Source organism: Mobula hypostoma, chromosome 3 (assembly GCF_963921235.1).
Source record: "Mobula hypostoma chromosome 3, sMobHyp1.1, whole genome shotgun sequence".
NCBI lineage: Eukaryota > Metazoa > Chordata > Chondrichthyes > Myliobatiformes > Myliobatidae > Mobula > Mobula hypostoma.
In genome coordinates, this window is record NC_086099.1 from 219,116,198 (window position 1) to 219,359,990 (window position 243,793).

At 43.8% G+C, this 243,793-nt stretch overlaps 4 protein-coding genes and 1 long non-coding RNA gene across 13 annotated transcripts; 4 read left to right on the forward strand and 1 right to left on the reverse strand.

Moving 5' to 3' along the window:
- The first annotated feature begins 37,825 nt into the window (after positions 1–37,825).
- Positions 37,826–50,192, forward strand: LOC134344545 (HIG1 domain family member 1A, mitochondrial-like). Its single transcript, XM_063044527.1, has 5 exons — positions 37,826–37,865; positions 38,525–38,671; positions 45,067–45,174; positions 46,697–46,831; positions 48,492–50,192. The coding sequence occupies exons 1-5, from the start codon at positions 37,841–37,843 to the stop codon at positions 48,563–48,565; spliced, it is 489 nt and encodes a 162-aa protein (XP_062900597.1). The 5' UTR covers positions 37,826–37,840; the 3' UTR covers positions 48,566–50,192.
- A 5,377-nt stretch (positions 50,193–55,569) lies between these two features.
- ccdc13 (coiled-coil domain containing 13) lies at positions 55,570–135,869 on the forward strand. Of its 4 annotated transcripts, XM_063044528.1 has the most exons (15): positions 55,570–56,068; positions 64,300–64,448; positions 67,610–67,752; positions 69,912–70,010; positions 71,384–71,500; positions 72,015–72,119; positions 74,048–74,218; positions 77,399–77,575; positions 79,665–79,862; positions 85,275–85,429; positions 95,120–95,203; positions 99,447–99,566; positions 120,004–120,158; positions 122,941–123,043; positions 135,140–135,869. In XM_063044528.1, exons 1-15 carry the CDS (start codon positions 55,863–55,865, stop codon positions 135,294–135,296), a joined length of 2,139 nt encoding a protein of 712 aa, XP_062900598.1. In that variant the 5' UTR covers positions 55,570–55,862; the 3' UTR covers positions 135,297–135,869. The 4 variants fall into 4 exon arrangements, 3 of the variants coding, with proteins under 3 accessions (XP_062900598.1, XP_062900600.1, XP_062900601.1); XR_010017458.1 differs by lacking the exon at positions 120,004–120,158 and having other exon boundaries at positions 135,140–135,276; XM_063044530.1 differs by lacking the exon at positions 95,120–95,203.
- Positions 72,791–220,506, reverse strand: LOC134344548 (uncharacterized). Of its 3 annotated transcripts, none has more exons than XR_010017459.1 (4): positions 219,932–220,506; positions 208,264–208,440; positions 199,694–199,785; positions 72,791–74,186 (listed from the first exon to the last, which is right to left on the reverse strand). It is a non-coding gene; the product is annotated as an uncharacterized LOC134344548 (long non-coding RNA). The 3 variants fall into 3 exon arrangements; XR_010017461.1 differs by lacking the exon at positions 72,791–74,186 and adding an exon at positions 188,730–188,847; XR_010017460.1 differs by lacking the exon at positions 199,694–199,785.
- Positions 156,502–215,905, forward strand: hhatlb (hedgehog acyltransferase like, b). 4 transcript variants are annotated; one of them, XM_063044532.1, is made up of 13 exons: positions 156,688–157,036; positions 166,625–166,666; positions 169,898–170,068; positions 174,834–174,901; positions 184,594–184,707; positions 186,671–186,865; positions 188,619–188,828; positions 198,260–198,431; positions 200,740–200,884; positions 202,231–202,266; positions 204,969–205,170; positions 208,289–208,433; positions 213,958–215,905. In XM_063044532.1, exons 3-13 carry the CDS (start codon positions 169,963–169,965, stop codon positions 214,068–214,070), a joined length of 1,506 nt encoding a protein of 501 aa, XP_062900602.1. In that variant the 5' UTR covers positions 156,688–157,036; positions 166,625–166,666; positions 169,898–169,962; the 3' UTR covers positions 214,071–215,905. The 4 variants fall into 4 exon arrangements, with proteins under 4 accessions (XP_062900604.1, XP_062900602.1, XP_062900603.1 ...); XM_063044534.1 differs by lacking the exons at positions 156,688–157,036; positions 166,625–166,666 and adding an exon at positions 156,502–156,631; XM_063044533.1 differs by lacking the exon at positions 166,625–166,666.
- A 4,162-nt stretch (positions 220,507–224,668) lies between the features above and the next one.
- klhl40b (kelch-like family member 40b) lies at positions 224,669–241,425 on the forward strand. The gene is made up of 6 exons (XM_063044536.1): positions 224,669–225,885; positions 230,582–230,742; positions 231,896–232,003; positions 234,714–234,899; positions 236,507–236,653; positions 240,458–241,425. Exons 1-6 carry the CDS (start codon positions 224,728–224,730, stop codon positions 240,567–240,569), a joined length of 1,872 nt encoding a protein of 623 aa, XP_062900606.1. The 5' UTR covers positions 224,669–224,727; the 3' UTR covers positions 240,570–241,425.
- The last annotated feature ends 2,368 nt before the right edge of the window (positions 241,426–243,793 follow it).

Consider the following 243,793-nt stretch of genomic DNA (forward strand, 5'->3'; position numbering starts at 1 on the left):
TTTCGTTGATAAGCCCACGATGTCTCCAGAGGGCTCAGCGGTGCTACCTGACGTCCCAGATACGCCCCCCTCAGTTCCATACCCTCCTGTCTTCATCTTGCAGCCCAGTTGTTGTCTTTCCTTTTAATCCAAATCCAATTGCTGCTTTCTTCTGCTGCGTTTGACAAGGACTTGATTGCTTGTTGGAGGGAGTGACCCCTCATCCCCATTTTCTTCAATAGACTGGTCGTAGATGTAGCAACAAATCCCCTGCATCCCACTTCTACAGGGAAAATCTTGGTCTTCCAGCCATTCTGGGCAGCCTCTGTTGCCAGTTCAGAGTACTTGGTCTTTTTCCTCTCATAAGCTTCTTCGACACCATCTTCCCATGGTACTGTCAATTCCACAATATATGCCAGCTTGGCTGTTGTGGACCACAGGACCATGTCTGGCTGGAGTGCTGTAGCCGCAATGTCTGGGGGCAACACAAACTTTTTTCCCAAGTCCATGTCCATTTTCCAATCCTGAGCAACCTGCAGAATGCTTACATCTTTTGATGTTGTATGGTGCTCTGGAGGTTGGCCTGCTGGTACAAATCATGTAATGTGGACATTTCCTGCCGATGTTTGTGGGAGAACATTTGTGGTGATTCGCCTCTGTTCCAAGATTGATGCCAGTTCTTTGAGAACTTGGTCATGCCGCCAAGTGTACTGCCCCTGGGTGAGGCTTGTGGTTCATTCTGTTAAAATATGCCTTAGTGACCCAGGTGCTTGACGGAGAGAGCAAGCGGGGTCTTCTCCCCATCACTGGTTCAGGTTCTGGGCTGTGGGTAGGAGGTCATAAGTGGGTCTGTTGACAAAACTTAGCTGAGATCCCTCCATCTCCCAGATGTCACGCCAGCTAAGTTTCCTCTTTTCCAGGCTCTCCCAATTAGTCCAGTGGCCCTGCTTGGCTATTGAGACGGCCCTGGCGTGTCGCTCTGCCTCCTCCTGTCTTCTCAACTCCTCCACCACGAGTCGTCTCTTCTGCACTGATGTTGCCTTGTGCCACTGAGGAGCCTTTGGGACAAGCTCGAGCCCGGCTCTCCCATGTTGGATTTCAACCACATCCCTGAAGCGAAGAGCAGACTTAGCACTCTGAACAGCTTCAGATGGGGTCTACTTCCTCCCCGTTGCCACCCGGGGGGGGGGGCCACCGTTCGAATAACAGTATTTTCAGATTCAGTGAGGGTCATGACCAACCTTGCTTTGGTGCATTTGAATTCTTCCACATATGGAAAAAGTGCAGTCGACAGTTTGGGCCAAAACCTTTCAGCAGGACTGTACCTTGACTCTACTTTGGCCCCATCTCTGCCTTCACTTGCTTCACTTCCACCTCCACCACAGCTTGTCTCCGTTTGACTCAACCACCCTTTCCTTGCCTCTCCATTGTTAGCGTTGTTAGCATTGATCATTATTAATGAAGTGTTATTCATAAGTTTCCTTTGTATTGTTCTTTGCTGCCAGTAAGTAGTCACTGGACATCACCAGCGCCATCTTAAACCATCAAACCCACAGCACACAGCAAAATGAACAAATCACGCAAACAGCAAGAAAAAAATGAGAGAAAAACACAATTTGAAACACCAGATCACAAAGTCCAGCCATATTCAGTTCATCTCAGTTCAGTTCCATCCAGCGCCACGTCTCTCACAGTCTGCAGGCAGTTGCACTGGTCCACTCTGATCAAGACTGGACAAAAAGAAACAGAGGAAAATGAAAGCAGAAACACATCATACGTGAATTCAGAGTCCAATCCACAAATCGCATTGATTAAACCTTGCCCAAGACCAATGTTCCCTCTAAGCTGTGAGCGCTTGCGTGCACGCACATATTTTGCTGATGGTGCATAAACTGCGTACTAAAGATTGTCACCCTCTACCCTGTTGGCATGTTAAATATATTTCACAATTGTACACAATCACATTGCCAGTGTTGATAACATGGAATTACTGATGATTTGTCTGCAGAATTTAGAACTGGCTTACTTATTTATACTGTTTTTATTGAAGAAATTATTCAGTGCGCATATATTGTTGTCACTGGACAAAAATTTGCAACATACAATATTTTAGTGCACAATGGTCATTACAAATTAGGGGGAAATTAGAGAGCTGGAATGTTATGATGAAGTTGTATAAGGCATTGGTGAGGCCGAATCTTGAGTATTGTGTTGTTTTGGTCACCAAATTACAGGAAGGATATTAATAAGGTTGAAAGAGTGCAGACAAGGTTTACAAGGATGTTGCCGGGACTTGAGAAACTCAGTTACAGAGAAAGGTTGAATAGGTTAGGACTTTACTCCCTGGAGCGTAGAAGAATGAGGGGAGATTTGATAGAGGTATATAAAATTATGATGGGTATAGATAGAGTGAATGCAAGCAGGCTTTTTCCATTGAGGCAAGGGGAGAAAAAAAACCAGAGGACATGGGTTAAGGGTGAAGGAGGAAAAGTTTAAAGGGAACATTGGGGGGGCTTTCTTCACACAGAGAGTGGTGGGAGTATGGAATGAGCTGCCAGATGAGGTGGTAAATGCGGGTTCTTTTTTAACATTTTTTAAGAATAAATTGGACAGATACATGGATGGGAGGTGTATGGAGGGATATGGTCCGTGTGCAGGTCAGTGGGACTAGGCAGAAAATGGTTCAGCACAGCCAAGAAGGGCCAAAAGGCCTGTAGTTTTTCTATGGTTTCTATGGAACGTTGTCCAAGACCCATGGACTCCAGCACCATCCTCCAGCAGCTTCCAGTAAGAGGGAAAGAGATTCCATTTGTATGTAGGGACCTTCCTCTGGAAATAGTGAGCAAGAGGAAGAGAGAGACTGTTAGCACGCAGGTAGATGATACTGAACACCTGCCTGCCATCCCCTCTCATCCTCATTGATTTCAGTCTTCCTCGATGCTTTAATCAGCGAGAAATGGAGTTGATCATCAGCTTGCACCCTGTTTCCAGGGTGCACGCTTTGTTCAAGACCTCACTGAATTCCCTCAGACATAGCAAAGCATCAGATCACCCAACGGTAGCAGAACCACGCTTGAAAGAAAAAGATGAAGTAAACAAAGTGAAAGAACTAGTTTTGTGAACAGTCTGAAGGATGTCATCCTTGGTTGCATTGTTTGCTGGTGCCATCTTGTATGATAAGATGGAATCTTGATCTCACAGTCCACCTTGTTATAGCCTTGCACCTCATTGCCTACCTGCTCTGCATTTTCCCTGTAAACATAACACAATATTCTGCATTGTGCTATTGCTTTTCTCAATGTACAACTTGTAAAATAATCAGCATGGATGATATACCAAACAATTTTTCACTATATCTTGGTACATTCAAAGTTCAAACTTCAAAGTTGACAATAATAAACCAATCATTCTTTTCCATTAGCTAATAAGGATAACACTGCATATACATTTTAGTGATGGGTATATAAACCCTTGATTTTCACAATTCCAAGATTTTCAGCGTCTTTTAGGACACTTGGGGTCTGTCACTTTCTGTCCAAGATTATTGACTGACACTCAGCTTTGGTGAGACTTACCTGCCACTGATTCACCAACTCAATTAATCTACCTTCTCATAATTTCATGTGTGTGTTTACAATGATTCGTGCGTTGTATCATCGACACAATTGGTTACGTAGCTGCCTATTTTATTCCTTAATCTAAACGCAGAGAGTAGATGAGGTTCTGGTAAATGTCTGTGGGACAACAAACTCACTTCTACTATTTTGAGTGCCTACTAACTATTCCCATTCCTCCTCCTTCATGATCAAGGATATAAGGCTTCCACTCTATTTCTGTGGCTTTTGAGCACATGGTGGATCAGAGAATATCACCGATGGGCTGAGAAGCAGGTGGAATAGGGTGAATGAGTGATTTAGGAGGTGGTGCACAGCTCCTTTAAGTATTCTTGGCTTCTCTATGCTCCAGGCACATGGAAATGTGTGTGGTCAGTGCACATGTTATTTTTTTTTTGCAAGCAGCCTTTAATAACCCCCTTAAATTTCTCTATTTTTCCACTGGTAATCTTTTCCCGTGACAGAGCTCAGCAATTTTGGAAGCTGATGCTGGCATGCGAGTGACAAGTTGAATTAGGGCCTCGGCGTAGGGCTGTGGTCTGGAAGAGATGCATGAAAGTCAAGTCTGCAAGTCCAGGAGATTCAGGGACTGGAGATTAGAGTCCTGATAACTCTGAGAGTCTGGGGCCAAGGACTGGCTGCCCAAAGGTTCCTGTCCTGGAGTTGGAAGCCTATTTGAGTGTGTGAGGTGGTGTGTGGCTGGGAGGGTGGAAAAGGGGCTTGTTTTCTCCTGGTGTTGTTGCTGCTTGTGTGATTCTGCTGAACATTGTGGACATGGTATGTTGGCACCGGAATGTGTGGTGACACCAGGGGCTGTCCCAGCACTCGCTTGGCTGTGTTATTATTAATGCAAGCAGTGTACATTTTGTACACTGTATATTTTGATGTTCATGTGAGAAATAAATCTAAATCTGAATCCACTTTTCCTGTGGATTTGTAAGATGTTGTAGTAACAGCATTGGTAGTGTCCTTCCACTACCTTGGGGTCGCTTTTGCAGGCGGTCCATTTCAGAAGGAAGAAGTCGGTTAAAGAAGGTGGTGGGGGCGGTGGAGAACATGTAACCAATCTGGCAGGTGTTGGGTGAGATCAGGTGAGGGGGAAGGTGGTGGGTGGGGGAGAGAGAGATGAAATAAGAAGCTGGGATAGGTGGAAGAAGTAAAGGGCTGATGACGGAGTCTGATAGGAGAGAAGAGTGGACTATGGGAGAAGGGAACCAGAGGGAGGTGATAGGCAGGTGAGGCAAATAGAAGGGGGAGGAGGGGAACCAGAATGGGGAATGGAAAAAGAGAGAAGGGGGAGGGGGAAAAATTCCCGGAAGTTAGAGAAATCGATGTTCGTGTCATCGGGTTAGAAACTACCCAGAATGTGAAGTGTTGCTCCTCCAACCTGAGTGTGGCCTCATCATGGCAGGAGAGGAGGCCATGGACCAACATCTTAGAATGGAATTAGGAAGCTGAATTGAGACGGGTGCCACTGGGAAATCCTGCCTTTTGTGGCAAGATGGAGCAAAGATGCTTCACAAAGTGGTCGCCCAATCTCCATCAAGTCTCACTGATGTAGAGGAGGTCGCACCAGGAGCCCAAAAGATGATCCTGACAGACTCGCAGCTGCTTCAGTTTTCTCCATAGTCTGAAGTTAAGGGAATTGGTAGGTTAATTGGCCACTGTAAATTGTCCCTAGTGGTAGTAATGCTATCTGGTGTGGAGCAAGAGGAGGGAAATATTGAGTGTATAAAATGGGGTTAGTGGAGGATTACTGTAGTTAATTGCTTGGTTGTTGGCAGGGACTTGATGGGCTGAAGGGTGTTTCTGTGCAGTATAATTCTGTGATTTCATAAAATATTGTTTTGGCCAGTATTCTGTGATATGATGGCTATGAGGAGGATGCAGAAGAGATTTATTGAAATTGTCCCTGGGATGAAGAACCTGTGTTCACCTTGGAAACTGGCAGAGCTATTTATAGTTACTAAGGATATAGATTCAGTTGATAGAGATATATTACTCCTATTACTTAGAACAATATAGTACAGGGACAGGCCATTCAGCCCACAGTGTTATGCTGAATCAGCTAAAAAGCAAATCAAAAGCACCCAAACACTAATCTCTCCTACTGACATCAAGTCCATATCCCTCCATTTTCCTTACATCCATGTGCCTATCCAACCGGCCCTTAAAAGACTCTCATGTACTTGACTCTACCACCATACCAGGCAGTACTATTTAGGCATTCACAACTCTCTGAGTAAAAAACTTTACCCCTTATATCTCCCTTGAACCTACCTGCTCTCACCTTCAATGCGTGCCCCTTGGTATTACATATTTCAACTCAAGGAAACAGATATTCCCTGTCTCCATTCTATGCCTCTCATAATCTTATAAACCTCTGTCTGATTTCCCTTACCCTCCAGCACTCCAGAGAAAACAACCCAAGTTTATCCATCCTCTCAGGATAGCATATGATCTCTAAACCAGGCAGCATCCTGGTAACCCTCTTCTGCACCCTCTCCAAAGCCTCAACATTCTTACAACAGTGGGACAACGAGATTTTTATGCAATATTCCAAATGTGGCCTAACCAGAGTTTTATAAAGTTGCAACATACCCTCTTGACTTTTGAATTCAATGCCTCGGTTAATAAAAGCAAGCATTCCATAACAAGCAACACACATCAAAGTTGCTGGTGAACGCAGCAGGCCAGGCAGCATCTCTAGGAACAGGTACAGTCAACGTTTCAGGCCGAGACCCTTCGTCAGGACTAACTGAAGGAAGAGCTAGTAAGAGATTTGAAAGTGGGAGGGGGAGATCCGAAATGATAGGAGAAGACAGGAGGGGGAGGGATGGAGCCAAGAGCTGGACAGGTGATTGGCAAAAGGGATATGAGAGGGTCATGGGATGGACGGGAGGCCTAGGGAGAAAGAAAAGGGGGAGGGTGGAAGCCCAGAGGATGGGCAAGGGGTATAGTGAGAGGGACAGAGGGAGAAAAAGGAGAGAGAGGAAAAGAGTGTGTGTATATAAATAAATAACGGATGGGGTACGAGGGGGAGGTGGGGCATTAGCAGAAGTTTGAGAAGTCAGTGTTCATGCCATCAGGTTGGAGGTTACCCAGACGGAATATAAGGTGTTGTTCCTCCAACCTGAGTGTGGCTTCATCTTGACAGTAGAAGAGGCCATGGATAGACATATCAGAATGGGAATGGGACATGGAATTAAAATGTGTGGCCACTGGGAGATCCTGCTTTCTCTGGCGGACAGAGCGTAGGTGTTCAGCAAAACGATCTCCCAGACTGCGTTGGATTTCGCCAATATATAGAAGGCCACATTGGGAGCACCGGACGCAGTATATCACCCCAGTCGACTCACAGGTGAAGTGTCGCCTCACCTGGAAGGACTGTCTGGGGCCCTGAATGGTGGTAAGGGAGGAAGTGTAAGGGCATGTGTAGCACTTGTTCCGCTTACAAGTACAAGTGCCAGGAGGGAGATTGGTGGGGAGGGATGGGGGGGAACGAATGGACAAGGGAGTCACGTAGGGAGCGATCCCTGCGGAAAGCAGAGGGAGGTGGGGAGGGAAAGATGTGCTTAGTGGTGGGAGCCTTGAACTTCAGGCCGGGTCTTTATGTGCTGCTATTGTGACTCCCGTCTCCCCTTCCCCCACCACCACTCTGCAACCCCGTCTCCCTCACATTCCATCAGCTACTCCTGGGCCCTCGGAGGCTCCTTCTTCCCCTCACCCCAAACCTCCCCTCTCCACTGACACCACCAGCCTCCCTCCCCCTCCCCCCGCTGACCCCAGCTCTCATCCGTGCCAGGTCCTTACCATCCCCTCTGACCTTCAACTGTCTGAGGCAGAATGATCTGTCCTCAGTAAGGACCTCACCTTTGTCCCCCTTCGCCCACACCTCAGCGAGTTCAGCATTCGCCATGACACAGAACTCTTCTTCCGCTGTCTCCGTCTCCGAGCCTACTTCTTCCCACCCCCCACCGATGACCCCGTCTCCCATCTTCAACCCGCCTCCTCTTCATGGACACCCCGCTCTGGTCTTCTGCCTGCTCGGGATCTCTTTATTGCTAACTGTCGACGGGATATCAACCGTCTCAACTTCACCGCACCTTGTTCCCATTCCAACCTCACTCCTTCCGAACGCTCTGCTCTCCACTCCCTCCGCACTAATCCTAACCTTACTATTAAACCCGCCGATAAAGGGGGTGCTGGATAAATCCTCTTATTTACCCCTCGATCATGACCCCACTAAGGAGCACCAGGCCATTGTCTTCCACACCATCACCGACTTTATCCGCTCAGGGGATCTCCCATCCACTGCTACCAACCTTATAGTTCCCATATCCCGCACTTCCCGTTTCTACCTCCTACCCAAGATCCACAAACCTGCCTGTCCTGGTAGACTCATTGTCTCAGCTTGCTCCTGCACTCATTTCTGCATACCTCGACACTGTTTTATCCCCCCTTGTTCAATCCCTTCCTACCTATGTTCGTGAAACTTCTCACGCTCTGAAACTTTTCGATGATTTTAAGTTCCCTGGCCCCCACCACTTTATTTTCACCATGGATGTCCAGTCCCTATATACTTCCATCCCCCATCAGGAAGGTCTCAAAGCTCTCTGCTTCTTTTTGGATTCCAGACCTAATCAGTTCCCCTTTACCACCACTCTGCTCCGTCTAGCGGAATTAGTCCTTACTCTTAATAATTTTTCCTTTGGCTCCTCCCACTTCCTCCAAACTAAAGGTGTAGCTACGGATTTGTGGAACAATCTATGTTCCGTACCTATTCTGGTATCTGTCTCCCACTTTTCCTTCGCTACATCGACGACTGCATTGGTGCTGCTTCCTGCACGCATGTTGAGCTCATTGACTTCATTAACTTTGCCTCCAACTTTCACCCTGCCCTCAAGTTTACTTGGTCCATTTCGGACACCTCCCTCCCCTTTCTAGACCTTTCTGTCTCTATCTCTGGAGACAGCTTATCTACTGATGTCTACTATAAGCCTACTGACTCTCACAGCTATTTGGACTATACCTCTTCTCACCCTGTCTCTTGCAAAAATGCCATCCCCTTCTCGCAATTCCTCCGTCTCCGCCGCATCTGCTCTCAGGATGAGGCTTTTCATTCCAGGACGAAGGAGATGTCCTTTTTTAAAGAAAGGAGCTTCCCTTCCTCCACCATCAACTCTGCTCTCAAATGCATCTCCCCCATTTCACGCACATCTGCTCTCACTCCATCCTCCTGCCACCCCACTAGGAATAGGGTTCCCCTTGTCCTCACCTACCACCCCACCAGCCTCCAAGTCCAACATATAATTCTCCGTAACTTCCGCCACCTCCAACAGGATCCCACCACTAAGCACAACTTTCCATCCCCCCGCCCCGCTTTCCGCAGGGATCGCTCCCTACGCGACTCCCTTGTCCATTTATCCCCCCCATCCCTCCCCACCGATCCCCCTCCTGGCACTTATCCTTGTAAGCGGAACAAGTGCTACACATGCCCTTACACTTCCTCCCTTACCACCATTCAGGGCCCCAAACAGTCCTTCCAGGTGAGGCGACACTTCACCTGTGAGTCGGCTGGGGTGATATACTGCGTCCGGTGCTCCCGATGCGGCCTTCTATATATTGGTGAGACCCGACACAGACTGGGAGATCGTTTCGCTGAACACCTACGCTCTGTCTGCCAGAGAAAGCAGGATCTCCCAGTGGCCACACATTTTAATTCCACGTCCCACTCCCATTCTGATATGTCTATCCACGGCCTCCTCTACTGTAAAGATGAAGCCACACTCAGGTTGGAGGAACAACACCTTATATTCCGTCTGGGTAACCTCCAACCTGATGGCATGAACACTGACTTCTCTAGCTTCCGCTAATGCCCCACCTCCCCCTCGTACTCCATCCATTATTTATTATTTATATACACACATTCTTTTTCTCTCTCTCCTTTTTCTCCCTCTGTCCCTCTCACTATATCCCTTGCCCATCCTCTGGGTTTCCCCCCTCCCCCTTTTCTTTCTCCCTGGGCCTCCCGTCCCATGATCCTCTCATATCCCCTTTGCCAATCACCTGTCCAGCTCTTGGCTCCATCCCTCCCCCTCCTGTCTTCTCCGATCATTTTGGATCTCCCCCTTCCCCTCCCACTTTCAAATCTCTTACTAGCTCTTCCTTCAGTTAGTCCTGACAAAGGGTCTCGGCCTGAAAAGTCGACTGTACCTCTTCCTGTAGATGCTGCCTGGCCTGCTGCATTCACCAGCAACTTTTAGGTGTGTTGCTTGTGTGACAAAAGACCAAGTTATCAGAAGATTGATGCTGATAAGGGAGACAATGGGGAAACATTCAAAATGCTAATATGAGAGACGAGAGAGATTAACGAAAAGAGACACAGTTCCGAGTATTGACAGACCGGTTGCTTTGAACCTGAACTGTTTGAAGTTTGATGGGCAGGCGATACCCCAGCAGGGGGATAAAAGGAACAGGTTTGCTAAGGCAAGCGACACACCACGACACCACGAGATAACGAGACCCTGGAAGTGCGGTGTGCCCCCCCCCACAAGTTGGTGGGAGTTTGGAGATCTGATCACAGGACCGACCATAGATGCACAGGGTGAAAGGGTACGATCGGCGGGAACCTGGCGTGTGTGTCCGCCCTTGCCTGGGTGCCGGTTCACCGCAGAAGAACGATCGTATCCGGAGCGGAGGGGTCACAGTCGGTGACCTCAGAAGACATTACAAAGGGCTCGCCCGAAATCTAATTGCGAGGAATATCAAAGGTCTGTTTGAATCCGATTTGAATATCATCATTCGCTCTCTCTCTCTCCCCAACGGCACAACAGCGATTACTGCGAACTGAACTAAACTGAACTGAACTCTGTGTCACTTGAGACTGATCATTTTACCCCTAGACTGCGATAGAGCTTGATTGATCCTATTATCCTAGTTCTGTGTACATGTGTGTTTTATCATTGCTAACCTGTTGCATTTATATCCTTACTATTAGAGTACTGTGTTACTTATTTCTTTAATAAAACTTTCTTAGTTCCAGTAATCCAGACTCCAACTAAGTGGTCTATTTCTGCTGGTTTGGCAACCCAGTTACGGGGTACGTAACACTTGAAATTCCAGCATCTGCAGATTTCCTCGTGTTTGCGTTTTTAAGCATTCCATAAGCCTCCTTAAGCACATTATCGACTTGTGCAGCCACTTTCAGAGAGCTATGAACTTGTATCCCATGATCTCTTTGCTCAGCAACACCGTCAATGGGGAAACACAGTGTACTGTCTCCTTACATTTGCCCTACCAAGGTGCAACACTTCACATCTATCTGGGTTAGACTCCATCTGCAATTTCTCTGCCCGTATCCACAACTGATCTATACTGTACTGTATTCTTTGCCGATCCTCTACATTATCCACAACCCAACTAATCCTGGTATCATCTGCAAATTTACTCACTCACCCATCTACATTTTCATCCAGGTCATTTATATACATCACAAACAGCAGAGGTCCCAGCACAGATCCCTGTTGAACACCACTAATTACAGACTTCTACCTCGAATAAGTCTCTTCAACCACTACCCTCTTTCTTCTATTCGCAAGCTAGTTCTCAATCCAAATAGTCAAGTTGCCACAGATCCCATGCATCTTAATCTTCTGGATTAGCCTCTCAAGAAGGACTTTGTCAAATGCCTTACTAAAACCCATGTAGACAATATCCTCATCAAGCTCTCTTGTCTCCTTGCCAAAAAACTCAATCAAGTTGGTAAGACACAACCTACCCCGCACAAGGCCATGCTGGCTCTCCCTAATTAGTCCTTGGGTTTTCAAATGCTCATATATCTCATCCCTAAAAATTTTCTCCAGCAATCTCCCTGCAACTTTTGTAAGACTCACCAGTCTATAGTTTCCTGGACCTTCTCTTGTTCCGTTCTTAAATAGAGGTACAACATTAGCCACTTGCCAGTTCTTTGGGACCTTGCCTGTGGCTAGAGAGGTCACCAAGATACTGGTCAAGGTCCCATCAATCTCGACTCTTGCCTCCTTCAATAACCTGGGATTAATCCCATCGGGCCCTGGGGACTTATCCACCTTAATACTCCTTAGGAGACCCAACACTTCCTCCTCCTTGACCTTTCAATGTCTAACATATTTATGCACAGCACTGATTTCCTGGTCCTCCATATCATTTTCATTGCTAAGTATTTCACTCACATTCTCTGCATCCAAGCAAATGTTCCCCCCTTTATCCTTGAATGGTCCCACCCTCTCCTTCATTATCCTCTTGCTCTTGAGGTATGTTCAAAGGTGTAAAGGTTCGAAGGTTCATTTATTATCAAAGCATGTATCCATATACATCTCTGAAAGTTGTCTTCTCCAGATAGCCACAAAACAAAGAAAGAACGTGAAAGTCATTCAGAGGAACATCAAACACAACCCCCAGCACAAAAAAGAATGGTATCCCGCTCAAGAACCAGCAAAACCCCTTTCCCCGCACAAAAACAGAACAAGAACATCAACCCCCAAAAAAACCCATCCCCCACACAAAAAAACTAACAGAAAATCAACCCCCAAACACCCTCCCCTCACATAATAAAATGGAAAAAGAACAGGCGATAAAAAAACACAGGATATAAAAACCATAATTCAGAAAAAGTCCACAGTCCATAAACGCAATAGTCCAATCCATAAATGCAGAATCACGATACCGTCCTACGATACCACCGACGTTTACCGGAAGAGAGGGCCACCACGTGAGGCAGAGGCCTACTTACCTGCCACAGCGAGCCACATAGTGATAGGCCGCTCACAGATTCTTTCTCTGGCAGCGATCAAAAGGAAGGCAGGCAGCGTGAACTCCTGCTTGCCCTCCGCATTTGTCTCGATGCCTCAACGCTTTAATCAGCGAATAATGGACACTTTAATCATCGAAATGGAGTCTATCATTGGCTCATGCCCCATCTCGAAGTTGCTTTGCCTCACGGCCATCCAAGTACACACTTGCTTTCTGGAATCTTCTCAGAGACAGCAAAGTGCTGGGTCATTCAAACGATTTCCAAACTGTAAATCGCAGGGTCCAGCAGTCCCTGAAACACATATGTATAGAATGCCTTGTGATTCTTCTTAATACTATTTACCAAGCACTTTTCATGGTCCCTCCTGGCTTTCTTTAGTTCTTTTCTGACTTCTTTATACTCTTCATGTACTTTGTTTGATCCTAACCTCCCAAGCTTTACATACTTTGCCTTTTTCTTCTTGACTAAATGCATCACCTCCCTGGACATTCAAGGTTCTCTTATCTTCCCATCTCTGTCCTTCTTTCTAGCAGGCACATACCTGTCCTATACTCCGTGCAATTGATCAATTAGTAAGAGGGTCAACAGCCAGTGGATGTAAAATGAAAGTGCTCGGCAAAAGAGCCTGGAATACAGTGCTGGGAAAATAGCTGAGGCATTTGAGAGGAAACTGGATGTTACAAAAATTATTTTAAGATGTGTCCTTTATTCTTTCCTGATTTAGCGATAGACATTTACGTATATATTCACAAACAAACAAGACTCTGTGCACGTTTTAAGCCACAAGAAATAACTTTATTAGAATTATATATAAAATATGCAATGCAAAAAGGAAAACAAATGGTTAATGAAGTAGCAGCACAGAAAACAAACTAATGTTTATCATCCACTAAACGAGATGACCTGCAGAATGCTGACAAATTTTCATGCATCTCTCTCTCTTTCCCCTCCCTTACTCTCTCTCAGTATACTCTTGCCATATCAGCATACTTTTATTCTCCCAACATGCATGTCCCTATGTTCTCCAACCTCATCACTAACACTAGTCCGAAGAGAGAATTTTCCACCTGTCTCTTTCTCTCACTCTCTTTTTCTCACTGTGGTAAACCATATGTATATATGTATGTTGTAACTGGGTTACCTGTCTGGACCCGCCCCTCTGCTGACTGCTCCTGTGGCTCCTCCCACAGTCCCCTGAATAAAGGCGATTGCGCCATTGCTCCTCCCTCAGTCCAGGGCAGATACTCAGCATGGTCGAGGTCACATTCTACTGCTAATAAAAGCCTTTCAGTATTTACTCTACTTCCAGTCTTTTGGAGTAATTGATAGTGCATCACTCACAAAGGAATTGCCCCTTTTCATAACCTTCAAAACCACTTATACTAGTACTTTCCCATGAAATTCTCATGCACTTTGTACCGGTACCTGCCCCATCATCACCTTATCCAGACAAACATGTTTCTCACCGTTATCCACTGTAATGACTGTAGACTTGTCATTGACCCCCTAACTCTCTCACAGCGTTGCTGGGGACTGGTTCTCTTGGACTTTCCAAAACAATCCATCTCCAAGCTAACCCCATTTTGTCTTACAGACTTCCATTTTATTTTAGCATATATCAAGGAGGAACTCACCCAACTATTTTCTTACACTAGATAAATTCTTGAAAGGAAAATATTTGCAGGGCTGTGGAGAGGTTGGGACAGGGAGTGGTGGGGTGAGGCGGGTGGGAACGCAGATAGATAGGGAGTGTTGTGAGACCAGCTGGATTTGCCTGGCACAAGGCCAGCACTGACGCATTGGACCTAATTGTTTCCTTCTTTGCTGTAACCTTTCTATAGTTCAGAAAATAAAGAACCATTTATGATTTTCTAATCTGGGACAATTCCTGAAATAAAAGAGCTTTAAATCCACCTTCAGTTTCCTAATGAACTTCCTATAACCCTATTTAGGAAATTGTTTCTCTTAGATGCTTTTGTGTATGTGTGTTTTTCTCTTGCCCATGTGAGTTTGTACTCGATTCATTGCCAATAGCAAATTGTGTGACCCATTATGACATGTCTTGAGCACCACTGACAAGGGTGTGAATGCTTCTCAGTTTAGTTGAAAGCTTTCTTATTGTGGTTATGCAAATAGAGTGAAGCATGTTTGGAAACTATAATTAGAGGCAATGCAACAATTTGAGTGAGTTCTTGCTCAAAAATTCAGTTTCTGCAAACAGGCAACAACTGCAAATCTATCAATCTTATTGGCACTAACTACCTTTTCTTTTTAAATCTTTTTATTAATTTTCAAAATTATAAACTCAATAACACAGTTGGTACAAAGAGATTGGAATAATCTTAATCAGCATATACAAAACAGATTTTAAGTAACGTAGATATAAAAGATTTCCAAACTCATAATGAAATTAATCATTAAAAAAAAGAAATAAAAAGAAAAAATATATATAAACAAAAAAAATCCCCAAAAGAAAAAGAGAACCCCCCCCCCAAAAAAAGAACAAAACAGGGCTAGGCCAATATCTTGTATCAGACACATTCAGTAATGTCATCAACTCCACTCCCCTGATCATATAATTTGAGTTTTAAAAAAGAGATTCAGAAAGGTCAGATTACATCGTGTGAAAATGTTGCATAAAAGGTTTCCAAGTTTCTTCAAATTTAACCGAAGGGTCAAAAATATCACTTCTAATTTTTTCTAAATTTAAACTTAATATAGTTTGAGAAAACCATTGGAATGCAGTTGGAGGATTAATTTCCTTCCAGTTCATCAAAATAGATCTTCTCGCCATTAAAGTAACAAATGCAATCATCCAACAGGTTGAAGAAGACAAAGATCTATGTTCTATCATTGGCAATCCAAAAATTGCCGTAATAGGATGGGATTTTAAATCAAAGCATAGAACTGTTGAAATAATATCAAAAATATCTTTCCAATATTTTTCCAAAAGAGGACAAGACCAAAACATATAAGTTAAAGAAGCCACTTCAGAGTGACATCTATCACAAGTAGGGTTTATATGGGAATAAAAACAAGCTAGTTTATCTTTGGACATATGGACTATGTGTACTACTTTAAATTGTATTAATGTATGTTTAGCACATATAGAAGAAGTACTAACTAATTGAAAATTTTTTCCCATTTCTCTGTAGGTAGACAAAGTTGAAGTTCCCTTTCCCATTCATTTTTAATTTTATCAGATATACCTAGTTGTAATTTCATAATTATATCACAAATAATTGCTATTAATCCTTTCTGCAAAGGATTTAAACCTAAAATTTTATCAATAATGCCAGTAGGATTTGAAGTCAGAAAGGTAGGCAACGCAGTATTTAAAAAATTTCTTATTTGTATGTATCTAAAAAAATGGGATCTAGGCAAATCAAATTTCTCAGATAACTGCTCAAAAGATTTCAGATTCTAATGGCAGATTTTTGTTGATTACTGGCTTGCTATAAGTTGCTATGCTTAATGTTTATGCCCCAAATGCTGACTGTCCTGATTTTTTTAAGAATCTCTTCACATCTCTTCCTAACTTAAATGACTATATGCTGATTATGGGTGGAGATTTCAATTGTTGTTTAAATCCTTTGATGGATAGATCCAAGTTTAATCAAGTACTTCCGAACAAATCGGCTACCCTTATTAACTCTTTTATGACCGACTCTGGAATCTCAGAAATTTGGAGATTCTTATATCCGAATGAGAAAGAGTTCTCATTTTTTTCACATGTATATCAGCACTATTCAAGAACTGACTTTTTTTTATCGACTCTCGATTAATTCCTCTTGTTACTGGTTGCGAATATGATTCTTTTGCTGTTTCTGACCATGCACCGTTGAAATTATTCATTAACTTAAGGGATACATTTACTAATTCTAGACAATGGCGATTTAATACCACTTTGCTTCAAGATTCAGATTTTGTTAGGTTTATTGAGGAACAGATTAAGTTTTTCTTTACAATGAATTCTACAGAGGATATTTCCAGTGGGACACTCTGGGATACTTTTAAAGCATATATTCGTGGACAAATTATTTCATATACTGCTGGACTAAAAAAGTGAACTAATAAGGAAATACTTAAACTGGTTGACAAGATTAAAGAAGTTGATAAGAAATATTCTATAGCTCCTAATCAGGAACTTCATAAACAGAGGGTTGAACTTCAAATGGAACATAATCTCTTATTATCATCTTCGATTGAAAGTCAATTAATCAAAACTAAGAGTCAATTTTATATACATGGTGATAAAACTGGGAAACTTTTAGCTAATCAATTGAAATCGGCCTCGGTTAAACAACAGATTCTTAAGATTCGTAAACAAGATGGCACTTTGACAATTGACCATGATGAGATTAATAAATCCTTTCACGAATTTTATACCTCCTTATATCAATCAGAATTTCCTGATGACTCTACTATAAAACATGAATTTTTTAAGAAATTGAATATTCCAAAATTATCATCTAATGAATGTTCAAAACTAGATGTACCTATTATAGTAGAGGAAATAAAGAATGCTATTTTTTCAATGAACTCAGGTAAAGCACCTGGTCCAGATGGATATACAGTAGAATTTTTTAAATTTTTCTCTACTTCACTGATTCCTTGGCTATGTAGAATTTTTAGGGATGCAGTATCTATAGGTAAATTACCACAATCACATTCTTGAAAATTCTTGAAAAAGATAAGGATCCTACTGAATGTGTATCTTATAGGCCCATATCTTTGCTGAATGTGGATTCTAAGATTTTTTCTAAAATATTGGCAATAAGATTGGAGAATGTATTACCTCAAATTATTTCTGCTGATCAGACTGGATTTATTAAAAATCGTTACTCTTCTTTTAATATTAGGAGATTAATGAATATTGTTTATACGCCTTCACCCAAAATTCCAGAATGAGTTATTTCATTGGATGCTGAGAAAGCTTTTGACAGAGTTGAATGGACATATTTATTTAATACCCTTGTGAAATTTAATTTTAGTTTGATACTTATATCTTGGATTAAACTGATCTATCTCACCCCTTTGGCTTCGGTATTTACTAACAATCAAAGATTCCCTCTTTTTCATCTATTCCGTGGTACTAGGCAGGGCTGTCCTCTTAGTCCACTACTATTTGATATTGCTTTGGAACCGCTAGCTATTGCCATTCGTTACTCCCCTAATATATTGGGCATTACTCGTGGAAATGAGACTCATAAATTATCACTATATGCAGATGATCTACTATTATATATTTCTAACCCAAGGAAATCTATTCCGGTAGTATTAACTTTGCTTGCTCAGTTTAGTAGTTTTTCTGGTTATAAATTGAACCTAGGTAAGAGTGAACTCTTTCCATAAAATATGTAGGTTCCCATTTATAGAAATTCTCCATTTAGAGTGACTACTGACTATTTTACTTATTTAGGAGTTAAAATTACTAACAGACATAAGGATCTATTCAATTTTAACTTTTTACCATTAATTAATCAGGTTAGACAACTGATTACTAAGTGGTCCCCATTGTCTCTATCATTGATTGGCCGAATCAATGCTATTAAAATGATTATTTTACCTAAATTTTTATATTTATTTCAAACGATGCTGATTTTTATTCCTAAATCTTTTTTGATACTATTGATTCTAAAATTTCCTCTTATATATGGCAAAATAAAAATCCCAGATTAAGTAAAAAATACTTACAGAAATCTAAGAAAGGGGGTGGTTTGGCATTGCCTAACCTAAGATTTTATTATTGGGCAATTAATATTCAATATTTAATATTTTGGATACAAGATTGGAATATAACTCCAAGCCCATATTGGGTAAACCTTGAAGGCCACTCTGGTTTTCTTTAGCTTCCATTTTAGAAACTTCGCTGCCTTTTGTACTACCCTATATGGGAACTTCCACCCGTTGCAGTGAGAGGTTGAAAATGTCCTTGAACACTGCCACCAATTGGTTGGCACAGGTTTTCAGAGCCTTATCAGGTACTCCATTGGGACCTTCCGCCTTGCAAGGGTTCAGTCTCTTTAAAGACAGCCTAACATCGGCCTCTGAGACAGAGATCACAGGGACATGAGGTGCAGCAGGGATCTCCACAGCTGTAGTTGTGTTCTCCCTTTCAAAGTGGGCATAGAAGACATTGAGTTCATCTGGTAGTGAAGCATCTCTCCCATTCAGGCTATAGGGTTTCGCTTGGTAGGAAGTAATGTCTTGTAGTCTCTCCCAGAGTTGTCGTGCATCTGATGTTGCCTCCAACCTCGTTCAAAATTGTCTCTTCACCCTTGAAATAGTCCTCCTCAAATCATACCTGGTTTTCTGGTACAGGCCTGGGTCACCAGACTTGAATGCCACAGATCCAGCCTTCAGCTGACGACATACCTCCTGGTTCATCCATGGCTTTTGGTTTGGGAATGTACTGTAAGTCTTTGTTGGCACACACTCATCCACACAGGTTTTAATGTTCTGAAGGCGGAGGGGAAGAAGTTGTCCTAAAATGCTGAGTGTGTGTCTTCAGGCTCTTGTTCCTCCTTGTTGGTGGTAGCAATGAGAAGAGGGCATGTCCTGGGTGATGGGGGGGGGTTCTTCAATGATGGATCTTGCCTTGTTGAGGCATTTTGATGGATAATGCTTTTGCCTATTAGCCAGTAGATTTTTTTTTGCACAATTTTTAATCCATTCAATATATGTATACTGTAATTTATTGATTTATGTTTTTAATTGAGACTTTAATTGAGGCAGACATTTTGTTTAGGCGAGTGTGTCATGGTCTGGTCTGTGAAATCCACATTCCGGTTCACGGTCCGTTCCATGGATTCAGGACTCCAGGTCTTCCAGCTGTCCCTTGTTTGACTAAATCAAAGGCACCTGATTCCCATCTTTGGGCTTGCAATATAAATAGCCTTGGGATTGAATGTGTACTGTTGGTTTGTCTTGTTAGTTCTCCTTGGAGCAACTAGTTGATGGAAGACTAGTGAAACCATTTGTAATCTCTAGGCCTGTTTGGAGGACCACTGCTTCATGGAGCCTTGTTGCCACTTGTTGGAGTAGTCTTTGTGGTATGCATTTGGCTGATTCCTGGGCCAGCTGAGTGGCAGCCAGCCACTTCAAGCTAGGTAGGGATCCAGCTGTTTCTGTAGCTAGCTGAGGTTGCTGGCTGAACTGAGACTTGGAGCTACCCTAGAGCAGAGATGGAACTGTCTGTTGTTCTTTGGTGTTTGTCTCCTCTTGTCCTTGCCTCTGTGGGGTAAGTCAGGCTGTCTTGCTGTTGCCCTGTGGGGGGGGGGGGCATGTCTTGTCTTTGCCTCTGTTGGATAAATCTGGCTGTCCTGCCATTACCCAACAGATGGACCTGTCCCACCTTGGTGTGGAGAAGTTGAGTCCTGACTTGTCTTAGGATAAGTCCCAGCTCTATGTTCTGTCCTGTCTCATGTTAGTGTTGTGTTAAGGATGAGTCCTGGCTTGTTGAAGGATAAGTCCTGGCTCTATGTTGATGTTTAGTTCCCAGTCTGTCTCTGAGCTCTCAGAACCCAAGCCTTGACAATCCTGCAGCCAGGCTCCGGGGGCCCAAGACCCCAGCCTCAAGCCATGTCATGTCCTTGCCTGGTTCTGGGGTCTGAGCCAGAGGCAAGACCCAGGTTCTGGGTCCTTGTCCAGTCTCAGGCTCGCAGACCAAGCCTTGTCTCCTAGTTCATGGTTCCTAGTCCTGGTCCTGCTTTCCCTAGCCCAAGTCTGCGTTCTTGTTCCTGCTCCTGGTCTGAATCCTGTCATGTGCCTACTCTAGTCAAGTCCTGTTCCTTGTACTGCAGTGTCTGTGTCTCGCATTTGGGTCTGTGCCCAGCACCCCATTGTGACAGTGCTTAGGAAATACTGTATTGTTGAAGGTATAGGGATAATGACTGTTAAACTGATGTCCATTAATATTGTAGTGGTATTTTTTATTTTCACGGTAGTAAAATACAGGAAAAGCTTGTCTTGTATATTACAGATCAAATCATTACACAGTGCATTGAGCTAGAACAAGGTAAAACAATAATGCTGAATAAAGTGTAAAAGCCACTGAAAAATGGGCAGTACAGTTCAATGAAGTGTAAGATCATAACAAGGTAGTGTTACATGCTCAATGAGATCTTTTTTGTGAGAATGATGTAATGGTCTTTTGGAGGTCACCTGATGTGGTTTTTCCTGCTGATGTGAGGTCACGTGATGACATGTGCACCATGGGTATATAAGGGAAGATCCCAGGTGACGCAGTTACTTTTTAGTTTGTAGATTTCCAGGTAGAACATGCTGTATCTCCGTTTCTGTTGCGTGTTTGTTTTTGTGACACTGTTTCATTTTTAAAACAGTATTGCGTTCTATTGGAAAATACAATATTATTGGACCGGAAATTTTTGCTTAGATGTGCTGATTTACTCAATTCCAACAGTAGTAGGGAGATTGAAGACTTTATTGAAGTACAGGATTGTCAGCATTGTTTGGCAGTTTAATAAAGGATCGACCTTATTGAGTCTTCGTTGGAGGAGTAGCAACCTGCATTGAGATAACTCTTGCCAAAAAGAGCAAAGGGTTCATGCAAAGGTTTGCTCTCTCTCAAAGAATTTAAGGTCAGTTGTTTTAAACTGTTTATTATAGGCATCGTGAATCCTGTGGAGAGAACCAGCAGGAAAGTCGTGTCTGAAGAAATCCTTCTCCAGAGAAGTCTCTCCCAACTGAACGTATAAATCTGTTGGACTTCTGAATTTACCATTTTAAGAATTATATCTGACTTTATTGCTTTAAGAACTGTTTTAGCATTTAATGCTTTAAGAAACCAGTGCTGAGTTGTTGAACAACTGCATATCGGTTAACTTCTGGTTAAAGTTTTCCTTTGGTTTTTTCCTTATCATTCATCCATGTTTAATAAATGTTTAATTGGTTTTTATATGGATTCGAAGAAGGAGTCTGAGAGTCTGAGTGGGAGTGCCAAGAAAGACATTTTTGAAATTTTCGTTATTTTTTTTCCCCAACGGCGTTCTGAGAGGCGGGACTGCGCAGGCGTGTGACGTCGGGCTGTGCAGCGCGGCAGATTTAAAAGGAACAAAGCTTCATAGAGCGGGCAGCGTAGTTTGCGGGTGGCGGAGTGAGCCGGGAGCAGAGTGAAGACCTAAGGGCTTCGGCTCAATGGGCTTAGGCGGAAGCAGGCGAGGAAGGTTTGACATTCATTTTCTGTTATTTGAGGAGAGGGGCATTATGAGTGTGAGGGCAGTTTGCTGTTCTCGGTGTCGGATGTGGGAGGCCCTGGAGTCTCCAAGCCTCCCGGACGTCTACATCTGCGCCAAGTGCATCAAGATGCAGCTCCTAAGGGACCGCGTTACGGAACTGGAGCTGCAGCTCGATGACCTTCGTCTGGTCAGGGAGAGCGAGGAGGTGATAGAGAGGAGTGGAAGGCAGGTGGTCACGCCGGGGCCACGGGAGGCAGACAAGTGGGTCACGGTTAGGAAGGGGAAGGGGAAAAGTCAGGTGATGGGGAGTACCCCGGTGGCTGTGCCCCTTAACAACAGGTACTCCTGTTTGAGTACTGTTGGGGGGGACAGCTCACCCGGGGGAAGCGACAGCGGCCATGCCTCCGGCACAGAGTCTGGCCCTGTAGCTCAGAAGGGTAGGGCAAGGAAGAGGAGGGCAATTGTGATAGGGGATTCGATAGTAAGGGGGTCAGATAGGCGATTCTGTGGACGCAGTCCAGAGACCCGGATGGTAGTTTGCCTCCCTGGTGCCAGGGTCCGGGATATTTCTGATCGTGTCCAAGATATCCTGAAGTGGGAGGGTGAGGAGTCAGAGGTCGTGGTACATATAGGTACCAATGACATAGGGAGGAAAAGGGATGAGGTCCTGAAAGGAGAATATAGGGAGCTAGGAAGGGAGTTGAGAAAAAGGACCTCAAAGGTAGTAATCTCGGGATTACTGCCTGTGCCACGCGACAGTGAGAGTAGAAATGCGATGAGGTGGAGGATAAATGCGTGGCTGAGGGATTGGAGCAGGGGGCAGGGATTCAAGTTTTTGGATCATTGGGACCTCTTTTGGCGCAGGCGTGACCTGTACAAAAAGGACGGGTTACACTTGAATCCTAGGGGGACCAATATCCTGGCAGAGAGATTAGCGGGGGCTACTGAGGTGACTTTAAACTAGAATGGTTGGGGGGTGGGAATCAAATTAAAGAGGCTAGGTGTGAGGAGGTTAGTTCACAACAGAGGGATAGGAACCAGTGCAGAGCGACAGAGGGGTGTAAAGTGAGGGTAGAAGCAAAAAATACAAAGGAGAAAAGTAAAAGTGGCAGGCCGACATTCCAGGGCAAGCATTAAAAAGGGCCACTTTTCAACATAATTGTATAAGGGCTAAGAGAGTTGTAAAAGAGCACCTGAAGGCTTTATGTGTCGGTGTAAAGTGAGGGTAGAAGCAAAAAATACAAAGGAGAAAAGTAAAAGTGGCAGGCCGACATTCCAGGGCAAGCATTAAAAAGGGCCACTTTTCAACATAATTGTATAAGGGCTAAGAGAGTTGTAAAAGAGCACCTGAAGGCTTTATGTGTCAATGCAAGGAGCATTCGTAATAAGGTGGATGAATTGAAAGTGCAGATTGTTATTAATGATTATGGTATAGTTGGGATCACAGAGACATGGCTCCAGGGTGACCAGGGATGGGAGCTCAATGTTCAGGGATATTCAATATTCAGGAGGGATAGACATGAAGGAAGGGGAGGTGGGGTGGCGTTGCTGGTTAAAGAAGAGATTAACGCAATAGAAAGGAAGGACATAAGCCGGGAAGATGTGGAATCGATATGGGTAGAGCTGCGTAACACTAAGGGGTAGAAGACGCTGGTGGGAGTTGTGTACAGGCCACCTAACAGTAGTAGTGAGGTCGGAGATGGTATTAAACAGGAAATTAGAAATGTGTGCAATAAAGGAACAGCAGTTATAATGGGTGACTTCAATCTACATGTAGACTGGGTGAACCAAATTGGTAAAGGTGCTGAGGAAGAGGATTTCTTGGAATGTATGCGGGATGGTTTTTTGAACCAACATGTCGAGGAACCAACTAGAGAGCAGGGTATTCTGGACTGGGTTTTGAGCAATGAGGAAGGGTTAATTAGCAATCTTGTCGTGAGAGGCCCCTTGGGTAAGAGTGACCATAATATGGTGAAATTCTTCATTAAGATGGAGAGTGACATAGTTAATTCAGAAACAAAGGTTCTGAACTTAAAGAGGGGTAACTTTGAAGGTATGAGACGTGAATTAGCTAAGATAGACTGGCAAATGACTCTTTAAAGGATTGACGGTGGATATGCAATGGCAAGCATTTAAAGGTTGCATGGATGAACTACAACAATTGTTCATCCCAGTTTGGAAAAAGAATAAATCAAGGAAGGTAGTGCACCCGTGGCTGACAAGAGAAATTAGGGATGGTATCAATTCCAAAGAAGAAGCATACAAATTAGCCAGAGAAAGTGGCTCACCTGAGGAAGGGGAGAAATTCAGAGTTCAGCAGAGGAGGACAAAGGGCTTAATTAGGAAGGGGAAAAAAGATTGAGAGAAAACTGGCAGGGAACATAAAAACGGACTGTAAAAGCTTTTATAGATATGTAAAAAGGAAAAGACTGGTAAAGACAAATGTAGGTCCCCTGCAGACAGAAATGGGTGAATTGATTATGGGGAGCAAGGACATGGCAGACCAATTGAATAATTACTTTGGTTCTGTCTTCACTAAGGAGGACATAAATTATCTTCCAGAAATAGTAGGGACAGAGGGTCCAGTGAGATGGAGGAACTGAGCGAAATACATGTTAGTAGGGAAGTGGTGTTAGGTAAATTGAAGGGATTGAAGGCAGATAAATCCCCAGGGCCAGATGGTCTGCATCCTAGAGTGCTTAAGGAAGTAGCCCAAGAAATAGTGGATGCATTCATGATAATTTTTCAAAACTTGTTAGATTCTGGGCTAGTTCCTGAGGATTGGAGGGTGGCTAATGTAACCCCACTTTTTAAAAAAGGAGGGAGAGAAACCGGGGAATTATAGACCGGTTAGCCTAACATCGGTGTTGGGGAAACTGCTGGAGTCAGTTATCAAGGATGTGATAACAGCACATTTGGAAAGCGGTGAAATGATCGGACAAAGTCAGCATGAAAGGAAAATCATGTCTGATGAATCTCATAGAATTTTTTGAGGATGTAACTAGTAGAGTGGATAGGGGAGAACCAGTGGATGTGGTATATTTGGATTTTCAAAAGGCTTTTGACAAGGTCCCACACAGGAGATTAGTGTGCAAACTTAAAGCACACGGTATTGGGGGTAGGGTATTGGTGTGGGTGGAGAATTGGTTAGCAGACAGGAAGCAAAGAGTGGGAATAAACGGGACCTTTTCAGAATGGCAGGCGGTGACGAGTGGGGTACCGCAAGGCTCAGTGCTGGGACCCCAGTTGTTTACAATATATATTAATGATTTGGATGAGGGAATTAAATGCAGCATCTCCAAGTTTGCGGATGACACGAAGCTGGGTGGCAGTGTTAGCTGTGAGGAGGATGCTAAGAGGATGCAGAGTGACTTGGATAGGTTGGGTGAGTGGGCAAATTCATGGCAGATGCAATTTAATGTGGATAAATGTGAAGTTATCCACTTTAGTGGCAAAAATAGGAAAACAGATTATTATCTGAATGATGGCCGATTAGGAAAAGGGGAGGTGCAACGAGACCTGGGTGTCATTATACACCAGTCATTGAAAGTGGGCATGCAGGTACAGCAGGCGGTGAAAAAGGCAAATGGTATGCTGGCATTTATAGCGAGAGGATTCGAGTACAGGAGCAGGGAGGTACTACAGTTGTACAAGGCCTTGGTGAGACCACACCTGGAGTATTGTGTGCAGTTTTGGTCCCCTAATCTGAGGAAAGACATCTTGCCATAGAGGGAGTACAAAGAAGGTTCACCAGATTGATTCCTGGGATGGCAGGACTTTCATATGAAGAAAGACTAGATGAACTGGGCTTGTACTCGTTGGAATTTAGAAGATTGAGGGGGGATCTGATTGAAACGTATAAGATCCTAAAGGGATTGGACAGGCTAGATGCAGGAAGATTGTTCCCGATGTTGGGGAAGTCCAGAACGAGGGGCCACCGTTTGAGGATAGAGGGGAAGCCTTTTCGGACTGAGATTAGGAAAAACTTCTTAACACAGAGTGGTGAATCTGTGGAATTCTCTGCCACAGGAAACTGTTGAGGCCAGTTCATTGGCTATATTTAAGAGGGAGTTTGATATGGCCCTTGTGGCTATGGGGGTCAGGGGGTATGGAGGGAAGGCTGGGGCGGGGTTCTGAGTTGGATGATCAGCCATGATCATAGTAAATGGCGGTGCAGGCTCGAAGGGCCGAATGGCCTACTCCTGCACCTATTTTCTATGTTTCTATATAACCTGTCTCCATTGATATTCATTGTTGCCATTTATGTAACAGTATATTGTGAGGCCAAGGGTCCATCTTTGATGACAAAAGGAGAAAACGTAAACTCCAAGCAGGCAGCTCCACTGTCAGGCTTGAAGCTGATGCTGTGTGCCGTGAGGCAGCAATTCTGCAGCTGCACCATTGTGTTACCCAACACGGGAAGATGCCCTATTGCATCTGTCAATTTAAAAAAAAATATATGACTGTAGTATTCCCTCCTTCCAGTACCAAGTCTATTGCCTTGTGGGCGAGGGCTCTTCAATTACTCGTCCAAGGGTTTCTGCCTCTGCCATCCTTTTATTCTAGAACCCTGCTGTGCTGTGCTCTGAGTGATTCTTTATCCTGCATTAATTCAGATTCATTTTATTTATCATATGTACATTGAAACATACAGTGAAGTGCATTGTTTACATTAACAAAGCATCTGTTGGTGGCAGCCACAAGTGTCACCACTCATTCCAGTGCCAACATTGCAAGCCCGCAGTACTTGGTAAAGCAAGACAGAACACAACAAAACAGAAGACGACAAGCAACAGAAGAACAATATCAAAAAAGCCCCATTCCTCCCTTCTATCTACGCACATACACTGTGCTCCAACCCCAGGATAGGCTGTGTCTGGCCTCCAGCCTCCAGTGGACTCGAGGATTCACAGGCTTTGACTTTGCTAGTGGACTCACAGACTTTGGGCCTCAACTTCCAGACTTCTGATTGAACTTTGGGCTTCAATATTCAGTTGGAAAATTGGTAAATTATTGGAGCACGTACTGAGGTATAGTGAAAAACTTTGTTTTGTGTTATGTCTACAGATCATTTCATTACATCTCTTAATTCTACTTATTGCATCCAAGTTTTAGACCATAAGATATATGAACAAATTAGGCCATTTGGCCCATCAAGTCTGTTCCACCATTTCATCATGGTTGATCCATTTTCCCACTTAGCCTTAGTCTCTTGCCTTCTCCCCATAATCCCTTCATGCCCTGACCACTCAAGAACCTATTGACCTCTGCCTTAAATATACCCAATGACTTGGCCTCCTAGGCCACAGATTCACCAATCTCTGGCTAAAGAAATTCCTCATGTCCATTCTAACAGGATGCCCCTCTATTCTGAGGCTGTGTCCCCTGGTCTTAGACTCTCCCACCATCCTCTCCACGTCCATGTTTTGACTTTTTGCTAAGGGATGTGGTGGTGGGTATGGTCATGTGAGCAGGCTGTGCAAACATAGTGTACCCCATGTTGTGGTAGTCCAGGTAGGGAAATTTTCTCTTCTGGAGTTCACAAATTGCTACCAAAAAATTTTGAGATACAGAATGAAAGTTTGCTCTTACAAAATTTATACAAGGAAAAAAAAAACAGAAAAAGCAAAAAAATTAATAAATAGTCCATTTTTTTCAAGGGGCTGCATGGTTGAAAATTGCAATACAGACATTTTTTTCTAGTAATGCAATCTGTTTCCAATGTGGGAGGGGGGGTGTACTGCACTCTGATCTCAATGAAACATTATGTAGATTTGCTAGGGTGATGAGATGTCTAAGCATCCTTTCTTGGGATCACAGTCTCAACATAAATGTCTTCACCTGGCAGATTATGAATCTTTGGAAATCTCTCCCCAAGATGGTGGTAAATGATGTTTTCATGTTCGCAAAGCCTGGCAATAGCTTAAAACTTTTCATCACCAATCGAGGTAACATCCTCAGGTCATAGTTGTTGGTGTTTCTCTCTGGGACTGCTTGTGTTTTTGCTTACCTTGGTCCTGATTGGCTATCCCTTCAGTATATCTTTGAATTCCATTGGCTCACATATCTTTGACTCTTAGGGGTTTGTTGATGGCACCTATTTTGATATATTTGTTTAGGAAGCTATCTTAAGAGAACCATGCTTCTAAAAATTCTTGTGCCTGGTTCGTGTTAGCCTGTGCCAGAACCTCCGCACTGTCCCAGTTAAAATAGTGAATGTTCAGTTGCTGAGACAGAGTTCTTGGGACAGGGAGGAATAGATTTTCAGATTTTGAAAGAATTTGAGGAAATGAAGTACTGAGGTAAAAGATCATCATTGACCTTGCTGAGCAAACCATAAGACATCAAATGATCCACACCCACTTCTATTTTTCATGCACTGATTCACCAAGAACCATATAGCAATAAAATAAAATCTCCTTATTCTATTCTAAATTTCCTACCTCACTTCAAAGGTTAATTACCATAGGCAAATTACAAAAGAATCACATGGGAGTTGACAGGAATCTAAGTGAAACCAGGAAGAGAAGCAAGCAATCTCCTGGAGGAATCGGTGTCTGCTGGGGATAGAGGAATTGTCAACGTTTTGGTACGAAACCTTGTGTCAAGACTCTTTCAGGATTTTGATCCAAAATATCAACAACTCCTTTCCCCTCCTCCCCACCCCCAGTGGATGATGCTCAGCCTGCTAAGTTCCTCCAGCAGGATGCTTCTTATTTCAGATTCCTCTCTCTTGTCTCCAGTTAAGGAGGAGGTATGGGCCTTGGGTGATTACTGTGCTAGGAATAGACATAGAAACATAGAAAATAGGTGCAGGAGTAGGCTATTCGGCCCTTCGAGCCTGCACCGCCATTCAGTATGATCACGGCTGATCATCCAACTCAGGACCCTGTACCTGCCTTCTCTCCATACCCCCGATCCCTTTAGCCACAAGAGCCATATCTAACTCCCTCTTAAATATAGCAAATGAACTGGCCTCCACCATTTCCTGTGGCAGAGAATTCCACAGATTCACCACTCCTTGTGTGAAGAAGATTTTCCTCATCTCGGTCCTAAAGGCTTCCCCTTTATCCTTAAACTGTGACCCCTCGTTCTGGACTTCCCCAACATCGGGAACAATCTTCCTGCATCTAGCCTGTCAAATCCCTTTAGAATTTTGTTTCAATAAGGTCCCCCCTCAATCTTCTAAATTCCAACGAGTATAAGCCTAGTCGATCCAGTCTTTCATCATATGAAAGTCCTGCCATCCCAGGAATCAATCTGGTGAACCTTCTTCGTACTCCCTCTATGGCAAGGATGTCTTTCCTCAGATTAGGGGACCAAAACTGCACACAATACTCCAGGTGTGGTCTCACCAAGGCCTTGTACAACTGCAGTAGTACCTCCCTGCTCCTGTACTTGAATCCTCTTGCTATGAATCCCAGCATACCATTCACCTTTTTCACTATCTGCTGTACCTGCATGCCCACTTTCAATGACTGGTGTATAATGACACCCAGGTCTCGTTGCACCTCCCCTTTTCCTAACTGGCCACCATTCAGATAATAATCTGTTTTCCTGTTCTTGCCACCAAAGTGGATAACCTCACATTTATCCACATTAATTTGCATCTGCCATGAATTTGCCCACTCACCTAACCTATCCAAGTCACCCTGCATCCTCTTAGCATCCTCCTCACAGCTAACATTGCCACCCAGCTTCGTGTCATCCGCAAACTTGGAGATGCTGCCTTTAATTCCCTTGTCTAAATCATTAATATATATTGTAAACAACTGGGGTCCCAGCACTGAGCCTTTTGGTACCCTACTAGTCACTGCCTGCCATTCTGAAAAGGTCCCGTTTATTCCCACTCTTTGCTTCCTGTCTACCAACAAATTCTCTATCTACATCAATACCTTACCCCCAATACCGTGTGCTTTAAGTTTGCACACTAATCTCCTGTGTGGGACCTTGTCAAAAGCCTTTTGAAAATCCAAATATACCACATCCACTGGTTCTCCCCTATCCACTCTACTAGTTACATCCTCAAAAAATTCTGAAATTCGTCAGATATGATTTTCCTTTCACAAATACATGCTGACTTTGTCTGATGATTTCACTGCTTTCCAAGTGTGCTGTTATCACATATTTGATAACTGACTCCAGCAGTTTCCCCACCACTGATGTTAAGCTAATCGGTCTATAATTCCCCAGTTTCTCTCTCCCTCCTTTTTTTTTTTTAAAAAGTGAGGTTACATTAGCCACCCTCCAATCCTCAGGAACTAGTCTGGAATCTAAAGAGTTTTGAGAAATTATCACTAATGCATCCACTATTTCTTGGGCTACTTCCTTAAGCACTCTGATGCACTCTGACATAGATGCATTGGACCAGATGGTCAAAGTTCAAAGTAAATTTATTGTCAAAGCACATATATGTCATCATATATGGTCTGGTGATGTGAGTCCTAAGGCTCCTGTACCTCCCCCCTGAAGGCAGCAGTGACAAGAGAGCATGTCCTGAGTGTGGGGTTCCCTGATGATAGTTGCTGCTTTCCTGCGGCATTGTTTCATGTAGATATGCTCAATGGTGGGGAGGGCTTTACCTGTGATAGACTCGACTGTATCCACTAATTTTGTAGGTTTTCTTTTCAGGAAGATACCAGGCTGTGGTGCAGGCAGTGAATATACTCTCCACTACACATAGAAGTTGGTCAAAGTTTTAGATATTGAACATAGAAATCTACAGCACATTACTGGCCCTTCGGCTCACAATGGTGTGCTGACCATGTAGCCTACTCTAGAAGCTGCCTAGAACTTCCCTACTGCACAGCCCTCTATTTTTCTAAGCTCCATGTACCTATCTAAGAGACCTTATTGTATCAGCCTCTACTACTGTCACTGGCAGTACATTCCACGCACCCACCATTCTCTGTGTGGGGAAAAACCAGCCTCTGACATCCCCCTGGTACCTGCTTCCAAGCACCTTAAAACTATGTTTCTTCACGTTAGCCATTTCAGCCCTGGGAAAAACCCTCTGACTATCCACACGATCAATGCCTCTCATCATCTTATACACCTCAATTAGGTCACCTCTCATCCTCCATCACTCCAAGGAGAAAAGGCCAAGTTCACTTTCTCATAAGACATGCTCTCTAATCCAGGCAACATCCTTGTAAATCTCCTAAGCATCCACATCCTTCCTGTAGTGAGGTGACCAGAAATGAACACAGTACTTCAAGTGGGGTCTAACTAAGATCTTGTATAGCTTTAACATTATCTCATTGAACTCAGTCCTATGGTTGATGAAGGCCAACACACCATACGCCTTCTTAATAACACTGTCAACCTGCGCAGCAGCTTTGAATGGCCTATGGACATGGACCCTAAGATCTCGCTAATCCTCTACATTGCCAAGTGTCTTACCATTAATATTGTGCTGAGTCTCTACAAACTCCTAAAGAAGTAGGGATGATGCTGTGCTATCTTTGTAATTGAACTTGCATGTTGGGCCCAGGACAGGTCATCCAAAATAACACCAAGGAATTTAAAGTGGCTGACTCTCTCCACCTCTGATCCCCTGACCAGGACTGGCTCATGGATGTCTGGTTTTCTTCTCCTGAAGTCAATAACCAACTCCTTGGCCTTGCTGACATTGAGTAAGAGATTGTTATGGCACCATTAAGTCAGATTTTCAGTCTGCCTCCTGAATCATCACGACCTTTGAATTAGCACACAACAATGGAGTTGTCAGCAAACTTGAAAATGGCGTTGGAGTGTACTTAGCCACACAGCTATCCAAAGTTCATTTATGATCACAGTTCATTGATTCGAAGGAGGAGTCTGAGTGGGAGTGCCTAGAAAGATATTTTTGAAATTTTCGTTTTTTTTTTCTCCAATGGCGTTCTGAGAGGCGGGACTGCGCAGGCGTGTGACGTCGGGCTGTGCAGCGTGGCAGATTTAAAAGGAACAGAGCCTCATAGAGTGGGCAGCGTAGTTTGCGGGCGGCGGAGTGAGCCGGGAGCAGAGTGAAGGCTTAAGGGCTTCGGCTCAACGGGCTTAGGCGGAAGCAGGCGAGGAAGGTTTGACATTCATTTTCTGTTGCTATTTGAGGAGAGGGGCATTATGACTGTGAGGGCAGTTTGCTGTTCTCGGTGTCGGATGTGGGAGGCCCTGGAGTCTCCAAGCCTCCGGGACGTCTACATCTGCGCCAAGTGCATCGAGATGCAGCTCCTAAGGGACCGCGTTACAGAACTGGAGCTGCAGCTCGATGACCTTCATCTGGTCAGGGAGAGTGAGGAGTTGATGGAGAGGAGTTGCAGGCAGGTGGTCACGCCGGGGCCACGGGAGGCAGACAAGTGGGTCACGGTTAGGAGGGGGAAGGGGAGGAGTCAGGTAATAGGGAGTACCCCGGTGGCTGTACCCCTTAACAATAGGTACTCCTGTTTGAGTACTGTTGGGGGGGACAGCTTACCCAGGGGAAGCGACAGTGGCCGTGCCTCTGGCACAGAGTCTGGCCCTGTAGCTCAGAAGGGTAGGGCAAGGAAGAGGAAGGCAGTTGTGATAGGGGACTCGATAGTAAGGGGGTCAGATAGGTGATTCTGTGGACGCAGTTCAGAGACCCGGATGGTAGTCTGCCTCCCTGGTGCCAGGGTCTGGGATATTTCTGATCGTGTCCAAGATATCCTGAAGTGGAAGGGTGAGGAGCCAGAGGTCGTGGTACATATAGGTACCAATGACATAGGGAGGAAAAGGGATGGGGTCCTGAAAGGAGAATATAGGGAGCTAGGAAGGGAGTTGAGAAAAAGGACCGCAAAGGTAGTAATCTCGGGATTACTGCCTGTGCCACGCGACAGTGAGAATAGGAATGCGATGAGGTGGAGGATAAATGCGTGGCTGAGGGATTGGGGCAGGGATTCAAGTTTTTGGATCATTGGGACCTCTTTTGACGCAGGCGTGACCTGTGCAAAAAGGACGGGTTACACTTGAATCCTAGGGGGACCAATATCCTGGCAGGGAGATTAGCGAGGGCTACTGAGGTGACTTTAAACTAGAATGGTTGGGGGGTGGGAATCAAATTAAAGAGGCTAGGCGTGAGGAGGTTAGTTCACAACAGGGGGATGGGAACCAGTGCAGAGAGACAGAGGGGTGTAAAGTGAGGGTAGAAGCAAAAAGTACTAAGGAGAAGAGTAAAAGTGGCAGGCCGACAAATCCAGGGCAAGCATTAAAAAGGGCCACTTTTCAACATAATTGTATAAGGGCTAAGAGAGTTGTAAAAGAGCGCCTGAAGGCTTTGTGTGTCAATGCAAGGAGCATTTGTAATAAGGTGGATGAATTGAAAGTGCATGATTGTTATTAATGATTATGATATAGTTGGGATCACAGAGACATGGCTCCAGGGTGACCAAGGATGGGAGCTCAACATTCAGGGATATTCAATATTCAGGAGGGATAGACATGAAGGAAGGGGAGGTGGGGTGGCGTTGCTGGTTTAAGAAGAGATTAACGCAATAGAAAGGAAGGACATAAGCCGGGAAGATGTGGAATCGATATGGGTAGAGCTGCGTAACACTGAGGGGCAGAAGATGCTGGTGGGAGTTGTGTACAGGCCACCTAACAGTAGTAGTGAGGTCGGAGATGGTATTAAACAGGAAATTAGAAATGTGTGCAATAAAGGAACAGCAGTTATAATGGGTGACTTCAATCTACATGTAGACTGGGTGAACCAAATTGGTAAAGGTGCTGAGGAAGAGGATTTCTTGGAATGTATGCGAGATGGTTTTTTGAACCAACATGTCGAGGAACCAACTGGAGAGCAGGGTATTCTGGACTGGGTTTTGAGCAATGAGGAAGGGTTAATTAGCAATCTTGTCGTGAGAGGCCCCTTGGGTAAGAGTGACCATAATATGGTGGAATTCGTCATTAAGATGGAGAGTGACATAGTTAATTCAGAAACAAAGGTTCTGAACTTAAAGAAGGGTGACTTTGAAGGTATGAGACGTGAATTAGCTAAGATAGACTGGCAAATGACACTTAAAGGATTGACGGTGGATATGCAATGGCAAGCATTTAAAGGTTGCATGGATGAACTACAACAATTGTTCATTCCAGTTTGGCAAAAGAATAAATCAAGGAAGGTAGTGCACCCGTGGCTGATAAGAGAAGTTAGGGATAGTATCAATTCCAAAGAAGAAGCATACAAATTAGCCAGAGAAAGTGGCTCACCTGAGGACAGGGAGAATTCAGAGTTCAGCAGAGGAGGACAAAGGGCTTAATTAGGAAGGGGAAAAAAGATTGAGAGAAAACTGGCAGGGAACATAAAAACGGACTGTAAAAGCTTTTATAGATATGTAAAAAGGAAAAGACTGGTAAAGACAAATGTAGGTCCCCTGCAGACAGAAACAGGCAATTGATTATGGGGAGCAAGGACATGGCAGACCAATTGAATAATTACTTTGGTTCTGTCTTCACTAAGGAGGACATAAATAATCTTCCAGAAATAGTAAGGGACAGAGGGTCCAGTGAGATGGAGGAACTGAGCGAAATACATGTTAGTAGGGAAGTGGTGTTAGGTAAATTGAAGGGATTGAAGGCAGATAAATCCCCAGGGCCAGATGGTCTGCATCCTAGAGTGCTTAAGGAAGTAGCCCAAGAAATAGTGGATGCATTAGTGATAATTTTTCAAAACTCGTTAGATTCTGGGCTAGTTCCTGAGGATTGGAGGGTGGCTAATGTAACCCCACTTTTTAAAAAAGGAGGGAGAGAGAAACCGGGGAATTATAGACCGGTTAGCCTAACGTCAGTGGTGGGGAAACTGCTGGAGTCAGTTATCAAGGATGTGATAACAGCACATTTGGAAAGCGGTGAAATGATCGGACAAAGTCAGCATGGATTTGTGAAAGGAAAATCATGTCTGACGAATCTCATTGAATTTTTTGAGGAAGTAACTAGTAGAGTGGATAGGGGAGAACCAGTGGACGTGGTATATTTGGATTTTCAAAAGGCTTTTGACAAGGTCCCACACAGAAGATTAGTGTGCAAACTTAAAGCACACGGTATTGGGGGTAAGGTATTGGTGTGGGTGGAGAATTGGTTAGCAGACAGGAAGCAAAGAGTGGGAATAAACGGGACCTTTTCAGAATGGCAGGCGGTGACGAGTGGGGTACCGCAAGGCTCAGTGCTGGGACCCCAGTTGTTTACAATATATATTAATGACTTGGATGAGGGAATTAAATGCAGCATCTCCAAGTTTGCGGATGACACGAAGCTGGGTGGCAGTGTTGGCTGTGAGGAGGATGCTAAGAGGATGCAGAGTGACTTGGATAGGTTGGGTGAGTGGGCAAATTCATGGCAGATGCAATTTAATGTGGATAAATGTGAAGTTATCCACTTTGGTGGCAAAAAGGAAAACAGATTATTATCTGAATGGTGGCCGATTAGGAAAAGGGGAGGTGCAACGAGACCTGGGTGTCATTATACACCAGTCATTGAAAGTGGGCATGCAGATACAGCAGGTGGTGAAAAAGGCGAATGGTATGCTGGCATTTATAGCGAGAGGATTCGAGTACAGGAGCAGGGAGGTACTACTGCAGTTGTACAAGGCCTTGGTGAGACCACACCTGGAGTATTGTGTGCAGTTTTGGTCCCCTAATCTGAGGAAAGACATCCTTGCCATAGAGGAAGTACAAAGAAGGTTCACCAGATTGATTCCTGGGATGGCAGGACTTTCATATGAAGAAAGACTGGATGAACTGGGCTTGTACTTGTTGGAATTTAGAAGATTGAGGGGGGATCTGATTGAAACGTATAAAATCCTAAAGGGATTGGACAGGTTAGATGCAGGAAGATTGTTCCTGATGTTGGGGAAGTCCAGAACAAGGGGTCACAGTTTGAGGATAGAGGGGAAGCCTTTTAGGACCGAGATTAGGAAAAACTTCTTCACACAGAGAGTGGTGAATCTGTGGAATTCTCTGCCACAGGAAACAGTTGAGGCCAGTTCATTGGCTATATTTAAGAGGGAGTTAGATATGGCCCTTGTGGCTACAGGGGTCAGGGGGTATGGAGGGAAGGCTGGGGCGGGGTTCTGAGTTGGATGATCAGCCATGATCATAATAAATGGCGGTGCAGGCTCGAAGGGCCGAATGGCCTACTCCTGCACCTATGTTTCTATGTTTCTATGATATAACCTTGAGATTCATCTGCCTACAGGCAGCTACAAAACAAGAAACCCGAAAGAACCCATTAAAAAAAAGACTGACAAACACCAAATGTGCAGAGAGGGAAAGAAATAAAAGCAAGCAACAGCACTGAGAATAAAAGTGACTATAGACACGAAGCCTGGAGCGGGCCCACAGCCCCAGTTCATCACGCTGTGGGGCAAATTGTCGCGGGACTCACAGCCTCAGCCTCAGGGCTGTGGTCATGCGTGTAAAGTGAGCGGAGCAGAAGGATAAGCACACAGCCTTGTGGTATACCTGTCAGACATCCTACCCTGCAAAAACTCATTTCAGGGAGGTAGTACCATCAATTTGCAGGAGACTCCCTGAACTTGCGGGAGAGGTGGGAGATCTACAATAGAGTAGCTCCTTAGCAGCTAGCCAGCTAGTTTAAATAATGTTCGCTATGGTAATGAACGAATGACATCTGTTAAACTCACCTCAACATATCTTTTACAGTCTTAACCCACAATGGGCAATCGAGAAGTCACAGTTGCAAACAGTGCAGCGAGCAACACTGTCATTATTTTTGACCCCTATTATGCAGGGGTACACTTTAGTGTCGTCTGGGGTGATGTACGTTTTATATTTTTTTTGGAACACTCTGCCATGGCACGCGTCTCTCTCTCTCGGTCGCTCTCTCACGCTCTCACTTGCTCTTGTGTGCTCTTTCATTTGCTTTCTCTCATGTGCTCTCTCTTTCGTGGTCGCTCTTGTGCTCTCTCTTGCTCTCGCTCACTCTGGGGAAAAAAATTGATTTCTGTGATATTGTATATAAATTGTGGGCATCAGGGAGCCACTATTCATATGCGGGAGACTCCCGGAACTTCCGGGAGAGGTGGGATGTCTGACCTGTGCTGATGGAGGTAGTTGAAGTGATGCTGTTGCCAGTCAAATTGACTGGGGTCTGCAAGTGAGGAAATCAAGGATCCAAGTGCACAAGGAGCTTTTGAGCCCAAGGTCTAGGAGCATAATGATTAGATCTGAGGGGATGATGGGATCTTTTGATTTAAGATAGCACTGGTGAAGCTCAGAGACTACTTGCTGGCGGCAAATTTAAAAAAAAAGCTGGTAACTACTTTATTTATCACACTCCTTATGGTAAATGATCACTGCAGTTAATAGCCTGCAACTTCCCTTTTGAAGGTGAGCCACCTGTACAATTTGGCATTATTGCGGTGTGAACTGATGTCCTGAAGGTGCCGGGCAGTCGCAGCGTGTGTGGACAGGCTGAATCGAGGCAATTTGGCCTGGGCACTGGAGGGGGGAATGAAGCAGTGTTTGGCCATTGCTGGAGCGGATGCCGGGGGGATTTGATGTGGCAGAATCGAGGGGAAGCCCGGGGGGGGGGGGTGGTCCCTGAGAGCAAGGAAGGACATGGGGTTTGATTGATTTAAGCACTGGGCCGAATTGGAAGGGTCAGGTAACGGGCCAAATCGAGGCAATGGGGGCCCAGACCAGAGAATGTATTGAAGCAGTAGGGCCAGGGTCCGAGAGCTGGGAGCGACCCGAGGTTTGGATGATTTAAGCACCAGGTCAGTTTGAAAAGGTCAGGTCCAGAGGAGGGAGACAGGCTTCACGATGGTTTACTTGTCTCTGCGATGAAGTGAGGCTGTGGCCCCTGAATCGGCTGGCTGTGGGCTCACTTCCGTTATCTTCAGTTCTGAATGCTATTTGTTGATTCTATTGTTTGCACGATCTGCTTTTATTCTCTGGGTGTTTGACAGTCTTCTATTTTTAATGGGTTCTATTGGGTTTCTGTGTTTTGTGGCTGCCTGTAATAAGATGAATCTCAAGGTTGTATATAGTATACTTTGATAAATATACTTTGAACTTTGAATGCTGAGCTGCAGTCAATAAAGAACATCCTGACGTACACATCTACGTATGACAGATTCTCCTGTCCCCTAATAAGTTAAGGCTGCATCACTTTATTTCTGATTGTCCAGACACCAGAAATAATGGAACACAGTTGAACTCTCCATGAATGTTCTGTTTTTATGCTTTATTACAGCCTTGTGATTTCATTGCCGACATTACGATTTAAACCACACACACTAAATGCTTGGACTTCGTTTGTGTAGTGGTAAGGACAACGTCACAGAACTATAGATGCACAACTGTCTTTCTCCAGTCCTGATGAAGGGTCTCGGATCGAAACTTCGACCTTTTAACTCTTTTCCATAGATGCTGCCTGGCCTGCTGAGTTCCTCCTGCATTTTCTTTGTGTTGCTGGATTTTCAGCATCTGCAGATTTTCTCTTGTTTGTGATTAGAATTTAAGTTCAGTACTGGATTGCGAGGCAAGGTGTGGCTGCCAGGAATAAGAGAGATGTGTTTAACTCATTTTCCAGGGGGAAAAACCTACAGCCATCCTATTGAGAAATAAGAGTATTTCCCCCAGAGGTTGCACAACTCGTGACTCAGTGCCCCCGCCCCCGAAGAGGGAAACGCCCCTTTTCATCATCTGTACTCAATCCACCTGTTGAATGGGTTGCTCGCACGTCAATCACACTGATTTTCCATGACGTGCGCTGCCCGTGGCCGGTACTTCGCATTCACGAAAAATTGGGCGTGATTACGTTACCATAGAAACTCACAGCCCCCCTCTCTCTGCTTCTAAAATTAACGGAGTTCCCATGGACATGAACGCATCAAATCAGTAAAGTTACTGAAAATAATTACAGACTCGATGCATATACTAGATACTATAATACTTATTACGTTTTCTGTGTAAATTCTGCAGAAGTTAACTCAAGTTGGACGTACGTGGGCGGTTCTTCGTCATTTCCGTTTATCGCCTTTTGCGTCAGTTCCTGTGTGGACCGGTTGAGAAGTAGCGGAGCGGCGGCTTCGGAGCAGAGACGTATCGGGACTTCGGACGGACGATCAGGTGAGGCGCATCACCTTCCCTCCGGTATTCGGTCGCGGGCCGCCCGCCCGCCCTTGATCAGTGAGTGGGGCCGCGGTACACAGGCGGCAGGTCGGCTCTCCCCATCGGGTTGAGCACCGGCCGGCTGCCGGCGAGTGAGAGACAGCATCGCAGCAGGAGATGTTGTCTTCGTATTCTTCACTCCACTACTGCGCAAGGAAGGGCTGCGTTGCCACGGCGTCTTTCTGGCCTTCAGCTTCAGTACCGTGTAAAAAATTCCAAAAACCTGAAAACAGGCTCCAGGGCTGTTTCTGTCCCGCCGTTATAAGACAGCGGTCCTTCAGTCGATCAGATGGACTCTTGACCGCGCAATTTATCCTGTTATTGGCCTTGCACATTATAGTTTGCCTTTATTACACTAAACTGAGGAATTCGAATGTTTTTATCACTGTTTTATAGGATGTGAAATTGTTTAGTGGCATGCGATAGAAGGGCGTGAAGTTACTGTAAATTGCAAAATAGTGGGGAAAAAATGAGGTAATGTTCATATGCAGTTCAGAAATTACATATGGAGCAAGTTGTTTCAAAGTTATTTAGACTCCATCTTCAAGCTCCTGTAGCTCCTCTCTGGTGAGTGATGAGAACAGTCCATCCTGGATGCTGAGGGTCCTTAGTGATGGGTGTGGCGCTGCCTCTGTGGGATCGGTGTATCTGCGCCCTCTGATGAGGGTAGCAATGCCTTATTCGGTATTTTCCCATGTGCTACCTCATTGAACTGATGTGATGAAGTGATCTGTGTGGACGGCATGCGGTTTCCTCTATACCTTGGTACATGTAACAGTAAACCAGTGAGATTTTCTAGGTCATGGTCCAAGGTGTGGGATGTGAGTTGGGGGAAGATGAAAAGGCCATGTTGAGTTGTTCGCAGTGTAACTTGTGTGTGGTACACTTTTTCCAGTCAGTAAAAAGACAGTCACTTTTTATTGTTGCTGTAGTGTTTTGTGATAGGTGGTTAACAAATGAGTTTTATTGAAGCCTGGGATTAATGGAATCAGAATAAAACTTTCAGTTCTGATGTAATTTTTCATTTCCTGGCACTAAAACAACAGTGGGAGTTCAGGGAGGAGAGGTGAAACTTGCTTAGAGGCACCTCATAAATTTATGGTTTCACATGTTTATTTTCCTTGAATATATGCTGGTAATCCTTAAAAACATTATGGAAATTTATTAACTTGAACATGGATTTTCCCATTTCTCTTTCATCAGTCAGGGTATTGGTTTTGAAGTTGGGTTATGTTGCAGTAGTATAAGTTATTATTGAGGCTGCACTTGGAGAACTGTGCACAGTTTTGGTCGCCCTATAGACATGGTTACATTAGGAAGAGTGTGCTGAAAAGATTTGCAAGCATGTTGCCAGGTCTAGAGGCCCTGAGTCAGAGTGAGGTTGGCCAGGTTAGGTCTTTATTTCTCAAAATGTAGGAAAATACAGGGTTGGGGGGGGGTGGCAGGAGAGACCTTTATAATTTTAAATCTTTCTGTGAGAGCTGGAGAATAAGTCCTTGTAGCCAGGGTAGTTGAGTTGAACACTAGAGGGTATAGGTTTAGGGTGAGAAGGGGAAAGATTTAAAAGTCAAGTCACTTTTTATTGTCATTTTGACCATAACTGCTGGTACAGTACACAGTAAAAATGAGACAATGTTTTTCAGGACCATGGTGCTACATGAAACAATACAAAAACTACACTGAACTACGTAAAACAACACAAAATCTACACTAGACTACAGACCCACCCAGGACTGCATAAAGTGCACAAAACAGTGCAGACATTACAATAAATAATGAACAAGACAATAGGCACAGTAGAGAGCAGTAGGTTGCTGTCAGTCCAGGCTCTGGGTATTGAGGAGTCTGATGGCTTGGGGGAAGAAACTGTTACATATTCTGGTCGTGAGAGCCCGAATACTTCGGTGCCTTTTGCCGGATGGCTGAAGGGAGAAGAGTTTGTATGAGGGGTGCATGGGGTCCTTCATAATGCTGTTTGCTTTATGGATGCAGCATGTGGTGTAAATGTCTGTAATGGCGGGAAGAGAGACCCCAGTGATTTTCTCAGCTGACCTCACTATCTGCTGCAGGGCCTTGCAATCTGAGATGGTGCAATGAGGCAGTGATGCGGCTGCTCAGGATGCTCTCAATACAACCTCTGTAGAACGTGGTGAGGATGGGGGGTGGGAGATGGATTTTTCTCAGCCTTCGCAGAAGGTAGAGATGCTGCTGGGCTTTCTTTGCTATGGAGATGGTGTTGAGGGACCAGGTGAGATTCTCCGCCAGGTGAACACCAAGAAATTTGGTGCTCTTAACGATCTCTACGGAGGAGTCGTTGCTGTTCAGTGGAGAGTGGTCGCTCCGTGTCCTCCTGAAGTCAACAACCATCTCTTTTGTTTTGTTCACATTCAGAGACAGGTTGTTGGCTCTGCACCAGTCTGTTAGCCGCTGCACCTCCTCTCTGTATGCTGACTCATCGTTCTTGCTGATGAGACCCACCACGGTTGTGTCATTGGCGAACTTGATGATGTGGTTTGTGCTGTGTGTTACAGCACAGTTGTGGGTCAGCAGAGTGAACAGCAATGGACTGAGCACACAGCCCTGGGGGGCCCCTGTGCTCATTGTGATGGTGTTGGAGATGCTGCTTCCAATCTGGACTGACTGAGGTCTCCCAGTCAGGAAGTCTAGGATCCAGTTGCAGAGGGAAGTGCTCTGACCCAATTTGCTCAGCTTTCCAGTCAGTTTCTGTGGAATGATTGTGTTGAATGCTGAACTGAAATCTATGAACAGCATTCGGACGTACGTGTCTTTTTTGTTCAGGTGGGTTAGGGCCAGGTGGAGGGTGATGGCAATGGTGTCGTCTGTTGAATGGTTGGGACGGTACGCGAACTGCAGGGAGTCCAGTGAGGGGGGCAGCAGGGTCTCAATGTACCTCATGACGAGCCTCTCGAAACACTTCATGATGATGGATGTGAGTGCAATGGGATGATAGTCGTTGAGGCAGGACACTGAAGACTTCTGCACAAGGATGATGGTTGCGGCCTTGAAGCACGTAGGAACAATGGCACTGCTCGGGGAAATGTTGAAGATGTCAGTGAGAATCTCTGCTAGCTGGTCTGCACATCCTGTAAGCACTCTGCCAGGAATATTTTCTGGTCCAGCAGCCTTCCGTGGGTTGACCCTGCACAGGGTTCTCCTCACATCGGCCTCAGTAGGACACAGCACCTGGTCATTGGAGGAGGGGTGGTGGTAAGGAACCAGAGGGGCAACTTTTTTCATGCAGGGTATGAGTAACATGGAATAAGCTGCCAGAGGAACTGGTTGAGGCTGGTAGAATCATGTCAGTTCAGAATCATTTGGATAATTACACGGAGGGTTGGGGTTTGGAGGGGTATGTATCAAATGCAGGAAATTGGGACTAGCTGGGTAGATACCATAGTTGACATGACTGGTTGGGCTAAATGGTCTGTATTGCTGTGACTCTTACACAGATGCTACAGTATATTCAAATATTTTCTTTATCTGTGAGAATAGCTTTTAAAAGATTTATTTTAACTCCCACCAGAAAACAGATGTTTGGCTGCAATTCTTAATCCATCAATTTTCTGTTCTTGCTTGCCAACTAATAAGCTAATGGTCTGGTTTCTATTTTACAATTTACTTTGTAATGAATCATCAAGCAAATCTGCAATGTCATTGTGAATAAGTAATTTGGGATTAGCTCATTGCTTTGTATAAGTGAGGCTTTCCCGTAAATCAAACCCAGCAGATTGCCTCAGCCACACAAAGAAACACAGCCAGGCATATGGTTTATGGGAAATGAGGAAGTGTGTGCAATTTTCGTAAGTTTGGATTGCCTGTCTATGCAAATCATTTTGGGTCATGAAATTAAAACTGGGTTTATTTCCTTCAGGAAGATTTGGTAAATAAAATGTATAGCAACTTACGCACATAAAATGATGGAGGAACTCAGCTGGTCAGGCAGAATCTATGGAAAAGAGCAAATGTTTCAGGCAGAGATCCTTCAAGACTGAGAAGGAAAAGGGAAGATACCAGAATAAAAAATGGGGGGAGGGGGAAGGAGGCTAGCTGGAAGGTGATGCGTAAAGCCAAGTGGGTGGGAAAGGTCAGTGCTGGTGAAGAAAGAATCTGATAGAGGAGAGTGGACAATAGGAGAAAGGGAAGTGGGGGTGGAACCCCGGGGGAAGTAATAGGCAGGTGTGAAAAAGTGAAGGGTAAGGTCGGAGTGGGGAATAGAGTGAGTGGGGAGGGGGTGGATTCATTCACCAGAAGGTGAAATAAATATTCATGCTCTCAGGTTGGAGGTTACCCAGTTAGAATATGAGGGTGGCCTCATCTTGGCATCGACATGTCAGAACAAGAATGGGGATCAGAATTAAAATGCTTGGCCACAGGGAAGTCCCACTTGTAACAGATGGTGCAGAGGTGGTTGGCCCTCTACCCTGAGGCTGGGTGCCAACCTGATGGCGTGAATATCAATATCTCCTTCCTTCTCATCTCTGTTCTAAATGGACGTCCCTTTATTTTCAGAGGCTGTGTCCTCTGGTCCTATACTCATCCCCTTTCAGAAACATCCTCTCCACATCCACTCTGTCTAGGCCTTTCAATATTCAATAGGTTTAATTGAGGTCCACCCGCCCTCATTCTTCTAAACTCCAGCATGTTCAGGCCCAGAACATCAAACACTCTCCGTATGTTAACCCTCAGAATCATTCTTGTGAACCTCCCCTGGATTCTCTCCAATGCCAGCACATCTTTTCTGAATAAGGGTCCAAAGTTGTTCAGCATACTCCAAGTGCGGTCTGATCAATGCCTTATAAAGCCTCAGCATTACATCCTTGCTTTCATTTTTTAGTCTTCTGGAAATGAATGGTAATGTTGCATTTGACTTCCTCTCCACCGACTGAAGCTGCAAATTAACCTTTAGGAAATCCTGATCAAGGTGTCCCAAGTCCCTTTGCAACTTTTGATTTTTGAATTTTCTCCTCATTTTTATTCCTTCTACTAAGTGCATCACTATCACTTCTTTGACCATTCTCCCAATCTGTCTGAGTCCTTCCACAGACCCCCTTCTTCCTCAATACCACCAACCCCTCCCCCCCCAACCTATCTTTGTATTGTCTACAAACTTGGCCACAGCCACGAATTCCATCATCCAAATTATTGACGTGTAATGTGAAAAGAAGTGGTCCCAACCGACACTGGCAGCCTACCAGATAAGGGCTCCTTTATTCCCACTCTGCCTCCTGCCAATCGACCAATCTTCTGTCCATGCTAGTATCTTTATTGTAATACCATGGGCTCTTGTGCAGCCTCAGGGTGCCACCTTGTCAAAGGTCTTTCAAAAATCCAGTTAAGCAATATCCTCTGACTTTGTCCAGCCTGTTATTTCCTCAAAGAATTCCACAGGTTTACAACTGAGATTCATCAGGACGTGGCCTGGATTGGAGAGTATTAGTACTGGACAATTTGGTGTGCATTCCCTGTGTGTTAAGAGGATAGAAGTAAATAAAACAACAGCTTAGAACTGGAGTTTTTTTCTTCCCAGGGTGAAAATATCAAACACTTAGAGGACTTGGCTTTAAGTGAGGGGTGGGGCAGTTTTTGTTTTGCAGAACCAGCGGCTGGTTTCTGGAACACTCCCCCAGGGAGATGATGGAAACATAAACAGTAGCATATTTAAACAGGCGCATGGAGGAATATAGTCAATGTGCAGACTAAATTGAAATCATGGCATGGACATGGGTCATTCCTGTGTACTCTCTATGTTATAATATTTCAATGTGAACTTATTATGCACCTTGGAGTTGATACCTAGCTTTGATCATGGAGCTGTAGTGTTTGTCAAGTTTAGGTGCGTTCGTCAGTAGTTCAAGCCCTTCCCACCCCAGTGATGGTAATTTAGATAGCAAGGAAAGGACTTTAAATCCTAAAGGATTGTTGTTGTTGGGTTTGTGTTGTAAATATGACTTGGAACTATGTAGCCCATGTCCCAATTTTGTTCAAAGTATATTTATTATCTAGTTCTCACTACATGCAGAGATAGACCTCTTCATTTGATGATCAGGAGCTGAGTGGAATTGAACACTGGAGTCATCGGCAATCATTCCCACTTCTGATTTAAATGAAAGAGAAGACATTGAAACAGCTGAAGGTGGTGGTGCTCAGGATGCTGTATGGAAGAACTCTTACCATGTACTTGGGCTGGTATGATTGAAGATGTAATAACTTCCACTTTATTCATAGAAAGATGATTCCTCTGTTAACTTAAGGACAGCTGTCACACATTCACGTTGTAACAATTCCCACTACTTAACTGGCATTACAGCTTTCATGTTTTTCTATTTTTGCAGCCATCATGTCTTCAAGTGATGCGAGTTTGTTGCCTACACTTGGCCAAGAAGATGACCACGCCTCTAAACTTATTCGAAAATCCAAGGAATCCCCTTTTGTTCCTATCGGTAAATTGGCTTCTAAATCTCCTTGTCAAGTTAACAGTATTGTTATATAATCACTTTTATCCAATTCATCAGATAAAATTCAAATTATTTATAGTTGGGGTAAGAGCCCATGTTAATTAGTTGTGTATTGAACCCATTTGACATTAGAGCTGTGGTCAGCATCGTTCTCTCTCATTCTAGGCCTGAGTTTGCAATGTGGCTCATTGACTACATTTTGCTGACTTTGTAGTTCAGTGAGTCTTTGTACTGTTTACTCAATAATTGTGAGCATAATCTATGATTCAAGTTTTAATTGTCTTTCAACTAATGAGCACAGCCAAATGAAATTCTGTTCCCTCGGGGCCATGGTACAAAACATAGTACCGACAGTCAAACATAGGAGAAGGCAAATATAGCACATATAAGATAGGAAGCACATATAAAAGAGCAGTAAAACAGAGGCACACAAAAATTATAGTCTTAAGTCCCTGAGTCCACGAACGTTGTAGTAGTCTGCAGTTGAACACAATACCGATTGAACACTGGGGGAGTGGGGCAGGTGGCAGCACTGACTCCAGCATGGAACCACACCACCTCCGGCACTCCAGTGGAGCCCGTGACTCCGGTGCCTTCCCCTGGGTGCTGCAACACCACACCTTGAGACAAATTCCTCACTGCGGAGGAGCTCCACCCCTGCCATTTGCCAGTAAACCAATGAATTGGTCCTGCAGCATTCCACGCCACCAATGTCCAACAGGGCCTTGCGATCACAAGAAAAGCGACTAAGATGATCACTCAGTGTTAGACTGCACGTCACCTTCACATACCGACGTGTCTCTGTTGCAGGCAACACTGTGGTCAGCATCAAGTCCAGATACTTCAATTTCTCTGCCAGCGAGCAACTTGCTGACAGATTAGACCTGCAGTACTTTAAGTTATTAATGTCCAGCAGGTATTGCAATCATTAAAAGTGTTTTTTAAAAAAAATACAAGAACACCTTTGGTTGACCTTGTAGAAGCCACTGCTTCTGAGCATGCTGCCATCTTGCCCATTGAAATCTCATTCACTGAAATGCTGCATTTGGAAACCCAGGAACACAATGGTTGTACATCGTATCATTTCTCCCTGGGTGTACCTTGTGTCAGCATCTCAACTTCCAGACCATTCAGTCAAAGTTGAAGCACGAGTTACGGGAATGCCTCTGTTGACTTTATCCTATATTTCAGAGTTCATTAAATATTATGAATAGAAGAAACAGTATCACAAAGGGAAATATTGTAGGGTCTGAACATGCTGGGAGTAACAAGTGAGTGAGGAAAATCTTGTGTTTGTGTAGAATGAATTTCCTTTTAAGAAGGTGGTATTTTAATACCTCATTGTGACACATAATTAACAGTAGAATTTAATTTGACTCCTTACTGCATGAACAGTATTTAGAAGTATTATAGAATTGATTTACAGAATTTCCTGTTTAAAGACAGGCTACGGACGGTATTCTGAATAATTCCCAGCCTTCAGAAAAATATTTCTCTTGTGTTTTAGGTATTGCTGGTTTTGCATCAGTGGTGGCCTATGGACTCTTCAAACTGAAGGCTCGGGGGAACAAAAAAATGTCAGTGCATCTAATCCACATGCGTGTGGCAGCCCAAGGATGTGTGGTGGGAGCAATGACTTTGGGTAATGGTCTTGATCTAAACAAAAGCTTTGGGCAGATAATGGTCAGGCATGAATCAGAAAAATCTTTGCAGGTTGCATCTGTTTGAGGCTAGTGCTAAATAAGCAGAATGTTTTAATTGCACCTCCTAAAACCATTCCACATCAAATTTGACAGTTAACAATCATGCTGGACCACTGGTTTCTGTTTTCAAGTTTGTGTTGTTCTCTAATGAAGCAGCAATTTTCCAGTGTTTTTGGCAATCTATTAGAGCAACATGTTAATAACAATTCTACAAAGCCATACTTTTAATCTTTGGATACTGATGGGATACTTTGGGGAGGTATAAATGCAACACATTTTTTCCCTACACTGCTATAAGTAGGTGCAGGTCTTTGATTGGATCTTGAGTTTTGCAGTTGATGTGGAGTTATTTGAAGTAGGAAAAGGAAAGCTTGGCTTTAAGACCTGGGATTGCATATTCTCAAGTTACGGTCAGCCGAGACCACCTTTTTTGCTTGTTTGCACAGCACCACATTCCTTCCAGTGTATTGTGTTGTCATAATTATACGGAATAGCAACAGGCCGTTCAGCCCAATACTTTCTGTACTTTCCTGTGTTATTCCCGCAAACAGCAGAAAACAAGCTGCTAGACCAGGGGTGGCCAAGCTTTTACATTCCAAGCGTCAATTTTTTCACGCACGAGTTCAGATGCGCCATACAACTCTTGTACCCCCACAATTCTTGTAAAAATGTTAATACAGAACTCGTGTGAAAAAGTCTCATCTGAACTTGTGTGTGAAAAAATTGACGCATGGAATGTAAAAGATTGGCCACTCCTGTTCTAGACTGTTTCTTATTATTCTAAATTTCAGTATCTGTAGTCTCTTATGTCTCCAGTTCATCCATATCCTGCCAAATCTTTCTTATCTGTGGACCTATGTAAATATTGTAAATTGTACTGGCCTTACTCTATTCCTCTTCCATAGACCCACTGTACTGTGTGGAAATACTTGCCTTAGGTGTCCCTTAAATCTTTCCCCTTCTCATTTGAAACTCATGCCCTCTTGTTTTAGACTCTGCTACCATGGGAAAAGAACTGTGACCATACACCTTATCGCTCTCTGTAATAATCTATGAACTTCTAATGTCACCCCTTGGCCTCTTTCACTCAAGGAAACCAGTGCCAGTCCATACTGTCTCTCCTTCTAAGTTGAGCCATGCATTCCTGGTAACCTCCTCTTGAATCTTTTCTGCTCTTTAATCATATCTGTCTTATAATATGGTGACCAGAACTGCACACAATGCACTGTCAGCAACATCTACTCAATGCACTGTCTGACAAAGGCAAGTGTGCCATTTGTTGCCTTCACCTTGTCTGCCTGCATTGCCACTTTCAGCAAGTTATGAACTTGTGCCCCTCGGCCTCTTTGTTCTACAGCACTCTTCAGGGCCCCCTCAAACACTCTGTCCTGTAATAATTTCCCAAAAGGCTTCACATCAGATTTGTCTGAGTTAAATTTGATCTGCCATTCTTTAGACAATCATCACTCTCCACCACCACACCACCAGTTTCAATGTCATCCACACGTTTGTAATGCGTGTATGCCTTGGTTGTGACTGGTTAAGGAGATCTTGCTGAGATTGAAAAGTAATATTTTCCAAAATGTTTCTCTTTTGCAGGAGTTCTTTACTCAATGTTCAAAGAACATTTTTCGAAACCCAGCGAAGAGAAGAATACTTTCCTTCACAAATGAATCAAGATTTCTACAGTACCTCTTTTAAAAAAAATAATAATGATTAAGGCTTTTAAGTATACCTCAAACTGAGGAGGTTAGAATTTTTCTTGTTTTAACTATCTGAAGAATACTTAATTTGTTCTGAAAGTATACTGATCTTACTACCTACAAATGATAGGTAATTTTCCTTGTGATTATTGCCATATGTAGTAAAAGTCATAATTTCACCAAACATTATAAAATGAGATTTACAATCAAACTAAAGCTTTTTAATGTGTCCCTTGCAACAGTTAGACTTGAGATGCTTTTGTTAATGGAACTGATTAATTTCTTGGCAGGATATGATTGGACCTTAAAGTTTAGGGCTACAGGCTGGCTTCCATCTTGGCTTGAGATTGCTATCTAGGCAACTATCCCTATCTTCAACTGATTATAATGATCTGCACTTCAGATCACGTTACTTGTTTCCTATTTGGATTCTCTTGAAGATATTTGCTTGTTGTGGAATGAGGTTGTTGAGTATTAAGGAGGTAGGAGAATATAACCAGAGCCACCTTTAAACTTAAGTATTATAATCTTAATGTTGCAAGGGAAGTAAGTGAAAATTATATGAGAATAACTTGCCGCAGAGCACTGGTATTGTGACCTGAGATTGTAACAACAGTTAGATTCGATTTTATTATAACTTGAAGATGCCCATTTCTAATTCTGGTCTTTTAACTTCAGAACATCCTGCTTATTCATGCTGCTAGTTGGGCTTCTGCTGTCCTCATACATAACCGTCATCTTGCATTGCAGTATACTAGTTAGTGGGCTGGTGATCTTGTACAGTTTAAGAACGTGCTGCCTTATCCACATATCTTACATTGAAATAACAGATTTCAAATATCTCAACATCTGCAAAATTGCTGAAAATTGTGAATACTGAAGTTTGTGTCAGTATTTATATAAGGCAAGTTGGGTTAATGATGAGGGAAATTACTTGAAAATTTTTACATTAACTTCAATGTGTCATAATCTAATCTAATGTGTTTCTGTATTTGATTGTTATGCTTAAATTCTTGTTGGTTGTTATCTCCATGCTTTGTTTTATTTACACAATTCTTTTTGGAAAATTCTAATCTCCAGGGTATTGTAAATTCTGTGGTTCTGCTGATTTTCCATGAGGGCCAATGACAGTTTGAATTGTACAAGTCTTGAATGGGAAACAGTACAAGAACTGGCCTTTCACTTCTACATTGGAAGCAGTGCTTTGATCTGATAAGCATTGTAACATTGCACCATCAACTGTGGGGTAAATCTATTGTGCCTAGATTAAACCTGTGTACTAAGTACTTGAATCATAAAGTTACAAGAGATACAACTACAGATCGGCTTTAGTGTAAAGAGTTTTAAAGCAGTGGTTACCTCAGAATTAGAAAGCTTCAGTCTAAAATGTCAGCATACAGTTGTGGTGGTACTTCATTCACATTATAAGTTTGAGTGTGACTTGGTTATCTCAATGTAAATTAAAGATTTGTAGATTTATTGCAGCAGAAATCTTGTTATTAAAATACCTCAATGCTTTCTTATTTATTCATTATAAAACCACTCTTGTGAAAATAGTTGTAACAAATACATTGGAATAAAAGTGCCTCTTACTGTCTTTGCATTATTTTTATATATTAAATAAAGAGAATATATTGAAGATGGAGCTTGTGGTTTTATGCAATCACAAGGAAAGCTGGGTTTCTGTCGTGAGATTGTGTACTTGTATAGCAAGGGTATAAATGTGGAACAGTCTGGCTTGGTGATGCAGAATCTTGAAGCCACCTGTGAAGTGAACGTCTTAACTAAAAATGATCTCAGTAGGCAGTTGGAGGATTTGTAGGTATTTCTCCAGTACTACCGCACTCCCTCCCTCATGAGACCGGATTACAGGTGGTGCTATGCTGTTATCCAGATGTTAAAGGCAGCTGGCAAAATGACTAACCAACTGGAGAAACTCAGCAGATCAGGCAGCATTTGTGGAGGCAAAGGGATAATAGGGTCCTAAACAAAAATAGCAACTATTCCTTTGCCTTCACAGATGCTACTTGACTGCTGACTTCCCACAGCAGCATTTTTTTTTGTTTGCCCCTTGGTTTTAAATTTTAACCCTGAAGTCCAATGCCTGTCTTGTATATGTCAATTGTGCCCCATCCTAAGGTTCTGGATCCATCCTCTGCCATTTGCCCAAGCACATTTTTATCTGTTATGTCATGCTGTTCCTTTACACAATAATATGTTTAGTGAATATTCTTTTGTTCTTTTATTTTCCTAACTGTCCGTAAGGAATTTGTACTTTCTCCCTGTGCCCTTGTGGGTTTCCTCTGGATGATCTGCTTTCCCCACACATTTCAAAGATGTATGGGTTAGTAGGTTTATTGGTCACATGGAGTGTAATTGGGCCAGTAGGGCCTGTTACCTTGTTAATTAAAACTAAGGTTAAACCAACTGTGAGTTTAGTATTATAGAACAGCCAGGCAAACAGGTTCAAAAGTTCAAAGTAACTATGTCATTATATACCACCTTGAGATTCATTTTCTTGCAGGCATTCACAGTAGAACAAAGAAATACAATTGAATCAATAAGAAACTGCACACAGAACCTGAAACAACCAACATGCAAAAAAAGATGATCTGTACAAATACAAAGAAAACAGAACATTAAGGCTAAAGGGGGAAAAAAAACTAAATACTAAGAAATTAGCCAGCATTCCTTGTTAAACTACTAGTAATTTCTCATCTATCCTCCTGCACTATGACTTTGGGCTGGTTAAGCAATAACTATTGTGGAAAAATATTAAAGATTAGCATTTTCTAATGGATGCTACAATGTCTTATAGCAAATTTGTCTGGGGGAGAGTAACATTTTGGAATCACTGAGGAAGGTGGTAAAATAGACCATAAGACATGGGCAGAATTAGGCCATTCAGCCCATCAAGCCTGTTCCACCATTCTATCATGGCTGATCCCAGATCCTACTCAACCCCATACACCTGCTTTCTCACCATATCCTTTGATGCCTTGACCGATCAGGAAACTGTCTGCTTCTGCCTTAAATATAGGCATGGACTTGACCTCTGCCACAGTCTATGGCAGAGCATTCCATAGATTTACTACTCTCTGGCTAAAAAAAATTACTCCTTATCTCCGTTCTAAAAGGTGGCCTCTCAATTTTGAGGCTGTGCCCTCTAGTTCTAGATACCCCCACTAGAGGAAACATCCTCTCTACATCCACCTTATCTAGTCCTTTCAGCATTCGGTTGGTTTCAATGAGATTCCAGCTCCGCATCATTCTTCTAAATTCCAGTGAGTACAGGCCTAAAGCTGCCAAATGCTCCTCGTACGTTAACCCCTTCATTTTGGGAGTCATCCTCGTGAACCTCCTCTGGACTCCGATGACAATAAAAATGGCCAGTAACAGAACATATAGCACTGGAACAGGCCCTTTGCCTTAGGATATCTAGGCCAACAGTCAGCATCAGATATATTTCCATTGACATAGACTGTACCTCTTCCTAGAGATGCTGCCTGACCTGCTGCGTTCACTAGCAACTTTGATGTGTGTTGCTTGAATTTCCAGCATCTGCGGAATTCCTGTTGTTTTAGATGTGAAATCTGTTGGTTTGTAGTAGAAGTACCTCGCAGAAGTTTTTCCCATTCAGGTTGGAAAAGTAAGTACCGCAAAAAAAAGGGAATATCAAGGTTGCATTCATAGACTGTTCAGAAATCTGATGGTGGAGGGGAAGGAAGTATTTCTAAATTGAGTGTGGATCTTCAAACTCCTGTGCCTCCTCCCCAATGGTAGTAGCAAAAAAATGAACTTTAAACTCTGCATCTGCCTGCACAAGAGCATTATCTGTCAATTCCTACCTATTCATGTGTCTGTCTAACTGCCTTGCTATAGTATCTGCTTCCACCCCTTCCCAAGGCAGCGTGTGACTGCCAGCTACCCTTCCGTGTATTTATAAGAAAAAGCTGCAAAGTAGGTTTTCCTTTAAATTTTCCCTCCTCTAGTATTTGACATTTTTACTCTTGGCTGGGGGGGGGGGGGGGATACTTTTTACTATCTACCCTGTTCATACCTCGTATAAATTTGTATGCTTCTACCGGGTCACTCTTTAGCTCAGATGCTGCGGAGTAAATGATCCGAGTTTAGAGTCACGGTGCCCTGCAGCATAGTAACAGACTCTTTGGCCTATCTAATCCATGCTAAAATGTTATTGTGCCTAGTTCCATCTAAAACATAGCCCTCCATACCCCTCCCATCTATGTATTTATCCAAATTTCTCATCAACGTTGAAATTGAACCTATATCCACTACTTCTGCTGGCATCCTATTCCACAGCCCCCTGCCCTCAGTCAAGTTCCCTTAAACATTTCACCTTCATCTTTGACCTATGATCTCCAGTTCTCATCTCACCTCACCTTAGTGGGAAAAGCTTGCTTGCATTTATCCCTCATAACTTTGTACATCATTATCAAATCTTCCTTCATTCTCCTATGCTCCAGGGACTAAAGTCCTAACCTATTTAACCTTTTCCTACAACTCTGCTGTCTAACCTATCCTTGTTGCTAATACTCTTTAACATAAGCAACATCCCCGATAACCTCTTCTAAACCTTGAAGTCATAGAGTTAATAAAGTCCAGAGACAGACCCTTGGGCCCAACTGGTCCACACCAACTACAGCGTCACCCCTGCTCGTCCCAGTTGCTCACATTTGGCCTGTAACCCTCCAGGTACCTATCAAAATGCCTCTCATGTTGCTACCTTGTCCACTTCCTCTTGCAACTCATTCCAGCTACTCACTACTTTGGAATTGCTTCCAAAGTCTTTAAAATCTCTCCCTACTTATCTTGTATCTGTGCCCTCTACTTTTACACTCCCAAACCTTTAGAAAAGACGAAGACTGTCCACATTATTCAATATTCCTCATGATCTTTTAAACTTCTACAAAGTCACCCCTCATTCTCCTACACTCCGAGGAGTAAAAATCCAATGTAGACAACTTGTTCCTTTAATTCAGGCCCCCCATTACATAAATAATGAATAATAAAGGTCCCAAACTGACTCCTAGGGTACCCCAAGCAACACCCATCAAAGTTGCTGGTGAACGCAGCAGGCCAGGCAGCATCTCTAGGAAGAGGTACAGTCGACGTTTTGGGCTGAGACCCTTCGTCAGGACTAACTGAAGGAAGAGCTAGTTAAGAGATTTGAAAGTGGGAGGGGGAGGGGGAGATCAGAAATGATAGGAGAAGATGGGGGGGGGGGGAATTGAGCCAAGAGCTGGACAGGTAATTGGCAAAAGGGATATGAGAGGATCATGGGACAGGAGGCCCAGGGAGAAGGAAAAGGGGGGGGGGAACCCAAAGGATGGGCAAGGGGTATAGTCAGAGGGACAGAGGGAGAAAAAGGAGAGAGAGGGAAAGAATGTGTGTATATAAATAAATAACGGATGGGGTATGAGGGGGAGTTGGTGCATTAGCAGAAGTTAGAAAAGTCAGTGTTCATGCCATCAGATTGGAGGCTACCCAGATGGAATATAAGGTGTTGTTCCTCCAACCTGAGTGTGGCTTCATCTTTACAGTAGAGGAGGCCGTAGATAGACATATCAGAATGGGAATGGGATGTGGAATTAAAATGTGTGGCCACTGGGAGATCCTGCTTTCTCTGGCGGACAGAGCGTAGGTGTTCAGCAAAACGATCTCCTAGTCTGCGTCGGGTCTCGCCAATATATAGGCCACATCGGGAGCACCGGACGCAGTATATCACCCCAGCCGACTCACAGGTGAAGTGTTGCCTCACCTGGAAGGACTGTCTGGGGCCCTGAATGGTGGTAAGGCCCACTAGTCACAGGCCTCCAGTCTGAGAATTGAAGTTCAACCGTTACTCTTATCATTGAATCGTTGAACCAATTCTGAATGACTCTTTGTATCATTGAACCAATTCTGAATCTATCTTGCTAACTCCCCCTGAATCCCATGTGGCCTAACCTTCCAGATCAGCCCTGCCAAGTGGGACCTTGACAATGGCCTTACTAAAGTCCATATAGACAACATGCACCACCCTACCTTCATCTATCCCTCAGTTACCTCTTCAAAAAACTCCAAAAGGCAGGATCTTCCATGACTAAAGCTATGCTGACGATTCTTGATCAAACCTTGACTATCCAAGTGATGATAGGATCTTATCCCTCAGAATTCCCTCCGTTAACTTCCCTACCGTGGAAATCAGGCCTGTCCTTGCCACTCTCAGTCTCCTTCATGTAGTGCAGTGACCAGGAATGCACACAACATCCCAAATGTGGACTAATGATAGATTTCTACAGCTGCAGCATTGCTAACTTTTAGATTCAACAGTGTATGATGATGACAAAACATGCAGTATGCCTTCTTTACTTACCATCCTTTCCACTTGTGTTGCCGCTTTCAGCGAGCAATGAACGTCCAGCCCTCTACATCAGTGAGAGAGGATTTGTACTGGAAGATAAATGGGGAAGGTGGTCTTTGATGTGACTGAGCCAGAAAGTCTGGGAGAAGCTGGTGAGGATTTATACAGAGTCTGGCAGCAGAGGAAGAAATCATCAGGCTCCTGAACCAGCCTGAATAACTTCACTGAACTGATTCCACAACCCATTGACTCATTTTGAAGGTCTCAACAACTCATATTCTCAATATAAACTATTTATTTATTTTGAATTCTTTTGCATTTCGGTTGTTTGTCAGTCTTTCTGTGTAGTTTTTCACTGATGTTTTTGTATTCCTTTGTTTTACTGTGAATGCGTGCAAAAAATGAATCTTAGGGTAGTATATGGTAACATACGTTCTTTGATAATTACTTTGAATTTTGAAGTAAAGAGGAGAATGTATAGGTATGTGTTTGCGTCTAGACGCCTAACCATGTTCGAGCAATAAGTTTGCTTGTTATATGCTTTTTCCAGTAGATGGCACTTTGCAGCTTCTGCAAATTTATACCAAGCTGAATTGCCAAAGAAATGCGCCGATAAAAAGAGTTGAAATTTCTCTGTCCGGAGCTGAAAACATTTTTTTTTTTGTTTTAATTTTCAATTTTTTGCTGCGGGCATCCCGTGTTTGTTGTGAGCGGGTATCCCGGAGAGTCGAGGAGAATGTTAAAGCAAGAGCCGGTCAGCACCCCGCCCGAGTGTCCGGCGCCGCGTCTCCCCGGCTACCGTTGCTACGAGACGGCCAGGCCCGCGGATACCGGCCTCAAACCGGGCCCGGAGGCCGAGCCGACGGGATTACCGGCCGGGGTGCCGGGGGCGGGCTGAGGATGGAGGGCGACACGGACGAGCAGGTGACCCGGGGCCTGAGGCAGCAGTTCCAGACCCTGCAGGAGCAGCAGCAGAAGAGGCTGGAGAAGATACTGCTGGCCGGCAAGAAGCAGCAGGTCGCCAGGCAGGCCGCGCCGGACCAGCAGGATGATCTGAACCTGCAACTGGTGGCTGCCCAGCCGGCTAGCACTGACATCAGCAGCGGGTAACCTTTTCCCACTTCCTGCTCCCCAGCCCCATCCTCTAGTAGACAGATTAGGGGAGTGGGCAAGCAAGTGGCAAATGAAATACAGTGCTGGATCATGCACTTTGGTGGAAGAAATAAATGTGCAATTATCTTTTAAATGGGGAGAAAATCCAAAAATTTGAGATGCAAAGGGACTTGGGAGTCCTTGTGCAGAACAACTTAAAGGTTAACTTACAGGTAGAGTCGGAGGCGAGGAAGACAAATGCAATGTTAGCATTCATTTCAAGAGGTCTTGAATACAAGATCTGAGATGTGATGCTGAGGCTTTATAAAGCTCTGGTGAGGCCTCACCTTGAGTATCGTGACAGCTTTGGGCTCCTCATCTAAGATGTGCTGACATTGGAGAGGGTTCAGAGGAGGTTCACAAGGATGATTCTGGGAATGAAAGGGTTATCCTATTAGGAGTATTTGATAGCTCTGGGTCTGTACTCGCTGTAATTTAGAAGGTTGAGGGGGGATGTCACTGAAACCTTTTGAATGTTGGAAGGCATAGATGTGGAAAGGATGTTTCCCATGCTTGGGGAGTCTAGGACAAGAGGGCACAGCCTCAGGATAGAGGGGCAACCATTTAAAACAGAGGTGCAGAGAACTTTTTTTTGCCAGAGGGTGGTGAACTTGTGGAATTTATTACCACAGGCAGCTGTGGAGACCAGGTCATTAGGTGTATTTGAGGCAGAGTTTGATAGGTTCTTGATTGGCCACAGCATCAAAGATTACGGGGAGAAGGCTGAGAAGGGGGATAAAAGGATCAGCCATGATTGATGGGCCAAATGGCCTAATTCTGCGCCTGTGTCTTATTGTCTTTATGGACTTCTGAGAAAATAGAGGCACTGTTGTGTTTTCTTCGCAATTATGTTCCTATGATGGGTCCAGGACAGATCCCCACTGAGATAGGGACACCCAGAAATTTAAAATCACAGGCCCTCTCCACCTCTGATCGTCTGATGATTACTGGCTCATGGACCTCTGGTTTCCCACTCCTGAAGTCTACTTTAATCAGTTCCTTGGTCTTACTGACAAAGGTTGTTGTTATTACACCATTCAGCCAAATTTTCAGTCTCCCTCCTGTATGCTGAGTTATCACCACCTCTGATACAACCCACAACAGTGGTGTTGTCAGCAAACCTTGTATAGTGTTGGAGCTGTGCTTAGCTACACAGTTGTCGGTGTAAAGTGAGTAGAGCAGGGGGCTAAGTACACATCCCTGCCATGCTCCTATGCCATAAGATATAGGAGCAGAATTTGGCCATTTTGTCCATCGAGTCTGCTCTGCCATTTCATCATGGCTGATCCATTTTCCCTCTCAGCCCCAATCTCCTGTGGGGGGGGGCGGGGGCTACTCTACAGGACCAAAAGAAGCTGCAGAAGGTTGTAAATCTAGTCAGCTCCATCTTGGGTACTAGCCTACAAAGTACCTAGGACATCTGCAGGGAGTGATGTCTCAGAAAGGCAGTGTCCATTATTAAAGACCTCCAGCACCCAAGGCATGCCCTTTTCTCATTGTCACCATCAGGTAGGAGATACAGAAGCCTGAAGGCACACACTCAGTGATTCAGGAAAAGCTTCTTCCCCTCTGTCATCCGATTCCTAAATGGACATCATACCCTTGAATACCACCTCACTTTTTTAAATATATTATTTCTGTCTTTTGCACAATTTTTAATCTATTCGATAGACATATACTATAATTGATTTACTTATTTATCATTATTATTTTTCTATATTATGTATTGCATTGAGCTGCTGCTGAGTTAACAAATTTCACAACACATGCTGGTAATAATAAACCTGATTCTGATTCTTGCCTTCTCCCAGTGTCCTTTCATGCCCTGACTAATCAAGAACCTGTCAACCTCTGCCTTAAATATACCCAATGACTTGGCTTCCACAGCTGCCTGTGTCAGTGAATTCCACAGATTCACACTTTCTGGCTAAAGAAATTCCTCCTCATCTCAGTTCAAAGAGGATGCCACTCTATTGAGAGGCTATGTCTTCTGGTCTTAGACTCCCCTACTGTAGGAAACATCCTCCCCACATCCACTCTATCAAGGCCTTTCAACATTTAATAAATTTCAATGCGGTCACCCCTCATTTTTCTGAATTCCAGTGAGTACAGGCCCAGAACCATCAAACACTCTTCATATACAAGCCTTTCAATCCCAGAATCATTTTCGTGAACCTCCTTTGAACTCTCTCTAATGTCAGCACATCCTTTCTTAGATAAGGGTGCAAATCTGCTCATAATACTCCCAAGTGAGGCCTCACCAGTGCTTTATAAAGTTTCAACATTATGTCCTTGTTTTTATTTTCTAGTCCTGTTGAAATAAATGCTAACATTGCATTTGCCTTCCTCACCACTGACTCAACCTGCAATAAACCTTTAGGAAATCCTGCACAAGGACTCCCAAGTCCCTTTGCACCTCAGAATTTTGAATTCCCTCTCCATTTAGAAAATAGTCTACCCTTTTATATCATCTACTAAAGTGCATGACCATACACTTCCCGACACTGTATTCCATCTGCCACTCAGAATCTGCCCATTCTCCTAATCTAAGTGCTTCTGTAGCCTCGCTACTTCCTCTTTGTCTCGTCTGTAAACTTTGCCACAAAGCCATCAATTCTGTCACCCAAGTCATTGATATATAACGTAAAAAGAAGTGACCCCTGTGGAACACAACTAATTACTGGCAGCCAACCAGAAAAGGCTCCCTTTATTCCCACTCTTTGCCTCCTGCCAATCAGCCACTGTTTTATCCATGCTAGTATACTTCCTTTAATACCATGGGCTCTTAACTTGAAAAGCAGCCTCATTTGTGACACCTTGACAAAGGCCTTCTGAAAATCCAAATACACAACATCCACCGAATCTCCTTTGTCTATCCTGCTTCTTACTGCTGCAAAGAACTTTAATAGATTTGTCAGGCTCGATTTTCCCTTGAGGAAACCATGTTGACTACGGTGTATTTTATCATTTGCCTCCAAGCACATCCTTAACAATTGACTCCAACATCTTCTCAACCACTGAGGTCAGGCTAGCTGGCTTATAATTTCCTTTCTTCTGCCTCTCTCCCTTCTTGAAGAGTGGAGTGACATTTGTAATTTTCCATTCCTCTGGAATCATACCAAATTTGATTGATTCTTGAAAGATCATTATTAATGCCACCACAATCTCTTCAGCCACCTCTTTCAAAACCTTAGGCTGTATACCATCTGGTCCAGGTGACTTACCTACTTTCAGACCTTTCAGTTTCCCAAGAACCTTCTCTCTAGTAATGGCAACTTTGCACAGTTCTGTCCCCTGATACTCTCAAACTTCTGGCATACAGCTAATGTCTTCCACAGTGAAGACTGATGCAAAATATTTATTCAATTCATCTGCCATTTCCTTGTCCCCCATTACTATCTCTCCAGCACTGTTTTCCAGCAGTCCAATATCTACTCTCGCCTCTCTTTGACACTTCATGTATCTGAAAAAACTTTTGGTATTCTCTTCAGTATCATTAGCTAGATTGCTTTTGTATTCCATCTTTTCTTTCTTAATTACTTTTTTAGTTGCCTTCTGTTAGCTTTTAAAAGCTTCCCAATCCTCTTAACTTCCCACTAATGTTTGCTCTATTATATGGCCTCTCTTTGGCTTTTATGTTTACTTTGACTTCTCTTGTTAGCCACGGATATGTCAGTTTTCCTTTGGACTACTTCTTCCCCTTAGGGGTGCGTATATCCTGTGCCTTCTGAATTGCTTGCAGAAATTCCTGCCAGTGTTCTTTCCCCATCTATTTTGGCCAACTCCTTTCTCAAGCCTCTGTAGTCCCCTTTACTCCACTGGAATGCTGATACATCTGACTTTAGCTTCTCCTCAAATTTCAGGGTGAATTTGTTCATGTTATGATCACTTTCCCCTAAGGCTTCCTTTACCTTAGCTCCTCTAATCAATTCCGGTTTGTTGCACAACACCCAATCCTGAATAGCTGATGCCCTAGTGGGCTTAACCATGAGCTGCTCTGAAAATCCATCTCATAGGCATTCTAGAAATTTTCGCTCTTGGGTCCAACACCAACTTGATTTTCCCTATCTACCTGCATATTGAAATCCCCCATAACTATTGTGACTTTGCCCTTTTGGCATGCATTTTCTATCTCCCATTGTAATTTGTAGGCCACATCCTTACCACCACTTGGGGATCTGCATATAGCTCCCATTAGGGTCTTTTTGCCCTTGCAGTTCCTTAGCTCTACCCAACACCTTCCAACCCTATGTCACTTCTTTCTAATAATTTGATTCCATTTTTTACCAATAGAGACACACCACCTCCTCTGCCTACCTGCCTGTCCTTTTGGTACAATGTGCATCCTTGGACATTAAGCTCCCAGGTAATCTTCTTTCAGCCACAATTCAGTGATGCCCACAACGTCAAATATATGCCAATCTGTAAATGTGCTGCAAGTTCGTCTCCCTTACTCCCTATACTGCACACATTCAAATATAACACCTTCAGTCCTGTATTCACCGTTTTCGATTTTGTCCACATTTTACTTTGCAACTCATCCTGTTGCCTGCAATTTTGCCCTGTCATCAGCCTCTCCTTGTTAGAAGGCTCACTACACACTGCCTCTATTTGTAACCAACTACCTTATCCTCAGCATTATCATTACAGTTACCATCCCCCTGTAAAATTAGCTTAAGCCCTCCCGAGCAGCTGTAGCAACCTGCCTGTAATGATATTGGACCCCCTCGGGTTCAGGTGTAGCCTGTCTGTTTGGTGCAGGTTGTACTTTCCCCAAACAGATTTAATGACCCTTACATCTGAAACCCCTTCCCCCTGCACCAGTTCCTCTGCCACGCATCCACCTTCCAAATCATCCTGTTCTTACCCTCACTGGCACAGGGAGCAAACCAGAGATTACTACCCAGGAGCTCTTGATTTTCAGCTTTCTACCTAGCTCCCTAAAATCTCCCGTCAGGATCTTCTCACCTTTTCCACCTATGTCGTTGGTGCCAACACGTACCAAGGCCTCTGGTTGCTCACCCTCCCCCTTTAGAATGCCGTGGACCTGATCTGAGACATCGCTGTCCCTGGCCCCTGGGAGGCAACATAGCATCGGGGTGTCTCTACTGCACCCGCAGAGTCTCACCTCTGTTCCTCTGACTATGGAATCTCCCATCACCACTGCAGTCCTCTTCAACTCTCTTTCTTTTCTGAGCCACAGCAGCAGACTCCATGCCAGAGACCCAGTCACTGCAGCTCCCCCGATAGGTCGACCCCCTCAACAGTATCTAAAGTGGTAGTACACTTATTATTGAGGGCAATAGCCACAGGTGTACACTGCACTGGCTATGCTTTCCCTTCCTTCTCCTGACAGTCACCCAGTTACCTGTGTCCAGCAACCTAAGGGTGACTACCTTCTTGTAGCTCCTACCTTTCACTTCCTCAGTCTCCCATATGCCGAAGATCATCGAGCTGCAGCTCCAGTTTCATAGTACTTTCTGTGAGGAGCTGCAGCTCGGTGCACTTGGTGCCGATGTGTTTTATCCGGGAAACTGGAGGTCTCCCAGAATTCCCACAATTCCCTCTCTTTCCTCCGATCCCCCTCCCCTTGTCTCTATCTTCTCGATATCTGCTTTCTTCACCCTTTGATCTCTGTTCTCCATTTCTTCCATTCCTTCCCTCCACCTGCAAGTTCCCTCTCTCTTTTGCCCCAGATCAAGAATACAAGGAGGCAAAGAAGGCTACCAAATCACACCATTCAACATTTTATATTCTTTTACCCACCTTCATAAAAAGTGGTCTTTTTCACAGGGTAGGGGGTATTTTGAGCCAAGACCCTTCATCAGGAATATAATGTGTTGCTCCTCCACCCTGAGGGTGGCCTCATCTTGGCGCAAGAGGAGGCCGTGGATTGACGTGTCAAAGTGGGAATGGGAATAGGAATTAACATGATTGGCCAGCAGTAAGTCCCACTTGTGGCAGATGGTGTGGAGGTGCTCGACGAAGCGGCCCCCCAGTTCACGGTTGGTCTCACCAGTGTAGAAGGAGGCCACATCGGCAGCACCGGACACAATAAGCGACACCAGCAGATCCGCAGGTGAAGTGTTACCGCACCGGAAAGGACTGTTTGGGGCCCTGATTGGAGGTGAGGGAGGAGATGTATGGACAGGTGTCACACTTAGGCCGCTTACAGGGATGTGTCTGGAGGGAGATTAGTGAGGAGGGATGAATGAACAAGGAAATCACAGAGGGAGCGATTCCTGTGGTGAGGGGGGAGGCAAAGATATGTTTACTTCTTTGCCCGTTCTCCTAATCTGTCCAAGTCCTTCTGCAGACTCTCTGCTTCCTCAACATTCCATCCCCTCCATCTATCTGTGTCATTCGCATCTGGCCACAGTGGCGTTAATTCCATCCTCCAGCTCATTAACATATAAAGTGAAAAGTAGCAGACCCAACACAGTCCCCTGTGGAACAACACCAGTCACCTGCAGTCAACCAGAAGAGACCCCCTTTATTCCTGTTCTTTGCCTTCTGCCAGTCAGCCAGTCTTCTGTCCATGAAACATAGAAACATAGAAACATAGAAAATAGGTGCAGGAGTAGGCCATTCAGCCCTTCGAGCCTGCACCGCCATTTATTATGATCATGGCTGATCATCCAACTCAGAACCCCGCCCCAGCCTTCCCTCCATACCCCCTGACCCCTGTAGCCACAAGGGCCATATCTAACTCCCTCTTAAACATAGCTAATGAACTGGCCTCAACAGTTTGCTGTGGCAGAGAATTCCACAGATTCACCACTCTCTGTGTGAAGAAGTTTTTCCTAATCTCGGTCCTAAAAGGCTTCCCCTCTATCCTCAAACTGTGACCCCTCGTTCTGGACTTCCCCAACATCGGGAACAATCTTCCTGCATCTAGCCTGTCCAATCCCTTGAGGATCTTATACGTTTCAATCAGATCCCCCCTCAATCTTCTAAATTCCAACGAGTACAAGCCCAGTTCATCCAGTCTTTCTTCATATGAAAGTCCTGCCATCCCAGGAATCAATCTGGTGAACCTTCTTTGTACTCCCTCTATGGCAAAGATGTCTTTCCTCAGATTAGGGGACCAAAACTGCACACAATACTCCAGGTGTGGTCTCACCAAGGCCTTGTACAAATGCAGTAGTACCTCCCTGCTCCTGTACTCGAATCCTCGAATGGGAGGATGTGAGAAGTTGCTGGACATGATCATTACAGATAAGGGATTTGTAAGTTAAAACTACAGTTTTCATTTTGTCCTTTTAGTAGATGTGGGGAAGAATCATGGGGTGAATTCCCAAATAAGCTAAAGCTCCACAGAGAAGTACAGACTGGGTGTTAACAATGCACAATGCTGTCAGTACCCAGTAGCTGAGTCGCCATCAACTACATAGCTCTGGACGTCTGTACAGAAAGGTGCCAGAAGAAAGCCAGCAATATAATGAAGTAATATAATTTTCTCTGTTAAGTAGAAATAATGTATGTACAGTGTAGTTTCACTGAACAGAATCGCCAAAAACGATTTGTAGAAAAAAAATTGGCACGTACACGTAGGTGCCTGCGCAAGGCTTCGTGGTCATGGTAGTCTTTCTCAAGGTAAACACAACATATTTGACTGCTACTTTTGTCCGTTGGCAACCCTACCCGCACCCCCCCCCCCGGGTCGGCCTGTCCGCGGTGCAGAAAAGGTTGGGGAGCCCTGTGTTAATGTGCCAATCTTATCGGGAAGGAGAGTAAACAACATCCACACCATGATTGCCCGTTACTTTCCTGAAAACAATTCCCCAAGCCGTAAGACTGATCAACACCTCCACCACCACTACTTTATCATTTCCTGTCAGAGTCACCTTACACACCTGTACCTAGCCCTACTTACATACAGATCAGTCTATACATATGAGCTAATCTTGTATTTATATTTCTGTGTTCTTTATGCTTCATGCGTTTTCTATGCTGCATTGGATCAGAGTAACAATAATTTGTTCTTCTTTACAGTTGTGTACTGACAAATGACAGTAAACAGTCTTGAATAATTTTGAATCCTGAATCTGTGGAAATGAACAAGGTTTTTGTTTGATTGTGGCTGTCAGTGTGGTTTTGAGTTGACAGAGGGTCGTTTCCTGTACGATTGTTGTTTCTGTGTTTTGTGATGAGCAATGGTGTGAATTGTTGAATTTTTTTTTAGCTTGTTGGAAAATGAGAATGAACAGTTGCAGGAACAGATCCTGGAACTGAGGAATGAGAACGGCCGGCTCTACAAGCTCCTCAGTGAGAGGGATCTCGAAATCAAATACCTGAAGAGAAAAAGGGAGGAAGATCGGCTTGCCCTGGCAGGTAACTAGGATGCCAGTCAAGTAGATTGTCTCATGCATAAGTACATGTACACATAGGTGCAGTGGAATTCTTATTTGCAGCTGTAGTGACAGGGGATTCATTGGTTAGGGGAACAGAAAGGTTTTGTGAACGAAAACGAGATTCCCAGATAGTTTGTATCATCTTGGGTGCCAGGGTCAGGGACATCTCAGATCATGTCTGCAGCATTCTTAAGCAGGAGGGTGATCAACTAGAGGTCGTGGTTGCTTAAGGATACACATTATATCAAAAGGATAGGAAGGATGGCCTCGCTGTGTTGGTAAAAAATGAATAGAAAGAGGTGACATAGGGTCAGGAGGTGTTGAATCATTGTGGATAGAGCTAAGGAACTGCAAAGCTAAAAAGACCTTGATGCAAGTTATATACAAACCCCAAAACAGTAGTAAGCATGTGGTCTAAGGTGAGAACAGGAGATAGAAATGCATGCCAAAAGGGCAATGTTACAATAGTCAGGGCAATTTCAATATGCGGGTGGATTGGGAAAATGAGACAGGTGCGGGATTCCAAGAGGGTGAATTTCTAGAATGCCTACAAGATGGCTTTTTCGAGCAGCTCGTGGTTGAGCCCACTAGGGGATCAGCTATTTTGGACTGGGTGTTGCACAATGAATCTGAATTGATTAGAGTGCTTAAGGTAACAGAACCCTGAGGGGAAAGTGAACCATAATATGATCAATTTCGCCCTGAAATTCGAGAGGTGAAGCTAAAATCAGATGTATCATTGTTGCAGTGGAGTAAAGGAAATTACAGAGGCATGAGAGAGGAGTTGGCCAGAATTCATTGGAAAAGAACATTGGCAGAGCAGCAATGGCTGGAATTTCTGTGAGCAATTCGGAAGGCACACGGATATATACATCCCAAATTCTGAATGCAAAATGACACAACCGTGGGTAACAAGGAAAGTCAAAGTCAACATAAAAGCCTAGGAGACAGCATATAATAGAGCAAAAATTAGTGGGAAGTTAGAGAATTTGGAAGCTTTTAAAAACCTACAGAAAACAACTAAAAAAAGTAATTAATAAGGTAAAGATGGAATATGAAAGTAAGGTAGCCAGTAATGTGAAAGAGGATAGTAAAAGTTTGAATAAGTATTTTGCATCAGACTTCACTGTGGAAGACACTAGCAGTCTGGTTGAAGTTCCAAGTGTCAAGGAGCATGAAGTGCGTGAAGTTACCATGAGGTGTTGTTGTAGTGTGGCTGAAATCACCAGAGAGACAGAGTCACTGGTAGATACAAAGCAGCTTCTTTATTCGACACAACAAGGTACAGCAGGCATCATACGGACGGAGACGCTTTCGGTAGAAAGGTCTGCTAGCCCAATGTGGGCTCGATATTTATATGCTAAACACAAAGGCAATCGCTACTTAAAATTTATAGACGATGCATAGACAATGCTTCCTTTTGAAGCTACATACAAAACATCACACCATCCTTACCTTCCGATGCCAATATGTCTGGGTTGGAATCCACAGCCTTTAGGAATGCAAGTTAAATCCACAATACATTTATTTGGCATTTTACGTGCTAACATAGAGGACAATTAATATTGTTAAGTATAGATAATCCTGTCTTCGAAACTATCTGTAAACTTCACACTTCCATCTGCAGCATCTAGCTAGTGTCCTGATATCCACAGCTTTGAGGAAATGCATTGTTGTGAACTCAATCCACAGTACTTTGTCAAACAGAAGACTGGTGGCCAGAGTCATTTAAGTGTAAATGAATCATCTACCCAAAAACTCAGTAAAAAACTCACTCTAACAGTGTTAAGTAGTTAAACCATTTTTTCCAGTATGAATAAAATTGTTCCAACTTCTGATTAACAGATGCTGTTATCTTCTCCATTTTGTAAATGTCCATTGTAATTTCCATCCACACATTTAAAGTTGGGCTCTCTTGTGATAACCATTTCCTGGTAAGGGTCTTTTTATGAGCCACCAGCAGTACATTCATTAAATATTTATCTCTTTTCAACCATTCTTGAGGTATATACCCAAAATATATGGTCTTACTCTCTAAGGGTATTTCACGTTTAAAGATATCTTGTAGGGCATTATTATCCCGCTCCAATAGTCTTTGATAATGGGGCATTCCCAGAAAATAGATAATGGTTTGCATTTTGATTTCCACAATTTCTCCAGCAAACAGGGGGGTTACTATCATAATGGGATTTCTGAGAGGGTGTAATAAAATATCTTATCAAGTTTTTCCACCCGAACTCCCTCCATTTCTGTGAACTGGTACACTTCCATTGATACCTCCTAGTTGGCTATTTGATTACTAGTTTAATCGGTTTGGCACAACATTGTGGGGCAAAGAGACCTCCTGTTGTATACTGTTCTATATCTTCCACATCAGAGCTAAAATTTTTGATTCCTTCATTCAACTTGCCACTCACCTATGTGCCCTTTTGAGATCAATGGTATTATTCTGACAATTAAAGGCACCGAGCATTGTACATGTGGACAAGTGACATGTTTGTATTTGAGAAGCATGTTTGAATATTTAGCCTAGCTAAATATTTAGGGGTGACACGGTAACATAGTGCATAGCATAACACTATTACAGCGCCAGCAACTGTGTTCAGTTTTGCCATTGTCTCCAAGGAGGTTGTGTGTCTCTTTTTGTGACTACATGGGTTTCCTCTGGGTGCTCCAGTTTCCTCCGGGTGCTCCGGTTTCCTCCCACATTCCAAAAACTTGTGGGTTATTAGGTTAATTGGTCACATGAGTGTAATTATGTGGCATGGGCAATTGGGCTGGAAGGGCCTGTTACCGTGATGTGTCATTAAATAATAAAATAAACAAACATTAAAATATTTTTATCCCATAAAGGCAGATGTGTTGAACTATAATGTCTGTGGGATAAGCTATGTATAAACTAGCTGCTGTAGTATGGTTATACTTTAAAAACTTCTTTGGCTGTAAAGCATTGTGGGACACTGTGAGGACATCAAGGCATAAGGTTTCTTTTTTTTTGCTGTGAGATTGTTTCTATATTGCATATATAAAGGAAGGTATTCTGCCAGTTGAGGCTGCCCTGCTGTATACAGAGATAATGGCTCATCTGTATTTTAACTCCATCCATTTGCACTATTGTTATAACTCTGTGTTACATTGCAGGGACTGCTGGCATGTCAAGTGACGTAGCTGCAACTAAAATTGTTGAGCTGTCAAAGAGGAATCGTGAGCTGACTGTTGAGAATGAGAGCCATAAATCAAAGATCAAGCAACTGAGCAACAAACTACAAGAGGTGGAAAAGGAGGTGCTGTCGCTGTCCAGATTTGGATATCTGGGGTATCATCTGGGAGTTTTCAAATGTTAAAATAACTGTGTTCCATCTTTCACCCTCTGTTAGCAACCTACAGGAATGTTATTTTTTCAGCAAAAGCACCTCTGAGAGTTTTGTGTTTAGTTGTTATCAATAGGTTTTATCTTTGTAACCATGATTCATAAAAAGTTGAGTTCATTGTATGCAGAAGTTCATGTCTGCAAGGTACAATGTGAAACTTACTTGCAGCAGCGTCATAGGCATATAGCACCAGAAATACACAACATTTACAAGAAAACCGTAATGTAAACATAAATTATAAAAATATTATACAAGAAACAGTGCAATTAGAACAAAAAGCAACAAAATCCATTGTAATGCAAAGTGGTTAAAGCGTTGTTCCATTGAGATAGTTATTAGGTTTGTGCAGGTTGGCTCAAGAACAAATAGTTGAAGGGAGGTAGCCATCTTGAACCTGGTGGTGTGGGACTTCAGGCTTCTGTACCTCCTTTCTAACAGTAGTTGTGAGGATATGGCATTGCCCAGATAGTGGGGTCTTTGTTGATAGATGGTGCCTTCTCATCTAGATGCTTCCAATGGTGGGGATGGATGTGGCAGCAATGTATTGGACTGAGTCCACCACTAGCTACAGCCTTTTGTGTTTCTGAGCATTTGGATTACCATACCTGATCATGATACCAACTGCCAGGATACTTCCACAGTACATCTGTAGATGTATGTTCGAGTATTCGATGACATGCTGAACCTGCTTAACCTTCTGAGAAAGAAAAGATACTAGCATGCCCTCTTTGTGGGTGCATCTATGTGCTGGACTCTGGAGAGGACATTCGTTATGCATGCCTAGGGAAGTTTTGATGTTAGGCCAAGACTGCACTACTACAGGGCAGTTTAGGTGGTTAACTTTGGCTCTAAGGGAATCCAGAAGTTAGCGGGACAGCCGTGTCCAAGTGAGGAGAAAGCCATTGTATGATCTCCAGATAATCCTAAAGGGCATAATTCCAGTTTAACAATCAGCATTAGGATGAAGTAACCACATCATCAAATTAGCAAATTGTTGGGCTTGAGCTGGTAAAGTGAACTTTACAGTGCAAGATAAGTGAATTATGTTCCTGTTGAGCAAATAAAAATTCTCCAAGTACCATGTAGATTACTAGTACCTTAAATTGGAGACTTAAACATGGTTTGATAGGTTACCCTTACTAATCAAGAACCTATCAATGTAATACACATAAAATGCTGGAGGAACTCAGAAGGGCAGGCAGCATCTGTGGAAAAGAGTAAGCAGTTGATGTTTCAGGCCGAAACCCTTCATCAGGACTGGAAAAAGAGATGAGAATTCAGGCTAAGAAGGGGGAGGGAATAAAATACAAGGTGATAGGTGAAACCGGGAGAGGGGGAGGGGTGAAGTAAAGAGCTGGGAAATCAATTGGTGAAAGAGATAAAAGGCTGTAGAAGGGGGAAGCTGATAGGAGAGGACAGAAGGCTCTGTAAAAAAGGGAAGGGGGAGCACCAGAGGGAGCTGATGGGCTGTTAAGGAGATAAGGGGAGAGAGGGAAACAGGAATGGGGGGGTGTGCAATTACCAGAAGTTCGAGAAATCGATGCTCATGCTCTCAGGTTGGAGGCTACCCAGACAAATATCAGGTGTTGCTCCTCCAACCTGAGTATGGCCTCATCGCGGCAGTAGAGGAGCCTTGGACTGACGTATCGGAATGTGAATGCAAAGTAGAATTGAAATGGGATATCTTGCTTTTTCTGACAGATGGTGCTCGGCAAAGCGGTCTCCTAATCTGCGTTCTCTTGTTTGTGAAGAACCTATCAACCTCCGCTTTAAATATACCCAATGATTTGGCCGCCATGGCCATCTATGGCAATGAATTCCACAGATTCACCACCCTCTGGCTAAAATAAATTCCTTCTCATATCTGTTCTGAAGAGACATCCTTGCATTCAGAGGCTGTGCCCTCTGGTCCTAGACTCTCACTATACTCGAGGCAAACTGCTGCTGTGGTTGCCAGCAGGTGAATGATTACATGACACGAACAAAGGACAGATCATTGTGGCCTACTGTTCACCTTAGGTTGATAACTTCATCCTTCCGATACCTTTATAATGTAACGCTTGTTTTTATAGCTTCAGGATGCTCGGAGAGGTAGCCCGATGCTCAGCAACAATGAAGGGACTGGACACAACAACAAAAAGTCATCTCCCAGGATACAGAATGAATCACTGGTCAGTGGAAAGAGACTATTTATTCCTCTTCCTTCTCTACCATTTGTAACATGGCCTGCATGCTTTCTCAAGTTCAAGTTCAGGTTATAGTTATTATAGGATACATACCTTTGCACTCACTTTCAGGGACTGTACATCTCATGTTCTCAGTATCATCTATTTATTTATTTGTTTGTTTATTATTGAATGTATTTGCAGCATTTGTCTTTACCACATTGGTTGTTGGTCAGTCTTTGTTTTTTGTTGATTCCAATGTATTTCTTTGTTCTACTATGAGTGACTGCAAGAAAATGAATCTCAAGGTACTATATTGTGATATATATGTACTTTAATAATAAATTTGCATAGAACTTTGGACATACAAAAGGTATGAAATTCATGAAAATTAGCTTATTGTAGCAGCACACAGTACGTTTCTGTTTCTTTCATATGACTATCTCTTCTTCTAGCACACTGTTTTTCTCTCTTATTATGCCTCTTTTATTTCTGGAGGGCTTTTGCTAAGTTATTTGTTAGTATCCTATTATAAAGGTGTTTCCCTCACTTTTTCCTATATGGTATCTTTTTTATTTTATTGACATACAGTGCAGAATAGTCCCTTCTGTTGTGGATAGCCTGGAGGGTTGTCAGAGGTTACAGCGGGATATCAGTAGGATGCGGAACTGGGCTGAGAAGTGGCAGATGGAGTTCAACCCCGATAAGTGTGAAGTGATTCATTTTGGTAGGTCAAATTTGAAGACAGAATATAATATCAATGGTAAGACTCTTGGCAGTGTGGAGGATCAGTAAGATCTTGAAGTCTGTGTCCATAGGACACTGAGAGCTGTTGTGCCAGTGAACAGTATTGTTAAGAAGGCGTATGGTATGATGGCCTTCATCAACCATGGGATTGAGTTCAAAAGCCTTGAGGTAATGTTAAAGCTATATAAGACCTTAGTTAGACCCCACTTGGAAAATTGTGTTCAGTTCTGGTCACTTCACTACAGGATGATGTGGTTACTATAGAGTGCAAAGGAGATTTACAAGGATGTTGCCTGGATTGGAGAGCATGTCTTATGAGAATAGGTTGAATGAGTGGACTTTTCTCCTTGGAGCAACGGAGGATGAGAGGTGATGTGATAGAGGTGTATAAAATGATGAGAGGCATTGATCGTGTGGATAGTCAGAGGCTTTTACCCAGGGCTGAAATGGCTGACATGAGGGGACATAGTTTTAATGTGCTTGGAAGTAGGTACCTCTTAATTGCTAGTTCAGAGCACCATACCTTGTTCCTCAAAAGTAAAGGTGACATAGTCTTTTAAAATAAGATATCTTATGGTCTTATTTTTAATAAAGTTTCTTAATGTTTGCATTTTGGTCATTATTATCAACAGTCCGACAGCCTTGATATGAAAACTCTTCAGGAGAAACTTTCAGCAGCCAACCTGAAACTAGTTGAACTGCGGAACCAAGTACTGAGTGTTAAACAAGAGTTAAAAGTAGCACACAAGGTACTCGCTATCTAGTCTAAAACTAGTAAAAATTTAATTTAAATCTATTACAATGACATCTGGATGCACTTTTCTACCCTCTTCCCACAAGTGGACCAACAAAACTGAATTTAAAGGGGTTTGGTGGGAAGGAAAGTTTAATCTAATGTTCTGCCTCATGGTAGACTTGGACTATTGCATTCACACCTAATTCACTGTCCACAGGTAAGAGTAAAATTGGGTGGAGTGTAACACATACCCCTTCATCTGCCTGTCTGGTTGTTGGGGATGGAATTGTTGTTTAAGCTTAAGTTATCTCTATTATCTTGGAATACGTCAATACAGTGCTTTGCCACAGTTGAAAGCCTTGCAAAGTTGCTTTCAAGAATGCAACTATCATAAAGTTTTCAGAAAACGTGGCAACGTAAGGAAATATGTTGCTGTTTTGTATTCCATTAAATTTCTTTGATGTAAGACATTTAAAGTAATTTGATGATCACTTTAAGAACTGGTGATATTTTGACATTTATTCCAGGTTTTGGCTAACGAAGTGGGGGATGAAGTGAACATACAACACTTGCTGAATAACAAGGGCTCTTGGCGTGGCCGAGCCCAGCAGATCCTCACCTTGCAGAGAAAGGTAGGGAGTCCAGGATTCAGTGCAGATTATTCTCTTGCTAATGTCATTCTGTTTTGCATTTAATGGCTTATTTTATGACTCATTACATAGAACATGGAACAGCACAGCACATGAACTGGACCTTTGACCCACGGTGTTTGTGCCAATCCAGACTAATCCTGACTGTCTTCACATGGTCTGGACCACTCTATTCCCTGTCTTTACATGTGTCTGTCTAAATGCTTTTTAAATGTTGCTATTGTGTCTGCTTCCACCACTTCCCTAGGCAGTGCATTCCAGCCTCCTACTACTCTGTGTACAAAACAAAAGCATGCCTTCTAGACCTTTAAACCTTACTCTCACTCTTTAAAGTTGTGCCCTGTAATAGATGACATTTGCACCCATTTTATGTACCTGTTTCAGGTTGCTCCTGAGCTTCTGAGGCTCCAGAATTTTATCAGCCCTTCCTTAAAGTAATGCTGTTAATTCCTGGTACCATCCTGAGAAATCTCTATCACACCCTTTCCAAAGTTTCCACATCCTTCCTGTAATGTAGCAACCAGAACTGCAAACAATACTCCAATCAAAGTTTTGTACTACTATAAGATATCGCCTCCATCAATGAAGGTAAGTATACCGTACTAATTCTTTAGTTTTAATTTCCAAATTAGAGGCAATTATAGCAAGCTGAGATATTGCAACACTCTACTTTTTGGATGAGGTCCCATCAGTGTCTCACTGACAGCCAGAAGAATGAGCAATAAATATCATCCTTTGCCAGATTATACTAATTTGCTGATTGAAAGAAAGACCTAATTTTTCATATTATTCAACCCTATAGACTTTTCTGGTTTTGTCCATTTTAAGTTTATCATCTTACAGTGCTCATGTCCTTCACTTGTTTCTCTGTGCTAATGCATTTAATCTTTATTGCCTCCACATTCCCAATGTTCTGTGCTTAATGTGTTGTGTTAGAATGACTTTGGAGGAGCTGTATAGAAAGCTTGTATTTATCAGGTGTTCATGGAGTTTCTTTATATCTCTGTCCAGTCTTGTTAACCATACCATGAATGCTGAATTTACGTTGTTCCATCCTTAGTTGCCATTTGTCTCTCACCACATTTGCATTTTGTTGGGCTGGGCTGTTAGGTTGATTGTTACAGCTTCCCTAGTTGCTGGGACTAGAATTTATTTCTTTTGATCTTTAGTCCAAACTTCTTAATTGCTAGTTCAGTAATGTGAGCACCATACTTTGTTCCTTAAAAGTAAAGGTGACATAGACTTTTAAAATAAGATTAGCTTTATTTTTGACCTGTACATCGAAACATGCAGTGAGATGCATCGTTTATATAAATCAAATCAGTAAAGATTATGATGGGCAGCCCACGATTATCGTCATGATTCTGGGGCCAACGTAGCATACCCACAACTCACTAGCCCTAACCCTTCCACCTTTGGAATGCAGAAGGACTTACAAGCTCCTTACAGGCTACAGTGGAAATTGAACCCCAACCCTACAGCAATGTTCCCTCTGAGGTGTGAGCGTGTGTGTACACACACATCTTTTGCTGCTGGTGCACAAAGGAATTTAAACTGCGCACTAAAGGTTGTCACCCTCTACCCCATTGGTATGTTAAGTATATTTTACAATTGTACACGATCGCGTTTCCTTTTCTGGTTTCGGATGCGGACGGTGTTGACAATGTGGAGTTTGCGATGATTTGTCTGCAGATTTTAGAACTGGCTTATTTATACTGTTTTTATTGAAGAAATTATTCAGTGCGCACATGTTGTCACCAGGCAAAAAATTGCACAGCACAAGATTTTTGCGCACACTGGTCATTACAAATTAGAAGGAATATTGCCTTACACCCAGTGGTATAAAGCGTTGCACTACTATGCCACCTTAAACTCATCATAGCTGTTTAATAGTTACTCTTTTTAAATAGATCAGAGATTTGGAGAGTCAAATAGGGTCAAATACCCATAAGGAGCAATTGGCTGAACACAGTGTTGAAGAAGAAATGCTTGGTGTTTCGGGGTTCCGGCGTCCTTCAAACCAGGAAAAAAACGTTGCGTACATTCGAGCTTTGGAGAAAGAAAGAAAAAAGGCTTCAGAAGTAAGTACTTCTCAATATCAACATCATTAACAGGAAATTTCTCACATGGCTAAGTCATTAGTATCAGAGAAAGACTGAAGAGAACATAGAATAAAGAACAGTTTAACACTTCTGTGTTGAATATCTCTGCCAACCATGATGCCAAATTAAACTAAACCCATCTTCCTGTACATAATCCATATGCCACCATTCCCTTCATGTACAGTACTGGGAAAAAGCCTTAGACACACACATGTACAGACATACTCAGCCCCGAGACACCAGGTGAGGTCATTTGATTCCAAACAATTGGTTTATTGATCATTACAGAATGTCTCTTTGGTGCTTCTCATACCCTCCCCTCTCCCTTCCCCTTTTCTCAACCACAATTCCCCTCTGCGTGCCTCCTTCTCACTCTCAGTCCACAGTAAAAACCCATATCAGAATCAGGTTTATGAAAGGTTCTGAGGAACATCTGGCAGATCTTGGGCTGTATTCCCTGGAGGTCAGGAGAATGAGGGGGGATCTCATAGAAACATTCTGAATGTTAAAAGACCTGAACAGATTAGATGTGGCAAAGTTATTTCCCATGATAGGGGAGTCTAGGACAAGTGGGCACAACTTCAAGATTAAAGGACATCCATTTAGAACAGAGATGTGGAGAAATTACTTTTGTCAGAGGGTAGTAAATCTGTGGAATTTGTTGCCACGAACGGCTGTGGAGGCCAAGTCATTGGGTGCATTTAGGGCAGAGATAGATAGGTTCTTGATTAGCCAGGGCATCAAAAGGTATGGGGAGAAGGCAGGGGTGTTGGGATGACTGGAAGAATTGGATCAGCCCATGATTAAATGGCGGAGCAGACTCGATGGGCTGAATGGCTTCTGCTTCTATATCTTCTGGTCTTTATGGTATTGTTATCATCACACATATGCCATAAAATTTGTTTTCTTTTTGATGACAGCAGTAAAGTGCAAAATTCCTATGGTATTGTGCATGTGCTTGTCTAAATGCCTCTATTGTATCTGCTTCCACCCCTTCGCCTGGCAGCACATTCCAGGCAACTGCCATGCCTAGTAATTGTATAAACTTCTGTTAGGTCTCTCCTCAGCCTCCAACGCTTCAGAGAAAACAACCTCACCTTATAGCTAATAACTTCCACTCCAGGCAGCATCCTAATGAACTTCTTTCCTTTGCCCTCTCCAAAGCCTCCACATTCTTCCTACAAAGGGGTGAGCTGAATGGCATACAATACTCCAAATGCAGCTTAGTATGGCTGCAACATGACTTCCTGACTAATATAGGTAAATATGCCATTAAGCCTTCTTTACCATCCATTCTGTTCGTTCTGCCTCTTCCATGGAGCATTGGATTTGGACCCCACCATCCTATTGTATGTCAATGCTTCTAATATTCCTGCCGTTTACTATTTTCTTTCCCCTTGCATTTGACTTCCCAAACTCTTAACACCTCACGTTCATGCAGTTTAAATTCCATCTGTCATTTCTCCCCCCCTCCTCCATATCTGCAACTGATCTATATCCTTGGACAACCTCCTTAGAGTCATAAAACACTACAGCCCAGAAACAGGCCTCTTGGCCTATCTAGTCCATGCTGAACTATTAATCTCAGTCCCATCGACCTGCATGCACATTGTAGACCTCCATACCCCTCCCATCCATGTACTTACCCAAATTTCTCTTAAATGTTGAAATTGAACCTGCATCTACCACTTGTGCCGGCAGCTCATTCAGCACTGGGTCACTGCCCTTTGAGTGCAAAGTCCCCCCTCACATTCCCCTTAAACGTTTTACCTTTCACTGTCAACCACAAGTCCAGAAATTTTTGTGTCATCTGCAAACTTACATATCAACCCATCTACATTTTCATCCAAGTCACTTGCTTTCCCACTTAATAACATTTGTTAGCTTTGTCAGTTATCCAAACTGAAGAAACTGCCTCTCTGATAAAGTAGTAAGCAAACTAAAGATAAGTGGTGAACTTACAAAGATTTTTTTTGAATTAGAGAGTGAAAACATGAGATCAGCGTTATCAACAGTAACACAGAACATATAGAACATAGAATAGTACAGCACAGTACAGGCCCTTCGGCCCACAACATTGTGCCGACAAACCCCGCCTCCCATATAAGCCCCCACCTTAAATTCCTCCATATACCTATCTAGTAGTCTCTTAAACTTCACTAGTGTATCTGCCTCCACCACTGACTCAGGCAGTGCATTCCACGCACCAACCACTCTCTGAGTAAAAAAAACCTTCCTCTAATATCCCCCTTGAACTTCCCACCCCTTACCTTAAAGCCATGTCCTCTTGTATTGAGCAGTGTTGCCCTGGGGAAGAGGCGCTGGCTATTCTCTCTATCTATTCCTCTTATTATCTTGTACACCTCTATCATGTCTCCTCTCATCCTCCTTTCTAAAGAGTAAAGCCCTAGCTCCCTTAATCTCTGATCATAATGCATACTCTCTAAACCAGGCAGCATTCTGGTAAATCTCCTCTGTACCCTTTCCAATGCTTCCACATCCTTCTTATAGTAAGCACAAGAATAAAGGGGAGAAATTAGATAGAGAGACAAAGAATAAAAGCGGTTCAAGAAAAGGGAAGATAAAGCTTCTTCATGGCTGTTAGTGAACATTGAAAATAGTTCTTTAAATCATGCATAATTGTGACTGTGTATTGCTATCATGAGGTGTAAATTCTGGAACTCCTGATCCATTAACACCCCATCAGATTTTCTTCACTTTCAAGGACAGGGATGGGAATTGAAAGCTGGCCTTGCTTTTGACATCCACGGTAAATGAACAAAACAAAGGGGGGGAGGTGTCATGAAAGAGAGAGTAAGTAGCATATCAAGACACTGACACAACCTTGTAGGAAAACCATAATTTCTGAAAGGTAGCATCAAACCCATGTCAAACAGCACTAACAGAGCTACTATTAGTTGTGAGCCTCCCATGATTCAGGACATTTACAAAGACAGGTGTGAAAAAAGGGCCCGAAGTATCATTGGGGACCCTAGTCACCCCAAACACAATCTATTCCAACTGCTACCATCCAGAAAACAGTATTGCAGTAAAAAACCTGTCCATAAGTCAGGTTTGTTATCTCAGGAGAACCTGTACATGAATTTATATTATTTTATAAATTATTTTATATATGTGCTTGCTTGTGTATTTGCTCAGAAAATGACTAGTGACTATGAGAAGCTGAAGAAAGATCATGAGGACCTCAAGAGTAAATTTGATGGATCGAAAGCAAGAAACAAGGTTCTATCCACTGAGCTGAAAACTTTAAAGAGTCAAGTGGTAACACTTCTCAAAAAGGGGAAGCACGATGATGAATTTGTTGACATATTGCTGGTGAGAAATCATATGGACTTAAAATGAAAACGAAGATGGGGGAAATGTGTTTCAAGAAGGTTTCATGTACGCTGGTCTGGTTTGGTGCAAAATAAAAATAATTAAGATACTCAGACAAACAACATCTGTGGCAAGAGAGAAACTGATGGATGTTTGACTAGACTGAATGAAATTGGTATTTGTTTATTGTCACAGGCACCGAGCTACTGTTTAAAACATTCGATTTGTGTGCCATCCGGACAGATCATGCCTTACACAATTGCACTGAGATAGTAAAAAGAAAACAGAATAGAGTGCAACACACACAAAATGCTGGAGGAACTCAGCAGATCAGGCAGCATCTATGGAAATGAATAAACAGTCAATGTTTTTGGCAGAGACCCTTCTTCAGGACTAGAAAAGAAGGGGGGAAAATGCCAGAATAAAAAGGTGGGGGAAAGTTGCAGTTACAGAGAAAGTGCAGTGCAGGCAGATAAATAGAGTGTGAGGGCCAAGGTAAGGTTGATTGGAGATCAAGGGTTCACTCTTAATGTATGAGAGGTGCATTCAGGAGTCTTCTAACAGTGGGATAGACTGCACATAAATGGCTCTTCCATGGAGAAAGTTAGGAGCACTAAGTTCCTGGGAGTGTACATAACCTGGTGCCTGAACACCAACTCCTTAGTCAAAAAAGCACAAGAATGTCTTCACTTCCTGAATAGAATGAGGCAAGCGAGGCGCTCGCCACCCCCCCCCACCCATTCTAACCATTTTTTACAGGACCACCATTGAGAGTGTCCAGACCAGTTGCATCTCATCTGGTACAGGAATTGCAAGGCATCTGACCACAAGACCCTAGAAAGAATTGCACGGGCTGCTGAGAGGATTATTGGTGTGTCTCTTCCACTCATCCAAGATATTTATCAGGAGCGCTGCATATGTAGAGCCGATAGCAATGATCCCTCCCATAATATCTTTAACCCCCTTCCATCAGACAGGAGGTATTGTAGCATTAAGACAAGGGATGTTAGGATGGGAAACAGCTTCTTCTCCCAAGCTGTGGGACCTTTGAACTCCCTGCTACCATCCAGGTCTCATCATATATGAAGTGCCAATAGCAATATACTGTTTACTTTTTAATTTGTGTTATAAATACAGCTTATTCTAAATATCAGTCTTTTGGAATATGTTTTATTATTTGTTAATTTACTTGTGGTAATGTTACTTTGTATGATGCGTGTGAGTTATATGTACTATGTTGTGCACCTTGGTACAGGGGAACATCGTCCTAATGTAATGCTCTGGTACCTCCTGCCTGATGGAAGGGGTTCAAAGAGATTGTGGGATGGATCATTGCTAATGGCTCTACAAACTTGAACTTGAAGCTGTCCTTGAGTCAGGTGTTTAATGCTGTCAAGCTTTTGTATCTTCTGCCTGATGGGACAGTGCAGAAAGGAGAATGTCCGGAGTGAGAGGGATGCATGGTTATGTTGGCTACTTTGTCGAAGGAGTGGAAAGTGTCTTGTTATCCTATGCGCCCCGGTTACCATCACATCAAGTGAGCAGCTGGCCATTCAGTTCAGTTTATTCTCCATACAAAACAAAGCTATGCATTATTGAGGAATGAATCTAAGCCAGGCCCATGGCTTGTGAAAATTCTACCACACAACTACTGCTGTTCATCTGCAGCTTAACCTAGCCCATCAAAACAGATGAACATAATTCATTTCTTTGTTATACTGGGACATACAATAGGTGTGCAGATTGCCTACTATATAAATTAAACAATGGTGGCCTTTGCAATGATGTTGAAGTTATGAGGATGAAAGTCAAGTCTGCAGTAAATTTCTGTTAATTTCCCAACCCTATCACCATTATACACTTCTTTTTAGGTTGGAACTCTGCTACTTTAGAGCAGGTGACAATCTCTCACCCACAGACGTAGATCTAAATGGTGGGTACTAGGATAAGGTTTGATATTCTCTCCTCCATGTGTATTGTACTCAATGGCAAGAGTGGGGTTAAAACTAGCTCCTCAGTCATCCAATGCGAAGAATTACGTTTTTACTAGTAGGCATTCAGACTTGCTCTTATATCACATCTCTTACAGAAACAGCAGAAGCAAATGCAGGAAATTCTTGCTCATGTGAGTGAACAACAGTCAAACAGCAAGCATAACGTGAGCCAGCCACTGAACAGTGAAGTCCAGAAGCAAGACTCGCTGATTAGAGAGCTAAAACAGGTGGTTAGTGAGAGGGAAGCCAAGGTGAAGGAACTTGAGGAAGAGATCAGACAGCTAATCCTAAAGGTATCCAAAATATTCTTGCTCATCCCAGGACTTGATATATCTCTATGCTTCAAAATCTTGTATGCAACCCTTCAGTGATCTGAAATAAGACTGTTGTCTTCCAGCATAGTAGAATATAATCTTCCATTATAGTCTTCCATAGATTATGTTTAATGTCTGATTAGAACAGGTAGTCATGAGTATGTGAAGAGATTTTGGTAAAAGTAACATTTAACGTCCAGATTCCTAAAGATGAAGATTTAAAAGATTAGCACATGTACATCGAAACATACAGTGAAATGCATCATTTGTGTCAAATCCAGTCAGTGAGGATCGTGCTGGCAGCCCACGAGTGTTGCCACGCTTCCGGTGCCAACATAGCATGCCCAAAACTCAATAACCCTAACCCTAATCATATGTCTTCGGAATATGGGAGGAAAGCAGAACTCACGAAAGAAGTCCACACAGTCATGGGGAGAACATACAAGCCCCTTACAGGCATCGGAAGGAATTGAACCTCAGTCGTTGATCACTGGTGCTCTAGAGTGATTGTACTAACTGCTACACTGCCACTTGATAATAGAACATGTATTATGTTCCATTATCAAACCTACATTAACTCTTTACTGGGTTGCTTCAAGCAAGTAGCAAAGGCAAGGGTTAGATGATGACCAATGGAGGGCAGGGAGCAAGAAAAAGTCTTGGTGAACTTCAGGTTCTATGCAACTTCTCCAACTTCTCATTCCTCCCAGTTTATGGAACAAGCCTTGCAGCAGCCCAGTGAGCTGTAGGGAGCTGAGACCATTTTATCACTTCAGTTCGGTTGGGACATCTCATTCTGAAAATGGTTCCCTATTTATGACCTGAGGCTTGTCAAAGCCCAGCATGCATATCAAATGAGCCTCCATCCCATAAAAATATGTTGGGTTAGGTTGAGCTCCAGAAAAAAAATCCATAGCAGAAACACACCCAAGTTATCTGTGTCAGAAGTGTCGCTCCATACAAGTCTCTCCCTACCTTTTCTCATTTAAACCTATCACCATATCTTTGTAGTTGTGCTTTCCACTATGTATATCTTACCTGTGAGACCTACTCTCGATCAGAGAAATATTGTGTGAGGAAACCATGGACAGAGACAAATATTGGTGGATGGGATTCCAAAGATATATAGAAACATAGAAAATAGGTGCAGGAGTAGGCCATTCGGCCCTTCGAGCCTGCACCGCCATTTATTATGATCATGGCTGATCATCCAACTCAGAACCCAGCCTTCCCTCCATACCCCCTGACCCCTGTAGCCACAAGGGCCATATCTAACTTCCTTTTAAACATAGCTAATGAACTGGCCTCAACAGTTTGCTGTGGCAGAGAATTCCACAGATTCACCACTCTCTGTGTGAAGAAGTTTTCGCTAACCTCGGTCCTAAAAGGCTTCCCCTCTATCCTCAAACTGTGACCCCTCGTTCTAGACCTCCCCAACATCGGGAACAATCTTCCCGCATCTAGCCTGTCCAATCCCTTTAGGATCTTATACGTTTCAATCAGATCCCCCCTCAATCTTCTAAATTCCAACGAGTACAAGCCCAGTTCATCCAGTCTTTCTTCATATGAAAGACCTGCCATCCCAGGAATCAATCTGGTGAACCTTCTTTGTACTCCCTCTATGGCAAAGATGTCTTTCCTCAGATTAGGGGACCAAAACTGCACACAATACTCCAGGTGTGGTCTCACCAAGGCCTTGTACAACTGCAGTAGTACCTCCCTGCTCCTGTACTCGAATCCTCTCGCTATAAATGCCAGCATACCGTTCGCCTTTTTCACCGCCTGCTGTACCTGCATGCCCACTTTCAATGACTGGTGTATAATGACACCCAGGTCTCGTTGCACCTCCCCTTTTCCTAATCGGCCACCATTCAGATAATAATCTGTTTTCCTATTTTTGCCACCAAAGTGGATAACTTCACATTTATCCACATTAAATTGCATCTGCCATGAGTTTGCCCACTCACCCAACCTATCCAAGTCACCCTGCATCCTCTTAGCATCCTCCTCACTGCTAACACTGCCACCCAGCTTCGTGTCATCCGCAAACTTGGAGATGCTGCATTTAATTCCCTCATCCAAGTCATTAATATATATTGTAAACAACTGGGGTCCCAGCACTGAGCCTTGCGGTACCCCACTAGTCACCGCCTGCCATTCTGAAAAGGTCCCGTTTATTCCCACTCTTTGCTTCCTGTCTGCTAACCAATTCTCCACCCACACCAATACCTTACCCCCAATACCGTGTGCTTTAAGTTTGCACACTAATCTCCTGTGTGGGACCTTGTCAAAAGCCTTTTGAAAATCCAAATATACCACATCCACTGGTTCTCCCCTATCCACTCTACTAGTTACATCCTCAAAAAATTCTATGAGATTCGTCAGACATGATTTTCCTTTCACAAATCCATGCTGACTTTGTCCGATCATTTCACCGCTTTCCAAATGTGCTGTTATCACATCCTTGATAACTGACTCCAGCAGTTTCCCCACCACCGACGTTAGGCTAACCGGCCTATAATTCCCCGGTTTCTCTCTCCCTCCTTTTTTAAAAAATGGGGTTACATTAGCCACCCTCCAATCCTCAGGAACTAGTCCAGAATCTAACGAGTTTTGAAAAATTATCACTAATGCATCCACTATTTCTTGGGCCACTTCCTTAAGCACTCTGGGATGCAGACCATCTGGCCCTGGGGATTTATCTGCCTTCAATCCCTTCAATTTACCTAACACCACTTCCCTACTAACATGTATTTCGCTCAGTTCCTCCATCTCACTGGACCCTCTGTCCCTTACTATTTCTGGAAGATTATTTATGTCCTCCTTAGTGAAGACAGAACCAAAGTAATTATTCAATTGGTCTGCCATGTCCTTGCTCCCCATAATCAATTCACCTGTTTCTGTTTGCAGGGGACCTACATTTGTCTTTATCAGTCTTTTCCTTTTTACATATCTATAAAAGCTTTTACAGTCCGTTTTTATGTTCTCTGCCAGTTTTCTCTCATAATCTTTTTTCCCCTTCCTAATTAAGCCCTTTGTCCTCCTCTGCTGAACTCTGAATTTCTCCCAGTCCTCAGGTGAGCCACTTTCTCTGGCTAATTTGTATGCTACTTCTTTGGAATTGATACTATCCCTAATTTCTCTTGTCAGCCACGGGTGCACTACCTTCCTTGATTTATTCTTTTGCCAAACTGGGATGAACAATTGTTGTAGTTCATCCATGCAACCTTTAAATGCCTGCCATTGCATATCCACCATCAATCCTTGAAGTGTCATTTGCCAGTCTATCTTAGCTAATTCACGTCTCATACCTTCAAAGTTACCCCTCTTTAAGTTCACTCTTATTGTTGGTTACAGGTTGAATAGGATGTGCCTGTTGTTTGCATGTCAAAAAGTGGAGCAGGAATAGGCTAACTGGCTTTTGAAGACTACTCCAATCATTCTATAAGATCACGGCTGGTCCAATCTTGGCTTTAGCACCACTTTCCTGCTCTCTTCCCATACTTGACATTCCCTTCTGGTTCAGATATCTCTCAGTTTGCCTTGAGCATATTCCTCTTCCACAGCTGTGAGTCAATTCCAAAGCAACACAACCCTTTCAGGGAAAAAAAAATTCTCATCATCTCCATCTTAAATGGATAAAGTTATATTTTGATACTGTGCAATCTAGTTCTGGATACCCCATTCGGGAAAATATCCACCTCAGCATCTTCTCTGTCGGAAGCGTTATGTGTTTCATAAGATCGCCTTTTATTCTTCTAAGCTCCAATGACTAATGGCCCAGCCTACTCAACTTCCTCTTCAATGTTTACCCCTTCATTCCTGAATTCAGCCTAGTGTATTTTCTCCAACACAAGTGTATCCTTTCAGGTAGGGGTATTGTGGTGCTGCAGCCTCACAGCTCCTGACCCTGTGGAGTTTGCACAAGCTCTCCATGACCGAATGAGTATCCCTTGGATGTCCTGCTTTCCTCCCACATCCCAAAGTCATGTTGATTAGTTACTGTAGGTCAGTGACAAGAGAATCAGAGTGGGGGGATGTGGGGGTTTGGTGTGCATGGGCAAGGAGAAGAGAATGATTTGCGAGGATACAGGGAAATAGGAGGAGAGACAGGATGGGATTGCTCTGTTTGGAGCCAGTGGACCCAGTGGGCCAAATCAAACTGTAGGTTCAGTAAAGATGCTGGACTTCCCTACTTGTATAATTCATATCCCAAACAGTCAAAGTCATCTTTCCAATTGTTTATTGAATGCTTTCTGGAAATCTAGATACACTACACCTTTACATGCGCTTTATTCACCTTGTTTTGCACATTCCCAATCAACTCCAGTGAGTTTGTCAAACACAACTTCACTTTCATACAAAATACTTGATATTCGAAATATGTTGGTATTAACTCCTCAGTACTAGATTCCATCATTTTCCCTATGAAAATTATTAAGATAACTATTTTATAATTTGGTGCTTCCTCTCTCCTTCCATTTTTGAATTGTGTTATTACATTTGTGATTTTCCAGTTCTCTATGCCCTCTTCAGAATCTAAGTGATTTTAAAGCCATGGGATGCAGTCCATCAACTCCAAGGCACTTGTTAGCTTTTCACCAGCATAGAGTTATAGAGTCAGATAAACAAACCATTTGGCCCATGCCCTTGTCTCCTATCTACATTAACCATATTTACCTGTCTTAGGTTCATAGCCTCTTTGCCCTGGTGATGTCTCATACATTATCTCTAATAATAGTCTCTTCTGGTTATCAATTACACAACTACATTTTCTCAAATATTTAAGCAATCGAGTATGGCTCACTATCCAGTCAAGAGTAGCTCAAAAGGTTTGACCATTCTGGTAGTTTCAACCTGGTCTGGACTGGTAGATGAACTAATCAGTTTGATTAATTCATCTACCAGTCCATAGCATGTTCATCACAGGCAAATAGCTTGTTCAGAGTGAGAGGTGACGATAGCGGTGTACAAGATGATAAGAGGCATGGATCGAGTGGACAGACAGAGACTTTTTTCCCAGGGCAGAAATTGCTAACGTAAGGGGGCATTATTTTAAGGTGATTGGAGGAAAGTATAGGGGAGATGTCAGAGATGAGTTCTTTACACAGAGAAAGATGGATGTGTGGAATGGTGTGGCAGGAGTGGTGGTAGGGGTATTCAAGAAACTCTTAGGTGTGTGGATGAAAGAAAAATGGAGGGTTATGTAGTTAGATTAATCTTGGAGGAGGTTGAAAAGTCAGCCCAACTTTGTGGGCTGAAGGGCCTGTACTCTGATATAATTCTCTATGTTCTATGTTCAAGCTGACCCACATTTTGAGACAATGGTTTATGTGTCTTGTTTGATGTCACATGGTGCTCATAATCAGATTAGATTAATTTATTACACAGCAACAGCCAGAGACGGAAGTGTCAGCTGATCAGACAGCAGTAACTCCCACACAGTGCCGTCCTTCCTCAGCACCGCTGGACCCGAACAGTGCACACGCAATTCAGGATCCTCTGACGGCCAATGCTGAACTCACAGGAAGGCCATTTTCTGCTTGGTAAGACAAGAAATTTGCATTGAGGAAACAGCCCCCTCCCCACCGAGTTCAGACTGTACAAAATTTAGTACATTACGCAAAATATAGGAACCTCCGCCTCTTTCCATATTGTGAACTTTTAGAATGTTTTGACCCAGGTTAGATCCTCCAAAATAATGACCCAATGAACCTGAAGCTGCTCACAATTTCCACCGCTGACCCCTCAATGAGGACTGGTGTGTGTTGTCCTGCTTTTCCCTTCCTGAAGCCCATAATCAATTCCTTGGTCTGCAGATGTTGAGTTCTTCTTGCAGCCCCACCATATAATATGCCAGTGATTGCTTTTCAAGAGAGTGCTGACTGCTCATGCCTCCCCACTAAATACATGGAGCAGTGGTCATTTAGAACATTTACCACCTTGTACTTGTTCTTGGATTTGCACATATTTTGTATCTTTTAAGCTTTTTATTTTTTTCTCTGATTCACTTCTTGCTGCTGTGTTGGTAACACTTTTTTTACTCTTGTAACTTTCGATCTGATCACTTTTTTGAATGATGTTTCTACAATTGTTTTTGTAGGCACTCTGTGAGCCCCATTTTTTCCTTCCTCCTTGTGAGATTTGTAAATTTATCCTCCACCGATTGAAATTTAGGTTCTGTATTGGTGTAGGAGTAAAGCAGGGGTTTATAATAAAGTGAGGCAATTTCTTTGAAAAATAAAGATATAGACTGTTTTCTAAATAGAGCCACAGAACAGAAGTAAGCCCTTCAGCCGTTCTAGTCTGTGCTAAACTATCAATCTTCCTAGTCCCTTCCACCTGCACACAGACCACCCTACATATTCCTCCCATCCATGTACCTATCCAAATTTCTCTTAAATGTTGAAATCAAAATTATATCCAGCACTTGCACTGACAGCTCGTTCCACACTCCCACCACCCTCTAAGTGAAGAAGTTTCCCTTCATATTCCCCTTAAACATTTCACCTTTCATCCTTAACCCATGACCTCTAGTTCTAGTCTCACCCAACCTAAATGGAAAAAGCCTGCTTGCATTTGCCCTATCTACACCTCTCAATTTTGTTTACCTCTACCAAATCTCTTCTCAGTCTTCTACGTTCTAGGGAATAAAGTCGGAATCTATTTAACTTTTCCCTAAACTCAGGTTCTCAAGACCCGGCAACATCCTTATCGATTTTTCAATCTTATTTACATCTTTCCTGTAAGTAGGTGATCAAAGCTGAACACAATACTCCAAATTAGGCCTCACTAACGTCTTGTACAATTTCAACATAACATCCTGTAATCAATACATTGATTTATGAAGACCAATGTGCCAAAAGCTTTCATAACAACCTTATCTACCTGTGACACCACTTTCAAGGAATTATGGACCTGTATTCCCAGATCTCTCTGTTCTGCTACACTTCTCAGTGCCCTATCACTCACCATGTAAGACCTACCCTGAGTGGTTTTACCAAAGTGCAGCACCACATACTTGTCTGCATTAAATTCCACTTGCCATTTTTCTGCTCGTTTTTCCAGCTAGTTCAGATCCCACTGCAAGCTCTAACTGTCTTCTTTGCTATCCACTACACCCCCAATTCTGGTGTCATCTGCAAATTTACTAATTCAATTTACCACATTATCATCCAGATCGTTGATATCGATGACAAACAACCACGGACCCAGCACTAATCCCTGCAGCACACCACTGATCACAGTGCTCCAGTCAGAGAGGCAACCACCTACAACCACTCTCTGGCTTTTTCTGCGAAGCCAATGACTAATCCAGTCTACTTCCTCATCTTGAATGCCAAGCGACAGAACCTTTTCGACCAACCCCCCCCCCCCGCCGCCCCCCCATGCAGGACCTTGTCAAATGCCTTGCTAAAGTCCATGCAGGCAACATTCACTGACTTTCCTTTATCAGTTTTCCTGGTAACTTCCATAAAAAACTCTATAAGATTGGTTAGACACTACTTACCATATACAAAGCCATGATGTCTATCCCTAATCAGTCCCTGTCTATACAAATACTTACATATCTGGTCCCTTAGAATACCTTCCAATAACGTTCTCACTACTAATGTCAAGCTCACTGGTGTATAATTTCCTGGTGAATAAATTATTATTAGAGCTTTTCTTAAAGAATGGAACATCAGTTATCCTCCAATCCTCTCCCATCACTAAGGATGTTTTAGATATCTCTACTAGAGCCCCTGTAATTTCCACACTTGCTTCCTACAGGATACAAATGGACACATTGTCAGCCCTGGGGACTTACGCACCCTTATTTGCATCAAGACAGCAAACACATCCTCCTCTGTAATCTGTATGGGGTCCATGACCTTGCTGCTGCATTTCCTCACATCTATAGACTCTGTGTCCATCTGCCGAGTAAATACAGATGCAAAAAATCCATTTAAGATCTCCCCCATCTCTTTCGACTCCATGGATAGATTACCACTGTGATCTACCAGAGGACCAATTTTGTCCTTTGATCTTAATATATCTGTAGAAGCGTTTACGATTCTCTGTCACCCTGTCTGCTAGAGCAACCTCATGTCTTCTTTTAGCTCTCTTGATTTCTTTCTTAAGTATTCTTTTGCATTTCTTATACCCATCAAGTACCTCATTTGTTCCTACCTGCCTAAGCCTGCCTTGCACCTTCTTCTTTTTCTTAACCAGGGCCTCAATATCTCTCAAAAAGCAAGGTTCGGCAAGTCTGTTATCCTTATCTTTTATTCAGACAGGAACATACAAACTCTGTACTCTCAAAATTTCACTTTTGAAGGCCTCCTACTTACCAAGTACACCTTTGCCAGAGAACAACCCATCCCAGTCTCACTTGCCATATCCTTTCTGATACCGTCAAAATTGGCCTTCCTCCAATTTAAAATCTTAACTCAAGGACCAGATTTATCATTTTCCATAATTACCTTGAAACTAATGTCATTATGATCTCTAGATGCAAAGTGTTCCCCTACACAAACTTCAGACACCTGTCGTTTCTCATTCCTTAATAGGAGATGCAGTATCACACTCTCTTTAGCTGGGACTTCTACATACTGATTAAGGAAACTTTCCTGAACACATTTGACAAACTCTTTCACATCCAGCCCTTTTACAGAATGGGAGTCGCAGTCAATATGTGGAAAATTGAAATCACCTACTATCACAACCTTATGTTTCTTGCAACGGTCTGTGATGTCCGCACAAATTTGCTCCTCTAAGTCCCACAGACCACTGGGTGGTCTGCAATATACTCCCATTCACGTGGTCTTACCTTTTTCATCATATAATGGCAGTATGCATGGACGTAGCAGCAACTCCAGCTCCAACCAGTGGTGAAATTTCTTGTCCTGTTCATCTTTTTGATGACCAAAAAGACACTGATGAATTTTTTTTTTGCTACTGTATACCCTGCTACCACCAAGGTCTCATCATGAGGTCAGCATACTGTTTATTGTATTCTGTACTGTTTGCTGTTTGCATGCATTTTGAGTTAAGTTTTGTTAACCAATTTATGGTAATATTTGGGTTTATGTGTCTTATGCGTTGTATGTTGTGTGGGTGCACCGCGGTCCAGAGGAATGTTATTTCATTGGGTCGGATGACAATAAACTTGAACTAACTTTGTTTAAATGAGAGGTAATTCAGATGCCAGAGGTGCAAAGGGATTTGGGAGTCTTAGATTAGGATTAAGTTAAAGGTTAACAGCAGGTTGAGTTGGTAGTAAGGGCGGCAAATGTAATGTTAGCATTCATTTCAAGAGGTTTAGAATATAAAAGCATGGATGTTTTGCTGAGGCATACATTGGACAGAAAATATTCAGAATATTACAATTAATTTTGGGGCCCATATCTGAGGATGAGTCTGCTGGCCCAGGAGATGATCACAAGGATGATCCCCAGTACTGAAAGGTTTAACATATGAGGAGCATTTTTAGTATCTCTGGGCTTGTACTCAACGGAGTTCAGAAGATCTCATTGAAACCTGTGGGATACTGAAAGGCCTGGATAAAGAGGATGTGGAGAGGATGATCCCATCGGTAGGAGCGTCTAGGATACAAAGATACAGCCTCAGAATAAAAGAAAATGAAGCTGAGATGGGGAGGAAGTTCTTCAGCCAGGGAAAGTGAATTTAGAATTCATTGCCTCTTAGGACTGGGGAGGCCAAATCATTGGTGTATTTAAAGTAGAAAGTGATAGCTTAAAGATAAAGATTTATTTGTCACCTACAGTACTGTGCGAAAGTCTTAGGCACATACTTAAATATAGCTAGGGTACCTAAGACATTTTTTACAGTACGGTATTTGTCAACGTGAAGCAGAAAGGATGTTCGTAAATCCGACAGGACCAAAGGATGCTGGGAATGGCAAGGGTGGAGTGGCACAGGAGGGGTCTGAGACAGATGGCAGAGGAGTGCCAGGGGCGTGGGGGGTGCACGGGTACAGACACACCCAACCCTGAGACACCGGCCAAGGCCATTTGATTCCAAACAATTGGTTTATGGATCATTACAAAATGTCTCTCTGGTGCTTCCCACTTCCTCCCCTCTCCCTTCCCCAATCATGATTTCCCCTCTTCCTGCCCCTTTCCCACTCCCAGTCCATATCAGAATCAGGTTTATCACCACTCACATACTGTATGTCGTGAAATTTGTACTTTTCTGCAGCGGCAGTACAGTGCAGTATATATAATTACTGCAGTACAGTGCAGTATATATAATTACTACAGTACTGTGCAAAAGTCTTAAGTAGCCTAGCTGTATATGTGCCTAAGACTTTTGCACAGTCTGTAGGTTCTTAATCAGTAAGATTGGTTATGGTGAGAGGGCAAGACAATGGGGAGGATTTAAAATTTCAGTTAATAAGGAGAGGACTTGGTGGGTTGAATGGCTTCACTCCACTCCTATATCTTGTGGTCTAACAGTAAATCAGTGTGACTGTTTCTGTCACTTTCCTTTCCGTTCCTATGTTACATTGCCTGACTGATGCTGGGAGCTTGGTGTAGTCTACAATTGAATGCAACCCAATACACCAGATTCCTGGTACACCCCAGTTTTAAACATACACTGTTACGTACCCCGTAACTGGGTTGCCAAACCAGCAGAAATGGATCACTCAGTTGGAGTCTGGAGTACTAGAACTAAGAAAGTTTTATTAAAGAAACAAGCAACACAGTAATCGAAAGGATAATAAATGCAACAGTTCAGCGATGATAAACACACATGTGCACAGAATTAAGATAACAGCATCAATCAAGCTCTATCGTTGTCTAGGGGTAAATGACCAAATTTCAAAGTGACTCAAAGTTCAGTCCAGTTCAGTTCGCAGTAATCGTTGCCATGGCGATGGACAACGTGGGGGAAGAGAGAGATAGAACAGGAACAACTGATCATTCAGAACGGCTTCACTCACTGTCCGGCGAGATGGCTCACAAGCAGCTCTTGGGCGGGTCCTTGGTGATGTCACCTGAGGTCACCGACTGTGACCCCTCCTCCAGATGCGGTCGATCCTCTGCAGTGAACCCGGCACCCAGGCAAGGGCGGACACACACCGGGTTCCCGCTGATCGTACCTTTCCACCCTGGTCGTTGTCTGATACTTCTCACCCACTCGTGAGAGGCGCACCGCTTCCAGGGTCTCGTTACCTCGGGTGGCGTGTCCTCCTTAGCGAACCTGTCCCTTTTTATCCCCCTGCTGGGGCATCGCCTGTCCACCACTTCAAACAGTTCAGGGTCAAAGGGGGAGCCGCTCCAGACAGCTCTCTCTCCCACGTCCCTTCATTACACATCTCCAGACGCTGCTCCATTGTTCCTTATCTCTCCTTCCCCTGAGGGCAGGTGGCAGACCACTTGCTGATGTCACTGATGCTAACCCAGGCCAGCAAACATCTTAATTTTATGTGTATTCTCGTCACAACACTCAGTGGCCTTTTTATTAGGTAAATCTGTACACCTGCTCGTTAATGCAAATATCTAGTCAGCCAATCATGAAGCAGTAATCAGTGTATAAAGATGGTGCGACATGGTGTGAAAACAAAAATAAAATCCAGTGAGTGGCAGTTCTGTGGGTGAAAATGCCTGGTTAATGAGAGAGGTCAGAGGAGAATGGCCAAACTGGTTCAAGCTGACAGGAAGGCGACGGTAACTCAAATAAACATGCATTACAACAGCGGTGTGCAGGAGAGCATCTCTGAACACACAACACGTCGAACCTTGAAGTTGATGGGCTACAACAGCAGAAGACCATGAACGTACACTCAGTGTCCACGTTATTAGGTTCAGGAGGTACATAATAAAGTGGCCATTGAGTGTATGCTCAAGGAGTTGACCTGTGTTTACTTTGTGGGTAACATCATCACTGTCATCAAATGGTAGAGAATAACTAGAGTGCTTCCAGGTGAGATCCTAGGTCAATCAACTTAAATAACAGACCGCTATCATCTGTCTGCAGTATTGTGTGCAGTTTTGGTCCCCTAATCTGAGGAAAGACATCCTTGCCATAGAGGGAGTACAAAGAAGGTTCACCAGATTGATTCCTGGGATGGCAGGACTTTCATATGAAGAAAGACTGGATGAACTAGGCTTGTACTCGTTGGAATTTAGAAGATTGAGGGGAGATCTGATTGAAACGTATAAAATCCTAAAGGGATTGGACAGGCTAGATGCAGGAAGATTGTTCCTGATGTTGGGGAAGTCCAGAACGAGGGGTCACAGTTTGAGGATAAGGGGGAAGCCTTTTAGGACTGAGATTAGGAAAAACTTCTTCACACAGAGAATGGTGAATCTGTGGAATTCTCTGCCACAGGAAACAGTTGAGGCCAGTTCATTGGCTATATTTAAGAGGGAGTTAGATATGGCCCTTGTGGCTACGGGGATCAGGGGGTATGGAGGGAAGGCTGGTGCAGGGTTCTGAGTTGGATGATCAGCCATGATCATAATAAATGGCGGTGCAGGCTCGAAGGGCCGAATGGCCTACTCCTGCACCTATTTTCTATGTTTCTATGTCTGAGTGGCTTCCAGCTGAGTCTGTGCTGAAGAGCTTGTCAGTCAAAATGTGGTGGCATTTGCACTCTGATTCAGAAGCTGAGGCTGAAATAGTAGCCCTGGCTGATTTTCAAATTCAACAACCACTCTTTTCTAGGTGGCCAGCTCATATGTCTCACAGCAGAAAAGAACATTAGTTGAAGAGGAGGAAGAACGCTGTTGTTATTACCATCAGGGAGGAGGTACAGGAGCCTGAAGACCCACACTCAATAATTCAGAAGCAACTTCTTCCTCTCATCATTTATAATATTCTTATGTATTTGCGATGTACTGAAAAACATTTTTCATACCATGTATTCATAATAAATGCGAAAAAAAAGAGTAAAGAGGCCAGTCCTAACCTACTAAGGGCACACGTTGGCTATTATAGAAGCAGTATAATTGACACCTATAGTGAAATTTGTGTTCCCACTTCTTTTATCTGCATTAAGTGAGGCATTGTGGCAAAATTAACACATCTGAATCAGAGTAAAGTTGAACGGAAGGCTAAATATTAATAAAACTGAAAACACAGTAATTAACGAAACTTTCTTGTAGAACCATATAGTGGCCACCTTATTAGGTATCCCCTGTATGTTCCTGGTCTCCTGCTGCTGAAGCCCATCTACTTCAAGTTCGAGGTGCTCATCTGTTGTAACACATGGTTATTTGAGTTACTGTCATTTTTGTGCAGGCTTGAACCAGTCTGGCCATTCTCCTCTGGCCTCTCTCATTAAGACCATAAGACATAGGAGCAGAAGTAGGTCATTCTGCCCGTCGAGTCTGCTTCACCATTCAATCATGGGCTGATCCAATTCTCCCAGTCATCCTCATACCTCTGGCTTCTCCCCATACCCTTTGATGCCCTGGCTAATCAAGAACCTGTCTATCTCTGCCTTTAATGCACCCAATGACTTGGCCTCCACAGTCACTCGTGGCAACAAATTCCACAGTTTTACCACCCTCTGACTAAAGTAATTTCTCTGCATCTCTGGTCTAAATGGATGTCCTTCAATCCTTAAGTCATGCCCTCTTGTCCTAGGCTCCCCTATCATGGGAAATAACTTTGTCATATCTAATTTGTTCAGGCCTTTTAATATTCAGAATGTTTCTATGAGATCCCCCCCTCATTCTCCTGAACTCCAGGGAATACAGTCCAAGAGCTGCCAGATGTTCCTCATATGGTAACCCTTTCATTGCTGGAATCATTCCCGTGGATCTACTCTGAACCCTCTCCAATGTCAGTATAACTGCACACAATATTCCAAGTGTGGTCTCGAGTGCCTTATAGAGCCTCAACACTAACAAGGTGTTTATGGCCACAGAAGTACCGTTCACTGGATTCTTTTTTGTTTGTTTATCGCACCATTCTCTGTAAACTCCGGACTGTTGTGCATGAAAATCCCAGGAGATAAGCTTTTTCTGAGATACTCAAACCACCCCATCTGGCACCGACAAACATCCACAGTCAAAGTCACTCAAATCACATTTCTTCTCCATTCTGATGTTTGAACAACAACTGAACCTCTTGACCATGTCTGTGTGCTTTTATGCTTTAAGTTCCTATAACATAATTGGCTGATTAGATATTTGAACTAACGAGCAGATGTACTTGTGTACCAAATAAAGTGGCCCCTGAGTGTTTATGGCCATGATGTCTCTACTTCCTTTTAGTTCCTTTCAGCTTACCTCACTGAAATCTATCAGTATACTCCTCTATCCTAGTCTTTCTCATGTTCTTGTTCAACCTCCGCTTAAGTGCATCTAAACGCTTTGCTGTAACTATTCCCTACAGCAGTGAGTTCCAGTTTCTCCACTCTTTGATCAGGATCACTACTGCATGTTACTAAGCCTCTGAGCTACTCTTGTAACCACAGAATTTATGTGGCAGGTTATCTGAATTTCTAATCAATGGTTATCCTCTGAAATATTGATGGTGGGGAAACTCAGAAATGGTAATGCAAATGAATATCAAAGACAAGTTGTTATATTCTGCCTTGTGGAAGATCTCACATCCAGGAACTTTTGTGCTCTTGATTTATCTCTTCCACAGAATAATAACTAGCTTTTTTTCCAGAATCAGAATCAGGTTTATTATCACCGGCGTGTGTCGTGAAATTTGTTAACTTAGCAGCAGCAGTTCAATGCAATACATAATATAGAAGAAAGATTAAAAATAAGAGAGAATAGAGCAGTGGGCTAAGCACACACCCCCAAGGTACACCAGTGTTGATGGTCAGCGAGGAGGAGATGCTATCACCAATCTGCACAGATTGTGGTCTTCCAGTTAGGAAGTCAAGGATCCAATTGCAGAGGGAGGTACAGAGGGCCAGGTTCTGTAACTTCTCAATCAGGATTGTGTGAATGATGGTATTAAATGCTGAGCTATAGTCCTGACATAGGTGTTTGATTTTCTATGCTTCATCAGATCTCCCAAGTGAATTTCCTGGTGATTCTCTCATACTGATGGCATGGAGATTCTTCTTCACCTCAGTATTTTCAAGACCTCTTTTATTTAGCTTAAACCTTCCCAATAGCAAGGAGTCCAGTTGGCCATTCACTTTTCTATTATCATCCTTGTAAACTTCCCCATGCTTCCACATCCTTCTGACAAACATCATATTTTTGGACTTACTGTTTACCCGGAACTTAACTTATTATTTTCCTGATCTGAAACAGCTCGGTATCCAAAATGGGTCATACCTTGATTGAATCAGCTGGCACACAGCTTTGCTCCGGAAGTGCTACAGGATGGACAGCCAGGTTTGTTCACGTTTGTTTAAAACTGTTGTTTTTTGAATATATAGGTCTGAAATTTCAAGCTTGTTACTGTACAAGTGTTAGCTCCAGCAAAAAGTGAAATGGCAGAATACTTAGATTTTTTTTAGATCAGCAGTCACTTCAATATAAAAAAAAAGAGCATAAGCAGGAAGGGTATTGAAGACAACGCTGCGCAGAGACGCAGCAACTTCTCCAGCTCTCAATAATGGTGCTGGTTTTAAATTCCTAGTGTTTCAAAGTTTCTACAATCATTTGCAAGTTGGATTGTGTTCATCTGCAATCTACAAGCCATGACACTCAGGGACATGGGCTATCAAGGCATGCTACATATGCCTTGTGCTGTGTGACTGTTGATACTGTGTATTGCACCTTGGTCCCGAAGGAACAGTTTGGTTTGTATTCATGTGTATTGTTGAATAACAATTATACTTGGACTTGTTCTGCTTTACACTTGTGTACAGATGAATGACAATAAACAAGCTTGAATCTTGATACAGTGGATTCCAGTTAATTGGACACATTGGGACCAGTACATTTTGACCAATTAACTGGCTGTCCCAATTAGCCGAAGTTTCATGGAAATAGTTAAAAAGGTATAAAATTATGCATTTAAATGAAATACAGAACAAATTAGAACACTACTAATATTACTAGTGGTTGACCATCATTATCGACGATAACAGGAAATCTGTGCGGGACAAGACATTGCACTGGGGGCTGTTCCACTCTTGACTGCGGAAGACCGGGTCTAGTGGTACGAATAGATGTCACAGCTGGGGTCTTCCTTGGTTCCTTTATTGAAGTGGATGACCCATGACTACTTTGGTGCCTCGTCATGCCCTTCGCTCTCCACGGAGCATTGCAGAACTGCCTTCCTTGCCTTTGGATCTCATTGTAAATCTCAAATACCCAGTCTGCCGAAACAGACTTTGCATGCTAGAACAGGCATGTCCCTATCTCTCCAGGGTATGAGACCCGCTGGTTACCCTCACCTGATTTAGCCCGCCTGTCGAACCGGTGTACTGGGGTGTGGCCACTGTTGCATGCAAACAGCTACTTGGAGCCAAAGGTGAGGGCTGAGTGTCTGTTGGGGACCAGAGGTAACATTGAAGATGATCATTGATACCTTCAAATTCTTTGTAGTTCCTAACTTGTTGGGAGTAGTGAAAGACCCACAGGAAAATGAATCTCAGGGCAGTATATGGTGACATGTATGTACCTTGATAATAAATTTAATTTGCACTTTGAACTTTGGTGTGAGTCCAGGGACTCCTGTACCTCCGTCGTGATGGCAGCAGTGAGAAGAGAGTGTGGCTTGAATGGTGGGGGTCCCTGATGATGGATGTTCGTTTTCTGCGACAACGCTCTGTGCAGATGTGCTCAGTGATGGGGAGGAAAAGGAATTACCCATGACGTAGTTACTTCAGAAACAAAGGTTCTGAACTTAAAGAGGGGTAACTTTGAAGGTATGAGACGTGAATTAGCTAAGATAGACTGGCAAATGACACTTCAAGGATTGATGGTGGATATGCAATGGCAGGCATTTAAAGGTTGCATGGATGAACTACAACAATTGTTCATCCCAGTTTGGCAAAAGAATAAATCAAGGAAGGTAGTGCACCCGTGGCTGACAAGAGAAATTAGGGATAGTATCAATTCCAAAGAAGTAGCATACAAATTAGCCAGAGAAAGTGGCTCACCTGAGGACTGGGAGAAATTCAGAGTTCAGCAGAGGAGGACAAAGGGCTTAATTAGGAAGGGGAAAAAAGATTATGAGAGAAAACTGGCAGAGAACATAAAAACGGACTGTAAAAGCTTTTATAGATATGTAAAAAGGAAAAGACTGATAAAGACAAATGTAGGTCCCCTGCAAACAGAAACAGGTGAATTGATTATGGGGAGCAAGGACATGGCAGACCAATTGAATAATTACTTTGGTTCTGTCTTCACTAAGGAGGACATAAATAATCTTCCAGAAATAGTAAGGGACAGAGGGTCCAGTGAGATGGAGGAACTGAGTGAAATACATGTTAGTAGGGAAGTGGTGTTAGGTAAATTGAAGGGATTGAAGGCAGATAAATCCCCAGGGCCAGATGGTCTGCATCCCAGAGTGCTTAAGGAAGTGGCCCAAGAAATAGTGGATGCATTAGCGATAATTTTTCAAAACTCGCTAGATTCTGGACTAGTTCCTGAGGATTGGAGGGTGGCTAATGTAACCCCACTTTTTAAAAAAGGAGGGAGAGAGAAACCGGGGAATTATAGGCCGGTTAGCCTAACGTCGGTGGTGGGGAAACTGCTGGAGTCAGTTATCAAGGATGTGATAACAGCACATTTGGAAAGCGGTGAAATGATCGGACAAAGTCAGCATGGATTTGTGAAAGGAAAATCATGTCTGACGAATCTCATAGAATTTTTTGAGGATGTAACTAGTAGAGTGGATAGGGGAGAACCAGTGGATGTGGTATATTTGGATTTTCAAAAGGCTTTTGACAAGGTCCCACACAGGAGATTAGTGTGCAAACTTAAAGCACACGGTATTGGGGGTAAGGTATTGGTGTGGGTGGAGAATTGGTTAGCAGACAGGAAGCAAAGAGTGGGAATAAACGGGACCTTTTCAGAATGGCAGGCGGTGACTAGTGGGGTACCGCAAGGCTCAGTGCTGGGACCCCAGTTGTTTACAATATATATTAATGACTTGGATGAGGGAATTAAATGCAGCATCTCCAAGTTTGCGGATGACACGAAGCTGGGTGGCAGTGTTAGCAGTGAGGAGGATGCTAAGAGGATGCAGGGTGACTTGGATAGGTTGGGTGAGTGGGCAAACTCATGGCAGATGCAATTTAATGTGGATAAATGTGAAGTTATCCACTTTGGTGGCAAAAATAGGAAAACAGATTATTATCTGAATGGTGGCCAATTAGGAAAAGGGGAGGTGCAACGAGACCTGGGTGTCATTATACACCAGTCATTGAAAGTGGGCATGCAGGTACAGCAGGCGGTGAAAAAGGCGAACGGTATGCTGGCATTTATAGCGAGAGGATTCGAGTACAGGAGCAGGGAGGTACTACTGCAGTTGTACAAGGCCTTGGTGAGACCACACCTGGAGTATTGTGTGCAGTTTTGGTCCCCTAATCTGAGGAAAGACATCTTTGCCATAGAGGGAGTACAAAGAAGGTTCACCAGATTGATTCCTGGGATGGCAGGTCTTTCATATGAAGAAAGACTGGATGAACTGGGCTTGTACTCGTTGGAATTTAGAAGATTGAGGGGGGATCTGATTGAAACGTATAAGATCCTAAAGGGATTGGACAGGCTAGATGCGGGAAGATTGTTCCCGATGTTGGGGAGGTCTAGAACGAGGGGTCACAGTTTGAGAATAGAGGGGAAGCCTTTTAGGACCGAGGTTAGGAAAAACTTCTTCACACAGAGAGTGGTGAATCTGTGGAATTCTCTGCCACAGCAAACTGTTGAGGCCAGTTCATTAGCTATGTTTAAAAGGAAGTTAGATATGGCCCTTGTGGCTACAGGGGTCAGGGGGTATGGAGGGAAGGCTGGGTTCTGAGTTGGATGATCAGCCATGATCATAATAAATGGCGGTGCAGGCTCGAAGGGCCGAATGGCCTACTCCTGCACCTATTTTCTATGTTTCTATGTTTCTATCTGTGGGGAAAAAAGGAATTGTCAACATTTTCAGTCTGAAACCCGGCATGAATTTCTTCTGCCACATAAAATCTTGACCTGCTGAGTTCCTCCAGCACTTGCTTTGGATTTCTAGCATCTGCAGAATTTTTTGTGCTTGTGAGTTTCTACTGTTCTTTGACCACATTCTTACCAAGACTATATCACAACCACATAGTCCTCCTCAGGACTTCTCTTCACTGTTTTTGTGTCCCATGAAAACCAAAACATCGACAATTCTTTTCCCACCACAGCTGCTGCTTGCCCGGCTGCGTTCCTCCAGCAGATTGTTTGTTGCTATATACTGTCCTCACAGTGACTTCTGTACTGTATTAATAACAGAATTAAATTGCAGATATAGAAGACTGGAGATTCCAATAAGTCTTCTATGTTCCCAGTTTAATTCTGTTATTAGGTCAGTTCAATTCTCCAGTTTGTTTTACTGTACTATTAGGTGGAAAGGAACAAAAAGAAGATGTATAAATTTAAATAACAATTTAAGAGGAATGAAATGCTAGATTTTTAATATCTTACTTTTCTTCCACAGTGTGAATGGGATCGATGTGAAAGCTCTACAGTTACAGTGCACAGAGTTCAAGGCTCTTTACCAAGCTGCAGAGGTAGAAAGGGACAAACTAGCAGAACTAGTTACCATCCTGCAGAAGAGGTAAGAATAAGACCATGAAAGTGCCAAGCAATGACCATCTCCTTGACATTCAATAGTTTTACCAGTCCCTCATATCAACATCCTGGAGATGGAGATCACCATTGACCAGAAGGTTATAAGATCATATAACCATATAACAATTACAGCACGGAAACAGGCCATCTCGGCCTTTTTACTCCGTGCCGAACGCTTACTCCCACCTAGTCCCACCGACCTGCACTCAGCCCATAACCCTCCATTCCTTTTCTGTCTATATACCTATCCAATTTTACTTTAAATGGCGATATTGAACCAGCCTCCACCACTTCTACTGGAAGCTCGTTCCACACAGCCACCACTCTCTGAGTAAAGAAGTTCCCCCTTGTGCTACCTCTAAACTTTTGCCCCCTAACTCTCAGCGCATGTCCTCTTGTGTGAATATCCCCTACTCTCAATGGAAAAAGCCTATCCACGTCAACTCTATCTATCCCCCTCATAATTTTAAATACCTCTATCAAAGTCCCCCCTCAACCTTCTACGCTCCAAATAATAAAGACCTAACTTGTTCAACCTTTCTCTGTAACTTAGGTGCTGAAATAAGAGCAAATTAGGCCATTCAGCCCATCGAGTCTTAGAAACATAGAAACATAGAAAATAGGTGCAGGAGTAGGCCATTCGGCCCTTCGAGCCTGCACCGCCATTTATTATGATCATGGCTGATCATCCAACTCAGAACCCAGCCTTCCCTCCATACCCCCTGACCCCTGTAGCCACAAGGGCCATATCTAACTTCCTTTTAAACATAGCTAATGAACTGGCCTCAACAGTTTGCTGTGGCAGAGAATTCCACAGATTCACCACTCTCTGTGTGAAGAAGTTTTTCCTAACCTCGGTCCTAAAAGGCTTCCCCTCTATCCTCAAACTGTGACCCCTCGTTCTAGACCTCCCCAACATCGGGAACAATCTTCCTGCATCTAGCCTGTCCAATCCCTTTAGGATCTTATACGTTTCAATCAGATCCCCCCTCAATCTTCTAAATTCCAACGAGTACAAGCCCAGTTCATCCAGTCTTTCTTCATATGAAAGACCTGCCATCCCAGGAATCAATCTGGTGAACCTTCTTTGTACTCCCTCTATGGCAAAGATGTCTTTCCTCAGATTAGGGGACCAAAACTGCACACAATACTCCAGGTGTGGTCTCACCAAGGCCTTGTACAACTGCAGTAGTACCTCCCTGCTCCTGTACTCGAATCCTCTCGCTATAAATGCCAGCATACCGTTCGCCTTTTTCACCGCCTGCTGTACCTGCATGCCCACTTTCAATGACTGGTGTATAATGACACCCAGGTCTCGTTGCACCTCCCCTTTTCCTAATCGGCCACCATTCAGATAATAATCTGTTTTCCTATTTTTGCCACCAAAGTGGATAACTTCACATTTATCCACATTAAATTGCATCTGCCATGAGTTTGCCCACTCACCCAACCTATCCAAGTCACCCTGCATCCTCTTAGCATCCTCCTCACTGCTAACACTGCCACCCAGTCTTCTCCACCAATCCAGCATGTCTGATTTATTATCCCTCTCAACCCCACTCTCTTACTGTAATCTTTGATGTCCTTACTAATCAAGAATCTATCATCCTTTGCTTTAAATATACCCTATTACTCGTACTCCACAGCCATCTGTGGTAGTGAATTCCACAGATTCACCACCCTCTGGCTAAAGAAATTCCTCTTCATCTTTGTTCTAAAGGAACACCCTTGTATTCTTAGGCTGGACCCCCTGGTCCTGGACTCCACCACGAGAGGAATAATGAAACAACAATCGTACTCGCCAGTCCTCTGGGACTTCGCCCTTGACTAGAGAGGACACAATAATATTGGTCAAGGCCCCAGCAATCTCTTGCCTCTCTCAATAACCTGGGCATATCCCATCAGGCCCTGGGGACTTATCCACCTTAATGGTCTTTACCTTGAAATGCCCTAGCATATTAGTTAACAGAAAATTAACTGAATCAGTACATTAGTACTGCAGGTGCAAGAGCAGGTCAGAGGTTGGTTAACCTGTGCTATTGACTTACCTCCTGGCTCTCCTAAGACTTTCTATCATCTACAAGTCAGAACTGCAGTGAAATATTCCAGAAAAGAACTCAGGAAGTGAATTAGGAAAGCCAGGAGAGACCATGAAAAGTCCTCGGCAAGTAGGATTAAAGAGAACCCCAAGGCATCAAGAGCAAGAGGATAACCAGGGAGAGGATAGAACAACTCAAGGATAAAAGGGGGAACATTTGCTTGGATGTGGACGATGTGGGTGAGATCATTAATGAGTACTTTACATCAGTATTTACCAAGGAGAGGATGTGGAGGATACAGAGATCAGTGTCGAGTGTATTGATATACAGGTTTCCCCCGCTATCCTAAGGTAGAGCATTCCTACGAAACGGTTCGTAAGCTGGAATGTCGTAAAGTGAATAAGCAATTACCAGTTATTAATATGGGAAAAATTTTTGAGCGTTCCGGGACCCAAAAAATAATCTACAAAATCATGCCAAATAACACATAAAACCTAAAATAACAGTAACATATAGTAAAAGCAGGAATGATATGATAAATACACAGCCTATATAAAGTCGAAATACTTTTCTACAGCACTGTCTAGCGCAGCGAAAATCTCACGGCAGAAATATGGTGTAAGCGCTCTCGGCAGAAACACTCTCTCCAGTAACCTTTAAGCTATGAAGCTGCCAAATCATACCAAATAACACATAAAAATACACAGCCTATATAAAGTAGAAATAGTGTATGTACAGTGTAGTTTCACTTATCGGAATCTTCAGTTCTGCTGGGAATTTTTCGGCAGCTTCAGTATCAGCCGAAGCACTCTCTCCGGTAAACATTAAACTATGAAGCTGCCCTCGCCTCAGAAACTGATCAAACCACCCATGACTACCTTTAAATTCCACTTTCGCAACACTTTTATCACCATCGTCCAGTGCTTTCCGTTTCAGCTTATTAAAAAGACTGACTGATTTCTCCTTAAGTATAAGAAAAATTAACGGAACACCATGCTTTGTACACCCATCAATCCACTCAAGCAATAGACTTTCCATTTTATCCATTATTGGATGCCGACTAAGAGAGACCACTTTGCTACGAGCAGAACCAACAGTAACATCGGCAACTTTCAAAATTCTTTCTCTCTGCATACAAATAGTGCGAATGGTGGACGCAGGCAAGTTCAATGCGTGGACAATGTCCTTACTTCGTTCACCACGATCGAAACTCTTAATTATGTCTACTTTTACGCGAAGTGTAACACCCTTACGAGCACTTTTAGGCTTTTCCGATACCTTACAACTCATCTTGCTAACAGATGCACAAAATAAATCGGGATAAAGCACGGGCTAAAGCAACACACATCAAAGTTGCTGGTGAACGCAGCAGGCCAGGCAGCATCTCTAGGAAGAGGTACAGTCGACGTTTCAGGCCGAGACCCTTCGTCAGGACTAACTGAAGAAAGAGGATGCTGCCTGGCCTGCTGCATTCACCAGCAACTTTAATGTGTGTTGCTTGAATTTCCAGCATCTGCAGAATTCCTGTTGTTTGCGGGATAAAGCACGTATTTAAGCAATGGCGGCTAGAATGCAGTTCCGGGGGAGCAGTTTGGCTGTTCGGGCGCTCGCTGTCTTTTTTTTGTAACAGTGAAAACACCTTCTGTTAGCGAAAACAGGTAACTAACGTAGGTCTTTCATAACAGCGAGGTGTCGTAAAGCAGGGGCCACCTGTACTAGGGCATTTCAAGGTAAAAGAGGAGATAGTGTTGGGTCTGTTAAAGAGCATTAAGGTGGATAAGTCTCCGGGGCCTGATGGGATATGCCCAGGTTATTGAGAAAGGCAAGAGAAGAGATTGCTGGGGCCTTGGCCAATATTTTTGTGTCACCTCTAGCCAAGGGTGAAGTCCTTTTGAACTGACGAGTTGCTATTAAAACACAGAAACATAGAAAACCTACAGCACAATACAGGCCCTTCGGCCCACAAAGTTGTGCCGAACATGTCCCTACCTTAGAAATTACTAGGCTTACCCATAGCCCTCTATTTTTCTAAGCTCCGTGTACCTATCCAAAAGTCTCTTAAAAGACCCTATCGTATCCGCCTCCACCACCGTTGCACGGCAGCCCATTCCACGCACTCACCACTCCCTGCGTAAAAAAAACTTGCCCCTGACATCTCCTCTGTACCTACTCCCCAGCACCTTAAACCTGTGTCCTCTTGTGGCAGCCATTTCAGCCCTGGGAAACTCTCCACTGAGAGAGCTAAATGCACAAAGTTCCTGTCAGTTCACATCATGGATTACCTCACCTAGTCCCTTAATATCACCTCCCTGAATAAGAAGGCACAGCAACACCTCCATTTCCTAAGGAAATTGAGGCAAGCAAGCCCCCACACCCCATCTTTACTGAATTTTATAAGAGCACCATTGAGACTGTCTGATAAGCGGCATCTCCATCTGGTATGGGAGCAGCCGAGCATCAGACTGGAAGACCCCACAAATAACTGTGAAACCACCTGAGAGGATCATAGGGTCTCCCTACCATCCACCGGGAACACTTATCAGGAGCGCTGTGTACATAGGGCATTCAGTATTATCAAGGATCTCACCCATCCATACAGCATTCCGGAGACCCTGATGCATAAAAATACTTAATGAATACTTTGCTTCAGTATTCACTATGGAAAAGGATCTTGGCGGTTGTAGGGATATCTTACAGCACCCTGAAAAGCTTGAGCTTAAGGAAGAGGATGTGCTGGAGCTTTTGGAAAGCAGCAAGTTGGATAAGTCACCGGGACCGTACGAGATGTACCCCAGGCTACTGTGGGAGGCGAGGGAGGGGATTGCTGAGCTCCTGTGATGATCTTTGAATCATCAATGGGAACGGGAGAGGTTCTGGAGGATTGGTGGGTTGCGGATGCTGTTCCCTTATTCAAGAATGGGAGTAGAGATAGCCCAGGAAATTATAGACCAGTGAGTCTTACTTCAGGGGTTGGTAAGTTGATGGAGAAGATCCTGAGAGGCAGGATTTATGAACATTTGCAAATATAATTAGGAATAGTCAGCATGGCTTTGTCAAAGGCAGGTCGTGCCTTACGAGCCTGATTGAATTTTTTAAGGATGTGACTAAACACATTGATGGAGGTAGAGTAGTAGATGTAGTGTATATGGATTTCAGCAAGACATTTGACAAGGCACCCCATGCAAGGCTTATTGAGAAAGTAAGGAGGCATAGGATCCAGAACTGACTTGCCCACAGAAGGCAAAGAGTGGTTGTAGACGGGTCATATTCTGCATGGAGGTCGGTGACCAGTGATATGCCTCAGGGATCTGTTCTGGGACTGCTATTTTTTGTGATTTTTATAAAGACCAGGATGAATAAGTGGAGGGATGGGTTAGTAAATTTGCTGATGACTCAAGGGTTGGAGGTGTTGTGGATAGTGTGGAGGGCTGTCAGAGGTTACAGCGGGACATTGATAGGATGCAAAACTGGGCTGAGAAGTGGCAGATGGAGTTCAACCCAGATAAGTGTGAGGTGGTTCATTTTGGTAGGTCAAATATGATGGCTGAATATAGTATTAGTATATTCAGTGTGGAGGATCAGAGGGATCTTGGGGTCCAAGTCTATAGGACACTCAAAGTTGCTGCGCAGGTTGACTCTGTGGTTAAGAAGGCATATGGTGCATTGGCCTTTATCAAACGTGCGACTGAGTTTATGAGCCAAGAGGTAATGTTGCAGCTATATAGGACCCTGGTCAGACCTCACTTGGAGAACTGTCCACTACAGGAAGGATGTGGAAACTATAGAAAGGGTGCAGAGGAAATTTACAGGGATGTTGCATGGATTGGGGAGCATGCCTTATGAGAATAGGTTGAGTGAACTCAGCCTTCTCTTCTTGAAGCGACAGAGGATGAGAGGTGACCTGATAGAGGTGTACAGGATAATGAGAGGCATTGATCATGTGGATAATCATTGTCTTTTCCCAGGGCTGAAATGGCTAGCATGAGAGGGCACAGTTTTAAGGTGCTTGGAAGTAGGTACAGAGGAGATGTCAGGGGTAAGTTTTTTTTACGCAGAGAGTGGTGAGTGTATGGAATGGGCTGCTGGCGGCGGTGGTAGAGGTAGAAACAATAGGGTCTTTTAAGAGACTCCTGGATAGGTTAATGGAGCTTAGAAGAATAGAGGGTATGGGTAACCCTAGGTAATTTCTAAAGTAAGGACATGTTCAGCACAGCTTTGTGGGCTGAAGCGACTGTATTGTGCTGTAGGTTTTCTATGTTTCTAAAACAAGAATAGTCAGGGTGGGAGACAGTTTCTTCCCTCAGGCCTGAGGCTTCTGAACTCCCTGGGGGCGCATTTGCAGTGTCAGTGTAATTCAAGCACTGTACTCTGTTTACTTGAGGGTTGTGCTTTATGTTTTATGAGGATAGGTTGAGCGAGCTAGTGCTTTTCTGTTTGGAGTGGAGGAGAATAAGCAGTGACTTGATAGAGGTGTCCAAGGACATAGATACAGTGGACAGTCAGGGACACTTGCTCACGACAGGATGGCTAATACCAGTGGGGATAATTTTAAGATGTTTGGAGAGAAGTAGAGGGGGGGATGTCAGGGGTAAGTTTTTTTACACTGGGAGTGGTGGGTGCATGGAGCATGCTGCCAGAGTTGGTGGTAAAGGCATATACACTAGAGTTAGTTAAGAGACTCTTAGAAAGGCATACGGATGAAGGAAAAATGGAGGGTTATGTAGGAGCAAAGGGCTCGATTGATGTTAGGGTCGGTTAAAGGGTCAGGCCAACATCATGGGCCAAAAGGCCTGTATTGTGCTGTACTGTTCTGTGATATATGGTAGCATTGCATTCACCCATGAAAATGGAAAATGGAGAACATAGATCAATACAGTACAAGAACAGGCCCTTCAGCCCACAATGTTGTCCCAAACCAATTAATAATTAAATGGCCAACTAAGCTGATTACTCTGCCTACACAGTATCCATATCCTTCCATTTTTTTCACATTCACATGCCTATCTAAACATCTCTTAAAAGTTCCTAGTGTATCTACCTCTACCCTAAGCAGTGCATTCCAGGCATTCACCACTCTGTGTAAAAATACTTGCCCCTTACATCTCCTTTAAAATTACCTCCATCACCTTAAATGCATGCCCTCTGGTTTTAGACATTTCAACCCTGGGAAAAGATACTGTCTGTCTACTCTATCTATGCCTCTCATTATCTTATAAACCTCCATCAGGTTCACCCTCAGCCTCCACCTATCCAAAGAACATAACCCAAGTTTGTCCAGCCTCTTGTTGTAGCACATGACCTCATGACCTCTAATCCAGGTAGCATCATGGGAAACCTCTTCTGCACCCTCTTCAAAGTCTTGACATCCTTCCTATAATGAGGCGACCAGAACTGTATTCTGTACGCCAGAGGCAGCCTAATTAGAGTTTATAAATCTGCAACATAACTTCCTGACTTTTGACTAATAAAGGCAAGCATGGCATATGCCTTCTTAACCACCCTATCAAACTGTGTAGCTATGTTCAGGGAGCTAAGAACTTGGACTCCAAGATCCCTCTACTTATCAACACTGTTAAGGGTCTTTCCCTTAACAGTGTACTGTCAATTTATGTTTGACGTACCACAGTGCAACACTTCACATTTATCCAGGTTAAACTCAGTTTGTCATTTCTCCGCCCATATCTGCGACTGATCTAAACCATACTGTGTTCTTTGCCAGTCTTCTATTCTATCCACAACACCACTAATCTTTGTACCATTTGTATATTTACCAACCCACACATCTACATTTTCATCCAGGTCATTTATATACATCACTAACAGCAGTGGTCCCAGTACAGATCCCTGCAGAACACTACAAATCAAAGACCTCCAGATAAGTCCCTTCAAATCACTACCCTGTCTTCTATGGGCCAGCCAGTTCTGAATCCAAACAGTCAATTTACCATGGAATTAATTTTCTGGATGAGCCTCCCATATAGTAAGGCATCTTGTCAAATGCCTTCCTAAAAATCCCTGTGGACAATATCCACAGCTCTATTTTCATCAATCACCCTTGTCACCTCGTCCAGAAGCTCAGTCAAGTTAGTAAGACAGATCTTGCCCTGTACAAAGCCATGCTGGCTGTCCTCCCTAATTAGGCTATGGTTTTCCAAATGCTGATAAATCTTATCCCTGTGAATTCTCTCCAGTAACTTACCTACCACTGATGCGAGACTCACCCCACTACAGTTTCCTGGATTATCCCTTGTTCCCTGCTTGATAGTTACATGGAGCTTAGAAAAATAGAGGGCTAGGGGTAACCATAGCTAATTTCTAAGGTAAGGATATGTTCAACACAGCTTTGTGGGCTGAAGGGCCTGCATTGTGCTGTAGATTTTCTATGTTTCTATGTCTATGTTCTAATAGAACAACATTAGTTAACAATACAGGTCCACAATCCCTTATCCGAAATCCTTGGGGCCAGTTGCATTTCGGAATTCAGAATTTTTCGGATTTCAGACCCCACCCACCCCCCCCCCACCACCGATACCAAAAAATACAAGTGCTCAAGTCCCTTATTTAACCTGTCTCAGTGCAGTGGACTTTAGGACCCGGCGGTGCACCAAATCTACGCACATCCTCCCGTATACTTTAAATCATCTCTAGATTACTTATAATACCAAATACAATGTAAATGCTATGTAAATAGTTGTTAAACTGTATTGTTTAGGGAATAATGACAAGAAAAAAAATTTACTTCCAACAAAAACATTCAATAAAACATAAAAATATACAGCTTCAAATGTACCGAAGCAAACACATGGTAAATGACTTATTGGAATGATTGTAGAATGTCACTGTCACTATAAAACTTCAGTAACTTGTCTTTCTGTTTATTTAAATCATATACAGTGGTAGTTCCGACACTATTTTCTTCAGTCAGACGCTGCACAGACACACCACGATCAAGCTTCTGCAGTAACTCCACTTTCTGTGTTATTGATAATGACAGATGCTTCCTTCTCTTTTTCTCATTGTTACCCAAAGGGGTATCTGCAGCTCTTATTGACATTTTCACAGTGAAATTAAACACAAAGTCAACAGTGAACACCGAATATCAGCGAACAGCAAATGCACGTGTAACCAGTACGAGCGCTGAGCCACAACTGATGTCTGGCAGCCTCTGCTAGTGCTGCCACGTCACACCTGAGTGACGTCAGCTGTTGGCAAAAAAAAACTTCGGTTTTCAGAGCTTTTTGGATTTCAGAATTTCGGATAAAGGAATGTGCACCTGTATTGGCTCAGGGACAGGAATGGTTACTTCCAAGTGCCAGGTTTTAGATGTTTCAGAAAGGACAGGGACGGAGGCAAAAGAGGTGGGGGTGTGGCACTGTTGATCAGAGATAGTGTCACGGCTGCAGAAAAGGAGGAAGTCATGGAGGGATTGTCTATGGAGTCTCTGTGGGTGGAGGTTAGGAACAGGAAGGGGTCAATAACTACTGGGTGTTTTTTATAGGCCGCCCAATAGTAACAGGGATGTCGAGGAGAAGATAGGGAAACAGATCCTGGAAAGGTGTAATAATAACAGAGTTGTCATGATGGGAGATTTTAATTTCCCAAATATCAATTGGCATCTCCCTAGAGCAAGGGGTTTAAATGGGGTGGAGTTTATTCGGTGTGTTCAGGAAGGTTTCTTGACACAATATGTAGATGAGCCTACAAGAGGAGAGACTATACTTGATTTGGTATTGGGAAATGAACCTGGTCAGGTCTCTCAGTGGGAGAGCATTTTGGAGATAGTGATCATAATTATATCTCCTTTACAAACAGCATTGGAGAGAGATAGGAACAGACAAGTTACAAAAGCATTTAATTGGAGTAAGGGGAATTTTGAGGCTATCAGGCAGAAAATTGGAAGCTTAAATTGGGAACAGACGTTCTCAGGGAAAAGTACAGAAGAAATGTGGCAAATGTTAAGGGGATATTTGTATGGAGTTCTGCATAGGTATGTTACAATGAGACAGGGAAGTTATGGTAGGGTACAGGAACCATGGTGTACAAAGGCTGTAATAAACCTAGTCAAGAAGAAAAGCTTACGAAAGGTTCAGAGAGCTAGGTAATGTTAGAGATCCAGAAGATTATAAGGCTAATAGGAAGGAGTTTAAAAAGGAAATTAGGAGAGCCAGAAGGGGCCATGAGAAGGCTTAGGCGGGCAGGATTAAGGAAAACCCCAAGGCATTCTACAAGTATGTGAAGAACAGAGGATAAGACGTGAAAGAATAGGACCTATCAAATGTGACAGTGGGAATGTGTGTATGGAACCAGAGGAAATAGCAGGGGTACTTAATGAATACTTTACTTCAGTATTCTCTATGGAAAAGGATCTTGGTGACTGTAGTGCTGATTTGCAGCAGACTGAAAAGCTTGAGCATGTAGATATTAAGAAAGAGGATGTGCTGGAGCTTTTGGAAAGCATCAGGTTGGATAAGTCACTGGGACCGGATGAGATGTACCCCAGGCTACTGTAGGAGGTGAGGGAGGAGATTGCTGAGCCTCTGGTGATGATCTTTGAATCATCAATGGGGACGGGAGAGGTTCTGGAGGATTGGTGGGTTGCAGATGTTGTTCCTTTATTCAAGAAAGGGAGTAGAGATAATAGACAATAAGTGCAGGAGTGGGCCATTCGGCCCTTCGAGCCAGCACGGCCATTCACTGTGATCATGGCTGATCATCCACAATCAGTATCCAGTTCCTGCCTTATCCCCATAACCTTTGATTCCGCTATCTTTAAGAGCTCTATCCATCTCTTTCTTGAAAGCATCCAGAGACTTGGCCTCCACAGCCTTCTGGGGCACAGCATTCCATATATCCACCACTCTCTGGGTGAAAAAGTTTTTCCTCAACTCCGTTCTAAGTTGCCTACCCCTTATTCTTAAACTGTGGCCTCTGGTTCTGCACTCACCCATTAGCGGGAACATGCTTCCTGCCTCCAGCGTGTCCAATCCCTTAATAACCTTATATGTTTCAATAAGATCCCCTCTCAGCCTTCTAAATTCCAGAGTATACAAGCCCAGTCATTCCAATCTTTCGACATATGACAGTCCCACCATCCCAGGAATTAACCTTGTGAACCGACGCTGCACTCCCTCAATAGCAAGAATGTCCTTCCTCAAATTTGGAGATCAAAACTGCACACAGTACTCCAGGTGTGGTCTCACCAGGGCCCTGTACAGCTGCAGAAGGACCTCTTTGCTCTTATACTCAACTCCCCTTGTTATGAAGGCCAGCATGCCATTAGCTTTCTTCACTGCCTGCTGTACCTCCATGCTTGCTTTTAGTGACTGATGTACAAGAACACCTAGATCTCATTGTACTTCCCTTTTTCCTAATTTGACTCCATTTAGATAATAATCTGCCTTCCTGTTCAGGCCAGGAAATTATAGACCAGTGAGTCTTTCTTCAGTGGTTGGTAAGTTGATGGAGAAGATCCTGAGAGGCAGGATTTATGAACATTTGGAGAGGTATAATATGATTAGGAATAGTCAGCATGACTTTGTCAAAGGCAGGTTGTGCCTTACAAGCCCAAATGAATTTTTTGAGGATGTGACTAAACACATTGATGAAGGAAGAGCAGTAGATGTAGATTATATGGATTTCAGCAAGGCATTTGATAAGGTACCCCATGCAGGGCTTATTGAGAAAGTAAGGAGGCATGGGATCCACGGGGACATTGCTTTGTGGATCCAGAAGGGGGATAGTTCATCTACACCTTCCTGAAGTCCACAATGATTTCCTTGCCCTTCTCCATGTTCAGACTTGGGTTGCTCTTCTCACAGTAGTCCACTTCCTCGCTGTACTCAGTCTCATCATTGTTGTTGATTAGGCCAACGTCTGGTGTATCATCCACAAACTTGATAGCACAGTTGAAGCCGAAACCTACGACACAGTCATGTGAACAGCAGTAGCCGGAGCACGCGGCCATGAGGAGCGCCATTGCTCAGTGTAATGGGACTGAAGGCATTGCTGCCCACACAGACTGACAGTGGCCTTTCCATTAAGTGCAGGGTCCAGTTGCAGAGGGAGGGTTGAGTCCCAGCAAGGACAGTTTCCCCACCTTTTTCTGGGCTATGGTGCTAAATGCCGAACTAAAGTCTATAACTGCAGCCTGGCATATGAAACCCCATTTTCCAGGTGGGACAAGAACCCAGAAACCCTTCACGTGATTAAAAACAGAAACTGCTGAAAATACTCTGCAGGTCAGGCAGGATCTATAGAGGATGAAACTTTGTGCAAACTTTCTCTTTCCCTTTCACTTAAGTTGAATTTGTTAATATATTACTATAAATAGTAAGGCATTGACTACTGACCCCAGGGAATTGAAGAAAGGTCATCAACATAATCATTATCCCTCTCCACAGTGATATGACCTACTAAGTTTTCTCAGCATTTTCATTTTTTATTATAATTCCTTGGTTTATCCCATTTTTTTTTTTAAATAGGTGCATTAAGGGTCCTCTGATCTCCTAGTACAACATAAAACACAGAACAGTATAGCATAGGAACAGGTCCTTTGCTCCTTGATGCCAGAGCCAAACACAATGCTGAGTTAAACTAAATCTATTTTTGTCTCCACGTAATCTAAATCACTCCATTCCCTGCATGTTCATGTGTCTATATCTAACAGCCTCTGAAATGTCATTTCTGCTTTGATCAATACCCCTGGCAGCCTGTTCCAGGCACCCACCACTCATTGTGTGGAGAAAACAAAGACTGTCCCACACATTCCTTTAAACTTTCTCCCTTGATATCTCTATCCTAGGAAATAGATTCTGTCTACACTAGCTATGTCAGATTCTCACTGTCTACCCTATCTGTGCTGTAATCACAACAGCTTAAAAACTTGCTCCCTCACTTCCTTTAAATATCAGGCATTTATTTCGACTGGAGCTGGCAGTTTACCTAATTTCAAACATGCTAAACAGATAATACTTCCTCTGTTACAGTCATTTTCTCATCCAACATCTCACACTCCAGACCTCTTTCTACTAATAAGGTCCCTCATGGTAGGTTGACTCACAAGATGAAGATCCATGGAATTCAGGCTAAAGTGCAAGTTTGGATTTGGAACGGGCTTGCTCATAGAAGACGGAGAGAAGGGGTGGAAGGCTGTTATTGTGGCTGGAGGTCCGTGACCAATGCTGTTCCCCAGGGATCAGTCCTAGGACTTCTGCTGTTCGTGATATATATCAATGATTTGGATGAAAATGTAGGTAGGTGCAATGTAATACAACAAAATGCTGGAGGAACTCAGCAGGTCAGGCGGCATCTATAGGAAGGAATAAAGAGGCAATGTTTCAGGTTGGGACCCTTCATCAGGACTGGAAAGGAAGTGGGAAGAAGCCAGAATAAGAAGGTGGGGAAGGGGAAGGAGTACACGCTGACAGGTGATAGGTGAAGCCAGGTAAGTGGGTGGGGAAGGGAGAATGAAATGAGAATCTGGGAGGTGAGAGGTGGAAAGGGTAAAGGGCTGAAGAAGAAGGAAGCTGAGAGTGGACCATGGGAGAAAGAGGAGGAGGAGAGGCACCAGTAGCAGATGTTAGTTACACAGATGATGAGAAGAGGTATGAGGGGACCCAGAATAGGGAGCGGAAAAAGAGAGGAGGAAGAGAAACATAGAAACATAGAAAATAGGTGCAGGAGTAGGCCATTCGGCCCTTCGAGCCTGCACCGCCATTTATTATGATCATGGCTGATCATCCAACTCAGAACCCAGCCTTCCCTCCATACCCCCTGACCCCTGTAGCCACAAGGGCCATATCTAACTTCCTTTTAAACATAGCTAATGAACTGGCCTCAACAGTTTGCTGTGGCAGAGAATTCCACAGATTCACCACTCTCTGTGTGAAGAAGTTTTTCCTAATCTCGGTCCTAAAAGGCTTCCCCTCTATCCTCAAACTGTGACCCCTCGTTCTGGACCTCCCCAACATCGGGAACAATCTTCCCGCATCTAGCCTGTCCAATCCCTTTAGGATCTTATACGTTTCAATCAGATCCCCCCTCAATCTTCTAAATTCCAACGAGTACAAGCCCAGTTCATCCAGTCTTTCTTCATATGAAAGACCTGCCATCCCAGGAATCAATCTGGGGGTAGAAATTAACGGAAGTTGGAGAAATTGATGTTCATACCATCAGATTGGATCTACCCAAACAGAATGTGAGATATTGCTCCTCCAACCTAAGAGCGACTTCACCGTTGCAGTAGAGGAGGCCATTGACCAACATGTCGGAATGGGAATGGTGAGTGGAATTAAAATGATTGGCCACAGGGAAAACCCTCCCTTTTGCAGATGGAGCGATGGTGTACCAGCTAGTTTGTGGATGACATCAAGATTGGTGGAGTTGTGGACTGTGTAAAGGAATGTCAAAGGATAGAGTGGAATGTAGATCAGTTACAGACATGGTTGGAGAAGTAGCAGATGGTGTTTAATCCAAGCAAGTCTGAAGTGTTGCAATTTGGGAGGACAAACAAAAGGAGAAAGTACACAGTTAATGGTAGGCCCTAAAAAAGCAGGTCATAAGTCTATAGTTCACCAAAAGCGGCTATTTAAGTGGATGAGGTGGTAAGGAAGGTGCATGGAAATACTTCCCTTCATTGGCAGGAGTGTTGAGTGTAAGTAAGGAAGCCATGTTGCAGCTTCAGTAAATAAAAGTTCAGTCGGACACCATTTGGAATACTGTTGCAGTTCAAGTTACCACGTTATAGGAATGATGTACAGACTGCGGAGAGGGTGCAGAAGAGGTTCACCATGATGCTACTTGGATTAGAGCGCATGCACCATGAGGGGAGGTTGAACAAACTTGGATTGTTTTCTCTGGAACATGAGAGGCTGAAAAAGAGTTAATAAGATTGTGAGAGACATGGATAGTAGGCAGCCAGTATCTTTTGACTAGTATAGAAATATCAAAACACAAGACATGCTTTTAAGTTTAGAGGGTAGGGGTATGTTTAAGGCAGTGTAAGGGGAAAGTAATTTTTTTAACCGCAGAGAGTGGTAGTAGAAGAGTGGATAATCAGGGTAAAAGTAGAAGCAAACAGTTTGATGGTGTTTAGGAGGCTTTTAAACAGACAAATGAATATAAAGAGAATGGAGGGATATGGATGATACACAGGAGGAGGACATTTAGTGTAAATTGGCATCAACACTGGCACAGCACAGTGGGCTGAATATACTGTTCTATGTAATGGTGCTCTCCCATAACCAAGATTTTGGCCAAATTTGGTTAACTGCTATAATAGAATTGGGTTTGGTTTATGTTGGATAACAATGTTGTGAAGTGTCTTGTGTGGTTTTTCCACATTACAGGTATTGTGTTCATTTTGTAGTTTAATGTTTAATTAGACAATCCCGTCTGGCTTTAAAGAGATTATGCCAACATCACTCCACTTGGCCTTAGACCACCTAGACAACAGCAATGCCCACCTATGTCTGTTTATTGATTATGGCTTACTGTTCAACACTATCATCCCCTCATTACTAATCAACAAGCTTCAAAACCTGGGCCTCTGTGCTTCCCTCTGCAACTGGATCCTGGACTTTGTGAAAAGGGTGAGCAGTTTCAAGTTTCTAGTTGTCAACAGCTTAGAAGATCCATCCTGGGCCCAACATATTGATGCAATTACGAAGAAGGCATGCCAGCAGTAATATTCATTAGGAGTTTGAGCAGACTTAGCATGTCACCAAAGACTCTAGCAAATTTCCAGACTGGTTGCATCAACATCTGGTATGAAGACTCCAACACACAGGATCAGAAAAAAATGCAGAGGGTTGTAGAATTAGCCAGCTCCATCATGGGCACATGCCTTCCTACCACTGAGGACATCTTCAAAATGCAGTACCTCAGAAAGGTGGGATCCATCATGAAGGATCCTCACCCTATCCAGGACATGCCCTCATCTCATTACTACCATCAGGGAGGATCCTGAAGATGCACACTTAACATTTTAGGAACAACTTCTTTCTCTCTCTCTCTCTATATCTACATCTATATATCTATATATAGTCATTCTTATTGTAACTTACTGTATTTTTAACATATTGCACTGTACTGACCATAAGACATAGGAGCAGTGTCAGGAAATTCAGCCCATAGAGTCTGAGCTGCCATTTCATCGTGGCTGATCCATTTCCCTCTCAACCCCATTCTCCTGCCATTCTCTGTAACCTTTCACACCCTGACTAATCAAGACCCTATCAACCTCTGCCTTAAATACATCCAATGACCTGGTCTCCACAGCCATCTGTGGCAATGTAGTCCAGAGATTCACCATGCTCTGGCTAAAGAAATTCCTTTTCATCTCCATTCTAAATGGATATCCTGTATTCTAAGGCTGTGCCCTCGGGTCCTAGACTCCTCCACCATCAGAAACATCCTCTCCACTTCCACTCTATGTAGGCTTTTCAATATTCAATAAGTTTCAATGAGATCACCCCTCATTCTTCTAAATTCCAGTGAGTACAAGCCCAGAGCCATCAATCGCTGCTCGTATGATAACCCTTTCATTCCCGGAATCATTCTCGTGAGCCTCTTCTGAACCCCCTCCAACGTCTGCACATCCTTTCATAAATAAGCTCAAAACTGCTCACAATACTCCAAGTGAGGCCTCACCCGTGCTTTATAAAGCCCTAGCCTTACATCCTTGCTTTTATATTTTCGTTCTCTCGAAATGAATGCAAACATTGCATTTGCCTTCCCCACCATGGACTCAACCTGCAAATTAATCTTCAGGGATCCCTGCACGCGAACACCCAAGTCCCTTTGAACCTCAGATTTTTTTTGAACTTTCTTCCTGTTTAGGAAAAAGTCTACACTTTTATTTCTTCTATCAAAGTGCACGACCATACACTTCCTGACACTGTATTCCATCTGCCACTTCTTTGCCCATTCTCCCAATCTGTCTAAGTCCTACTGCATCCTCTCTGCTTCCTCAACACTACCTGCCCTTCCACCCATCTTTGTATTGTCTGCAAACTTGGCCATTAAGCAATCAATTCCATCATTCAAATCCATGACATAAAACGTAAAAAGAAACAGTCCCAACACCAACCCCTGTGGAACACCACTAGTCACCGGCAGCCAATCAGAAAAGGCTCCCTTTATTCTCACTCTTTGCCCCCTGCCAATCATCTAATGCTCTATCCATGCCAGTATCTTTCCTGTGATACCATGGGCTCTTATCTTGTTAAGCAACTGTATGTGTGACACCTTGTCAAAGGCCGTCTGAAAATCCAAATACACAACACCCACTGATTCTCCTTTGTCTATCCTGTTCGTTATTTTTTAAATAATTCCAACAGATTTGCCAGGCAAGATTTTCCCTTAAGGCAACCATGCTGACTTTGGCCTATTTTATCAGGTGCCTCCAAGTATCCTGAGATCACATCCTTAACAATCGACTCCAGTGTCTTCCCAACCACTGAAGTCAGGCTAACTAGCCTATAATTTCCTTTCTTCTGCCTCTCTCCCTTCTTGAAGAGTGGAGTGATTTTTGCAATTTTCCAGTCTTCTGGACCCATTCCAGAATCTAGTGATTCCTGAAAGATCAGTACTAATGCCTCCACAATCTCTCTTCAGCTACCTCTTTCAGAACCCTGGGATGTGGTCCATCTGGTCCAGGTGACTTATCTACATTCAGACCTTCCAGTTTACCAAGCACCTTCTCCCTAGTAGTAGCAACTGCATTCATTTTTGCCCCCTGACAGTCTCAAACTGCCAGTGTCTTTTACGGTAAACACTAAATGCACATCACTTAATCAGTTTCTCTGCCGTTTCCTTGTCTCCTGTCTCTTCCTCTCCAGCATTATTTTCCAGTGCTCCAAAATCTACTCTCACCTCTCTTTTACTCTTGCATATAAAACATAACTCTTTTACTCTTTACATATAGAACACAAGAAATAGGAGCAGGAGTAGGCCATCTGGCCCATCGAGCCTGCACCGCCATTCAATAAGATCATGGCTGATCTGTCTGTAAACTGAGCTCCATCTACCTGCCTTTTCCCCATAACCCTTAATTCCCCTACAATGTAAAAACCTATCTAACTGTATCTTAAATATATTTAATGAAGAGACCTCAATTACTTGCCTGGGCAGAGAATTCCACAGATTCACCACTCTCTGGGAAAAACAGTTTCTCCTCATCTCCATCCTAAATCTTCTCCCCTGAATCTTGAGGCAATGTCCCCTAGTTCTAGTCTCACCTACCAATGGAAACAACTTTCTTACTTCTATCTTATCTATCCCTTTCAAAATTTTGTATGTTTCTATAAGATCCCCTCTCATTCTTCTGAATTCCAGAGAGTATAGTCTTGACTAGATTTATTACTGCCTTTGTACACCATGGTTCCTGTACCCTACCATAACTTCCCTGTCTCATTGGAACGTACCTATGCAGAACTCCACACAAATATCCCCAGAACGTTTGCCACATTTCTTCTGTACTTTTCCCTGGAACATCTGTTCCCAATTTAAGCTTCCAGTTACCTGCCTGATAGCCTCATAATTCCCCTTACTCCAATTAAACGCTCTTCTAACTTGTCTGTTCCTATCTCTCTCCAATGCTATTGTAAAGGAGATAGAATTATGATCACTCTCTCCAAAATGCTCTCCCACTAAGAGATCTGACACCTGACCAAGTTCATTTCCCAATACTAAATCAAGTACAGTTTCTCCTCTTGTAGGCTTATCTACATATTGTGTCAAGAAACCTTCCTGAACACACCTAACAAACTCCACCCCATCTAAACCCCTTGCTCTCGGGAGATGCCAATCGATATTTGGGAAATTAAAATCTCCCATCACGACAACTCTGTTATTATTACACCTTTCCAGGATCTGTTTCCCTATCTGCTTTTTGATATCCCTGTTACTATTGGGCAGCCTATGAAAAACACCCAGTAAAGTTATTGACCCCTTCCTGTTCCTAATCTCCACCCACAGAGACTCCGTAGACATTCCCTCCATGACGTCCACCTTTTCTGCAGCCGTAACACTATTTCTGATCAACAGTGCCACACCCCCACCTCTTTTGCCTCCCTCCCTGTCCTTTCTGAAACATCTAAAACCCAGCACTTGAAGTAAACATTCCTGTCCCTGAGCCATTCAAGTCTCTGTAATGGCCACCACATCATAGCTCCAAGTACTGATCCACGCTCTAAGCTCATCCACTTTGATCACAATACTCCTTGCGTTAAAATAGACACATCTCAAACCGTCCGTCTGAGCGCATCTCTTCTCTGTCACCTGCCTATCCTCCCTCACACACTGTCTCCAAGCTTTCTCTATTTGTGAGCCAACCGCCTCTTCCCCAGTCTCTTCAGTTCGGTTCCCACCCCCCCCAACAGTTCTAGTTTAAACTCTCCCCAATAGCCTTAGCAAACCTCCCCGCCAGGATATTGGTCCCCCTGGGATTCAAGTGCAACCCATCCTTTTTGTACATCCTTTTTGCCCCAAACGAGGTCCCAATGATCCAGAAATCTGAACCCTTGCCCCCTGCTCCAAACCCTCAGCCACACATTTATCCTCCACCTCATTTTATTCCTATATTATCCTCCTCCTCATTCTATTCCTTCATTACACAAGATCCAATCCAGAATATTTGATCTCTTAGTGGGCTCAACCACAAGCTGCTCTAAAAACCATCTAGTAGGTATTTTACAAATTCTCTCTTGGGATCCAGCACCAACTTGGTTTTCCCAATCGGCCTGCATATTAAAATCCCCTTATCATAACATTGCCCTTTTGACATGCCTTTTTTTTTTAAATCTCCAGTTGTAATTTGTGGCCCACATCCTGGCTACTGTTTGGAGGCCTGTATATAACTCACATCAAAGTCTTTTTACTCTTGCAATTTCTTAACTTTACCCACAAGGATTCTACATCTTCCAATCCCATGTCACCTCTTTTTAAGGATTTGATTTCATTTTTACCAACAGAGCCACCCCACCCCTCTTTCCACCTTCCTGTCCTTTCAAAACAATGTGTATCCTTGGATATTAAGCTCCTAACTATAATGTTCTTTCAGCCACGACTCAGTGAAGCCCACAACATCATACATCCAATCTCTTAACTGTGCTATAGGATTATCTACCTTATTCTGTATACTGCATGAATTCAGACATAACACCTTCAGTCCTGTATTCGTCACCCTTTCGATTTTATCCCCCTTTTATACTGCATCTCATCCCACTGACTGCCCTCCTCACTTTTCATTGCTGCCAAGACCTCTGGCTGCTCACCATTTCTCCTTAGAATGCATCCCCTGCTGCTGTCACAAAACAATGGATTTCATGATATATGTCAGTGATAGTGAACCTGATGCTGCTTGTGATTCTGACTGTGTGTCAGGTTAAAAGAGAGCAACGACAAGGTACTGGAGACTGAGCAGAAGCTTCAAGAACAGCGACGGTGGTCTGTAACCTTAGAGCAACAACTTGGAAAAGCCAAACTGGATGTGGGAAGGAAGCATGATGTCAACAAGTTTGCTAATAAGAACAAGACAAGTTAAGTGCATTGGTTGATATTAAGTAGCTTGGGAAGGGGCATAAGTTTGTCAATCACAGCCTTCCATTCCACTTGTAATAGGAACCATTGTTTCCTTTTGTGTTGCGCTTGAGTTTCCTACTGATGGTGAAATTTGCATACCATGAAGTTAAACAGAAAAGCTGAGTGACATACACGAAATGCTGGAGGAACAGGCAGGGGCTATAGAGGGAAATAAACAGTCAACACTTTGGGCTGAGACCCTTCTCAAGACTGGAAAGGAAGGGAAAGAAGCTAGAATAAGAAGATGAGGGGGGATAGGCTGATGAAGGAATCTGCTAGGAGAGGACAGTGAACGATGGGAGAAAGGGTAGGAGGAGGGGAAACAGAGGGAGGTGATGGGCAGATGAGAAGAGAAGAAGTGAGAGAGGAATTAGTATGCTGTGGTAGGAATTCTGGGTGAGCACATGGTTAAGGGTTGGAGAGCAGCAGAGATCACAGAGAGGGTCTCACTGAGCTCCTGTCGAAGAATTCGAATCATTTGTACTGATACTTAAAAATTTTATTTAGAAATACAGCACAGTGTCAAACCCTTCTTGCCCAGTGAGCCCATGCTGCACAATTACACTCCATGAGAGCAATTAACATACTAACCAGTATACCTTTGGAATGTGGGAGGAACCCAGAGCACCTGGAGGAAACCCACATGGTCATGGGGAGAAGGTACAAACTCCTTACAGACAGTGACGGGAATTGAGCCGGTGTCGCTGGCACTGTAATAGTGGTACTCTAACTGCTACGGGTACCTTGCTGATGAAGGTTCCAAGTCCAAAACATTGACTGTTTATTCCTCTCCATAGATGCTGCCTGACCTGCTGAGTTCTTCCAGCATTTTGTGTGTGTGTGTTGCTTGATTTCCAGCATCTACAAAGTCTCTCATATCTGTCCAATAAAATCATTCAAATATCTTAGAAAGTATTTCTCTAAATGATGGACATAGCTCCAAAACTGGAGCTTAGACCATTCTGTTGTGATATCAGGCAGGAGCTCTTCACACCTAGAGGCATGAGTTTTGAAAACTCTGCCTCCAAAAAGTTGCTATCTAGAGTTAATTTTAAAATGTCAGAAATAAAATTGTTTTTCTGTTAGATAGGAAACTTAGGGGACTGGAAACAAGACAAGGAATTTATATTGATAAAATCAATCACAATCTAATTAAATGACCAGTCAAGCTGGACTAAAATCTGATGTTAAGAATCTCTGGAAATGCATCAAAAATGATCTTAAAACAAGTTCATGCCTTTAAACACATTGGGTTGGACATGGAGTGCAAAGCAACTTAACTGCTTGTTGCAGTAATGCCCTTTGTGTGCATGTTATATCTGACCTTTGCAGAGATATTAGAACAGGGGTTCCCAACCTCCCTTATCGCTAGAAGCCCTACCATTAACAGAGAGATCTGCGGACCCCAGATTAGGAACACCTATGTTAGATATTGGAAAGACGTAGTATTGACATCACTAGTTTTAAAAAAAATCTTGTAATCAAGGTCTATGACGGCAAGATCCTCCTACTCTATCTTGGCTGACTTCTGTGTCAATTAGAGACCGACTCTACCTAGCTGGTTGTTGTGGAGCCTGTATAGTGAGCACCTTGCATTAAGTATTTTGCTTAAATGCTTACTCTGCTGTCCCTTGCTGCCACTATCTTTGGTGCTGGCAGCTGCATCCTTCTTTCCACAGGTCCAAGCTTCTATTTAATAGTAATCTTTGAATGGTTTCCCTTCCTATTACTTTTTGCCAGTAGAGGGCTTGGAGAGTTCAGTGCATTCAACATGATAACACAGCTGCAGCTCAGCACCACTTTCTTAAAGAGCAACTGGAGATGGACCGCTAATGCTGGTCTTTCCAGCAAATCCTACAGTCTGAAAAAGAAAATGTGGGCCTTAAAGTAATAGTTGATAATGATATGGCATGCAGAACATTGAAAGAGTGCAGAGAAAATTTACAAGGATGTTGCCAGGGATAGGATGAACAGGTTAGGACTAAAGCTTAGAAGAATGGGAGAGATTTGACAGTGGTATACAAAACAATGAGTGGTATAAATAGGGTAAATGCAAGCAGACTTTTTCCACTGAGGTTGGGTGAGACCAGAATGAAAGGTCATGGGTTTAAGGGTGAAAGGTGAACCTAAGGGGGAACGTCTTTATTCAGTGGAGAATATGGAACAAGCTGCCAGCGGAAGTGGTGGATGCAGGTTCGATTTCAACATTTAAGAGAAATTTGAAATTTGAATAGATACGTGGATGGCAGGGTTATGGAGGGCTATGGTCTGGGTGCAGGTTGATGGGACTAGGCAGATTAATAGTTCAGCATGGACTAGATGGGCCGAAGGGCCTGTTTCTGTGCTATAGTCTATAACTATATCATAAAGGTTAAGTGAAATTCCAGCTGTGAGTGTGTAATTGCAATCTTGCCTTTACCGTACATGTAGATTTTAATTTAAAACTGAAAATGTTAAATCTAAATGTAAGATGTTGAATTTGCTGGCGGACAGGTAGCACCCGTGGAAAGAGAAACAGTTAACACTTCAGGTGAAAGACCTTTCATCACAGAGTTAATGTCTAGCTTTGAACATTGAAAAGAAATGTAATAATTGTACTGATTTTGTTTTAAATATGAACAGCGCTAACAGGCGATCAGTGAACTGCTGGCTGTTTTGCATTCACACTTACATCCAGTTTCATTTCTAATGTTTCTACAACTCTAAGATAAAACTCATATAGCTTTCTTTCACTGAAAGGTTTGTCCAACACTGCCAGCCGTCTGTGTGGCAGTGGTGACCTGTCTCCAGGGAAACCTTCAGCCTTAAGTTTGGAGGCACAACTTGAAGAACTGAATACACGGTAAGAAGTTGTCTAAGTTCTTCCCGAGTCAAAATGCATTAATGATGACAGTTACCAGCACGTCAAGCTTCTTGCTCTCTGTAATGTGTTAGTAATGTTGTGGTTAGTGTGGAGGTCTGTCAGAGGTTACAGCGGGACATTGATAGGATGCAAAACTGGGCTGAGAAGTGGCAGATGGAGTTCAACCCAGATAAGTGTGAGGTGATTCATCCTGGTAGGTCAAATATGATGGCAGAATATAGCATTAATTGCAAGACTCTTGGCAGTGTGGAGGATCAGAGGGATCTTGGAGTCTGAGTCCATAAGACACTCAAAGCTGCTGCGCAGGTTGATTCTGTGGTTAAAAAGGCATACGGTGCATTGGCCTTCATCAACCATGGGACTGAGTTTAAGAGCCGAGAGGTAATGTTGCAGCTATACAGGACCCTGGTCAGACCCCACTTGGAGTACTGTGCTCAATTCTGGTCGCCTCACTATAGGAAGGATGTGGAAACCATAGAAAAGGTGTAGAGGAGATTTACAAGGTTGTTGCCTGGAATGGGGAGCATGCCTTATGAGAATAGGTTGAGTGAACTGAGGCTTTTCTCCTTGGAGCAACGGAGTTTGAGAGGCGACCTGATAGAGGTATACAAGATAATGAGAGGCATTGATCGTGTGGCTAGTCAGAGGCTCTTTCCCTGGGCTGAAATGGCTAGCACGAGAGGGCATAGTTTCAAGGTGCTTGGAAGTACGTACAGAGGAGATGTCAGGGGTAAGTTTTTTTACACAGAGAGTGGTGAGTGTGTGGAATGGGCTGCCGGCGGCAGTGGTGGAGGCGGAAATGATAGGGTCTTTGAAGAGATTCCTCGATGGCTACATGGAGCTTAGAAATATAGAGGGCTATGGGTAACCCTAGTAATTTCTAAGGTAGGGACATGTTCGGCACAGCTTTGTGGGCTGATAGGCCTGTATTGTGCTGCTGGTTTTCTATGTTTCTATGTAGTGGATAGGTCCTATCTGATGGACTGGAAGTGTTGGATAAGGAAAACTGAGCCAACACGATATAAAAATTAGAAAATAGAAAGTGCTGGAAAAAAAATAAACATAGAACATAGAATAGTACAGCACAGTACAGGCTCTTTGGCCCACAATGTTGTGCCGACCCTCGAACCCTGCCTCCCATATAAGCCCCCACCTTAGATTCCTCCATATACCTGTCTAGTAGTCTCTTAAACTTCACTAGTGTATCTGCCTCCACCACTGACTCAGGCAGTGCATTCCATGCACCAACCACTCTCTGAGTAAAAAACCTTCCTCTAATATCCCTCTTGAACTTCCCACCCCTTACCTTAAAGCCATGTCCTCTTGTATTGAGCAGTGGTGTCCTGGGGAAGAGGCGCTGGCTATTCTCTCTATCTATTCCTCTTATTATCTTGTACACCTCTATCATGTCTCCTCTCATCCTCCTTCTCTCCAAAGAGTAAAGCCCTAGCTCCCTTAATCTCTGATCATAATGCATAAGTAGAAATATTTATGTATTATCCCATAAAACAACCAACAAATAGCTTCAGGGCCTCTTCATTTGTTTTTCTACAGTATGGCACTTGGCACTCAGGAAGCTGAATAGTCTAAAGGTAGATAAATCTCCTGGACCAGATGGAATGCACCCTTGTATTCTGAAGGAAGTGGCTGTGGAGATTGTGGAGGCATTAGCGATGATCTTTCAAAAGTCGATAGATTCTGGCATCGTTGCGGAGGACTGGAAGATTGCAAATGTCACTCCGCTATTTAAGAAGGGGGCAAGGAAGCAAAAAGGAAATTATAGACCTGTTAGCTTGACGTCGGTGGTTGGGAAGTTGTTGGAGTCGATTGTCAAGGATGAGGTTACAGAGTACGTGGAGGCATATGACAAGATAGGCAGAACTCAGCATGGATTCCTTAAAGGAAAATCCTGCCTGACAAACCTATTACAATTTTTTGAGGAAATTGCCAGTAGGCTAGACAAGGGAGATGCAGTGGATGTTGTATATTTGGATTTTCAGAAGGCCTTTGACAAGGTGCAACACATGAGGCTACTTAACAAGATAAGAGCCCATGGAATTACAGGAAAGTTACATACGTAGATAGGGCGCTGGCTGATTGGCAGGAAACAGAGTGGGAATAAAGGGATCCTATTCTGGTTGGCTGCCGGTTACCAGTGGTGTTCCACAGGGGTCCGTGTTGGGGCCGCTTCTTTTTACATTGTACATCAACGATTTGGATTATGGAATAGATGGCTTTGTGGCTAAGTTTGCTGACAATAGAAAGATAGGTGGAGGGGCCGGCAGTGCTGAGGAAACGGAGAGTCTGCAGAGAGACTTGGATAGGTTGGAAGAATGGGCAAAGAAGTGGCAAATGAAATACAATGTTGGAAAGTGTATGGTTATGCACTTTGGCAGAAGAAATAAACGGGCAGACTATTATTTAAATGGGGAAAGAATTCAAAGTTCTGAGATGTAACGGGACTTGGGAGTCCTCGTACAGGATACCCTTAAAGTTAACCTCCAGGTTGAGTCGGTAGTGAAGAAGGCGAATGCAATGTTGGCATTCATTTCTAGAGGAATAGAGTATAGGAGCAGGGATGTGATGTTGAGGCTCTATAAGGCGCTGGTGAGACCTCACTTGAAGTACTGTGTGCAGTTTTGGTCTCCTTATTTAAGAAAGGATGTGCTGACGTTGGAGAGGGTACAGAGAAGATTCACTAGAATGATTCTGAGAATGAGAGGGTTAACATATGGGGAACGTCTGTCCGCTCTTGGACTGTATTCCTTGGAGTTTAGAAGAATGAGAGGAGACCTCATAGAAACATTTTGAATGTTGAAAGGCATGGATAGAGTGGATGTGGCAAAGTTGTTTCCCATGATGGGGGAGTCTAGTATGAGAGGGCATGACTTAAGGATTGAAGGGCTCCCATTCAGAACAGAAATGTGAAGAAATTTTTTTTAGTCAGAGAGTGGTGAATCTATGGAATTTGTTGCCACGGGCAGCAGTGGAGGCCAAGTCATTGGGTGTATTTAAGGCAGAGATTGATAGGTATCTGAGTAGCCAGGGCATCAAAGATTATGGTGAGAAGGCAGGGGAGTGGGACTAAATGGGAGAATGGATCAGCTCATGATAAAATGGCGGAGCAGACTCGATGGGCCGAATGGCTGACTTCTGCTCCTTTGTCTTATGGTCTTCTGGTAAAGGGCAAGTGTTCAGTAAAAACAATGTAGGTGTCATTTGAAGATTGGGATTGAAGTTTTCAATCACAATTCTTGATAGATTGACTGACCCATTCATTACTTGATTTGTTTGTTTGTTGGTGATGGTACTTTGTTTTGGGTTGAACATTTTATCCATTCAAATGTTTGCTCCATTTGAACTGATGTGACTCAAGTCAGAGTGGTGGTTTGTCTACCTGTTATCTTAATGTAACCAAGTGGTAATCACAGTGGGATCCAGGTTGCTTCAGAGCCATAGGTAATACCAATGGAATTATGATTTGTAGCCACTAGTGAGATTTGGTTGCATGAGGGGCAGGACTGGCAGCTCAGCATTCTGGGGTTCTGTTGTTTTAGACATGATAGAGCAGAGGGATCAAAGAGGGAGGAGTGGCATAACCAGTCAGGACAGACTGGAGAACTTGATTTGTAGGGCTTTAAAGGTGGAAATAAGGAATAAGAAATGTATGACCTTGTTAAAGGGCTATATTATAGACCACCCTGCAGTCCGTGGGATTTTATCATCATCACCCTGCATCCCAGAGTGCTTAAGGAAGTGGCCCAAGAAATAGTGGATGCATTAGTGATAATTTTTCAAAACTCGTTAGATTCTGGACTAGTTCCTGAGGATTGGAGGGTGGCTAATGTAACCCCACTTTTTAAAAAAGGAGGGAGAGAGAAACCGGGGAATTATAGGCCGGTTAGCCTAACGTCGGTGGTGGGGAAACTGCTGGAGTCAGTTATCAAGGATGTGATAACAGCACATTTGGAAAGCGGTGAAATGATCGGACAAAGTCAGCATGGATTTGTGAAAGGAAAATCATGTCTGACGAATCTCATAGAATTTTTTGAGGATGTAACTAGTAGAGTGGATAGGGGAGAACCAGTGGATGTGGTATATTTGGATTTTCAAAAGGCTTTTGACAAGGTCCCACACAGGAGATTAGTGTGCAAACTTAAAGCACACGGTATTGGGGGTAAGGTATTGGTGTGGGTGGAGAATTGGTTAGCAGACAGGAAGCAAAGAGTGGGAATAAACGGGACCTTTTCAGAATGGCAGGCGGTGACTAGTGGGGTACCGCAAGGCTCAGTGCTGGGACCCCAGTTGTTTACAATATATATTAATGACTTGGATGAGGGAATTAAATGCAGCATCTCCAAGTTTGCGGATGACACGAAGCTGGGTGGCAGTGTTAGCAGTGAGGAGGATGCTAAGAGGATGCAGGGTGACTTGGATAGGTTGGGTGAGTGGGCAAACTCATGGCAGATGCAATTTAATGTGGATAAATGTGAAGTTATCCACTTTGGTGGCAAAAATAGGAAAACAGATTATTATCTGAATGGTGGCCGATTAGGAAAAGGGGAGGTGCAACGAGACCTGGGAGTCATTATACACCAGTCATTGAAAGTGGGCATGCAGGTACAGCAGGCGGTGAAAAAGGCGAACGGTATGCTGGCATTTATAGCGAGAGGATTCGAGTACAGGAGCAGGGAGGTACTACTGCAGTTGTACAAGGCCTTGGTGAGACCACACCTGGAGTATTGTGTGCAGTTTTGGTCCCCTAATCTGAGGAAAGACATCCTTGCCATAGAGGGAGTACAAAGAAGGTTCACCAGATTGATTCCTGGGATGGCAGGTCTTTCATATGAAGAAAGACTGGATGAACTGGGCTTGTACTCGTTGGAATTTAGAAGATTGAGGGGGGATCTGATTGAAACGTATAAGATCCTAAAGGGATTGGACAGGCTAGATGCGGGAAGATTGTTCCCGATGTTGGGGAGGTCTAGAACGAGGGGTCACAGTTTGAGGATAGAGGGGAAGCCTTTTAGGACCGAGGTTAGGAAAAACTTCTTCACACAGAGAGTGGTGAATCTGTGGAATTCTCTGCCACAGCAAACTGTTGAGGCCAGTTCATTAGCTATGTTTAAAAGGAAGTTAGATATGGCCCTTGTGGCTACAGGGGTCAGGGGGTATGGAGGGAAGGCTGGGTTCTGAGTTGGATGATCAGCCATGATCATAATAAATGGCGGTGCAGGCTCGAAGGGCCGAATGGCCTACTCCTGCACCTATTTTCTATGTTTCTATGTTTCTATAATCAGGTGCTATGCCCAGATTGAGCTTTGTCTGCCATGACCCCCACACTCCTGTTTCGGGGTCAAGTGAATTAATTCATTGGTATTCATTTCTAGTTCTCCAGCTGCTGTCTCCATCATTTCTCTTTGTCTTCCCCTTGCTTTCTCCCTTCAATCTTTCCCATAATTACCGTGCATTCTAACTCTTCTTTCCTAATCACATGTCCAATGAAGTTACATTGCCTTTTCATGATCTCACACATTTTTTTCTCTTTTAGTGTTTGCTCTGTTCGTGACATGCTCATTAGATACGTTTCGTCCATGATATTCTTTGCATCCTCCTCGAAAACCACATCTCTGCTACTTTAATTCATTTCCTCATGTTACTAGATATTGTCCAATATTCTGATCCATATAACATAACCGGATAAATGTAACATTTCACTACTCTGAGGCAGGTTGTCATGCCTAGTTTAGTGTTGGTCAGTATACTCTTCATTCTCGTAAAGGTGTCTTTTGCCATCCCTGTTCTTCTTTTGATGTCCATGTCGCACCTGCCATCTGATGTCACCCAGCTTCCTAAGTAGCAAAAGTTCTGTAGTTGTTTTATGTCTTCCCCATTTATTCTCAGCCTGCAGATAGGATTCTCCTTCTTTTTGGATATCACCGTACATTCTATCTTTTTGCAATTGATAGGTAGACTCATTTTTGCACTTTCTTCAACAACTATATCAATTAAGTTTTGTAGTTTTTCCTCCGTACTTGCAATTAACAGTGTCATCCGCATATCTGAAACTATTGATGTTTTCACCACTAACTTTGATTCCCAAGATGTCTCTTATTTTTTTGTAATATTGTTTCACTGTACACATTAAACAAAATCAGGGCAGAAATCACACCCTTGTCTAACGCCTCTCTTGATTTTCATAAACTGACTCACTTCTCCATCTATTGTTACAGCCGCAGTTTGTTCCCAGTACAGATTTCTGATTAGGCGGAGATCTTTTGAGTCTAGATCTAGAGTTTCCTGTAATTCAAATAACTTGTGTTTCACTTTATCAAATGCTTTTGTGTAGTCGATAAAACAAACAAACAAATCTTTTTGCACTTGAATAGCTTGTTCTGATAGTATCCTTAACATCAATATCGTGGGATTTAGAGAAACAAATGTGTAGATTTATCACAGACTGTTACAAGGAATCAGAATCAGGTTTATTATCACTGGCATATGTCATGAAATTTATAGGAGTAAAGGAAATTACAGTGGCATGAGAGAGGAACTGGCCAAAGTTGACTGGAAAGGGACTCTAGCAGGAAGAATGGCAGAGCGGCAGTGGCTGGAGTTTATGCGAGAAGTGAGGAAGGTGCAAGACAGATATATTCCAAAAAAGAAGAAATTTTCGAATGGAAAAAGGACGCAGCCATGGCTGACAAGAGAAGTCAAAGCCAAAGTTAAAGCAAAAGAGAAGGATACAAGGAAGCAAACATTAGTGGGAAGACAGAGGACTGGGAAGTTTTTAAAAAGCTTACAAAAGGAAACTAAGAAGGTCATTAAGAGGGAAGAGATGAACTATGAAAGGAAGCTAGCAAATAATATCAAAGAGGATACTAAAAGCTTTTTCAAGTATATAAAGAGTAAAAGACAGGTGAGAGTAGATATAGGACCGAGAGAAAATGTTGCTGGAGAAATTGTAATGGGAGATAAGGAGATGGTGGAGGAACTGAACGAGTATTTTGCATCAGTCTTCACTGAGGAAGGCATCAGCAGTATACCGGACAATCAAGAGTGGCAGGGAAGAGAAGTGTGCGCAGTCACAATTACGAAAGAGAAAGTACTCAGGAAGCTGAAAAGTCTAAGGGTAGATAAATCTCCTGGACCAGATGGAATGCACCCTCGTGTTCTGAAGGAAGTAGCTGTGGAGATTGTGGAGGCATTAGCAATGATCTTTCAAAAGTCAATAGATTCTGGCATGGTTCCGGAGGACTGGAAGATTGCAAATGTCACTCCGCTATTTAAAAAGAGGGCAAGGAAGCAAAAAGGAAATTATAGACCTGTTAGCTTGACATCGGTGGTTGGGAAGTTGTTGGAGTCGATTGTCAAGGGTGAGGTTACGGAGTACCCGGAGGCATATGACAAGATAGGCAGAACTCAGCATGGAAAATCCTGCCTGACAAAACTATTGCAATTTTTTGAGGAAATTACAAGCAGGCTAGACAAGGGAGATGCAGTGGATGTTGTGTATTTGGATTTTCAGAAGGCCTTTGACAAGGTGCCACACATGAGGCTGCTAAACAAGATAAGAGCCCATGGAATTACGGGCAAGTTACATGTGTGGATAGAGTATTAGCTGATTGGCAGGAAACAGAGAGTGGGAATAAAGGGATCCCACTCTAGTTGGCTGCCGGTTACCAGTGGTGTTCCATAGGGGTCCGTGTTGGGGCCGCTTCTTACGTTGTACATCAACAATTTGGATTATGGAATAGATGGCTTTGTGGCTAAGTTTGCTGATGATACAAAGATAGGTGGAGGGGCCGATAGTACTGAGGAAACAGAGAGTCTGCAGAGAGACTTGGATAGATTGGGAGAATGGGCAAAGAAGTGGCAAATGCAATACAATGTTGGAAAGTGTATGGTTATGCACTTCGGTAGAAGAAATAAACTATTATTTAATTGGGGAGAAAATTAAAAGCTTTGAGATGCAATGGGACTTGGGAGTCCTCGTACAGGATACCCTTAAGGTTAACCTCCAGGTTGAGTCGGTGGTGAAGAAGGCGAATGCAATGTTGGCATTCCTTTCTCGAGGAATAGAGTATAGGAGCAGGGATGTGATGTTGAGGCTCTATAAAGCACTGGTAAGACCTCACTTGGAGTACTGTCTGCAGTTTTGGGCTCCTTATTTAAGAAAGGATGTGCTGACGTTGAAGAGGGTTCAGAGAAGATTCACTAGAATGATTCCGGGAATGAGAGGGTTAACATATGAGGAATGTTTGACCACTCTTGGACTGTACTCCTTGAAGTTTAGAAGAATGGGAGGGACCTCATAGAAACATTTCGAATGTTGAAAGGTATGGACAGAGTGGATGTGGCAAAGTTGTTTCTCATGTTGGGAGAGTCTAGTACGGGAGGGCATGACTTAAGGATTGAAGGGTGCCCATTCAGAACAGAGATGCAAAGAAATTTTTTTAGCCAGAGGGTGGTGAATCTGTGGAATTTGTTGCCACGGGTGGCAGTGGAAGTCAAGTCATTGGGTGTATTTAAGGCAGAGATTGATAGGTATCTGAGCAGCCAAGGCATCAAAGGTTACAGTGAGAAGGTGGGGGAGTGGGACTAAATGGGAGAATGGATCAGCTCATGATAAAATGGTGGAGCAGACTCAATGGGCCAAATAGCCAACTTCTGCTCCTTTGCCTTATGGTCTTCTGGAAATTCGTTAACTTAGCAGCAGCAGTTTAATGTAATACATATAGAAGAAAAAATAAAGTAACTCAATTACAGTATACATATTTTGAATAGATTAAAAATCGTGCAAAAAACAGAAATAATATATATTAAAAAAGTGAGGTAGTGCCCAAGGGTTTAATGTCCATTTAGGAATCGGATGGCAGAGGGGAAGAAGCTGTTCCTGAATCGCTGAGTGTGTGCCTTCAGGCTTCTGTACCTCCTACCTGATGGTAACAGTGAGAAAAGGGCATGTCCTGGGTGCTGGAGGTCTTTAATAATGGACACTGTCTTTCTGAGACACCGCTCCTTGAAGACATCCTGGGTACTTTGTAGGCTAGTACCCAAGATGGGGCCGACTAAATTTACAACCCTCTGCAGCTTCTTTCAGTCCTGTGCAGTACCCCCCCCCCCCATACCAGACAGTGATGCAGCCTGTCAGAATGCTCTCCACGGTACAACTATAGAAGTTTTTGAGTGTTTTTGTTGACATACCAAATCTCTTCAAACTCCTAATGAAGTATAGCCACTGTCTTGCCTTCTTTATGACTGCACCAATATGTTGGGACTTTGTTAGGTCCTCAGAGATCTTGACACCCGTGAACTTGAAGCTGCTCACTCTCTCCCCTTCTGATCCCTCTATGAGGATTGGTATGTGTTCCTCCTACTTACCCTTCCTGAAGTCCACAATTAGCTCTTTTGTCTTACTGACGTTGAGTGCCAGGTTGTTGCTGTGACACCACTCCACTAGTTGGCATATCTCACTCCTGTACGCCCTGTCATCACCACCTGTGATTCTACCAACAATGGTTGTATCATCAGCAAACTTACAGATAGTATTTGAGCTATGCCTAGCCACGCAGTCATGGGTATAGAGAGAGTAGAGCAGTGGGCTAAGCACACACCCCTGAGGTGCACCATTGTTGATTGTCAACGAGGAAGAGATGCTATCACCAATCCGTACAGATTGTAGTCTTCCGGTTAGGAAATCGAGGATCTAATTGCAGAGGGAGGTACAGGTGTATAGATGAGGCGTATAGATATGATAAATGCAAGCAGGCTTTCTCCTCGGAGGTTGGGTGAGACCACAACTGGAGGTCATGGGTGAAGGGTAAAAGGTGAAATGTTTAAGGCTGGGGTTCCCAACCTGGGGCCCACGGACCCCTTGCTTAATGGTATTGGTTAATGGCCTAAAGAAGTTTGGGAACTCCCAGTTTGAGGGGAAACGTCACTCGGAGGGTGATGAGATTGTGAAACAAGCTGCCAGCGTAAGTGGCAGATGCAACTTTGATTTCAACGTTTAAGACCATAAGACACAGGAGCAGAATTAGTTCCATTCAGCCCAACGAGTCTGCTCCACCATTCCATCATGGCTGATCCCAGATCCCGCTCAACCCCATACACCTGCCTTCTTGCCATATCCTCTGATGCCAGAAGTTTGGATTAGTACATGGATGGGAGAGGTATGGAGGGCTATGATCCAGATGCAGGTCAATGGTCTGGATGCAGGTCGATAGGACTAGGCAGTTTAAATGGTTTGTCGTAGACTAGATGGGTGAAGGGGCCTGTTTCTGTGCTGTACTTTTCTATGGCTCTATGACTAATAAATGGAATATCAGAATGACACAGGGTGATGGATTTGTGAATTGTACCTTTGCCAGCTCTTTGATAAAGTCATCCAATTAGTTACACTTTCAGCTTTCCCTCGAGGTGTCACAATCAAAGACACAGTAGTACAGCTGGTAGAGCTGCCCCCAGACAGTTCCATTGACCTGGGTTTGATCCTGCTGTCTGTACAGACTGTGCACATTCTCCCTCTGGCTCTGTGGCTTTCTCCTGGGTGCTCTGCTTCCCTCCCATTAGGTCATTAGGTTAACTAGATAAATCACCCCCAGTGTGCAGTTGAATAGTAGAATCTTGGGCGAGGGTTGATCAGGACATAGTGACTGGAGGGGGTCCGGAGGAAGTTCTCAAGAATGATCCTGAGAGTGAAAAGGTTAACATATGAAGAGTGTCTAATGGCTCTGGGCCTGTACTTAACTTACTAGAGATTAGAAGAATGAAGGGAGTATCTCACTGAAACCTAGCAATTATTGAAAGGCCCAGATAGAGTAGATGTGGAAAGGATATTTTCCACAGTGGGGGAATCCAGGATGAGAGAGCACAGATCAGATTAAACATAGAAACATAAAAAACATAGAAAACCTATAGGATAATACAGACCCTTCAGCTCACAATGCTGTGCCGAACACGTCCTTACTTTAGAAATTACCTAGGGTTACCCATAGCCCTCTATTTTTCTAAGCTCCGTATACCTATCCAGGAGTCTCTTAAAAGATCCTATTGTATCTCCCTCCACCAACGTCGCTGGCAGCCCATTCCACCCACTCACTACACGGAGTAAAAAAAAAACTTACCCCTGACAGCTCTGTACCTACTTCCAAGCACCTTAAAACTGCGCTCTCTCGTGTTAGCCATTTCAGTCCTGGGAAAAAGCCTCCGACTATCCACAGGATCAATGCCTCTCATCATCTTATATACCTCTATCAGGTCACCTCTCATCCTCTGTCACTCCAAGGAAAAAAAGCGGAGTTCACTTAACCGATTCTCATAAGGCATGTTCCCCAATCCAGGCAACATCCTTGTAAATCTCCTCTGCACCCTTTCTATGGTTTCCACATCCTTCCTATAGTGAGGCGACCAGAACTGAGCACAGTCCTCCAAGTGGGGTCTGACCAGGGTCCGATATAGCTGCAACATTACCTCTCAGCTCTTAAACTCAATCCCATGATTGATGAAGACCAGTGCACCGTATGCCTTCTTAACCACAGAGTCAACCTGCGCAGCAGCTTTGAGTGTCCTATGGACTCGGACCCCAAGGTCCCTCTGATCCTCCACACTGCCAAGGGTCTTACCATTAATACTATTTTCTGCCATCATATTAGAAGGAGATTCTTTTAGAACAGAGATAGGAGGAATTTTGTTGGCTAGAGAGTAGTGAATCTGTGGAATTCATTGCCTCAGATAGCTGTGGAGGCCAAGTCATTGAGTATATTTAAAGCAGCGGTTGATAGGTTCTTGATTAGTAAGGGCATCTAAGGTTATGGTGAGAAGGCAGGAAAATGAGTTGAGAGAGATAATAAATCAACCATAATGAAATAGCGGAGCAGACTCGATGGGCCGAATGGCCTAATTATGCTCCTATGTTTTATGGTGAGATTTAAATGGGTGTATGGTGGTGGGTGCAGAATTTGTGGGTTGATGGGCCTGTTTCTGTGATTCATGAGAGACCTCTGTTATACTGTAATACCCCCCTCGAGCTTTGAAACTAAATGTTAAGCTGTGGCACCTTCTTGATTTCAGACTCGCCATACAGATAGACGAGAATGAGGCCTTAAAGACAGGCTTGCACAGCACTTTAAAGGCCAAAGAAGAGGATCTGAAATTGTATCATGACATGTTGAGCCAAGTGAAGCAAGTCTTCCTACAAGCTCTTCGACAGCATAAAGAAAAGAATTAACTCCACTACTTCAAATGAACCATGATGTTGGTTTGGAGGTGACTAAAACATCTTGCATCTAAGAACTAGCAGTGAAAAGAGGAAAGACCAAAGCCAATTCAGTAACATGTCACTGAAAAGCAACGAGTACAGATGCTGGAAATCTGATATCAACCTGACTACTGAGTATCTCTGACATTTTCTTTTTTTTACTTTTGTAGCAGATTAGTTTGGACTGTTGCTGACTAGACTGGGCTAATTGGGTATTATATACAGATATTTAGCTTGCTTTTTTCTTTTATATTTCAAATTAATTAGCAGTTGAAATCATGCAAAAGAGGTCTGCCATTAAAAACGTCTGTGCATTTCTCCTGTTACAGTATCTGACTCTCTCCAGGATGCCTTATAACGTTTTTGTTTTGTTACATAGGCAAAAAGCATTTTTTCCCCAAACGTTAACTGATCAAACCAGTGGCACGGAGAATGCAGCAAAAAGAAACCACACACCTGCATGAGGAAAGGCTGATACAACAGATTCTAAGAACAACATACATCAAAGTTGCTGGTGAACGCAGCAGGCCAAGCAGCATCTATAGGAAGAGGTGCAGTCGATGTTTCAGGCCGAGACCCTTCCTATAGATGCTGCTTGGCCTGCTGCGTTCACCAGCAACTTTGATGTATGTTGCTTGAATTTCCAGCATCTGCAGAATTCCTGTTGTTTGCGTTTAGATTCTAAGAACTGTAGCTTTTGAATTGATGCCACAATTATTGTCAAAATGAACTCAATATCCCATTTATCATTGTGTGCAACCATGTGTCAATGTTACACTACTGGTCTACTTTGAAGAAAGTAGACAAATACAGAAGTTAGAGATTTTCTCATATTTCTTTAAGGAGGTGAGTATGCTGGCTCTCAGACTAAAAGTCCAAAGCATGATAGAGTTCTTCGCAACAGTTCACACTGAAAGCTTGTCAAACAGCTTCAGATGAGCATTGATAACAGTCTCTGTGTATAGTTCCTATCAGCTCAAAGGGGGAAAAACTAGTCTGAGAAGACATGGACACTTGTCCTTGCACCTGGACTGAGATATCTCGACCAGCAAACTCTGATTGGTATACAGTGCACTTTGTGTTGCTCCAAAGACGTACGTATACACGGCAAGAGAGTCATGCTCCCAGCATTCGCCTCCCTCCATCTCAGTGAAGACTCATACACTCAGAAGGAATGCAGGTAACTTCTTGCAAAGCAGGTTTGCTAAGCATCATTTAGATATAAATATACCTTCATACCATGAAACAGGAAGTTATCATACAACTTTTTTGAGATATAAAATGCTATTTGATGAATAATAAATTAAGGGGGAGATGTTACAAGACTTGAGTATCTTAAGGTGAAGAAAATTGAGATGTTTTAGTTATTAAAGCAAACACACAAAATCCTGGTGGAATGCAGCAGGCCAGGCAGCATCTATAGGAAGAAGTACAGTCGACATTTCGGGCCGAGACCCTTCGTCAGGACTAACTGAAAGAAGAGATAGTAAGACATTTGAGAGGGGGAGGGAGAGATCCGAAATGATAGAAGAAGACAGGAGGGGGAGGGATGGAGCCAAGAGCTAGAATGTTGATTGGCAAGAGGGACACCAGACTGGAGAAGGGAGAGGATCATGGGACGGGAGGCCTAGGGGGAAAGAAAGAGGGAAGGAAGCACCAGAGGAAGATGGAGAGCAGGCAAGGAGTTATTGTGAGAGGGACAGAGAGAAGAAAAAAAGGGAATAAATAAATAAAGGGATGGGGTAAGAAGGGGAGGAGGGGCATTAATGGAAGTTAGAAAAATCAATGTTCATGCCATCAGGTTGGAGGCTACCCAGACGGAATGTAAGGTGGTGTTCCTCCAACCTGAGTGTGGCTTCATCTTTACAGTAGAGGAGGCCGTGGATAGACATATCAGAATGTGAATGGGACATGGAATTAAAATGTGTGGCCACTGGGAGATCCTGCTTTCTCTGGCGGACAGAGCGCAGGTGTCCAGCGAAACGGTCTCCCAGTCTGCATCGGGTATCGCCAATATATAGAAGGCCGCACCGGGAGCACCGAACACAGTATTAGTTTCTTTCGTTTCAGAAGTTCAGTAATTTACAATGTCATTACATTATTTAAAAATGACAAAGAAATAGGAGATTATTACTGATCCATGACAATCAGAATCAGGTTTATTATCACCGGCACGTGACGTAAAATTTGTTAACTTAGCAGCAGCAGCTCAATGCAATACATAATCTAGCAGAGAGAGAAAAAAAATTAAAACGTAATAAACAAATTAATTATGTATATTGAATAGATTTTTTAAAATGTGCAAAAACAAAAATACTGTATATTTAAAAGTGAGGTAGGGTCCAAAGCTTCAATGTCCATTTAGGAATCGGATGGCAGAGGGGGAAGAAGCTGTTCCTGAATCGCTGAGTGTATGCCTTCAGGCTTCTGTACCTCCTACCTGATGGTAACAGTGAGAAAAGGGCATGCCCTGGGTGCTGGAGGTCCTTAATAATGAACGCTGCCTTACTGAGACACTGCTCCCTGAAGATGTCCTGGGTACTTCGTAGGCTAGTACCCAAGATGGAGCCGACTAGATTTACAACTCTCGGTCTCTACATACACATGGTTTTACCTCATTTCTTAATACTTTTGGTAATCAAAAATCTTTTCACTATCAGATTTGAGATTGATAATTACATCTAATATTCGTTATGGGAGTTTGTTAAAAATATCTATCTTTGTTTTTGTAAAAATGTTTCTTGTCTTCTTCTCTTAAAGTCCTGGCTTTTATTTTTAGGCAATGCCTCCTAGACCTAGATTCACCAATATTCTCTAACTACTCATGTAAACTTCTATCAAATCACTCCCTAAGCCATGAAATGCAATGCTATATTTTGGACACAAAATCTGCAGGTGCTGGAAATTTTGAGCAATGCACACAAATTGCTGGAGGAACTCAGCAGGTCGGGCAGCATCGCTGGAGGGGATCAAAGACCTCAGCCCGAAATGTCGACTGTTTATTCCTCTCCATGGATGCTGCCCGACCTTTTGCGTTCTCCAGCATTTTTTGTGTATTGTGCAATGCTGTATCTGTAATCTCACTTCCAAATTTAACCCTTGGAGTGCAAGGTATCATGCTGGTAAATGCCCACCTCAGCCCTTAGAAGCTAGTATGTCCTTTGTAGTGGTCAGAATTTCTCACAGTCTGTCAAGGTCTGTCACAGCTCTAGGTTATATGTACATAATAGACAAGAAATAAAAATGAAAGAACACAAGAAGTAGGAGCAGGAGTCGACCATCTGGCCCATCCAGCCTGCCCCGCCATTCAATAAGATCATGGCTGATCTGGCCATGGACTCATCTCCACCTATCTGACTTTTCCCTACATCTCTTAATTCCCTTACTGTGCAAAAATCTATCCAAACTTAAGTATATTTATTGAGGTAACTTCCAGTGCTTCATTGGGCAGAGAATTCCACAGATTCACCACTCTCTGGGAAAAGCAGTTCCTCTTCATCTCCATCTGAGGCTAGGACCCCTAGTTCTAGCCTCACCTACCAGTGGAAATAACTTTCCTGCCTCTATCTTATCTAGCCCCTTCATAATTTTATATGTTTCTATAAGATCCCCTCTCATTCTTCTAAATTCCAGAGAGTATAGTTCCAGGTGACTCAATCTCGTCTCATAGGTTAACCCCTTCATCCCTGGAATCAACAATTTGCTTATCTACTCAATTTAGTATCATCAGTAAACTTAGATACTGTACACTACACTCAGTCCCCTCTTCTGGATCGTTAATGTATACCGTGAACAGTTGCAGGCCCAGCACCGACCCCTACGGCGCACAGTTTCAAGCACTCTACAACTCATGTTCTCAATATTAATGAATTAATTAACTTTTCTATGTATTTATTGTTTTTTTTCTTCTTGTATTTGCAGAATTTGTTGCCTTTTGCAAATTGGTTGTTTGACTTTGTGTGTAGTTTTTATTCTACTGTTTCTTTGTATCTACTGTGAATGCCCGAAAGATGAATTTCAAGGTAATATCTGGTGATGTACACATACTTTAATAATAAATTTGCTTTGAACTTTGAAACCCACCTGGTCATGGGAGAATGTACAAACAGCGGCAAGAATTGAACCTTGATTCCTGTTTGCTAATGCTATCGCTAAGAGCTACGCTATCGTACTACCCTGCCTGAGGGGAATTAAACAACAGAGTCAAGAGTGATCCCCTTTCATAGAATCACTAAGAGATATACACAGAATCATGCTCTTTGGCCAAACCAATCAGTGCTGACCGTTAATTCTAAATCAAACTCAAAATTATTTTTAAACTTTCCTAAGATTCTACTGCTCACCTGTACACTGCGGGTAGTTCACAGCAGCCAGTTAATCTACTAATCTTCACATTTTGGGAGGGAACTGGGACTCGTAGTGGAAACGGTAGTGTAGTATTACAGTGCCAGCAACCTAGGCTCCATTCCCACCACTGTCTAAAGCAGTTTGTACATTCTCCTTGTGACTACGAGTTTCCTCCCCGTGCTCCAGATTCCTCTCATATTCCAAAGACAGGTGCGTCAGTGGGTACGATCGGTCTGCACAGGCTTGTTGGGCCACAAGGGCCTGTCATTGTACCGTATCTCTTCAGTAAATAAATAACCCCTGGTCCAATGGTTGCAGGGAGAGCAGGCAGATGCCACACAGACAGCAACAGAGGTCGGGATCAAACTTGGGTCTCTTGAACCGTGAGGCAGCAGCCCTACCATCTGCGACACTCTGCCACCCTGTCATAGTACTGAACTGGCACATCATTCAGGGACGATGTGGGTGTCTGAGAGTTTACCCCTCACACCTTAGCAAGATACTCACTCCTGATGGCAACTGAATGTCCTGGTTTGTGGTTATTGTAAAGAAGATTGGCAGGACTAACAACCCTTGCAATGTTGTTCTGCTATTGACCGTCCAGGAGTGAGAAAAAGTCAATGAGGGGTCCTGTCTGTGTATCGTATGCCCAACTCCTTAATTGGCAAGGAGTTTAGTAACTTCTTGCAAGTTTAATTATGACATCGAGTTCTTTGATTCAAATTAACAAGCATTCACACTCCTGAAGCCATGCTTAAAAAAAGCAGCTGCAAATTCCTGTATGCTGAATATGGAGCTACGCGAGGAGTCAAGTTTCTCCTCGTCATCACCTCTAAGAAGTTTGAGACAGATGTCCGACTCTGCCTTAAGAATGTAACAGCCTCATTTATAGAAACAGAGCAGCTGAGAGGGGTTAGAGCCAGAGTATAGCGCACAGAAAAAGGCGACTTTGGCTCTTGCCTGGCTGCTCAGTGCGGAACCTGATGTCGACTTGACCAGGATCTGGTAAAGGCAGGAAAAAAAGATCATTTTTCTAGACTGACTTCCATTTCCAATTCCAGTCCTCTGGTCAATAAGCAGGGAGATCTGGATCACACCACTTCACTATTGAAACCGCATAGCATGGGAACTGTCCCTTTGGCCGAACTGGTCCATGCTGACCAAGATATTCTGTCTAAGCTAGTCCAGCTTTCTGAACCTTTCCAATCCATAAACCCGCCCCCCAACTGACATTCAGAAGTTATTATTGTACTTGCCTCAGCCACTTCCTCTGACAGCTGATTGAAACACAGATGTAAAGAGCCTCAAGTTCCTCTTGTGTTTTCCTTCCCTCCCTCTCACCTTAAACCTGGTTAGATTGCACTTGGAACATTGTGCTCATTTCTGATTATTATAGGACAGATATGGAAGCTTCGGAGATTGTCCAGAGGAAATTTGGCAGGATTCTGCTCGTTTAGAGAGTATGTTTTATGAGAATAGGTTGAGCAACCTAGAGCTTTTCTCTTTGGCGTGAAGGAGGTGTTTTGATAGAGGTGTATAGGATGATAGAGTGGATAGCCAGAGAGACTTTTCCCCAGGATAGAAATGGCTAATACCAGGCGGTTTAATTTTAAAATGATTGGTGCAGAGTATAGGGGTGATGTCAGTAGTAAGTTCTTTAAACAGAGTGTGGTGGGTGCATAGAACATCCTATCGGGGTGGTGGTAGAGGAAGATACATCAAAGGTTTGTAAGAAGCTCTTAGATAGGCACGTAGATGATAGATAAATGGACAGCTATGTAGATAGGAAGAGTTAGATTGTTCTTAGAAAGACTTCTTAAAAAGTCAGCACAACATCATGGGCCAGAGGATCTGTACCGTACTGTTCTATGTCTTCTGGTTCTTGGTACTCAGTCTGGTAAAAAGACTGAGTGGTTTCACCCCATCTATGATTTTATACACCTCTATAAGATCACCTCTCTGGGTCCTACACTCAAAGCAATAAAGTCCTAGCCTATCCAACCTCTCCCTATACTCAGTTCTTCAAGTCTTGGCTGCAGCTTTGTAAATGTTTTCTGCACTTTTTCCAGTTTAATAAAGTTTCCTATCGCAGGGCAACCAAAACTGAACACAATACTCCAAGTGTGGAGTCACCAGCGTCCTGTACAACCTCACCATGACCTTCCAATTGTTATACTCAAAGCCATGACTTATGAAGGCCAACATGCTAAAATCCTTCTTCACCACCCTGTCTATTTGGACTCCACTTTCAGTGAGCCAATGTCCCTCTGTTCTACAACATACCCCAGGGTGAAAATTATGTGTATATTTCTAAAAAATCCCAATTTCTCTCTAATTATGGTCCCAATTATTCTGGCGTTATTTGGTTACTGACCCAACTATAGCTTTAATATCTGAAGTAAAAATTAGAATATTCCAAACTGCCACCACTCCCTGTGTAAATATTTTCTAATTTGTCTCCAATTTTTTGACCCTGGAAATAAGTTCTAGGTCCTTCCTATTTACTCCATCTAGGCCCCTCATAATTTTATACCCTTCAATTAGTTCTCCCCTCAGCTTTTATTTTGAGAAAAACAACCCACCTATCCAATTTTTCCTGGAGGCTATAATTTAAGTACTGTAAATTTCTTCTGTTTGAAGTTCAAAGTGAATTTATTATCAACGTACATATATGTTACCTGAAATTCATTTTCTGCAGGGATACACAGTAAATATAAAGAAACAATACAATAAACAGAAAACTGTACATAAAAACAAAAACACTAATGTGCACAAGCAAAAGTGTGCAAATACTAAAGGAAAAAACAAAATTATGATAATAAATAAATGTGAACATGAGTTGGAAAGTATACATCCTTCCTGTAAGGTAAACTTCATACAGTACTTGAGTTATGGTTAACTTATTGCATGTACAGTCACAGGATAATCTCATTGCTTTTGCATTTTACTGGCATAATTTACATACTACTATTTAACTATTTATGGTTCTATAACTATTTATTATTTATGGTGCAACTGTAACGAAAACCAATTTCCCCCGGGATCAATAAAGTATGGCTATGACTATCCTATGCCTCTGCTAATAAAGGAGAACGTCTTCTGGGCACTTCAGCTTCCCCATTTACCTTCACGGATTTGTGGACGAATAACCAGGGTCCTTCCCTTCCTCTACACTTCCTTATTTCTTTCATTTGTTATATTCCCTTGCTTTGTTACACTTCCCCAAAGGTATTATTATTTCTACTTCCCCGGATTAAATGTTTACCACCCTATTCCAAAGGAAGTTGAATAAATCTCTGATAGGAAAAAAACTCGCAAGACTATTGAAAGGAGCGGAGTTAATTAGATAACAGGCCTCTATAAATATGTTGGCCGCCTTTGTCGTCATGATTTTACATTAAGGATTCTAATAGGGAGGCAGAGAAAGTAGGTGCAGTGGGATGGACGAGTTCAAATTTATCATCATCTGACTTTACATATGTACAACCAAACGAAACAATGTTCCTCCAGACCATGATACACCCACAGAACATATGACACACGGCACATAACCAAACCATTACCATAAACAAGTTCATAAAATATAATTCAAAATGTATGTAGCGCACAGCATAGGTAAACAGTAAACAAACTAGTATGTTTTTTGGGCAAAACAATTACTATGTGCTGATTTAATCGGCAACATCTGAAACAAAGAAGAATGTCAGAAATAGCCAGTAAGTCAGGCAGCATCTGAGGAGAAAGGAAAAAGAGGAAAACTGAGTCAATGCCACAGGAGGCTGACCCTACATCAGAAGTGGCTAGTTTTGACGTAACTGGGAGAAGTTGGTTACCTGAAATAAATGGCACTTCTTGTAGATATCATCACTTGTCTTTAATATTGGGCAGGGTAAAGAATCTGGTTCAGTTATCTACAGTACGATAATCTCTTCGAATTTTCCTCCTGTCCCCCCCAACACAACCTTTTCTCCAAACCTCACCCATTGATCCTCCCTACCCCCACCCCCACTAACTCACTATCTCCTTAATCTCCACAATGGTGAAATTGCACAGGAAGGGCCAATTCTATCGGTCCTGATGAGAAAGGTGGGAGACAAAGGGGAGGGACTTAGAATAGACAACAGGCCAAACTAAATGTTAGCACAATGGAGCAACACACACACAAAATGCTGGAGGAACTCAGCAGGACAGGCAGCATCTATGGAGGGAAATGAACAATCAATATCCCAGCTCTTTACACCCGAAACGTTGACTGATTATTCCCATCTATGGATGCTGTGACTTGCTGAGTTCCTCCAGCATTTTGTGTGTGTTGCTCCAGATTTCCAATGAATGCAGAATCTTTTGCATTTCCCATTGGAATGATGGTCTTGGCATCCCCGATTTAGATGTAAATGAGAAGTATTCTCCTGAGCACGTGACTAGCATCTCAAAGCATTTTATTTGGGAAGTTTTGTTTCAACATTTTAGCTTTTTACAAAGATACAAAGCTTACTCTCACCTCAGAAGTTTAAAAGCTTAGAAAGAACTTAACACTCATTCACCATGACACTCAGTAAACCTACTGATATTCAAATATTGCCATGACAGAATCTGATTATCATTACCACAAGAGACTCCACAGATGCCGAAAATCCAGAGCAATGCAAATAAGATGCCAGAGGACGTCTAAATTCCGGTAATTTCTCCTCCTCCCCATGTCTCTTTTTCTATTCCCCATTCTGGCTCCTCTTTCTCAATTTCTCATCTACCCATCACCTCCCTCTGGTGCCCCTCCTCCTTCCCTTTCTTGCATGGTCCACTCTCCTCTCCAATCAGATTCAGCAGTATTCAGCTCTTTACCTCTTCCACCCATCAGCTCTCAGCCTCTTACTTTGTTCCTCCTTCCCCACCTACCCACCCACCTTGCTCTTCACCCAGTCTCACTATCACTTCTACTCTTTCCCCTCCCCCCACCTTCTTACTCTGGCTTCTTCCCCCTTCCTCTCCAGACCTGATAGTGGGTCTCAGTTTTGACTGTTTATTCCCCTCCATAGATGCTGCCTGATCTGTTGAGTTCCTCCACCATTTTGTGTGTTTTTCTCTGATATATGATCACTGACTTACATGACATGAAATATGTTGTTTTATGGCAGAGGGCTTATTGGAACTTTATATGAACTTGCACTGCAGTCTAAGTAATGCCCTGTGAGGGGAAAAGAAGGTATGAAGTAAGAGGCAGGGAGGTGATAGGTGGAAGAGGCAACCATCTACAACTGCTCTCTGGTTTCTCCCATGAAGCCAATGTCTAATCTAGTTTACTACCTCATCTTGAAAGCCAAGCAGCAGAACCTCCTTGACCAACCTCACATGCAGGACTTTGTCAAAGGCCTTGCTAAAGTCCATGTAGACAACATCCACTGCATTTCCTTCATCAACTTCCCTGTTAACTTCCTCGAAAAGCTCTAAAGTTAGTTAGACATGATCTACCACACACAAAGCCATGATGACTATCCCTAATCAGTCCCTGTCTATCCAAATACTATATATCCAGTCCCTTAGAATACCTTCCAATACACAGCTCAGTACAAACTAGACGGACTTAATGTCCTTCTGCTGTGCTATAGTGCTCAGTGACATAAAGAGTCTCTTTCCTCAGGGTGAAAATGTCAAACGTTAGAGGTAAATACAGGTACTGAGATACAGTGGAAAAACTTGTTTTGCATCCCATCCATACAGATCAGTTCATTACACAGGGCATTGAAGCGGTACAAGGTAAAACAATAACAGGGTGTAGAATAAAGTGTTACAGTTACAGAGAAAATGTAGATCATGCAGACAGTGCAATGTAAGGCCCTAATGAGAACTTGTGAGGTCAAGAGCCCACTTTGTGCTAGGGGATCGTTCAATAGTCCTATAAAAGCAGAGTAGAAGCTGTCCATGAGCCTGTTGGTATGTGCTTCCAGGCTTTTGCATCTTCTGCAGGATGGGAGGAGGGAAAGAGAGAACGTTCAGGCTGGGTAGGTCTGATTATGCTGGCTGCTTTACCGAAGTAGCAAGAAGCATAGTTAGAGTCCATGGAGGGGAGACTGGTTTTCATGATGAGCTCAGCCATGTTTCTCATGGCAATTATGCATCCAAATGGAATGTTTCTATGGTGTAGTGATAAAAATTGGTCAGGATCAGCAGGGACATGTCAAATTTATTTAGTCTCCTGAGGAACAGAGGCGCTTGTGAGCTTTCTTGACCATGGCATCTTATGGTTGGACGAGGACAGATGATGGTCACTCCTAGGAACTTGCCCAAGTTCTCAACTCTCTCAACCTTGACACTATTGATGTAGATAGAAGCATGTCTACCACCCCCTCTTATTAAAGTCAATGATTATTGCTTTGTGACATTGAGAGAAAGATTGTTGTCATGACACCATGTTACTAGGCTCTCTATCTACTTGCTGTTCTGCACCTCATCATTATTTTTGTACGGCCCACTGTGGTGGTACCCTTTGAAAACTTGTAGATGGAGTGAGAGCAGAATCTAGCCACAGAATCAAGAGTGTACAGGGAGTAGAGTAGGGTGCTGAGAACACTGCCTTGGTGGTGAGGACGGGGGAGGCGGCACAGTGTTGAGAGAAATTATGACAAAGGTGTGGCTGCCTATCCCTACGACTGCAGTCTGTTGGCCAAGTCAAGGACCTGATTGCAGAAGTAAGTGTTGAGCCCAGGTTTAGGAATTTAGAGATGAGTTTGATTGAATTATAGTACGGATAGCAATCAATAAACAACAGTCTACATTGGTCATAAACAAGCGAAAATCTGCAGATGCTGGAAATCCGAGCAACACACAAAATGCTGGAGGAACTCAGCAGGCCAGGCAGCATCAATGTAAAAGAGTACAGTCAATGATTCAGGCCAAAACCCTTCAGCGGGACTGTTGTTTGAGTCTAACATTGCTGTCTAGATGCTCCACACATACACGTAGGGCCATGGAGATGGCGTCCGCAGCCGACCTGTTGCAGTTTTAAGCTAATTGCAGTGGGTTGAGGTTGTCTGGAAGTCTAGAGTTAATGTGTGCCATGACCAGACTCGTAGCACTTCACAATGGTGGATATTACAGACAAGGGGCAGTATGTTACCTTGATTCTTATAGGTACTGAGATAAGAGTGTTCTTCTTAAAGTGAGGACTTCAGATTGATGCAGGGAGAGGTTAACAACATCTGCGAATACCCCCACTAGATGATCTGTGCCCAGAGACACCACCTGGGCCAGGTGCTTTGCATGATTCATTCTCAAGACGACTGATCTTACACCTGTAGTGGTGACTGTGGGTTCGGGTGCACTAGAGATGGTCAGGACGTGGTTTACATTCTGTTCAAAATTCCCTTCTATGCAAAATGCACAGAACGCATTCAGCTCAGCAGGAAGGGATGTTCTATTGTGGTCAATGCTGCCTGAAGTCTGTTATAGCACAACTGGCTGCTGGCCTGAGTCTCTATTTTGGACTGGTATTATCTTTTGGCATCCTTGATAGCTTTACTTAGGTCATGTCTCGATTAGGTTTAAGTCAGAAAGGAGAAAAGCTTAAAGGAGATGTGTGAGGGAAGTTTTACACACAGGAGTGTGTAACACACAACCAGGGAAGTGTTGGTATTAGATACAATAGTAAAGTTTAAAAAGGCATTTAGACAAACAAATAAGCAGGCAGGGAGTAGAGGGCTACGGATTGTGTGCTGGCAGATGAAATTTAGACTGGTGCAGACAAGGTTGGCGGCGTGGTAGCATAGCACAATCACCTTACGGCACCAGCAATCACTGTTCGGGGTTCAATTCCCTCTGATGTCTGTAAGGGGATTGCACGTTCTCTCTGTGACCATCTGGGTTTCCTCCTGGTGCTCTGGTTTCCTCCCACGTTCCAAAGATGTACGGGTTAGTGCTAGTATGTTGTAGGGATACTAATATTGGTGCTGCAAGCAATCCTCAGACTGTGTTGGTTGTTGACGCAAAATGACATTTCACTGTATGTTTTGATGTATGTGTGACAAATGAAGCTATTCTAATCAAAGGGCCTCTTCCTGTGCTATATTGTTCTGTGTTTAATGGGTGATGGGGTGGGTGACAATGGTGGCATTTAAACAGGGCTGCTTCTTTTTAAGCGCAAACACGAGGAAATCTGCAGATGCTGGAATTTCAAGCAACACACATCAAAGTTGCTGGTGAACGCAGCAGGCCAGGCAGCATCTCTAGGAAGAGGTACAGTCGAGGTTTCAGGCCAAGACCCTTCGTCAGGACTAACTGAAGGAAGAGCTAGTAAGAGATTTGAAAGTGGGAGGGGGAGGGGGAGATCCAAAATGATCGGAGAAGACAGAGGGGGGAGGGATGGAGCCAAGAGCTGGACAGGTGATTGGCAAAAGGGATATGAGAGGATCATGGGACAGGAGGCCCAGGGAGAAGGAGAAGGAGGAGGGGGGAAAACCCAGAGGATGGGCAAGGGGTATAGTCAGAGGGACAGAGGAAGAAAAAGGAGAGAGAGAGAAAGAATGTGTGTATATAAATAAATAACGGATAGGGTACGAGGGGGAGGTGGGGCATTAGCGGAAGTTAGAGAAGTCAATGTTCATGCCATCAGGTTGGAGGCTACCCAGACGGAATACAAGGTGTTGTTCCTTCAACCCGCTCAGGGGATCTCCCATCCACTGCTACCAACCTTATAGTTCCCACACCTCGCACTTCCCGTTTCTACCTCCTACCCAAGATCCACAAACCTGCCTGTCCTGGCAGATGTATTGTCTCAGTTTGCTCCTGCCCCACCGAACTCGTTTCTGCATACCTCGACACAGTTTTAATCCCCCCTTGTTCAATCCCTTCCTACCTATGTTTGTGACACTTCTCACACTGTTAAACTTTTCGATTTTAAGTTCCCTGGTCCCCACCGCTTTATTTTCACCACAGATGTCCAGTCCCTGTATTCTTCCATCCCCTATCAGGAAGGTCTCAAAGCTCTCCGCTTCTTTCTGGATTCCAGACCTAATCAGTTCCCCTCTACCACCACTCTGCTCCATCTAGCAGAATTAGTCCTTACTCTTAATAATTTCTCCTTTGGCTCCTCCCACTTCCTCCAAACTAAAGGTGTAGCTATGGGCACCCGTATGGGTCCTAGCTATGCCTGCCTTTTTGTTGGCTTTGTGGAACAATCTATGTTCCAAACCTATTCTGGTATCCGCCCCCACTTTTACTTCGCTACATCAACGACTGCATTGGTGCTGCTTCCTGCACGCATGCTGAGCTCGTTGACTTTATTAACTTTGCCTCCAACTTTCACCATGCCCTCAAGTTTACCTGGTCCATTTCTGACACCTCCCTCCCCTTTCTAGATCTTTCTGTCTCTATCTCTGGAAACAGCTTATCTACTAATGTCTACTATAAGCCTACTGACTCTCACAGCTATCTGGACTATTCTTCTTCTCACCCTGTCTCTTGCAAAAATGCCATCCCCTTCTCGCAATTCCTCCGTCTCCGCCGCATCTGCTCTCAGGATGAGGCTTTTCATTCCAGGACGAGGGAGATGTCCTCCTTTTTTTTTATTAAAAGAAAGGGGCTTCCCTTTCTCCACCATCAATCCTGCTCTCAAACGCATCTCCCCCATTTCACGCACATCTGCTCTCACTCCATCCTCCCGCCACCCCAGTAGGAATAGGGTTCCCCTGGTCCTCACCTACCACCCCACCAGCCTCCGGGTCCAACATATTATTCTCCGTAACTTCCGCCACCTCCAACGGGATCCCACCACTAAGCACGTCTTTCCGTCCCGCCCCCCCCGCCGCTTTCCGCAGGGATCGCTCCCTACGCGACTCCCTTGTCCATTCGTCCCCACCATCCCTCCCCACTGATCTCCCTCCTGGCACTTAACCGTGTAAGCGGAACAAGTGCTACACATGCCCTTACACTTCCTCCCTTACCACCATTCAGGGCCCCAGACAGTCCTTCCAGGTGAGGTGACACTTCACCTGTGAGTTGGCTGGGGTGATATGCTGCGTCCAGTGCTCCCGGTGTGGCCTTCTATATATTGGTGAGACCCGACACAGATTGGGAGATTATTTTGCTGAACACCTACACTCTGTCCGCCAGAGAAAGCAGGATCTCCCAGTGGCCACATATTTTAATTCCACATTCCATTCCCATTCTGATATGTCTATCCATGGCCTCCTCTATTGTAAAGATGAAGCCACACTCAGGTTGGAGGAACAACACCTTACATTCCGTCTGGGTAGCCTCCAACCTGATGGCATGAACATTGACGTCTCAAACTTCCGCTAATGCCCCACCTCCCCCTTGTACCCCATCCGTTATTTATTTATATACACATTCTTTCTCTCTCTCTCCTTTTTCTCCCTCTGTCCCTCTGACTATACCCCTTGCCCATCCTCTGGGTTTCCCCCCCTCCCCCTTTTCCTTCTCCCTGGGCCTCCTGTCCCATGATCCTCTCATATCCCTTTTGCCAATCACCTGTCCAGCTCTTGGCTCCATCCCTCCCCCTCCTGTCTTCTCCTATCATTTTGGATCTCCCCCTCCCCCTCCCACTTTCAAATCTCTTACTAGCTCTTCTTTCAGTTGGTCCTGATGAATTGTCTCGGCCCGAAACATCCACTGTACCTCTTCCTAGAGATGCTGCCTGGCCTGCTGTGTTCACCAGCAACTTTGATGTATGTTGCTTCTTTTTAAGATTTGGGTACCCTTACATTAGTTAGCATACAGTCAGCTTCTCATGGGAAAAATATTCATCAGATAACAAACACTTAACAGTATTAGAGATAAAGGTAGCTCATGTTTTAAACATACATACTTACACAAGGACTGTGACTGAAAATAGAACCAGGATAAGAACAGACACCAGTGACACTTCAGTGCCTAGAAAAAGCAGTTTCCAACTCTGTTCTTAAAATAAAACAACTTATTGGAATTACTCTGTTTCAATTAAAGCGCAGCGTAAGAATGAGTAACATAATTTTGTTTCACATATATTCCTGTTAACATCCTCAGGACTTAACATCAAATTCAAAGTTTCCAAGTACCAGTCTTCCTAGTTCTGAAAATCAGAAAAATGGCAGATGCTGAAATAGAACACAAAGATGCTAGAATACTCAGAAACTCACCTAGAGGAATATATTTAATGTCATCTTCAAAAGGCAGATCCTCAAGATGATATCCACCATCCAGGACATGCCCTCATCTCATTACTATCATCAGGGAGGAGGTAGAGGAGCCTGAAGATGCAACATTTTTGGGAACAGTTTCTTCCCCTCTGCCATCAGAATTCTGAACCCATGAATGAACAATGAAACCATGAACACTGTCTCTTTACTTTGCTCTTTTGCACTATACATTTGTTTTTTATATATATTTATTTTTGTATTTTACATTTCTTATTGCCTTTTTATATTTTGTTATCTTACATGTTTCTTATTGCAATTTATAGTAATTGCATTGTACTGCTGCCACAAAACAACAAATTTCATGACATGCCACTGGTAATAAACTTGATTCTAAATGTTTCAAGTCTGAGACCCTTCAGAACTGAGAAGGTTGATTTCAGTGGCAGAAAGGGGGTGGGTGGGTGTGTTGGGGGGGGGGTTGCAGTGAGCTGTTGGAGGTTGGAAAGAACATAGAGAACATCTCTGATAGAGAGAGAGACCAAAGGAGTTGGTGGGGCAAGTGAGGAAAGCAGTTACAAGCACATTATGTTTTCCTGTCTGGGTAATGTTGTTAGTGATAATGTGGTGGGACTTTCCCCACAGACCAGACTATACAAATAGAAACTAAATATTGAATCAGTATGATGATAGGTAGAGATAGCCAGGAAGATAAGACTATAAGATGTAGGAACAGAATTAGGTCATTTGACCCATTGAGTCTGCTCCGCCATTCCATCATGGCTGATTTATTATCCTCAACCCCATTCTCCTGCCTTCTCCCCATAACTTTGGATGCCCTTACTAATTAAGAACCCGTCAATGTCTGCTTTAAAAATACCCAAGAACTTGACCTCTACAGCTGCCTAGGGTAATAAATTCCATAGATTCTCCACCCTCTAGTTGATAACCAGTCCTGGAGGATACAATGTGCCCAGATGGAAGATGAGATGTTCCTTGAGCCTACATTTGGCCTCACTGCAACAGATGAAGAGTCACAGACAGAAAGGCCAGTGTAGGAGTGGAGAATTCACCCTCAATGTCAAATTTATTTCCATTTTTTAATTAATTTGCATTGGAATTACAGAATTCTCCAATTTTAACAACTTTATTCTTTTTATTGTTAAAACTGGCCATTGCTACCTTTTTATTCTGGATCAGTTTTGTATTTGTATGATTTGTATGGTCTAGTCTGCTGAACAGGTCCCACATTAACAACATATTACAAGAAAACAATGTGCTTGTAACTGTACCTGTTAACCTGCTTGTTCTCACCCTATCAGAGATATTCCCTCTGTTCTACCCATCTTCTCTCCTACTCAAATTTGCCTTGCTCGTCTCTTTTCCTAGTTTTCACAAAGGGTCTTACACATCAAACTTTAACTCTCTTTCTCTCCCCACGGGTGCTGCCTAACCTTCTGGGCACTTTAGCATTTTCTTATAGTTCAGATTTCCAGCATCTGCATTTCGTTTTCCATTTTCGACATTGTTTATTAAATATATTTTTCTCCTATTCTGTTTTAATCTCCTATAAACAGTTCACCCCAAGAACTGGACCTTCACTCTATGATGGGCCAAATTAATTAAACTAGATAAATGTTAAAATAATCCCTCCTGTCTACTCAATGTCCATACTCATACACATTCATGTGTCTATCTTTAAAGTTATATAGCATGTTCTCAGGCTCTTCAGCCCAATGGGTCCATACCAACCATGGTGCTTACTCCAGCTAGTCCCACTTCCTTTCCCTCAGCTCATACCCCTCTAAACTCTAAGCCAAGTACTTCTTAAATGACACCATTGTATCTACTTCCAACCACTTCCACTGGCAGCTTCTTCCAACTGCTTACCAGCCTCTGTGGAAAAAATTGCCCCTCAGGTCCCTGTAAAATCTTTCCCCCTCACTCTAAATCTATGCCCCCTAGTTTTTGACTCCCCTATCCTGAGGAAGAGACTGTTACCATTCATCTTATCTATGTTCCTCATCCATTCATCCCCCCCCCCCCACTGATCTCCCTCCTGCAAGCAGAACAGGTGTACACCTGCCCATTCACCAAATCCCTCATCATCATTTAGGGCCCCCAAATAGTCCTTCCAAGTGAAGTGATACTTCCCCAAATCTCTTGGGGTCATGTACTGTATCCCAGTGTGATCTCTTCCACCTTGGTGAGACCCTACATAAACTGGGGGACCTTCTCTCTACCACACAGATACTTTCCTGGTGACCAACCATTTTAATTCCAATCCCTATTCCCATTCCCATGGTCTCCTGTACCAGCATGATGAGGCCACTCTCAGGTTGGAGGACGTGACAGCATAAACATCAAATTTCTCCAACTTCTGGGATTTCCTCCCCCACTCCCCTTCCCTTCCTTTTCCACTCCCCATTCTGGCTCCATTTATCACTTCTCCACAGCTACCCATCATCTCCCTCTGGTTCCCTCCTCCTTCCCTTTCTCCCATGGTCCTCTCAGATTCCTTCTTCTCCAGCCCTTTATCTTTTTGACCCTTCACTTTGCAGCTTCTCATCTCATCCCCTTCCCCCACCTACCTTACCCCTCACCCGGCTTTATCTATCATTGTTCAGTTTGTAATCCTCCCGACCTTTTTATTCTGGCTTCTTCCCCCTTCCTTTCCAGTCCTGATGAAAGGTCTCGGCCCAGAATATTGACTGTTTATTCCTCTCCATAGATGCTGCCTGAGCTGCTGAGTTCCTTCAGCATCTTGTGTGTCACTCTGGACTTACAGCATCGCAGAATCTCCTGTGTTCATGATTTTATGAACCTCTATAAGGTCACCCCTCATTCTCCTACACTCCAAGGAATAAAGATCTAGCCTGGCCAACCTTCCCCTATAACTCGTGCCCTCTCTTAGATCCATGTAAATCTTTTCTACACTCTTCCCAATTTAGCATCTTTCCTATAACAGGGTGACCAAAGCAGTACACAGTAATGAGCCTTTTAAATGCATCCATCCTATTTGCCCCCATTACCACCCCTGGCATTCCAGGCATCCACCACTCTGTATAAAAAAAAACTTGCCTCTCACATCTCCTTTGAAATTAACCTATTTCACCTTAAATGCATGCCCAAATATTGCTCTCCAGACCAGTAATCCAACATGCAGCACCACAACTGGTGTCAGGTTATAAAAATAAAGATTAATTTTATTTGTCACATGTGCATCGAAACATGCAGTGAAATGCATCATTTACATGGAGGATGTGCTGGGTAGCCCCCAAGTGTCACCACACAACTCACTAACAATAATCTGTGCATCTTTGGAACGTGGGAGGAAATTGTAACATTCGGAGAAAACCCACCTCACCACGGGAAGAATGTACAATCTCCTTACAGACAGCAGTGGGAATCAAACCCCAATCTTTCTTCATCTACACCCTATCATAGGCCTACTTCTCTGTAAATTAATACGTGTTTGAACTCTATCTTTTCCAACTTTGAAGAGTTGTTGACTTGGAATCTGAACTTTGTTTCTCTCTCTCTACAGATACTGCCTGACCTGCTGAGTATTTCCAGCACTTAAATGTAGATCATTACAGCACAGTACAGGCCCTTCAGCCCATGATGTTTACTAGCCTTTTAACCTACTCTAAAATGAATCTAACCCTTCACTTGGCCCTTCATTTTTCTACCATCCATGTACCTAAGAGTCTCTTAAATGTCCCTGTTGCAGCTGTCTCTACCACCACCCCTGGTAGTGTATCACACCTACTCACAACTCTGTCATAAGGTGGGTGTTGATGGCGGACCCAAATGCAAGACACAGATACTGAAGTACTGGGAACTGGACTGGACTAGAGTTAGGGACGGGACTGGACCCAGACCAGGAGCTGGGACAGGAACACAGACTTGGGCTAGGAAAGCGGGACCAAGACAAGGAACTGGGAACTTGGAGACTGGGTGTGGACTCCGAGCCAGAGACTGGACAAGGACCCAGAACCTGGGTCTTAGACCCCAGAACTAGGCGAGGACATGACGTGGCTACAGGACTGGACATGGCTTGGGTTCTTCGAGGCTTGGCGACGGGACTAAGCGGGGCTTGGGTACGGACTCCGAGCCAGACACTGGACAAGGACCCAGAACCTGGGTCTCGACTCGGGCTCGGACTCCGGAACTAGGCGAAGACATGACGTGGCTACAGGACTGGACGGGGTTAGAGTTCTTCGAGGCTAGGGTTCGGGACAGGGCCGGGTCCCTTCCTTGGACGCCGGGCTGGGATGACTGCCGAGGAAAGTGTCAGGCATTTAGATGGGAAGGGGCAGAGAACAGTCCTGCCTCAGGGTAACTGCAAAGACGGCCTGACTTACCCAATGAAGGCGAGGACGGGAAGGGATAGATCCAACCGCAGGGTAACGGCAAGGACTGCTTGACTTACCCCACGGAGGCAAGGACAGGACGGGAGCCCAATCCGGGGTGGCTTCCAGTCTCGGGGCGGCCAGCAACCTTGGCTGGCTACGGGAACAGCCGAATCCATATCTAGCTCGGAGCGACAGGCGGCCACTCACCTGGCCCCAGAAACGGCCGAATCCATACCACGATGACTACTCCGACTAGAGACAACAACGCTCCGTGAAGCGGTGGTCCTGCAACCAGGCCTAGAGATCACGAATGGCTGCTCTAGCCTTCCACTGGCGAGTTGCTCCAAGGGGATACTGACGAGACAAACCAGCACCCACACTCGGCCCCAGGGCCATTTATATTCCCAGCCTCAGGTGCCTATGATTAAGCCCAACTGAAACAAGGGACAGCCGGAAGACCCGGAGTCCACGGACCGGACCATGACAATGTAAAGAATTTACCTCTGACAACCTCCAATCACCTTAATATTATGCCCCCTGGTGTTAGCCAATCCAGCCCTGGGAAAAGTTTCTGACCATCCACTGGATCTACACCTCTATCAAGTCTCCTTTCACCCTCCTTTGCTCCAAAGAGAGAAGCTCTGGCTCGCTCGACCTATCCCCATACCACATGCTCTCTAATCCAGGCAGCATCCTCGTAAATCTCCTCCGCACCCTCTCTAAGGCTTCTAGGTTCTTCCTATAATGTGACTACCAGAAATGGACCCAATATTCCACGTGTGGTCTAACCAGGGTTTCACAGAACCGGGTGACGGGGTGGAGTTGGGTCTCTACGAAAGGAGGTGTGAGACGCTCCTTCCCTCCACTAGCCTGCAGGTCACCCTTGGGCGAGGTGTGGCACCCGCTTAGTCCTCCCTCCCCCACCCCCGATCAGAGTCACGTGAAGCCATGGGAGCAGGTGGTGGATGGTCGTATGGGGCAGTCCCGGTTATGTGAGCACTGACACCAGGCAGACAATCTGTGAAGAGTATTGATAATGGCTGGGGTCACCCCTTTTGTCAAGACACTGCCCAGAAGGCGGCGGCAATGACAAACCACTTCCGTAGAAAAATTTGCCAACAATCATGGTCATGGACGGCCATGATCGCTCACGTCACACCACACGGCACTTAACGAACGAACTCAAACCAGCACACCATACGCCTTCTTAACCACTTAGAATAAAATCTTCTGGTATTATTTCAGAATCCCAGTATCTGCACTCTTTATTGTTAGGGTTCGGGTTCTTTAGTCATCCGTCTGACAATCTGAAAGCTGCCCCGATTTACATCACTGCGTTCTGCATGTGCATTGCTAACAGCGAAGAATCTTCCCCTTTCGGAGGAAGGAATTCGAACAGCAGTTCAGTCTGAGGGGAAATTACTGTGCAATCGATAACACTGCACTGACAAGCTAAATAATATCTTCTCGAGGGGTAAGCGGCGCAGGAGCGACGGGTTGTTAATTTCACGCGTGCCGGGAGGGGAGGGTGGGCAAGCCGGCCAGCACCTCTGCGGGTAGTGGACTCCGCTGTTCTGGGACTCGTTCTCTCGACCCCAACCCCCCACCTCCCAAAATTGCTGAGCACGGACGGGTTTGATCGACAGCTGTACGGGGCCGAGCCAAATGCGTCGGGCTCGGCTGAATTTAAAAATACTCCTCTGAGCTATCCCTCTGCACAAGTCGAGGCTCATCCTATAAGCAAAAAATGTATTCACTGGGACTAAGTTAGAAAGGCGTTCTTTTTTTCCCCCCCTTCGGGCTCCTTACAATCAATAAGGCTGCAAGTCCTTCCTTCGAGGTGTGTTTTGCGCGCCTGTCAAAGTCAGCTGGATTCAAGGTAACCTGATGTGTGTTGAACTATTAATTGCAGACTGCTGCCTTGTACATTTAGTCGAGAGTGACGGGATAACCAACACAGGCTGCTTTTCGATCTATGCCTCCACAGAAGAGTCCGCGTAATTTGCGCAATCTCCGCCGCAATGTTGTACCTTTTTTTAAAGGAATGGTGCGTTAATAAAACCAAAACGAAAATCGCCCGCAGTTTCTGTGGTGAGTTTCGAACCGCCCATCCCCAGGGGTAATCGAATGTCACTGCGGTGGCTGGTAAGAGCCAAGGTTGCTTGGTTTAGCAATTACCCGGTTTGCTTTCGCCGGCTCTTCCTTTTCTATCACCTAATTATGTCTCCAGTCGCCGCGGCCGTGGGAGCAAACGATTTAAAACCAAATCCCTGAGCCCCAGGGTCGTTCTCTGTATTTACAATTCGAGGCTTCATTGAGTATTCAGTGAAACCAAACTCTCATTGGTTTTGAATTTAATTCTGTATCTGACAAGTAGGAGTCATAAATAAAATCAAATCGTGGGAGTTCAGCGTCAACTTGATCCCTTAAGAATGGAGGATGAGAACAAAAATCCCATGTAACTGTAGATGCCAAGCGGTATGGTAATTGGTTTGATTTATTATTGTTTTGTACCTCGATACAGTGTCTCCATACAGAGTAACTTGCGTTTGCATGCCATCCATTCCACACATTGAGATAATACCAAAAGAAAAAAAGCAGTTAACATTACCCTTTACCGGGCCAACTATGGGATCGGGGTTCAATTGCCGCCGCTGTCAGAACGTTCTCCCTGTGTTTTCTCCCATAGCCCCAAAACGTACGGGTTAGGATTAGTGAGTGGTGGGCATGCTGTTTTGGTAGCAGAAGCGTGGCGACTCTTGCGGTCTGCCCCCCGGCACAATCTTCAGACCGTGTTGGTTGTTGATGTCAGCGGCGCATTGCACTCTGTTTCGGTGTAGATGCGGCAAACAGAGCCGATCTTTAAGCTTTAAATATTTATCTGTAAAAACCGGGTTGGACTGATAAAAGGGGGCAGACCTAAAAATGAGAACTTTCAGGAGCACTTGAAAGTAGGAGGGTATCTAAAAAGGAAATTAGAAAGGAAAAGGGGGTTATGAGATGCGATTGTCGAAGAAGGTCAAGGAAAATCCTGAAGTATTTTAAATATATTAAGGGCAAGAACATTGGAAAGAGTAGGGTTCATTAGAGACCAAAGAAGCAGTCTGTGCATGGAGCCAGAAATTAGTGGGTGTTAAATAAATAATTCCCATCTCTAATCAAAGTCAAGGTAAATTTATTATCAAACTGCATAAATGTCACCATATACAACTCTGATTCATTTTATTGCAGGCACTCACAGGAAAATAAAGTGATACGATAGAATTCATGGAAAAAACTACACATAAGTATAGTGTAACTGTTCACCACTTGCACTGGCAGCTCCGTCCACGCTCTCACCAACCTCTGAGTGAAGATGATCCCCCTCAAGGCCCTCTTAAACATTTTACCTTTCACCCTTAACCCATGACTTCTAGTTGTAGTCTCACCCAACCTCAGTGAAAAAACTGCATCCAAGGGAATAACGTGTCAAGTCCTTGGGATTTATCCGTCCTAGTTTATCTCAAGACAGCAAACACCTCCTCCTCTGTAATCTGTATAGGGTTCACGACCTCACTGCCTGCATTGGCTCATATCTATAGACTCTACAAACACATTAAGAGCCTTCTACAGATCTCTGTATCCTGAGTAAATAAAGATGCAAAAAAAATTCATTTAAGATCTTCTCCAAGTCGTTTGGCCCTATGCATAGATTATCATTCTGATCTTCCGGATGACCAGATTTGTCCCTTGCTATCCTTTTGCTCTTAATATATCTGGAGAAGGCTTTAGGATTCTCTGCATTATCTTATGTCTTCTATTAGCTCTCCTGATTTCCTTAGACTCCTCAAATACTTCATTTGTTCCTACCTGCCTATACCTATAACCATATAACAATTACAGCATGGAAACAGGCTATCTCGGCCCTTCTAGTCCATGCTGAACTCTTACTCTCACCTAGTCCCACCTACCTGCACTCAGCCCATAACCCTCCATTCCTTTCCTGTCCATATAGCTGTCCAATTTAACCTTAAACGACAACATCGAACCTGCCTCAACCACTTCTGCTGGAAGCTCGTCCCACACAGCCACCACTCTCTGAGTAAAGATGTTCCCCCTCATGTTATCCCTAAACTTTTGCCCTTTAACTCTCAACTCATGTCTTCTTGTTTGAATCTCCCCCACTCTCAATGGAAAAAGCCTATCCATGTCAACTCTATCTATTCCCCCTCATAATTTTAAATACCTCTATCAAGTTCCCCCTCAACCTTCTACGTTCCAAAGAATAAAGACCCAACTTGTTCAACCTTTCTCTGTAACTTAGGTGATGAAACCCAGGTAACATTCCAGTAAATCTTCCTTGTACCCTCTCTATTTTGTTGACATCTTTCCTATAATTTGGTAACCAAAACTGTACACAATACTCCAAATTTGGCCTCACCAATGCCTTGTACAATTTCAACATTACATCCCAACTCCTATACTCAATGCTCTGATTTATAAAGGCCAGCATACCAAAAGCTTTCTTCACCACCCTATCCACATGAGATTCCACCTTCAGGGAACTATGCACCAGTATTCCTAGATCCCTCTGTTCTACTGCATTCTTCAATGCCCTACCATTTACCATGTATGTCCTATTTTGATTAGTCCTACCAAAATGTAGCACCTCACATTTATCAGCATTAAACTCTATCTGCCATCATTCAGCCCACTCTTCTAACTGGCCTAAATCTCTCTGCAAGCTTTGAAAACCTACTTCATTATCCACAACTCCACCTATCTTAGTATCATCTGCATACTTACTCATCCAATTTACCACCCCATCATCCAGATCATTAATATATATGACAAATAACACTGGACCCAGTACAGATCCCTGAGGCACACGACTAGTCACCAGCTTCCAATCTAACAAACAGTTTTCCACCACCACTCTCTGGCGTCTCCCATCCAGCCACTGCTGAATCCATTTTACTACTTCAATATTAATACCTAACGATTGAACCTTCCTAACTAACCTTCTGTGTGGAACCTTGTCAAAGGCATTACTGAAGTCCATATAGACAACATCCACCGCTTTACCCTCGTCAACTTCCCCGGTAACCTCTTCAAAAAATTCAATAAGATTTGTCAAACATGACCTTCCACGCACAAATCCATGTTGACTGTTCCTAATCAGACCCTGTCTATCCAGATAATTATATATACCATCTCTAAGAATACTTTCCATCAATTTACCTACCACTGACGTCAAACTCACAGGCCGATAATTGCTAGGTTTACTCTTAGAACAATGGAACAACATGAGCAATACGCCAATCCTCTGGCACCATCCCCGTTTCTAATGACATTTGAAATATTTCTGTCAGAGCCCTTGCTATTTCCACACTAACTTCCCTGAAGGTCCTAGGGAATATCCTGTCAGGACCCAGAGTCTTATCCACTTTTATATTCCTTAAAAGCTCCAGTACTTCCTCTTCTTTAATCATCATAGTTTTCATAACTTCCCTACCTGTTCCCCTTATCTTACACAATTTAATATCCTTCTTCTTCATGAATACCAAAGAAAAGAAATTGTTCAGAATCTCCCCCATCTCTTTTGGCTCCACACATAGCTGTCCACTCTGGTTCTCTAAGGGACCAATTTTATCCCTCACTATCCTTTTGCTATTTATATAACTGTAGAAACCCTTGGGATTTATATTCACCTTACTTGCCAAAGCAACCTCATAACTTCTTTTAGCTTTTCTAATTTCTTTCTTAAGATTCTTTTTACATTCTTTATATTCCTTGAGCACCTCATTTACTCCATGCTGCCTAAATTTATTGAAGATATCTCTCTTTTTTCAAACCAAGTTTCCAATATCCCTTGAAAACTATGGCTCTCTCAAACTTTTAACCTTTCCTTTCAACCTAACAGAAACACGAAGATTCTGTACCCTCAAAATTTCACCTTTAAATGACCTCCATTTCTCTATTACATTCCTCCCATAAAACAAATTGTCCCAATCCACTCCTTCTAAATCCTTTCACACCTCCTTAAAGTTAGCCTTTCTCCAATCAAAAATCTCAACCCTGGGTCCAGACCTATCCTCCTCCATAATTATATTGAAATTAATAGCATTGTGATCACTGGACTCGAAGTGCTCCCCAACACAACCCTCCGTCACCTGACCTATCTCATTCCCTAACAGGAGATCCAACACTGCCCCTTCTTGGTACCTCTATGTATTGCTGCAAAAAACTTTCCTGCACAAATTTTACAAACTCCAAACCATCCAGCCCAAAACTATTCACAATACTCCAAGTGAGGCCTCACCAGTGCTTTAAGTCTCAACGTTACCTTAACCCAAGGACCAGATCAGTCCTTTTCCATAATTACCTTGAAACTAATAGCATTATGATCACTGGACAGAAAATGTTCTTCTACAAAAACTTCGTCATCCGTCCTGTGTCATATCCTAATAATTGCATACTCTCTAGTTGGGACTTCTATGTACTGATTAAGAAAACTTTCCTGAACAGAGTTGACATGTTCTTTCCCATCCAGCCCTTTTATGGTGTGAAGTCCCAGCCAAATATGGAAAGTTAAAATCACCAAATATCATAACTTTATGTTTCTTGCAACAGTCTGTGATCTCTCCACAAATTTGCTTTTCTCAAACCCACTGACTATTCGGCAGTTTATAATAAAATCCATTAATATGGTCATAATTTTCTTATTCCTCAGTTCTACCCATAACACCTCACTAGACAAGTTCTCCAGTCTGTTCTGACTGAGCACTGCCATGACATTTTCCCTAACTGGTAAGGTCACCCCTCCTCCTTTAGCCCCTCCCTCTCTGTCACGTCTAAAACAATGGAACCCTGGAATATTGAGCTGCCAGTCCTGCCCCTCCTGCAACCGAGTCTCACTGATGGCTACAATATCATAATTCCATGTGTTGATCCATGCCCTAAACTCATCCGCCTTTCCTACAATACTCCTTGCGCTGAAGTATATGCAGCTCAGAACATTAGTCTACCATGCTTGACCTTTGATTTTTGATTTTGTATGTAGGCTTCACAACATCTTTCTTCACCATCACGCCACTACTTGTTCTGGCATTCTGGTTCCCATTCCCTGCAACTCAGCTCAAGAAGTAGAATGCTTGTGGGAAGAATTAAGAAACTGCAATAGTAAAAAGACCTGATTGGAGTTATATACATGCCTCCAAACAGTAGCCAGGATGCGGGATACAAATTACAATAAGAGACAGAAAAGGCATGTAAAAAGGACAATGATATGATACTCATGGGAGATTTTAATATGCAGATGGATCAGCAAAATTAGGTTGCTGCTGGATCCCAAGAAAGGGAATTTGTAAAATGCCGATGGGATGGCTTTTAGAGCAGCTTGTGGTTGAGCCCACTAGGGAAAAGGTAATTCTGGATTCAGTGTTGTTTAATGAACCAGAATTGATTAGAGAGCTTAAGGTAAAGGAACCTTTAGGAGTCAGTGATTATAATATGATTGATGATAGATATAATACAGCAAAAATTAGCAGAAAGAGGATTGGGAAGCCTTAAAAAAAAAACAGAAAACAACTAAAAAGCGAGAGAGAAAAGATGAAATATGAAGGTAAGCTAGCCAAAAATATCAAAGAGGATACCAAAAGTTTCTTTTCAGATATATAAAGAGTAAAGAGAGGCACGTGGATATCAGACCGCTGGAAAGGTAGTAATGGGGAACAAAGAAATGTCGGAGAAACTTAAGAAGTATTCCACTTACTGTGGAAGACACTAGCAGTATGCCAGAAATTCAAGAGTGTCAGAGGGCAGAGGTAAGAAGGTGCCTGGGAATCTGAAACATCTGAAGGTAGATAAGTCACATGAATCAGATGGACTACACCCCAGTGTTCTACGAGAGGAAGCTGAAGAGATTGTGGAGGCATTGGTAATGGTCCTTCAAGAATCACTAGATTCTGGAAAGGTTCCAGTGGACTGGAAAATAACACTCCACTCCCTAAGGGAGTGAGGCAAAAGAAAGAAAATTATAGACCAGTTAGTCTGACTTCAATGCTTGGGAGGATGTTGGAGTTCATTATTAAGGATGAGATTTCAGGGTATTCAGAAGCACATGATAAAATAGGCCAAATTCAGTGTGGTTTTATAAGGGGTAATCTTGTCTGACAGATCTGTTGGAATTCTTTGAGAAAATAATTAGCAGGATAGACAAATGAGAGTCAGTGGGTGTTGAGTATTTGACTTTTCAAAGACCTTTGACAAGGTGCTGCACATGAGGCTGATTAACAAGATAGGAGCCCATGGTATTATAGGAACGATACTAGCATGGATAGAAGATTGGCTGACTGGCAGGAGGCAAAGAAGGGGAATAAAAGGGGCCTTATCCGGATGGCTGCTGGTGACTAGTGGTGTTCCGCAGGGATCAGTGTTAACTGCTTCTTGATAGCTTTGTGGCCAAGTTTGTTGTCAATACAAAGATAGGTGGAGGGGCTGGTGGGGTTGAAGAAGCAGGAAGTCTGCAGAAGGACTGAGACAGATTAGGTGAATGGGCAAAGAAGTTGCAGATAGAATACAGTATCAGGAAGTGTATGGTCATGCACTTTAATAGGAGGAATAAAGACATAGACTATTTTCTAAACAGGGAGAAAGTTCAGAAATCACAGGTGCAAAGGGATTTGGGAGTCCTCGTGCAGGGTTCCCTAAAGGTTGACTTGCTGATTGAGTCAGTGTTAAAGGAAGCAAATACAATGTTAGCCTTCATTTCAAGAGGACTAGAATATAAGAGCAAGGCTGAGGGTTTATAAGGCATTGGTCTGCCAGCACTTTGGAGTATTGTGAGCAGTTCTGCCCTCTTATCTAAGAAAGAATGTACTGGCATTGGAGAGGGTCCGGAGGAGGTTCATGAGAATGATTCTGGGAATGAAAGGGTTAATGTATGAGGAGCAGTTGATGGGTCTGAATCTGTACTCACTGGCATTTAGAATGAAGAGGGATCTCATTGAAACCTATTGAATATTGAAATGCATAAATAGAGTGGATGTGGAGAGGATCTTTCCTGTAGTGGTAGAGTCTAGGACCACAGGGCACAACCTCAATGTAGAAGGTACCCTTTCAGAACAGAGATGATGAGGAATTTCTTTAGCCAGAGGGTGGTAAATCTGTGGAATTAATTGCTACAGACAGCTGTGGAGGCCATATCATTGGGTATATTTAAAGCAAAAGCTTAGAAGGGGAGAACAGTAACAGAACGCAGAATAAAGTGTGATAGTTACAGAGAAGGTGCAGTGCAGGCAGACAATAATGTGCAAGATCATGATGAATAGATTGTGAAGTCAAGAGCCAATCTGATCATACGTCAGGACAATTCAATAGTCATATAACCGCAGGATAGAAGCTGCCCTTTAGCTAGGTTCTACCACCTCTCAGGCACGTACTTGTGTGGATCAGGCAGCACGTATGGAGGGAAATGGATAATCAATATTTCATCAGGCTAGAAAGAAAAGAGACCAGATTGCAGTTTAAAGGTAGCTTGTTGGCAGTTTTACCAAGGCAGTAAGAAGTGTAGAGTCTGTGGAGGGGAGGCTGGTTTCTATGTTGTGCTGAGCTCTGTCCACACTGACCTTCAGCCTGGGACTGCTCCCGAGTTCTAGATCAGAGAGAGTCACATACCTGCATCTACCTGTATTGTGAACCTTTCTCACAATCGGTTCACCCAGAAATTAACTGCTACTGTGGGGCATGCTGAAAAGTAGAAGCGTTTGTTTTGGTTATAAAAGACTTGCGCCGTACAGCTTTCTATATATGGTCTCTTATGTACATGTGGTCAAGATGGCTCTGAGCTACGTTCTCTGTCGAGGTTGTGGTTCACTTAATCTTTTTTTAGGTTTGCAGGGATGGTTTTGAGGACGGGGGGGGAGTGTTAGGGTTTAGAGGAAAGGATATGGGGGAATTAGAGGTCAGGCTGGAGTCCAGGTTTCCACTCTGCACCTGAGGGCCAGGGATGTGGATGTCTGCTGGGATGCCTGGAGGTGGCCTGCCCTGGGGGTGGAGACCTGTCTCTGTGTGAGAGTGAGTAGCAGGGAGGAAAAGGGCTTGACTTCTTGTGATTGCTTGCGTTGTTCTGCTGAATATTGTGGGCCCTTGGGCTGCCCCCTGAACTTCCTTAGATTGTATTGGTCATTAATGCAAATGATTCATTTCACTGTACGTTTTGGTATACAGTACATGTGATAAATGGATCTGATTCTGACGCAATTGGCCCATTTTCTGAATGGGTGAGGCATGGTTAGGACACATCGTAGGCACCACTTGTTAGCCGATCTTTAAATACCCTTGGCTTCTGGCCCACACAGCCATTTAGGAGCAGTATTGACTTCACTGCGGTAGTCTCATATTGGGTACGGACAGCAGGTTGATATCCCTACACAGTATCTTAAGAGCCAAGAGGTAATGTTACAGCTATATAGGACCCTGGTCAGACCCCACTTGGACTACTGTGCTCAAATCTGGTCGCCTCACTACAGGAAGGATGTGGAAACCGTAGAAAGGGTGCAGAGGAGACTTACAAGGATGTTGCCCGGATTGGGGAGCATAGCTTATGAGAATAGGTTGAGTGAACTTGGCCTTTTCTCCTTGGAGCAGTGGAGGATGAGAGGTGACCTGATAGAGGTGTACAAGATGATGAGAGGCATTGATTGTGTGGATAGTCAGAGGCTTTTCCCCAGGGCTGAAACGGCTAGCGTGAGGTGCTTGGAAGCAGGTACAGAGGAGATGTCAGGGGTAAGTTTTTACACAGAGAGTGGTGACTGTGTGGAATGGGCTGCCAGTGGCAGTGGTGGAGGCGGAAACGATAGGGTCTTTTAAGAGACTCCTGGATAGGTACATGGAGCTTAGAAAAATAGAGGGCTATGGGTAAAGCCCAGGTAGTTCTAAGGTAGGGACATGTTCGGCACGGCTTTGTGGGCTGAAGGGCCTGTATTGTGCTGTAGGTTTTCTATGTTTCTCTGCACTGGAATTCAGGGTCTGTTGGGAGCCTGTACAAGTGTGAGTGCTGTTGTTTGGACCAGCGTTGGGCAGTTCTCCACAGGTTTCGCTTTGAAAGCTGCAAGTCTCTTTTTCTGTGATAGCAACAAACTCCTGTAATGCTCATCCACAGATGTTATCCGACAGCCCACAGATAATACGGTTCGACAGCCCAGTGCTAATGTGGGTCTGAGTCTATTTTACTCCAACGTCACCTCTAAAATGATTCAAGATTCAAGCTTATCTATCATTTGCACATGGAAGCGACAAAGATATGTGTCGTTTGCGTCAAATCAAATCAGTGAGGACGCTGCTTTCTCGTGACAGAACTCATTGTAGACGTGCCCAATGGTGGGGAGAGCTTTTCCTGTGATGGACTGGACTGTGTCCACCACTGAAAAGCTTACTGCTTATTTATTTATTTATATTATTTCTCTTTTCCTTTGTGTTTTCACAGTTTGTTGTCTTTTACGCATTGGTCGCTTGGCTGCCCTGTTGGGTGAGTCTTTCATTAATCCTATTATGGTTCTCAGATTTACTGTGAATGCCCAGAAGAAAATGGATCACAGGGCTGTATATGGTGGCATGATAATAAATTTACTTTGAACAACCCAACACAGCCAAAGGTCTGTTGGAGGTAGCCTGCAAGAGTCGTCACAAATCCAATGCCAACAAAGCACGCCCACGATGCTTGGCAGGACACAGAACACACAAGCAACAAACTTCAGCAAAACAAGCCCCATTCCTCCCTCCCACCCATACACATACACAGTCCTCTATCTTCAAGGCAGGCTGGCTTCTACAGCCTCCAGCCTCTATTGCACTTGGGTTCTGACTTGGGACACACAGACACTGGGCCTTCAACTACCCGCAGAGATTTGCAAACCTGCGGCTCCAGCCAATGGAACTCGACTTCCAGATTTCTGATTCGACCCTTGGGCCTTAATCCTCAGCATCGACCCCCTGGAGAAAAGTCCCAAAGGAACAAGATGAGCGTTGCCGATCACAGGAGCTGTCTCTTCAGCTAACTGTCAAGCACCTGGTTACGGTCGCATGGAGGGGTGGGGGAGGGATAACTAACAGTGGCTAAATAACCTACCAACCCGTGTGTCTAAGATTAGGAGACTGTTTCGTCCAGCACCTTCGCTCTGTCTGCCACAGAAGGCAAGATTTTCCACTGGCCACCCATTTTGACATCCCATTTCTATCCCGACATGTCACTCCACAGCCTCCTCCACTGCCACAATGAGGCCACACTCAGGCCGGAGGAGCAACAACTCATATTCCATCTGGGTAGCCTCCAACTTGATGGCATGAGCATCTTTAACTTCTTTTCTCTAATCTCCATTTCTTTCATTTCCAGTAATTCCCCCCTTCCCCCTTATCTGTCCATCCCTTCCCTCTGATGCCCCACTCCTTCCTTTTCTCCCATGGTCCACTGCCCTCTCCTATCAGAGTCCTTCTTTTTCATCCCTTTATTTCTTCCACCTATCCCCTCCCAGCTCCCTACTTCATCCACCCTCCCCCACCCATATACCCCTTCACCTGGTCTCACCTATTACCTGCCAGACTGTAGTCACTTCCCCTACCCCCAATTCTACTTTTGGCTTCTGCTGTCTCCCTTTCCAGTCCTGGTGAAGCATCTCAGCCTGAAACGTGGACTGTTCATTCCTCTCTGTAGATGCTTCCTGACTGCCTGCCCTGCTGACTCCAGCACTTTGTGTGTGTGTTACTCATCTCTGAGAGACGTGGGAAGAAACTAGGAAGAGCCCACAAGGTTGTAGATAATGTGCAAACTTCAGACGGTGCCTGAGGTCAGGTGGAGTAGTTAAAACGTTTGCTTTGCATGTGAAAAGCCCTTGGTTTAGAAAACAGGCAGAAACATTTGAAAACCTGGTGACTGCATCTGCGAGGTAACAGTTCCTCCAGAGGCACCACTGAGCCCACCCCATGTTCTTGTGCCTACCATAGGTGGCATGGCAGAGCAGCAGTTACCACAAAGCTTTATAGTGCCAGTTGTTATGTCAACCTGGGTTCAATTCCTGCCGCTACGTGTAAGGAGTTTGTACGTTCTCCCTGTGACTGTGTGGGTTTTCTCTGGGTGCTCTGGTTTCCTCCCACATTCCAAAGATGTACGGGTTAATAGGCTAACTGAGTGTGACTGAGTGGTGCAGCCTCACTGGGCTGCAAGGACCTGTTACCATGCTGTATCCTTAAATAAAACGAACCACAAATGATTAACTGTTTGCAACTCTCCGGCGGGCATTATCAAAGTCAGTTCATGGCATTCCCCAGAGGGTGCAGTATGGAAGAAGAGGTTGGAGCAGGAGAGATCAGCATCCTTCCCAACACACTGGCAGGTGCGTGCACAGTTTGAGAGGCAGAACGGTGGCATAGTGGCATCGTGGTTAACGTAATGTTTTACAGCACCTGCAACCCCAGTTCAATTGCCGCCACTGTCTGCGAGGAGTGGGTACATTCCTCCTCCGTGACCACCTGGGTTTCCTCTGGTTACCAAGTTCAAAGTTAACTTACTAACAAAGTACATATTTGCCACCGCATACAATCCTGAGATTTGCTTTCTTGCGGGAATACTCAGTAAATCCAAGAACCATAGCAGAATCATTGAAGGACCTGTATAGGTAAGTGTATGGGTATGAAAAATGGATACGGCAAGGTTTACAGTTAGAGATTTGTGAGTTTGTCCTGTTTTGAAGGTCTACCTGCGTGTTGGGCAAATTGACCCTTGATACTAGATAAGGGGAGAACAATGTGATTCCTGGTCTACCTGATAACATGGCCTGAAAGTTGATTTGTGTAAAAGTAATTAATCACCTTGTCCCTAAAGTATGTTTTTTCACATTGTTTGGTTGTAAGATTAACAGGATGCATTGTCCCTGAGGAGGCAGAGGCCGATTGTTGACAGTCACCCGACCAAAAGGTTAGGGCCGTGTAAATGTCGGATTGGATGCCTTGCCCCTTCCAGCTGGACTAGGAGGCGGTGATACTGCTACGTATAAAAGGTGGGCAAGTTCTTTCTTGGGCAGACCACTCGCCTGGGTCGCACCTTCCAGCCGAGCACCAGGACCTCCACCCTCGCCAGTCCACGGTCGATCGCCCGCCTCAGGGACCACGCAGACGTTGCTAAGTATACTCAGCGGTGTCGACCACTAGGGGTTGCTTAAGTTAGCCCTACCTATTAGTGGTGTAGGTAGTGTGGAATATAAAGCATTTCTCACAACTCTCTATTTCTTCTCTGTATTAACAATAAAGTGAGTCTCGGAGGAACTACCAAGTCTGGGTCCATTTGTTCAAGCAAAACCAAACAGTTGCAGCATCCAGTTGTTATGGTTATACTCATTTGGGTATCAGTTTTTGTGGAACAGGACCGCAGCTAATTGGGCAGATAAACAACCACATTCCAAAAAAAAGGGATTACAGGTTACATAGTTAGTAAGTTGTGGGCATGCTTTGTTGGTGCCAGAAACACGGTAACACTTGCTGCATCTCAGCACACCCTCTGACTGTGTTGGTCGTTGACACAAATGAAACATTTCACGGTATAGTTCAATGTACATGTGACAAGTAAAGCTAATCACCTTCTTACCCAGCTTGCAAAATGTTCATCAGTGCTGCAGATTATTTAGTCAGGGTAACAGGTCATTGCTTCAATTTCTAACTGGTTCTAATTCACATTTTTTCTCTTATTCTTTTTCCCTTCTTCTCCTAGTTTTGGCCATCTGATCCCAACACTGGATTGAAAAGCTGAATTTTGAACATCAGTGAACTGCAGACATGGGTGTCAAGACTGCTTTACCCAAGGCCGAACTGTACCTTTACAGTTTGGTGCTGACCCTGGCAGTGCTGTGGTCGGCGAGCTGGGTCTATGAAGTATCGACAGGTAACATGCAGGATGTTTCTCAATCAACGTCCTGTTAGATTCTGATGTTTTTGATCCAAGGCTCTTTCAGAAGTCAAGTCAGAGGCATAAAACTTGTTGTTTCACAATTGTTTTATTAAGCACTAATAGAACAAAGAGAACTGGAAACAGATGGTAACGGAGGTCTAGTAAGGGAAAGAGAGAATAGTGGAGCAAAGTGTCAGCTCTTTTAATACCATAGATAAGAAAAATTCCTATCAAATTTGTAGATAAGAGTTAACCAATAAGGTAGTCCCTATTCAAATAGAATGCAACAGGCTTTCAGAATCATACAATGTAACTACTAGGGGACACATGGAACGATTGCATATACATATTGTGACCACTAGGAAACATACTAAACAGTTACGTGTATATAGGTAGTTATAAAAATACTAGCAGACAGAAACTGCTAAACCTGCAAAAGATAATGACAATACAACAGTCTGCTCTTATTCCCTCCATTCATTCCCGCTGCTGTGGAAAATTCCATATCAAGATCACTAGACTCAAAAACAGTTAAACCCAGCCACCACTACTTTATCATTTCCTGGCAGTTGTCTTATGTACAGATACTCCTGCACCTTTCCCCCTGTTACGTACACTCAATCAGACTAATCTTATGTATTTTACGCTTGTTATGTTCTTAATGCTTATTGTGTTTTTTTATGCTGCATCGGATCCGGAGGAACAATCATTTTGTCAATTGACAATAAACAATTTTGAATCTTGAATCTTGAAACGTCAATTGACTCGCTGCTGCTAGTAAGAACATTTATTTATTTATTGAAGTAGAGCACGGAATAGACCCTTCCAGCACTGTGAGCCACACCGCCCAGCAACCCCTGATTTTTAACCTTGGCCTAATCACGGGACAAATTGCAATGACCAATGGATCTACCGACCAGTACATCTTTGGATTGTGTGAGGAAACCCATGCAGTCACGGGAAGAACATACAAACTGCTTACAAATAGCGGCAGGAATTGAACCCGGATCGCTGGAACTGTCTCTCTTCATTACTGAAGTACTCATCATTGGGAACATCCGCTGTATCCTGGTGAATCTCCGCTGTACCCCTCTCCCATGCTGTTCAATGTTGAATGACTCTGTCATTCGGATGTGCAAAAGATTTAAAGATTAGCTTTATTTGTCCATGCACATTGAAACATAGAGTAAAATGTGTCGTTTTGCCATCAGATTTCTGAACGGTCCATGAGCTGCACCTCATTATTCCTCTCTTTGGAGTACTTATTTATTTTTGTAAATTACAGTAATTTTGTCTTTGCACTCTACTGAAAAAACAAGATTCATTGGTCATTGTAAATGGGCAGAACGGGCCCATTCGTCCCAACAAGCCGTAACACCCAGCAACCTGCCGATTTAACCCTAGCCTAATCACAAGACAATATACAAAGACCAATTAAACCAGATCACCCGGAGAAAACGCGTGCGCTCACAGCAACGACAGACAAACTTCTTTCAGGTGGCACTGGAACTGAACTCCGATGCCCCAAGTTGTAATAGCATCACAATAACCATTACTCTTGGCCAGTGGTGTGGTGGTATCAGCTCTGGGCTTTGAAGCAAGTGGTCCTGGGTTCAAATCCAGCCAGATGCTTATAAACTTTCCATCCACGCTGGGTTGCACATTGAGCTAACAACTTGTCCTCGTTAAAAAAAACAGACAAAATGCTAAAGAAATGGGAAGGTTGCTGTCAAAAAGTGTGGAGAGGAATAGCAAACTGCTACTTTACCATGGCGTATTTGTCACATGTACATCCTTTTGAAAAAACATTACGAAGCATCTCATTTAATGGTGTGGTGTCTTTGTATCCACAGTGACCTATTCCTATCACCATATGGTGAATGTATGCACTGTGGTTTGATATATTTTCTTGAGCTGGGCAGCAGAATTACCTGCTGGCTTAATCACATGTCCTGCTGCTAAACAAGCTTGTTCTTGTAATGATTCTCTGTGTTGTCTTCCTTGTAGCTGGCTGTTTGTGTTTGACTCATTCCACTGAGCAGCATGAGCTGAAACTGTGCAATTAGTTGGTGTGTGGACCTTGTGCTGATGCAGTGTTCTGACTCATCAATACTTCCAAGTATTACTCTAGCCACGTGACTTGTAGGGAGGGGTTGAATAGGTTGGGACTTTATTTCCTGGAGTGTAGGAGAATGAGAGGTGATTTGATAGAGGTATACAAAAGTGTGAGGGGTATAGATGGGATCAATGCAAGCAGACTTTTTCCCCAGAGGTTGAGTGAGACTAGAACCAGAGGTGTTCTTTACCAACTGCCCATTACACCGCTGATCTCTAGAGTAGCAATGAAGGCCCTCCACCTCTGTACGTCCTTGGCCACTTCTATATTGTGCCCTCGGTGTGGCTCAGAGTCCTCATTTCTGCCTCTCCGCTATGGCGCCACGTTGCCTTTGGTCTCCCATATTTCCTCCGCCCTTCAGGCATCCAATAAAGTTCTGTCTTGATGATCGGGTTGGTCTCTCTTCTCACCATGTGCCCAATCCATCTATATGGTTCGTACAGCTCAAAAACAAAGTTTGGTCTTGGTCTTGGTGGTGTCCAGGGCTCTTTCATTGTGCCACTAGCGTCCTCTTGGTATTCACTACTGTCAGCCATGCAAGTTCCGGGTGGAGACTCAGGAATGCTGTCGCACCCAGATATAGAAGGATTCTTCATTGCTGTTTCCATAACAGTTTTTCTGACCAGTCAGCGTTGTTAGCCTTGAGACGAACCCCCAAAACCTGCAGGACCGGTGGACTACTCTTAGTCTGGTCTCTAGCCTTTGTCCTGTTTGGCATTGGTGACACTACCAAGGGTACAAGGCCCTGACACCAGCCAACATAGTTCTCCGGGTCATTGAGGCAATACAAGCCTCCAAACCCTACGATAAGGTTGGGGTCCTCTTGGAGGTAGAGGTCATAGTTCAAGTTCAAGTTTAATTGATATTCCACCATACATAGATACCCATGAGTACAGCCAAATGAAACAGTATTACTCCTGGGCCAAGGTACAAAACATGGTACCAACATATACAAGGCACATACAGTACATATAACTGCAATAGCAGTAAATATACAGTCACACAAAAGAACTACTAATAGGATGTTCTACGAGTCTGTGGTGGCCAGTGCTATCATGTTTGCTGTTGTGTGCTGGGGCAGCAGGCTGAGGGTAGCAGACACCAACAGAATCAACAAACTCATTCGTAAGGCCAGTGATGTTGTGGGGATGGAACTGGACTCTCTGACGGTGTTGTCTGAAAAGAGGATGCTGTCCAAGTTGCATGCCATCTTGGACAATGTCTCCCATCCACTACATATTGTACTGGTTGGGCACAGGAGTACATTCAGCCAGAGACTCATTCCACCGAGATGCAACACAGAGCGTCATAGGAAGTCATTCCTGCCTGTGGCCATCAAACTTTACAATTCCTCCCTTGGAGGGTCAGACACCCTGAGCCAATAGGCTGGTCCTGGACTTATTTCCTGGCATAATTTACATATTACTATTTAACTATTTATGGTTTTATTACTATTTATTATTTATGGTGCAACTGTAATGAAAACCAATTTCCCCCGGGATCAATAAAGTATGACTATACAGTCACACAAAAGAACTACTAATAAAGCCCAGATCCCCGAGTGTTATGTCCTGTAGATTGATGGTGCATGGGATGTTTTCAGCAAGGACAAGCCCACAGCAGTCCAATCATCACACGCTTGTGCAGCTGCGAGCAAAGGCGATATAGCTCATCTTCCACTGAGCGAACACTGGAGAGCAGCATCAAACCCAACATGGACGCCATGACACACTGCCTCCGGCATCTCCTCCCCTGGGCGGCTGCAATAGGTGATTCCATGGCATGAGTCTGGTCCACTTACAAGCGAGGCCACGCAGCTTTCCAAGGTGAAAAGCATCCAAGGCCTTCCTAAACCCATGTATAACACACATTCCAAGACAAGCATGTAAAGAGGAAGCTTTGACAGGGTGGTGAAATATGTACAGTGGAGGTGAGATTCAATAATGATTTGATCCGATAGTTCTGGATTAGGGTCACAGAATTATACAGCACTACAGAACAGCAACAGGCCTTTTGGCCCATCTAGTCTATGCCAGTCTGGTTTTCTGCTTAGTTTCATCTACCTGCATCCAGACGATAGCCCTCTATACCCTGCTCGTCCATATACTCATCCAATCTTCTCTTATTTTGAACTCACATCCACCATTTCTGCTCATTCCACACTTGCACAACCTTCTGAGTGAAGTAGACCCCTCAGGTTCCCCTTAAATAGTTCACTTTTCACCCTTAGTGTTTGATGGCTCTGGGCCTGAACTCACTGGATCTCATTGAAACTTATTGAATACTGTAAGGCCTTGATATAGTGGATGTAGAGAGAATGTTTCCCATCGTGGGTGACTTTTGGACCAAAGGGTACAGCCTCAGATTGGAGGGACGATTATTTAAAACAGAGCAGAGGAGAGATTTATTTAGCCTGAGAAGGTGGTGAATCTGTGGAATTCATTGCCACACATGGCTCTGAAGGCCAAGTCATTGAATATATTTAAAGAGGAGATTGAAGGTTCTTGATCAGTCAGGGTGAACTGAATTGGACTTTTGGCCACAGCAAAGAATTTGTGGAACCACCTTCCCTTTAAGGAAATATCTGTTTAGCAACTTGTGTTGGTCTCCACAATGAATGTTATTTCTATTCTCCCCTCACAGAGAACATGAGCAAGCAGACCTTTAAGCAAAGCGTGAAGCGTGGCTGGTCATACATTGGTCGAAAGATGGTGAGCTCTGCCAACCAATTTCCCAGACGTTGCTCGATTCCGTCAGTTATGTCCTCGCTGATTAACCGGTCTCTGACAACTCGTGTTCGTTGGTCAATACATTTTACTTTCTTGTGCACTAGGAGAACAGCTTGGCCCCTGTCACCAAGCCGTTCCAGTGTTCGAACAAAGAAATGCCATTTTTATACGGAAATTGGTTAGCTGGATACAGATATTGATCCAGTAGAAACTCTGTACTCTTCTGAATCCCATCACTTGCATATTTAAGTACCAATCATAATAAATATTTCAAGAGTTAGTAACAAATTAAATCTACATGTTAAAGGCCAATAATACTTGAGAATGAGAAAGATAATTTCTAACAGTAAGTGTTGCTCTAGAATCTTTCACTTGCATTGTTGCCTTGGTATAGTTGGTGACTTTGGTTCCCAGGCTTCAACAGAAAGGCTGTACAAAGGAGAACTGGGCTTTCAAGGGCTGCACTATGTTTACAGTCTCTATCAGCTTCATCTCGATCCTTGCCCTACTGAACATCCACACTCAGAAAAGCTGTACAAAGGGGAGTCCAGCTCTCAAAGGCTTAGTTCAGCTTCAGACCGTACAGTGCCTTCACTTTGTTCTGTGGAATCGTCCACAGTCCATCTGCTCTTCGCTGACCTCAGCTAAAAGAGCGTTACTGATGTTCTTTAAAGCACCCCTGCTACCAAAAAACTTTAAAATTGTCCGGTACTGTCCGCTCCTATTGATAGGTTCTCAGCTATCAGTCGTTCCTGCCTGTGGCCATCAAACTTTACAACTCCTCCCTTGGAGGGTCAGACATCCTGAGCCAATATGCTGGTCCTGGACTTATTTCATAATTTACTGACATAATTTACATATTACTATTTAACTATTTATGGTTCTATTACTACTTATTATTTATGGAGCAACTGTAACGAAAACCAATTTCCCCCGGGATTAATAAAGTATGACTATGACTATGACTATTCCGTAATGGAAGGTATCACACATCTGCCTCCCTTTGTTTCAGGTGGGTTGTGACCCTTCAGTTTTTCAATCTCCAACCTGCACCTCCTCTTGCCCTTTCTCAAAGCAATTTTATTTACACTCCAAGCATTATTCCAATATCCTTTTGAAAAATTATTATCTGATTCCACTGCTCATTCAGCCAGCCAGTTTCAGATCAAGATCATCAACGTATTTAAAGAAAAATTTCTATTACATTCCTTTAATTTTTTTGATAATAATCTTAACTTGGTTCCTTGCCTGCCTTGGGAAATGCCTTAAACACACAGGCAGGTCTGTAGTAGTATATTTTATTGAGAGATACAACACAGTAACTGGCCCTACAAGACACGTGCCCATGCAGCCCAATTATACCCATGTGACCAATTAACTTATTAAGCTGTACGTCTTTGGTGTGTGGGAAGAACCAGAGCACCTAGGTGAAACACTCCTGGACACGGGGGGAATGTGCAAACACTTTACAGACAGTAGCGGAAACGGAACCCAGATTCCTGGTGCCATAGTAGCATGCGCTAACCACTACACTACCGTGCAGTCCCAAAAAGTCACTGACTTATTGAGCGTTCCTTAATGAGAGACTCTCACCAGATGCTTTTCAGCTAAAGTTTCATGCTCTCTTTTCCTGACACAGTCTGTCATTTAATTTCTTTGTTCAGCTCAGAGTATAAACATTTAACACTGTGTCTAATTTTAGCTGCATGCAATTCCCCTGCAGATTCAATCGAGAATAAAATAAAGGATTCTGGAGCTGGAGGATCTTTGATATATTTTTAGCATGCTTTATTTTAAGACCATAAGACAGCGGCAGAATTAGGCCATTTGGCACATCGAGTCTACTCTGCCATTCCATCATGGCTGATTTATTATTCCTCCCAACCCCATTCTCCTGCCTTCTCCCTGTAACCTTTGATGTCCATACTAATCAAGAACCTATCAATCTCTGCTTTAAATATACCCAACGACTTGGGCTCCAAAGCTGTCTGTGGCAATGAATTCCACAAATTCACCACTCTCTGACAAAATAAATTCCTCATCTCTGTTCTAAAGGGATGTCCTTGTATTCTGAGCCTGTGCACTCTGGTCCTTGACTCCCCCAGTTTAGAAAACATCCTCTCTAGGCCTTTCAATATTCCATTTTTTAAATGTTTTTATTGATATATAATCTTCTACAGCTAGTACAAAAGATACAAAAGTTCAACAAATTAGTATATATATAATTAATAAAGCTGAAGAAAAAAAACTTGTATATGCTAATGAAAAAAAAATTATATAAAAAAAAAGAAAAACAGAGAACCCCAACTAACTAAAAAAAAACCCACTAACTACAAAAAAAACCCATTAGGAACTGACACCCGGAGAAGTACGTCTTACAATCATCTATATATATAAAAGATAAAAAAAAAACGCCAAATCACATTTATATAACATAAAATTGGAAGGAAACCATATAATTAATTCAAATTAAATGATAATATTTGGCAAAAGAGTCCCATCTTCTCTCAAAATCGAATTGGGGATCAAAAGTTCTACTTCTAATTTTTTCCGAACTAAGACATAACACTACTTGGGAAAACCATTGAATTAGTGTAGGAGCAAAGGTATCTTTCCACTTCAATAAAATAGCTCTTCTTGCCAACAATGTAACGAATGCAATTACATGTTGGTTTGAAATTGAAATACCCTGAATATGATGCGGAACTATTCCATATAGAACAGTCACTGTATTAGGTTGTAAATTAATTTTCAAAGATTTAGAAATTGTAGAAAATAAAGATTTCCAAAAAGATTTCAATGAGGGACATGACCAGAACATATGTGACAGAGTAGCTACTTCGTCTTTACACCTATCACAATAATTGTCTATATTAGGAAATATATTGGATAGCCTCTCCTTTGTTAAATAATAACAGTGAACAATTTTAAATTGAATTAAACAATGATTGGCACGTATCGAAGCAGAATTAACTATTTTCAGAACTCGCAACCAATCTTCGTTAACAAAAGTCATATTAAGTTCTGTCTCCCAATCTTGTTTAATCTTTAGTGTATATTCCATAGATTTCAATAAGATTCCCCTTCATTCTTCTAAAGTCCAGCAAGAACGGGCCCAGAGACATCAAATGCTCCCCACACTTTAACTCTTTCATTCCAGGATCATTTTCGTGAACCTCCTCTGAACCCTCTCCAATCCCTGCACATCCTTTCTTAGAAAAGTCTGCCAAAACTGCTCACAATACTCTGACCAATGTTTTAGAAAGTCTCACTTTCAATTAGCCTGTCTGCTAGTTTTTGTTCAAACCCTTCTTCTTGTCTTCCCAATTTCTCTAACCTCATCTGTGATGCAACCCTCCATTACAAACTAAGAATTTCTCAAAATTCTGACAGGAAACAAAAAAAAAGAAGAAAATGGGTGATGAAAGAATATTCCTCCTCTTCTGGTTTTCCTGAACATTTTAATAGTCAGTTGTGTTTCAATTGCCTGAGCCCAAACTTCATAAATTTCCTCCTTGAATTTTCCCATTGTCGTTCGCCAGTTCATTTTAAAATAAACTGCCCCCGAGCTATTAGTCATCTGGCTTTGTGTCTCCAGCATTAGCTTTTTCGATGATCCTCTTGGTATATTCTAAACTCTTAAGCAAGCTTGTGAATATTTTAACAGTTAAGCATTGCTTAAGGAACAAAATACTTGTAATGATGACTGATAAAGGAAAATGACAGGATCACCGCACTCATTGTGAGCACACACTTCACGTTGCGACACTGTTTGCTGTGTGAGTCCTTCAATAGGTCTGGTGCCTTTTACATCGTGGGCACTATCCTCCCCACCATCGAGGACATCTTCAAAAAGTGGTGCCTCGAGAAGGCAGCATCCATCATTAAGAGCTTCACCATCCAGAACATGCCTTCTTCTCATTAGAACCTTCAAGGATTAGATGCAGGAGCTTGAAGACATGCATTCAATGTTCCCCTCCACCATCAAATTTCTGAATGGTCTATGAATACCACCTCATTAATTAGCTATCATTTTGCACTATTTATTTAATGTTTATATTTTCAGTGAACTCTAGCTAAAATTAGACACAATGTTAAATGTTTATACTCCTGAGCCGAACAAAAGAATGAAATGACCCAGACTGCGTTAGTTAGGGGAAGGGAGATGACTCCAGACAACAGTGTGAGCTCTCCTTAAACAAAGCCAAGATTGTTTCCCTTCCCTGGCGTCAAAAGCAGCTGCTTAATCCTGCCTGTTTAACTTTTTTTTGTCTAACGTTGGCTCCAAAGCTTATACACACAGAGTGGCCATTTTATTAGGTACCTCGTTCAGTGTATGCTCACGGCTATAGTCCATCCACTTCAAGGTTCAAAGCTTTGTGCGTTCAGTGATTCTCTTTTGCACACCACTGTTGTAATATGTGGTTATTTGAGTTACTGTCGCTTTCCTGTCAGCTTAAACCAGTTTGGTCATTCTCCTCTGACCTCTCTCATTCCACCCACACTGGATTTTTTTTGCACCATTCTCGGTAAACTCTAGAGAATGTTGTATGTGAAAATTCCAGGAGATCATTCTGACGTTTGGCCTGAACAACATGATTTTAAGCACTGAGATGCTGCTACGTGATTGCCCGATTAGATATTTGCATTAATAAGCAGGTATACTTAATAAAGTGGCCATCAAGTGTATATTTAAACAATCATATTGACAGCCATCCCTGGATCTCCCTGTCACAGTTTCCTCTGTTTCTGAAGTTGCTATTGTAAATTCTGCTCTTGGTTCGCCAGTGGGACAGCCTCTGGCCAGCTGATGGAACAGCTGAACAAGGCACAGGGGTCTGCCTTTCACCTAGAAAGAAAATATACACTTGCTTTTGGGAAAAGCATCAAACAATTATTTTTTTGAATCAGCTGGGAAGTGACAAAGGGCTAAAGATGATGGAATTTGATAGGAGAGGAAGGTGGAGCAGGGAATAAGGGGAAGGAGGTGAGGAGGGGATTTGGTGGGGCGAGTTTGTGAGTGATGGGCAGATAGAGAGGGTAAGGTTATGGAAGGGAAAAGATACAAGGTGAAGGGGGGGCAGGAGGATCAGGAGGAGAGAGAAAAAGGGAAAGGGGACAAAGGGGGAACTGTTTCTAGAAGTCTGAAAATTCAATGTACATTGGGTCAGATTGGAGACAATAGACAATAGGGGCAGGAGTAGGCCATTTGGCCCTTCGAGCCAGCACCGCCATTCACTGTGATCATGACTGATCATCCACAATCAGTATCCAATTCCTGCCTTATCCCCATAACCTTTGATTCCACTATCCTTAAGAGCTCTATCCATCTCTTTCTTGAAAGCATCCAGAGACTTGGCCTCCACTGCCTTCTGGGGCAGAGCGTTCCACACATCCGCAACTCTCTGGGTGAAAAAGGTTTTCCTCAACCCAAGTGGAATAGGAAGTGCTGTTCCTCCTATTTGTGCTTAGCCATGACTTGGCAGTGGAAGATGCTGAGAACTGCTGTGGGAATGGGAACCGGAATTAAAATGGCTGACCACCTGAAGACCCCAGTTGGCACAGTAGATGGAGTGAAGGTGTGTGCTTAGCCCCCTGCTCTGCTTGCTTTACACTTACGACTGTGTGGCTAAGCACAGCTTAAGTGCCATATTCAACCACTGTTGTACGCCAAATCAAAGGTGGTGATGAATCAGCATATAGAAGGGAGATCAAGTGGTGCCACAGCAACAAACGCTTGTTCAATGTCAGCAAGACCAAGGAGCTGCTTATTGATGTCAGCAGGAGGAAAATGAAGCTCCATGAGCCAGTTCTCATTGGGGATCAGAGGTGGAGAGGGTCAGCAACTTTAAGTTCCTGCGTTATCATTTCAGAGGACCTGTCCTGGGCCCAGCACACAAGTGCAATTACAAAGAAAGCATAACAGTGCCTCCACTTCCTCAGGTGCTTGCGAAGATTTAGCATGACATCTAAAACTTTGATAAACTTCTGTAGATGTGTAGTGGACAGTATATCAACTGGCTGCATCACAGCCTGGTGTGCAAACACCAATGCTCTTGAACAGAAAACACTACAAAAAGTAGTGAATACGGCCCAGGTAAAGACTTTCCCACCACTGAGCACATCTACATGAAGCATTGTTGGAGGAAAGCAGCATCATCCTAGATCCCCACCACCCAGGTCGTGCTCTTTTCTCACTGCTGCCATCAGGAAGAAGGTACAGGAGCCTCAGGATGCAGGTTCAGGAACAGTTATCAGCCCTCATCTATCAGCCTCTTGAACCAAAGCAGATTACTTCACTTGCCTCATCGCTGAAATGTTACCATGGACTCGCTTTCAAGGAACTCTTCATCTCATGTTGTCGGCATTTGCTTATTTATTATGGTTTTGTATTTGCAGAGTTTGTTGTTTTTAACACATTGGTTTTACGCCCGGTTGGTGTGGTCTTTCATTGATTCTGTAATGGTTATTGGATTTATCGAGTATGACTATGAGAAAACGAACCTCAGAGTTGTATATGGTAACATGTATGTATTTTGATAATTTTTACTTTGAACTTCGGTGAAGTGGTCCCCCCGATTCTAAATGATGTAGAGGAGGCAGTAAGGGGTGAGGAATCCACACGTGAACCTTTGCCTCACCTGGAGGGACTATTTAAGGCTCTGGATGGTGGTGAGGGAGGAGGTGTAGGGGCCACTGTAGCACTTCAATGTTCAAAGAAAATTTATTATCAAAGTACATGTGTCACCAAATACAACCCTGGATTTCATTTTCTTGTGGGCATACACAATAAATCCAATAGAACCATAGTAGAATCAATGAAAGACCCATGAACAGGGCAGAGAACCGGTGTGTAACTGACAATAAACTGTGCACACGGGTCCTCTGAAATGATGAAAACCAAGGAACTTAAAGTTGCTGATTCCCCTGATTGAGGACTGGCTCATGGATCTCTGATTTCCCCCTCGTTAAGTCAACAATCAGCTCTTTAGTCTTGCTGACATTGAGTAAGAGGTTGTTGTCGTGGCACCACTCAGCCAGATTTTCAATCTCCCTCCTATATGCTGATTCATCACCACCTTTGATATGGCCTACAACAGTGCTGTGGTCAGCAAACAAACACAGAACAAAGAACATAGAATATTGAACACTACAGTACAGAACTTTCAGCTCACGACGTTATGCCAACCTTTTAACCTACTATAAGATGAATCTAACACTCCCCCCCCACCTAAACTCAGCCTATCCTCATAAGTCATTCCCAATAAATCTCCTCTAAAGATTGTTGTTTGGGTGTGGGGTGAAAACAGCAGTTTAGACCTTGGGCCATCTTGCTTGCTTCTGTATTCAAGACGCCTTGACTTTAAAGTTTACAAAATGCTGAGGGAATTAGGATGATTGTCAGAAACACAAGAAATACTGAAGATCCCTTACTCACTCTTCCTTCAGTTAGTCCTGACGAAGGGTCTCGGCCTGAAACGTCGACTGCGCCTCTTCCTATAGATGCTGCTTGGCCTGCTGCGTTCACCAGCAACTTTGATGTATGTTGCTTGAATTTCCAGCATCTGCAGAATTCCTGTTGTTTACGTTTAAATACTGAAGATGCTGGAAATCCACAGTAACGCTTACAAAATGCTGGAGGAACTCAGCAGGTTAGGCAGCATCCATGGAAAGGAATAAGCAGTCAATGTTTTGGGGCAAAATCCTTCCATAGATGCTGTCTATTCTGCAGAGTTCCTCCAGCATTTGTATGATAGAGTTTTCTTAGACCAGGGATGTCTATAACTAGAGCTTGCAGCTTTAAGGATATCCGAGGTGTATGTTTTTCACACAGAGGGTGGTGAACATCTGGAACGAACTAATAGAGGAGGTGGTGGAGGTGAATATAATCATCATCATTATCATCTTCATCAGGTGCCGTGCCCAGTTTGAGCTTTGACTGCCATGGCCCACACACTCCTGTTGCAGGTCAAATGGATCAATTCATTGGTATTCATTTCCAGTTCTCTGGCTGCTGTCTCCATCATCATTTGTCTTTGCCTTCCTCTTGCTTTCTTCCTTTCAATCTTTCCCATAATTACCGTGCATTCTAACTCCTCTTTCCTAATCACATGTCCAATGAAGTCACCCTGCCTTTTCATGATCTTGTACATTATTTCTCCTGTTGTGCTTGCTCTGTTCATGACATCCTCGTTAGATATTCATTTCTTCCATGATATTCTCCTCAATCCCCTGGCATCCTCCTCAAAAACCATATCCTGCTGCTTCAATTCATTTCCTCATGTTACTAGATATTGTCCAACATTCTGAGCCATATAACTGGATAAACGAAACATTTCAGTGCTCTGAAGCAGGTTGTCATGCCTGGTTTAGTGTTGGTCAGTATACTCTTCGTTTTTGTAAAGGTGTCTTTTGCCATCCCTATTCTTCTTTTGATGTCCATGTCGCACCTGCCATCTGACGTCTCCCAGCTTCCTAAGTAGCAAAAGTTCTGTACTTGTTTTATGTCTTCCCTGTTTATTCTCAGCCTGCAGATATGATTCTCCTTCCTTTTGGATTTCACCATACATTCTGTCTTTTTGCAATTGATAGATAGACCCATTTTTGCACTTTCTTCAACAACTAAATCAATTAAGTTTTGTAGTTCTTCCTCCGTACTTGTAATTAACACAGTGTCATCCGCATATCTAAAATTATTGATGTTTTCACCACCAACTTTGATATCCAAGGTGTCTCTTATTTTTTGTAATATTGTTTCACTGTATGCATTAAACAAATCAGGGGAGAAAACACACCCTTGTCTAACGCCTCTCTTGATTTTTCGTAAATTGACTCACTTCCCCATCTATTCTCACAACAGCAGTTTGTTCCCAGTACAGATTTCTGATTAGGCGGAAGTCTTTCGAATCTAGATCTAGAGTTTCCTGTAATATTTTGAATAACTTATTGTGTTTCACTTTATCAAATGTGTTTGTGTAGTCGATTAAACAAACAAACAAATCTTTTTGCACTTGAATAGCTTGTTCTGATAGTATCCTTAACATCAATATCGCGTTTCTTAGCAAATAAGTTTTTAGATTCTAGGAAACCTAGTATCTAGCAACGGTGGTTTGCTGTTGCCTTCCGTTGGGCAAACTAAAGAAATCGCCATTTCTCTTCCCAAATGTTCATCCGACAGTACTATAGCCGTTGACATTTGAGGTCGTAGCTCATCCGCCTTCTCTGTCATAAGTTCAGTTACTGAATCTGTTGGATCTGCCGTTGGCCTTCGCTCGTATCCTGAGCAGGAACCCTTGCAGGTGCTACCGTTCCGGGTCAGAGTGGCCCTGGGAGCAATGGATGACTAACTTTCCCCAAAGCTCTGAAACCCAATCAGAGCCTCATCGCTGGTTGTAGTTTAGAGTCATACCCAGGACTCGTGAATATAATAGCAATGTTTAAAAGGGTAGTAATCGAATAGGAAAGGCATAGAGGGATATGGACCTAATTCAGGTGAATGGAATTAGTATAGATAGGTATTACGCATGGACGAGGTGGGCTGTAAAGACTGGCTTCTATGTTGTGATTTGATGAACCCTCATGATCAGATATGTGGTGAGAATGCTTCCCTGTGTACTATTGTAAATACAAAGATGACTGTACCAGGTTCTAATCATCTGCTGTTTCTCTTCCAGGATGTGGCTGACTTTGAGTGGGTTATGTGGTTCACCAAGTTCCGAAACTACATTCTTTTTGCCTTATCGGGTCACGTGCTCTTTGGGAAAGCAATTTCCATGGCCTTACCTCAGGTGGGTTCATTTCACCGTCTGTACTGGTCAGCTTATTAAGCTACTACTTGTTCCTAGAATACAGGTAGCACTGAAGAGCTCAAAAGGCAACTTAAAATCAGCCTGCCAGTGTACTTGACTTTCTACAGCATTGGACATCCTAAGTACTTTTCATGGCAATTGATCTTCAGCCTTGAGACCAACAAACCCATTCATTCCACTGGCCTATTGATCAGAGCCCAACAAACCCATTCATTTGATTGGTCTATTGAATAATGAGCCCAACAAACTTGCTTATTCCATTGAGCCAGTGAAATCCATTCATTCCATTGGTTAATTGATAAATAACTCCAACAAACCAATTCATGCAATTGGTTTATTGAATAAGCCCAGTAAACCCATTAATTTCATTGGTCCATTGAAAAATGAGCCCAAATAGAAGACATTCATTCCACTCCTAGAACCTGTTATCTACCCTACCCATGTCCCTCATAGTTGCATGAACAGCTCATCCTTCAGATTCCGATAATCCAGAGAAAACAACTAAGGTTAACCCCTGAGAGGACAGATGGGGCCTCAGTTTAATATCTCATCTGAAGGACACACCCTACCGTGCAGCTGTTCACTTGTACTAAACTGGATTCTGAACACTGCTGTTCGATTTGAACCTGCAAATTTGTGACAAGGGGCAAGGGGGCCAGATCATAAGACATAAGAGATTCCGCAAATCTTGAACAACACACATAAAATGCTGGTGGAATTTATCTATAGAGAGGAGTAAACAGTCAACATTTCGGACCCTGAGTCCCAACTGATGATCAATGCAAGAGGAATTGATTTTAAAAAATGAAACTTATTGGATTAAGTGCAACTAGAATTGACATAAGGCTGGCCTGAGAGGGATTGGCTGCTGTAATCCAAGTGGAAATGGCAATAACTGAATTATAAACACAAAATACTCTGCAGATGCTGGGCTCAAAGCAACACTCACAACACGCTGGAAGAACTCAGCAGGTCGGGCAGCATCCGTGGAAACGATCAGTGAACGTTTCGGGCCGGAACCCTTCATCAGCACTGAAGAGGGAAGGGGCAGAGGCTCCATAGAGAAGGTGGGGGAGGGTGAGAAGGAGAAAGCCTGAATTATGGAGCTTGTGGTTGGTGAGATCCTGCATATTTACTATTAACTACTTAAAAACAGCAGTAAGTTTTTGCTGTGATTTTTCATCCCACTATTGTTACAGAGTCCATTGGAATGAATGGGTTTGCTATGACCATTGATGGCTGATCTACTGGAATGAATGGGTTTGCTGGGATGATTGACGGGCGATCCATCAAAATGAATGAGTTTGCTAGGGTGATTGACAGGTGATCTATTGGAATGAAGGATTTTGCTAGGGTGATTGACAGGTGACCCATTGGAATGAAGGGTCTCAAACTGAAATGTTGACTCTTTTACTCCCCTCCATAGAAGCTGCCTAACCTGCTGAGTTCCTCCAGCATTTTATATGTAATTAGGACACTCATGTCTGAAAGGCAATGATAAGATTTCAGGTCATTTAAATATCTGTGATTTGTTTTGTGTATTATTTAGTCATAAGGTGCAATACGGTAATGTCTTTGCCTCGAGGCTTAAACCATTCCTTAGCAACTGTGAGGGAGGATAAGGTTCGCACTGTACTTGTCCATGATGGGCATAGGGGGAGCTAACGCGGTGAATCTAGCATTGGAATGAAAGGCCATGGGATATCTTGGGGCCTACGCAACATAAAAGACTGCTTGGGCCAGCATTCACGTGCTGGAAAGGGAAAAGTCAGGCTGCACACGGCAGGCATGATCGCCAGTCTAGCCCTGGAGTTGTACAGACACGTTCTGGTTAACATGACGAAACCCTTCACACCTTTTTTTTCCAGATGTATCTGTGATATATTGAGGAACGTACAATTTATTTTAATGTTTACTCTCACCATTCTTCTCTCTTTCACAGCACAGATCCGTATACTTTATGGTTTATGGGATTCTTGCAGTCCTGGCTACAATGGGCTTCTCCTATCTCATGTTAATCCTGTCCCACTGCATCCTTCTCTATGGCATTGCCCTGGCTAAACAGAAGTGGCTGTGCTTTGCTGCTGGACTCTGCAGTTTGGCAACGTTTAAAATAGAGCCCGTGGCTTCCTGGCAGGTAAGTATGAGAACTGAGTAGGAAGATTCGCATTAAACGTTTTTACTGAGCCATGGCACGCGGTACGGGACCGACTCACCGAAACGCTGTGCTGCACTGCGCTGGAAAGCCTGCGTAAATAGAGGACGTCCCCCGTGCGTAGGAGGCCCAATCGATACACCGCGCGATCGGTCGACCGCATGCGCATTTACCACATTCTCGCAATCGATTCAATGGGTGATGGACCGGCCACAGCCACACTTACTACATTTCTTCAGATATTCATTCAGTAAGAGCGCAAGTTGGCTGCAAGGTCCTTCAGCTTTCTTCGCCGAAGTCTCACTAAAACCTATAACACGTTCAACGACCAAGCATCCCATAGCTACAATTCTGGCGAGTCAATGCTTTCCCAATAAACAATACCCAAAGACAGTGAGCCTTGTTGCTTAATGACATACTCAGCAGAAACAACTTGTAAGCTCTCTTAGAATTCGAGTTGAGGTGAGTGAAGTTCAAAGTAAATTTAGTATCAAAGTACATACGTGTCGCCAAATATAACCCAGACATTCATTTTTCTTTACGGGCATTCACAGTAAATACAAAGAAACACCATAAGATCATGATGAAGGGTCTCGGCCCGAAACATTGACTCATTTCTATAGATGTTGCCTGGCCTGCTGAGGTCGTCCAGCATTTTGCGTGAAGTAAGATGCTTTGGATTTCCAGCTTCTGCAGATTTTCTAGTGTTTGCCGTAGTATCAATGAAAAACCGCACACAAGACATTAAAACAACCATTGTGCAAAAGACAACAAACTGCAAATAAAAAGATTTTAAAAATAATAGATGGATAAATAAATAAATAAGCAATAAGTATCTGGAACATGAGATGAAGAGTCCTTGAAAGTGAGTCCACAGGTTGTGGGATCAGTTCAGTGCTGGGGAGAGTGAAGCTGAGTGAAGTTATCCCCTCTGGTTCAGGAGCCTGATGATGCAGGGTTCTTGAACCTGTTGGTGTGGAAACCTAAGGCTCCTGTACCTCCTATCCAATGGTAATAGTGAGAAAAGTACATGGCCTGGATGGTGTTTGTGTTTCATAATGTGGCCATTGGCCTCATGTAAATTTTCCCCCATTTGATCAGTTCTTGCCTGTCCCACACCACCTTACGGCCCTGACTGCAATGCCAAGCAACACAGAGCCCATGTCAAGTGAAGACTTTCTGGAAAGGGGCAGAGCACTGAGCAGTAGGAGTGAGGCTAGCTGTAAGTGACTGCTGTCCACCTCATCTGTTAATGACCTGAATTCGAAGTGTGTTGTTCAGATTATGATGTATAACTCCACATGCCCAGGAGCAGAGGTCAAGTCACTTGAGTTGAAAATGGGTGATCCATTGGAATCACTGAATGATTTTTTAAAATGGGATTAATATAAGATTAGTATCTGTAATTGGGTGGTTGAAGGCAGGCACTGATGGGCCACAGGGCTGTCTACATGGTGTATGTCCCCTTTGATTTCCACTTCACCCTCTTCAAAAAAGAACCCAAGGAGAATAAGTTCATTTTAACTCTCATGATATTGTCCTATATGGATGTCAGTCTGTAAATAGCTACATGTTGCAGGGGTACTCGATCTGGTTAGCTAGACTCCTTTTGTACAAATTCAGTCCTTCAGTTGGAAGGGTAGGATAATTAGTTCCCAATTGTGCAATCATCCTTCTTAGCAGAGCCTGAACTTGCTCCATCTCATCTCTGGCCATCTGCTTCGTCTTGTCCCAGACAGGATTTGTAACGGGCACCTTCCAGCTCCAGGACGTCCTGTTCTATGGAGGAAGTGGCTTCACCATCATGCGATGCATGAGCTTTGCATTGGAGAACGTCGAGAGGAAAGCTGGGAACTACTCAATCCTGGACCTTCTCATCTACAACTTCTACCTCCCCTTCTTCTTCTTTGGGCCAGTGATGACGTTCGATCAGTTCCACGCACAGGTAAACATTGTAGCCCTGTCTGCAAGACGCAACATGTATGACATCTTTTACAACCATGGTACTCCAAAGAACTTTACACCTGTGAGGTATCTCTGGAAATTTACTGCCCTGTTTAAAATTTTACCAAGTGCAGTTGTATATACACCAGTCAAATAATTGATTCTTTTCTTTTGAATTGATGTTGGTTGAGCGATGAGGGTGGCACAATAGCTCAGCGAGCAGAGCCGCTGCCCCACACCTCCTGTGATCCAGGTTCAATCCCAACCTCGGAGGCTGTCTGTGTGGAGTTTGCACATTCACCCCGTGACCATTTGGGTCTCCTTCAAGTGCTCCAGTTTCGTCCCACATCCAAATCAGGCAACCTGGTAGAATATCAGTCCACTGTAAGTTGCCTTCAGTTAGTAGAATATAAAGAGATTGCTATTTCTGACCATGCTCCTGTGCTTTTATCCATAAATCTTTCTGGTTTTCCTCAGACAAACAGATTCTGGCATTTTAATTTAACTTTGTTATCTGACAAGGATTTCTTAAAGTTCTTGGAGAGGCAAATTACTCTTTTTTTTTAAGAGAATACGGTAGAGGAGACTTCTAGCCTTGTCATATGGGATGCCTTTAAAGCATATATTAGAGGACAAATCATTTCTTATACTGCAAGTGTTAAGAAAAAAGCAAATAGAGAGAGAATTAATTTAGCCAATCAGCTGAAACAATTAGATGAAGAATATGCTTTGACTTCAGATCCTGTTTTACATAAAAGACAGGTTGAAATTAAAACTAAATATGATTTTTTATTAATATACCCTATTGAAACTCAACTCCAAAAGGATAAAAGTCAAATTTATATTCATGGAGATAAAACAGGTAAATTATTGGCTCACCAAATTAAAACTTCTAGTGCTAAATGACAGATTAAAGAAATTTGTAAAGCTAACGGTATTAGGACAACTGATCATTTAGAAATAAGTGATACTTTTAGAGAATTTTATTCTAAACTTTATAGTTCTGCTCTTCTTAAAGATAATACTGTAATGGATAATTTTTTAGACCAAATAAATATCCCTACGCTTTCTGTTGATAACGAAAACAGTTGGATCAATGTATTTTTCACGAAGAAATAGCCGAGGCTGCACGTTCACTGCATTCAGGGAAAGCTCCAGATCCTGATGGATTTTCTGGAGAATTTTATAAAGCTTTTTCTTCTTTGCTTGTACCTCATTTGTGTTCAGTTTTTTCAGATTCTTTTAAATCAGGTAGTTTGCCGCAATCTTTTTACGAAGCTTCTATTTCGCTTATCCTTAAATAAATAAGAACCCAAATGAATGGTCTTCATATAGACCAATTTCCTTACTTAATGTTCTGACCCGTAGGATGGAAAATATCTTACCATCTATCATTTCTGACGATCAGACTGGTTTTATTAAAAATTGATATTCTCATTTTAATATTTGTCAATTATTAAATGTTACTTATTCTCCTTCTAAGGAGATATCAGAGTGTGTGATATCCTTAGATGCTGAGAAGGCTTTTGATCGGGTTGAATGGCATTATTTATTTAAAATCTTAGAAAAATTTAATTTTGGGTCCAACTTTATTCAATAGATTAAATTACCCTTTTGCTCGGGTTCTTACTAAGTTGTTGACACAAAACAATGCATTTCACTGTACGCTTCAATGTTTCAACGTACGTGAGACAAGTAAAGCTAATCAAAAAGGATCTTGGTGATTGTAGTGCTGACTTGCAGCAGACTGAAAAGCTTGAGCATGTAGATATTAAGGAAGAGGATGTGCTGGAGCTTTTGGAAAGCATCACGTTGGATATGTCACCAGGACTGGATGAGATGTACCCCAGGCTACTGTGGGAGACGAGGGAGGAGATTGCTGAGCCTCTGGTGATGATCTTTGCATCATCAAGTTCTGGAGCATTGGAGGGTTGCGAATGTTGTTCCCTTATTCAAGAAAGGGCATAGAGATAGCCCAGGAAATTCTTCATTAATTGTGGAATTAATGGTGGAATTCTTCATTAAGATGGAGAGTGACATAGTTAATTCAGAAACAAAGGTTCTGAACTTAAAGAGGGGTAACTTTGAAGGTATGAGACGTGAATTAGCTAAGATAGACTGGCAAATGACACTTAAAGGATTGACGGTGGATATGCAATGGCAAGCATTTAAAGGTTGCATGGATGAACTACAACAATTGTTCATCCCAGTTTGGCAAAAGAATAAATCAAGGAAGGTAGTGCACCCGTGGCTGACAAGGGAAATTAGGGATAGTATCAATTCCAAAGAAGAAGCATACAAATTAGCCAGAGAAAGTGGCTCACCTGAGGACTGGGAGAAATTCAGAGTTCAGCAGAGAAGGACAAAGGGCTTAATTAGGAAGGGGAAAAAAGATTATGAGAGAAAACTGGCGGGGAACATAAAAACGGACTGTAAAAGCTTTTATAGATATGTAAAAAGGAAAAGACTGGTAAAGACAAATGTAGGTCCCCTGCAGACAGAAACAGGTGAATTGATTATGGGGAGCAAGGACATGGCAGACCAATTGAATAATTACTTTGGTTCTGTCTTCACTAAGGAGGACATAAATAATCTTCCAGAAATAGTAAGGGACAGAGGGTCCAGTGAGATGGAGGAACTGAGTGAAATACATGTTAGTAGGGAAGTGGTGTTAGGTAAATTGAAGGGATTGAAGGCAGATAAATCCCCAGGGCCAGATGGTCTGCATCCTAGAGTGCTTAAGGAAGTAGCCCAAGAAATAGTGGATGCATTAATGATAATTTTTCAAAACTCGTTAGATTCTGGACTAGTTCCTGAGGATTGGAGGGTGGCTAATGTAACCCCACTTTTTAAAAAAGGAGGGAGAGAGAAACCGGGGAATTATAGACCGGTTAGCCTAACGTCGGTGGTGGGGAAACTGCTGGAGTCAGTTATCAAGGATGTGATAACAGCACATTTGGAAAGCGGTGAAATGATCGGACAAAGTCAGCATGGATTTGTGAAAGGAAAATCATGTTTGATGAATCTCATAGAATTTTTTGAGGATGTAACTAGTAGAGTGGATGGGGAGACCAGTGGATGTGGTATATTTGGATTTTCAAAAGGCTTTTGCCAAGGTCCCACGCAGGAGATTAGTGTACAAACTTAAAGCACACGGTATTGGGGGTAAGGTATTGGTGTGGGTGGAGAATTGGTTAGCAGACAGGAAGCAAAGAGTGGGAATAAACGGGACCTTTTCAGAATGGCAGGCGGTGACTAGTGGGGTACCGCAAGGCTCAGTGCTGGGACCCCAGTTGTTTACAATATATATTAATGACTTGGATGAGGGAACTAAATGCAGCATCTCCAAGTTTGCCGATGACACGAAGCTGGGTGGCAGTGTTAGCAGTGAGGAGGATGCTAAGAGGATGCAGGGTGACTTGGATAGGTTGGGTGAGTGGGCAAACTCATGGCAGATGCAATTTAATGTGGATAAATGTGAAGTTATCCACTTTGGTGGCAAAAATAGGAAAACAGATTATTATCTGAATGGTGGCCGATTAGGAAAAGGGGAGGTGCAACGAGACCTGGGTGTCATTATACACCAGTCATTGAAAGTGGGCATGCAGGTACAGCAGGCGGTGAAAAAGGCGAATGGTATGCTGGCATTTATAGCGAGAGGATTCGAGTACAGGAGCAGGGAGGTACTACTGCAGTTGTACAAGGCCTTGGTGAGACCACACCTGGAGTATTGTGTGCAGTTTTGGTCCCCTAATCTGAGGAAAGACATCCTTGCCATAGAGGGAGTACAAAGAAGGTTCACCAGATTGATTCCTGGGATGGCAGGACTTTCATATGAAGAAAGACTGGATCAACTGGGCTTGTACTCGTTGGAATTTAGAAGATTGTGGGGGGATCTGATTGAAACGTATAAGATCCTAAAGGGATTGGACAGGCTGGATGCAGGAAGATTGTTCCTGATGTTGGGGAAGTCCAGAACGAGGGGTCACAGTTTGAGGATGGAGGGGAAGCCTTTTAGGACCGAGATTAGGAAAAACTTCTTCACACAGAGAGTGGTGAATCTGTGGAATTCTCTGCCACAGGAAACTGTTGAGGCCAGTTCATTGGCTATGTTTAAGAGGGAGTTAGATATGGCCCTTGTGGCTACGGGGATCAGGGGGTATGGAGGGAAGGCTGGTGCAGGGTTCTGAGTTGGATGATCAGCCATGATCATAATAAATGGCGGTGCAGGCTCGAAGGGCCGAATGGCCTACTCCTGCACCTATTTTCTATGTTTCTATGTTTCTATGAAATTATAGACGAGTGAGTCTTACCTCAGTGGTTGGTAAGTTGATGGAGAAGATCCTGAGAGGCAGAATTTATGAACACTTGGAGAGATATAATATGATTTGGATTAGTCAGCAATGCTTTGTCAAGGGCAGATTGTGCCTTACGAGCCTGACTGAATTTTTTGAGGATGTGACTAAACACATTGATGAAGGAAGAGCAGTCGGTGTAGTGTATATGGATTTCAGCAAAGCATTTGATAAGGTGCCCCATGCAAGACTTATTGAGAAAGTAAGGAGGCATGGGATCCAAGGGGACATTGCTTTGTGGATCTAGAACTGGCTTGCCCACAGAAGGCAAAGAGTGGTTGTAGACGGGTCACATTCTGCATGGAGGTCGGTGACCAGTGGAGTGCCTCAGGGATCTGTTCTGGGACCCTTACTCTTCATGATTTTTATCATTGAGCTGGATGAGGAAGTGGAGGGATGGGTTAGTAAATTTGCTGATGACACAAAGGTTGGGGGTGTTGTGGATAGTGTGGAGGGCTGTCAGAGGTTACAGCGGGACATTGATAGGATGCAAAACTGGACTGAGAATTAGCAGATGGAGTCCAACCAGATAAATGTGAGGTGGTTCATTTTGGTAGGTCAAATATGATGGCAGAATATAGTATTAATGATAAGACTCTTGGCAGTGTGGAGGATCAGAGGGACCTTGTGGTCCAAGTCTATAGGACACTCAAAGCTGCTATGCAGGTTGACTCTGTGGTTAAGAAGGCATACCGTGCATTGGCCTTCAATCGTGGGATTGAGTTTAAGAGCCGAGAGGTAATGTTACAGCTATATAGGACCCTGGTCAGACCCCAGGTGGAGTACTGTGCTCAGTTCTGGTTACCTCATTACAGGAAGGATGTGGAGACCATAGAAAGGGTGCAGAGAAGATTTACAAGAATGTTGGCTGGTTTGGGGAGCATGCCTTATGAGAATAGGTTTGAGTGAACTTGGAGCAACGGAGGATGAGAGGTGACCTGATAGTGGTGTATAAGATGATGAGAGGCATTGATCATGTGGATAGTCAGAGGCTTTTCCCCAGGGCTGAAATGGCTAACACGAGAGGGCACAGTTTTAAGGTGCTTGTTAGTACGTACAGAGGAGATGTCAAGAATAAGTTTTTTTACGCAGAGAGTGGTGAGTGTGTGGAATGGGCTGCCGGCAGCGGTGGTGGAGGCGGAAACAATGGGGTCTTTTAAGAGACTATGGGTAAGCCTAGGTAATTTCTCAGGTAAGGACATGGTCGGCACAGCTTTGTGGGCCGAAGGGCCTGTATTGTGCTGTAGGGTTTCTATGTTTCTATGAATCTAAATGGGGGACTGATGATCCACGTGGATACAAAGGGTCAAAGTACTGCATTGAATAACGCTATGGCTCCCTCATACACATTTGCTCTTCCGAAGTGGATGCAAGTGTGTGAAAGCTGTACAACTACCTTTGGAAATAGGTCTGATTACTGCTGACTACACCTCCAGGACAACATTATTATACCTCAAAGACCTGCCTGTTAGTCCTATAACTTGCCTGTTATCTCTTCAAGATAGGACACCGTTGGGCGGAAGGGACTTCCATCATACACTACCTGGTCAGAGCAGACTGGACATTTTTAATAGACATACTGGCTACCCATCAGTGTATCAGCTTCCACGGACAATGCATCTTCAGCCAGAGTAGAGACTGTGTTTAAGTGGGACCTGGGCAGTTTAGAATAGAGTTCTGGAGTCATAAAGTGTTACAGCACAGAAACGGGTATTTTGCCCCATCTAATTCATGCCAAAGTGTTATTCTGCCCAGTTCCATCAACCTGTACTTAGACCATATCCCTCTGTACCCATCCCATCCATGTACCTATCCAAAATTCTCTTGCATGCTGCAATCGAACCACATCCACCATTTCCGCTGGCAGCTCATTCCACACTCCCATCACCCTCTGAGTGAAGAAACTCCCCACACCGCCCCCCAGAATCCCCTTGAATATTTCACCTTTTACCCGAAATCTATAACCTCCTGTTCTAGCCTCACCCAACCTCAGTGGAAAAAGCCTGCTTGCATTTATCCTGTCTATCGCCCTCATAATTCTGTATATCTCCCCTCACTCTCCTACACTCCAGGGAATAAAGTCCCAACCTTTTCAACCTTTCTCTGTAACCCTTTTCCCTAATGTGGTGGATTGTGGCAACTTATTTGCGTTCTGACCAGTTACCAATTGTGACATCAGAAGTTTGCAAGGAGAGGGTTTCACTCAGGTCCACTGCCCAAGTAGAAAAAGGCAGCAGCAGATCGCAGCAGCTTATTTGAGCTCTGACCAGCAACCAATCGGCATTTGGGATTGATTAGCAAGATCAAATTAAAGGAAGGCAGGGGCATGCGGAGTGGCCATCGTCTGAGTGGATAGAATTAGAGTGGTGAGGCTTTAGTTCTTCGAGGTGTGAGTGAAGAGGGGGTTCAGTCAGAGAAGGCAAAAAAAGAGAAGCTCCAGGTAAAGCTTTTTTCCTTCCGTCACTTACAGCTGCTCAGCTAGGACAGTGGAGAGCTCAGGCAGGATAGATGAATGCTCCTCTTGCAGGATATGGGAGGGCAGGGAGTCCTCCAGGGTCCCTGATGACTACAACTGCAAGAAGTGCATCCAGCTGCAGCTTCTAACAATCCACGTTAAGGAATTGGAGCTGGAACTGGATGAACTTTGGATCACTGGGGAGGCTGGTGGGGTGATAGATAGGACATATAGAGAGGTAGGTGTACCCAAAGTGCAGGACACGGGAAATAGGGAGACAGTCAGGACAGGAAATGAGTTAAGAAGCCCATACAGAGTACCCCTGTGGCCATCCCTCTCAACAACAGATATATCACTTTGGATGCTGTCAGGGGGATGGCCTAACCGAGGAATGTCACAGCTGTCGGGTCTCTGGCACAGGGATCAGTGCTGCGTCCTTTGTTGTGTGTCATCTGTATCAATGATCTGGATGATAATATGGTTAACTGGATCAGTGAATTTGCAGATGACACGAAGATTTGGGGGGGGGGGCGTAGTGGACGGTGAGGAAGACTATCATGGCCTGCAGAGGGGTCTGCATCAGCTGGAAAAATGGGCTGAAAGATGGCAATTGGAATTTAATGCAGACTTTATTCCTTGGAACGTAGAAGATTGAGAGGAGATTTGATAGAGGTACTCAAAGAGAAGACTATCTGTTGGATGGAAGCGACCAACAACTCTGATAGGGGCAGATGCCAAGTTTTTAAGCTCACCGGTGGGAGGTGGTGCTTTAGCACTGCTGGCCCACCACCTCGAGGGAGTCTTGATCATAACCGGGCCGAAACTCCTGAAGACAGGTGGCAGATCAACTGATGATCCCACTGGTGATAGCACAGGACAGTTAACATCTCAGTCCACGTGTATTTTCAATTCTAGGGTAAATGCAAGCAGGCTTTTTCCATTGAGGTTGAATGGGACTACAACCAGAGGTCATGAGGTAAGGGTGAAAGGTGAAAAGTTGAAGGGAGCATGAGGGGAAACTTCTATCACTCAGAGGGTAGTGAGAGTGTGGAACAAGCTGCTAGCACAAGTGGTGCGTGCAAGCTCAATTTCAACATTTAAGAAAAGTTTGTATAGGTACGTGGATATGAAGAGCCATGGTCCCAGTGCAGGTCGATGGGAGTGGGCAGCTTAAATGGTTTTGGCATGGACTAGATGGGCCAAAGGGTCTGCTTCTATGCTGTACTTCGCTTTGATTCTATAATGCTCCTCTTATAGGCATCCATTAGTCTCATGAGACCACGGATTTGTGCCTTGGAAGGTTTCCAGGGCGCAGGCCTAGGCGAGGTTGTATGGAAGACCAGCAGTTGCCCATGCTGCAAGTCTCCCCTCTCCACGACACCGATGTTGTCCAAGGGAAGGGCATTAGGACCCATACAGCTTGGCACCGGTGTCGTTGCAGAGCAATGTGTGGTTAAGTGCCTTGCTCAAGGACACACACGCTGCCTCAGCCAAGGCTCGAACTAGCGACCTTCAGATCACTAGACGAATGCCTTAACCACTTGGCCACGCACCAACACTATGCTCCTCTATGCTTTCAGAAATAACCCAGACCACTGTCCACCAGGATTCTCCCCCTGGAGCACCCCCAGCACTCTCCATTCCCCTCACCAGCTGTACCAGAGTCTGTCCTAGTCATCCACAAGAATTAGCAGGATGAGGTCATCTAAACCCTTCCACCCTCTGTCACAGTCATCTTCTACCTCAGCTCTCTTTTCTTGTCCTTCTGCACCACAAAGGGCAAGGAAACGAACCCTTCAACCATTATATTCATGCTGACCTTTTGGCCCATCTATACTATCCTATTTGCTGCACCATCTCTGTCTCCTTCTATGCCTTGCCCGTTTTAAGTGCTTGTCTGTCTCTTAAATGTAGTAATATGCACCATCACCTCTGGCAGCACTATTCAGATAGCATTTGATAGTGTGGGCCTGTACTTACTGGAATTTAGAAGAATGAGGGAGGATCTCATTGAAACTTTTTGATTATTGAAAGGCCTAGATAGCAAGGATGTGGAGAGGATATTTCCAATAGTGATGGAATCTAGGACCAGAGTGTGCAGCCTCAGAAAACAAGAATATCCATTTCAAACAGAACTGACTCCTCATCTTTTTCTCATGTCCTGCTGAAGGGTCTTGGCTGGAAACATCGACTGTACTCTTTTTCATAGATGTTGCCTGGCCTGCTGAGTTCCCCCAGCATTTTATGTGTGTTGCTTGGATTTCCAGCAACTGCACATTTTCTCTTGATTGTGATGAGGGGGAAGTTCTTTTGTTAGTGAATCTGTGGAGTTCATTGCCACAGACAGCTGTGGAGGCCACGTCATTGGGTATATTTAAAGCAGAAATTGACAGGATTCTTGATTTGTAAGGATATCAAAGGCTACAGGAAAAGGCAGGAGAATGGGGTTGAGAGGGATAATTATTCAGCCATGATCAAATGGTGGAGCAGACTTGATGGACCCAATGGCCTGATATTCCTCGTATGTCCAGTGGTCTTTTATCAGTCTAGTTCCCTGTGGGCTGAAAAGAATTTCTTGCCAACGCAAAGGCTGAGTTAATTCTGAGTCTCATGTCCCCACAGATAAATCAGTCCAGGTTCACTCGGAAGCAGAACGAGATGTGGAACATTGGGAAATATGCTCTGATGCATCTCGCTGTCATCATCCTGGTGGACATCATCTTCCATTACCTCTACATTCTAACCATACCTTCCGACCTCAAGCTGACAACAACGCTTTCTGATTGGGCATTAGGTAGGTCGTTGGTCGGGGCATCAACCAAAGCCTAGACTAAACCCCACAAGCGTCAATCTGGGTAGCGTTCAACCTCTCTTTGTTCCCTACACTCAAGGTCTTGCATGGTCCTCACAGACTCTTACTTCTCAGCCTCATTCCCCTCCCCTCCCTATGCCATGTCCAGATGGTTAGCACAGTCATCATGGGTTGAAGGGCCTGACTGACACTTGTGGGCTGCCCCCAGCACATCCTCAGACTGTGTTGGTTGTTGACGCAAACAAACCTGGTGTACAGTACATGTGACAAGGCCAATCTCTGCCACAACCTCTATCCTGTACTGCAGTTTATTTGGAATTATTCCGGAGTTATGAGATTACAGGTAGCACAAGAAAAAGTTAAGTATGTGATTATGGATATAGAAACTACAGATAATTGTATTTTGTTAAACTTTGTATTTAAAAAGATTTTATTTATTGATTGATTTGTTGATATACTTATTGATTTATTGATTGATTGGTTTGAGTTATTGGGATACAGGTCATAAGAGGCCCTTCCAGACCTGTGAGCCGCACCACCCAGCAATTTCCCAATTTAACCCTAGCCTAATCACAGGACAATCTACAATGATCAATTAACCTACCAACTGGCATGTCTTTGGACAGTGGGAGGAAACCAGAGCACCCGGAGGAAACCCACATGGTCACGGGGAGTACATACAAACTCCTTACAGACAGTGGCAGGAATTGAACCCGTGTTGCCTGGACTGTAAAGCATTACGCTAACCACTATGCTACTATGCCGTCTCTAATATAATATATTTGCACAGCAAGTTCCCGCAAAATATAAAACATTACGTCAGATTCAGATTAATTTATGTATCACATGAACACTGAAACAGTTAGTGAAATATGTTGTTTGTGTTAACAACCAACACAACATGAGGATGCGCTGGGGGCAGGCTGCAACTGTCATTCAGCAGAACAGCACAAGCAACAAAAACAACCTACAGCAAACAAGCAACACACACAAAACGCTGGAGGAACTCAGCAGGCCAGGCAGCTTCGATGGAAAAAAGTACAGTCAACATTTTGTTCCTGCCGAAGGTTTCGGCCCAAGGCGTTGACTGTACTTTTTTTCCATAGACGCTGCCTGGCCTGCTGAATTCCTCCAGCATTTTGTGTGTGTTGCTCGGATTTCCAGCATATGCGGACTTTTCCCTTGTTTACCAGCAAAGCAAGCCCCTTTTCCACCCGCTTACGCACACAGAACAGGCCTCCTACCTCTGGGCCTGCAGTTCTTGCCCTGGATTTCCATAGATCAGGCCTCTGAACCCCTGTCAGGAGAGATGAACTGTATCCTGTTTCTTGAATATCTGTGATATTGAACAGACGTTTAAATCTCACAATTATGGCTTCCATCTGGCTCTTTTAGTCAGTCACATTGTTTAGCAAATCCTCTGCCTTTCTTTGGCTTGTCCATTCACAAAACTGCAGTGTTTAATTCAAATTTCAAAGTTCAAATGTTCAAAGTAAATTTATCAACGAAGTACATATATGTTACCATATACAACAGAGATTCATTTTTTTGCGGGCATATGCAGGAAAATAAAATAGATTTTATGAAAAACGTGTATATACACAAAGACTGACAACAACCAATTTGCAAAAGACAAATTATGTAAATAAATATAGATAAATAAATAAAGGGAAAGATGAGCAGATAGACAGATAGAGAGCATGAGCTGTAAAGAGTCTGCGTTGTGTGTATGTAGGTTGCAGAATCAATTCAGTGTTGAGGTGAGTGAATTGTTCCACTTGGTTCAGGTTAAGGGGCATTTACTGTTCCTGAACCTGGCGGTGTGGGACCTAAGGCTCCTGTAGCCCCTGCCCGATAACCGTAGCGAGATGGTGGGGGTCCTTGGTGGAGATCTCTGTTGCTTGGCTTTCCGATCCCAAATCTGGACTCTGTCACCCCTCCTCCGCTGAAGTAGGCTCCCTCCCTACCAATCTCCAACCAAAGGCAGTACCTCCTTCACCACAGCTGAACACACATTCCCACCCACAAGAAACAAATTGAATATAATATTAATCTCAAGCAGTAAAGTACTTCATATGATCGATGAATGTGAAGTATGGCAGCCAATTTGTGCACAGCAGGCTCCCACAAACGGCAGTGAGATTAGAGTTGGCCATTTGCATTAATGCCGCCTTCCATACAGTCACTGACACTGGGAGTCACGGCCAGATAGAAGCATTCACCACCAGAGTCGCGGGCACTGATAAAGCATGGAGACTTTTTAACCAGCGACTCTTGTTTTCCCTGGCAGCCTGTCTGGCTTACTTCAACCTGGTGTACGACTGGATAAAAGCAGCGGTGATGTTCGGGGTGGTGGGGACCGTGGCAAGACTAGACTACCTCGACCCGCCCAAGCCACCGAAATGTATCACCATGCTCTACGTTTTCGCTGAGACGTAAGTGCTTTTTGTTATGCATGGTGCGGGGCAAGAACTACAACGGAGTAGTATAATTGGACTTTTTTTTAACTGAGTCATGTTAATTATGGTACACACTGGAAAACATGTAGTACAGGAGCAACGTATTGGGCCTGCCAAGACAAAAGATACGCACAGTCGAAAGCCCCCGCCCAGAAGAGAGTCCTCCCGCACATAGGGGGCCCAATTGATTGACCACATGCACACTTGCCACATTCTTACAACCAATCTGATACGGTACACTTTCTAAAATTTCCTCTGAAGAAAGGGTTTGGTCCGAAATATTGACCCGTTTATTCCCCCTCCATAGATGCTGCATGACCTGCGTTCCTCCAGGATTGTTTGTGTGTGTGTGTCTTACCTGCGGCATCAAGCAAATTATTACCCAGGGAGGGAAAGGAGATTAAGAAAACTCAACCAGTTGGACCAGCTCCTTCATCCCTGAGCAACACACACAAAATTCTGCAGGATCTTAGCAGGTCCGGCAGAATCTATGGACAAGAGTAAACAGCTGACATTTCAGACCGAGACCCTTCTTCAGGACTGGAAAGAAAGGGGGAGGATGCCTGAGTAAAAAGTTGGTGGGAGGGGAAGGGGCTAGCTGGAAGGTGATAGGTGGAGCCAGGTGGGTGGGAAAGGTCAAAGGCTGGAGAAGAAAGAATCTGATCAGAGAGGAGAGTGGACAATAGGAGAAGAGGAAGGAGGAGGGGACCCTGGGGGAAGTAATAGGCAGGTGAGACAAGTGCTTCAGTCCTGATGCAGGGTCCCAACAATCCCTCCACCGTGCTGGTCAAGCTGCTGAGTGAGAGGTGAATTGTATTCTCTCACGAAAGTCAGTGAGATTGAATAAAGACTTTTATATCTCCCCGTTATGGTTACTATGTGGCTTCATTTAGTCAGTCACAACACCATTTTGTATTCTACATTAGCAAATCCTCTGCCTTCCTTTTGCTCGTTAGTTTACAAAACTGTTGTCTTTAACTCACCCGCTTGTCTCTGCGGTCCCAGATCCGGACTCTGTCACCCAACTTCTGCTCCCTCACTTTCTCCCACCAAAGGCAGGACCTCCACCAAAGGCAGGACCTCCACCACTACAATCAGTCTGGATGAGCGCATGGTCGAAGGGTCAGAGAACAGCAGAGGTCATGGGAGGGGGGGAAGCAGTGAGAGAGGGTCTCACTGAACTCCCGTCGAAGGCTGATCATTCCCCACCCCCATCCCTATGCATGCCACCAGACCTGCTGAGTTCCTTCAGCATTTTGTGTGTGTTGCTCCAGATTTCCAACATCTGCAGAATCTTTCTGACTGTGTGATTTGTATTCCAGGCACTTTGACAGGGGGATAAATGACTGGCTGTGCAAGTAAGTGATCCAAGCTGCTTTGTACCCATTGATATGTTAAATGTGTTCTTTGCCTTGATATTGGTGTGTTGGAATTACCCTTTGAACACTGTTTGCAATGCTGAAGCCTATCGGGGTGGGGTGGGCCTTCGAGGACCATGGTGTTATCTGCTAGAGCTGGGGTGCTGAAGGATTTTCTGATGCATGCATTCCAGGGATCCTCCAGCAGGGCCCTGGTCGTCAAGTTCCTCTGAAAGAGAGGTACCAGCTCCCTAACCCTTTCCTGATGGTAAAACGCCTAAAGCTGGTTTAAATCATAAGGGTGTTGTGTGAACAGAAGCCAGTTTTGATACAGGGAGCAGATGTAGGGGTTAGGGTTAGTGATTGCAACAATACGTTGGGCCCGGGAAAGACCTTTAGAGATGTTGACCCCCAGGAACTTGAAGTTACTCACCCTTTCTATGCTAACCTCTCAATGAGGACTGGTCTGTGTTCTCCCAACTTCCCCTTCCTGAAGTTCACAGATCAATTTCTTGGTCTTACTAATAGAAGCATAAAAATCTACAGCACATTACAGGCCCTTCAGCCCACAACGTTGCACTGACCATGTTACCTACCCTAGAAACTGCCTAGAATTTCCCTACCGCATAGCCCTTTATTTTTCTAAGCTCCATGTGCCTCTCTAAGAGTCTTAAAAGATCCTGTTGTATCCTAATGTTCAGTGTGAGGTGGTTGTTACAACACCTGTTGATCAGCCAATCTACATTGCCCCTGTACGCCAAGCTGTACTCCCGTGCTAACACAAGCAGTGATTGACAGATATATGTGTTGGGTCATCAAAAGTTATGGACAGGTGACAGGAAAGTGGATTTCAGGCAGAGATCAGATCATCCCTGAGCAACAGTAGAACAAGCTCATTCCACTCTACCGCTTGTCTGAACATTTCCTAACATCAGGTGATTCCTTCCCACTTTCCACCCCACCCATAAGACTACAGAACGTTGGAGCAGAATTGGGCCATCGACTCTGCTCTGCCATTTTACCATGGTTGATCCATTTTCCTCAACCCCATTCTCCCCATAACCTTTCATACCCTGACATCAAAAATCTATCAACCTTGGCTTTAAGTACACTCAATGATGGCCTCCACAGCAACGAATTCCACAATTCACTATCCTCTGGCTTAAGAAATTCCTCCTCATCTCCATTCTAAATGGGCATCCCTCTATTCTGAGCCTGTGCCCTCTGGTCCTAGACTCCCCCACCATAGGAAACATCCTCTCCACAATCACTCTATATAAGCCTTTCAATATTCGATAGATTTCAGTGAGATTCCCCCCCATTCTTTTAAATGCCAGTGAGAGTTCCTCATATTTTAAGCCTTTCAATCCTAGAATCATTTTCATGAACCTTCTTTGAACCCTCTCCAATGACAGTATATTTTTCTTTGATAAGAGGCCCAAAGCTGTTCACAATACTCCCAAGTGAGGCCTCACCACTTCCTTATTAAGCCTCAGATTTATATCCTTGTTTTTATATTCTAGTTCTCTCGAAACGAATGCTAACATTGCATTGCCTTCGTCACCACTGACTCAACCTGCAAGTTAACCTTTAGGGAATCCCGCACAAGGACTCCCAAGTCCCGATGCAGCTTGGATTTTTGAATTTTCTCTCCATTTAGAAAGTAATCTATGCTTTTAACCCTGCAGGCAAGATTTTCCCTTAAGGGAACCATGTTGACTTTGGCCCATTTTATCATGTGCCTCTAAGTACCCCACCCACAGTGTGAATATGGACAGGGTAACCTTAATTGTATTTTGTCATTATATATATATATATATATATATATATAAAAGCATCCGTTAGTCTCATGAGACCATGGATTTGTGCCTTAGAAGTTTTCCAAGGCACAGGCCTGGGCAAGGTTGTATAGAAGACTGGCAGTTGCCCATGCTGCAAGTCTCCCCTCTCCACGCCACTGATGTTGTCCAAGGGAAGGGCATTAGGACCCATACAGCTTGGCACCAGTGTCGTCGCAGAGCAATGTGTGGTTAAGTGCCTCGCTCAGGAACACAACACATTGCCTCAGTTGAGGCTCGAACTAGCGACCTTCAGATCACTAGACCGACGCCTTAACCACTTGGCCACGCGCCAACACCAAAACTACTTGACCTGGCACCGTAGCATAGCCGTACCAACCTTCAACCACCCATTAGTACTAAGCATATATTAGTTCCATTTTTAAAAAAAAACCTTATAATCTTGTCAACTTCTCCCAGATTCCACCACTATCCTACACACTAGGGGCAATTTCCAGTGTCTGATTAATTTACCAATCTGGAATATGGGAGGAAACGGAAGCACACAATGGCAGCCCGCACAGTCACAAGGAGAGCGTGTAAACTCCTGCCGTTGTCTGAGTTTGTACGTTCTCCTCATGACCGCGTGGGTTTCCTCTGGGTGCTCTGGTTTCCTCCAACATTCCGAAGACTTGCGGTTACGGTCAGTGAGTTGTGGGCATGCTACGTTGGTGTCGGAAGCACGGTGAGACTTGCGGGCTGCCCCCAGCACATCCTCGGACCGTACTGGTATTTGACACAAGACAACTCATTTCACTGTATGCTTCACTGTACGATAAACCTAATCCCTTATAACGTGTGTGTTGGCATTCCACTCAGGAGTCCACCACAGCTGACCTGCAATCGTGTGATATCATTTTCCAGGTATGTCTACGATTACTTGGGGGAAGAACACAACAACATCTTTAAGGAGCTGTTGGCGACGGTCTGCACCTTCCTGGTCACTACACTGTGGCTGGGGCCAGACCCTGTGGTCTACATCTGGTCTGTCTGCAACTGCTTCGGCCTCAACTTTGAGCTCTGGGTCCAGAAATTCTTTGAGCTTGAACCTTTTGCATCGATTGAGGTAAATGCCCCATTGCCAAGGTCCCCTGTATCCTGTTCCACGGCTGTCAGAACATAGAACATAGCACTGTACATATACAGCACCACACAGGCCCTTCAGAGCACCATGAGACAGAGGTCTTGGGTCCCACACCACTGGGTTCAGGAACAGTTATTACCCCTCAGCCATCAAGCTCCTGAACCAGCGTGGATAACTTCACTCACCTCAACACTGAACTGATTCCTCCACCTACAGACTCACTTAAGAAGACCCTACAATTCATGTTCTCAGTATTATTTATTTAGTTCCTTTTGAACAATTTGTCTTTTGCACGTTGGTTGTTTGTCATTGGTTATGTGTAGTTTTCATAAAATATTTTGAAACTGTTTATTTTCCTGTAAATGTCTAGAGAAAATAACTCTTAAGGTAGTGTGCGGTGACATATAAGACCTTAAGATAATAGGAGCAGAATTAGGCCATTTGGCCCATGGAGTCTGTTCCACCATTTCCTCATGACTGATCTATTTCCCTGTCAGCTCCAATCTCCTGCCTTCTCCCAGTGTCCCTTCATGCCCTGACCAATCATGAATCTATCAACCTCTGTCTCAAATATACCCAATGACTTGGCCTCCAAAGCTGCCCATGACAATGAGTTCCACAGATACACCACTCTCTGGCTAAAGAAGTTCTTCCTCATCTCTGTTCTAAAAGGATACCCCTCTTTATGAGGCTGTGTCCTCTGGTCTTAGACTCTCCCACCATAGGAAATATCCTCTCCACATCTACTGTACTGAGGCCTTTCACCATTCCATAGGTTTCATACTAAGTATGTTTATTTATTTAGTGTTGGCACGTGGCCAAGTGGTTAAGGCGTCGGTCTAGTGATCTGAAGGTCGCTAGTTCGAGCCTCAGCTGAGGCAGCGTTTTGTGTCCTTGAGCGAGGCACTTAACCACACATTGTTCTGCGACGACACCGGTGCCAAGCTGTATCGGCCCTTGTACCCTTCCCTTGGACAACATCAGTGGCATGGAGAGGGGAGACTTGTAGCATGGGCAACTGCCGGTCTTCCATACAACCTTGCCCAGGCCTGCGCCCTGGAAACCTTCCAAGGCGCAAATCCATGGTCTCACGAGACTAACGGATGCCTAATAATATATATATTTAGATAATAAATATATTTTGACTTTGACCCTTTAACCTATACCTAGATCCATTTAACCCTTCTCTCCCACATAGTCCTCTATCTTTCTTTCATCCATGTGCCAATCTAAGAGTTTACTAAATGTCCTTAAAGTATTTGCCTCTACCACCACCCCTGTCAGGGCATTCCACACATCCAGCTCTGTCTGTTTGAAGAACGTACCTCTGACATCACCTCTATTTTCCTCCAATCATCTTAAAATTATGCCCCCTTGTATTACCTATTTCTGCCCTGGAAAACCTCTCTATAAGTGTCCACTTGAACATTGCCTCTTATCAATTTAATGTCAGAAAAATGTATACAATATACATCCTGAAATTCTTCTTCTTTGCAAACATTCACGAAAACAGGGTGCCCCAAAGAATGAATGACAGTTAAATGTCAGAACCCCAGAGCCCCCTCCCTCAGCTCCCTCCTCCCATGCAGCAGCAAAGCAACGACCCTCCCTTCCCCACCAGCAAAAATCACCTTGCCTATTCTCCCAACCAATGGCCTTGCTGACCAGATAAAGCCAGCTGCCTATTTCAGTCAGTACATGCATGGCCCTAGGTTGAGCTTTTGCCCTTGTTACTCCATTCATAAGGTCCACATTCCCACCAGATGTTTGAAGTTGACCTCAAAAATGCAGTGCAGTGCAGGACACCAAGGTATCAGAATCGGGTTTATTAATCCCTGATGTACGTCATAAGAATTTGTTGTTTTGTGCAAGACATAAAAATTACTACAAGTTACAATAAGAAATAAACTTAATAAATAATGCAAATAGGAAATATTGAAGTAGTGTTCATGAGCTTGGCTTTATTTTTTGTCACATGTACGTTGAAATACAGTGAAATGTGTCACTTTGCATCAATGGCCAACCGTCCAAGGATGTTCTGGGGGCAGCCCACAAGTGTCACCAAGCTTCCAGCACCAACGTACAGTAGCTCTGTATGTGCTGGTTTGGAAGAACCTGCCAGAGCGGGTCAAGGCTTTTTCCCTTTGGAGAATGAGGGGGTGACCCTACTGACAGGGTGAATGTGCTCAATCTTTTTACCAGGGTTGAGGAATCAAGAACTAAAGGCTTAAAATGAGGATTAATAGGAATATGAGGGACAATTCTTTCATGGAATGAGCTGCAGGACGAAGAGTTAGAGGCAGGTACACTGACAACAGGTATATGGACTGGAAACATTTAGACAGGTATGGACCAAAGGCAGGCAAGTGGGACTGCATTGGATGGGAATTTTGGTCAGCATGACAATTTGGGTTGTAGGACCTTCTGTGCTGAATGACTCAAACATGGGGCAGTTCTGGGTGAGTATTCACATGGGTTGTGTGTAGGCCAGACCCGATACTAGCAGGTTTCCTTGCTGAAAGACAATACTTGGTCACTTAAAGTTTCTCAAAAAGGCAGCGTCCATCATTAAGAAACCCCCACCACCCAGGACATGCCCTCTTCTCATTATTACCATCAAGGAGGATGTACAGGAGTCTGACAACCCACACTCAATGTTTGAGGAACAGCTTCTTCTCCTCCACCATCAGATTTCTGAATAGACAATGAACCCATGATCACCACCTCACTTTTTTTTTGCGTTCTTTTTGCATTACTTATTTAATTTTTTAATATATATTTCTCATTGTAATTTATAGTTTGTTTTCTGTGTTGCATGGTACTGCTGCCGTAAAACAAAAAGTTGCACAACAGATGTCAGTGATAATAGTCCTGATTCAGACTCTGATTACCCAGTCCTTTTCTGAATTGTGTTCATGATGGGTTGAGAGCCCATCTGTAGATTTAGTCTAATGAAACCAGCCACTTGCAGTTGTGAACCATTTCTAGCATTGTAAAGCTTACAGCAGTGTCACAGAGGATCACAGGAGGAGATATCGGTACTAGCTGGTGAGGAACCATTTTGGGAGTAGTTACCTTATAATGCTTATTTTGCCTCTAGGCAAAGCAGATGTCCAAGGCAACGTCGCGAAGGATTAGGGGTGTCTTCGGTGCTGCAAATTTCTGGGCCATTATCTTGTACAACGTCCTCTCACTGAACAGCGTTGACTTTGCAATACTGGTTGCTAGAAGGCTGTTCCTTGTTGGTAAGTTCTTTCAATCGGTGGGGAGTGGAAGGAGAGAACATTGTGATTACTTAGTTTACTGAGTCAATCCTCTGATTTCCAAGTCAATTTGCCTAATATCTCTGGGCTCTAACCTTTCAGGTTCATTTATATATCACATGTACATTGAAACAGACAGTGAAATGAGTCGTTTGTGTTAACAATGTGCTGGGGGCAGCCCACAAGTGCTGTCAGACTTTCCAGCTCCAACGTGGCACGCCACAATGCTCGGCAAAACAACACAGAACACAACAAGCAACAAAGCAACAACAGTAAAATAAACCCTGTTCTTCCCTAAATCTGAACGTATACACAATCCTCTAACCCCAGGACAGGCTGTCTTCAGCCTCCAGAGGATTCGTGAATTCACAGATTTTGGACTTCGAAGTCCCCAGTGGACTCAGAGATTGCAGACCCAGGTCTCTACAAGGCCGGGCTTCTCTCTTCGGTTTCGACCCCAGGACTCGCCGAAGATGGTGAATGAGGACCAGAGTAACTACCAGCTTCTCCTGTTGACATTGAGGTTATGGGCTGGGTATCAACCAGTCCAGAAGAGACCAGACAATGTGACTGACAATTAGAAAGTTATTTTGGAATACAGCATGGAACAGGCCCTTCCATAGGATCAAATAGCAACCTACCTATTTAATCCTAGCCTAGTCACAGGACAATTTACAATGACTAATTTACCTACTATCTGTTATGTTTTTGGACTGTGGGAGGAAACCAGAGTACCAGAGGAAGCCCACATACTCATGGGGAGAACGTTCAAACTTGTTAAGTCGGCACCAGAATTGAAGTGTGAACTCTGACTCTCCGGCTGTAAAAGTGTCGGGCTAACTGCTACGCTACAGTAACTGTGCCCTGAGACACAGTGAGATCCTGTTTCCGAGCCGTCCACTCAGATCGTGCCATATGTTAATACATCAGTGTAGTGATAAAGAGAGACCAAATGCAAAGCACAGGGTGGCAACTGCAGAGGGAGTGAAGACAAATGAATTGATGACTCCCCCGGGGTGGAGAGAAACTCGTCCTCTGTTCCGTGCACTAGGCGTAGGACGTGGAGGGGAATTCAAGTAGTCTTACAGAACAGAAGCTGCCCTTCAGCCTACTGTGCACACGTCGACTGCTTTGCTCAGGTAGCACGGTAACCGGTTAGCGCAATGCTGTTACAGCGCTAGCTGTAAGACCTAGGTTCAATTCCCACGGCTGTCTGTAAGGAGTTTGTAGATTCTCCCCACGAACGTGTCAGTTTCTTCCAGGTGCTTTGGTTTTGTCTCACATTCCAAAGATGTTCAGGTTAGGGTTAGTGAGCTGTGGGCATACTATGTTGGCACAGGAAGCTTGGCAACGCTTGTGGGCTTGCACCCAGCACAATCTTAGTTGATCTGATTTGACACAAATGATGCATTTCACTGCATGTTGCTCTGTGTATGTAACAAATAAAGCTCGTCTTTAATATCTTTTAAAAACCCAGAATTAAATGAAGGCAGCAGTCTCAGTAATAGCGAGCTTGAAACCACCAGGTCATTGCAGAAGTGGTGGTTGCCTATCTGGTGTAGCCATGTGGGACTGCAGACTCCCACCTGCCTCCTCGGTAAAGAATCTATAGAGTACCCTCATGGCCACTTTATTGGGTACACCTGTACACTTGCTCGTTAATGCGAATATCTAATTAGAAGGTCATGTGGCAGCAACTCAATGCATAAAAGCATGCAGATAGGGTCAAGAGGTTCAATTGTTGTTCAGACCAAACATCAGAATGGGGAAGAAATGTGATCTAAGTGACTTTGATCGTGGAATGATTGTTGGTGCCAGACAGGGTGGTTCGAGTATCTCAGAAACTGAGGATCTCTTGAGATTCTCACACACCACAGTCTCTAGAGTTTAAAGAGGATGGTGTGGAAAAACAAAAAATATCCAGTGAGTGGCAGCTGTGAGAGTGGGAGCACGTTGTTGATGAAGAGGTCAGTAGAAAATGGCCAGACTGGTTCAAGCTAATAGGAAGGCTGCAGTAACTCAAGTAGGTATGAGTTACAACAGTGGTGTGCAGAAGAGCATCTCTGAATGCACAACACATTGAATCTTGAAGTGGATGGGCTACAGGTGCAGAAGACCACAAATGTACACTCAGTGGCCACTTTATTAGGTAGAGGAAGTACCCAGTAAAATGGTCACTGAGTATATGTCAACGTTGCCCGTGACATCCACATCTCGTGAATGAATAAATAATAATAATTGGTTCCATTTGTTTCAATGATAAGCTATGCAAGTTGTGTTTAACTCACAGTGGTACATGTTTAGCACCTATAAACAGGAGGAAATTACCATCCCACTGGTTCGAAAATCACCACATATACCATATGCTATGCCTCCACTTGCATTATGTCTCAAGGTACCTGCCTCCTAATGGAGTCTGTCACACTATTCCCCTGTTGTCTGCAGTTAACACCGCAGCTGTTAAGTGGGATGGGTTCCAAGCTATAGTTAATTTAGATCAGAGAATTCAGAAGGGAGAATAACTCTGAACAAATCTGACTTGCAAGTTATCTCCCAGAGCCAGTGGACTCACTTGGAGGTGTGTCAAGTGAGTTTCTATGAAATGTCTTGTACATCATTTGGTTTAATCATTCTTGCTGTGTTCAAAAACAACAAGCAGAAACCATCAGACTTTCCTCTGCCAATGGGAAGGATGGAAGTGGGAGAAGGGAGTGATGAAGGCACATATGAGCTATCTTGTGTGTTTATATTTATTGTGTTTTTTTATTGTTGCTTTTACTAGATTAACAATTATTTTGTTCTCCTTTACACCAGTGTACAGTGTACATTAAACAATCCTGGATCTTGAATTCAGTCTATCATGCCTCTCTCTAACGGTCCTCGTAGATTCTCCTCCTATAGATTTCTAAGTACATTTTCCAGAGATTTAGACAGCAGATCCAACATTGGTTTGAGCATCAAGGATCAACCTTATTCATCATATACATTTATCAGGAATTTGCTGTGGTGTGTTGGTTAGGACATGATATGTAACAAAAAAAACAACTATGAAGAATACGGGATTATATAAAGTGCAAATATAGAATAAAATGTGCATAAATACATAAATGCCAACATGTATTTACAATGTAAACAACATTATAAAACGTGGTTTAAAGTGTTTACAGTGATGTGTAGTGATGGGGGTGATAGATAGAGGGGAGTGAGTGGGGCTAACTAGAGTGGTTGATCAGATTAACTCCCTGGGGGGAAGAAACTTTTAAGATGGTGTGAAGTTTTTTTTTAATAGCCCTATAGTGCTTTCCAGAAGAGAGCTTTTGGAAAAGGTAGTTTACAGGGTGGGTTGTGTCTGCAGTGATTTTTTTCCCGTCCGCTTCTTTGTCCTGGACACACACAAGCCACGCAGTGATGGTGGACTCTAGCCAATGACCTTTTCTGCCAACCTGACAGTTCACTGTAGTTCTTGTACATGGTGAGAGGGTGCTGCCCCAAACCAGACAGTAATGGCTGATGTGAGGATGCTCTCTGTGATGGCAGTGTGGAATTGTTCTGGGGAAGATGGAACTGTACCAGCTGCTGTAAGAGGCACACCCTCAGCCGAGCCTTTTTGTTAATGAAGGACATATGGCTCTCCACGTGAGGTCCTATAAAATAATGATGTCCAGGAACCTGAATGTCGCAACATGATTTTTTGTTTTTCTTAACCAGATTTTCCTCAATGCCAATCTAGTTCAGTGGATTCATGTAACATTTTGATTTCCATTGCTCCTTCCAAATGTCTCACAATATTATTGTATATTGGAAAGTAATTGGAGAACTATCTGTTACTTTGACAGGGCTTTAAGGCGAGAGGGGAAAGAGGAAAATCAGTTTATTGTTGTCACATGTATAATGAGGTACAGTGGGGAAAAAAACTTTGTTTTGCTTGCATCCATACAGATCATTTCATAACAATGGTGCATGGTGTGGGGCAAAACAATGAGAGAATACAGAGTAATATGTTATAGTTGCAGGGAAACGACAGTGCAGACAATAAGGTGCAAGACCATAATGAGGTAGACTGTGAGGTCAAGAGTCCATTCTATCTTACTGAGGGACTGTTCAAGTCGTACAACGGAGGAGTAGAAACTGTCCTCGAGCCTGTCAGTGTGTGCTTTCAGTCTTCTGCACATGATAGCTGGTCCATTTTCCTTCTCAACCCCATTCTCCTGCCTTCTCCCCATAATCGTTGATGTCCTTACTAATCAAGAACCTATCTATCTCCGCTTTAAATGTACCCATTTGAAATTCAGTTGGGCAGGGACATGAGTAGGAAATGTTTAGAGGGATTTGGGCCAAGCTCAGGTTTGAGTAGTAAAGCCTCCAACTTGATGGCATGAATATTGATTTCTCTAACTTCCAGTAATCTCTCCCATCTCCCTCTTTCTATTCCCCTTTCCAGTTACCCTCTCACCCCTTCTCTTCTCCTCACCTCCTTCTGGTTCCCATCCTCCTTCCCTTTCTTCTGTGGTCCACTGTTATAACCATATAACAATTACAGCATGGAAACAGGCCATCTCGGCCCTTCTAGTCCATGCCGAACTCTTACTCTCACCTAGTCCCACCAACCTGCACTCAGCCCATAACCCTCCATTCATTTCCTGTCCATATAGCTGTCCAGTTTAACTTTAAACGAGAACATCGAACCTGCCTCAACCACTTCTGCTGGAAGCTTGTTCCACACAGCCACCACTCTCTGAGTAAAGAAGTTCCCCCTCATGTTACCTCTAAACTTTTGTCCTTTAACCGTCAACTCATGTCCTCTTGTTTGAATCTCCCCCACTCTCAATGGAAAAAGCCTATCCATGTCAACTCTATCTAGCCCCCTCATAATTTTAAATACCTCTATCAAGTCCCCCCTCGACCTTCTACGCTCCAAAGAATAAAGACCTAACACAGGCTTTAATGGAATCTCCCGTTCCCCACAAATCATCCAGAAGACTCTTCCTGCTGGAATTAGGTGGATTGAGGGCAGAGGTTCCCAATTTGTGCAACAAAAGCTCTCTCCTATCAAATTCCTTCTTCAGCCCTTTATTTCTTCCACCTATCCCTTCCCGGCTTCTTACTTCATCACCCCTCTCCCACCCACCCACCTTCCCCCTCACCTGGTCTCGCCTATCGCCTGCCAACTTGTTGCCCTCCTTACCTTCTTATTCTGGCTTCTACCTGCTTCCATTCCAGCCCTGATGAAGGGTCTCGACACAAAATGTTGACTGTTTATTCCCTTCCATAGAAGCTGCCCGACCTGCCGAATGCTGTGTGTGTCACACAGGGAAAAGAGACTCGGATATACACCTTGATCGGCAAGGACAAGTTGAGCAAGTGGGCCTGCTTCTGTGCTGTACGGCTGTATTAAGAGAAGCACCATAAAGGGGAGGCTGGAAATGTCTTTTTCTCACAGTAAGTGTGGTGTGGGGAGATTGTTTGAACCGAGACATTAACAAATTGTGTTTTAATTATAATTCAGGGTTTCCACTGAGTCCGATAACCATCCTCTTCGTGACCTATTGTGGAGTCCAGCTGGTGAAAGAGAATGAGCGCAGGTTGGCACTGGAAGCAGAGAAAGAGAAGGCCGAATAGAGGACTGGCCAAGAGAGAGAAGGGAGCCACAGGAAGTCCTTCCCTCTCATCTGCAACCCAACTGGCTATTTTTGAGTCACACAAAGGAAGTTTTCGGTTATCCAAATGAGTTGCTGCCAAAAAAAATTGTCCCAGTGAGAGTGGATCTTTTCAGTGGGACACAGGCTTTAATGTAATCTCCCGTTCACCACAGATCATCCAGAAGACTCTTCCCGCTGGAATTAGGCGGGTTGAGGGCAGGGGTTCCCAATTTATGCAACAAAAGCTATAGCCCCCCCCCTCGTCCTGCCTGCTTCTGCACTCCCAGTTCCAGGGTTGCCTTGGGGTATCCGATCACAATCACTCAGTGGCCGAATGGCGTGAAGGGGTCTGGATTTAGCATAAAAACACTCACATGAGGGAAGGACGGGCAAGTTCTGTGCAGATCCGTATTTCAGTACTGCTAACCCTTTTTTGTGGGGATTACAGTCAACTTCAGTGTCCTGCAATATGGCTTCCAGTGCAGGGCTGAGTTCTCAAGTCAGCTGGGGGGGGGGGCGCGTCTGGGTTGTCTGAGATTCTAAGCAAAGCCTTTCTTTCCCCAGTGACAGTCTCTTCCCCCAAGGAACCACCACAGAAAGATTCTGTCCACTGCCCCTTGGCTGGTTCCCAATATGTCCCTGCCCCTACACATCCTCTGGCTATCTCCCTCCTTGCCCCCTGCTTTTCTTCAGACCCTTTCGCTCGTTCACCCTTGAAGGATCTCAGCCCAAAATGTCGATTGTTTTAACTACTTAAGACTGTAAGACATAAGAGCAGAATTGGGCTGTTCGGCCCATCGAGTCTGCTCTGCCATTCCATCATAATTCAATGTACATGGAGTCATGATGAAAACTTACATTTTTAATCCCCTGATTAGATGCTGCCTGATCTCCTGAGTTCCTCCAGTATTTTGTGTGTGTTACTCTAGATTTCCAGCATCTGCAGAATTTTCTGTCTTTCTTGAAAGTGACTGTCAAATCTTTGAGGCTTTGAGCTCACAACAACTGTCTGGGTAAGAGTAATTCAACCACTAGCCCACGTCCATGGTTGCCTGGACTAGTTGTGGGTCACCTTGCCCCCACCCCCACCACTGCATTTACCAGCCAATTTCTCCTTCTGGCAGGGGTGATGGTAAGTGGGGGAGGGGAAACCAAAGATCCACTACCACTGGGAAGGGGAAAGATTTAAAGAGATGAGCTTTACTTGCCACATATAAATCGAAGCGTACAGTAAAATGTGTCGTTTGCATCGGATCAGCGAGGTAGCACTGGAGGGGAGCCTGCGGGTGTCACCCCGATTCCAGCACCAACAAAGCTTGCCCATAACTCACTCTGCCTCTACCCATGCATCTTTGGACTGTGGGAGGAAACCAGAGCACCTGGAGGAAACCCACACGGTCGCAGGGAGAACGTACCAACTCCTACAGGCAGCGGTGGAGCTGGATCCGCTGTGCTACTGTCCCGTCCAGAACGGCACAAGTCACAGGAACGCACAGGATATTTGCAGGGACTTGCGCTACTGGTGAAATATTGATATCCCCCAACTACCTGAGGATGAAGCTTGCCAAGCAAAATTCGGCAGCAAGTTATTGCCCATCTCCACTTCGTGAAGATTACTGTATCTGCGGGTGTGGGCGTTGGCAGTGTTCAACATCTTGAGAACCTGCACCCCAGATACTCTGAACCCAATGCACTGTAAACAGTAAACCGTAAATTATAAGCACATCCATTAGTAATAAATATAATAATTTGATCTTCACATTTTTTATGCATGTCTTCATTTTCTTGTCTGATGCACCTCTTCGGGGAATATGTCTCCAGTCTCCTATTATTTTCTTTTTAAATTGCCTTATTAAGACACAAACTTAAATTGGTAAGGAAGTTTATTATTGTCAAATGCACCAAGGTACAGTGGAAATCTTTGTTTTGTATGCCATCCATATGGATTATTTTGTTACAGCAGTACACTGGGCGATTTTCAGGGTTGCCATTGGACATTGCTGGGAGAATAGGTTACTGGGAAAATAGAATTGGTGTGGTTGCCTTTAGAACTAGTATTGACTTAGAGTCATAGAGTCAAACAGTACCACAGCACAGAAACAGGCCCTTTGGCCCATCCAGTCTGTGCTGAGCTGGTTTTCTGCCTAGTCGCATTGACCTAGACCCAGACCAAAGCCCTCCAAGCCCCTCTCATTCATGTACTTATCCAAAATTCTCTTAAGTGTCATGACTGAACCCGCATCGACCCCTTCTGCTGGCAGCTCGTTCCTCATTCCCACCACCCTCTGAGTGAAAAAGATCCCCGTTCAGATTTCACTTTTTAACCTAAACCTATGACCTTTAGTTCTAGTGTCAACAATCCTGTGGGGGGAGAAAACCTACATGCATTCATCTTGTACTCCTCTATCAAGTCACCTCTCATCTTCTTTCACCTTGAGCTCACTCCAAAGAGCCCTATCAAATTGTGTGTTATAGGGAAAGGTTAAATTGGTCAGGACTTTGTTCACTGGAGTGCAGGAGAATGAGGAGAGATCTCACAAGGTATCATAGAGGAAAAGTCCCTCTGACTTCTCCTCTTTCTTTCCCGTCCTGATAAAGGGTCTTGGCCCAAAATATTGACTCTCTACTCTTTTCCATAGATGCTGCCTGTCCTGCTGAGTTCCTCCAGCATTTCGTGTGCGTTGCTTGGATTTCCAGCGTCTGCAGATTTTCTCTTGTTTCTGATGCATTCACCCTATCTGTTCCCTTCATAATCTTGTCTACCTCAATGAGCTAGGGTCTCAAGATGGAGATGGAAGAGAGGTGACTTAATAGAGGTTAGAGGTCTTTGATGATAAGAAACATAGATTGACTAGATGGCTAGAACTTCTTTCCCTGGGGCAGAAATGGTTAATACGAGGGTTTAAAGTGATTGGAGGAAAGTATGTGTGGGTGTGTGTGTGGGGGGGGGTGATGTCAGAGGGTACAAGTTCTTTACAAAGGGTAGGTGCATGGACTGCCCTGCCAGGGGTGATGCTAAAGGCAGACACATTAGGGACATTAAAGAAACTGTTAGATAGGCACATGGATGATAGAAAAATGGAGGGGTATGTAGGAGGGAAGGATTATATTGACCTTAGAGTAGGTTAAAAGATTGGCACAACATTGTGGGCTGAAAGGCCTGTACTGTGCTGTAATGTTCTATGTTGTCCCAGCAACATCCATATAAATTTTCTCCATACTCTTTCAAGCTTATTGATATTTTGCTTGCAAGTACGTGACTAGAACTGCGCACAACTGCACGCTTGATGGGCCAAATAGTCCCCTTCTGTCTAGTCAGGGGTGAGCTGCTAAATGGGACTCTCCATTGCCGTTAATGTTGTCTACCAACTCTAGGCTAAAGATTCTCCAATATTACAGGAAAACAGAAAAGCTAAGGCCTCCCTAGAGATTGGCATCCTCCCTCATTAATCTTTGACCCTTCCAGAGAGCAACGAGAGAGAAAATTCTCTCCACCTTTCAACGTGTCTCTGCTCTTTCCTCCTGAACAACATCTAATTATCTTCCTACATTTCTAATTAAAAATACCAGTCAGATTCACTGGGTTAATGAGAGAATCAAATCATTTTTGAATGATAAATTCCTATGCATATCACTATTTATGTCAATAGTGACTGGTTGATCCATGTAGCTTCATCGTGATTTCTGTTGTCGTTAGGCCTGAAGTTAATTAAAATGAAAATGAAAACAAAGTGACAATTATACAAATTTATTCTGTCCAAGTTTTCTGTCTGTGATATGGGGAAAGAAAGGTTATGAATATATTAGCATAGCTAAGCAGGCAGCGAACAGGAGTTTGGCAGCAGCAGTAGCCTGGAATTGAGTACAGAATAAAATATTCCTGATGTTTGTAAACTAATTATTCTGCAGAATTATAAATGACAGGAAGGTTCCTGAATGATTAACAGGGAACCGTGTTGTCTTGCTTCAGCAAATGACCTTTATTTCCAATCCCAGCAGGTAGTAGGATTTTGTGCACTGGCCATTGCATTATCTATTCAGACACTTACAGTAATACCCTGATAATCAAGTGCCCTTGGGGCATTAGTGGTGCTAGACTAGGATATTTTATGGACTATCAGATTTTATTCCTATTAAAATCAGAACACACATTTATTTCACTGTTCTTTTACGCATTACTAAGTACAGCAGTAAATTTTCCAGTGAAATGTGCAAGTTTAAAGGGAGTAGGATGTACACAGGAGCAGCACTAGAAGGTCTGTGTCATAGAGAGTGGCTGGGCAGGATGGGACTTCAGTCCTTGGCGCATAGGAGGCTGTGGTGTATAAAGCTTTCCAGTGGAAAGCAGCATCCATCACCAAGGGTCCCCGCCATCCCGGCCGGCTGCCACCGGGAAGCCTGAGGTCCCACACCACCAGCTTCAGGGATAGTTACTACCCAACAACCATCAGGCTCCTGAACCCCATGGATAACTTCACTCACCTCAACACTAAACACAACCTATGGACTCACTTTCAAGGGCTCCACACTCATGTTCTCGGTACTATTTATTTGTTTACTTATTATTATTATTTTTATTTGCACACAGTTTATCTTATTTTGCACACTGGCTACTTGTCAGTCTTTGTGTGTAGTTTTTTCATTTCTGCTCTCCTGGAATGTAAGAGCCCGAGGGGAGATCTGATAGAGACAAACAAAATTATGAGGGGTATAGACAGGGCAAATGTAAGCAGGCTTTTTTTCACCGAGGCTGGGTGAGACGAGAACTAGAAGTCCTGGGTTGTGGGTTCGAAAGGTGAAATGTTTAAAGGGGAACCTGAGGAGAAACTTCTTCACACAGAGAGTGGTGCAAGTGTGGAACGAGCTGCCAGAGGAAATGCTGGTTTCAACATTTAAGAGAAGTTTGGATAAGTAGATGGATGGGAGGGTATGGTGCCCATGAGCTTGTAAAGGGAACGGGGGGAGCTTCAGTAAAATGTTCCTATGTGAGATAGCATCTTCAAGAGAAGTGGCAAAAAACTTAAAATCCAAATTTATTGTCACAGGGTCTCTCATTACCAGGGTACCAATGCCAGGAAAAATTTGTGTCTTTGCAGCAGCAATGCAGGACGTTACAAACATAAATTATAAAACTTAAATTACCAGAAATTTTACATAACTTCTCACTGAAATAAGGAGAAAATTTACAAGGAAGTTGCTGGGACTTGAGTACCTGCAATACAGGGAAAAGGTGAATAGATTAATTGGTTGCAAGAAGACTTTGGTAAGGCCAAATTTGGAGAACTGTGTGCAGTTTTGGTCACCAACCTAGAGAAAAGATGTCAATATAGTTGAAAGAATATGGAGGAAATTTACAAGGATGTTGCCAGGACCTGAATTATAGGGAAGGATTGAATAGGTTAGGACTTTATTTCCTGGAGCCTAGGAGAATGAGAGGAGATTTGATAGAGGTATACAGAATTATGAAGGCTTATTCATCAGAATTATGATAGGGTAAATGCAAGCAGACTTTTTCCAGTGAGGTTGGGTGAGATTAGAACTAGAGGTCATACATTAAGATTGAAATCTGAGAAAGGGAACCAGAGGGGGGAGCTTCTTCACTCAGAGAGTGATGAGAGTGTGGAACGAGCTGTCGGCGGATGTGGTGGACGCGAGTTCAATAACAACATTTAAGAGGAGTTTGGATAATTACATAGACAGGAGGGGTATGGAGGGCTGTGTTGCAAGTATGTTGATGGGACTAGGCAGAATAACGGTTCGGCATGAACTAGTTGGGTCAAAGTGCCTGTTTCTGTGCCCTATAACTCTGAAAATAAACACAAAGACATTAGTGCAAGTTACCAGAAATGCCGTCCAAGGTAGAGTTAGAGTTTTTCAGGTCAGTTCGAGAACGTGCTGGCACGTGGTGAGAAGAAAGGCCAACTCCGCCACCAAGACAGAACTTCACTTAACCCCTGCAGGAGACCAAAGACAACTTGGCTCTGTACCACAGAGGCAGAAATGAGGACGCTGAACCACACCTTGAGAAGATATCCAAGGACAGACAGAGATGGAGGGCCTTCATTACTGCCTTAAGCACCAGTGACATAACAAGCAGTAAGCCAGGAACCTGACGGCAGTGGGGAAGAAGCTGTTGTTGAACCTTGACGGGTGGATCTTCAGGTTCCTGTACCTCCTGCCTGATGGCAGCAATGAGATATTGTGAGATTAAAGTAAAAGGTTAAAGTCTTTTGAGCCTCCTCACTGCCCAGCCACACAGAGCAAAGTCAGAATTATTCTTGGCAGCGTTGTGAATGGGTTCAGGGAAGTTCTGTTATAGATCTGTGACATGGTGCCCTGGAGACTTACATGCGCTCAAATGCTAAAAATACAGATTAATAATACACTGTCACCACAGGTTTCAAGATACCAGTCACTGGTGCTGGTTACGGAGACTTGTGAAATGTAATTGGTCAGGCAGTTAGTCAGGGGAATCTTTCCAACTGACCAGCAATCCAAATTAATAAACGACTAATTTTCTAGAACATTCCAATCAGGTTCTGGCAGAATTAACTTTGCTAGCAATATTCAATTCCAATCAGGGTACGCGCGATGGCGAGGTTTACATGGAAGTTATGTTAAAAATTCACTTAGATATGATTAAGTCAGCTGGGGCTTGGCTGTTAACACTTTCAACCTGGATCGAGGAGTCCAGATCCAGTTAGAATTATGGCTATATGTCATTTTGAAGATGGGGGAGAACAGCCAGACATAGGTACTGTTAGATCCTGAGGGCTTTGAGATCCAAAGGTTCTTTGAAAGTTAAGAATGATAACGCATTGCTTACGATTGTTAATTATTAAGTATTACAAAAGCAAAGAGAGAGGGAGGGGGGAGAAGAGACATGGCAAAGAGACAAAGCCAAGGGAAAGGCAAAGGTGGTAGGTATGGTCTTATGTCAGACAACCTGATAACAGAAACTTCCATTGATCATAGGAGGGGTGATTGATAAGTTCGTGGCCCGGGGTAGAAGGAGTCAATTTTAGAAAACCTAGCACATTTATTTTTCAACATAGTCCCCTCCTACATTTACACACTTAGTCCAGTGGTCGTGGAGTATACGGATCTTGGACCTCCAGAAAGAGCCCACAGCAGGGGTGATTGATAACTTCGTGGTCTAAGGTAGAAGGAGATGAGTTATACAGCTCTCGTTACATGCACATGCAGTTCAACTCTTTCAATGATTATTCAGAAAGTTTGAAGTTAATAACTCATCAGGGGTGATTAATAAGTTTGTGGCCTAAGGTAGAAGGAGATGAGTTATTAACTTCAAACTTTCTGCATAATCACTCAAAGAGTTGAACTGCATGTGCGTGTAACGAGAGCTGTATAACTCATCTCCTACCTTAGACCACGAACTTATCAATCAACCCTGCTGTGGGCACTTTCTGGAGGTCCAAGATCCGTCTGCTCCACGACCGCTGGACTAAGTGTGTAAATGCAAGAGGGGACTACGTTAAAAAATAAATGTGCTAGTTTTCTAAAATTGACTCCTTCTACCTTGGGCCATGAACTTATCCATCACCCCTCGTGGGTAACCATTAACTAGATTCAAATAGTGTGACATCCGCCACTGAAACCCAGAAGTTTCCTTAAAAATACAGAAGCAAGTCTAACCACTGAAAAACTCTCTGAACTGCACGTATACGGGTTCTTATATAAAAATACAAACAAGCATATAAAAGTTAAACTACAAGAAAAGCAAAAATTCTACTGCCCAATCTAACAGCACCAATGATATTGTTATTAAGAGGGATGAGGTCCTGCAGCATGAGCTTCGCGAGTTAGCAGAAGATTTGAAATGCAGGAACTTTAGGGTCATTATCTCGGGATAGAAAGAGGAGCATAGGACAACAAGTGTGCTGGAAAGAGAGATTTGGGTACTTGGATCATTGGGGTTGCTCTGTCCAATCAGGTTATATGGGTAGAATTTGGGAATGGGGGGGGTGTGATCACTATTCTGGGATTATACAATAGTCCTCCTAATACAACAGGAATTAGAACAGTTAAGTAAACAAAAGGTGCAGGAGCAAAAACACAAGAGGTTCTGCAGATGCTGGAAACCCAGAGCAACACACACAATATGCCAGAAGAACTCAACACGTCAAGCAGTATCTATGGAGAGGAATAGAGACAGTCAATGTTTCAGGCTGAGACCCTTCATCAGAACTGGAAAGGAGTGGGGACGAAGTGAGAATACGAAGGTGGGGAGAGGGGAAGCAGTACAAGCTGGCAACTGATTGATGAAAGGTAGGTGGGTGGGGGAGTGAGAAGCTGGGAACTGATAGGTGGAAGAGGTAAAGGACTGAAGAATAAGGAACCTGATAGGAGGGGACAGTGGGCATGGAGGAAAGGGAAGGACGAGGGGCACAAGAGGGAGATGATGGACAAGTGAGGAGAAGAGAGTGGGTTGGGGGGGGAGCCAGAATGGAGAATAGTAAGAGAGAGAAGGGGCTGGGGAAATTGCTGGAAGTTGGAGAAATCGGTTGACGTGGAGTGGAACTCAAAAGATGTGACACTCAAAATCCACACATGTCAGTTTGAACTCTTCCACATCCACCCACCTTCTCATTCTGGCTTCAGCCCCCTTCCTTTTCAGTCCTGAGAAGGGGTCTTGGCCTGAGACGTTGATTGTTGATTCCTCTCTGTTGATGCTGCCTGACCCGCTGTGTGTCCCTACAGCATTTGAAAGGTGTTGGTGCAATAGGGTTAGAGTGCTAAGAGCTTTTAACTTTCCCAATAGTCACCAGGATTGCTTTAGCATAATTTAGACGGGGTATAATTTGGTAACTATATCCAAGAAAGTGTTTTCAGGGTAAAATGTAAAGTGATGGCAGAAATAGTGCAGAACTTGGACTTATTGCAGGAAATAAAACTGGCAGGATGCTGGAATTGTTGGCAGGTGAACACTACTACTGCAAACTTAAGGACTGTTATGGAAAGGGGTGAGGTTGGTCCTTAAGGTATGGCCTTGAATGGGGGTGCGGGGGAAGGAATGATTTTTATGGCACGTAAGTAGACCTGGCAAAAGTAGGTTGTAGATCAAGATCAGATGCTTCTGGGGAAAGCAGCACTTAACAAGGAGTCTTCTAAAAGAGACTTAGTATGAGTGAGAGGGAAAGGTGGCAAAGGATATTGGTATTGTCATAGGAACCAAGATACAGTGAAAAGCCTGCCTTGCAGACTGTTCATACAGATCAAATAATTACAGTGCATTGAGGCAGTATAACAATGCAGAATAAAGTGTAACAGCTACAGATAAAGTGCAGTACAGACGGACAATAAGGTGCAAGGTCATAATGAGGTAGATTGTGAGGTAAAGACTCCATTTTATCAAACTAAAGAACTATTTAACAGCCTTACAAAGGGTTAGAAGCTGTTCTTGAGCCTGTTGGTATATGCTTTTAGGTTTCTGCTCAATGGGAGAGAGGAGAAGAGAGAATGCCCAGGTGGGTAGGGTCTTTGATTAGGCTGGCTGCTTTACTGAGGTAGCAAGGTATATAGACAGAGTCGATGGAGGGGAGGCTGGTTCATGTGTTGTGCTGTGTCCACAACTCTCTGAAGTTTCTTGTGGTCACATGCAGAGCAGTTGCCATACTAAACTGTTATGCATTCAGTCAAAATGTTTTCTATGGTGCATCAATGAAAGCTGATAAATTGGCAAGATTCTTCATTGTTGCTTCCCTAACAATTTTTTCGGCCAGTCAGGGTTGTTCGCCCTGAGCTGAACCCCCAAACCTGGAGGACCAGTGGACCACTCAGTCTGGCCTCTACCCTTTGACCTGTTTGGCATTGGTGACCCTACCAAGAGTCAAAGCACAAGGCCCTGACTCCAGCCAAAAAGGATAAGTCAAATTTCTTTAGTATGAGAAAATAAAGGCGTAGGTAAGCTTTCTTGGCTGTGACATCAATGCGGAATGTCTAGGACACGCGACTGATGATGCCCCCTCAACCTTCTCAATCTCAACACCACTGACGTGGACAGGAGCATCTGCACATCCTCCTTCCTGAAGACAACCACCAGCTCATTTGTATTGTTGATACTGAAGGAAAGGTTTGATATGGCACATACAAATTTTGAATTTTGGAGTTTCACAGTTTGGGCATGGGGTATACGATACAAAAAGCCTGAAAGAATTACCACTAGGCTTAAGGACAGTTTCTTCCCTGCTGTTATAAGACTACCGAATGGTTCCCTAGTATGACAAAAAGGACTCTTGACCTCGCAATCCTTTTGGTCTTGCACCTTACCGTTCGTCTGCACTGCACTTTCTCTGTGGCTGTTATACTTTATTCTGCATTGTTATTGTTTTATCTTGCTCTATCCCGATGTAAGGAATGGACCTGTAAGACGAGCTTTTCACTACATCGCGGTAAATGTTAAAATAATAAATCGATTCCAGTTCCATTTACGTTGTAGGATGACTCACGGCTGTGGGCACACTGTCCAGGTCAGGGGCTCCTGCAGTTGTTGAGGCCGGCTGATTGACGCGTCCCTCTGCTGTTGGGGACGGGGAGGTGGGGGTGGGAGCACCAGCCTTCCCCGGGCTGAGCGCCCGAGCTTTGTGCCGGCTCTTCTATATATAAACCAGGCAGGAATGTGCCCTGCAGGGCAGCTGTGGGCTGGAGGGAGGAGAACCAGTGCGGGCTCAGCCATGGCGATCCACATCGATCCGGCCGAGGAGCCTCGGATCTACCAGCAGACGCTTCTCCAGGACGGGCTTCGAGACCTACTGGACAACCACAAGTTCGTGGACTGCGTGCTGAAGGTGAAGGACCAGGAGTTCCCCTGCCACCGGCTGGTTCTGGCCGCCTGCAGCCCTTACTTCCGAGCCATGTTCCTCTCCAGTCTGGAGGAGAGCAAGATGCGGGAGATCACGCTGGAGGCGGTGGAGCCGGAGACGGTGGGGCTGCTGCTGCGCTACCTCTACACCTCGGAGGTGCAGCTGAACGAGAGCAACGTGCAGGACATCTTCGCCGCCGCCAACATGTTCCAGATCCCCTCCATCTTCACCCTCTGCATCTCCTACCTGCAGAAGCGGCTCAGCCTCAGCAACTGCCTGGCCATCTTCCGACTCGGCCTGATGCTGGACTGTCCCCGGCTGGCCGTGGCCGCCCGCGACTTCGCCTGTCAGCACTTCGGCCTGGTCAGCAAGGACGACGACTTCCTGCGCCTGAGCGCCGAGGAGCTGGCCGCCATCGTCTCCAACGACTCCGTCAACGTGGAGAAGGAGGAGGCGGTCTTCCAGGCGGTGATGAGCTGGGCCGAAAAGGAGGAGAGCCACCTCGAGGCCCTGCCCATGGTCTTCGACTGCCTCCGCCTCCCCCTCATACCCCGGGACTACCTGGAGAAGCAGGTGGAGGGGCACCGGCTGGTCAAGTCTAGGCCCGAGCTCCTGGCCAAGATCCAGCGGGTGAAGGACGCCCTGGACGACAAAAGGCCGAAGGAGGCCCCGAAGAAGAAAGGGGGCAAGGCCAAGGGCGAGAAGGAGGAGAAGGAAGAGGCGGCTCTGGGTGTCCTGAACGATAACCTGCGCTTTGGCATGTTCATGAGGGACCTGATCTTCATGATCAACGAGGAGGCCACCGTGGCCTACGACCCCGCCACCAACGAGTGCTACTTCGCCTCGGTCTCCGGCAAGGTCCCCAAGAACCACGTCAGCCTGGTCACCGCCCAGAACCAGGTCTTCGTGGTGGGCGGCCTCTATTACAGCGAGGAGAACAAGGAGAACCCGCTGCACTCCTATTTCCTGCAGGTGAGTGAGTGGGATATTCTTAACCATTATTTGCCACAAGTACATTGAGGTATGCAGTGAAATGTGTAACACAGAATGTGTGCCCAGTGTGCCTGAAAGTCGACTCTTCACTCTCTTCCTTAGATGCTGAGTTCCTCCAGCATTTCCTGGGTGTTGCTTTGGATTTCCAGCATCTGCAGATTCTCTTGTGTTAGTGAAGTGTGTTGTTCACATCAACCACCGACACAGTCTAGAGATTGTGCTTGGGGGCAGCCTGCAAATGATGCCATGGTTCCACCAATACCATACCCACAACTTACTAACCCTAACCTGTAGGGTGAAGTATACCTTTCTGATGTGTTTTGTCGTACCCAATGCTGCTGGATTCCCAGCTATTCGGAATCAGGATACAAAGGTTGCCTTGTGCTGTTGAAAGGAGCCAGTCCGTCCCATCTTGTGAACCCCTCCTTTGTACAAAACCAGAAATAGTGGGGCCTTCTGCAGGGGAATCCGTCACACTGACCACATCAAGTCCCTTTGTCAGCCGGCAGAGGTATGTTCCTTTTGTTACAATGCTCAGGAAAGAGACCTTGGAAAAGAGATGTGGGGGGCGGGGGGGGGTGAGAACTGGAGAGAGTCAAGTAAAACCATAAGACATACGAGCAGAATTTGGCCCATCGCATCTGTTCTACTGTTCCATCACAGCTGATTTATTAACCCTGTTAACTCCCTTCGCCTGCCTTCTCCCTGTAACCTTTGACACCTATCACCCTCTGCTTTAAATATACCCAATGACTTGGCCTCCACAGCCGGCTGTGAGGACAGATTCACCACCCACTGGCTGAAGAAATTCCTCCTCCTATTCACTCACTGTCTCTTCATAGCTCCACCTACACACACTCTCACACCCCCTCCTGCTCACTCCGTCCCTGCCTCTCCCTCCCCCTCATGGCAGTTGCCAAAATAGGCTGCCAGGAGAGAGAGGAAAGTCGGGAAGAGTGGGTGAGAATAGGTGAGGCTGCTGAACGTTGTGGGCGTGCTACCTTGGCACCAGAAAATTGTAGCAACGCTTGCAGACTGACCCCCAGCACGCCCTTGGGTTATGTTGGCTGTTAACGCAGACAATGCATTTCACTGTGTGCTACCTTGTACAGTATATGGGATAAATAAATTAATCTGGGAATGAGGAGGAGAGGCAGAGTGCAGGAGCGGGGTGGGAGGGAGTGAGGAGGTGGAAGGGGTCTGAGAGAAGAGGAGAGGGGGTGTGGGAGAGAGAAGATGGAACCATGAAGAGAGAGTGAGTGAGGAGGAGGGAGTGATGAGGGAGTAAAGAGGAGGGGCTGTGAGGGGAGAGGAGGGAGGGATGGAGGAAGAGGAGGAAAAGCAGAGGGAGTGAGAGAGGAGTGGTTGTGAAGGGGAGAGGAATAGGGAGAAGGGTGGTAAAGAGGGATTGAATGGGAGAGGGAAGGTGGTGGGAGGGAGAGAGACTAGGCCAATATAGCAATAGGATCATTGATAATCAAAACTAATTATTACATTTTTGAACAGAAATTGGAATGTTGGAGGGGGGGAGGTGGATGGGAGAACTGAGTAGTGATTAGATTTAGCAACCTTCACTTACAGCCTCTGAAAAAAAAACACTATTTTCTATCGTGTATTTACATCAATTCCTGTAAACACACGGCTTGTATGTAATGGAGGGATCTGATCATGTGTAGGCATACTGGAAGGACGTTAATCATGAGGAGGCAGAAGAGATACCTTATGATGGTATTATCTCAGTGCAGACATCGTGGGCCAAAAGGTCTGCTCCTGTGCTCTCCTATGTTCCTTTAGATCGCTACTCCTATGGCAACCAATGCATCAGCCCCACATAAAGAAGAAACACTGAAAGGGTCGATTTTACTCTGGAGAGAGTCCAGAGAATGATCCTGGGAATGAAAGGGTTAATGCATTTGATGGCTCTGGGCCTGTACTCACTGGGTTTAGAAAAATAAGGGGACCTCACTGAAACCCCATTGATTATTGAAAGGCCTAGACGGAGTGGAGAGGATGTTACCAACAGTGGGGGAGTCCAGGACCAGAGGACACAGCTTCGGAATACAGAGACACCCCTTTCGAACAGAGATGAGGAGGGATTTCTTTAGTCAGAGGGTAGAGAATCTGTGGAATTCATTGCCATGGACAGCTGTGGCGGCCAAGTCATTCAGTATATTTAAAGTGGAAGTTGATAGGTTCGTGATTAGTCAGGGTGTCAAAGGTTACAGGGAGAAGGCAGGGGAATGGGATTGAGGGGGAAAATAAGTCAGCCATGATGGGATGGTGGAGCAGACACGATGGGCCAAATGGCCTAATTCTTCTACTATAGCTTGTGATCTTATGGAGAAGGGGGCAAGACCAGGAGAGGAAAGGTGGTGTTGGATAGTGAGGGTGTGATTGGGGGGTGGGGTTGTGGATGAACAAACATGGGAGTGAATGGTAAAATGAGAGGGGACTGTTTAGGGTAATGGTGGAGCGGGAGGGTGGAAGAGGTTGGTTCGGGGGTTGGAGGAGATTGAGAGGATATGGTTTGTACTGGGCTACAGGAGATGTGTGAGAGGGAGGAGGGATGGAAGGATGTTCCAAAATTCAAAGTACATTTATTATCAAAGGGCATACAGTATACATCACCATTCCTACCCTGAGATGCATTTTTTGCGGGCAATCACAGTAGATACAAAGAAACAATAGAATCGGTGAAAACTGCACACAACAAAGTCGGACAAACAACCAATGTGCAAAAGGCAAACTGCAAATACAAAAAAAGAAAATAAACATATAAGCAATTATCAAGAACACGAGTTGTAGAGCTCTTAAAAGTGAATCGTGATTGTGGTAGTAATTCAGTGTTGGGGCCAAGTGAAGTTATCCCCTTTGGTTCAAAAGTCTAATGGTTGAGGGGTAATAACTGTTCCTGAACCTGGTGCTGGGGACCAAAGGCTCCTGTACCTTCTTCCTGATGGCAGCAGCGAGAAGAGAGCATGGCCTGGGTGGTGGGGGTCCTTGATAATGGATACTGTTTTCCTGTGACATCGCTCCTTGTAAATGTGCTCATTGGTCGGGGGTAGTGGGGGGGGGGGGTTTAACCTGTGATGAACTGAGCTGTATATACTACTTTTGTAGGATTTTCCATTCAAGGGCATTTGTGTTTCCATACCAGGCTGTGATGCAAACAGTCAGTATACTCTCCAGTATTCACCTATAGAAGTTTGTCAAAGTTTTAGATGACATGACGAATCTTCACAACTTTGAAGAAAGTAAAGAACCCTTGCCTTCTTTGTGATGGCAGCTACTAGCTGGACCCAGGATGAATCCTCTAAATGGTAACGTCGAGGAGTTTAAAATTGCTGACCCTCTCCACCTCTGATCCCCTGATGAGGACTGGCTCATAGACCCCCCGGTTTCCTCCTCCTGGAGTCAATAATCAGCTACTTTGACTTTGCTGACGTTGAGTAAGAGGATGTTGGTCATGGTACGGAGAGTAGTGTGAAGAAGTAACTCGTCTGGATATGGGGCGGTGTGCGGAAAGAGCGCAGCGAGGGTATAAGGGGAGAGGGTCAGAGGAAATGTATTAGGGGAAGAGGCCAAGAGGGATTCTGCTCACTGGGTTAAGGTGTAGCTCAAACCCCCATCCAGTTACTCTCAGTCTCTATCAAAGGGTCTGAAGCCACTGATTAAAATGCTGCTCCTCTCTGAAGTCAGCACTCAACAATCCCCACACTTAGGGGGAGGAAACACCCTTTCTCATTCCTCACCCTCTGTGTGGTTTGACCAGAACAGACTGGGGTCATTCCTGAATCTTGCTCGCCCAGAGGTAGGGGTGGTAAGGGAGTGTAGTGGTTAGCATAAATCTATTACAGCACCAGTGACCCGGTTTCCATTCCTGCCACTCTCTGTCAGGAGTTTGTACATTCTCCCCTCACTGTGTGAGTTTCCTCGCATGTCCCAAGGATGTGTGGCTATTAAGGCTATTTGGTTACATGGGTGTAATTGGGTGGTGTGGGCTTGTTGGGCCGGAAGGACCGATGTTATCATGCTGTAGCTCTACACAAACCAGAGAAATCTGCAGATGCTGGAAATCCAGAGCAACAGACTGAACTCAGAAGGCCAGGCAGCGTCTCCGGAGAAAAGTACAGTTGACGTTTTGGGCTGAAACCCTTCAGCAAGACTGGGGAAAACATGCTGAGGAGTAAATTTGAAAGGTTGGGGGAGAGAGAGAGAAATGCCAGGCGAAAGGTGAAACTTGGAGGGGGAGGGATGAAGCAAAGAGCCAGGAAATTGATTGGTGAAAGAGGCAGAAGGCCATGGATGAAAGAAAAAAGGGGGGGGGGTGGTGGTGGAGCACCAGAGGAAGGCGATGGGCGGTCAAAGAGCTAACGTGAGAGAGGGACAAGGGTATGGGAAATGGTGAAGGTTGGGGCGGGGGGAGGCATTACTGGAGGCTTGAGAAATCGATGTTCATGCCATCAGATTGGAGGCCACCCAAACGGAATATAAGGTGTTGATCCTCTAACCTCAGTGTGGCCTCATCCTGACAGTGGAATAGGATGGGAAGTGGAATTAAAATGGGTAGCCACTGGGAGATCCCGCTTGTTCTGGCATATTTACATATTTAAGGGCCTTGGAGTCCCAAGAGTGCATGAGTTCCCTCTAACCCTGTATTTTGCCCCCGGAGCAGTTTGATCCTCTGGACTGTGATTGGCTGGGAATGCCTCCTCTGCCTTCGCCGCGATGCCTTTTCGGCCTGGGGGAGGCAGAAAATGCCATCTACGTCATCGGAGGCAAGGAGGTAGCAGAAGGCGAGAGGTCCCTGGACACTGTGATGTGCTACGATCGACAGTAGGTTTTACAGACAACTCCGATGAAAAGCCTCAGCTGGGAGTCAAAACCTTACCAATATTTAACTCCAACTAAAAGGCATAGGTAACGCTCCCTCGCTGGCCCCATGGACAACACCCATTTGCCGGTGACTCACCAGACGGTAGTCTGGTCCTTTGCTTCAGCACCGTAATGGCGCCTCCAACAGGGCAGCACCAGACCAATAACAGGTCATGTGGCAACATTTCAGATACAAGCAGAGGACTAATCGCCCAGAGTCCTGGCCAATATCTGCCCCTTGACATAAATTTATTTGTGGACCATCCCCAGAGCATGAGCACCCAACTTATGCACAAGTCCCCATAATACTGCAGAGTTCAAATGTCTGACATATATACAGAATTTTGTCCTAATGAGGGGTAGAACTAGTTCTCTCCCTCTCCCCAACTCCTTCCCCTTCCCCATTCCCCTGTCCCTACCCCATCTCCCCCTCCCTTATTCTCCCCACCTTCTTCCTCCCGCTGCCCTCCTCCACACTCTTCCACTCTGTGCCCCCTCCCACCCTTCCAACCTCTTCCCCACTCCCCTGCCCCTCTCCCCACTTTCCCACCTTACACCTTTCCTTCTTCCCCTCACCCCCTCTCCCTGCTACTGCGCCGCCCCATTAGTTTCATATTACTCCGTACTCCGCTCAGTTATCTGACTGTCCGCTCTGTCTCTGCCCTTTTCATCTTGTACACTGCTATCAAGTTATCTTTCATCCCCCTTTGCTCCAAAGGGGAAAGCCCTCATTCACTCAACCAACCCTCATAAGACATGCTCTCTAATCCAGGTAAATCTCCTCTGCACCTTCTCTAAAACTTCCACATCCTTCCTTTAATGAGACGACCAGAACTGAACACGATACTCCAAGTGTGGTCTAAGCAAAGTTTTATGGAGCCGCATCATTACCTCACGGCTCTTGAACATAGTTCTTGAGTTCAAGGATTAGGCTCTTGAGCTATGTTCTGGATACAAAATCCATATGAACTGACATCCTCCCACACTCGCCATAAATATTGGCGGAGAATGAGACTCCGAAAATCCCCCACTCTCCCTAAACCCTGTTGTCCATGCCAGTAATGGATGAAGATTATGTAAAAGCATGTTGTTAAAAATCTCTTTCTGTTTGCAGCACATTTAAATGGGGAGAATCAGACCCACTTCCGTATGACGTGTATGGTCACTGTGTGGTTTCTCAGAACGCACTGGTGTACGTAATAGGAGGGAAGGGAAAAGACAAGTAAGTGTCTCGCTTCACCGTAATGTTGAAATATTTCTTTCAAAACCTGAAACCAACCTGGAGACGATTTCAAAGTCAAAGTGCACTGATTATTAAAGTATGTATGCAGTATACAACCGTGAGATTTGTCTTCCCACAGACAGCCACGAAACAAAGAAACACCATGGAGCCCATTCAAAGAAAACATTAAACACCCAATGTGCAAAAAAAAAAGAACAAATCACGCAAACAGCAAAAACCAAGAGAAAAATGCAGAATATAAAACATCAAACAACATAGTCCTTGAAACAGTCTAGGAATGTTCAGTTTAGTTCAGTTCATTTCAGTTTAGCGCTGTGTCGTTCGTTGCCTGCAGACCGCAGAGCCAAACTGCCCCAATCTAAATCACAAAGAAAGGAGTAACCAGAAAGCAGAAACATATGTAACGTGAACTGTAGAGCCCAATCCAGAAACTGCGTCAATCTGAGATCTGGGTCACCTCTTCTCACTGCTAACTAAACTAGCAACTGAACTATTCAATAGCAGCAGCTCTGCTGAACAGAATCGCCAACCCACAAGCACAACCGTTCTCCACTTCCACCAAAGGCAAGGGCAGGAGGTGCATGGGAAGACTGTCGCCCACTGTTCCCCTTCAGATTGTGACCACCTTGGCTTGGAAACATATTGCTGGTCCTCATCATCTCAGGGTCTAAATTGTGGAACTGTTTTCCCAACAGCACCTTAACCGGAAGGACTGCAGCAGGTCAAGAAGGCAGCTGATCATTGTTATGGTCCCTCCAGGTGGCATTATGACATAAGCCATTCACGTAATTCTTGCACATAACCCATAATGCATTATGTAAACAACAAAGAATGCTTAATCAAACAATATATTTACAATGTTACTGATATATTGTATAAACTACACTACACCTTCTCAACCCTGCTGCTATAAAACTACTAATTAGTTCCCTAGGACAGTAAGTTGGACCCATGACCGGTCTCATTACGATCTTGCATCTTATATCTATGTGCTCGACACCTTCTCTGCAGCAGTTACACTCTGCGTGTGACAATAATAAACCCATTCTAATCATTGTTGGCATCACCAGTAATGCCATCGTACTGAGACAACCTGAATACACCTTGCCACTTAGTCTGATCGCGCCTTCCTAAAACTTCGACGTAATATCGAGAGAGTTGTTCATTACAGAAATAGGCCCTTCAGCCCACCACATTCACCCTGTCCATTTTCTCACCTACATTCATCCCATTTACCCACATTAGGTCCATATCCTTCTGTGCCTTGTTTATTCAAGTGCCGGTCTAAATGCCTCTTAACTTGATTCCATCGCCTCCTCTGGTAGCATATTCTAGGTATCGCTCTCTGTATAAACATACTTTAGGTTTAGATTTGTTTATGTTCACAGTGTACATCTAAACAAACAGTGAAACGTGTTGTTTGCATTAACAACAAACACAACCCAAGGATTTGCTGGGGGCAGCCAGCAAGTGTTGCCACACGTTCCAGTGTCAACATACCATGTCCACATTGTTCAGCAGAACAACACGAACAGCTAACAACAGCAACAAGCGTCTGCCTGCACTGCACTCACTCTCTAACACTTTATTCTGCATTCTCTTATTGCTTTTCCCTTGTACCGTGATCCAGATAGACAGTTAGCAAGACGAGCTTTCCACTGTATCTCAGTATAGGTGACAATTATAAACCAGCACCATTTCCACTACCTGCTCTGCCATTCAGTAAGGTGCTACCAGGCCTGTTATAGAACACAGAACAATGAATGACAGGAATAGGCTGTTCAGCCCACAAAGTCTGTACCAACCATGATGCCAAATTAAGTTAATCCCATCTTCCTGCACATGAACCATATCCCTCCATGTCCATCTAAATGCCACCATCGTATCTGCTTCCACCCTGGCACCCACCACTCTGTGTAAAAAAAAACACTTAACCTGCTTATCTTTAAACTTCCCTTCTGTAGCCTTAAAGCTATTTGACATTGCAACCCATAGAAAAACTACCACTCTGTGTCTTGCTCTATGTTGCCTTTAAACCTTCCCCTCTAACCTTAAAAGCATGTCCTCTGACGTTTGATATTCTTACACTGGGCAAAGACTCTGACTGTCCAGGCTATCATTTCTTCTTGGTCGTCCGTTGTGTCCAACGGTGAAGTGTGAATGCCGTTGAACTGGGACAGTACCACTCTCTCGATCTCAGAAGTCCGGGTCCGGTGGTACGAACAAGCGTCACAAACTGGGGTTTTCCTTGGTTGCAGTGTTAAACTTCTGTCAGAACTCTCCTCAGCCTCCAACACTCCAGAGAAAACAAGCCAAGCTTGTCCAGCATCTCCTTACAACTAATACCCTCTGCTCCAGGAACCATCCTGATGAACCTCTTCTGTATCCTCACCAAAAGCCTCCACCAATATGGAATGATGTGTATGGATGGCAGGAGACAAGTTTTCCCACTGTATCTCAGTACATGTGATAACAATAAACTGATCCAGCATCTCCCTGTAACTGGGTGACCTCCTACACCTCAGTGCCATTTACCTGGTCTCTCCTATTCCAGTAATCTCTTGCACTCTGTGTTAAATATACTCATTGACTGAGTGTCCACTGTGCTCTTGGGTAGAGAATACTATAAGATAGAGAGAGTGACCATTGGTTCTAGATACTGTACTGACTGTCCACCTATTCATTTCAGGAAGTGCTTGAACAAAATGTGTGTGTATAACCCCGAGAGGTTCGAGTGGAAGGAGCTGGCCCCCATGAAGACAGCCCGCTCCTTGTTTGGAGCGACAGTCTACAAAGACAAAATCTGGGTGGCCGCAGGAGTCACTGACAGTGGGCTGACTGGGAGCATCGAGGTGTACGATACAGCCACAGACAAGTGAGTAACAGGCTGTACTGAATGCTCCCCCAAGACCACAGAGTTTCAGATGTTCTCCTCAGGGGCTGTCCCAGCCAAGTCCAGTCTTAGACCCAACTTCCAACATCCAGCACAGGGCTAGCAGCTCTCCAGGACTACACAGGTATCCCAATATTGGCACAGCTGGTAAACGTGCTATCTCATAGCTAGGTTCAGTCCTGACCTTTGGTGCTGTCTGTGGAGTTTTGCATCTCTCCCTGTGACGGTACAGCTTTCCTGGGAATGCTCCTGCTTCATTGTCGTGAAATTTGTTGCTTTGTGGCAGCAGCACAGTGCAACACATTAAAAATTAAAATAAATGAATAATGCAAAAGACTATAAAACGTAGGAGCAAAAGTAGGCCATTCGACCGAGAGTCTTCACCACCATTCCATCATGGCTGATTCATTTTCCCACTCATCCATTCCCTCCCCTGTAACCGTTGATGCGCTTACTAAGCAAGAACCTATCAACCTCTGCTTTAAATATACTCAGTGACTTCACAGCCATTGGTGTGAATGAATTCCACAGATTCACCACCCTCTGGCAAATGAAGTTCCTCCTCATTTCTGGTCTAAAGGGACACCCTTCTATTCTGAGGTTGTGCCCTCTGGTCCTAGACTCCCCCCACAAAAAGGAAACATACTTCCCACATCCACTTTATCTAGGTTTTTCAATGGGTTTCAATGATATCCCCCCCTTCTTTCTTCAAAACTCTAGCGAGTACAAGCCCAGAGCCATCAAATACTCTTCATACATTCATTCTTTCAGTCCTGGGATCATTCTCATGAGCCCTCTCTGGGCCTCCGCAATGCCAGCGTATCCTTTCTTAGATAACAGGGGTCAAAACTGCTCACAGTACTCCAAATGCAGTCTGACTAATGCCTTATAAAGCCTCAGCGTTACATCCTTGCTTTCATATTCTAGCCCTCTGGAAATGAATGCGAACACTGCATTTGCCTTCCTTACCACTGACTCACTTCCTTACTGCTGTCCTTGGGTGCTGTCTGTTTGGAGTTCACAACAACCCCTACTTGTGCCATGTAACCTCCCTGTGGATGCTGCTGCTTTGGAAACAGAATCAGGTTTATTACCTCTGACACGTCGTGAAATTTATTGTTTTGTGACAGCAGCACAGTACATAATAGGGTAACGACTAGTGTGATGCTATTACAGCTTGGGGCATTCCGGAGTTGGGAGTTCAATTCTGGTGTCTTGTGTAAGAAATTTGTATGTTTCCCCCACTTTCCTCCCACAGTCCAAAAACATACTAGTTAGTAGGTTAACCAGTCATCGTAAATTGTCCTGTGATTAAAAACAAGAGAAAATCTGCAGATGCTGGAAATCCAAGCAACACACACACACAAAATACTGGAGGAACTCAGCAGGTCAGGCAACATCTATGGGGAAAAAAAGTACAGCTGACATTTTGGGCCAAGACCCTTCGAGATGCCTCCAGCATCGTGTGTGTGTTACTCTGTGTTTCTAGCAGACGCAGAAACCCTGCTGTGGCTGCTTTCAAAATTCTGAAGAGGAAGCATTTGCTGGGCGTAGCGTTTTTTCCTGACTGACTGGACTGACACTTGCAGGTGGGAAGAAGGCATGGCGTTTCCCCAGGAGCGGAGCTCCCTCAGCCTGGTCACCCTGTCGAACTGTCTCTATGCCATTGGCGGCTTCGCCATGATGGAATCTGAATCCGGGGATCTCATCCCGACCGAGATAAATGACATATGGAAGTAAGTTGCCGTAATGCGCAGGAAGCAGTAACTTGGCATCGGGTTTACCATCACTAATCTATGTCATGAAACCTGTTTTTTGTCAGCAGGACAGTGTGAAACATAAAAATCGTAATAAGTTACAATAAGAAATTTAAAATCTAAATAACTAGTGTAGAAAAAGAGTAAAATAGTAAGGTGGTGTTCATAGACCATTCAGAACTCTGATGGCGGAGGGGAAGCTGTCCCTGAAATGTTGAGTGTGGCTCCTCAGGCTCCTGTAACTGTAGAAAAGGCCACAGCCATCTCTAACAGCTCAACAGTTCTCCAAGTGCAGACTAACCAATGCCTTATGAAGCCTCAGTAATGCAGAACATTCTTGCTTTTGTATTTCAGTCCTCTTGAAATGAATGCTGATGTTGCATTGGTGTTCCTCAGCTCTGACTCGAGCTGCAGGTTATCTTTCAGGGAATCCTACACAAGGACTCCCAAGCTGAATTTGCTCCCCATTTAAAAAATAGTCTGTGCCTTTATTCCTTCTACCAAAGTGCATGACCGTACACGTCTCTACACTGTATTCTATCTACACTTCTTTACACATTCTCCTAGGCTGTCCATGTCTTCTGCAGGTGCCCTGCTTCCTGAACACTACCTGTCCCTCCACCTATCTTTGTATCATCTGCAAACTTGGTCACAAAGCCACCACTGACATATAATGTGAAACGAACCAGTCCCACCATTGACCACTGTGGAACATGTCCTTCTAAGGTAAGGACATGTTCGGCACAGCTTTGTGGGGCAAAGGGCCTGTATTGTGCTGTAGGTTTTCTATGTTGCTATCTTTTCTAACACCACTAGTCATTGACGGCCAACCAGTAAAGGCCTCCTTTATTCCTGCTCTTTGCCTACCAGTCAGTCAAGAATCTTTTTATCCTTTCAGTTAGTCAACTCATAAGGATTCTGCAGTTCTGGTCCTGCAGTATGTCATCTCTTTTTAAGGATTTTATTTCATCTTTTAACCAAAAGAGTCATCACACCCCCTCTGCCTACCTGCCTGCCCCACTAATACTTGGTGTATCCTTGGATATTAAGCTCTCAACTATAATCTTTTATCCACGACTCTGTGATGCCCACAACATTATACCTGCCAATTTCTAACTGTGCTATAAGATCATCTCCCTTATTGCAGAGACTTCATGCATTCAAATATAACACCTTCTCTCGTGTATTCACTGCCGTTCTGAATAATTTTGTCTCCATGTTACCGGAAGTTTAATTCTTAATCTTTCAAAAACATTTTGTCATGTTCTGAATTCTGGAGACTCCTGCACTTTCCTTTCCTTTTAGTGTGTTTTTCATACTTTTCCAAGTGGTTGAACCCACTCCCTTAACCACTTAGTTCAAAACTGTATCCACAGCCCTAGTTAAGCATTTCGCCGGGACCCTGGTCCCAGCATGGTTCAGGTGGAACCCGTCCAATAGGAACAGTTCCCTCCTTCCCCAATACAGATGCCAATGTCTTAAGACTTCTCTCACACCAGTCTTTGAGCCACATGTTTAGCTCTCTGTACCAATATACATGTGGCCTAGGTAACAATCCAAAGATTATTACTTTTTTGGTTCTGAATATTAATTTAGTCTTTAGCTACTCAAATTTCCTCAGCAGAACTCTTCCAGTGTTGTTGGTAACCACATGGACAAGATAATCTTTCCCCTCCAACTCCAAATTTCTCTGCAGATCAGATGAGATGTCCTGAACCCAGACACCAGGAGACAACACAACCTTTGGGACTCTTGGTCCTTAAAATAGGGAAGTGTGTCTGTTCCCCTGGCTATAATAACCCCAATCACAACTACATTTCTCTTTTCTCTCTCTCCCCCCCACCCCTCAAATTGCTCCCTAACCACAGTTCGGTTGTGCATCCTTCCTACAACCCCTCATGGGGAGTGACAATCTCAGACCAGTTGGGCAAGCTCGAGGGCTGAAGCTACTCCAACATTTACCTCTTGGATCCCTCGACCTGCTTCACTTGCGGTCACACTCTCTTTTACCTGACCACAGACCAAATTTGAAGTAGTTCACTTAATAGGTATGACTGCCTCTTGAAACACAGTGTCCAGCTAACTACCCCTCCCTGATGTACCACAGTGTTTAAAGCTCAAATTCCACGTCATCAACTTTGAGCAAGTTCCTCAAGCAACCAACACTTGCTGCAGATGTGGTCACCAGACTTCTCATTGGGGTCCACCAGCTCCCATGCCATGCAGTAACAACACATCACCTAATTGTGCATCCCTACTTTATTTAATTACTTGTAATTTGGCATATTTTTAGTTAATTACTATTAAAAAAAAACCTTAACTGTTTTTACCTTCTATGCTTCCTTGCCAAAGCCTCTTCAACTAAAACCTCAGATTCCTACACTAGCTCACTCACACAATGGCTGCTCCAAAATGGCCACTGATACCTGCCTGTACTTATTGAAGCCTCTTGAGCTAAAACTGCAATTCCTCACTCTAACCCCGTCCACCCCCACAATGGCTGCACTGCTTAAACCTAACTTCTTTTTATTGGCCCAAGTGATGAGGTTTGCCCTTTCCAGTGGCTCTCATTCTCACAGAAATCTCGATCTCAAGTCTCTGTTCCACAGATACTGACCTATCCAGAGGCCATTCCTCAGACTGACCATTCTGCACAGTGAGTGCTTTCACAGTGTCAGGCCTAAGCTTTCCTTTTATTAGTGCCCAGCAGTAACACAGAATGCATGCTCAGAATGGACATTAATGGCTTTTGGAGATGTCGAGTTCAAGTTTATTCAACCCTGTACATGTATTCCGCCAAATGAAACAACATTCCTCTGGACCAAGGTGCACAACACATTACATATAACTCACATAGAACACATAAAGTAATATTACCATAAATAAATTAACAAATAATATTTTCCAGAAGGTTGACATTTAGCCTAAGGTACATTTATGACATGTGAAAAAAGTAAACAGTATAACGCTACTGGTCCTAGGTGGTGGGAGGGAGTTCAGTATCCTCATGGCCTGGGGGAAGAAGCTGTTTCCCATCCTAACAATCTTTTCCTAATGCTGCAGGACCTCCTGCTTAACGGTAGGGTCTCAAAGAGATGATTGGACGGGTGGGAGGATCATTGACAATGTGTATGCAGTGCTCCTGTTAAATATCCCTGATGGTAGAAGAGAGATCACGGGACTGTTTTAAATGGCAAGGCAGCGACTTGTGGGACTATGTAAAAGAATTATGTGGGGTGGATGGAAAATCAGTTGGGTTCCTTCCAACAGCTGCCTGGGGTGTGACAAATTCAGATTAGTATATCACATCTACATTGAAACATACCGTGAAATGCTTCACAACACAGATGAATGCTGGAAGAACTCAGCAGGTCAGGCAGCACCTCTGGAAATGAACAAACAGTTGACACTTCCTCAGTGAAATGCTTTGTTTGCGTAAACAACCAACACTCCCAAGGATGTGATGCTATGTTGCCACACATTCCAACAGCAACATTGCATGCCTAGAATGCTTGACAAAACAACATAGAACACACAAAAAAATACTAACCAACGAAGCAACAACAGTGAAACAATCCTCATTCCTCTCTCCCACCACACACGGACATACAACGTCCTCTACTCCCAGGACAGGCCGTCTTCTCCGGCCTCCAGTCTCCATGCAGACATTGGGCCCCAACTTCCCCACTGGACTTGCAGAGGTTCACAGCCATCAAACCTCAATTTCTGGACCCTCGGACAACATGACCACTTCCTCTGGTCACCAGTTTATTTTTATTTCAGGTATAACGATGACAAGAAGGAATGGTTTGGTGTCCTCCGCGAGATTCCTTACGCTGCAACGGCAACCTTCCTTCCAGTTCGACTAAATATTTTACGGCTGAACAAGCTATAACGGCAAAGACTGTGGTGTTGGCATTGAGGGATGTGGAAAGGGTACGAGGTATTATACTTGTAACCAAACAATGGAAGATGGGAATTTATGTATTCTTTATAAAGAATTTGTCAAACTATTGTTAATAATGATTTATTATGTAATTAAATTTCCAAAAAAACTTAGTTCTGTTCATTTGAGTGATTCATACCAGCAAAGTTCTCATGATGATGTAAATTAAATTATCTTTTAAAAATAGATTAATGTTTATCCATAAAGTAGATTTGTTAAATATGAATGTAAGAAATAGGATCAGGAGTCGACCATCTGGCCCATTGAACATTCTCTGCCTTTCAATGAGATCAGAGCTGATCTGGCCATGGACTCAGCTCCACCTCCCTTACATTTCCCCATAACCCGTAATGCCTCTGCTATATAGAACTCTGTCAGACTGTGTCTTAAGTATATTTAACGAGGTAGCCTGTATTGCTTCACTGGGCAGAGAATTTTACAGATTCACCACTCTCTGGGAAAAGCAGTTTCTCCTCATCCCCCTCCTAAATCTATTCCCCTGAATTCTAAGACGGTCCCCTAATTCTAGTCTCACCTACTGGTGGAAACAACTTTTCTGTCTCTATCTTATGTATATCCCTTTCATAATTTTATGTTTCTAAAAGATCCCCTCTCAGTCGTCTTTGTTAGATGTTATTAGAGGAACAATTCTTTGTTAATACCAGGATACTACCAATATTACTAAGGTCAGATCAGAATCAGGTTTATCATCACCGGCATGCATCATGAAATTTGTTAATTTAACTGCAGCAGTACAATGCAATACATGGCAATATAGAAATAAAAAAACAATAAAATAAGTAAATTACAGTGTGTTTTTTTTTATATATATATATGTATGTATGTATAGTAAATAGATTAAAAAGTGCAAAAACAGAAGTAATATGTATATTTTCTTTAAAAGTGAGGTACTGTTCATGGCTTCAATGTCTATTAAGGAATTGGATGGCGGAGGGGAAGAAGCTGTTCCTGAATTGCTGAGTGTGTGCCTTCAGGCTTCTGATCCCCCTTCCTGATGGTAACAGTGAGAAGAGGGCATGGGTCTTGGGGGTCCTTTATAATGGACATCGCCTTTCTGAGGCACTGCTCCTTGAAGATATCTTGGATGCTGCAAAGGCCAGTACCCAACATGGAGCTGACTAATTTTACAACTTTGTGTAGCTTCTTTCGATCCTGTGCAGTAGCTTCCCCACCATCCCATACCAGATGGTCAGAATGTTCTCTACGGTACATCTATAGAGGTTTGAATGTCTTCGGTGACAAACAAAATCTCTTCAAACTTAAAATGAGATATAGCGGCTGTCTTGCCTTCTTTATAGCTGCATCGATGTGTTCCAACCAGGTTTGATCCTCGGAGATTTTGACACCTCGGAACTTGAAAATTGCTCACTCTCTCCACTTCTGATCCCTCTGCGAGGACTGGTGTGTGTGTTCCCTTAACTTACCCTTTCTGAAGTTCACTATCAGCTCTTTCGTCTTACTGACGTTGAGTGCCAGGTTGTTGCTGCGGCACCATTCCACTAGTTGGCATATCTCACTCTCCTGTACGCCCTCTCATCTCCATCTGAGGTTCTGCCAACAATCGTATCACCAGCAAATTTATAGATGGTTTTTGAGGTATGCCTAGTCATGGGTATAGAGGGAGTAGAGCAGTGGGCTAAGCACACACTTCTGAGGTGCGCCAGTGTTGATTGTCAGTGAGGAGATATTATCACCAATCCACACAGATTGTGGTCTTCCGGTTAGGAAATTGAGGGTCCAATTACAAAGGGAGGTACATAGGCTCTGTAGCTTTTCGATCAGGACTGTGGGAAAGATGGTGTTAAACACTGAGCTATAAATGCTGACACAGGTGTTTATATTGTCAAGGTGATCTAAGGCCGTGTGGAGAGCCATTGAGATTACGTCTTCCGTAGGCCTATTGTGACAATAGGCAAATTGCAGTGGGTCCAGGCCCCTGCTAAGGCAGGAGTTGATTATTGCCATAACCAACCTCTCAAAGCATTTCACCGCAGATCTGAGTGCTACTGGATGATAGTCATTAAGGCAGCTCACAGTACTCTTCATAGGCACTGGTATAATTGTTGCCTTTTTGAAGCAGGTGTTAACTTCTGACTGTAGCAATGAAAGAAGGATACTGTTTGTCACAACATATGTTTGTCACAACATTGAAAATAATAAATACCATAAAGAATTGCATTTGTATAACATTTTAAATGGACAAAATCGCAGAGGTGGGTCATCCTGTCTTTGAATCTGCTCATGGAGAATCCTTTATCTCAACATCACATTCATAGTCAGAGTCATACTTTATTGATCCCGGGGAAAATTGGTTTTCGTTACAGTTGCACGTCTTGGATACCTTTTGCATTCAGAAACCTACCGATCTTCTTACTCTCTGTATAAATCCTGCAGTTTCATCACTGACCAAGTGAAGAAATCTCTCATCTGTCCTGAATCGTTGCCTCTGAGACTCCAGGTTCCTGAAACAACTCCCCAGAAATCCTCCTGACCTCTTCCAGGTGGATATCTTTCTCACACCCAGTCTGTGCAGATATAGAGCCACATACCAGAGAATGGGCTCTTCAACACTCCTTTTCCATCAAGTACCTAATACTTCATCCCTGTTAATCCCATTTGCTAACAATTGGTTGGTAGCCTTGGCAATTCATGTATTTTATTCAATGTTGTGAGAGTTTCTTCATGCACCATTTTCAGTTGGTAATCCAGGCTGTAACTATCCTCTAAACCTTTTATTCCTCACTTCAAATCTACAACAGTGGACTTGGACACTTTCATAGAAACATAGAAAATAGGTGCAGGAGTAGGCCACTCGGCCCTTTGAACCTGCACCGCCATTCAGTACGATCATGGCTGATCATCCAACTCAGAACCTTGTACCTGCCTTCTCTCCATACCCCCGATCCCTTTAGCCACAAAGGCCATATCTAACTCCCTCTTAAATATAGCCAATGAACTGGCCTCAACTGTTTCCTGTGGCAGAGAATTCCACAGATTCACCACTCTCTGTGTGAAGAAGTTTTTCCTCATCTCGGTCCTAAAAGGCTTCCCCTTTATCTTCAAACTGACCCCTCGTTCTTGACTTCCCCAACATTGGGAACAATCTTCCTGCATCTAGCCTGTCCAATCCCTTTAGAATTTTATACGTTTTA

Bases quoted from the DNA above. Each gene is read 5' to 3' on its own strand.
- hhatlb (XM_063044534.1), top strand. From the start codon at position 169,963: ATGGGTGTCAAGACTGCTTTACCCAAGGCCGAACTGTACCTTTACAGT. The intron at 188,829-198,259 runs GTAAACATTGTA...ATGTCCCCACAG, and splicing joins TCGATCAGTTCCACGCACAG to ATAAATCAGTCCAGGTTCAC. The intron at 200,885-202,230 runs GTAAGTGCTTTT...TTTGTATTCCAG, and splicing joins CTCTACGTTTTCGCTGAGAC to GCACTTTGACAGGGGGATAA.
- ccdc13 (XM_063044528.1), top strand. From the start codon at position 55,863: ATGGAGGGCGACACGGACGAGCAGGTGACCCGGGGCCTGAGGCAGCAG. The intron at 64,449-67,609 runs GTAACTAGGATG...GTTACATTGCAG, and splicing joins AGATCGGCTTGCCCTGGCAG to GGACTGCTGGCATGTCAAGT. The intron at 79,863-85,274 runs GTATCCAAAATA...TTTATTACACAG, and splicing joins TCAGACAGCTAATCCTAAAG to CAACAGCCAGAGACGGAAGT.
- LOC134344545 (XM_063044527.1), top strand. From the start codon at position 37,841: ATGCTTGGACTTCGTTTGTGTAGTG. The intron at 37,866-38,524 runs GTAAGGACAACG...TAAATTCTGCAG, and splicing joins TGGACTTCGTTTGTGTAGTG to AAGTTAACTCAAGTTGGACG. The intron at 38,672-45,066 runs GTGAGGCGCATC...CTATTTTTGCAG, and splicing joins GACTTCGGACGGACGATCAG to CCATCATGTCTTCAAGTGAT.
- klhl40b (XM_063044536.1), top strand. From the start codon at position 224,728: ATGTGCCCTGCAGGGCAGCTGTGGGCTGGAGGGAGGAGAACCAGTGCG. The intron at 225,886-230,581 runs GTGAGTGAGTGG...CCCCCGGAGCAG, and splicing joins TGCACTCCTATTTCCTGCAG to TTTGATCCTCTGGACTGTGA. The intron at 230,743-231,895 runs GTAGGTTTTACA...TTCTGTTTGCAG, and splicing joins GTGATGTGCTACGATCGACA to CACATTTAAATGGGGAGAAT.